We start from the raw sequence: 288,358 nt of genomic DNA, 5'->3' as shown, positions 1-288,358 counted from the left end.
TCTCTCCCAATGTATTTTGTCAGACGTAATTTGAGGAGGCTATCACTGGCTCAAAAAAGTTGTTGACGATGACTTCATAGAGGACTGATACCAGCCACCTAAACTCACTCCAGGAATTAAGGCCCATATGTACGAACCAATTCTGCATTTTTTTACGGTCTGAATCACTATTTCGGGCTGTTAAGAAATGCAAAACCACCTTTCTGTATGTTTGAAAGGTAAATGCGGCATTACAAAATGCGATTTCTACTCAATAGAAATTCATTTTGGGAATTGCAAAATAGGAAATTGAAAATAGGAATTTCCTATTTGTGATTTGGTAACTGCATGTGCATAGCATTTCCTAATTGCGACTAGTCGCAAAATGGGCACTTAGGAAATGCAATTACCATTGATTCTGAACAGGTGGTAACCAGGGGCAAATCATAAAAAGGCACCCAAAGTGCATCACACTCTTTCACACTGAAGGCTGACAAGGAGGATGAGGATTTTGGTGGACAGGCAGAGAAGGAGGAGGAGACCGGAGAGAATATTTAGGATGAGGGCCAGCCTGTTTGAACTGATTGAGGAGATTATTGAGTGGTATAGACTTAATACTCAGGTAATACTTGATTTAATTGCTGAGTTGCAACCTCAGCTACACGCCCCAACACTCCGAAGCAAAGCAATGCCACTGCATGTGCAGGTATTGTGTTGACTGCACCTCTTAGCCTCTGGCTGTTACTAGGGGGTCATAGGAGGGGCAGAGCAGTGCAGAGTGTGAGAAAGTGCCCTGTTCAGGCTCTTTCGCAGGTTCCTGGACATCATGGTGAGCAAAATCAACCATTACATATAATTTCCCAATACCCTGAATCATTGCAACACCCAACATTTATGGTCTACAGAGTAGAGCAGTTTCTCAATGTTATAGGTCGTGCTGATGGCACACATATTGCCATATGTTCCACCTCCGCTAATTCATTAATTTACAGGAATAAGAAAAGCTCACATTCACTAAATGTACAGCTAGTGTGTTAGCCCTCCTCTATCCTGACAAACCTTGAGACCAGATTTCCAGGCAGGCTACACAACTCATTAATGTTTTGCCACAGTGGAATACATACCAGACTGGCACAGGTCAAATTCGGCGATGGCTTCCTACTAGGTAAGAGAATCACAGACACAATGCATACAGTGGCCAGGTTGGTTTGTGCAATGTGACCTAATGGTGTACCTTTCTCATGCCTTTAAGGTGACTGTGCATATTCTTTACATCCCTGGATCCTCACACATACCTGACTCCGTACACAAGAAGTGAAAGACTCTATAACAGGGCACACAGGACTACAAGCTTCATCATTGAGAGGACCTTTGGGATTCTAAAGTCCCGCTTCCGCTGCCTACAAATTATCGGTGGGGCACTACTATACAGATCAGATACATGCTCCAAAATAATCACCACTTGTACTACACTGCAAAATATTGCCATGAAGAAAGCTCTGCACAACATCTCCATTGAGCCTGAGTCCGACTCTGAGGAAGATGTGAGGCTGAGGGACATGCACGACTCACAGAGATAACAAACAACTATTTTGGATGTAAGGGATTACATAATATCATAGGAATGAAACATCACACATGATGGTAGTGCTTGGTGCACAATTGAGTGACCATCTTTTATTCCATTAGCTACAACATAATAGCAATCAAGGATTAACTTCATCATAAATTGTTAGCTTAAGGAAAACAAACTAAATAAGGTGAAAGAGAAACAGAGGCAAGTCATCCCACAGAGTGTCAGGGGAGTCACTTCTTACGTCCCTATGGGTTGGGTGCTTTGTCAGCAGCACTGGGTCGTGGGATTGGGAATGAGTGTGCCAGACGGATTGCAGTGTGAACGCCTGGTAATGGATGGCTTATGGATGAATAATCCACTGAGGCTCGAGCCCTCCTCGCTCTCAGGTGGGGCTGGGATGTTGGGGATACACAGGTTGTAGGTTTGGATGTTCTTCAATACAGTGGTGATCTGCACGAGCCCATGCACGATGTCCTGGCAGCAGTGTGCAATGTCTGTCTGGATATTGACAGTCCGTTTGCCAGGGTCGATGTTGCTGCTGCCAGGCGGTTGATGGACCAGGTGTATGTATCAGACCGGGCCAGATATTGCTTGTGCCTCGGACACTGCACACGGTGCTCCCTTTCCATTGCTGCAAGCCACCATTCCTGCCCTTTCTCAATGTTATGCAGGGGTTTTGACATGCTTTGCAGCTGCCTATTTACTGTTCCAATTTTCTTTGTCTGCGGGCACTGCTTGTTGAGGATCAAACTCTCCATGCCACCATACATGCGATGTGCATCTGACAGGTCTGACACAGTCTCTGGACAGCCTGCTGGGGTCTAATCACTGGGCCTTTGCAGTGTTTTGGGCTTAGATGTTGTGGGGTCCCTGTTTCATGGCTGTCCCCATCTCTGTCCTAAAGCTCTGGCAGTGGGGAGATGGTGGGTCTCATGCCAGTTGGATTTGGGGTGATGGGCTGGGGGGATGATAGTGTTGTGAGCTCAAGGATAACCTCACTTCCAGTAGCCCCTTCAGATGCCATGGGTCCTGACACATCTGGGCTGTGATCCGTGGAAATGCATGTATATAGTCAGTGTAATTAAATGGTTACTTTTTAGAAAAAGAAATGTTGTGACTCTGTTGCATTTGTTTGTGACATGTTTGTGTTTTACACATATATTTGGTTTTGTCAGTAGCCCTTAGCACCACATGCTAATGCCGTATTGCCTGGGTGGGCCAGGCACTTGAATGGAGTAATTCATGCTGTGATTTATGATATGTGGATTGGCCACTGTATTGTTATGTATGGGACATAAATGGCAGATGACGTACCCTGGCTGGTGCCTGCTGAAGTAGAGGTATCAATATGAGCAAAACGCACAATACTCAATAGTTTGAGGGTCCCCTCAATGAGTGTTCCTATGGGAGTTAGAGGGGGGGTGTTGTGAGGGTCCTCTGCCTGTCCCACGCCCCTCTGTGGTACTGCAGGTCGTACCACTTCTTGCGGATTTCTGGTATAGTCTTCTGTGTTACTCCTGGAGAGTTCACCTTCTCCAGTATTCCATGCCACATCTGTGTTTTCTGGGCCACAAACTGAGAAAGAGGCCTTCCCAAATAGTTGGTCCATGTTGGACGCACTTTCCTTAGTCTGGACCTCAAGCTCCCCCTTGGAGAAGTTCACATTTCTCTTCCTGCTGCTCCCAGCATATTTATTCCCCTCTTCAGCAGTCATGGAGTTCACTGGAAACAGTGTGGTGCTGGCAGTAGTAAAGCATGGGCACTCCTTGCCTCCAGTAACTGTTTAGGCCTCTGGCTTGTGGCCACACTTTATAATCATCCTCATTGTGGCCTCTGACATCATCCTCAAGCTGTCAGGAAGATCCATTTCCAAAATTGTGATTTCCTATCAGGAAACAGCAATTTTGCACTTTCCTAATAGCAGTTTCAAATCTGTAGAAATCTCTATTAGGGAATCGCAGGTTATGTACATTCCAATTTGTGATTCCCAAATAGCAATTTCTATGGATTTGTTATTTGGGAATTGCAGGTTGACTATTTTGTATATATGGGCCTAAGTTAATGTCTTATCAGAGATTCTTGAAAGTCAATTGGTCATGTTCGTAGCCAACATTTTAATCAGTGTGCCATTTATTGGTATTTTCACAAGGTGGGTATTAAGTCAAATTTGCTGCATAATGAATAGAAGTATGTGAGTGAGCCTCAGTGAATATTTGTTGGATATGCGATTTCTTTGGAGATTGAGTTGGTACATTGAACTGTGAAGCCTCTGATAATAATGCCTTTATTAACACATGTGATGGTTAAAGTAAACAAAAAAGTGATGGGAGGGATGCTTGAATTATTCCCAACCACTGGATTTACTCAGGGCCACATTCCAGTCCATCATTTTTGGCCCACAATGCCACCTCAGATTAGACCCAGCTGCATGCAAATCAGCTGTGACCCTACTCCAATTGGAACAGTCAAGTTGACTCTGCCAAACCTTGACGTCTCTGAATAGGATCACGAGCTGATGAACCATAATTAGGGCAAAACCAGTCTTAGGTTGTTTGTGTTCCGATTCAGGGAGGACCTGGCTTGACAGTTTGGACTGGACTGTTCCCACTGGAACAGGATCAAGACTGTTTTGCATATGGCTTGGTCCAAATTTAGGTGACATGTGTGCAAACTAACAGCGGACTGGGATGCGCCCTAAGTGATTATCAGTGACTGAGATTAATTCAAGCGTTCCATCTATCACTTTTTTTGTATATGTTAGTGTCTCCCCCTAAGTGGGATGGGTCTGCCGAGGCGTGGGCCCTGTGCACACTGTGTCACTACAACCAAGGTATTCCCGGAAGATGAGCCCTAGCTAGGATGAAACTGGTCCTAGGTTGCTCAGGTTCAAGTTCAGGGAGAACATGGCTCTGCAGTTCAGGCTGGAGTGTTCCCACTAGAGCAGGGTCAAGACTGATTTGCATATGGCTGGATCCATACTGAGGTGCAAAATAATAGTATTCTGGGATGTGGCCAGAATAATTACTGGCAGCTGAGATTAATTCAAGCATTCCATCCTTCACTTTTTTGTATCTTATTGAGGCATGAAGTTAAGGGTGGATTTTAAGCGTTGTATGTATTACTTTCTAGATAAGAAGCACAGCCTTATGCACAAGATTATCTGTGCAGCAGAGCTTTAGGCTTATAAGGGGTGCTAGGCCTTTTGCTTACTGCAGTAAGTTTCTTTTCATGTTAACAGATGGAGGTGGGTTTTTCGCTACGGATGAAGTAGGCAAGTTGTGAGTAAATGATTTGCCTGATAATAAATGTCCACATGAGGCAGATATAGTCCCCATATGCCGCATAGGCTTGCAGTGTGCAAAGTTTTATCGTCAACAGGCTCTCTCCATACAAATAGCGTACTGTCAACACTGATTTTGTCAGCATGAACTTGTCAGTAACTATTGAAAGAGTTACATAGAGGTAAATAATACCTTGGTGTTGCCATCATTTTGACTAACTTGTAGTCCTATCCACAAATTAAATGACATTGGGGGTTATTCCAACTTTGGAGGAAGTGGTAATCCGTCCCAAAAGTGACGGTAAAGTGACGGATATACCACCAGCCGTATTACGAGTCCATTATATCCTATGGAACTCGTAATACGGCTGGTGGTAAATCCGTCACATTTGGGACAGATTACCACCTCCTCCAAAGTTGGAATAACCCCCAATATGTTTACATCTTTTGAAATGGTTTCAGATGTTTCAAAGGCAAACCCACCAGTGCTAGTGCTGACTAGTGCTGACTTTGGGGCACATAAAAGGAAGATGTTGATGCTGACGCACTGACAGATTGGTACAGGCAAGCCATAACGCTCTCAGTACTCCGCTGGTATTTTTTAAAATCTGTTATTGCAGAATTTTAGTGGAAGTTTAGATCTACTGAAAACCCTTTTTGTTTTGTTTTTGAAGTGATTTTACTTTCTTACTGATTGCTTTCCGGTCTGTTGAGATCTTCTTTGGACCGCTTGAAGTGAAGAAAGCATCAGCCGCTGCAGTTCCTGGTTGACACCACTGTTGATGTGGCTCCCACCCACCATTTTGAAAGTCAGCAGTCCAGTGCTGACTTACTGGCACATAAATGGAGAATGTTAACATGGATGCTTAGCTGGCGTGCCAAAAGCAAGCCCGTCTGCACCCGAATGCCACCAGGACCCCTGCCCCTTTTCCCACCGTGGTTAGTGACTCTGCTAGAATTTGTTACCTGTATATATCTCTGTTGTATAAGTGCTGTTTACATTGCTTTCCATTCTGTCTGGAGGCTCCATTGGCTTGCAAAAAATGCATGTTTTCCTGTTCTGGGCATACCATAAATACTAGCACATTGGGTGATAACATTGTTAATGATATCTACCTTTTATATCGAAATCCTCATCTATCACTAGGGTCTCTGCCGCACCTCAAGGTCCCGTTGGACTCAACAGCTTTCTTTGTAATAAAAGATCTTTACCAAAGCATGCTATAGAAGAACTCTGGGGTCTAATGTCTTCTCTATCCCCGGAGGTATGCTTTTTGACAGCAACCTGGATGAGTTCGACCACCCTTCCATCAGTCACCCTGGCTCTCTCAGGAAAAGTATTGCAGGCTTAGACTTGGTAAAGAGGCCAAACTGGGTGGTGGCATTGCTCTCGTTTTCAAGATATAATCAAGGTGTCGTTTATAGTCACCCTAATGGCTGATTGGGCTAAATTAGGCATTTTTAAAGTGCATCAGTTCCCTCAGTAGACTGCTGTAAAGGAGTGCCCAGCTATCGCCCACCGGTCCCCAGGAAGCATTTCAGTCATCATGTAACTGAATGTATTGCCACCCATGTATTGTCTGCAAAATGTATTCTCCTGCTGGGAGACTTCAGTTATCATTGGGAAAGATCCCTCTAACTCTGAAGTTGCAAAATTTATTTTTGATTTGAGTTTACTGGGACTACGCCAACAAATTAAAGGCCCCCACCCTTGCTGAAGGTCATACTTTAAACCTAATTTTTACCAGTGCTCACAACTTACGCTGTGAGACTCTCTTACTGCTCACAGATGAATATAAAGCTTTGGTGACCCCAGACTTTTTTTCTAATGCCTTTGTGCATCCAGTGCCTTCTCCGGACCTAACTAAAAATACCGCTTTAGAGCAATTTAATAAGTTCCTGAATCAGACTTTCAACAGTACTGCACCTCTAAAAAGGAGTGAAATTACTGCCTAAACGCCATATCCCCTGGTACTCCAAGAAGCTGAGACAGGAGAAATCCTCCTGCAAAAAGCTAGAAAGGAGAAGGCGTAAAACTAGCTCTTGAAGCGATAGGCACTTTTAGATTGGCACAGTCCTTTTACTACGGACACATTAAGGTCCTGATTTAGAGTTAAGTGAAGGGAGTTACTCTGTCACAAACATAACGGATATCCCGTCCGCCGTATCACGATCCTGTTATTGCCTATGGAGATCGTAATACAGCGGACGGGATATCCATCATGTTTGTGATGGGGTAACCCCGCTAGTCGACGTCGTCAGTGCTCCCTCTCCAGCCACCAGCCAATCGCCAACTGACTGGAGAGAGAATGCACGCAGCATCTTGGAATGCCGAGCACAACTCGGCATTCCAGTTCTACATTACAACAGTTAACTTCAGAAAACTGCTTAAGACAGTTCTTTTTTAATCTAGAACCCTATTTGCCTGTATTTATCTTCAGTGCTGAAATATGTCTTTGGGGGCGATTCATGCACTATAGTAAGTTACATTAACATAACTACATAACTTAACAGATCGTGACTATCATGCCTTTTAGGTTGTCCTCTACCATTAATTTCAAGCCAATATTAATAAACACTCCAAGGTATTTTAAGCCTTTTGGAACTCATCTCATTGCATATCTACAAAGACTAGCTATAGTAGTATAGCATGAAATGGAAATTACTTTCCACAGTTTATTTTGTAGCCGGAGAATATCCAAAGTCAGTTCATCAGTGTTTAGTACAGGTAAAGAAGAGTCTTGTTTGGTAATTGTAAGCAATATGCCATCCACATAGAAACCGATTTGAATCAGCCTATGTCTGGATAGAGTGCATCCCTGTTGTTTCCTCCTCTGGAGGGTAAACATGTGTGATAAGAAACCTTCAATATTCAGCTGTGCCGTTGCGGGGGTTGTAAAGCCATTTGACTTACTCTTTACAATCCATTCCTAGTCCCAGCTTTTCAAGTATTCGAAAAAGATAACGTCATTTGATGCGTTGGAAGCCTTCTCCAAGTTGAGTAATACTGCAACTACATCCTTTGATAGGTCTCTAGTATGCATAGAAGGTGGGACAGAAGCCATAAATGATTCCTAGAGGACCTACTTGATACAAAGCCTACCTGAGATGGATGGAATAAGGAAGTTAAGGTGTTACAAAGTCTTATGGCCAGTATTTAGCTAAGATCTTCACATCAATGTTAATCAAAGATGAGGAATGATTGCTGCTGCATTCAAGGGGCCGCAGGTTCCCCCTTATTAGTGTAAGTTATATAATAGCTTTATTAGACATTGGGGCTTGTGATCTTGTGATTTTAAGTTTTTTAAATGATAGGTATAGCATGGGAGCCACTTGGTGTGTTTGTGGGTTAATAGAATTTGTTGGAAAATTCATCTTCCCCCAGGGATTTGCACAGCGGAAGTTCACTTATAGCACTTAATATTTAATCTATAGTAATTTTCCCTTCGAACAAGGAGCCCTTATTGGGCCACAGATGGTAATCCTAAGGAATCCATGAAGTACAACTACTCAAAAGTCGTGTCTGTTGTATTTGAGACATAGAGGCTTGGCACTCCGTTTCCAAAAAAAGAGGTCTTGCCGTCTACACATGTAGTCAGTACATTTAAGATATTGCCTGTCCTTTCTTTGCAGTATGGTCAGATCACAGTTCAGTTCTGTGACTTTCCAGTCAAGGTAGATTTACTCCTTTCAGATGGCTGTCATTCAGGTAATAGTAATTACCAGTCCTAAATCCTCTTCTCTCCTTTTACAGCTGTCAATGATCTGCTATAATACAGCCAGTGCTCCGCAGCTTCTAACGTCACCACTCAATGGTGTTTCCTATCTCTCCTCTAACCGATCTTTGTAAAGCCTTTGGTCTCACGCTACTCTCTGCCACCCTGTACAGCCGTGGTTCATTTGATCCAGTGGTGCCACCAATGGAAAATATTTTGGAAAGAGAATGTTTATGCCAGTCCAACTTTGGTAGCAGGTCTGCTTGTTTAGGTCGGCAGAATGATACAGTGTATGAGACTGAGGGCCTGATTTATAGTTTGGTGGGGGTTACTCTGTCACGAATGTGATGAATATCCTGTCCGTTGTATTATGTTCCCATAATAGCCTCTGGCGATTGCAATATGGCAGATGGGATATCCGTCACGTTTCTGATGGAGTAACCCGTTCGTCAAACTCTAAATCAGGCCTTGAGTCTATCCACGCAGTTAGTAACTGCCATCTTAACTCCTGGCTACCTCACAATGCCTCACTGAAACATCTAAACCAACAGGGGTAAAAGGTGATTATGGAAACCTGAACATGACACTCTGACTCCCTCAGGGAAGCTGTGAAAACAGATCGTACCACTATTCTATTATATTACTGATGCATACCAAGGCAAGAAAAAAAGATGCAAGATAAGTTTTCAATACATTTATTGAAACAATCGCAATCTAGCATATTAAGAGTGGGCTGTGATAACTAGGCAGATGAAACAAATCAACATTTCGAACATGGTGAAGAGGATGAATAATCCAGCCATGATGTATGTGGTTCTAGATGTGCTAGAGGTTCCTAGCTAACCCTATGCCTGTTCTGAGAGCATAGTGGTTGTAACCCTCTGCCTGGCCTGATCTAAGGGATTAACCCAGCCCCATACCTGGAAAGAGTGTCACAAATCAGTCTGTGGTGTGGATGACAATCCTCTCAAGAAGCTGGCAGACCAGCACCAGGCAAGTTGCATGTCGCACAGCATGTGTCCCAGGATCATCGTGACCGAAACGCCCTCTACCCTCCTTGTGTCAGTGCACCGTTTATATAATAAACCAAACCACATCGGAAATGTAGTTCCAATGCAATGCTGTGGTAGGTGGTAGAAGTTGTCTCCTGAATTGGAAACACAAGCTAGCATATTGTGTACTGTGTTCCATATCCTTTGACAAAAGTACTGATAAATATGTCATGCAAAGGCTACCTAAATGAGCAACATGTGCCTTACTTTCCTAGAATAAAACAAACTGATAAAATGTGTAGAGGCATCACTGAAAATCGGCTTTACTAAAATGAATAAAATGTGAATAAAACATGAACTTTTAAATTAGGCTAAAACAGCTCCTCGCAACACCTTCTCCTTGCCAGTTATAGTAGACAGATTCTAGAAACCCATCCTAAAATACTAAAACATTCAACATGTCTATACTTCTAAAAGCGATACAATATTCACACCAACAAGCAGAGCAAACTATTAAAATGAGCCAATAAAAAATGTACAGATTGTGTAAAACAAAGGACGAATTCTAAAAATCATCGAAGGCAGCCATGGTGTCATCCAATAAATCAATAGAAATGGAGCCCAAGAAGGATTCTGCGACCGCAAATGACATAACCCAGCAAATATAATCTGAAGCCTCAGCAACCGCCGAGCAAGTAGCAATGCCTGCAGTTGTAGAGCCAGATGGAGACATAGTAGGAGCCATAGCATCCATATCCAAGTCAAATGGCTCAGACCAGGCATCTTTAAGCAACTGTAGTCTCATATGACACTTCCAGAAATGAACCCTCAACAAGAACATCACAAGATCCATGTCCGTTGATATTACCAATTACTGTGCAAGACACACATCCAGTGCTCACCCGAAAGGGTACCAATGACAGCGGAATACAGGCTGCACACAGTAGAACCAAACTGATCGAAATGACAAAGACCAGTTGCTGTAAATATGTTCCAAAGAACTCCAGTTCTCCAGTAAACATGCTCCAAAGAACTGCATCATGCATTCACGACACAGCTGGATGTGTGGTAACTCCACCACTACTTGGCTTTGAAATGGGACATCAATCGCAGAGCAAATATAGAAAAAGCAAAATACTGCCACATCATGCCAATACAAGCGGCATGCCACCCAAAGCACTTGAAAATATTGAATGGATGAATGATGGTATCAGTCCAAAAACAGTCTGGAAGGTGGTGACAAAACCAGACCCGATCTCCTTAAAAAAGTGTGCAACACTTGCAGTGCTGGAAGTATTTAAAATATGGCTCGCAAGTTGGAAGGCCACAAACTCGCTACCCTAATTTCATGCCTGGTGATGGTGGCCGGGGGATAACACAGCAGGTCATTGTGGGGGTTATTCTAACTTTGGAGGAGGTGTTAATCTGTCCCAAAAGTGACGGATTTACCACCAGCCGTATTACGAGTCCATTATATCCTATGGAACTCGTAATACGGCTGGTGGTATATCCGTCACTTTACCGTCACTTTTGGGACGGATTAACACTCCTCCAAAGTTAGAATAACCCCCTATATGAGAAACCAAAATCCCATATGGGACACCTGCTATGCCCCCACAGTGTCTACGCAAAATCTTAGACATTGTAAGTGCAGAGTAGCCATAAGAGTATATGGTCTGTGAGTGTGTCAAACACAAACTCCACAGTTCCATAATGGCTACACTGAAATCAAGGAAGTTTGGTATCAATCTTCTCAGCACAATAAATGCACACTGATGCCAGTGTGGAATATTATTGTAAAATGCACCCAGAGGGCATCCTAGAGATGCCTCCTGAATACCAATCCGACTTGTAGTGTGGGGCTGACCAGTTTCTGCCAGCCTGTCACAACTAGACAAGTTGCTGGCCACATGGGGAGAGTGCCTTTGTCACTCTGTGGCCAGGAACAAAGCCTGTACTGGGTGGAGGTGCTTCTCAGCTCCCCCTGCAGTAACTGTAACACCTGGCGGTGAGCCTCATGGGCTCACCCGTTTTGTTACAGCGCCACAGGGCATCCGAGCTAGTGGAGATGCCCGCCCCTCCGGCCACTGCCCCCACTTTTGGCGGCGAGGCTGCAGGAGATAATTAGAAAAACAAGGAGGAGTCACCCACCAGTCAGGACAGCCCCTAAGGGGAGGTGACCCTTGCCTTTAGAAATCCTCCATCTTAGTTTTGGAGGATTCCCCAATAGGATTAGGGATGTGCCCCCCATCCCTCAGGGAGGAAGCACAAAGAGGGTGTAGCCACTCTCCAGGACAGTAGCCATTGGATACTGCCCCCCAGACCTAAACTCCCCCCTAAATTTAGTATTTATGGGCACCCCAGAACCCAGAGAATCAGATTCTTGCAACCGGAACCAAGAAGAAGGACTGCTGACCTGAAAGCCCTGCAGGGACGACGGAGGCAACAACTGCTTTGGCCCCAGCCCTACCAGACTGTCTCCTGACTAGAAAACCTTCAACAGCGATGCATCCAACAGGGACCAGCGACCTCTGAAACCTCAAAGGACTGTCCTGAACCTAAGGACCAAGAAACTCCTGTGAGCAGCGGCTCTGCTCAACAAACAGCAACAATATTGCAACTTTTCTGCAACTTTCAAAGACCTTACTTTTCATGCTGGAAGCGTGAGACTTCACCCTCTGCACCTTACGCCCCAACTCGAGATCCAGAGAACCAACACCACAGGGAGGACTCCCAGGCAACTGCGACCCCGTGAGTAGCCCGAGACAACCCCCACAGCGCCACATGCAGAGAGAATCCAGAGGCTCCCCCTGACTGCGACTGCCTGTAACAAGGAACCCGACGCCTGGACCAAGCACTGCACCCGCAGCCCCCAGGACCAGAAGGAACCAAACTTCAGTGCAGGAGTGGCCCCCAGGCGACCCTCTGCCTAGCCCAGTCGGTGGCTGGCCCGAGAAGCCCCCCTGTGCCCTGCCTGCACCGCTAGATTGACCCCCGGGTCCCTCCATTGTTTCCTATATAAAACCCGACGCCTGCTTTGCACATTCCACCCGGCCGCCCCTGTGCCGCTGAGGGTGTGTTTTGTGTGCCTACTTGTGTCCCCCCCAGTGCTCTACAAACCCCCCCTCGTCTGCCCCCCGAGGACACGGGTACTTACCTGCTGACAGATTGGAACCGGAGCACCCCTGTTCTCCATAGACGCCTATGTGTTTTGGGCACCTCTTTGACCTCTGCACCTGACCTGCCCGGAGCTGCTGGTGTGGTAACTTTGGGGTTGCCTTGAACCCCAAACAGTGGGCTGCCTATGCCCAGGAACTAAGACTTGTAAGTGTCTTACTTACCTGACAAATTAAACATTACTTACCTCCCCAGGAACTGTTGATTTTTGTACTTTGTCCACTTTTAAAATAGCTTAGAGCAATAACATATACAGTTTTTGTTAAAATGGCAATAATTCAAAGTTCCTAACTTACCTGTGTGGAGTACCTTACATTTTATGTATTTACTTCAAATCTTGAACTTGTGGTTCTAAAAATAAATTAAGAAAATATATTTTTCCATATAAAACCTATTGGCCTGGAGTTAAGTCTTTGAGTGTGTGTTCCTCATTTATTGCCTGTGTGTGTACAACAAATGCTTAACACTACCCTCTGATAAGCCTACTGCTCGACCACACTACCACAAAATAGAGCATTAGAATTATCTAATTTTGCCACTATCTTACCTCTAAGGGGAACCCCTGGACTCTGTGCACACTATCTCTTACTTTGAGATAGTATATACAGAGCCAACTTCCTACATTGGTGGATCAGCAGTGGGGTCTAAGACTTTGCATTTGCTGGACTACTCAGCCAATACCTGATCACATGACTAAATTCCCAAAATTGTCATTAGAAACTGATTTTTTAAATTTGAGCTATTTTTCAAAATTTTTAAAAAGTCCTGCCAGGGCCTTGTGTAAGTCCCTGTAAGCATTTCTTTTAGAGTTTAAAAGTTTGTAAAAGTTTCGATTTAAGTTCTAGAAGTAGTTTTTAGATTCTTAAAAAAGTAATCCCAACTTTTAGAGAAATAATGTCTAGCACAGATGAGATGGTTTTGGAACTCAACCTCACCCCTTACCTGCATCTAGGGATGTCAGAGTTAAGGACTCTCTGTAAGCTAAAAAATATAAACACTGGGTCCAACCCTACCAAAGTAAAGCTCCAGGAGCTTTTGGCAGAGTTTGCAAAGGACAACTCCTCTGAGAATAATCCTACAGAGGGGGAAATTAGTGACCAGGAGGATGACTCCCTCCCTCCTGTCCTAATTAGGGAGAACAGGGTCCCTCAAACCCTGACTCCACAAATCATAGTCAGAGAAACTGGTTTTTCCGCAGGGGAGACCAGTAACTCTGGAAGCATTGAGGGTAGCCTCAATGAAGATGACCAGGATGGCAAAAAGATTGGCTTTGGAGAGACAGCTCCTAGCCATAGAGAGGGAAAGACAAGAGATGGGTTTAGCTCCCATCAATGGTGGCAGCAACATAAATAGGGTCAGAGAGAATACTGACATCCTAAAAATCCCCAAAGGGATTGTAACAAAATATAAAGATGGTGATGATATCACCAAGTGGTTCACAGCTTTTGAGAGGGCTTGTGCAACCAGAAAAGTAAACAAATCTCACTGGGGTGCTCTCCTTTGGGAAATGTTCACTGGAAAGTGTAGGGATAGACTCCTCACACTTTCTGGTAAAGATGCAGAATCCTATGACCTCATGAAGGCTACCCTGATTGAGGGCTTTGAATTCTCAACTGAGGAGTACAGGATTAGGTTCAGGGGGGCTCAAAGATCCTCAAGCCAGACCTGGGTTGATTTTGTTGACTTCTCAGTCAAAACACTAGATGGTTGGATACATGGCAGTGGTGTAAATGATTATGATGGGCTGTATAAATTGTTTATGAAAGAACATCTTTTAAGTAATTGTTTCAATGACAAACTGCATTAGCATCTGGTAGACCTAGTTCCAATTTCTCCCCAAGAATTGGGAAAGAAGGCTGACCATTGGGTCAAGACTAGGGTGACCAAGACTTCCACAGGGGGTGACCAAAAGAAAGGGGTCACAAAGCCTCCCCAGGGGAAGAGTATTGAGACTTCCAAGGGAAAAAGTAAAGAGTCTTCTATGGGGCCCCAAAAACCTGCTCAGGAGGGTGGGTCCAAAGCCTCTTCACAATCCTCATTTGGGTATAAGGGTAAAAACTTTGATCCCAAAAAGGCCTGGTGTCGCATGGGCACCAAACTGGAGACAAGGCCTGTCCCAAGAAAAGTCCCACAATTAATACTCCAGTTAGCACTGGAATAGCCAGTCTCCAGCCAGGTGGGATCAACAGTGTGCCCAGAGCAAATCAGGGTTCACACTTAAGCTACATTAGTCTCTGAGGGTGGGTGGACCTAGCCACAATCGGTGCCTGGCCGACTAACATGCAAAAATATAGGCAGCAGCTCTTAATCAATGGGGCTAGAGTAGAAGCCCTGAGGGATACAGGTGCCAGTGTCACTATGGTGACAGACAAACTGGTTTCCCCAGGACAATACCTGGCTGGACAGACATATCCAGTCACCAGTGCTGACAATCAGACTAAAGCCCATCCCTTGGCAATGGTAACTTTAAAATGCGGAGGGGTCACTGGCCAGAAACAGGTGGTAGTCTCTTCTGCAATCCCAGTAGTTTGTCTGCTTCGAAATGATCTGGAGTCCTCAGCATGGGCTGAGGTAGAACTCAAAACCCATGCAGCCATGCTGGGTATCCCTGAACTGGTGTGTGTCAAGACAAGGGCACCGTGCAGGGCTCAGGGTGAAAAAGAAGTGTTGGAGTCTGGAATAATGGGCCAACCTTCCAAGAGAAAAGGAAAGAAGACTGGGGAACCAGCTTCAACACAGCACAAGAAACAGAACCTCTCTTCCCAGGAAGATGTTCTATCCCCTGGGGGAACAGAGTCCATGGAGCTGGGACCTTACCAGGTTGAGTTCTTGGGCCCTGGGGGACCCTCAAGGGAACAGCTGTGTAAGAGGCAAGAAACCTGTCCCTCTCTTGAAGGCCTAAGACAGCAAGCAGCTGAGCAACAAAAAGGAAATGTCAGTGGAACTCACAGGGTCTATTGGTACGATGGACTCCTTTACACTGAGGCAAGAGATCCCAAACCTGGTGCCACTAGGAGAGTGGTAGTGCCTCAGGAGTTTAGGGAGTTCATTCTGACCTTAGCCCATGACATTCCCCTTGCTGGGCATTTGGGACAAACCAAGACATGGGAGAGGTTAGTCAACCATTTCTATTGGCCCAATATGTCCCAGAAGGTTAAGGAGTTTTGCACCTCCTGTGTCACCTTTCAAGCCAGTGGTAAGACAGGTGGCCACCCAAAGCCCCCCCCTCATTCCACTTCCAGTGGTGGGGGTCCCCTTTGAAAGAGTGGGAGTGGATATAGTGGGTCCACTTGAACCTCCCACAGCCTCAGGGAACCAGTATATCCTAATAGTAGTGGATCATGCTACTAGGTACCCTGAAGCAATTCCCCTTAGGTCCACTACTGCCCCTGCAGTAGCCAAAGCACTCATAGGTATTTTTACCAGAGTGGAATTTCCTAAGTAGGTGGTTTCTGACAGAGGTACCAACTTCATGTCAGCTTTCCTGAAACACATGTGGAATGACTGTGGGGTGACTTACAAATTCACCACACCATACCATCCACAAACCAATGGTCTTGTTGAGAGATTCAACAAGACATTGAAGGGCATGATCATGGGGCTTGCTGAAAAACTCAAAAGGAGATGGGATGTCCTCTTGCCATGCCTGCTTTTCGCCTACAAAGAGGTGCCTCAGAAGGGAGTAGGGTTTTCCCCCTTTGAACTTCTGTTTGGCCATCCTGTTAGGGGACCACTAGCACTTGTAAAAGAAGGCTGGGAGAGACCTCTCCATGAGCCTAAACAAGATGTGGTGGACTATGTACTAGGCCTACGTTCAAGGTTGGCAGAGTACATGGAAAAGGCAAGCAAAAACCTTGAGGCCAGCCAACAGCTCCAGGAGATGTGGTATGACCAAAAGGCTGCTATGGTTGAGTTTCAGCCAGGGCAGAAAGTCTGGGTTCTGGAGCCTGTGCCTCGAAGGGCACCGCAGGACAGATGGAGTGGCCCTTACCCAGTTCTTGAGAAAAAGAGTCAGGTCACCTACCTGAGGGACCTAGGCACTAACAGGACCCCCAAGAGGGTGATCCATGTGAACCGCCTCAAACTCTTTCATGATAGGGCAGATGTAAACATGTTAATGGTTACAGATGAGGACCAGGAAGCAGAGAGTGAACCTCTCCCTGATCTCCTCTCCACTGACCCTAAAGATGGCTTGGTAGATGGAGTGATCTGTTCAGACACCCTCTCTGGCCAACAGCAAGCTGACTGCAGGCAAGTCCTCCAGCAGTTTGCTGAGCTCTTTTCTTTAACCCCTGGTCAGACACACATGTGTACCCATGATGTGGACACAGGATACAGTATGCCTGTCAAAAACAAAATATTTAGACAGTCTGACCAAGTTAATGAAAGCATCAAAGTGGAAGTCCACAAGATGCTGGAGTTGGGAGTGATTGAGCACTCTGACAGTCTCTGGGCTAGCCCAGTAGTCTTGGTCCCCAAACCTCACACAAAAGATGGCAAGAGAGAGATGAGGTTTTGTGTGGACTACAGAGGGCTTAACTCTGTCACCAAGACAGATGCTCACCCAATTCCAAGGGCAGATGAGCTCATAGATAAATTAGGTGCTGCCAAATACTTAAGTACCTTTGACTTAACAGCAGGGTACTTTTCAAATAAAGATGGCACCTGGAGCAAAAGAGAAAATAGCATTCTCTACACCTGATGGGCACTACCAGTTTACTGTAATGCCCTTTAGCTTAAAGAATGCCCCTGTCACCTTCCAAAGGTTGGTGAATCAAGTCCTTGCTGGCTTGGAGTCCTTTAGTGCAGCTTATCTTGATGATATTGCTGTCTTTAGCTCCAACTGGCAGGATCATCTGTTCCACCTAAAGAAGGTTTTGCAGGCCCTGCAAGCAGCAGGTCTCTCTATCAATGCATATAAATGTCAGATAGGGCAGGGTACTGTGGTTTACTTGGGTCACCTTGTAGGTGGAGGCTAAGTTCAGCCACTTCAACCCAAGATCCAGACTATTCTGGACTGGGTAGCTCCAAAAACACAGACTCAAGTCAGGGCATTCCTTGGCTTGACTGGGTACTATAGGAGATTTGTGAAGGGTTGTGGATCAATATTGACACCCCTCACAGAACTGACCTCCAAGAAAATGCCCAAGAAAGTGAACTGGACCGTGGACTGTCAAAAGGCCTTTGACACCCTGAAGCAAGCTATGTGTACAGCACCAGTTTTGAAAGCCCCAGATTACTCTAAGCAGTTCATTGTGCAGACAGATGCCGCTGAGCATGGGATAGGAGCAGTCCTGTCCCAAAAAAATTATGATGGGCTTGACCAGCCTGTTGCTTTTATTAGCAGGAGGTTACTCCCCAGGGAACAGCGTTGGAGTGCCATTGAAAGGGAGGCCTTTGCTGTGGTCTAGTCCCTGAAGAAGTTGGTACTCACTTCATAGTTCAAACTGACCACAGACCTCTCAGATGGCTAATGCAAATGAAAGGAGAAAACCCTAAACTGTTGAGGTGGTTCATATCTCTACAGGGAATGGACTTTGTACAGACCTGGGACTGCCCATGCCAATGCTGATGGCCTTTCCCGGTTCTTCCACTTAGACAATGAAGACTCTCTTGGGAAAGGTTAGTCTCATCCACTTTTGTTTGCGGGTGTGTGTGTAAGGAAATGCCTCCTTGGCATGGTTACCACCTGACTTTTTGCCTTTTGCTGATGCCAAGTTATGATTTAAAGTGTGTTGGGACCCTGCTAACTAGGCCCCAGCACCAGTGTTCTTTCCCTAAACTGTACCTTTGCTTCCACAGTTGGCACAGCCCTGGCACTCAGATAAGTCCCTTGTAAATGGTACCCCTTGCACCAAAGGCTCTGATGCCAGGGAAGGTCTCTAAGGGCTGCAGCATGTCTTAGGCCATCCTGGGGACCCCTCACTCAGCACATGCATACTGCCTCACAGCTTGTGTGTGCTGGTGGGGAGAAAATGACTCAGTGGACATGGCACTCCCCTCAGAGTGCCATGCCAACCTCACACTGCCTGTGGCATAGGTAACTCACCCGTCTAGCAGGCCTTACAGCCCTAAGGCAGGGTGCACTATACCACAGGTGAGGGCATATGGGCATGAGCACTATGCCCCTACAGTGTCTAAGCAAAATCTTAGACATTGTAAGTGCAGAGTAGCCATAAGAGTATATGGTCTGTGAGTTTGTCAAACACGAACGCCACAGTTCCATAATGGCTACACTGAAATCTGGGAAGTTTGGTATCAAACTTCTCAGCACAATAAATGTACACTGATGCCAGTGTGGAATTTATTTTAAAATGCACCCAGAGGGCATACTGGAGATGCCCCCTGAATACCAATCTGACTTCTAGTGTGGGGCTGACCCCTTTTTAAATATAAATTAAGAAAATATATTTTTCTATATAAAACCTATTGGCCTGGACTTAAGTCTTTGAGTGTGTGTTCCTCATTTATTGCCTGTGTGTGTGTACAACAAATGCTTAACACTACCCTCTGATAAGCCTACTGCTCGACCAAACTACCACAAAATAGAGCATTCAAATTATCTAATTTTGCCACTGTCTTACCTCTAAGGGGAACCCTTGGACTCTGTGCACACTATCTCTTACTTTGAGATAGTATATACAGAGCCAACGTCCTACACCCATTATCTGTTGTTTGCATGTTAGGTTAAATGGTGAAAATAACTCTTTCGAGTTCATGTGCTTCCAGGGCAAGCAGTTTGATTTCAGAACCTGTAAATGCCAACTCAGCTGCTTGATGGATATAATCTGACTCTGTCCATGTTGTAAAACATGACATGTAATTTTGTATAATGTCTATTGCAGATGACACAATATTGTTTAGTGAGTAAAGGTGAGTGGACAACGTGTTGATACCATTATCAACAGTTGCCAACACTCTCTAAGTTTGCCTGATCCATTTGCCTTAAAAGTATATCAACTTCCATTTGAGAAAGCTTCCAAATCTCATTTTATATTGCATACAAAATTCTTTTAGAGCCAGGTGTTGTGGGACCTAACAAGAAATCTTGTCAATTCATATCTTCAGAGAGGAGAGAAAGGTGTTCTTCTACAGCTGCCAATGTGGAATGTTGTAATCATTGCGGGACAGCTTGTCCCTTCTGTAACTATTGACAATCCCTGCATGTTGTGTCTTGACATAACAAGGATCTGGTCTGCTTGCTTTAAAAACCTGTGTAGAGTTTATATAACACTCTTGTCAACCATTCATGTCCACTGGCTGTAGGAAAGTACCCTCTTTGTGGCATGGTAACCCCTCAGTTTTTGCCTGCTGTCAGCGTGTTTTTGTCTGTGTTCACTGGGATCCTGCTAACCAGGACCCCGATGACTGTGCTCTCGCCCTCTAAATTTGGCTGCTCAAGACTTAGAACACCCCACAATTGGCATACTGGTGCCTCCATATAAGTCTCTAGAATATGGTACCTAGGTACCCAGGGCATTGCGGCACCAGGGATTCTTCATGGGCTGCAGCATGTATTATGCCACCCGTGAGAGCCCATGCAAAATGTGTCTGCAAGCGACCCTTGACCCTCGGGTAGGTCGCTTCCCCGCCGCTCCGCCTGCCCAGGCCCCTGCCAGGTAGATTCTTGCTTTTCTCCTCCTTTGTCGTTCCTTTCTTGTTTCTTTTTCCATCTCCATTCTCCTCCTGTCCTTAGCGCTTTGCTCGTTTCCTGCCGCTACCACCCCTGCGGCCCCGCCCCACCGCTCCCATTTGCTCTCCTTCCCTCCTGCCTCCCAGCTGACCCCTCCTCCCCCCCTTCCTTCTTATGACGGCCGCTGCGCGGCAGAGACAGCGACCCTTGACCCTCGGGTAGGTCGCTTCCCCGCCGCTGCTGCTCCGCCTGCCCAGGCCCCTGCCAGGTAGGTTCTTGCTTTTCTCCTCCTTTGTCGTTCCTTTCTTGTTTCTTTTTCCATATCCATTCTCCTCCTGTCCTTAGCGCTTTGCTCATTTCCCGCTGCTGCCACCCTTGCGGCTCCGCCCCCGCTCTCATTTGCTCTCCTTCCCTCCCGCCTCCCAGCTGACCCCTCCTCCCCCCTTCCTTCTTATGATGGCCGCTGCACTGCAGAGACAGCGACCCTTGACTCTCGGGTAGGTCGCTTCCCCACCGCTGCAGCTCCGCCTGCCCAGGCCCCTGCCAGGTAGATTCTTGCTTTTCTCCTCCTTTGTCATTCCTTTCTTGTTTCATTTTCCATCTCCATTCTCCTCATGTCCTTAGCGCTTTGCTCTTTTCCCACCGCTGCCACCCTTGCGGCCCCGCCCCCTTGCTCCCATTTGCTCTCCTTCCCTCCCGCCTCCCAGCTGACCCCTCCTTCCCCCCTTCCTTCTTATGACGTCCGCGCAGCGGGCGCGCCAAAGGCAAGCCCGTCTGTGCCCGTCCGCGCCTGGACCGCGCCCAGCGCCAGAACCCCTGGCCCCCACTGCACTCATAACACCCGACTAAGATACGACGCCGCCTCCCTCTACGCCCTCAACACCAGACGAACGGCCACCTGCTACCAAGCCAGCCCTAAACGAACCCATGGACCCTTCACCTGCCAAGCCTGCAAGTACACATTCCATCGAACCTGCAAACCACCCACCGGCCCTCGCAACAACAACCACCTCAAGTGCATCCTCCTCAACACACGCTCCGTCCACAAGCAAGCCATCGAACTATGGGACCTCCTGGACACAACAGCACCAGACGTCACCTTCATCACAGAAACCTGAATGAACGCCTCCTCGGCTCCAGACATCACCATAGCCATCCCCGACGGCTACAAGATCGCCTGGAAGGACCGCATCAACCAAACCGAAGGAGGAATCGCCATCATCTACAGGATCACGACCACCACCGAAGACACACCCCTCGCTGCCGAACACATACACTTCCAGATCCACACCGACCCCAGAACCACCCTCAGAGGAACACTCCTCTACAGACCCCCAGGCCCACTCGCCCAATTCAGCGAAACCATCACAGATTTCATCAGCCTGCACGCCCTAGCCTCACCAGACTGCATCCTCCTCGGGGACCTGAACTTCCACCTGGAGAAAAACAACAACAACAACACTGCCACCCTGCTCGACAACCTCACCAACCTCGGTCTCAAGCAACTGGTGAACACCCCCACCCACACCGCTGGCCACACACTCGACCCCATCTTCTCCGCCAGCAACCACATCTCCGAGCTACACTGGACCGACCACAGATGCGTCCACTTCACCTTCAAACGGGAGACTCACCACCATCGCACACAACAAATTCCCCGCAGACGATGGAGCAAAATCTCCACAGAGCAGCTCCTCTCAACACTGAGCCAAAACCCACCAGCCAACATCACTGATGCCAACAACGCAGCCCACAGCCTCACACAGTGGATCACCAACTGTGCCAACAACCTCGCCCCACTTAAATGCCCCCCAAGCTGGACCAGCATCAGGAAACCCCCATTGTTCACGGATGCCCTCAAAGAATCCAAGAAATCCTGCCGAACCCTCGAAAAAACCTGGCACAGGGAACGAACCACAGAAAACATGACAGCCCTCAAGATCGCCACCCGTGAACACCACCAGCTGATCCGCTCCACCAAAAAGACTTCATTCAAAGAGCGACTAGACAACAACACCCACAACAGCAAGGAACTCTTCAAAATCGGCTAAGAGCTCTCCAACCCCAGCGCCAGCTCAACGACATCACACCCTCCCAAGAACTCTGCAACTCCCTCGCTACGTTCTTCCACCGAAAGATCGCAGATTTACACGACAGCTTCAGACCCCAGACCCTGCCCCCTACCACCAAACCAGCAGCCCCCACCACTACACTCAGCTACTGGACCCCTATCAGCTCAGAAAAGACCAGAAGCATCATGAATACCATCCACTCCGGCTCCCCCTCGGACCCTTGCCCCCATCACATCTTCAACAAAACAGACTCCATCATCGCCCCCCATCTCCAGAACATCATCAACAGCTCGTTCGCATCAGCCACCTTCCCCGAGAGCTGGAAACATGCGGAAGTCAACGCCCTCATGAAAAAAAAACCTGGCTGATCCCAATGACCTGAAGAACTTCCGCCCCATCTCTCTTCTCCTCTTCCCGGCCAAGGTCATCGAGAAAACCGCCAATAAACAGCTGACCGCCTTTCTCGAGGCTAACAACTCGCTCGACCCTTCTTAATCTGGATTTCGAGCCAACCACAGCACAGAAACCGCCCTCATCGCAGTCACCGACGACATCAGGACTCTGATGGACAAAGGAGAAACAACTGCCCTCATCCTCCTGGACATCTCGGCTGCCTTCGACACCATGTGCCATCGCACCCTAATAACCCGCCTCCGCACCACGGGAATCCTGGGACAGGCCCTAGACTGGATCATCTCGTTCCTCTCTGACAGAACCCAGAGAGTCCACCTCCCCCCCTTTCGTTCAGAACCCACCGAGATCATCTGCGGCGTACCCCAAGGATCCTTCCTCAGCCCAACCCTCTTCAATATCTACGTGAGCCCCCTCGCCGCCATTGCACGCAAACACAACATCAACATCATCTCCTACGCCGACGACACCCAGCTGATACTCTCCCTCACCAAAGACCCAACCACCGCCAAAACCAACCTTCAGGAAGGAATGAATGAAGCTCAGCCGCCTAAAGCTGAACTCAGACAAGACGGAGATCCTCATCCTCGGACAATCCCCATCCGCATGGGACGACTCCTGGTGGCCCACGGCGCTGGGCACCGCACCAACCCCCTCGGATCACGCACACAACCTCAGATTCATCCTAGACCCCCTCCTCACAATGACCAAGCAAGTCAACGCTGTCTCGTCATTGTGCTTCAACACCCTACGCATGCTCTGAAAAATCTTCCGATGGATCCCCGCCGAAACCAGAAAGACAGTTACCCATGCCCTCGTCACAAGCCGTCTGGACTACGGAAACACCCTTTACGCAGGTACCACCGCAAAGCTTCATAAACGTCTACAACGCATACAGAACGCCTCCGCACGCCTCATCCTCGACATCCCTCGCCACAGCCACATATGCGCCCACCTGAAACACCTGCACTGGCTCCCCGTCAACAAGAGGATCACCTTCAGGCTCCTCACCCACGCACACAAAGCACTCCACAACATGGGCCCCGAATACCTCAACAGCCGCCTCTCGTTCTACTCGACCACCCGTCAGCTCCGCTCAGCCAGCCTCGCCCTCGCCACCGTCCCACGGATCCACAGAACCACCGCCGGAGGAAGATCATTCACCTACCTGGCAGCCAAAGCGTGGAACTCCCTCCCTGCACACTTAAGATACCCAGGACCATCTCGCCTTCTGGAAACTCCTCAAGACATGGCTAATCGAGCAGCAGTAACCCCCCCCCCCCCCCCTCCAGCGCCTTGAGACCCTCTCGGGTGAGTAGCGCGCTCTATAAATGCATTGATCGATTGATTTATTGCAGGCTTGCCATTGCAGCCTGCGTGAAAAGGTGCATGTACCCTTTCACTACAGGTCACTGCACCAGGTCACTGTAAGTCACCCCTATGGCAGGCCCTCCTAACCCAGAGGGCAGGGTGCAGGTACCTGTGTGCGAGGGCACCCCTGCATGAGCAGAGGTGCCCCCACAAACTCCAGCTCAATTTCCCTGGATTTTGTAAGTGCGGGGAAGCCATTTTACCCATGTATTGAACAGTCCAGCTACATAATGGTAACTCTGAACCTGTGCATGTTTGGTATCTAACATGTCAGAATCATACCCCAATAGTGTTGCCAGTATTGGTTGTATGATTCAATGCACTCTGGGGGCTCCTGAGAGGATCCCCAGCATTGCTCCTACCAGCCTTCGGGGCTTTCCGGGTAGCTCGCTCTGCTGCCACCACATCAGACAGGTTTCTGCCCTCCCGCTGCTTGACCAGCTCAAGCAGAGGAAGGCAGAACAAAGGATATACTTTGGGAGTGGGAGGCAACACCCTCTTCTTTTGGAAATAGGTGTCACATTTAGTTCCCTCTGTGCATTAACTGGTTTGCACCAGTCCAGGGACCCCTGGTCCCTGCTCTGGCACAAAACTGGACAATGGAAAGGGGGCTGACCACTCCCCTGTCCATGACCACCCCAGGGGTGGTGCCCAGAGCTCCTCCAGGTGGCCACTTGATTCTACCATCTTGAATCCAAGGTGGGCAGAGGAGCCTGTGAGTGGCCAGGTCAGGCAGGTGATGTCACAGCCCCCTCTTGATAAGTGGTCACCCTGCTAGGTGACCAATCCCCCTTCCTGGGCTATTTAGGGTCTCCCTCCCAGGTAGGTCCTCAAATGCAACATGCAAGATTCTAGCAGAACTTCTTTGCATTGTTTACTTCTGGCCACCGGGACTGCAACTGGACTCTCCAGGCACCGCCAATCTGCAATTCCAGCAACGACTCCGCTTTGCAACATTGTTTCTCCGGCTCCTTCCAGCAACTGCAACATTTCCTTGGCTGTGCATCCTCTGAGGGCAACGAGTTTTCAGCCTGCACAAGAAGTAAGAAGGAATCTCCCTTGGAGTGAAGGACTCACCCCTCTGCATCTGCTGCATGGATCCTCTCTCCCCCAGAACTACATGGACCCTGCGTCACAGGTGGTGGTCTGGAATGGTCCCTTGGTCCTCTCTACCAGCTATCCAACCGGGAGATGGTAAGCCCTTGCCTCTCCCTGCAGGACAGTACTCCTGTGCACTGCGACTCTTGCACCTACCAAGGCTTGTTTGTTCCTCCTCCAAGGGATATTTAGGCGTCATGTAGCCCTGGCCTCCGCTCTCCAGGTGTGCTGAGTGGGCCTCACTGAAACTCCTGTGCCTGCTGCCTATGGGCCGTTATTGGGGGCTGCCTCCTCTTCTTTTGACTCTCCCAGCTTCCTAGACACTGCCTACACCTCACTAATAGGGGATACCTGTGCCTGGTATAAGGTGATAACACCATAGGTGCTCACCACACACCAGACCAGTCTCCTACACTGGCCACAATAGCCACCCATTGGGACCTGAAAGTGTAGAATTAAATGTACAATTTCAGACCATACCATTGAGCTGAACTTCTGTGTAATTTACTAAACTTTGCAAAATGTCAAACTTTGCAATTGAGGGGATACTTGGCACATTAATTTCCTTAACTTTCGCTAGACCCAGGCAAGTTGCCTGTTGAACAGTGTTGTTAAAAGAAAATCATCTTTGTTGGAATCAAACATGCTTGAAATAAGGCATCCATGCCTCATACGTACCAATCTCTTGTTTCCCAAACTGATTTTAAGTCAATTGTTTTCTTCCAATAATCATAGCCCTTGATAGGTCGTTGGGAAATGAATGAATCTGAATAATTTAATTTAATTGCGGTCAGCATGTTTTTTCTTGCTTTTGTTGCTGGTAATTTGAAATAATATGATACAGGCTCAGTAGTATCATGCCCAGAAATATATGTGAATGTGCCTAAATAGGTTTTGGAACTCCTTACTGGTGGAGTTTGTTAATGTTCCCATTGGGTGTAATTAAAAATTGTACGTGCGGTGGAAGTCAACTTACTAAGAGTGGATCTGCGTAAGTTAGCAGACAAGGTAACCAATGCGGAGACCAACATAGGAATGCTACAAGTGGAAGTGCACCAACTTTAACAACAGACGACACGCATGACCACAATCACCACTGCCCTCGAAGATCGAGCTGAGGATGCAAGGGAAGTTCGAGGAGAAATAATATTTGACTCCTGGGTTTCCCAGAGGGGACACAGGGACAATCAATGGAACAGCTCCTTGTACAATAGGTGAGGGTGGAGTTGAAACCAATGGGATCGTCTCCATATTTTCTGATAGAAAGAGCACATAGAGCACATGTGCCAAGGTCTCCCCTTGGGGCTGCTCTCCGGGCCCTCATAGCGCGACTCTTAAATTATAGACATAGAGATGCCATACTTAGGGTTGCAAGAGAAAACCCTACTCCGCAGTATGAAGGATTGAATATTGTGATTTACCCAGAATACACCCACAGAGTATAAGAGCGCCACAAAACCTTCCACGAAGTGAAAAAAATGTCTCAGAACCATGAACATACACTGAATGCACCTCTACCTAGCCAAACTGAAAATTATACATGCCGGTAAATCACACTTTTTTGAACAACCTGATGAGGTGTGGTCTTGGAGCGACATGACTGATGTCACCCGAGGACGCTCGCGAGTAGAAAGGGAAGCATACAAATGGCAGGTGGGGTGATCCCAGTGACCCCAACTGGTGAGGCGGTCCTGATCTGTTCACTGGGGCTCTGGCCGTGTGGTGATCTGTGAGGATGGTACAATGACCACCACTATTGAGGATAGATGAGTCGCATGAGGAGCCATGGGAGAGGCTTCCACAAAAGAGATTGAAAACTCTGAAAACCAAGGCGTTGTTATTCTGGAGCCTGAGATTGGAAATCTGGGCGAGCCCTGAAACCTGGTCCAGAGGGTCAAGGCATAATCCTTGTTTCAGACACACGTTATGTTATACAAAGAACCACTGTGAACAGCATCCTACACAGGAAAGCTAAGTGATATAGGGGGTCATTACAACCTCGGCGGTCTTGGAAAAAGACCGCAGAGGCTGCGGGAGCCAGATACTGCCATTGCCGGCGGTATTCCTGGCTCCCTATTATGACTTTTCCGCTGGGCCAGCAGACGGTAACAGTGTTACCGTCCGCTGGCCCAGCGGAAAAGTCACATCAATATTGCTGCCGGCTTGTAATAGAGCCGGCGGCAATGCTGATGTGCAGCGGGTGGAGTGAAATGCGCGACGGGGCTATGCGTGGGGGCCCCTGCACTGCCCATGCCAAGTGCAGGGGCCCCCAGGGGCACCCCAAGTCCCCTTACCGCCAGCCTTTCAATGGCGGTGTTTACCGCCACGAACAGGCTGGCAGTCGGGGACTCATAATCCCCAGGGCAGCGGTGGACTGGGGATTATGGGCCGGCGGTATGGCCGTGGCTATTGCGCCACGGTCATAATAGCTGGCGGAACACCGCCAGCCTGTTGGCGGTGTTACCGCCAGCTTACCACCGGCCGCCAGGGTTGTAATGACCCCCATAGTGAGGAATGGTGGGACTGCAAATGCTATGGAGTGGAACTATGTCTGATTGATGGTAGAGGACATGTGAGAACGTATGTGAGGAGTGGACCACCTGTTGGGGAATGTAATGAAACATTGTGTAATCAGAGCACTCACTCTTGAGAGGGGCTATAAGTGTGAAAAGTCAAACACCTAATACACTTAGGGACTGCAGTATTTTGAATGCATAACAAAGGATATCACTTTAGTGGACGTGAGTTTCATAATTTATGATACATACTTACCTTGGCAGGGTATAACCCAAACCCAGTATTAACACTGAGCTGGTTGATAAGTTAACAATTGGAGAGTCAGGAATGTGGGGACTTTTGCCGTAGGCTGTACAGGTCAAAGGGTCTACAGGTACATTGTAGGGAGTGATGATGATGCAAGTCCTGCCATTTTAGGAATTGTGTGCAAGGACACAGTATTGTTTATCTGTTTCTTGTCCAGGGTGGGAAGGGAATTCATGATGGAATGTTCTTTAGGTTGTTGTTTCGGAGACACTGCTGTAGTACTATGGGGAGGTCTCCCCAAGGGGATCAACTGCAACTATTATTTCACAGTTCCATTAAGTAAACTGACCTGGAATTTACGGTGGTTGTGTCCCTATCAAAAAAAGATACAGGTGATCATTCCGACCATTGCGGTCATGGACCGCCAGGGCCGGGGACGGAGGAAGCACCGCCAACAGGCTGGCGGTGCTTCATGGGCAATTCTGACCGCGGCGGTAAAGCCGCGGTCAGAAAAGGGCAACCGGCGGTTTCCCGCCGGTTTACCCCTGCCCAAAAGAATCCTCCATGGCGGCGCTGCTCGCAGCACCGCCATGGGGATTCCGACCCCCTTCCCGCCATCCTGGTCCTGGTGGTAAAAACCGCCAGGAACAGGATGGCGGGAACGGGTGTCGTGGGGCCCCTGTGGGGCCCACAGGCATGGGCAGTGCAGGGGCCCCCTAACAGGGCCCCATAATGATTTTCAGTGTCTGCCTAGCAGACACTGAAAATCGCGACGGGTGCCACTGCACCCGTCGCACACCAGCAACTCCGCCGGCTCCATTCGGAGCCGGCTTCATCGTTGCTGGGGCTTTCCCGCTGGGCGGGCGGGCGGCCTTTTGGCGGTCGCCCGCCCGCCAAGCGGGAAAGTCAGAATGACCGCCGCGGTCATTTGTCCGCAGTGCGGTCTTCTGGCGGTCTGACCCCCACAGAGTGTTATCCCTACTTAAGAGACGAGGAGTGGGTATCGCATGTATCTCAATGATCAATAATCTAACAAACTGGCTAAGAAATGAAGGGACCAGGTGTATTATGTTAAATACCTCTCTTATTCTCTGGGATGAAGGTCTGGTTCGACCCAGGGGTTCCGTTTGCATCAACATATATGGAGGCAGATGTGGAAGGCAGCTATTTGTTCCTACAGGGTAGACGGGATGGGATAGATGTGGCCTTTGTGAACTCATATGGGCCAAATGTCAATGATGGTCAATTCTATGGTGCAGTAACAGATGTAGTCATCCCAGTGCTGGATGCAAAATTATTCTGGGCAGGAGACTCATAGCACTGTTCCCGCCAGTCTGACTGGCGAAAACACTCTATTTCAAGGTTTACACTGGGAAGCCTGGTCAGGCCGGCGGAAGTCTTGTAATAGTGTGGGGGGGGTGCCACCGCCATGGAGGTGGCATCCTCCCCACGTGTTTGCCGGTCCTGTGTTGGGACTGCCAACCTCGTAATGAGCCCCAAACTGTTTGTCATTACACTCAGCAAGCAGTGGTACCTTGAACTGGCACCGGTATACAGTATGATGGGAAGTATTCCTTTTTTATCACAACTTCTCTCGAACTCGATCGACAACTTTTAGAATCAAGCCTGAGATGATGCTGAATCCCTTATTCCCAACGTGGCGGCATCTGTAGTAGAACGTTTCTCTTGAAAATGTAATTCCTGCAAGACAGTGAGATGTCCATTTTTGTCAAAAGGAGTTTCAGCCACCACTGCATCAAGACTATCATGATCTGGGACAAACATTGGAATCCCGAAGAGGACTTCATATATGATACGGCCACACAGAGATCTTCTAGGCAGATTAGTTAAGGCTCTATGGACTTCATATAGATGATGGATCCAACTACGACCTGAACCTAATACTGTAGCTGTTGAGCATTGCTTTAAGTCTTGTTTTTTTTTCCACTATCGAATTTCCCTCTGGATGATAGGGGGAAGAATAATGCCCACTACACCCAGGGTTCCCATGATATCCCTGTAAGCTTTTGAGGCAAAAGCAGGGCCCTGATCTGACTGGAATGCAGCAACTGCATATGTCCTGATGTAGACTTGCAAATCTTTAATAACAGTACAAATGTCAGCCGATCATTGTGGCCACAATCAAAGGAATCTGGAGCAATGGTCTACAGCAAGTAGAATGTATTGGTATGCACCATCTGAGTTTAAGACAACAGTTGTCAAGGTACACACATTTCAAAGGCCTGTTTGAGATTAAAAGGGGTGCCTGCAGTGGGCGCTTAACAGTGTAACCTTTCGTTTGCTATGAAAATAACAAATATGGGCATATTGCTTTATCTGTTTGTACAGACCATGCCACCAATAGTATTTTTGTAATAATGATATAGTAGTCGCCACACCATTATGGGTAGAAGCAAGATGCTCGTGAGCTGCTTATATTAATTCCAGCCAACAATCTTGGTTGGGGATAACTCGATCACCCACACCTGAAATTGTTACATAAGGAATGTTTTGGGCACTTATGGGTTAGGAATATTTCACTGAATGTGATTTGGGTGAAGGGTTGCCGTCAGTTGAACCTTTTGCGGGCAGCCAGTATTACATCATCCACCCTCATATGTGAATGAGTAATCTCAGCTACAGTTGCAGTAACAGCTGTTTCATCTGCCAATAAATGTCCTACATCATTAATGGTCCAATGTGTAAATCACATAAACCTGAGGCAGTTTGTCTTTAAACTCTGCCAGCTTCCCCAGAGCATTTTATGCTTGACTGCATTCCCTTTAGAGTCTCTGAAACCATTAAGGTGTCAGTAATGCAGATTTCATTGAAAGACTGGACACAATATTACAAATCACATATTAGAATTGTTAGGAATTCAGGATCCGTATGCTCCAGTGCTAAGATCCATGCTTTTGGTTCAGCCAGCTGTGCAGTTCAATCCCCTAGGGACTGCGTATACATCTGTTGAGGGTGGAATGCTCCATCCCTCACAACTCATAAAAAGTTGCGCAAACCACAGAGTATTGATGGTTGGTACCTACAACAGGTTGAGCTGAACCATCACTGTAAATAATATATTTATAGTGATCAAGAGGTATAATGTTAGTGGGCATGGGGTACTCCAGTTCATATTGGAGAAAAGCTTTAGTTTGCAGCTTTGGGTTAAAAACACAGTCTACACCAGTGTCAGTCAATGAAGTGGCCCATTGTATCCATCTAGTATGTAAGGCGTTTCCATTTGGAACGCTAGCCTTTGTGACTGCCTCTGAGACAGGTACTGGTATTATGACAATAATAAGCTTCCCCTGAGACAGTGGTTTTTCCTTAATGACAGCCATCCATACTGCAGTCAGTATATTTTTTAGTGGATGCAAAATGCATTTCAGCATTTGAATATAAATGCGATTTATATGCTATTGGCACTGTGTCACCTTCATTAAATGTGACATAGGTAAAGACAATGGCACCAGGAATTATCCTGATGACTAAATTTGTTTTGTAAACACGCGTGTAAGTGTTTCACTTCAAGCATGTCATTCAGTAGTGATCTGAATATTTGTGTGTGTACTGGTGTCCAATGTTTACTGGAAAAATCTGGACGAACGAAATCATAAAGTGTTTATTTAGTTCAAAATATTTTATTGAATTTTATGACAAGGGAAAAAGAGAAGCGAATAAAGTACATCCAAATTTACAACAGTACATTCATTTAACAATTGTACCTATACAATGACAGTTGTAATATAATATTAACTAAAACTGAAAAAGAAAAAGGGGGATCGTTAAAGACTTTCTTTGCAAGTAAATCTTAATAGAGCTACTCACTGTAAATGTAAACTCCTTGCATATTTGAGAACTATATAACATATTAATAATAGATTGTTTAGAAATAAAGGGGCATATTTATACTCTGGTTGCACCGAATTAGCGTATTTTTTTTTAACTCTAATTCAGTGCAAAACTAACTCCATATAGCGCCACATTTATGGAGTTAAGGTCATTTTCTGGACTTGGAAACCTACCTTGCCTTAATGAGATGCAAAGTAGGTGTTCCCGTGCAAAAAATGACTCTATGGCCTTAACGCCATATTTATACTCCTGTGCAAAAATGGTGCACAGGAGGGAGGAGGGGTAAAAAAATGGTGCAAAGCTTGCCCCATTTTTTAACGCCTGGGTAGGGCAGGCGTTATGGGACCTGTGGGCCTATTTCCATGCTGGAAGCATGGTTACGCTTGCGTGGGAAATATCAGCATCCTTAAGGGTGCATTGTTAAGGTTGTTTGCCCAGTCGTCGCAGTTGAGAAAAGGACGTTCTGGCCTTGTGCCACTCAAGCACGAACCATTTACAGTTTGTGTTGTTGTTCTTGGGTGGGTTTTGCATAACACATGCATGGCTCAGTAGATTAGGCATCCCAGCCTCGAGTTCATCTAGAAAGCTGTGGTGTTTTTGACCCCCATCCTCACAACAGGCAACTCTCATGCATTTGTGCCAAGGCCTTTCGTTGACATGGAGTGAGACCTGGAGAACAGCACTGAGGTCGCAAAGGTGTCCCATGTGCATCCTCCTTTTGCTGGCTTTAATACCTATATGTATAATAGATTGCAGAGGGCTGACTGGTGTGGCAGAAATACCAATTCAAGTAGTATGGCAGCTTTTTTACCTGCCACCTCTTGAGGAGCGTGCCTACCGGTATCTCCCGCCTTTTTCACTTTGTCTGCTACTGAGTTCCCTTCAACTAGGTCCTTACTTCTGTGGAAAACATGGATTGCGCATGGGTCACATGCGAGTATGGCCACGCTGCCTTCCATTTTATATTCTACTAAATACAATTGGTAATTAATCTGGAGTGCTATGAAGAGGCAAGAAGACAATGTTAATGGAAATACTCCTCTCAGACATTAAAGAGATATTTGTGATAAGCCAGAATGAATAATTTTAAGGGGAGGAGATAGTGGTTCCTTTTGAAGCTAGAGACCTCCTTCCCCCTCTTCCTGGCCCATCTTCCTGTGAAAGGGAGCCTCCCACCAGTTAACAGGTAGTTAAGTGGGACTGCCTAAATATATTTTATGTCCTCGTTTTTTGGGTTGCTCCTGCCTGGAGTTTCCCATTTACACCCAACCTTCCTACTCACACTTTGAACAAAGACCATGGCTGGACCAGTCTGTTTGGGAATGGCAAAAGTGGAAGACTGCCCACAAAAGATCCCAGAGCTGAACAAATGGCATGCACAATGTCTGTCTGCAGCTTTGGCATAAATATGGAACAGCACTTCCAAATGCTGTGCGAAGAATTCCTGACTAGAAGCTAGGGTCCCACACCTGTGGCGAACACCAATTTTGATGTACCTTCTACCACCCATTTTTAGGTTTTAGTTTTAGTTTTAGGAGCGGTAACCTGGGGAGAACTAATCAGTCTGCCAGGGGGGACTGCCTGATCCCAGCATCTTTAGAGAGTGCTATCCTACTGCTAAGAGTTGTCATTCCATGAAGATGATGGTACTCTGATGGACAGGCTGCGGAGGAACCGAGGTGAGCCAGATAGGCATCACTTCTATGACATGAAGCAAGACCTCCATTCTTGTGCTCCTGGTGAGGTCCGTAGCCTGGGATTCTATCCCCAGAAAAGTGGCTCCTCTGATGCCTGAGGCTATTGCAGAATCCAAAGAGGCAAACGTTCTGTGTAATCTATCACCATGATGCGTCCAAGGCACTTTGTTCATCTGGACAGTGGTCAGATCTTCTAACAGTTGCAAGTATCGGAGGAAGAACAACGACCACTGAGGTGTGTTCTCCTCTGTGACCAAGGGTGGGCACCTAGTCTGTTTGGGTGGGGTGTTTTGAGATTGACCCGAGGGAGAACCCAACAACAGAATCCACCACACTGCTGGCACTGTCACCCCCACTGCAACCTTCTCTTGAGAGTTGTGGTCGCTGCCACGACTTTTCCAAAGGGGTGTGCGCACTGTCACCCCTCTTTGTGAAGCACAATCTTGCGGGTGGGCAGGGACTGCAACATCCCCACTGCGAGCTGTGCAGGACACACACCACGAGTGGCTGTGCTGCCCCTATTGACTGGTGATGCTGGCAAAACCAGCCTCCCTGAAGGACTTCACAAACCCTGCACAGACAGCCAGATAGTGTGGCATTGTACCCCCTACAGGAGAACAGTGAAGCCTCATTTGAGTGGGAAGGGCTGAATTTGAACAGTATCCTGTGGGCAACATTACGTTGCTGGCTGCCTTTCCCCTACAGATTCTCTTAGAATCCCATCACAGGGCAACTTCCAATACACTTTACCGCTAAAGACTGCCCCAAAATTACCAAAGAAAAATGCACTCTGTTGATGGGATGCTGTATTTTCCGTTATGTGCAAAACATTAAGTACTTTTCTTTTTTCATAAACTAAAGTAGTGAGTGAAAAATGATTTGTTTATGGTTTTTTGATGCTTGTTGAGTTCTGATTCTCGAAACCCACTCTATCTCCGTAGTAAGCAATGGAATGCTTGACTTTGCTACCCTGTGAGTCAAGGGCTAAATGGGTGTACTTGGTGCTTAGTAATAAAGCCCCAGAACACTAGTGGTAAAAGGCTCTGATTTTTACAGTTTAAGCCAGGTAACTGGTAGCTGCCCTGGGAACCCTGAAAAAGCTCCAGCAGTAAGCAAACAAGCAGTAAATAACAAACATTGGCTAAACCAATATGTCTCACCCATACAAGAGCTATTGGCTTTGGCTCTCAACAGCGTTAGCATCTCTACCCCAGCAAAGCTCCACCTGTTGCTTCTGCTGCCCTTTGCCTTCTGAGTCTGCCTGGCTTGTTGTGTTCGAGGCCCTCCTCCACCTGCAGTCTCCCAGCTGCCCCTCATCCCTGTTGGCCTATTGGAGGCCTTCTGTCCCTCTCTCTGCTGCCTTCTGCCTTTTTCTGTATCCTTTTAATGCCTTTTTGCTCTTTTGCTTTTTTTCAGTTTTTCCTGTGTTCTCCAATCCCAGCACCTTTCCGGCCGCTGCAGCCTCGCCCCCCTCCCAGCACTGTGTTTCCCGCTCTCCCACCTCCCAGCTGAGCGACCGCTCCCATCTCCCCTCCACTCTTAATGGCAGCACCTGCGTGCAGTGGGAGCGCCGCTGGCATGCTGAAGCACCTGGACTGCACCCAGCGCCACAGACCCTAGTTCCTGCTCCATCCACTGATACGAAGCCCGCACCCTGCACGCCCTAAACACCGGAGGCCCAACTGCCTGCCTCTGCGCCTCACCCAAGGATACCCTAGGCCAGTTCTCATGCTGCAACTGCACCTTCACCTGTCCTCGCACCCTAAACCTCCCTCTGCTGGACCTCCCACACACCTCAGATTATACCCTCAACATTCGCTCCCTCATTAAGCACGCAGTAGAAGTTTGGGACCTCCTTGACTCTATCGCCCTAACGTCACCATCTTCACGGAGATCTGGATCACCACCTTATCTGGGTTGCTTCATCGCTCCCCATGCCCTCACCTCAACAGATTACATACTTCTTGGCGGCCTCAACTTTCTCCTTAACAACCACAGCGACCCAAACACCTCTACCATCATAGAAAACCTTGCCACACTGGGACTTAAGCAACTGGTCAACCTCACCACACACTCAGCAAGACACAGCCCCCACCCTGTCTTCTCTGCCAGAAACCACATCTCCTGTTAACACACCCCTGAACTCCACTGGACCTACCAACACTGAACCCACTTCTCCTTCAACATGACGGTCGAACAGCACAGCGCCCTCCGCCGGAACTGGACCAAGGTCACCGAAGCCCAGTTCACCACCGCACTCCGCCACTTTCCACCACCAGACATCACAGGCACCAATGCCCCAGCCCACAACTCCCACCAGTGGATCACTGGCTTCTCCAACACCCTAGCCCCACCTAAGGAAACCGACCGGCAATCTGTACCACAAAGCTGGTTCTCCCCCGACCTCCAAGAATCCAAGAGCACATGCAGATGACTCGAGGGAGAGTGGAGAAGAAGTAAGAGCTCAAAGGAACACAAAGCCTTCAAAGACACCATGACAGCACACCACCGGCTCATCAGATCAACTAGAAAATCAGCCTTTCGGGAGAGAATCAACACCAATGGGCACAACAGCAAGGAACTTTTCACCATAGTCAAGGAATTCACGAAACCCAACATTGACACCACAGACATCCCACCCTCTCAAGACCTCTACGACAGCCTCGCCACCTTCTTCCACTGGAAAATTCAGGATATCAAGAAAGGATTCGCAAACAGAGAACCAGCCCCCCGCCCACCAGCACCACCACTGACACTTAGCACTAACCGATCGTGAAGCATTGGACCCTCCTCACCCCGGAAGACACCCTCAAGCTCATGAATGCTTCCCACTCTGGGGCACCCTCTGACCCATGGACCCAACACCTCTTTAATCAAGCCAGTGCCATCATCGCTCCCAAACTATGCCGTGCCATCAACTGCTCCATCAAAACTGTCACCTTCCCAGATGCCTGGAAACATGCGGAGATAAACCGCTTCCTGAAGAAACCTTCCACAGACCCAACAGAGCTGAAAAACTACAGACCAATCTCAATGCTCCCTATTCCAGCCAAGGTAATCAAAAAAGCGATCAACGCACAGCTCACCGAATGCATCAAAGCCAGCCACATCCTCGACACCTTCCAATCTGGATTTAGGAGCAACCACAGCACCGAAACCGCACTCCCAGCAGCCACGGATGACATCTGCACTCTACTGGACTGTGGCGAGACAGCTGCCCTCATTCACCTTGACCTCTCCACCACCTTTGACACCGTCTCCCACACCTCCCTGTACACCAGACTACACAACGAAGGTATCAGTGGCAAAGCCCTGGAGTTGATCCGCTACTTCCTCACTGGCCATACCCAGAGAGTCAAGTCCCACCTTTAACCTTGAAGCTGACGGAAACCCCCCTGAGCCTGACCCTCTTCAACATCTACATGACCCCGCCCGTTGAGATCATAAGACACCACGGGCTCAACATCGTCTCACATGCCGACGACACACAGCTCATTCTCTCCCTCACCGATGAACCATCAACAGTCAAAAAGAATTTTCACAATGGAAGGAGGGCAATCGCTGACTGGATGTGGGACAGCTGCCTCAAGCTCAACTCGGACAAGACGGAGATCCTCAACCTGGGCCCCGCTACTTCTGCCTGCGATGACTGCTGGTGGCCCAGTAGCTTTAGAAACGCCCCACCTCCGACTGACCATGCCCGCAACCTCGGCATCATTCTCAACTAATCACTGTCCATGGCCCGCCAAGTCAATGCCATCTCCTCATCATATTTCCACACCCTTCGCCTGCTATGTTGCTATGTAAGATCTTCAAGAGGATCCCCATTGGCGCAAGAAGAACAGTCACCCAGGCACTCGTTAGCAGTAAACTTGACTACGGCAACGCTCTCTATGCCAGAATCCACAAAAAACTCTAATCAAGACTCCAGAGAATACAGAACGCCACAGCCAGACTAATCCTGGACATCCACAGCCACATCTGTGCCCACCTGAGAGACCTACACTGGCTCCCCAGCAAAAAACGCATCACCTTCAAACTCCTGACCCATGCATACAAGGCTCTCCACAACGTCGGACCTGCTTACTTCAACCACTGCTTCTCCCTCTACACCCCCTCCAGGCAACTCAGCTGAGTGCAAAAGGCTCTTTCTACCATCCCAAGGATCTGGGCGAGCAGAGCTGGAGGAAGATCCTTCTTCTACCTCGACGTGCAGACCTGGAACATGATGCCGCTCCACCTCAGGTGGTCCCTAATGCTGCTTCAGTTCAGGAAGGACCTCAAGACCTGGCTCTTCGACTGACCCGCATCCTCTAGCTAGTGCCTTGAGACCCCCTGGGTGATAAGCCGTGCTTTATAAATGTTGACTGATTGATTGATTGAACGTTTTGCATGTTGTACACCAGTGTGGCTGCTGTTTAGCATGGCTAAACGTTAGTGGCTTGGAGATTCAGTGCAGAGTGGGGGAGTAGAGTGCCCTAGAGTGGATTTGTTGCAGTGCTGTAGAGTGGAGTAGGAGGACTAGAGTGTCGTAAAGTTAAGGAAAGGGGAGTAGAGTTCAGTGGCTGAGAGTCATAGAGTGGAGTGGGATGGAATAGGGTGGGGTGAGTTGAAGTGGATTGAGGTAGTGGGATGATTGAAGTACACTGGGATAGATTGGACTGGAGTAGAGTGGGGTGGATTAATTGGAATGAGGTGGATTGGAGTGGACTGAAATGGGGTGAAGTGGATTGGATGGGGTGTATTGTTTTGGATTGGGGTGGGGCAGATTGGAGTAGGGCAGACTGGAGTAGGACAGATTGTTTTTGATTGGAGTGGGCGGACTGTTTTGAATGAAAGTGGGGCAGATTAGAGTGAGGTGGATTGTTTTGAATTGGAGTGGGGCAGATTGTTTTGGATTGCAGTGAGGCAGACTGGGGTGGGGCAAATTGTTTTGTACTCGAGTGAAGCAGATTGCAGTGGGTTAGATTGTTTGGATTGGTCAGATTGGAGTGGGACAGATTGCTTTGGATTGGAGTGGGGCAGATTGGCCTGGGGTAGATGGAAGTGGGACATACTGTTTTGGATTTGAGTGGGGCATATTGTTTTTGGATTGGAGTGGGGCAGATTGTTTTGGAGTGGTGTAGTCTGTTTTGGATTGAAGTGGGGTGGATTGGAGTGCACTGTATTAGGGTGGATGGGGTTAATTAGTGTGGGGGTGAGGTGAGGTGGACTGTAGTGGGGTGGAATGGGGTGCACTGCATGATTATGTGTTAAAGCGGCATTTCAGACATTGCGTATAATAATGAAGTAGTGTTGCTTTGCAATATTTAGAACAAGATGATTGTCATCTTTTGAGAACAGCGCCCATGAGCAAGAACAAAAGAAAACATGAATGCCAAGTGAGAAAAGATGGTTTTGCAAAATAAAAGAAAGTTAGCTAGAACAAAATACAAATATGCAATTTTGTTTGTCCTGCTGGGCACGTTTTTGCCAGCCACATGCCTTCTGTTTGCAGGGAACTGTAAGTTAAAAAGAACAAAATAGTACCTCAGTCATCTCGCGTACCAGCAGACGGGCAAGGATTAAGTTGAATCAATCAGTGCTTGGTCCCTGCTCCACACAAATGAAAGAAAATGATGCCAGGACTGCAGTGACGAATTACAAGGCTGTGAAGAAGAGTGCCATGCAAGTCAACAAATGGTAAGTGACAGGCGGGCTTCAAGCCCTTTACTGTACACAACAGTGCCACAAGCAAGACGCATCCACTAGCTCATGAACTCGCACACTCAACCCTAAAAAATGGGGGGATAACTACATAATGATGTCATTCCTTACAGGCCACGCCCACACAGTACACTTCTCTCCTATGCGGTCACGGTATATGACAGTCATCTTTAAAAGGAAAATGTTATGTCTTTTGGTCTGTGTTTGACAATTATATGGAATAATCATGTTAAATACACAGAAATGTGACACTCGAGCCCACAGTGTGTCCTGCATAGAAGTGAATGTGTCTCGACTGTGATTTATGCAGCAGATGATCTTAGTTCTTTCTTCATATGTAATAAATATTGTAGATCACTTTTATTAATCAGATTTGTGTCCATAAACAGACAGTAGTCTACTGTGTATCTAGTGATTGCTGCTGGTAAGTTCACATTTATCTTGGTCTTAGGACATGACCTAAGAGCCTTCTCGGTGCCCAGTGCTCGTAGGTCATGAAGACATGTTTTGGCTTGTGACAGCTGTGGCGTTGGATACTTAGACCCACAGAGTTATTACATCGCGTCCTGCAAGTAGTTCAAGCATAAATGCCGGGCTCTAAGAATGAGACCCACTTCATGCAGCATTTCCCGGAACATTTAAAACATGGGCATTGGGCACGTGACATGAATTAATGGACATGGGCCAAAGACCATTTCCTTTGGTCAATCCGGTACACAGTGAACTCGTTGTCTAATTACAAAATACAAGAAATATATGGAAGCATTCTTGATAAAAATGAACGTCATGGTTCTCTACTATGAAAACATACTAATGTGCTGTATCGAAAACTCTCCGAAAAGCGTCAGTCCAGTGGATTTTAGATTTATAGACCAACATGTACCACTCACTAAAACTCACTATCCATATAGAGCAGTGTAACAATAACTGTCCCAGACCCTGCCTGCGACGTCACAGTTCATATTATAAAGGACCTAATTAAAAATATAATTGACGGCATCATCAGTTTCATCTACAGTGCAAGCAATGACCTCTGTGCCATAAGACCCTGTACATAGCAAGCATGTGCTATGCCTGGCTTTGACCAGCTCTCGTATGCCTACTGTCCCTTTATGTAGTGGTCTCTGTGCATGGCCTTTCAGATACACGTGCCCTAAAGCTCTTGTGAGTAGTATTCACTGTGCAGAGTGTGCTACCTGCATGGATGACCGAGTCCACCACTTGTTATGCTCTATATGAAGCTCTGTGTGAAACACTGATTAGCTCAACAGTGATGTTAATTGTGATGTCAGCTGCAGTGCCTTGTACATGCTCATTGTTAGTGCTTCGGGGGGAGTAGGGTTTGCTTAAGTAACCATAACTGGTCAATTTTAGATATTTAGATTCTTTGGGTCATATCCATAACATCCTTTCAGCTGGGTTATTTTCAGAAAATCTTGGTTCGATTCAGCTGAATATTGTCTGCAGTTTGACCCTGTAGGATTCAAGGATCTGCAGCTAAATCGACTAATGAAAGGTCTAACGTCATATTCTCCAACTTGAACTATCTTAAGCTAATTTGTTACCTGTTGCTGATGATTGTATAGACACTTTAGGTCAGTTTATGTTGTACAATCATTTCTTGCCAGGCGTCATTTGCAAGGTAATTAACGTCTTGAACGACCAGTATATTTTTTAACTATTGCAAACTGCAAGGGCACCACTTCAAGTAAATCTATCATTTTGCTGCAGTCGATTGCACAGGCACTTTAGGTTAATTTATGTCGTATAAGTATTTTAAACTAGATGTCACTTGTAGGTTAAGCAATGTTTTTACCTCCTAGTATATGTACAGTAATTATTGTAAACTGTATGCGCCTTTTAGATAGGCAGTGCATGGGCACCATTCTGGTAAATTTGTTGTCCAGCGGTTGTTGATTGCACATGCATTTTAGGTCAGTTTACATCGTATAATTATTTTGGCCAGGTGTTACTCGTCTAAACAACGTTCTGACCTATTAGCACATTTCTTATAATTACTGTAAAGAGCAGGCGCGTTTTAGGTAAGCAGTGCTCGTTAATTACAGAATGATGTATTTTACGTTTTACGACCATGATTATTGTTGCTGATTTTTTAAGTGGTCTTGAGCTTCATGGTATTTTTTCGCATGAGGGCTTATAGTAACTAGGGTATGTATTTTTGTGAAACAGATTTATGACATGTACGAAAGTTTCATAATTGCTATGGTTTTAATGAACTAAAACAATAAACAATCAATATCACTGGCAAAAATGACTGTTGCCTGAATATGATTTTTGGATTCGTGTACACATCTGCACTTCCATAGTGTTGGTGTTACGCGAACTCTGACACAGAGTGGAGGTAAAAGGTGAAGGCAAAAACCTACTTTTTGGGTTCAGAATTTTAAAACTGTGGATCTGAGGAAAGGCACATACTGTCCTGCAGTCATATATATAACAGATTATGGCCCTCATTACAACCCTGGCGGTAAATGGCACCTACCGCTGTGCTGACGGCCGCCAACATACCGTGATCGCGGCGGTAATCCGCCACAGGTATTATGCCCCACACAGAGAATACTGCCACAATACAGACACCCACACAAGTCTGCCACACCAAAGGTCATTGATAAACTGGCAATGGCAAAACCCACACCCTCATGACAACAGGAATACGCCCACAGTATCACGACCCACGAATCAACGCAGCGGTCATTCAATGGCGGTACACATCGCCGCGCTCTAAGTACACACACACTAACAAAACCACAATACATTGGACAATTCAAACTACACACACCTGACACACACATACACATACCACACCCACACACCCACATCACTATACACCGCACACCCACACTACCCACAACCCCTTACAACCCCCAAAAAATTGAACAAGCACAGAGAGACCATCGTAGAGCACACAATCACTCAGAGGCACAGAACCTCATCACTCATCCACGCACATCACATCATACATCCCAACACATCACCTCACACATATCACTTACACCATATCATGGCACCTCAAAGACACCCCAGGTTTTCTGAGGAGGAGCTAAGGGTCATGGTGGAGGAAATCATCCGGGTAGAGCCACAGCTATTCGGATCACAGGTGCAGCAGACATCCAGGAGTAGCAGGAGGACTGGACTCTGGTAAGTCAAATCTTTACTACTATATCCCCCACCCAACCTGCATGCTATCACAAACCCCCACCTTCAACCTCACTCCCATCACTCCATCATCTCACATCGACCCCACCATCAAAACCCACACATCCCTATACCAAGCCCTGCATGGTACACCAATGCATGGACCCCCATCATCACAGCATGCCCAGTAGAGAAACCCACCCAGCCCACACAATCAGCAATCACACAAGGCCAAGCCGACAGGGAAAGCACAATTCTATAAGGGAAACACACCCATTGCACAAGATGGCACACACAGATACAATAACAATGCATTTGCATCCCAACAGGACCCCTACCTAACGTCACCGGACAGGAGGTGCCAGCTATATCCAGTTCCCCCCCCCAGAAGAGTCCCACAGTGATGACAGCAGCTGTGCACACCTGGGTCACAATGACCAACCTGGCCCATCAGAGACCTCTGGACAGTCGGTTACCCTGCCACAGTCCCAAACCACCGAAGAGCCTCCCCAGGAAACACAACCACAGCACCCACCCAGCGGGCCCATGCCACTGTCCCCAGGACATGTCAATCAGCAGTGTGTCCAGCACTACAGGGACCCCAGGCAACCCCACAAACCCAGGATGATCAGGGACCTGGGGTTAGTTGCAGTGGGCACACAGTTCAGGGGACAGAGGCACAGGACAAAAGGGAAGCTGGGAGGACTGCCGTGCGACAGGGGGAGGACAGGCCAAGGGAACCCACTCTTCACAAGGCACTCTCCAACATCATGGGAGCATACCACCATTCCCAGGAGACCATGGGCACGGTACTGTCCAAGTTTCAGGAGACCCAGCAGGCGCAGGAGGGACAGTACATGGGGATCAGGGAGGACCTCACACAAATCTACAGCATCCTGGTCACCATAGCAGGGGTGCTGGCTGATATGGGCAAGACCACGAGGGAGGCAGTGGCACAACAAAGGGCTCCTGACACTAGCCAAACCGAGGAACAGCCTTCCACCTCTGCCGGCGCTGGTGGGAAGGAGGCCCCGCCACACGAACATTAGGCCACCAGCACCCCACCCCCTGCAGAAGGAGAACCACCCCGCAAACAGTCCCTGTGAACCAGGCAGAAGACAGAGTACATTGCCAAGACCCCCGCCAGGAAATAGGACTCTCCTGATTGTCACCCTTCTGTCCCACTCTGTTACCCTGTCCACCTTGTACTGACATTGCTCCACTTCCTATGCCCCCTTGGACAATGCACCTGTGAAATCAAGAGACTGGACTCTACCATGGACCTTCCTCCACCGTCACCCCAGCCCCTTGCACATGCCCCTATAATTATTATCAACGAAATAAACACCCTTGAAACAAATAACAATCTGGAGTCAGTCTGATGAATCACAAATGTACTACTAGAACATTAGCAAAGCATTGCAAGGTATATGTCCATTTACTCATGCCAATGTATGACAGTTGTTGGGCAGCAGTACACATAGCAGAAGCCAGATGGTGGTACACAGATCTGAAAAAAGGAAACCCGAAGGGAACAGTCAGTGTCCATAGACAGAGGGTAAGAGGCTGCCATGTACAATGCCCTAAAGTATACTGAAATGTGAGGAGGAGTTACAGTCTCTTACCTGTGTGTCACTGGAAGTACTGCAGGATAATGTTTGTTCTGTTGTCAACATCTTCTTCCTCTGCCTCATCTTTCTCACTGTCCACAGGCTCCACCGCTGCCACAAGACAATCACCAGGCTCATCCTCCAGCAGAAAAGGCACCTGGCATCTCATTGCCGCGTTGTGCAACATACAGCATGCCACAATGACTGGCACACCTACTTGGGTGAGTAGTACAGGGAGCCACCTGTCAGATGGAGGCACCCGAATCTGGCTTTCAGGATGCTGAATGTCCTCTCAATAATCTGCCTAGTTGGCCCATGTGCCTCATTGTAACGTTCCTCTGCCCTTGTCCTGGGATTCCTCACTGGGGTCAGTAGCCATGACAGGTTGGGGTAACCAGTGTCACCTGCAAATATCGAGGGACAAATGTGAGACACACACTAACCCTTAGGGACAACCCCATACCAAGGCACCTACCCATACTGTGTGGTGACCTTGGGCTCACTTGTTAGCCACACCCAGTGCCTCTGGAGTTGGCCCATCACATAAGGGATGCTGCTATTGCGCAAGACATAGGCGTCATGCACAGAGCCAGGATACTTGGCATTCACATGGGATATGTACTGGTCTGCCAAACACACCATTTGCACATTCATCGAATGGTAGCTTTTCCTATTCCTGTACACCTGTTCATTTCTGTGGGGGGGTACAAATGCCACATGTGTACCATCAATGGCACCAATGATGTTGGGGATATGTTCCAGGGCATAGAAGTCAGCTTTCACCGTGGCCAAATCCTCCACCTGGGGGAACACGATGTAGCTGCACATGTGTTTCAGCAGGGCAGACAGCACCCTGCACAACACGTTTGAAAACATTGGTTGAGACATCCCTGATGCCATGGCCACTGTAGTTTGGAAGGAGCCACTTGCCAGGAAATGGAGCACTGACAGGACCTGCACTAGAGAGGGTATACCTGTGGGCTGGTGGACAGCTGACATCAAGTCTGGCTCCAATTGGGCACACAGTTCTTGGATTGTGGCACGATCAAGTCTGTATGTGATTATAATGTGTCTGTCCTCCATTGTCGAAAGGTCCACAAGGGGTCTGTACACCGGAGGATGCTGCCATCTCATCATCTGCCTCAGAGGTTGTAGCCTAAGGAGGAGAACGGTGAGCAGAAGGTCCATTACCACATAGATAGCACAACTGTGTCGGAATTAATGTAACAGAAGCAGTGGGCGAAATTGTGAGTCAGTGTATGTGCCAATATGTGCTGTGACGCAGTTAGGTGCCATGCCATGTGCCCCCCTGAAATGGCGGCTGCCTGACCTGTGAGGAAGGACAAGGGGAAATGAGGTAACTGCGCTGGCATTGTGCAGCGTCGCTGTAGGCGGTTGAAGACCGCCGGACAACTCTGCATTGGTTATCATTGGGCCCTATGGGTTTCAGGAGCCAATGGTGATGTATGCCGGCGGTGACGGTACGCACCGCCACGGACGTCACCGCCATTTTTTACCCATTCACTCACTTGATACCTGACCATCAACATGAGAGGACCTACACTGCAAGTGCTGCTGTGACCTGAGTCTGGAAGCGACAATGGCTAGAGTGTCTGGGTAAAGGACCCCTGCCTTCACTGTGAAGGAGTTGGGGAAACTGGTGGATGGGGTCCTCCCCCAGTACACTCTACTCTACGGTCCTCCTGACAAACAGGTGAGTACACTGTGAGCATGATGCGTGGGCAATGCCCGTTTGGAGTGGTGTGGATGTAAGGCACATGTTGGGGGGTGCTAATGCGTCCTTGCTTGAGTGCTGCCTGGGAGGTGGTCAGTGTATGTGCATCAGGGCATGGGTGGGAACTGGTGGGCAATGAGTATGACGGTCCAGATGGGTGAGTAATTACATTTTCATCTGTCTTTACCCTCTAGGTCAGCGCCCACCAGAAGAAGGGTTTTTGGCGTGCCATCGCCAAGGAGGTGCGGACGCTGGGGGTCTATCACAGGCGGAGCACCCACTGCCGCAAGAGATGGGAGGACCTGCGCCGCTGGACCAAGAAGACGGCAGAGGCCCAGCTGGGGCTGGCCTCCCAACGTGGAAGGGGTGCCCGTCGCACCATGACTCCCCAGATGTTCCGCATCCTGGCAGTGGCCCATCTTGAGTTGGTTGGGCGCTTGAGGGCATCACAGCAGCCACAAGGGGGTGAGTACCGTTTCAGAAAGATGACTTGGCGCGCTTTAGGAACTAGATGGCTGGGGGATGTGGGCTGTGGGTGCCCCTAGGCCAGGGAGATCATGGCAGGGCAGGTCCCTTGTTTGCAGGCTCTGAAGCACCCCTACCCCAAAGGTACAAGTGGACAACTACTACTGGGCAGGGTCCTGTGGGTGTCAGGTGTGCAGGTGCTGGCATTAGACATTGTATTTCATGGCCTGGTGACTACCTTAGTGAGTGGTTGGCCAAGGCCTAGTGCATAGGGCAGCTCAGTGTGTGTTGTGTCCGCCAACGGTGTTGGTGTTGCTGGCATTGACCATGTGTGTCCTCTGTCTTCCCCCCCCTTCTTATTTTGTCACCCTGTCCTTGTGTGCATTAGCATCATCTGGCGGAGGAGCAGAGGCACCGGCGATGGGGGGAACTGCATCCCACATGTCCCAGGAGGGTGAATCCACGGAGGGTGAAGCCACCAGTGGGACGGAGGGCGAGGGGAGCTCCACGACGGGGACAAGAGGGGATACCAGTGACAGCGACTCCTCCTCTGATGGAAGCTCCCTGACGGTGGCAGACACGTCTGTGCCCACCCCAACAACAAGTACAGCCACCACCCCCCCTACCAGCACCGCCTTCCCAGCAGCTCCTGAGTGTGTTTCCCGTGCCCGCTCACCCAGGAGGGTGGGCATCTCCTTCGTCCCAGGCACCTCAGGCCCTGCCCCAGTCAGCCCTGCTGCCCTCAGTGAGGAGGCTATTGACCTCCTGAGATACCTCACTGTAGGGCAGTCAACCATTCTGAATGCCATCCAGGGTGTCGAGAGGCATTTGCAACAAGCAAATGCATACCTGGAGGGCATTCATTCTGGCGTGGCGGCCCAACAGAGAGCATCTCTGGCTCTGGCCTCAGCACTGATGGCAGCCATTGTCCCTGTGTCCTGTCACCCCCCTCCAACTTCCACTACCCCGACCCAATCCCCTCTACCTCAGCCTATCCCAAGCACACCTTCAGACCAGCATGCACACACATCAACACACAAAAGTGGCTCAGGAAAACATAAGCACCACACATCATCACACAGGCACTCACACAAGCACCATCCCCATGCACACATTCCAACATCCACTGCCTCCACTGTGATCTCCCTCCACTTCGTCCTCCACCTCCCTCCCAATATCGTCTCCACTCACACCTGGATGCACTACATCATCAGCCACTGCCTCCATCACCAGCACGCCCATCACAACACACCGCTCACGAGCAATCACCACCCCCCACAACCATTCACACATCCCCTGTGTCCTCTCCCAGTGTGTCTGTGAGCCCTTCTCCTAAAGGACACCAACGCAGGCACACACCCACTCAACAGCCATCCACCTCACAACAGCCTCCAGCCCATGCACCTTCACCCAAACTCAGCAGACGTAAACCTCCTACAACCACTACCTCTTCCTCCACTCCCACACCCCCTCCATCTTCCCGTCCCAGTGTGTCAAAAAACCTTTCCTAGCTAACATCAACGTCTTCCCTACACATCTTCCCTGCAAGTCTGGTACGATCGAAGGGGGCACCCATCAGGGCTGCCAGTGTGCCACCTACAGATGGGAAGGACCACCCAATTCCACCACCTGCCAAGGTGAAGAAGGGGCCGCCATGCAGCAGGAGAAAGTCAGAACATCCACCCAGCAAGGCCTCATCCAGACCCAAAGAGGACAGTGCCAAGGTCCCAGCAGCGACTACCAAGGTGGGGAAGGGACACAAAAGCAAGGGCAAGTCACCTCAGGGCACGAAGTGAGGGGCCTGAGACCGCAATTTACCCAGAAAGGCCAGCAACCTGTACCACGATCAGCACCGCCGCAACCAAAGCCACCTGCACAGCCACATGCACCGGCGCTGCCACAACGTCAGTCACCAGCATCCTCCCCAGTGATCAGCCGTCCGAGGCTGTGGGAGACTGTCTGGGGTCTCCCTCACTACTACAGACACCTGCACCACAGGCAGCACCGGCAGTACCTCTGCCGCAGACACTGCGGCAGTTACCGCGACCTGCACCGCCATCTGCACTGCCACATGCCCAGCCGGTGCCACCACATCGGACATCAGCAGCATCCCCAGTGGGCAGCCGTCCAAGGCTGCAGGTGACGTCCTGGACCCTGCACACACCACATGAGGCACCACCACCAGCGCTGGCACTACCAGCAGTTTGCAGCCTAAGTCGCCGCAGGATGGAGTGTGTCTCTGCCTCCATGGAGGATCATGCTACCTGTCTCCTGCACATCTCGTGGCTCAGACACCCTGGTGAGAGAATGAGAACTGCCACAACCCAGGTGCAGCATCACTGGGCACAATACCCCCTTCAGAACCAGTGGAGAGATGCATCCACTCCCTCAATCGTTGGCAGGATGAAGCAGACTGAGCACAATGCCCCCTCCAGAACCAGTGGAACAAACCACCCACTTGAGAGACCGTGGCTTTGCACTCCCTAGGACCAAGCAGTGGGCAAACCACCCACTTGAGAGAGTTGAGAGACTGTGGCTTTGCATTCCCCAGGACCAAGTAGTGGGCAAACCACCCACTTGAGAGACTTGAGAGACTGTGGCTTTGCACTCCCCAGGACCAAGCAGTGGGCAAACCACCCACTTGAGAGACTGTGGCTTTGTACCCCCCAGGACCAAGCTGTGGGCATGGATCACCCTCGAGGAGCAGTGGCGTAGTACCATCTTCTGGCTGAGGTGTCACCCCTCCCCTTCCCCCTGAGGTGCCTGTGTTTTTTCGACCTGATGCCCCTGCAGTGTTCTCTCCGTTTTGAGGCAGGTGTCATGTGTGGGCTTCGCCCATGATTTTTGGGCCCACTGGTCCACGGACATTTACAAGGGACAGTGTACGGCCTTATGTACATAATGTAAATATTTGTAAATTCTGATTTATTTATATTTGATTGCTATATCTGATTTTTCAAAATATCACTGGTTAAACTCAATTCCTTTTGTCCTTGCGTTCTTCCAGGGGGTAACGGGGTGTATCTGTAATGTTGTTGGATACGTTAGTGTGTATGGTGTTGTGGGTCAGGGTGGGGGCTGGTGGTGTTGCGTGCCGTGTGTGTGTAACTGTATTTTACCTCCCTCCCTCCCCTGTGTGCTAGGTGCAGTACTCACCGTCGTCGTCGCCTTCTTTCTACATCCTGGTGTATTAGTAGATACACCTACATGGGGAGGACCTGCAATTCGGGCTCCATGGTGTCCTGGTTCTTCGTGGAGTGTCGGAAGGTGAGTGGTTTCCCTTCCAAAGACTGTTTCCGCCGTGCTTTTGATGGTGTTGGTACTGCCGCGGTGTTTGTTGCTACAGCCCTGGCAGTCGGAGTGTTATAGTGGCTGTCTTCGACACCGTCTGCTACCGCATCCTACGCGCACGCCTCCACAATGCAGGGATCCGAGACAAAGCCCTAGAGTGGATCACCTCCTTCCTCTCCGGCAGAACACAGAGCGTCCGCCTCCACCCTTTCCGCTCTGAAGCCTCCAAGATCATCTGCGGCGTTCCCCAAGGATCGTCCCTCAGCCCTACAATGTTCAAAGTCTACATGGCCCTCCTCGCCCACGTCGCCCGACTACACAACCTCAACATCATCTCCTACGCTCACAACACCCAACTGATCCTCTCCCTCACCAAGGCCCCCCCCCACGCCAAATCCAACCTCCACAATGGAATGAAGGCTATCGCCGAATGGATGAGGAACAGCAAACTGAAGTTGAACTCAGATAACACAGAGGTCCTCATCCTCTGCACCAACCCCTCAGCCTGGGACAACTCCTGGTGGCCGACAGCTCCTGGAACACCCCCAACACCCACCAACCAAGCACGCAACCTGGGCATCATCCTTGACTTAACACTCTCCATGACCAAGCAAGTCAGCGCTGTCTCCTCATCCTACTTCAACACCCTCCGCATGCTCCGCAAGATCTACAGATGGATCCCCACAGATACAAGAAGAACCGTTACCCAAGCCCTCGTCAGCAGCAGACTTGACTACGGAAATGCCCTCTACGCAGGAGCCCCGGCCAAACTCCTCAAAAAACTGCAACGCTTACAAAACACCTCCGCACATCTGATCCTCGATGCCCACCTCCACAGCCACATCACTCCCCTTCTGAGAAACCTACCCTGGCTCCCCGTCAACAAAAGGATAACCGTCAAGCTCCTCACCCACGCACACAAGGCGCTCCACAACACCGGCCCAGCCTACCTCAACAGACGACTCAACTTCTACACCCCATCCCGCCAATTCCGCTCAGCTGACCTCACCCTCGCCACCGTCCCCTACATCCGAAGAGCGACTACCGGAGGCAGATCCTTCTCCCACCCCGCCGCCAAGACCTGGAACAACCTTCCCCTGCCCCTACTACAGAACAAAGGCCTGCTGACTTTCAGAAAGCAGCTCAAGACCTGGCTATTGAGCAGTAGCAGCCCCCCCGCCCCAGTGTCTTGAGACTCTCGCGGGTGGTAGCGCGCTTTACAAATACACTGATTGATTGATTGATTGATTGTCTATGTTGGCTGGTTCTGCCATGGTCGTAATGCCTTGTTTTTTACCGCCGGCCTGTTGGCGGTTTTACTGCCGCTTTAACACCGACCACCAGGGTTGTAATGAGGGCCTATGTGTCAACTATTCTTTGAACAGGGCTTGCCCTATGCCAGCTCCTCTCAGGACACAACTTCAGTTCATGCCTTGTGTGTGCAGCCGTGCTTAGGAGCAACATACACAAAGCACAGCATTGTGCCTGCCTTGGATGTACTGCAGTGGTAAATGGCTACAGGACATGTATTGTTTGGCATGCTTGCAGGTTACATACTCCAATTTATGTGCAGTGTGAGCAAGGGTGTAAGGTGTAATGCAGGGCATGGCCACCGGCCTGTATTTAATATAGACACAGAGAAAGCAGCATGATCAGGTAATTTGCAGATCCTTGTGTGACATTCTGTGTCTGGTCTTGAATACGGTATTTAGACATGCAAGTAATAATTCACCAGAGAATCCAGTGGTCTGGTGGGAATAGAAGTACAAAGACAATCATAGTTGGTTTATTTAGAAAGTTTTGCATCAATACTTTAAAGTCTATTCAGCTGAAGAGTTGTTTTTTTTAAATATGTTTTTTGCCAACAAAAAAAAACACTTGGTGTGTCCTTTGCATTGGGCAACATATAGACTTCTAATCTTGTGTGACTGTGTAGCACTGTGGGATATCTTCAGGAGATTGTATTTGTATAGACAACCACAGAGTGGTGCAAGGGGTGGCTGTTGTTGCATGGATAGCTATAACTGGCAGATTTTCAGGGTCTAGGTGTCATAATCATATTCATAACATCCCTACAAGTCAAGTGATACCAAGGAATATATATCTCCCTCGCTGGGCTGTCTTTTCTTTCTTCCAATCTCACTCCATCTTAGAGAAGTACCTTAAGTAATATTTTAATCTTTGTCTTTCTCTCCCCACACCTTTCTATCTCTTCGCACTCCATCTTTCTATTCCCTTCTTGACTTCTCTATTCAGTCTCTCTGCCTATCTCCTGAACTCCCTTTCAGCTTCCCTTACCCTCTGCCTCTTTTGTCACTGTTCCTTGTCATCCCTTTCCCCCATTTTCTTCTTCTCCCTTTGATCCACTCACCCTTTCTCCTCTCTTTCACCCCACTCCCTTTCTTCCACTCTTTCTTTCTCCCTTTCTTCCACTTCTTTTCTCTTGTTTCTTCACTCTCACTTTCTCACCACCTTTTCTCTCATTCTCCCCATGCCTGTTATCAACTCTTTCTTCTTTCCCCTTTCTTTCTTTCTTCTTCCATTCTCTGTTTTTCCTCCTCACTCTCTTCATCCTCTGCTCCTCCGTAGAGGTGGGCGCGCCACTGAAAGCTCAAGCGAGTCTTTAGCCTGAAGCCTTGCTCTGGCTCAACTCGAGGTCCTGTTGGAACCTCAGACCCACAACGAGCTGAGCGTCCATTTGGCTTTTCATTCTCGCCTTCCTCCTTGCCTCTACCCAGGCTGTCAAAATTCGCTATATCCCTCTACACAAGCTGTGGTTTTAGGGCCACTGCTGCTGACTTTTAAACTAGGGAACCAGATTCCAGTCTTCGTATCAGCACAACATCCTGTGATTCTGGGCAACTTGCTTATTTTCCTCATGCCTTTCAAGGAATGAATGCGACTTTCCGTAATGTAACTGGTGCCCATATAGAGAACTCAAATTTGGCATTTGGGTTGAGTTTCCACTATATACCGAGCATTTGTAATACAATGGTTCTCGCATTTGCTCGAGTTAGAGCTATTAGCGTTGTAAACTCCTAAGCAGACTTTTCTTGCCACATAAACTGATAATGAAAAGTAAAACAGTTTCACATATGCGAGCGTCGCAGTAAAACGTATCAGCAAAAGTGCAATTATCCATGTAACCGGCAAAAGTAGAATTACCATGTAACAGGGTCGATGTCATGCAAAGCACTCGACTGCTGCCCAGTGAGATCGCGCTGCATAGGAAATAAAAAGAAATAGTGCCAAAGCTTTTCGGAAAACACAAAGCCTCATGTGTATTCAGTAGTTTACCGGTACTCTCGAGGAGGGCTAAACACCGGAAAAGGCATGATGTATGGATGCCTTTCACTAATGTAATCAAGTGAATTTTAAAAGGCAAGCCCATGAACCAACCAAACGGATGGGTGTGGTTAAATGCCTAAAGAAAGATTACAACAGGGGCCAGAACTCTTGCCCGCTCGACCCTAAAAACTGCAAATAAAACACAAATAATTAAAAAGAAATCCTTCACATAAGGAAAGATAGTCATTTCCAGGCTGATTTGTGCAAAGTGGAACCAGAAAACCTGTATAAATCGCGACTTTACCACTTAAATTGTGTGATATTGGACAAATATTTTATTTCACCAAATCTCTTCTCTTCTTCATTATTGTGTATGAAAGCACTTTCAAACATGTGAGTTCACACAAACATTTGTACAAAAACATTTTGGCCCATATTTATACTTTTTTATCGCCGCATTTGCTAATTTATTGACGCAAAAGCGCCGCAAACTTACAAAATACAGGCCCATATTTATACTCTCTTTGCGCCGGATTAGCGTCATTTTTTTTACGCTAATCTGGTACAAACATAACAACATATTTCAAAATTTCAGAGTTTGCGTCATTTTCTGGATGCGTGAAACAATTTCAGAGTTTGCGTCATTTTATGGATGCGTGAAACCGCCTTGTGTCAAGGAGATGCAGGTAGGCGTTCCCGTCCCAAAAATGACTCATACACCCATGCGCCATATTTATCCAACCTGGCAAAAATTACGCATGGCTTAGCAGCGGACCCGAAAAATGACAAAATTTGACGCAAATCGGGCTTTGCAACGCCTTGGTCAGGGCAGGCGTTAAAATGGGGCAAACACACCACTACTTAAGGAAAACTCACATAAGCAACATCATTGCTCAAGAAGGACGATATGGAGGTGCTACTCAAGCAGCATGCCAGATGACACAGAGCACAGGACCAACAGCAGCAGCTACCACCACACCAACGTGGACCCCAAAGGCAACGCAGAAGGCAGGAGAGGCTATTCAGGACCAGGACAACCCTCCTGGGCCTCAGGGAACAGGATATCATCCAGAGGTACAGACTCAATTGGCAAGCCATACAGCAGCTGTTGCGCCAAACTGAGCCACAGTTAACAGCAAGCCTGCAGACACCATACATTATTCCACCGGAGACCAAGCTGCTAGCTCTCCTGCACATGTTGGCAAGTGGCTCATTTCAAACTACCGGTGCCCTGGTTGCTGGGGTCACACAGCCCTCATTCTCCGCCTTCCTTCCCAAGGTTCTTTATGCCATCATATCCCTCACACCCACCACATCAGCTTCCCCAAAACACAGCAGAAGCAGCAGGAGACCAAACAGGGGTTTTACCAAATAAATGCCTTCCCGCATGTGCTTGGTGCCATTGACTGCACACATGTCCGGACTGTACCACCTGCGCACCTATACCGCAACAGAAAGCACACCCACTCCATCAATGTGCAGGCCATTGTTGATCACCAGGTATTGTTCACCAAAATCATGGCAAAGTATTCTGGGAGTGTACATGATTCCTTCATCTTCCGCCACAGCACCATCAATCGGCACTTCCAGGATTGGCGTTATGGCAGTGGCCTTCATGTTGGTAAGTCCAGAAACCTAGTAATATACACACAGTACAGCAACCCTGTAGGACACACAATACATACACCACTACATTGACACGTGGCCAGGAAGACACTGAGGTGTGACACTGGTAGTTATGTTTGATATCCTGACCCAATGGGATTCACACCTATGGACAAATGACGGCTGCCAATAACAATAGATGCCACTCTAGAGCCACAAAGGAACAATTTTAAACCACACAATGATAGTGGCATGGCCTGCAATGGCAGTACAACTTGGAAGATTAACCATTCAATATCACATAAGGCCACACAGTCAATCCCACACCCTTCCAAGCAATATGTACTGTGTAAGGGGTGTGCAATGTGTGTTGCTGCAGGTTAAACACCATGAGACACATAGCATGATGACACTGACTCAAATGAAGGTGAGATGGAATTACTGAGGCAGTACCAACATCTCACATCTCTCCTGGGGTGACATTGCCAGCTAGCAATAAGGAAGTGGACTGTGCTATGAAAACATGTTGATGTGGCACTAATACAAAGTGCACACTGCTACACATACTGAAAGAGACAATTCCCCATCTACATAACAGATGTACAGGGAGATGGACCTTCCTACACAAATACATCCACCTCCACAACCAAGTTACCCAGCTCACCTGGAGCAAGTTCAGTAGTGTAGGTGCATGGTTGCACATGAGCCAACTGGCAGAGGAACAAAAAAGGTTTGCATAGAACTAGTCACACTGTCACAGTGTCCTTTCCTCGGGATCCGCATGTTGCTGAACAGAAGGCCCACCTTCCGGTGTCACCAACTCAGAAAGCTATTATAGCACAGAGTTATGATGAAGCCAGTCGGGGGGGAGGGGAATTAGGGTAGGGAACAGCAGGGAGAGAGGTCTGAAAAGAAAAGGTTAGAACAAATATACATTTACTCATTCATAGAAATATAACTTATCAATAGACTCTTGACTCAAAAGCGTCTCTGATATCTGATGGAGGCCCCTTTTGAAATGAGGGCAAAGCCCCTTCTTTGAATCATGGAACAAGAATAAACTACGATCTCAGAACCAAGAGATGGCAAGAGCTTTAGACTATGATCATCATGGAACAAGAATAAACTACGATCCCAGAACCAAGAGATGGCAAGAGCTTTGGACTATGATTATACTCAGAATATCAATCCTGTAACATCTATGCATTCATAACATAAACCTTTGATCATGACCTAGAAAATCTCAAAGAATTAAATATGCTTATCACATGTTATGCTTTCCAAAAAACAATGAAAACTATGATTTGCTTATCTCCAGAAATACTTTCACATTCACAACTATAAAAGCCGAAAAGTTTTTACTCATTGAACTTGGAGCGCTTTACTTATGTGGCCTGAATCACTTTGATAGTTGTACCAAAAACCTTTTACTCCTGTAGATTGAAGCGCTTTGATTGCCGTGCCAAGAGAGCTTTTCATCTGTGAACTGAAGCACTAGAATTGCCGTGCCAAGAGCGTTTTACACCTATGGACTGAAGTGCCTGAATTGTTGTGCCAAGAGCGCTTTACATTCGTGGACTGAAGCGCCTGAATTGTCGTGTCAAGAGCGCTTTACCCCTGTCGGCTGAAGCACCTGAACTGCTGTGCCAAGAGTGCTTTATATCTGTGGACTGAAATGCTTGAATTGCAATGCCAAGAGCGCTTTACACCTGTGGACTGAAGCGCTTGAAATGCCATGCCAAGAGCACTTTACATCTGTGAACTGAAGCGTCTTAATTCCCGTGCCAAGAGCGCTTTACACCTGTGGACTGAAGCGCCTGAATTGTCGTGCCAAGAGCGCTTTACACCTTGTGGACTGAAGCGTTTGAATTGTCGTGCCAAGAGTGCTTTACACCTGTGGACTGAAGCGCCTGAATTGTCGTGCCAACAGCGCTTTACATTTGTGGACTGAAGCGCCTGAATTGCCGTGCAATTCATCTGTGAACTGAAAAGCCTTTGATCATCGCGCCTAGGCCGCTGTAACCTGGAAACTGGAACACTTTGCTTGTTGTGCTAAGGGGCGCTTTAGTTCTGAAAGTAATGACTTCCTCCAAAATTGAAGTCATCAAGGCCTTACCGCTACGAGTACGACCTACTCGTTTTGAATTCACCATGGAAACAAGGATACTTCAATCAGATGCCACTCTGCCATGCAGGAACTCTGCTCTTCTTCAGAGAATTCCACATGAGGTCTGACTGCATCTAAGTCTTCAAAATAGTGAGCAACGTGCTTGGGCGTGGCTGGGCTTTATAGGGCTTTATAGGCCTGCCACACCCCAAGATGGCTGCTGCCTCTAAAAACATGGGAATTGTAGTCCCTTCATCGAATAGCACTGATAAGTGCATCTTGTCCACCAATGTCCTGAACCTGCAGCTCTATGAGCTTTGCCACAGGGCAGACGACGCTGATGGCCACCTTTGGAGCAAGAGGGGATGACAGGTGGTGCGCAGAAAGCGCCTCAGAGCCACTCAGCAGAGTTTCGGGCTGGACCTGGACCTCGCATGGTTTTATTCCTGACACACACATGGGACCATTGTGCATTGTCAATACTGAACACCTCAGTGCTGCCAACTTATGGAGATGTTTTGTGCATTGTCACCCAGCCTAATCAAAGGGACTCACTGTTGCATTTTATCTGCAATTACATATGTCTAATTGGATGGGATGTCCAGGCCATGTACAGCAACCATGATACCACCACAGTAGAATCTATTGTGTGTGTGGAAGCATCATGTCATGTTGCGCCGCGGCGGCCGTGACCGCAAGCGCGGGCCGCCGCGGTGCGGCATTCGGTAAACACCGCTGCCCGCAAGCAAGCCGCGTGGGAAGCCGCGGCTTGCAGGCAGGCCGCGGGGGAAGCCGCGAGTCCGGTCAGGGGTCACGGCACTCACCGCGCCCCCTTCTTTCGTTTCTGCTGCAAGGGCAGATGCAGCAGGAGATGAGATCCCGAGTTAGGTCTCGAACCTGCAGCGCACTGCGCATTTAGTGCGCTTAACATTCTGGCACATTAGGCTTATTAGGAAACCCTCTTTTTCCACCATTTACCCGCCATACAAGCAAAAGCCGGATGTTTGCACATGATTCTCTTTTATACATGTCCTTCTCTTTCCCAGCATGCTGCTCACTTCCTCTCTTCCCAGCATGCATTGTTTCTCTTTGTTTGGACGCATGTTCTTTATTCATTGTTATAATCTCTTCCCCAATCCAAGATGGTGGTGTTTCTACTTCCTGTCTAGGGGGATATAAGGGGAATTCAGCTTCTTGCTCATTGCGTTGCAACACTCCTTTGGTGGTAGTCACGCTCCGGCTGGTTTCCTCTTGTGGATCCAGTTATTCCTGACCTGTCTTCGTCTCCAGTTTTCCTGTACTCTCAGATCTTCAGTTCTAACGTCCTTGTGTCCTCCTTCTGTTTCAGGGAGTTCCTGTTGGAGGTTTTTTACCCTTTTGGGGTTTTTCCTCTGGGACTCCTTCTGGAGGGCACGGACTGTAGTGGCTTGCTATTGTCAGACAGCACCGTGGCTACAGGAAGGGGTCGCCCCTACCTCGGCCAGAGCAGAACCTTCCGGAATTGGGATCGTTCCCCAACTCTCCTCAACTTCGATGGTAAGCCCAGTGAAAACCGTGACATGTCACCTCCAGTGAATGTACACTAAAACATCTTGCTCACTACATAACGCATGGGAGATACACACTGAACTGCAATTTTGAAAATATACCAGAGATATTAGGTCAATTAGCCAAACACAAGTTTTTAAAGTCAAACAACCCAATGCAGAAAGAACATCACAGAAGCCCAGGATCCCACACAATACCACAAACACATATGAGTCACAGACGACACAAGGTAACAGCTGCCTTGCAAAATGACATTCCTGGTGCAAGCAACAACAAAATAATTACCCCTATTTTCTCTTTCGGCTGATCAAGGTTACGGGATCCAGCCATGGATCATGAACCCGTTTGTCAACCCAGGCACAGCAGCAGATCGTGCCTATAAAGAGGCACATCGTAGGACACGCACCATAGTTGAACTGACTTTTGGCATCCTGAAGTCCAGATTCAGGTGCCTGGACATCACCGGAGGCAGCCTCCTATATTCCCAAGAAATGGTCTGCAAGATCATTTTGACCTGTGCCATCCTGCAAAACATTTGTGTCAGGAGGAACATTCCCCTATATGAACCTGAACAACAACTGCCTGAAGAGGAGGATGAGGGGGATGCTGTCCGGGAAAATGAGGGGGAGCATCCTAACACAGCTGCAGGAATGCGTCGCAGACAACAGATAGTACAAAACTTTTTTCAACAATAGTCACTATCGACACTTTGTTACGATATGGAATTAAACACCTCACTTTATCACTCACTCATGCTCTGGGTAATTAGTATTACCTCAGGGAGCATTGCAGAAAGACAAATTTGACTACTTCTGATGCCACATCACATTTGATGGATATGAATGTACAGCAAACATCAAACACAGTTTGTATGAAAAACATTTTGTCTATTTCTCATTTGAAGGGCAAATTCGTAGGACCACAGCTATGAGATACATCCATGTTGCCAACATGGTCTATTGCAGCATATGACACCCAACTAAGACACCATCAATCATAAGGTAAAAAAGCGCATCATACATGAGGCAGTGGATGTGAAATAGCATTGGTAACAGGAATGTATGACCAGACCCTTGACATCAGTAAGTGTAACATCAGCTATGTCTGCAAGCAGCATTTCTGACAAGAATTGCATCCTGAAAATGGATAGCACAAGTGTCCCAGGTATGACAAGGAATGCTTACAAGACATGCCCTTTGCAGTCCATCCCAGGGAATAAGCCCTGCCACTGCCATGTTTTAAGTCTCTGCCCACTCTTCTCTAGGGGGAGCTGTAAATGGATTCTCTGTGCCCTGGGAATCATCATCTACACTCACCCAGACTCCCATTTTGACTCCTGTGTGCTTCCCTTTTCAGTGTGGCATGCCATAGTTCAATTTCATCCTCCTGCATGGACTTCAGGTCTCATAATACACTGCCTTGTAGTCGGTAAGACCTGTAATCTTCTGTCCAGTGCTTCCCATGGGCAAAGTCCGATTGGCCTCATACTGGATTCTTTACTCCAGGACTGGTGAGAGACTGAAGCTGCACACACCTGCGAGCTCTATCATGCAGCCCAGCCATTTGACTCTGTCCTGCCCTTGATGCTGCCTGGAACTGCATAGAAGCTGCCATTCCCTGAAGCTTCTTGTTGTGCATTGGAGTACAATTCATTTGTGTACCAGAGCTCTTGTTGGATTGTGTTACAGTGCTGAGTACACCTGAAACTGCTCTTTGTTTCCACAGTGTTGTTCCTGCTTGTTCCAGTCAGACTCTGTCCCCTGTTTTTCTGCCTTGCTCTTGTTTGTTCCTGACAGAGCCTGCTTCCTGTTAGCCAGACTGGTTCCAGTCTTTGCGCAAACCAGAGCCATTCCCTGTGACTACATTTGCCTCATAGTTGATTTCCATGCCCTCCATTTCCTCTTGGGGTATTGTGTCTGGTAAGTCTACAATCAGTCCTCAACTGTATAGAATAGTTTAATTTGCTTTTTTTTTATGTACCGGGACATGTTTTCCAGGGGGCGAATTCAGCCCCCATCCTTTGTCTGGTTTTGCATGTATTCATTAGTGCCAAAAAGGGACAGTGTGGATTTGGTACTGTGCCTCCAGCCCAACAAACAAGGGCTGGTAATGTGTATGTAAGGACAATACATGTTTGTGCCCTGGCGGTCCAGACACAGATTCACTACAGCTGCCATCTTTCGATGGGGCTTGCGTGGTGACTAGCTGTGAGATTAATCTGCACAGAGGCACTGATGTTCCCTGTTACTGTGGGAAGTTCAGAGCCCTACCCTGTGTACAAATGTAGTGATGAAACCTGTGAGTTTGTCTATTACTGACCCATAACATATTTGACCACAACAAGGTTGCTCTGTCGTCACTCTTCTGTAATTTCTGCTGTACCATAGCTGCCCTTTCCCCTTGTATGCCTTTAGCTGATCTTTGGCTTTAAGGTTGGCTTCAAAGACTCCTGACTAGACCTGCACATAACGTTTACACCATGGAGGCCAATACTGACACAGGGTACACATGGCCACACACTTGAACTGGACACTTTTGTGCAATGAACCACTGGAAATATGTGAACACATGCAGCCTGGGCTGCTGGTTCGCCACAGGAGGAACATAGGTCATATACATTAGTCAAACTGTGCTGTACATAACAATGTTTTGATTGGATTTGAGTCTCTGTGTCACAAACACTGTACTTACCAAACATGTTCAAATGCCTTACTCATGGGTAGTATGATATGTGAAGGGTAACATATCTGACATAGCCCTCATCAGCCATCCTCGATCTTTCCTGGGTATTGTTTGTCATGGGGAATTTATTGTCCCCAAAGTCAAGCAACTACACACAGCAAAAGAGGCAACAGATATTACAAACACATCTCATGACTGTTGTACCTCATTGATTGGCATCTGACGGTGATACCCATTTGTAACACATTGATACATGAACATTACGCCAAATGTATTGCATGCCGTTCCAACAGAAGCACACAAATAGTTCTAACAGTCAATTCACACACAAAACACACAGGCCATGAGTCATATTTTTGTAGCATAGCCTTGCTGTCCTCTATTGACGCAACAGCTGCGCAAACTTAAAATTTCCATTTTAATTTCCAAAGTTTGCGCTGCTGTTGCGTCAGGTAAGAAAGCTAATCCTGCACAACGATATGAGTATTGTGGGCTGCAGTAGCATGGTCTGCCACATGTGGCCCAACACTAAAACACACACTGCAGGTCATACCATCCTATCTTTGTCTAGTTATAGGCTGCATGCATGTTAAAATATGAAAAATGACACAAACACAGTTTGAGTCAGAAATATTAATGGAAACGCGTAAACAAATGATGCAAACGCACAATATACATCAGTGGGTCCCTAGCGTTAATTCCACCAGCGCACCCCAGGCATGCGGATACCATTGAAAATGTATTGATCAATGAATGCGTGGATTTTTTACGCATATGCGTCAAAAATATTTGACACAAACTACGTCAGCGTGAAAAATGTACACGCAAGACAAAAACTGGCCGCAAATGAGACAGGAAGTGATGTAATAGGATATCCTCTTTACAGAAATGGTACAGTGGGTGTACTTTCACTTTCACTTTGCAGTCTGTGATTTTTCTAAACTGTGTGGCTGTGTTGGATTGTTTCTTTCTGGATTTTGTACTTTTGTCTCCTTTGTGGTCTATATTTTGTCTTTTTGTGTTTAGTAACTGTTTTTGTACCTGTGTAAGTGTTTTTGTGTCTTTCATTGTAGTGATATTTGTATTTGTACTGTTGGGGGTCTGTTTGTGGGTAGGATTAGTTGGGGTAGTTTGGGGCTTTAATTGGGTTATATAAGTTTCCTTTTTTCTACCTCCTTTCCCATTTTTCCCTAGTTACTTTAATAAATAGTATATTGTATGATGTTGGGAAGGGCATGGCTGGGGCACATGGGTGAGGAGGAGCTTGGGGCATTTGTGTGGCTGGTGTGCCACTTCCTCCCCATGATTTTGGAGGCTGAGGCCGTGTGATACAGGAGTATCACACGGAGTCAGGACGGCTGCGTGGGCAAAGGTGCAGTTCCACCTGAGGAGGATTTTTAACACGGCACTCAGCGAGCACCAGCTGAAGCATCGCTGGGCTGACCTGGTGGCCCGAGAGCAGGACGTGCTGGACCACCTGGGTGTGGTGATTGGTGGCCCTGTTAGTGAGTACCAAATTGACAAATGTGTACAGTTCAGTGCTCTGGAGTGACAGTAGCAGATGTCGTGACATGCTGCATGCAATGTTTGTGAGCATGTGAAATGCTAGTTTAATATACTGTAAGTGTACCAGGAATGTGATGTATTTATTACACATGGTAATACATGGTAATAATGCAGTCCACAATTTTGTTGAGCCATGTCCGAACAGTATTCAGGGCCATATGTACCAAGCTCTTCATAACCTTCACTATTATCTTAGGCCCATATTTCTACTTTTTTAGTGCTGCATTTGCGTCATTTCTTGGCGCAAACTTGCAACAAACAAATATTTGTTCCAAATTTGCACAGCTTTTGCGTCAAAAAATGGTGCAAATGTGGCACTAAAAAAGAATATACATCTAGGCCTAAGTTCACTGTATCCGTGTGTTTACATCAGGACAAATAACCATTCACATGGACAAACCCAAATGGGCCATTATGCTACCAGATTGCACTATCACAAAACAGGGTCTTCTAGTGGCATTTAGGATTAGGAGTTGAAATCCTATCATTGAGTAGCAGGCCCCTACGACATTTTTTTCTTGGGCACAATTGCCGGGACTGAGCTATTGCAGTTACCATCTGTGTGACATTGGTGCCAATCCATTTTCAAAAGGGAAGGGGTCAGCATGGGATCCCTCCTCTCTGTGAATGCATGGTCACAAACTATTTCTGAGCAAGAAGTTGTGCAAGGGACCACTGACTGCTTCCATAATACAATTTTAGTGATGAAATAGGTTGTTAAATTACTTTCTGTACACCCCTGCTGAAATATTGCTGCATTTCCACAAATGTAAACATCTCAATATGAAGGCAGTCACAGACATGGTGGTCTGCTGAGCTCAGCAGGCCAGCATTCCTGTGAGTGGTGCCATTCCCAAGGGGTTTTCAAATAGAGACCTACCTCAACATGATTGAAGAGGTAGGTCATTTGCTACCCCGTTTTTCATTTGCAAACAGTGTCATTTCGGGTGTTCTACCTCTGATCATCCAACTTGCTAATTGCTAGTTGCTGAATCTTGCAATATGTGATTCACAATACATGATATATATATACACATGGCCCTGAGTGACACATTTCAGGTGCAATGACTACACCTGTGCCCATGCATTCTGTCAACGATGATCAACTAAGACACTGTCAGCATACATTATTTCGCAGTTTTGGAACAGAAAAGTGGCCAATCCATGTTTAGTGCTACATTATCATTATTTCGCACACAGGATCCCTGCCATCACGTAGTCATAGGGAGCATATGCGGCTTAGGGGACACTGCCAATGGGGAATATGTAACCTACATACAACACTGGCCAACCTATTATGGATCACTGAAAGCACAATATTTCCTGAAAACAAATCAACCCACATGTCCATCACACAGTTACTCATTGTCCCTTGATGCACAAGCCACAATACCTGAGTCACTGGTATTGCAGTGCGCCAGGAATGGGGCATTGCATTTGTCTCCCAATAACAAATGATGAACTGGAGTACCATCTGGAATGTATTAGCCACAAAAGTGTGTAGTCAGATTTGGCGCCACATGATTGTTAGGGCTAGTGCATGTGTGCATATGTGTGTCTATCACTCACTGGAGTGACAGTGTCAGTGCAAGTTTGCAGTGGTATGTCTGTTGGAGTATCTACATGCCTGATGTGCAGCTCTGTCATATTAAATGTCACACACAGTGATTTGTTGTTCCCACGTTTGTACAGTGATCAGACATTGAGCATATATCTCCCTTCCATGTTTTACTTGTGGACCAGCCCCCTACACCATTGGTGAAGTGGCTCGATTTGAGGACCCAGACGTATTGAGTAGGTGTGAAAATGTTTGTCCTGTGTTGTGTTTGCAGCTGTTGTGTGATTGACTCCTGTGTGTTGGACTCATTGCAAGATATGATGAGCTGGCACATGATCTGATATGTGACTTGACTAGAGGTTGACATAGTGTTCCATGGAAGTTAGACATTCACTGGCAGAGAGTCATATATTGGGAGTCTAGTGCTGCACAATAGGCATGGGCAGGTGAACAAGGTGATTTGTAGCCTTATGTATGCCCACAATTGATTTGGAGGTGGCCAGTGTCATAATTTAATCAGCAAGTCATAACCTAATTCACACAAAACAGTGATGCATCAGTTTTACACACAAACTTGCGCATCCCTGTAATGTAATGAACGTGTAGGACTGTATAGGTGACTGTCCCCCAGCATCTAGCCCCACATGTTGTACTCCATTTATGTGGCACTTAAGTGGTACGTTATATGCGTGCATGCAGGTCAAGGCCAGATGTGTGCTTGCATCAATGTGGTTGATTTGGGAAATGTGTCAGTGAGATCTGATGTTGATGGTTGTCCACAAATGGAAACATGAATGTAGATGTGATTGACCAATGGTTGACTCACTCCTAGTTGGCAGGCCTCCTTACCTGTGTTACACTGACTAAATCCATGTACAGCTGGACAAAGCTTCGTGGTTGTCCTTGACATTTGAAAAATGTATTGCATGCCCATCCCCCCTAAGGCACAGGGTTAGGGGGAGAAAATATATGTAGCTAGGTGTGATGGTCACAGTGTAGATGACAGATATGTAATTCAAGCATTCATGTGTGCCAAACTACACTGACCCCTTATGATTAGCAACTGCATACCATCCTGCCAGTTCCATATACAAATCACAGTCTTGTGTGCCTTGAAGTTGATGCAGATGATAGGGATTAGTTGGCCTGGCACGTGTTGAGTACTTGCAGCATTTGTAATGTGACCAATAGCACTACATATATGCACAGATCAGTTAATTTGGTACACACCTTGTTGTGCATTGCTGTGCTGTTAGGTAGTTGATGGGTAGACTGTGTTGGCATGTCATTCCTCAGGGACATTCTATCATCTGTACTGAGATTTGGACTGCATGTGCTATTTGTGAGAATGTGTTAGATTATCAGCTGTACATGTATCACACAATGATGACACTAATGTTTGCCTGTCTCTTTTTTACAGCTGCCCACATGAATGCCCAGAAAATTTGTGAGTTTCAGAGGTGGGCAGTGCGGTACAAGCACATCCTCGATGTGGAGGCTCGGTATCGCAGGATGGGAAGGAGGTATCGTCAAGAAAGAGCCACAGGAGCATGGAGGGCTTTTAGCCAAGGGGGGCCTGCATTGGCCACAACAGGTGCGGCCACCACACCGACTGCAGGCACAGTGGACACTGGAATCTCATCCACTCCAGCTGTGCCCTCAACATCAGCAGCACAGGGCACAACTGCTGCATCATCTGTACCACCACCCCCAAACACGGCACCAGCACCTGCAACATCCAGTGCGACACAAACCACCACAGCAGGTATTATGGACATGGCTGCATTGCGCCACCTACAGCAGGACATGCAAAAGATGATTAGGCGCATGGACAGTCTCCAGCAAGAGGTGACCCGCAACAGCAGGAGACTGAGGTCTATCAAAAAAACTGTATACTGTAAACTATAGACATGAGCATTTGACAGGATTTACACTTGGTTAGGAATTGAAGGGGATTGATCACGTAGTCATTGTAAACCCTTATTTTGGGTGTGTTTGTTCCATGGGCACCCTGCCATTTCCTAATTGACCAGCACACACAGCACAGGCAGTAGTGGCAAATGTTGTCAATGGTAAATGCCGCTTGAGGAAATGGCCTGAGACTGGGCATTCTCCCCTAGTTCACATTCTGACAATACCAGCTGTCCTGTGACAGCAGCCCAGTTTTATGTTCTTCCCTACCCTCCTGGTGTGCTACAGCATTTCCAGCAGCCTTGGCATGGCGGAGTACCCCCATGCAAAGGTTGTTGGTGTTGTGCTGTGCCCCTGGATGCCCCTGCACAGCCCATGCACCCATGCCATGCCCCTTTCCCCTTTCCACTGCCTGGTTTCCATGGCTGACATGCATTGTTTAGTAGATATGTACCTCCCCCGGCTTGCACTTGACATTTTGGCCTCCTATGCAACTTACCCTGCATATGTGTTGTTTCCTGATAGTCTGTGCTGTCCTGTCCTGCGATTCCTGTGACGATCTCAACCGGGATGACGGCTGCAACCATCTCCTCCATCTCGTCCAGGGCCTCCTGCGGTGCTGGACTCCCACCTCTAGTCTGCAGTACTGCCTTCCTGTTCCTTGCCATTTTTTCCTTTGTCCTACGCTTGCAGTCATAACAGCGTTTCTTGCACTCCGTGACAGTTCTCCTGACCTCTGGCACACTGTTTATCTTGTCGACAATTTGTTGCCAAATTACCTCTCTCCTCCTAATTGGCAATTTTGAAGTAATGAAAATTTGATGCTGGTTCTCCATCACCTCTCTGAAAAGTATTTCATGCTTTTCTGCGCTGAAACAACACTTTCTTTTCTTCTTGTCTCTCCCCTGGGTCTTGTCTGTGTCCTCCTGGCTGGTTCCTGGTAGATTGAGGTTTCCCTGGGGTCTCTCCTGGCTTCTGGGATCCATTTTGGGGCTCCTTTGCACTGTTTGCTGTGTTTGCGCCACTTTTTGACACTATTGCAGTGGAAAATGGCGCATATCCGGTTTGCGATGTCGCCAACCGGATTAGAGTCATTTTCCCTGCGTTAACGTTGTTTTGCTTTATGATGTGGCGCAATGGTTAGCGTGAAAAAAAAATGACTCTAACCCGTGCTTAGCGCCACCGTGCATCAAAGTATAAATTAGACGCACGAGTGGTGCTAAGAAAGGCGTTAGACCGCGTTACATTTTTTGACACAAAACTGCATTAGCGCAGTTTTGCGTCAAAAAGTATAAATATGGGCCACAATTTGTATTTTGTAAGTTTGTGCCGCTTTGGCGTCAAAAAGCGGTGCAAATGCGGCGCTAAAAAAAGTATAAATATGGGCCTTTGTGCTTTATTTACGAGACTATAATGTTGCACTGCTATAATCTGAGCCACCTTTAAGTGTTCACATGACAGTTGTATTGCCTCTTAGTGCATTAATCGTTTGTTTAACTATGACATTTAGTAAATTCTTCTCACTTCAGTGTTATGATGTGACGTATTACTATCAAAGCTTCTCATATTATAGAAACACACATTTGTTATTTTTGGAGCAACCTTATCTTACTTTATTTATATGACGTTTGTTGTGTGATTTACATAGTAAACGTTTTCAGGCCTGGATTCGTGCACAGTGTTTAAGCTCCGAGCCAGAACCTTGGTTCGGTGCAGGCTCGACTCTCCCGGCATATGTATTAGATCGCCCGCCTCTAGAGTCCCATTCATTCATTTTCCCTTTTTTAACTCTCCCTTTCTTCCATCATTTTTCTATACTCCCCAACTCCTTTCCAGTTCCTTTCTTCCACTTCCAGGCTCACTTTCTCCTCACTGCAAATTTCCCGTGTCCCTTTAAGCCACTCCCCTTCTTCCCCCTCCCTTTCACTCTCCCTTTCTTCCCTTCCCGTCTCACTCGCTTTCATGACGTCACCATGTCTCCTCCCCCCGTTTTCTGCCACCCACCTCCTTCCTCCGCGGAGCTTCGCCTATCGCCTGTTTCCCTCTCCCTCAGGCTTCCCCTGACTCAGAACTCGGACGCCCGATGAATGGAAACTGAGACACCAGAGTCATTCTTCCTGCAAGTGCTGACCTGTCTGTCCTAAACCACAATGGGCCTGTCCTTTGTTTCATCACTTCCTGACTCCTACCCCCTGCACCGGATTCCTATGGCATCAGTCTTACAGTGGTGCTGATTATACCCCCAAAGCTCTCTGGATTGCTCGCTGACCGGCGCTACGGCTAGAGAGTGTTGGCAAACACCATCCAGTCCGCCAAGTCTGAGTCAGTTGCTGTCACACGTCAGAGCAAAGTCTCGTGCAGTTGTGACATGGGGAGAAGTCAGGCATACGCAGGCACTGCCTTTAAACAGGGTAGAGTTTATCGCTTGTTAGCTGTGGGGGATATTCTGCAGAGATCTGTAGAGCCGAGTCTAGTAAGTGGGTAGGGTTTCTGGCGTCGTGTGCGTGAGGGATATGCTACTGGTGTGTTCCTCAGGACACAGAAATTGAGAGGCAAACTGTAGGAGGCTGGCCTGGCTTGTAGTGGGTACCAGAGGTACTTACACCTTGTGCCAGGTCCAGTTATCCCTTATTAGTGTAGAAGAGGTGTTTCTAGCAGCTTAGGCTGATAGAAGGTAGCTATGGCAAAGCAGCTTAGGCTGAACTAGGAGACATGTAAAGCTCCTACTATACCACTTATATAATATGCACAATATCATAAGAAAACACAATACACAGTTATTAAAAATAAAGGTGCTTTATTTTTATGACAATATGCCAAAAGTATCTCAGTGAGTACCCTCAGTAAGAAGGTAAGTACTATACACAAGTTATATGTACCCAAGCCAAAATTAGGTAAGCAAGAGCAAGAAAAGTAATGCAAACAGTGTAGAATTACAATAGGTTGCAATAGGAGCACATAGGTATAGGGGCAACACTAACCATATACTCCAAAAGTGGAATGCGAACCACGAATGGACCCCAGACCTATGTGAGCTTGTAGAGGGTCGCTGGGACTGTAAGAAAACAGCGAGGGTTAAAAAAATACCCCAGCCCAAGACCCTGAGAAGTAGGAGTAAAGTACACCTACTACCCCCAGAGAGCACAGAAGTCGTGATAGGGGGATTCTGCAGGGAGAACAAACACCAGCAGTGCACTGACAACGGATTTCTGGACCTGAGTACCTGTAAGACAAGGGGACCAAGTCCAATAGTTGCGACAGTGTCCGGGGGAGGGCAGGAGCCCAGGACACCCCAGATAAAGGTGCAAGGAAGCTGCCACCGGTTGGAAGAAGCTTGGAGTTCTGTAAAAAAGAAGAGGACTAGGAACTTCTCCTTTGGAAGACAGATGTCCCACGTCGCGATGAAGCTTGCAGAGGTGTTCCCATCCAGAAAGACCGCAAACAAGCTTTGCTAGCTGCAAGGGTCACAGTAGAGGCTTTTGGGTTCTGCTGAGGACCAGGAAGGACCAGGATGTCGCCTTTTGGAGGAGGAGACAGAGGGGGCGCTCAGCAACTCAGAGTCCCCACAGATTCAGGCAGCACCCGCAGAAGTACCCCAACAGGCACTTGGAAGGAGAGGGAACCGGAGTCCACGCGAAGTTCCAAAAGGGGGTTCCAAGAGGGGGTCCCACAACGTCGGAGAACAACTCAGAAGGTTGTGCCCTGCAGGACGGAGTGCTGGGGACCCAGGCTAGGCTGTGCACGAAGGAAATCCTAGAAGAGTGCACAGGAGCCGGAGCAGCTGCAAATCACACGGTACACAGCTTTGCAGTCTAGCGTGGGGAGGCAAGGACTTACCTCCACCAAACTTGGACTGCAGAGTCACTGGACTGTGGGAGTCACTTGGACAGAGTTGCTGTGTTCCAGGGACCACGCTCGTCAGGATGAGAGGGGACCCAGAGGACCAGTGATGCAGTCTTTTGGTGCCTGTGTTAGCAGTGAGAAGATTCCATCAACCCACTCAAGATTTCTTCTGAGCTTCTGGTGCAGGGTGAAGGGAGGCTACCCCCAGAGCATGCACCACCTGGAAACAGTCGAGAAAGCCGGCAGGATTAGGCGCTACAATGTTGCTGGTAGTCGTCTTGCTTCTTTGTTGTGGTTTTGCAGGCGTCCTGGAGCAGTCAGCGGTCGATCCTTTGGTAGAAGGTGAAGAGGGAGATGCAGAGGAACTCTGGTGAGCTCTTGCATTCGTTATCTGAAGAATCCCCCAAAGCAGTGTGAGAAAGTAGCCTCTTTCTAGCCTTGTAACCCCCACTTTTGGCCTGTTTGTGAGTGTATGTCAGAGTGTTTTTGCTGTCTCACTGGGATCCTGCTAGCCAGGGCCCAGTGCTCATAGTGAAAACCCTATGTTTTCAGTATGTTTGTTATGTGTCACTGGGACCCTGCTAGCCAGGACCCCAGTGCTCATAAGTTTGTGACCTATATGTATGTGTTCCCTGTGTGATGCCTAACTGTCTCACTGAGGCTCTGCTAACCAGAACCTCAGTGGTTATGCTCTCTCTTTACAAATTGTCACTAACAGGCTAGTGACCAGTTTCACCAATTCACATTGGCATATTGGAACACCCTTATAATTCCCTAGTATATGGTACTGAGGTACCCAGGGTATTGGGGTTCCAGGAGATCCCTATGGGCTGCAGCATTTCTTTTGCCACCCATAGGGAGCTAGGACAATTCTTACACAGGCCTGCCACTGCAGCCTGAGTGAAATAATGTCCACGTTATTTCACAGCCATTTACCACTGCACTTAAGTAACTTATAAGTCACCTATATGTCTAACCTTTACCTGGTAAAGGTTGGGTGCTAAGTTACTTAGTGTGTGGGCACCCTGGCACTAGCCAAGGTGCCCCCACATCGTTCAGGGCAAATTCCCCGGACTTTGTGAGTGCGGGGACACCATTACACGCGTGCACTATACATAGGTCACTACCTATGTATAGCGTCACAATGGTAACTCCGAACATGGCCATGTAACATGTCTAGGATCATGGAATTGTCACCCCAATGCCATTCTGGCATTGGGGAGACAATTCCATGATAATGGCATTGGGGTGACAATTCCATGAACCCCCAAATCTCTAGCACAGACCCGGGTACTGCCAAACTACCTTTCCAGGGGTTTCACTGCAGCTGCTGCTGCTGCCAACCCCTCAGACAGGTTTCTGCCCGCCTGGGGTCCAGCCAGGCTTGGCCCAGGAAGGCAGAACAAAGGACTTCCTCAGAGAGAGGGTGTTACACCCTCTCCCTTTGGAAAAAGGTGTCAGGGCTGGGGAGGAGTAGCCTCCCCCAGCCTCTGGAAATGCTTTGATGGTCACAGATGGTGACCATCTCTGCATAAGCCAGTCTACACCGGTTCAGGGATCTCCCAGCCCTGCTCTGGTGCGAAACTGGACAAAGGAAAGGGGAGTGACCACTCCACTGACCTGCACCTCCCCTGGGAGGTGCCCAGAGCTCCTCCAGTGTGCTCCAGACCTCTGCAAGGTGACAATTAGGCAAACCACTCCAAACGTTGTGATCATTGACGTCTTAACATTAGACTGTAACTAAATTCAGATGTGTGACAGGTTCAATGGTGACCTATGAAACATGGCTAGCGATGTCACGACCTCAGTGTGTTCCTGTCGGCATGTTTCTGTTGTGGTGTATGTGCTGTGTGTCCTAGAGGGTTGCTGTGCAGTGTGTATATAAGTAGGTTTCAGTACTTACCAACAAGTAGTCCATTGCCATACCGTCCATCCTGGAAGTGTTGATTGATGGTGCTGTGACAGAAGATGAATTAGTCATGGACACTCCCAGGATATTTTGCCACGATGTTGGTGATCAATCCTTGGTGATCGACAATGGCCTGCACATTGATGGAATGTGTGTGCCTTCTGTTGCGGTAGAGGTGTTCAGTTGCAGCAGGTGGCACAAGACGTACATTTGTGCAGTCGATTGCACCAAGGACGTGTGGGAAGCCACTAATGAGGTAAAACCCCTGTTTTATTTCCTGCTGCTTCTGCAGTGTGTTAGGGAAGCAGAAGTGGCAGGGTGTGAGTCCAATGATGGCATCCAATACTTGGGGCAAAAAGGCAGAGAATGATGGCTGTGATATTCCGGCAACCAGGGCACCAGTTGTTTGAAAAGAGCCACTTGTCAGCATGTGAAGTATGGCAAGCAGCTTGGTTTCTGTTGGGATGGTGCGGGGTGTCAGCAAGGTGGGTGCCAACTGTGGCTCTATGTTGCGCAGCAGATGCTGACTAGCCTGCCAGTTCAACCTGTACCTCTGGATGATGTCATGTTCCCTGAGGCCATGAAGGGTTGTTCTGGTGCGGAATATCCTCTCCTGCCTTCTGCGCTGCCTTTGGGGTCCCTCTTGGTGTTGTGGTAGCTGCTGTTGTTGTTGCTGGGCTCTGCGTCTACATGCACGCTGGATAAGAAGCACCTCCATGTCTCCCTTTTTCTGCTCTGCTGTTGCTTCTGTGTGTTCTGATTAAATACAGGTGTGTTTGCCTCATTTTAACGCCTGCCCTGACCCAGGCGTTACATTTTGACGCAAATCGGGCTGTGCGTCATTTTCCGGCTCCGCTTCCCGGGCGTGCGTCATTTTGCCCGAAAGCATAAATATGACGCACAGCTGTTTAAGTCATGTTTGGGACGGGAACGCCTACCTTACATATGATTAACGCAAGGTGGGTTGCTGCATCCCAAAAATGACGCACACGCCGGGATTTTTTAAGTCCGCGGGCTCGGGCGTCAAAGTTTAAATATGGGGCAAGGTTTGCGCTGAATGTGCGTCAAAAGTTTTGACGCACATTCGCCGCAGACAGAGTATAAATATACCCTTAAATTTCTCCCAATTAAAAAAATACTGTGTTTTTCAGTTAGAACTATGGCACTGTTTTCTGTTGGCCACTGGCAGGAAGAGACCTGCTGATTGTAAATGCAACACTTTGAAAAAAAAAGAGAGAAATTAGAATGAAAAGTTAACTTGATTATAAGGTAACTTTTTATTTTTATTTTCTCCAATGTAAAAACATTGAGAAACATCGTTTTGTTCTTACATCCACTGGACTTTTATTTGAGAGTTACATACCTTATTGTTTCAATTCTTCACCCCTGTGCTCTGGGTCATACATCTGACTTCTGCACTGATCTTTATCAGGTCCTGCTATCTGCAGCCTGATGATAACAATGTAAAATAAACACAGCCTTCCCTTAACTTTAAAAGGAAAGATGTGACCCTGTGCTTATTTAAAAAATGAATTCCAGGCTGTGAGCTACTCTGAAGGGGTCTGGGTGCTACTGGTAGATCGTGATCGACTGGTTGGAGACACCTGATCTAATTATTGTATATAGTTCTGGGGTTATCACCTGATTGTAATTCCCAGTTCTGGTGGCCCGTTATAGTTAGGGGTGGAAGGAACTCATAGAGTTACATGAAATCTCCACAAGATTCCCAGAAGTTCCTTAAATGGGCAAAAATCGGCACATTACACTGCTCGTGCTGATCTTTAGCGTCAGGAGCTTGTTTCGTGCTAAAAAATCAGTGTGAACTTCAACACGCCAGAGGGCGCAGCTGTTTGAGTCGATTTTGTTGCAACTCGAGTAGATTTTCTACTTGAGCGGCAGCTTTCTCACCACGAACGGTTGTGACTGCCTGCGACCATTCACGGTGAGAAAATCTCACCAGGTGCCATCCTATTGCCTGAAAATTGTGGTAGGGGACATCAGGTCTCGCTCGTGTTTGCCAACTTACCATTGGTAAACCACATATGATAAAAAATTCTGCCATGCAGTGGTTGACAGAATTTGGCCGGAACTCTACATTACAACCATAACGCAGAATGGCTAAAATTCCACCAACTCCACTGGCTGAATGGAATTTATCGCCCACTCATAGGTTTAGGGTTATAACCAATTCTGGAAACCTCATTTAAGTTTTGTATGGGTGCTCTGGAGAACTCACTGAGCTATTAATCAATTTTAGGAAGTGTTGTATTGAGTATTGAGTCTACCCCTGTAGGGGACATGAAGAATACTGCTTCAAGTTCTATGGACTTCACCTGGGTTATTGTATCCGATAATGGAGACCTCTGGAGCACCTGCTGTTTACCCTTTGACTACTGTGGAGCTCCACATAATACTGCTGGAAGCCGGTGATCTGGCCTACACAATTTCTCCAATTTGAAGCTCAAAGCACGAAAGAAAAATACAGAATCAAGTATACATCAAACAAATAAATCATGAAAACATTTTTATTTAGTAACAAAAATATACAAGATTCAAAATGTTAATTTGAATGGGAAGGTTTGAGCTTTTCAAAATGTAGGATGAACTGGCAGTTTAAAACTGTACGCACAGACACTGCAGTGGCAGGTCTGAGCCATGTTTGCAGGGCTGCATATGTGGGTGGCACAATCAGTGCTGCAGGCCCACTAGTAGCATTTGATTTACAGGCCCTGGGCACATATAGCACACATATAGGGACTTACTGGTAAATCAAATATGCCAATCATGGGGAAACCAATCACCACTATAATTTAAACAGAGAGCATATGCACTTTAGCACTGGTTAGCAGTTTTAAAGTGCCCAAGGCCCTAAAGCCAACAAAAACAGGTCAGACAAAATAGGAAGGAGGTCAAAGGGTTGGGGATGACCCTGCAAAAAGGGCCAGGTCCAACAATTATGTATATGTTTTCCTGAATATGTACCAACGTGCAGCATGAACCCATTGATGTCAGCCTGTCACCTTGTTACAAAGCGAACACAAATCGATTACGAAACTACGACCTGTCTCCATTTTGTGCATGTATCAAAACTGTCACCATTCTATTCATACCTATCAAAAGTGATGAGTCTCTCTCTGCCCATCTACGTGAGATAAATGTATAATTCTCGTATGGTAGAATGGCATAACTACTTTACAATAAATATTTTGATTATTTTTTTATTATGCATTCATATATTCTTTTTAGTAAGTTTCAAGTTTATTAATCATGATTTAATGAAAACATTTACACGATATACAAAAGAAAACACAGTGTTAGCAGATAAAATGTGCACAGAGAAAACTGCTGGTGCATGATTTCTTCAGTATTTAACCCTGCTTCTACCTAGAAGCTAATGCTTCCAAAATAAAACTGAAATATGATCTAGGCTTTACCAGAATAAGGTCACTATAAATATCCTTACAATTCAAGTATACACACGGTAGAAATGCTGGTGTGTAAACTCTTTGATATTTAACCTTAGTGCCACTTAATAGTTAATACACAGCCGGTAAGACTGACAGAAGAGTCACATTTTGACAGGCTAAAGAAACTTCAGAAAAAGGGTCTATAAAACCCCCTGCGATAACATTAAAACAACTTCAGTCAATGCCCCAAGTCATTCCTATATACACATATTAAAGTGCTAGTGCGCAAACGGTTCGCTACTTAATCTTAAAACTACTTAAACAGCTTATGCACTGCAAGTCAAACTGGAGGAGGGGGCGCACTACAGCGAAATAGGGTCACTTCAGTGGATTCCCTCAGAGCAAAACTATACACATGTACAATGCTAATGCATGGTGTCCTCCAAAATTGTCCTTAATTGTAAGCACAGCTCATATTAAAAATCGACAGTAAATGTCGACGTTAAAGCGGGCCCTCCGATGCCGCGGCCTGCAGCGCCTGCTGTAGGTTTCCCTGCGACCGTCTGAAGAAGGGTGAGGATGAGGTGGGTCACGTCATCTGCAGTTGGGCCCAGACAGGGCGCGATGACACACCGAGGACCCAGGGACACTTGGCGGGCGGCGTTCGCCCACGTCCCAGCCGTTTGTGGCCTTAGGGTGGCGCTTGGCTGTGCCCTGACATTCCGGAGGGGTTGACTGTCACGGCTCCTTGAAGACAGGCCAAGTGACTAAATATAATTGGCGGGAGCAGAAATGAATGCGGTCCCAACCCTGCTACCTGGGAGCCCGACCCGCTGGCCAGTCCCACACGCAGCGCTGACCGCGCGACTCTGGCTGGCACCGGTTTCGGTGGTCGGGTGACCCAGTGCCAGATCACGTCACCGGGATGAGCCACTAGCCCGGCGAAAGAATCTTTTGTCATGGGGCGCGTCGGAGGTTGTGTGCACTCGGTGGAGTCATGGTGACCTGCATGTAGGGGGCAAATTAGCACCCCCACATGCTCCAACCGTGGCTCGGCGGGACTGGGTTCACGGACAGGCCGTGAGCTGGCATCGGTATTAAAATGTCAGTTGACGTTGCAAGCTAAGATTGGATTGCACTGGCAGAGCCGCGAGGGAGCCACAGTACTGGAATGGAAGGAGCCCTCCGGGTTAAAATAGAGGTGTATAGAGAGAGTGGGAGTGTTCCTCTGTGCTAGAAGGTGCCAGACTGCTCCGTGTCAAGGGCGAGGCGAATTATCAGCATACTAGATGTGTCCAGGAAGGGGAACAGCCAGTGCTTTAAAAGGACAGGTACTGTCCGGTACTGAGTACCCGCACTTCTTTAATTTAGAAGTGACAGTACCTGCACTTCTCAGCACTGCTGCAATACATTTAATGGGAGCGTACTGGCAGATTTTAAACGCAAACAGGTACTCAGAATAGTGAATACCTGCACCTTGACATTTCCATTTAAAGCACTGGGAACAGCAGATGGTGCAGCGGGTCAGGCTGGATGCGCACTGGAAGAGTTAGGTGTAAGTTCGCAATAGTAGAATACGAGGGTGGGGGTTAAGGTCTATTGGTAATGCTGTATGTTGTACCCAACACTACTAATAGCGTGGGGTGCACGTCCGGAGGAGGTGCTTTGCAGAGCTGCATGCGGCCCTAGTGCTGGGTTAATACGTAAGACGTTGCTGCCGTCCAGAATGCAAGGGCACTGTAGGCGTTCTGAGTCGTCCTGGCACATGGTGGAGGTCGGTGTGAGGATTCGATGGCGCAGACCTGTGTGGCTGTCAGGTCACTTGGAGTGCTTCACTATAAGTGTGTCAGCGATAGTATGCTGTTAAAAATAGCTCAGAGCGTGAGAGGAGCCCGCTGCACTGAGTACCTGTGAGTAACCACTTACAAAGAACTCGCCTTTCAGGAAATTCTAATGAAAAAAGAAATAAGAGAAGACCGAGAAAGGAGAAGCATAGGAAGTCCCTCGGGCCTTCTTGTTTACCCAAGGTGTTGGTGGCGGAAGTGAAGTTCCCCGGTACTGCTCCGGGGACAGAGGAATCACCTCTTGTGATTAGATGCAAATAACGGCTTGTACAGCGCTGTCCAGCCCAGGGTCACCTGGATTGACTAACAATAAGAGTTTAAAATGCTCACTTTCGTTTTGTGTTACGTGGATCCTCTTCTGTGAATGCAGAGTCTGAATGAAAAGATGGAGAAACACGGGGTACATGGTCATATGTTGTTTAAAATCCTGGAGGTAGAGGGTGTTATACCCTTGCACGTTGCAGTCCCAGGTGTGCTCCCTGATCCAACCATACAAGGCATTTAAGACGAGAGGGAATCCTGCACCATGAGAAGCAAAGATTAGAAGCAAAGAAATTAATTGCTCAAACATCCAATGTTCAAGAAAAGAGCATGCACTGGCCAGGCCCCAAATTTAGAGAACTATTTCCCATAATCATCATAATATTCCACTTTTAGAACCCATTTAAGTGATTATTGAAGATTAACTTTTTATAGAGAAGTAATCTTAGCAACCGATCTCACGTCTCTCTAATGTTACCCGAAAACCTGGTCCCCTGGATTCAAAATGATCCCATGACTGAGTGATCCGCACATTGCACGTTATATTCAAACCTGCTTAGAAAGCATATTTAGAAACATGTCAACCCCCATGATGCCCTTAGATGTGTTGGGGCAAGAGGCAATGTTCTGGGAATGTTAATAAAACTCAGGGTCTTTTTTTCTCGTGTTAATTGTATACAAACGTCCGTGTTACCTTGCAATCTTTGTAATCAAGGGGATCTAAATGATTGTAAAGGTTGAGAAGTGCCCTGACACCCTCTAGGCCTTGATTGCAAAAACACAAAACATTTTCAAATAGAATGAGAAAATAATTCTGAGTTAGAATCCTGAGGTAAGTTCAGAGGTGAGGTGAAGAACAGGAGGGAGAGTTTAGGGGTGAACTCTTTCTGACAGGCTGGAGAGACGGGTGCACAATCCTTAGATGAGGCTAAGATGAATAGCTTAGGGGCGGACTCCCGAGATCAGGACAGTCTGGCATTCATGACCTGGGTAGTGAATGTAACACTCCCCTGTCCCATGAAGCGGGGCATTGCAAGCAAGTGGCAACTTTGACTAAGGGGGTGGGGGCAACGCCAACAAGGTAACCTCCAAAAATGAGCACTTGATAGCAGTTGGACATATGGAGTGTGCCTGGGTATCCCAGAGAGCATTCCGTCAAAAACCCTCCAAGCATATAGGCACTTTGTTCTCTGACGCTGCCCTCGCCCTGGCTTTGTTTATATCATTTGTCCCATTTGTGGTTCAGAGCACTCGCAAGTGGTCGCATGTTAGCGCTATACACTGGTAAGAGAACAACGGATAGAGAGGGTGCAGTCAAACCACTTGGAGCAGAGTGAGCGTCTGTCAGCCACACGAGAGGAGCACCCTACCGACTCTCATCCCCAGAGGCACTTATAAAAGGCGTTCCTTCTAGTCTCTCCCCTGTTGTCACATGCACCAATTGGACTTGTGTCCCCTAGTTATCTACTGTAAAAGGGCTTCAAAGTCCAACCCCCCCGTGTCGTATGTGCTCTCAGACTATGTGTTTCCATTCATCTAATTTTAAACCAGCCGCAGACCCGTCTAGAACTCCAAGGCTTTGTGCCACAGGTGGCCGCTGCCCCCGTACTGCGAGATTAAAGATGGAATGACGTGCTTATTTTTCTACACTGTTATTGCAGTTACATTATTACATAACTTGGAACAACACTGAGTCACTGCGGGCGAGTTTTACTTTGAACCAGTATCAATGGGAGCAGTGCTGGAAATTAGGATTCCCTGGATCACGTTTCCGATAGCTATTTATAAACTAGATCCGGGATCCGGCCCACCCAGTGAAATATGCTGAATTTGTCCTGGGGTAATTTTCCAATCCCAGGGCACAATTAAGAAGCACCGGCACCTTGCAGCAACATGCATGTGGTCAGGGGTTTTCTTATTTTCACTTCCAGCCTGACCTCCAAAAAAGGCCTGATTAAAGGGCCATCAGCCCTTATTTTGTTCAAGTACCACCTTCGCTAGGAGCTGGCTGGAGCCTAGCGGGAAGATGCCAATACAATGGAGGGGTACAAAGGCACACAGCTTGTTGTCACTTCACAAGCACTAAAGAGAAACTATGATTTAGAAGCAGGGCTGTTAAGAGATGTGCAGCACTGTAACAATGCTGAATGTATCTCTTTGAGTAATTACAAAAATGCCTATTTCAATGGCACTAATTGGATTTGTTTAATTCAATTCTCTTATACTGTTACTTATCCTAGTTTAGGGTGTTAGTGCACTTTACATCACACACAGTGAGACAGTAAATCATGCAAGTGTGTAACTCAATGTACAAGAAATATTGCTTAAGACATTGAGGGACATGGGGTGTAAGCATTGCATATTGTCCATACCTGTAGACATTACATGGTAAGAGTGTATGGTCGGGAGAAACACAAAGTAAGAATTTAAAACTTAATGCAGTGATTTGGGTTATCTGTACTAACAAGACGTTACTACTAACTAATGGAACCCTTTTTGGCAAACTTAGAATAACAACCGAACCAGAAAGAAAACTAAGGATCTAAACCCATAACTTGCAGTTTTCATACAGCTACTTCATGAGATTCATAGCTCACTGTGCTATAACCGAAGGATTTCAATTTATGAGCTCAAAGTAACAAAAGGATCTGTGTCAAAAGCATTAACCCACTTACCTGTCCACACAAAATACACATCTGTGATCCGCATGTTACGCAATGTGCCTTATACCTTATGAGCCAAAACTGGCCAAAACGCAGAGCTCTCCCAGAACTTCATCAACCAGCAGCGTTATCTTACTATTATTATAATACCCTAGAAATAGCTGGTCACACAAAGATCTCTGCAGCAGGTGTAGTCATCCTGACAATATTTCAAAATGCACCCTCTTTGTGCCAATTAAACCAGAACAGATTTACTGTAACTTTTGCATTTTTGCCAATGTCTTTGCAGCAGTTTTTTAAACTAAATGCATGAGATGATTGTAAGACTCGACTTGTCATGGCTCTGCCCTCGTGACTCCACCTCTTTTCCTCTGCCATTCTATTGTCCCACAATTTATAGGTTCTGGAGATTTTTTTTCCAACTGTAGCACTAAATGAGAGCTGGTCTCAGATGTTTGGAGCACCATGCTGTGGCAGTCATTTGTTTTTAGATGAATCCCACTTACCTTGAGTTAGCCTCGCTCATGGGAAGGTAGTCACTGTGTAGATAGCACTGACTTCAGTGGATCTACAAACCTTTTTTTTTATATAGAGTGGCACAAGCATTTTCAGCTCTTCAAGCTAAATTTCAAAACCTCCTTTGACCACCATTGGATATTTCATAGATTCAGTTGCTTGAATTATGATCCACCTACCAAATATCAAGTAGGGAATATTGTGAGACCTTAATATCAAGAACTTTAAGGGACAAAATATTGAAAGCCAAGTATGTATAAATTTTCTATACCTAACCCCACATATATGTACCACAATGATATGCAGATGTTCAAAGTGCATATATGTGGAGTGAAGAAGTATAAATATGTACTTCCTCTATATGCACTTACCATTTGATATTTTGTCCATGACATTAAGATACAATGATATTTCTATGCTCAATATTCCACAGTGCAAACTGAATTTTTCTCTGTTGTCAGGCTGGCAATCCCAGGTAGGGAAAAGTAACAAAGATTGTTAAAATTGGCTTATATCCAAGAAGTCTTTACACCTGAACACTTTTCTTGGACTCACAAAATAGAAGTAGCACTACTTGGCCCATTTTTGCATTAAAGACAGTAGAAGGACTTCGGATCAGCATTCATCCAATATGGCGCAGGACTAGAACGCCGTAAATGATACATGGGATTCAGCCCGTTAGATTTGCTAGTCTCTACTTTCAGTAAGTGACCTGTTTTGGGCAAATGATATAATATCCTCTCTACTCTTCCACACCATCACAACAATGTGCCCTTTTGCACATGTAGACTGTAATAGCCATTGCACAACGTTTTTTCTTGTGCCCCCTTTCCTATACATAGAGCTAAAAGCATGGTCTCTCTGTTCTCTAGTTACCGCTCGTCTAGTTCAGGCTCCACGTCTTAACTTTACGGTTTAACTATAATGGATCCCTTACGTTTCTAAAATATGCGTGTGATTCGAAATGGTTGTACTTTTAATCTTTTGCATAAAGTATAGAAGAAAGCTAGTTGGTAAATTCTGTAGAACTATTACGCCTAGATTGACTTTCACGTATAACTCGACCAGTGTTTTCCAAACACCTTGGATACAACAGTCTAGTAGCACCCGTTTCTCTTTAAACTCTGCATTATTATAATCAATTACCAACTTTAACAACCATAGTTTAAATGTTTCACTATGATATTAGTTGTCGAGCTCTGAAGAATGTTTGTTTACAATATGTCATTTTTTCAGATTACCTTTAATGATACTAACCATGGATTCTTGTTGATGATTACCATTAGGTATGAATCCCTTTTTGTTGTTTACACTCCAACCTCATTATTCATATATCATATATATCATATATATATAATCATATATTAACTCAAATTAGTTCACACACACCAATCACATGACACCATAAACCTTCATTTGCCAGCACCAATCCAGTATAAGAGGCAGTCTTCACATACGTGCATGAACCATCAACACCTAGCCCAGTAAAATACTAACCGTTTTTTGATCCTGGTATGATAAAACACGTTTACCAAACCAGTTAACAACTAGGATCACAGATATCTGTCATAGTTCTAACCAATATTTTTCCTAAGACCAAGCGATTCATCCTTTTCCCCACTTCACCACTGCACACTATGCACAGGGTATATTCCGGTTTGGTTTTTACTCACACCACACTAATTGATTCACATTACTAAAAACTATTGTAATGTCCCTTTTCGAACTTTGTTCTTATTATAATACATTATTTACAGCCTTGAAAAAGCCACAGGTGAACTCACCACTGGGGTGTGAAACACGTGTCGGCTGTCCGGTCATTAACTTAAAAGACTCCATTTATGAAAAACATCAACAAGCGCCTTCGATCTTCAAGGCCCAAAAGAGTACCAATAAACATACCGGGATACATCATTTTGACTTGGAGTATTAATCTCACACCATAAACCGGATTACAAATGTGAATCTTTACAACTAAGTGAGTTCTTACCTTTATTATTATATTTACCTTGTTTTGGGGCAAACTGGTCCACAGCCCCCTGCTGACAACCCACAATGAGATAAAAAAATGGGCATTCAAAGGAAGAGAGAAGTGGGCCAACATTAACTTTGCTCCTAGACTTTGTTTAGTAGTGCATTTACCCCCTTGAAACACACCAAAACCTAAACTAATAAGGTAAATGCACCAAACACTGTTTATTTGTCTGCCTAAAGCCACTATTGTTTAGATTTGATACTGTATGTGAGGTTGGGGGGGTGCATGGGACATAACTATGCTCTATCGACTCCAGTTAGCAGAGAACATCAGTTTCCTCCTCCTCCAAACACCATCCCAGACTCCTCTTTAGCCTCTGAAACACAGTGAGTTGTTTCATGTTGTTTTTTTCCTCTAGGTCACAAGACACTTCAGCCATGATGCCAGCCACTACTCAGGAGAGGAAATCTCCTTTCAAAGGATTTAAAAAAAGATGTGCAATTGAGCTGCACCTTAAATGCATTTACTTCTTTTACCCAACACATGATGCATCCAGAATTTACATTTATGAAGCCTTAGTACCAAATATACTGTGATAGGGACTGATACCTAACTTTGCATCTCCAAAACACTAGAGACATATCCCCCGTCGCTCGGCCTGCCCACTCCTTGGGAAGATTCAGTGAAAAGTGCTCATTCAGGAACTTCCACTTAAAAAGACGCAAAAAAGAAGACATGGAGAGATGCCCGGATTGTTTACTACGGAAACTCATGTAAAGTCAACTGCTGGTTTCAACACGCAATGGTAGAGCCAATAGGTCTCACCTATGGAAAATCTATTGGCATTTGCAATGTGTTTTAGCCATGTTGTAAACCAGCATGACTGCTGTTCAGCATGGCTGAAAGTTAGTGGCGCAGAAGGGAGGACTGGTATAGAGTGAAGTGTAGCAGAGTGTCATGGAGTGGGGTAGAGTGAAGTGGAGAGTTGTGGAGTGGTGTAGAGTAGAGAAAATGTAGGAAAGTGGAGTGTCGAGGAGTGTAGTAGAGTGGGGTGTCCTAGAGGGGAGTGTCGTAGAGGAGAGTGACACAGAGTGTAGTGGCATAGAGTGGAGTAGAGCAGGGAGGTGTGGATTGAATGTCGTAGAGTGGAGAAACTGTGAGTGGAATAGAGTGGCGTGGAGGGAGTGGAATCTTGTAGAGATGAGGGCCGCTGAGTGTCATAGAGTGGAGTGTTGTGGAGTGAAGTTGCGAAGCACAGGATGGAGTAAAGAGGCATAGAGTTGTGTGGCGTGGTAGTGGCATAGTGTGGAGTGTCTTAGAGTGGAAGGCGTAGACTGGAGGGGTGGAGAATAGAGGGGAGTTAAGTGTTGTAGAGAGGCATAGAGTGGATTATCATGGAGTGTCGTAGAGTGGAGGATTGTGGAGTGAGAATGATTGGAGTTGAGTACAGTGTCATGGAGTGTTGTAGAGTAGAGGGTCATAGAGTGGAGTAAGTGTTGTATAGTGTAGTAGAGTGTAGTAACACAGAGTGGAGTACAGTTGTGGAGTGATGTTGAGTGACCTAGAGTTAAGTGGCATATAGTGGCGCAGAGTGGAATGGTGTGGAGTGTGTAGAGTGTTGCAGGATGGCATGGCATAGAGTGAAGTGACAAAGAATGTTGTAGAGTGTATTGTCATAGAGTGGAGAGGTGTAGAGTGGAGTGTCATATTGGCCCTCATTACAACCCTGGTGGTAAATGCCGCCTACCGCTTTGCTGACAGATGCCAACATACCATGACCGCAGCGGTATTCCGCTACGAGTATTATGACCCACACTGAGAAATCCGCCACAATACAGACACCCACACAAGTCCACAAGTCCACCAGACCAAAGGTCAGTGATAAACTGGCAGTACCAAAACTCACACCGTTACACCAACAGGAATAGGCCCACAGTATCACGACCCACGAATCACCGCGGCGGTCATTCAACAAAACTATACCACATTGGACAATTCAAACTACACACACCTGACACACATACACACACCACACCCACACACTCACACCACTATAAAACACACACCCACATTACCCACAATCCTTTACGACCCAAACATTTTTGCAACTGAGAGAGATAGAAGCCAGGAGCACCCACACAATCAGAGCCACAAAACAACCTCACCCATACACTATCCACGCACCTCACACCCCAACTCAGCACCCCCCACACCCTTATCACTCACACCACATCCATGGCACCCCAAAGACCCCCCAGGTTTTCATAGAAGGAGCTAAGGGTCATGGTGGAGGATATCATCCGGGTAGAGCCACAGCTATTAGGATCAGAGGCACAGCAGACGTCCATTGCTAGGAAGATGGAGCTATGGCGGAGAATCATGGACAGGTTCAACGCCGTGGGACAGCATCCAAGAACAAGGGATGACATCAGAAAGGGGTGGAATGACCTATAGGGGAAGGTGCGTTCCGTGGTTGCAAGACACCAGGTGGCAGTACAGAGGACTGGCGGTGGACCCCCACATCCTCCCCCACAACTAACAACATTGGAGGAGCAAGTCTTGGCTATAATGCATTCTGAGGGCCTCGCAGGAGTAGCAGGAGGACTGGACACTGGTAAGTCAAATCTTTACTACTATATCCCCCACCCTACCTGCATGCCATCACAAACTCCTACCCCTACCCTCACCCCCATCAGTCCACCACCTCACATATACTCCACTATCACAACCCCCATCCTAATACCAAGCCCTGCATGTAACACCAGTCCATGGACACCCATCACAGACCTGCATGGACACCCATCACCACAGCATGCTCATTAGAGAGAATCACCTAGCCCACAAAATCACCATGAACACAAGGCAAAGCTGACAGGGCTATCACAACCATACAGGGAAATACACCCAGGCACAAGATGGCACACACAGGTACAATAACACTGCATTTTCATCCCCCCAGAACCACTACTCAACGTCACCGGAGAGCAGTTGCCAGCAAAATCCTGTCCCCCCCAGAGGAGGCCCACAGTGATGACAGCAGCTCTGCACGTCTGGACCAGGACGACCAACCTGGCCCATCAGGGACCTCCAGACAGTCGGTTACCCTGCCACAGTCCCTACCAACCACAGAGCCTTCCCCCTCAGGAAACACCAGCACAGCACCCACCCAGCGGGCCCATGCCTCTGTAGTGGTGGACACGCTGGTGATTGACGTATCCTGGGGACAGAGACCCCAGGCATCCCCACAAACCCAGGACGATCAGGGACCTGGGGTCAGTGGCAGTGGGCACACGGTTCAGGGGACAGAGGCACAGGACAACAGAGAAGCTGGGAGGACTGCTGTGCGACAGGGGGAGGACAGGCCCAGGGAACCGACTCTCCAGGAGGCACTCACCAACATCCTGAGAGCATACCACCATTCCCAGGAGACCATGGGCCAGATACTGTACAAGTTGCAGGAGACCCAGCGGCTGCAGGAGGGGCAGTACCTGGGGATCAGGGATGACCTAAGAAACATCTACACCATCCTGGTCACCATTGCAGGGGTGCTGGCTGACATGGGCAAGACCATGAGGGAGGCAGTGGTACACCAACAGGCCCCTGACACTAGCCACGCCGAAAAACAGCCCTCCACCTCCGCCGGCGCTAGTGGACAGGAGGCCCCGCCACTGGAACAACAGGCCACCAGCACCACACCCCCTGCAGAAGGAGAACCACCCCGCAAACGGTGATCCAGGCAGAAGCCAGAGAACATTGCCAAGACCCCCGCCAGGAAATAGGACTCTCCTGATTGTCACCCTTCTGTCCCACTCTGCCACCCTGTCCACCTTGAACTGCCGCCATTACTCCCCTTCCTATGCCCCATTGGACAATGCACCTGTGATACCAAAAGACTGTACTCTAACTGGACATTCCTCAACCATCACCCCAGCCCATTGCACATCCCCCTCTACGTATGAGCACTTAAATAAACACCCTTGGAACAAATACAAATCTGGAGTCTGTCAAATGATTCAAATATGTATTAGTACAGCATTATCAAAGTGTAGCAAATCATATGTACAGTTACATTTTCATTGGAATGACCTTTAGTGGGCAGCAGTAAACACACCCAGAGCCAGAGTGGGCCACAGAGATCTGAAAATAGAGATGCCAAAGGGTACAGAAAGTGGGCATAGACATAGGGAAATCAGGCTGCCATGTACAATGTCCAACAGAAAACTGACTGAAATGTAAAGTGAAGTTACAGTGTCCTACCTGTGTCTCAGTGGAAGTACTGCTGTATTATGTTACTTATGTTGTCCACATCTTCTTCCTCTGCCTCCTGTTCCTCACTGTCCACAGGCTCCACCGCTGCCACAAGACCATCTCCAGGCTCATCCCCCTGTAGAAAAGGCACCTGGCGTCTCAAGGCCAGGTTGTGCAACATGCAACGATAATCTAGCACACCTTCTTTGGTGAGTAGTACAGGGATCCACCTGTCAGATGGAGGCACCTGAACCAGGCCTTCAGGAGGCCGAAGTTTCTTTCTATTATCCGCCTTGTTCACCCATGTGCCTCATTGTAACGTTCCTCTGCCCTTGTCCTGGCATTCCTCACTGGGGTCAGTAGCCATGAGAGGTTGGGGTAACCAGATTCACCTGTAAATATCGAGGGACAACTGTTAGACACACATTGACCCTTAGGGACAACCCCATACCCAGACACCTACTTATACTGGGTGGGGACCTTTCGACTCACCTATTAGCCACACCCGGTGCCTCTGGAGTTGGCCCATCACATATGGGATGCTGCTATTCCTCAAGATAAAGGTGTCATGCACAGAGCCAGGATACTTGGCATTCACAGCGGAGATGTACTGGCCCGCCAAACACACCATCTGCACATTCATGGAGTGATAGGTTTTTCTATTCCTGGAAACTGTTCATTTCTCCGGGGGGTGACAAATGCCACATGTGTACCATCAATGGCACCAGTGATGTTGGGGATATGTCCTAGGGCATTAAAGTCAGCTTTCACTGTGGCCAAGTCCTCCACCTGGGGGAATACGATGTAGCTGCGCATGTATTTCAGCAGGGCTGACAACACTCTGGCCAACACGTTTGAGAACATTGGCTGAGACATCCCTGATGCCATGGCCACTGTAGTTTGGAAGGAACCACTTGCCAGGAAATGGAGCACTGACAGGACCTGCACTAGAGGGGGGATACCTGTGGGCTGGCGGATAGCTGACATCAGGTCTGGCTCCAATTGGGCACACAGTTCTTGGATTGTGGCCCGATCAAGCCTGTATGTTATGATAATGTGTCTGTCCTCTATTGTCGCAAGGTCCACCAGGGGTCTGTACACCGGAGGATGTTGCCATCTCATATTCAGCCTCAGCGGTTGAAGCCTATAGAAGAAAACAGTGATCAGTGGGTCATATTCACACATCCATTGCACTAATTATGTTTTTTTTCCTTTACAGAACCAGTATGTGAACCCGAAAATCAGTTGCTGTGCCAATGTCTGTGATGCAGTTAGGTGCCATGCCTTGTGCCCCCCTTTAGTAGCGGCTGCCTGACTTGTGAGGAGGGACAAGTGGAAAAGAGGTAATTCCACTGGCGTTGTGCGCCGTTGCGGTAGGCTATCAAAGACCGCCACGCAACTTCGCATTGGTTATCATTGGGCCCTATGGGTTCCAGGAGCCAATGGCGATGTACGCCGGCGGTGACGGTACGCTCCACCGCGGACGTGACCACCATTTTCTGTCTGTTCACTCACTTGCTACCTGACCTTCAACAGGAGAGGACCTACACTGCAGGTGCTTCTGTGACATGTGTCTGGATGGAACAATGGCTCATGTGTCTGGGGAAAGGGCCCCTTCCTTCACTGTGGAGGAGTTGGAGAAACTGGTGGATGGGGGTTCTACCCCAGTACACGTTACTCTATGGTCCTCCAGACAAACAGGTGAGTACACTGTGAGCATGATGCGTGGGCCATGAATGTAGGGATTGCTGTGTGTGTAAGCCACATTTAGGCGGGGCAGAGGCGTCCTGGCCAGAGTGCTCCATGAATGGTGGTCAATGTATGTGCGTCAAGGGATGGGAGGGATCTGGTGGGCCATGAGTGTGACGGTCCGGATGGTTGACTAATTCCCTTTTCTGCTGTCTTTTCCATGCAGGTCAGCACCCACCAGAAAAAGGGTATTTGGTGTGCCATTGCCAAGGAGGTGCGGATCCTGGGTGTCTTTGACAGGCGGAGCACCCACTACCACAAACGGTGGGAGGACCTGGGCCGCTGGGCAAAGAAGATGGCGGAGGCCCAGCTGGGGCTGGCTTCCCAACGAGGAAGGGGTGCCCATCGCACCATGACCCCCCTGATGTTCCGCATAGGCTGTGGCCTATCCAGAGTTGAATAAGTGCTTGAAGGCATCACAGCTGCCACAAGGGGGTGAGTAGAGATTCTGAATCCTGACTTTGCACATCTTAAGGGTTACCTGGGTGGGGGATGTTGGCTGTGGGTGCCCCTAGGCCAAGGCGAAGAAGGCAGGGTAGGTTCCTTGTTTGTCAGGCTCTGGAGCACTCATACCCCAATGGTGTTAGTGGGCATCTACTACTGGGCAGGGTCCTGTGGGTTGTTTCAGGTGTGCAGCTGATTGGCAGTAGGCATTGTACCCCATGGGCTGGTGACTGTCTTAGAAACTGGAAGTGCACGACCTAGGGCATAGGGCTGCTCCCTGTGTGTTGTGTACGCCAATGGTGGTGGTGTTCCTGGCACTGACCAAGTGTATCCTCTGTCTCCCCCCCCTTTTTGTTTTGTCATCCTGTGCTTGTGTGCATTAGCATCATCTGGTGGAGGAGCAGAGGCACCGATGGTGGAGGGAGCTGCCTCCCACATGGGCCTGGAGGCCGAATCCACCAATGGTGAGGGCAAAAGTGGGACGGTGGGCGAGGGGAGCACCACGACAGGGACAGGGGGGACACCACAGACAGCGACTCCTCCGATGGATGCTCCCTGGCAGTGGCGGACACCTCTGTGCCCACCCCAACAACAGGTACAGCCGCCACCCCCCCTACCAGCACTGCCCTCCCAGCAGCCCCTCAGCGTGTTTCCCGTGCCCACTCACCCAGGAGGGTGGGCATCTCCTTCGCCCCAGGCACCTCAGGCCCTGCCCCAGTCAGCCCTGCTACCCTCAGTGAGGCGGCTATTGACCTCCTGAGATCCCTCACTGTTGGGCAGTCAACCACACTGAATGCCATCCAGGGTGTCGAGAGGCATTTCCAACAAACAAATGCATACCTGGAGGGCATTCACTCTGGCGTGGCAGCCCAACAGAGAGCATTTCAGGCTCTGGCCTCCTCCCTGATGGCAGCCCTTGTCCCTGTCTCTAGCCTCCCCCCTCCAACTTCCTTTGCTGCACACCCTTTCAGCTAAGGACAGATTCAGGTCTTTTAGTGTCCTGAGGTTCTCTTGTCCTTGGCTGCAAAGTCTCTGCAAAGTCACCTACTAATACAAGCTTGCAGTGTTTGGCCCATGTTATTTTGTGGGCCACTGGCGACTCCTGGAGCCTTGAAGACTTCCCACCCACTATATTTGGAAGAGCAACTTATTATTACGAGTGAAAGATGTGTGATTTTGAAATGATTGTCCATTCAGTCAAAATGATTAGAAGAATGGAACTATGAGGGCTCAGAATACCTCTGCTTTATGGTCTCAAATTTTGAAATACTATGCAGACCTGGTACAGTGCACCTGCTCTCAGTCTTCTGCAACGGATTGTTTCCGCAGAGTACACGTACTATTGCTAAACTGCTGTGTAATTTAAAAGTACAGCACACCTATAATGGCCAGAAGGCAGTGGAAAGTTGTATTGAGAAAAAAGGTACTTCAGGAACTTACGCCTTCTAACTAGGTGGGGTTCACACCTGACGTACGTGGAACATGGACAGGTGGGGTATTGTTCATCAAAGGATTAGAGTGCCCAAGCTAGATAAGCCACTGATTCATCAGGGGCAAGTGTGCACGGGGTAAGGAGGCCTTGCATTCTTGGATATCCAAATTGACTGCCCAGTCTTTTGCTTCTGGGCACTCCTGAGCCAATTGTTCGAGCCAGTGGTTGCCTGAAGATGCATTGACCTCTAGGGGCACGGATGTAGCATCTGAAAATGGTGAAGGACTGTGTGGAAGACCTCAGCTGTCTAGTCCCCGGCCATTGAACAGATGGATGCCGGTACAAAGGTAAAAGGCTGAGTCCATGACATGGGTACCTAATGGCCTCCTCCCAAGGTGGTAGCTGTGCACCTGGAGACGCCAACTGGAGACACCAATGGGACATGGGCAGTGGAGGATAAGTAACAATCCCACAGGAACTCAGGGAGCCAAAGTCACTAATATGGATTTCACCATGCCATAAGTGCTCTCGTTTAAATTCAGTGCACTGTCAAACTGGATTCTGGACAGACAGAGAGAGGTGCTTCTTAGATTGTGAATCCTTGGTAGAACATACCACATACATGTGGTGGGCTCTTCTCGAGAGGTACAGTCCTTAATGATCTTCGCATTTAGATTTGTATTGCAGCTGCAGTGGGAGCTCTACCGCGGGCAGCAGACTGATGGTAAGCGTGAATTGGCTGAAGGGAGAGGCAAAATTCTGATGTGGCTCCACGTGTAGAAAGGTGGAAAGCGCCATATATTTTTATGCAGCTGGACTTAGTTTCTGCCTGTCTAGAAGACTTGAATTTGGGTTCTGCCTGACTGTCCTTTTTAGCACCCGTAGTAATAGGGCTTATCTAGATCTTGGGTATTATGGGCTTGGCTGTAGTGGTCAAGATGCCCTGGGGATCTCCTTCTTATAGGGAAGGGTTGTGGGGAGAGGAGTATATTATCTGAATACATAATTGCTTATTTTTTAATGCTTTGTTTCGCTGCTCTTTCCTCCTACTGGGGCCTCTGGCATTGCAGCGTGCTGTACAGAGTATTCAACAGGGCGATATATAACTAGTTAAAAGGACTGATCTTTCTTCTTCTTTTTATGTGATTAATGAGGGATGGGACTTATGAGATGCCTTTGATGTGTGTCTGATGTTCCTAACTGTGATGTTACTTCCTCCTGTATGAGTATTAGAAAGTTACGTTGGGAGATGGTACTCTTAGTGTGCTTGATGATTTAAGATTGTGAAGTCCAAGTCTGATCCCATACTCCAAGAAAAGATCAGGCATCCAGCATACCGCCGTAGGCTCATCTGAAGAACCACTACATAAGGGCGTATTAGCATCTTACAGCACTCTTCATTCACCAGCATAATCACCCATGGACATCTAAGAAAAGGCAGAAATCGGCCTCAGCGGGATGGGATCCAGTTAGATCCCAATCAGCAGGCTGCACTTCCACATATGACTCCTGTTAAATGGAGGGTCAGAGGTCCCGCTCCCCCACTGTGATACACCCTACATAAACTACCCAAACTCACCACCTCTGCACAGCTTTGGAGAGCATGCTCTTACAATACATTACTTGCTCTCTAAAAGCTACGACAGCAGGCTTAAAGGACGTGCTCACCTAGGAAATGTGAATTCAATGGTGATGATCATGGGTGCAGTAATCAGACGAATTATCTGTATTTAAAAACATCTTAACCTGCAACCCAAATGGTGAAACGGATGTCTCTTGCAGAACGCACACGGCGAGGATGCAGCAAGTACTACAAAAGGGAGAAAAAAACAATGCTTTTTGTTCATAAACCTCAGCTGCTGACCAAAAAGCAATTTAGGCAGTTAAATTGTAAATTTGAAGAACTTCTGAAGGCACTCTCCCTGACTTGTTATCATTGCTGACTCACCAATTACCTGGTTGAAGTGATACCTGCGAAAATTGTCTGTATATTTTGTTTAAGTCTTACTGCTCCCTAATCTAGAAAGGATATTAAAAATTAACAAACACTGTAAAACATCTGAGAACATCAAATACTTTCAAGAAAAAGGATTCCTAAACAAAAGCTCAGAGTTTGTAAGAATGTAATGAAAACCAACTTTGCCCATGCACCATGTATTTCTCAGGCCAGTAAGTGATCCAAGGAACATTTTAAGGTTGTTAATTCCTTATTGTAAAATCCTGATTATAGAACTTTGAGCCACATAGCGACTGAAAAGGCTGAACAGGCAGTTTTTTCTTCATCAAAACTGAAAACAAATATTGTTCACTTTGCCCTGCTTTCGTCTCAGGTCATTCTACAGCCATTACTAGCCCTTGTTATCAGGATCAGACTTTTTTGACTGAATGTACATTTCTTTCCCCAGGTAAGAATAGGCATCTCCTTTGTTGTATTAAGTCTGATTCCCCTCAAGATTCATTCCCCACTCTTCCTTCACCTAGACGTAGAAGACTCTGTCTGGTAAGCAACAGCATTTGCAATATCCACATTAATGAATAGGTTGATCCCATCCTGTTCCAAATAAGAATTCATGTCCTTCTGCTGAAGAAGCCTTCTACTAACTCGAGAGTTCTGAGTATTTTCAAACAAATTTATATACTCTGTTTCCCTATAAAGGAAAATGATTAATTTCCAACTGTTGTCTTTGTTTAACCCTGCCCATGTTATTTACCCAGTTCATTTGGGCTTTTGACCTTTACGAAGCATAGAGTCCTGCCCTGTGTCCATGTCGAAGGATCTGGGTTGTCTGGCTGGCTTTGTTGCTCTGGTACTAGACAGGTCTGTGCTCTTTATTTTGGTCTCTAAAGATCTCTTTTTTGCTCACCTTCTTCAAGTGGGAATCAGTAAGGCCCTTGGTAGGTTGTCTTCAAATTTGGATTACCATACTCAGGCATTTTTTCTTCCACCATATAAATATGATGTCAAAAGGTTATCTCATGGAATACCTCGAGGGTCCTTCTTGAGCCACACCTTCTCAATAATTTGTTTTACCACTGGCACACGTTATCCATCTATTTGGGTCAATTCATATATTTTATGCAGATGACACAAATATTCTTATTTGGCTTGATGGTCAATCTTCTGCACCTCACAAAATTTCTTCTAGCATTGTCTTCTAGCATTAGTTTCTTGGATGAGTCCGAGTTTCTGGAAACAATACTGGAAAAACTAACATTTTGTTTGTCAGTGGTAAGAGCTACTCTCAGTCCAATGAATTGCCGGTATCTGACTTAGGGGTGGTGCCCTCTTGTGTATTGTCTTTTCTTAATTTAGGTTTGTCTTTTAATCACTTTCCTTTTTTCTTTCTCTACCTTAACAAACTTCCAGTCTTTTCACTTTTGTATTTTGTGGAAAATCACTCCTTTCCTTCCTTCAGTCATAAAGTTGTCTAGGCAGTCATTCTTAGCCACATTGGTTACTACAAGTATTTGAATATACAGTTTGCCCTCTTTCTCATTGTTTAGCCTGCAGAGAGATTCAGATGAAGAATGAGTCGAAATCCATTTTGTTAAGATCTGTAAGATGAAAAGCCAGTGTACTGAGTTGAATGCCTTTTCAAAGTCTGAGTATTTAGGCTGGAGCCCTTGACAAAAATGTTTGCTTTGGCAAGTGTGACATGTAATTGGCATATATAATCACTGGAGCAGCGTCCCAGCATGAAACTGTTTAGGTCCATGCGAAAAGTGTTCGCTCCACTTTGACCAAATGTTGTCAAGAATGTTTGCAAAGATTTTAGTTTCAATGTTGAACAGTGTGAGAATTATAGTGCATTATCATTTATTTTTATGCAACCTTATAGTGTGATATACTCACTAAACCATCTTAGGACCAGTCAGGCTCATTTGTAAAACCTTTAGCTTAACTCTGGGGAGCTTTGGCTTTGAGCAGCAAGGCTTAAACAAAGGAACTAGTGTAACAAGTTTAGACCCACCAAACAGCAAAATAAGAAAGCTGTGCAACACAAAAGCAATCTGACACCAATTTACAAAAATAGATGATATTTTTATGAATTTTCAGACACCCGGATAAGCAAAATTCAGCAGAAGGTTCCACAGATATAGATTCTTAACAAAACTCTCAGCTTTCTAGGCCAAAGAGCAAACAAGCATTGGTAACCACAAAGTTTGGATACCTTGGAAAAGTTTGAACGAGTTGTGTTTGGTTATTCTGATGTGAGCTAGGGGACCAATTCTGACAGGGAGAAGGTCGGGGGGCAATAAGGGATAATTGGGCAGTCACCTGGTCACTAAAGCAGTCCCAAGTCCAGTTCCACACCTTGCCTCAAGACCGCCATAGACTTCAATAGACTGGTCCTGATGCTGGGGATGCAGAATGCTGAAAGATTCTCTGGGTGCTATGAACTTAACAGGGGTCTTCCTGGGGTTATTACTCAATCCACGGGTACAGTGGATCAATTTTGGCCACAGGAGTCTGAGACCCTCGAACTCTTCTTTGAGCCAGTATGAGTCCAGCTGCAGCTGGGCGACTGATCTCCAGTCAAAGGGGGTCCAGCAGTTTCCTTTGGTGAAGGCTGATGTCTGTCTTTGGCGACCAATCTAGACTCAGACAGCACTCTCGGGTCCAGAAGACTTGGGTGCAACATTTCGCCATCAAGAATCGTTCTGTTGGGTTTGTGGTCAGTAGTGATTTGAGGAATGTGGCTACTGCCTTGCCAGGATGGGCTCCTTCAGCTTTGATGGCCCTGGTTCTGGTTCCAGGGGGTCTGCTCACTGACTCTAGAATCACTTCTTTGATCGGGGGCTCAGGAGTGACTTTTCCACAAACCAGGAGCCACAGGCACAGTTGCCTGTGTGTTAGCCCAAGGAGCGGCAGGTGCAGTTTTACAGTCTGTGCACCCTCTCTTGCCAGGTCCAGGGGTAGCAGGGCAGTCCTCCTTCAGTCCTTTCTCCAGTCCAGATGTGAGCAGAGGTTCGGGGTGCCATATTGATGCCCAGAAAGTGCCTTGAGGGAATGATGAGGTCATGAGTCAAATTGCTACCAGGACCCCTCGCGTCCTGTGATGATTTACAGCTATGTGTGGCATCTAGCAATTCCAGAGTGCACTATTCTCCCAATCCCAGGATCTCTGAACCCTTCTTTGAATGGTAAGAGCTTAGGTAGTCCACCCTAGAGGTATGGCTACATGTGGGATACATGTCCATAGAAAAAAACGGTTTGGCCACTGGTTTCCCCTCTCTGTCCCACTGCCAGCCCATCTACCTGAACACAAGGGCAGCCCTACTTGAGTGTGATCACTATTTGCCCCCCAAATTATTCTTCCCCTTTGAAGTTTGCCTTTTGGGCCAGCACCTTATTTGGCTTCCTGTAAGGGGGAGGTAACACCTCCATCTGTGGCAGGCCTCTATTGTTCCTGAACCTGGAAGTCGTTGATACTACTCCCCAGGAGGGCAGAAGACTGTCTGGTGGCCAGCAACTGTGAAAAACCACAGGATAACTTGGGCAACAGAGTGGCAACTTTCTAAAAGTGGTATTTCCTTAAAAGTGACTTTAAATTCGACTTGGACATCAAGTTGGGTTTAATGCCACAATAAAGTTGATACCTTGAAGTACCCCTTTAGTAGTCCCATTCAGAAGTTGGCAGGACTTAGATGGCAGTCTATAACTCTGTATTAGCAAATGGGACTTCTAACTTTTCAACAGCAAAAACAGTTTGGGAGTTTTTCTGTTAGGACATATTACAGTAAATGGCCTACTTAATATTATGCAGCTCCCTGCTCTATAGCTCAGTAGTCCTTCCTTAAGGAGACTTCCATGCATTGTTAAGGGAAGTGGGGAGCTTTGCCATTGGTACAGATTGCAAAGTCAAACTAGCAGTTTTAAAAACCACTCTTCAAGGCTGCAGAGTCAAACTTGGAGCTATTTTGTACTTTTCAACAAGCAGGGTGGCACAATCAGTTCTGCAGCCCTGATTGGACACTCTAAGTTACACCCTTGGGTACCTTTGGTACTATATACTAGGGACTTATAAGTAAGTTAACTCATGCCAATTGGGGGTAGCCAATTCAACATACATTTTGTAACGGGTTAGAACACTGGCCCTGAGGACTGGTTAGTAGACCTCAGTCCACTCTCAGAGTTGAAAAACCAACAGATAATAGTTTAAAGGGGGGGAAAAGTGTGGGGAGAAAACCTGCAAAATGCATGTTTCCTCAATAACAGTGAAATTGGCTGGTAGGAAGAACACTCGCTTAGTTGCTTACCAGGCTGTGGGATGATAGCAATTGTGGCACCATGCAAGTTGTGCAGCAGTGCCCCAGTCTGTCCCGCCTCTTCATAAAGAGCTAATAGATGAGGAGACAAAAAAGCGTATTTTTTGTTGCTGGGAGTTTTCCTTGTGTGCTTAGAGTAGATTACCTCTTGGATCTCCTCAACAGAAATTCGAGTGTTGAGTTTGTCTCTATGTACCCTGTCTAGCGCACGTAAGATCAAATCTGTCATTATAGGGAAGGTTTTTTTCTGTCTCCAGGTGGTCTGCAGCGCATGGAGCTGACTGTAATAAGTCTCAAAAGAGTCAGCAACCAAGTTGGTCTCCCAACCCGATACTATATGCCTGAGTTGAATGTGAGGCATTATTCTGGCTCCAAGCAACTTGTAACTGACCGGCCTTTTCCCCTACCCCATAACTCCTGTGCTGGGAGGCAGTCCAAGAACTCTGAGTGTGTTGAAAAGTCACTTACACAGTGCCAGTCTGGCTGCCACCAGCATCCCTAGAGCTTCACTGTCCTGTGTATGGGACGCCCTGTGCTCCATGCCTGAGACTACCACCTCCAGGGCTTTTTCACTGTGATAAGAGTTTGGGCCGGCCACATATGACTGCCTCCAGGCTACAGCTGCTGACTTCACCTAGCTGGTATTTACCTCAAAGTAGGCGGAAAATGTGGCTCTAAGTGTCATCTGTTTGTCATCTGTCAGCCACCAGGTATTAAGAAGCCAGACACCCTGCAGGACCCTCGAGCTGCACAGGAGGTGTAGCTCTACTAGAGAGTAATCTGATAAACCCCACAGAAGCACCCTCACCTTTCAAACCATAGCCATGTGGCAGGCATGAAAAAGTAGTCGATAAGAGAGGTTGAGGATTGAGAGTGGGAGAATGTATACAGCCCCTCTTCTGCCTGCCATTTTCTCCAAATATCACACAGTTCCAATGAACATGCCCACAAAGTGAAGCAGGTTTACCTAGTTGTTGTCTTGCACTTTGCCCATCAAGATTGATTGGGGTCCATTACAGCATTAAAATCGACATCAAGTATTGTTTTACCCACTGGAGCTTGTGCTAGGATATCAGTAAGAGACTCCATGGTGCTATCAATCAGCATGAGAGGGACGTAGCTACAGATGATGGACCATGTCCAGAGAACCAGAGACTATCAGAAAGGGCCCAACTGTGTCTGTAGGTACTGTGGAGGGGATCTTCTGAAGTAGGAATATGTCTGCCGTCAACCTTTTGCCCTAGTGTAGGACTGCCCCTTGCTTTTTCTTATTAAGTCCATTGACGTTCCAGGACACAATTCGGTACTGCCTATTGGGATATGATTGTGACATAGTGCCTGTGTGAACCAAACTATAACTCTTAGAAAATCTGAGGAGGGTATCTGTAACAAACTCATCCCAACATCCCCCTCTCTACACTTAGAAACGAAAGTATCTGTGGACCGTAACTTTTAACCTACTAACAAAAAGTGAGAGGAAATTTCACCCAGTGAGCAAGGGAAAGAACAATGGATAAAGTCCTCCAATAGCCTACACTAACCCCTATTTATTTCACTGTAAGAAGATAAGTGAGGAGCATGACCAGTAAGTTTGCCATACAGTAGTGTTATAGAGTAGCCGGTGCTAACCAGTCCCAACACTGGCCAGATGTAAGAAGATGGAGGACCAAGTGTCACAAGCAAGACAGATCGGCCTCTGGGCTCAGCAAGGCCAGGAAAAGTCACAGTTGACCCAAGAGGGGATCCACAACATCTCGGTGGGGTGATGAGGTGAATTTGGGGCTCGGACCCTGCAGTACTCTGAAACCGATGACTTGCCATCTTGGTCAAGGAATCCTATGGTATCTGTGAATCTGTCTAGGAGGGGGCACTGTCTGGTGTGGATCAAATTTGGAGGCCCGCAGTGCATAGCTCCTGTGAGACATGGGAGACCTTCTCCATCCAGTCCCAAGCATCCTCCACAGTCTCAAAGCACTGTTTTCACTTGGTCAATCACTTTGGGCGAGCTGGGTACAGAAACGTGTATTTGTTCTTCATTGCTGTGAGTTTAGTCTTTTCCGCGAGGAAGGATTTCTACTGTTGTTGCACTGAGGATGTATACTAGGGAAAAATCATTACTTTAAGGGAATCTAGGATGAGCACAGTTTTATTGTGTGCTGCTCTGAGGATTGCGTCTCGGTCCCAGTTGTCAAGCACTCTTAGTTTAATGAGACGGTGGAGCAATGTTTTTTGTTAGAGCCCAGTATGCTCTTTCATTCATAAACATGCAAAGAGTAAATTTTCCTGGATCCAGGATTTAAACCATTTGGAGAGGAATTGCTCAGGTTGTGCATCCTCAGTGTCATCCGAAACTCCATCAAATATAGGTTATTTCCCTTGGATCTGCCTTCACTGTTTTCTGCACATGCTGTTTTTTCCCTGAGCTGGGAGATGTCCTTTTTGAAGGATCACAGGTCGCCTTCTGCTAAGGAGATCCGAGTCTATGCTTTGGTCATACCGTCTGCTACAGTGCGTGGGTTTTATTGGACAGGAGGCACCTCCACATTGACACTTTCTATCTGCTCTTCAGGGGCCTTGTGGGAGTCATGGATAGCCTGGAGGGTGGCATCAGATGATGACTGATCTTCATCCTGATAAGGAGAGTCTACCCCTGGCGTGTTTGTCGACTGCATCTCTGTTCCAGGTGCAGCCTAGTAAATCTCTCCATTTTGCCCTTGGCATGGGCTGCTCCACTGACGCCCTTCAGCAGGGTGACCATTGTATCCTGCAGCTGCCACTCCTAGCCACGCTCCATCAGTTCTCTATTAGGCTGGACTGCCTGGACAGCTCTGCTGCCCCAGATCTGGATGCTCAGTGAGCACAATAGTCCAGTAACGTCAGATGGATAAGCCCTCTGTAAAAAGACGCCACCAATGCTTCTTTTTCCATAGCTTTATTTTGGTCCAGAAGATGCTAACAACCCTGGCAGATACCAAGGACAACTGCCAGGATGGAAACGTTTCAACATTCCCTCCCACTATGTTGCCCAGCAACATTACATACCCAACATTCCAACACATACCCAGCATATCTCCATTACCAACTAACTAAATGTTTCTGGCATAGATACTGCAAAGAAAAACAAATAATAAAAACAAAAATAACCTACGCAATTTACTAAAAATTGCCTACTGAAAAATGACCTACATCTAAACTACAACTTTATCATTTACGTAATCTTTGAGATACTCCGGACTCCTCACAACTTTCTTTTCCCTTCCCCTCAAATTTGCATGACCTTCTTCACTACCACCTTCCCCGATTTCATTTCTCCACCTCGTCAACTCCAATTCATTGCACTTCACAACACTTTCCACATTCCACCTCTTACCATCCTCCAGTTCCACACTGAATCTCCTCACCTTCACAATCCGTTTAGGAATAGACCATTTAGATCCTCCCTTTTTAGATTTGTCCCAAACTTTTGTTAGCACCCAATCGCCAACTGCCAACTCTTGTTCCACAACACTCCCCATACCCTTACCCTCATATTTTCCTTGCCTAACCGTCACGCGATTCATTAGACTTCCCTTGTCTACACTCTCCCTACTTGCCTTGCCCATCCACCCCGGCACTGCTCTGGTACAAGATTTCCTACCCTTCAACAACATGAATGGTGTCTCCATCGTAAGGGAATGTGGGGTGGTGCGATAGCTCCACAACATATCTTTAACCTCTTTTTTCGAATTCAACCCACTTTGGAACGCTAACTGGATGTTTTCTCCCAACGCTCTGTTGAATCTTTCTACCAATCCATTCTCTCTAGGATGCGCTATAGCCGTCTTGATATGTTTAACCCCACTACACTCCAAATAATTTTCAAACTCTCCTGATGTGAATTGTGGCCCATTATCAGTTACCAGTACCTCAGGGTAACCCTCTTGCCTCCAAATTTCTTCACACATCTCAGTCATCACACTAGATCTGACGTCACGGACTAGACTAACCTCAGGCCATCTGGAGTGATAATCCATCATCACGATAGCAAAAGTTTTTCCTTCCCCCTCCAAATTAAATGGACCACACACATCCATTCCTACCCTTTCCCATGGTTTATGTGGAAAAGGTATAGGAACCACAGAAGTACCCTTGCCAATATGCGTCTTGGCACTGCACGCACAACTCAAACAATTCCTGACAAACTTCTCCACATCTCGATCCATGCCCGGCCACCAAAAATTCTCCCTTGCCTTCCTCTTCATTCCTGACATACCACTGTGGCCCTCATGCAGGATTCCCAAAATATCTTCTCTCAACCTGTGCGGCACAACCATCTTGTCGCCCCTTTTTAACACTCCTCCGTGCTCAGACAACTCCGACCACACAAATTTGAAATTAGATACCCTCTCCAAAACGTTCTCATCCAATTCCCCCCAATGTTTGTCCAAGTTAGATAATATCACTTGCATCACTCCATCCTCCAACATTGCTGTCTCCCAAACTTCCTCCTTTATTGCTTTTGTCACTACAGGGTGTATGTCCGCCACAACCCAATCCTCATCCACATCATATTGTACACCCTCCATTGGTAATCGAGACAAACAATTAGCATTCACGTTTGCCACTCCTGGAACATACTCAACAGCAAAATCATATTCCTGAAGTCTATATAACCACTTAGCAATGTGAGGTGATGCACGGCTGGCACCTTTGGTTGTAAAAATATCCACTAATGGTTTGTGGTCAGTCCGTAGGTTACATTTTCTTCCCCATACATAGTTCCTGAAATGTTGCACCCCCCACCAAGCAAGAGCTTCCTTCTCGATAGCTGAGTAGGTCGTTTCCGCCCCCTAAGTGTTCTTGAGGCAAATGCGATTACATTTTCTTTACCCTTTCCTACTTGCACCAAAACTGCCCCCAAACCATACATGCTAGCATCAGTATAAATAATGGTATGATCACATGTCACAAAAGGCTTTAGTTCCACAGCGTTCATGATGTTCTTCTTAAGCTCAATAAACGCCTGTTGACATACTTCCGACCACTCAAATTTCTGGTTTTTCTTCATTAATGCACGTAATGGCTTTATCGTGGTGTTAGACATTGCAGTTAAGACATTGCAGATGAGCTGTGTTTTTCCACACAGATTGTGGTCCTTGCCTCAAACAAACATAGAGTAAAATGAAGTGCAGTGTACTACTCATTAGAGACAGTTGCTGCACTGTACAAAACTGGTTGCCAATGGTTTTGGGTAGGTATTTCCTCTGGTAGAACATCCTGTGGAGGAGAGGAAAGTTCAGACCAGTCTCAGTAGTATTCACCTGCAACTTAAAAAACATCTGGGTGGATTCTTCTTCATGGAAACAAGCCGCTGAGAGATGAGATATAGACCCTCTACCTGGTATAGCAAATGATGTAGTGATGCTAGAGGAGCGCTATCCAGTGCAATTAAACACCAAGATAGAGTAAAGATTCAAGCGTCTAGGCGGGCTTACAAACTTGCTATACAGGAATCAAAGAGGGGCTGGATAGCTAAGGGTCTGTTAGCAGCAGCTAGGGGGGCGACACAGACATTTTGGATCATTGTTTTGACAGGATAGCCACCTCCCGATTGAAAGTAACATATAGATGCCCGATTGGGTGGCCAACTTCTCTTCATTATATTCTATTCCGCAGCCCACTGATCATCCTGTCCTGGTCCCTGGCAGCTGTGTTGGTGGTGATGTTTCTGGGCTGGTGTCTTGAGCCTGGCCTCCTTGCTCCTTTGCTTAATGGCTAACATGATTCCTCATACATTAGCATAGAGGAAGTCACTAAGGCAATCAGTAAAATAGTCCCCCATAAGGCCCCAGGACTGGATATGGTCCCTGGGGATCTTTTTATGGACAGACTTGAGGTCGATATCTTGCTCTATTTTACACTTCTCTTTTGAGGGGAGCTCCCCTTTCCCCTTCTTGGGCAGGGGCTGAAATTATCCCCATTTTCAAGAAGGGAGATTATGATCTCCCAAAAAATGAAAGGCCAATTAGCCTCATAGATTGTTCCATTTGAATAGATTGCAAGCATAGGTGACTGTCTCTCAGATGTTAACCCCCCTCCAGGCTGGTTTTAGGGACCATACCAGCACAATAGATCAGGTTTTCGCCTATGCTCTTACATTGGAAGAATGTTCTCATGGGACAAGGGCATCCTTATGTGGTGTTCATTGACCTTAAGTCAGCGTTCGACCGTATATCTCACCCCAAGTTATGGCAGATTCTGGCTGGCATTGGGGTTACACACTATTTGGTAAAGATGATTATGAGGCTGCATGAAAACAACTTTGCCCGAGTTAGGTGTGGGCAGCTAGCAGAGCTAACAGACTCATTCCCGGTTAACAGGGGGGTCAGACAGGGGAGCGTCCTTGCACCCACATACTTTATGCTTTTCATTTATGATCTGGTGGCTGATGTGGACCATAATGAGTCATATGTTCCGTGTCTTGCAGGTATCGGGGTTCGGCCCTGATGTTTGAGGATGATACGTTGCTTCTGTCGAGGTTTCTGATGGGTCTCCTTGACAAATTCGACTCTTTTTGCTAACTCAGGGGCCTAGAAATAAACATCGCTAAGATTACTTACATGGTTTTTAACCCCTGTAAGACCAATTGTGCCAACACTGCGCTTAGAGGGTCCTTATTGGAGGGTGTCCGCACCCTTGATTATTTGGGGGTTACGCTCACTGAAAATCTTGATTGGCAGAAGCAGATAGTAAGGTGTGGTGTTAAAATAGATCAAATTGGAGATAGAATAGTGAAGATGCAGAAGGGGTCACCCTTTCGTTCCACTGCCCTTGCACTACAAGTATACAACTATCAGGCACCTGGATCTGTCATTATCTCGCCGAGTTGTGGGGTCATATGGATGTGTCTACGCTCGGACTAGCCGAAAATCGCTTTCTGTGCCAACTTACGAGCCTACCCTCCAGCATACCATTGATTGCTTTGAGACTGGATTTAGCACAAAAATGTGTGGTGGACAAAATTAGTTTAAGGCCCATTTTATATTGAAAGAGGCTATGGGCCACCCCAGAGTTCACCTCCTATCAAAGTGGCCTAGCCAAGGTACTGGATCACCAGGAGCCCATAATATCTCATGGTTGAAGCATGTAAAGGGGACTTTGATAAATACTGGGCTCTCACGTCCCTGGGAGGTCCCTATGGAGGCTAGTGTAATAACCAAGGACCAAGTCAAGTCAGCTTTCTGGCAATTCAAGCAGGGTTTATTTAATAGCCGTTCAAACTAGGGTTCCATGATGGTGACATTTTTGCAACTGAAGGCTGAGAGTAAGTTAGAACAGTTCTTGGATGAAATAAAGCCCCATTCGCCAGAAAGCTCTATCTCCAACTGAGATATGGAACCTTGCCTCTTTGTAGTTGTACTGCTAGGTGGGGTCGAAGTATTAGGTCAAGCACAGACTTATGTCCTTTTTGCTCAAACCAGACAAAATACCATGGAGCATGTGCTATTTCTTTGTACAGTGCACTACAGCGCTAGGGGGAAATGGATTCTTCCAATTTGTTGCAAAATTGGGACAAAGACTTGCAGAGAGGCCCTGAGAATATTAAGATCGGACACTAGCCAATCTGTGGTATTTGATGTATCGTAATTTTTGGCGGGCATGTGGAGGATCAAATGCAACTGTGTCTCAATTGATTCTTCTTGCTGCTAGCTGTGACTGCTCCTCATGAATATGTGTGTTTTAAACTATTTAAAACTGATGCTGTGCTATTTTTATTCTATTTATTGCATTTTTATGTTTTAACCCTGGTCTTTCATTTTACATTTTATTGTGGATGACTTTGATGGCATGATTGCCGGATAAAGTTTGTTGTGTTGATGATAATACGAAAAGTGGAATGATAAGCTCATTAATTCTTAACGCTTCTGGCTGAAAAATGGGACTGGCTGAAATTTACTGTGAGATGGGGTTGAGAGACATCTGTTCCTTCCCTTTATTCAGTTCTGGGCTCATCTATTTGTAGGATTGCTCACACGCACCCCTACCTGCAAACCAATCTTCATATTCGGTTCCATGATCATTTGTACGAATACACGACCACATATATGGTGGGGGCTCCTGTCTCATGCCCTTGCCTAGATATTCTTCCTACTTGATATTGTTATGTTGATCATTTGAACAGCGCCTTATACTGATAAACAGATCTTGATATTTCCCTTTTTTCCTGCAATAACAATTATTGTTTTTATATGGTACGTTTGTTGCAAACTATACAATAATAAGTCATAAAACAAAGGTATTGCGTTTTTTTTTATTAAAGAGAGCCGTGGGGAGGAGGGACTGTTGGGGGCATGAGAAATGGAAATGAGAAGCCAGAGGAGAGGAGACGCCACAATGAAAGGAATGAGAAACTTAAAAGTACAGGCTCGTCCCTGCCGGCGACTCACCCCATTCTCCCCACCAGATCATCAATGAGGACGTCGTGGTCCCTAACTAACCAACGTTAGCTACCACGTTATGCTACCACCTGAACTTCATTACTAATACCCGTTGCCGCAGCCCTGTTACCTTTCAGATAAAACATCCTGCCCGAAAATCCCCGGTTCTCCAGCGGAGTGGGTGACAGGCACCGCCCGGTGCACGTGAGGGGGACTTTAAGGCTTTTCTCAAGTTTCTGGGGTTTTTCTCTTCAACGTCACACTGGAAATTAACCTACCAACTCTACCGAACAAAGACAGTATTCTTCGTGCTTCTGTCGCGGTCCCCGGCTCGTCGTAGGCACTTCCTTCTCCAGTTCTGTTTGTATCTCCTGGAAGACAGGTCCATTTCCCTTGAGGGGAAGGCCGGGCAGACAGAATAGGCGGGACAAAAAGATCGCTTTAATCTTGTGACTGAATGAAGACGTAAAGGCGACAGGAGGGTGGTGTAGCCGATAATGACTGCTCTGTTGCTCCGTCGGCCTCGTCCCTGGTTGAGATCGGGGATGTAAGTTTTTTTTTGTAGTACAGTGCACAGCGCGTTGGTAAGGTGCAGCAGTACTAGGGGTTTGAGGTTAAATAGGAAACCATGTGAACGCTGTATTTGAAAAGTAGGTGGAGGCAGAGTGGATGGCCTTGCAGTTCTTTGTTGCCATCGACTGCGTTTTCCTATAACAACTGATCATGTGAGACAAACATATATAGTGACAGGAGAGTGTGCTTGCAAGGGAGAATCCTCCATTCAAGAACCTCGCACTGGTAAGCAAGGGGTTGTACCCAGGACCCCATTGGTTGCCTCTGCATGTTACAGCGGGCCCCCTTAGTTCTTCAGCATGAGGTGCCATATGTCCTCCAGGGTGCGCTGTACTCTGCTGTGCATATTTTCCCTATGTCTTGTGATGCAAACTGGGTCGAGGTTCTGAGAGGACTTATTGCGGTGGAGGACTGGCATACTAGGGGAGAATGGTAGTCATGATGATGAGAGTCCTAAATTGAGGTAGTCATGGGAGTCCTGGCATTCCAGAGGCCGACTGAGGGTCCTGGCTGATGGAGTGGTGAAGCTTTCTAGAATAGGGATGTAGATGTGTGGGGAAGATGACCTTCTTGGGGCACTTGGCTGAGGTATGGAAATACGAGGGATGGCTCCTGAGAAAGATTCTCAAGCATATTGTAATACCTGTACTTTGAAAGGTTCTGAGGATGGTGGTAATTTTGGGAGTAATGTCTCTGGAGGCTCTTGAGTATGATGATCCTGGTCTGAGTGGGGCAATAATGGTTAAGGAAGATGTTGGTCTCTCACACAATAACCACTGGAGTAAGAGTGCTCCAAAACAGTACCCGATGATTGACAGTGAGGCCTGTTGGACAACATCCATCATTACAGGGGGGGTCCCAGACGTTTACATGATTCGTACCTGCACATTTATACTCATCTTCAACCTGCATAAGCCTTAATCAGTGTATTACTCTTACTTTATGCATAAACTAAACTAGAAGGGTGGGGGCTGTGACTGTGTGTAGATGCAGGTTCAGTGGGGATAAATCATAAACATGAACCTACAAACTACATCATGTTCAGTGAAAAATTTAAATTTTATCAGTTGATTCAACACACACTGTCATAAAAACAGACTGCTCAGCTGCTTTTAGTTAGGCCTGGCAACAATAGCTGTACTGCGGGATTTTATGCCATGAAATCTTTAAAAAGATAAGACAAGTAAATATTTAGAGAGAGATCTTTCGTTCTGATGGCTATAACTTCCTGTCAATTCCTCACGTTACAGGCCTTCTGACGCCAGTGCATGTTTTTCCATGCCTCACTGACATTAGTCCATAGAGCTTTCTGGCGTCTCACCAGAAGAAAATGCTCAGGATTTTGACAGTGACTAGGCCAAATGTCTCCTCTGAAAGTTTCAGGATTCAAGCCCTGAGGCAGGTACTGCAAGAAGATGCCATGTCAGATCCACATGACGTCTGCATATGGAACATGGTACTGCAGTATGCGATTCGTGTAGCTTCATGACCCTTAATGCCAACACAGAGTGAGATGCTCAGCTGTTTTTGGCTAAGGCCCACATGGAAACCCCAAAGAAAAATCCCTCGCCCCTCCTCCCCCAAGTCACTGGTCATGGAACCTTCCCATAAAAAAAAAAAAAAAATACCACATTAATGAGAAGTTCTCTTCTTCCTTGAGGAAATGGTCCAGTTCTTCGGACTATTTGGAGTCTGCACTCTTCTTGACCCATCAGTCGATCCTGCTCAGGCCGTGCTCCTTTGACTGGATATATTGGATCTGTTCCGGATAACTCTTTTGCCCTCTGGGCCACCCCTCAAGGGAGATCACATTTGTGCAGGCTTGGGCATCCCTGGTCCTAATGCCTCCCAGCGATACACCTCCACACGCTTCGGCATGGCACAGAGTAGAAGCCAAAGCCTGCCAAGATGCTGTACTCTGTTTGATCAGAGCCTCCTTTGGTACCGCCTACAGACCCAACTATGACGTCGCCCTCTAGGACACAGTTAATGATAAAAAATTGTAGGTGTGGTGATAGAGCTATTTAAGGACATTTTTAATAATGCTTTCTTGGTAGAGAATCTTTCTATGGCTCAGAAATTCACTGAGATGGGGAAGTTTATTGTTTCAGACTCCATTGCCCTCAAAATGTCTGATAAGGATTCCGGCTGTACAGAACATGATAAACGGAAGCTGATAACCTTCTCACACACCTTAATACTGATACTGGCTTACATCTATCCTTAGAAAATGCGAGTAGCCTAGACACTCCAGCCGAAGGTGACATTACTTCCCCATCAGGTTCTGCTTCAGAAGAAATTTCCTTATTTACAAATGTAGTACAAAAAGTGGCTGAAGCCTTGGAATGAACTGTGCCTGCTGCAAAGGAAAAGTATAACTATTTTGACTGAGAGCCTACAGCCCTCCTCCTTAAGGGGTGGAGCCCTTGCTTCCATTCAATAGAGCTCTCCTGGATCCTAGCATTACTGCAGGGGAATATCAATTTTCCTGCTCTGCTTTAATTGTGATATCCAGATGCCATAGGCATGCTTCTGGCAATCACCATGTTTTGTCTTCTCATACATAGCCGAAAGTCTGAAAAAAAAAAAACATATTACCTTCCTCATGGCACCTCCAGATATGGAGTCAAAGAAACATTACTTTATGGGCCAAAAGTTTTTGGTTCTAGAAGCCTCGCACTCTGCACTGCTAATACAACCTGCCTTCTGAGCTGATATGTTCATGTCTTATGAAAGTCGTTAAAAAACTTGCAGTAATCATCTTGGCAGACCACAGGAAAAAACCTTTTAGGATCTGGTTAGTGGCAGTTCGAATCTTGAATTGCAGCCTGGATTCTGCGCACACATTTGCTCAGTCTATTGGCATGGCTGTGAAGCTGCGTTGAAATGTTTGGATGTATTCCACTGGCTTTTCCTTAGCAGTTCAAGCCACACTCATGGACTTCCCCTTTGATGATGAGTGACATTTTGGAGAGAAGGGTGACTTCTCCCTGGAGCTTTTAAAAGAACAGCAGAACTTGCCTAGCGAAACAATGGCAGCAACAATATAAGAAGTTTTGAGCCTATTCCAGTGCAGTCAGATCCCGGGACAGGCAACCTTCCCAGCCAGTGCTGGCAACACAGTGCCCCCCCTTTAGGGCATGAGTGGATCGAGGGAACACCATCACCAACAATAGCAATATAACCAGTCCCATCCACCCTCCCCTAGCTCTGCTACTTTAAAAGCCTCTTGGACTCTGCCTGCTGACTGTTGGACCTGGCCCTCTCTGCAGGGCCACCTTCAAATATTTTGCCTGTTACCCTCTGCTTTTTGGTGATTTATTTTTGGTTGGCAATAAAAGTACTTGTGCCCACTCCGCTAAACATGCTGTGATTGGCATACACCTAAAAAGCATATTTAATTTACTTATGAGTCCCTTGTAGAGCTGTGTACCATATACCCAGGGCCAGTTAATTAAATGCTACCAGTTGGCATGCAGCACTTATTATGCCACCCACTGAAGAAGCCTTCTAAAACATGTCCCAGGCCTGCCATTGCAGCTTGAATGGGGTGTTGCACTGTCATGTCAACTAGGCATTTAAACTCCCTTGCCAAGCCTCAAACTCCTCTTTCATTACATATGTCACTCCAAAGTAGGCCCTATGTATCCTATAGGGTGCTGTGTAATTATAAGGTTGAATATGTACTTTTAACTTTTACATGTCCTGTAGAGTCAAAAACTCCTAAATTCGTTTTTCACAACTGTGAGGCCTACCCCTTCCACAGGATACCATTGGTGATTACTTATTACATTTAATAAGCTGTAATTACTAATTGGGAGAAGGTAGATATGTCATGTTTGGTGCCTATGAAAGTGTAATGCTAAACCCTCTTTAGTGGGAAGGTTGATAATTTGTTACAATTTTGAAAACTGCACTTTTAGAAAGTTGTCATTATCCTGTCTTGGGTCCCATGACTGGGTTTAGCTGGCAGACTTTGTGTATTCCACCCAGACAGTCATATAAATAGCTAGATTAGATTTGCCTCTATGGACCATCTGCTGGCAGAATAGGGGATGAAGCTGAGCACAGCCCCACTTACAACTGAATAGCCTGTGCTCTTCCTTCACACAAAGTTCCTAAAAGCCTTGTAGTGCCACTGCAGCCAGCTTGGAACCTCGGCAGGGGAGTCGGGAAATTCCATGCACTTCAAATAACCTTTCCAGAAGATTCTCCCAACTTCAAGAAGGGCACCAGGGTATAAAAAGAGGGCCTTCAAAACCCCTTCAGCTTACTACTGGAGCTGCGGAAGGACTCTCTAAGGACTACCTGCTGCTGTTACCTGAGGGGCACTCTGCCACACTGCTGATGTACCTAGAAGGACTGCTTTGCAGCCTGGAGCTTGCCTTAAACCCTCAGAGGCCGGTCCCGCTGTTGAGGCCTGCATGTACACGTGCCTCCAGGACTACCAGAATTGACTGCAAGGGCTAAGAGGCTCCCACCATCTTGAACCTGCACTTACATCCAGCCTGAGTAATTCCTGAACCACAAAGAGGTATTCCATCAGTCCTGGACCCTTTATTTTTGTGCTATAGGTGCCCAGATGACCATTTTCCAAAAACTGAGAATTTATAAAAATTTGGCCAAAAAGGGCTCTGAGAACCAGGAGGAGACGCCGGGACCAACCAGCTCGACAATCCAGCCAAGGTTCATCACTGGTTGGATTGACTTCACAGCTTTTCCCATTATGTTCTCCTGCGCAGCAGCAAATCCATTTCAGTGGTCCTTCACTAAAGGGCTATCCAACCTTGTGGAACTGTTTTTGGCTACAGCGTTCTGCTTTATCCCACTGAAACTTTTCAACTTTCATTTCGGCATCAAAGTTCAAACGTAGAAATCTTCACCACGGTTTAGGCCCAAGGCCATTCAATGACGACGCTCCCCCCTCAGACACCTTCTGCAGCTTTGCTCTGCTGAACTTTACCTTCTCAGACATTTTTCTTCAGTAATTTTTCTAAGTCCGAAGGTAAGCACTGCCCTGGCCCAATCCAATTTATGTATCACAGCTGCGCTCCATCGTGTTTGGCTCCAACTTTCGACTTTGACTCAGTCTTGCATGACTTAATGTCAGCAGTTGGCGCTCTGACCTTTTGGTGCTATTTTGAACCTTAAACTTTAAAACTTTATAACTCTGGGTCTACTGATTGGATTTTTATTGATTTGGTATCAAATCATTCATTAACAATTTCTCTAGCTTTCTAACCTGTTTTGGGATTTTTCTTGTGTTGTGGTTTCACTTTATTGCTGTTTGTATGCTGCATAAATACTATACACATTGCCTGTAAGTTAGGCCTGACAGCCTTATGTGCCGAGCTGCCTGGGGTCAAGCATAGGTTATTTAGTGACTTGTTTGTGGTTCACCCTGCACGGACAGTGGCTGTTGGATCACTAGGGCTTACGCCCCAATCAACCAACAACACAATTTCTTACAATGACTAATATTTACAGGTGAGGGGGGAAGGTTACCTATTTTTCCACCATTTGGAAGATGATTATGACAGATCGCTGGGCTATATAAATAATATTTCTGGACAATTCCTTACTTTCTGGTTGGAAAATCTTCCATGTAGCATCTCATAGCACGGGCTCCCACAGTGTAAGGTGAACGGTGTCTGTTGTCTTTCACTTGAGGACCACCAGTGGGAGCTACGTTCCAAAGCAATTAAGGTGATGTTTTCCAGATTTCAGTTTTTTATTCATTCACAGTGTTGTGCTATACACTACCTGCTTAATAGTTCAATGGGAGATTTCTTCAGGTTTAGCTAGTCCTAGGGCCTACTGTATGTGTTTTTACTTATCCTGCCTCTGTAAAACGCCATGCAGAAGATGTGGGAGGATCAAGTGCAGCAGCTCCTAATCTCCCTAGCTTGGACACAGAGGCCCTGGTGCAACTGTCAGCACTCTGTGTTTGCCCAGCTTTTCCTTTCCTGCACAGGGTCCTTCTCTTGCAGCAGGATAGTTATATTCTCAGCTCTAAACATCATATGTCAGGCTAAGAACCCCACTACCAAATACATACACAAAGATCACTGGACCAAGTGTGTTCAATGGTGCATATTTGAAGTCCTCAACCCCTTTAAAGCTTGACTTTCCAATGTTTTGCGATTTGCATTGTTCCTTGCATAGCAGGTTTAGCAATAGCGACAGTTAAGGACTATTTGGTTGCCATGTCTGCCTTCATGTTCCTTTCTGATTACCCTTCTCTCTTTAAATTACTCCAGGTGCCACGTTTTCTGAAAAGTTTACTTTGCTTATTTCTTACTGTTAGAAATGGGGTCTTTGGTTGGCAGTCAGGTTACCCCCTATCCAAGCAAATACCCTCACTTTAGTCAGGGTTAAGGAGAATCACCCTTAGTAAACCCTCGCTCACCCCCTTGGTATCTTGGCACAAGCAGGCAGGCTTAACTTCAGAAGCAATGTGTAAAGTATATGTACCAACACCCACAATAACAGTGAAAACACTACAAAATGATACAACACAGGTTTAGAAAAATAGATAATATTGATCTAAACAAAACAAGACCAAAATGACAAAAATCCAACATACACAAGTCAAGATATGAATTTAAAAAGAAAAAGAGTCTTAAATCCTTAGAAAACAGAGAGAATGCTGTTAGCGCACATAAGTACCTGGGTAGTGTCAAAATAAAGCTGCATAGGCGAGTGTGCATCGGAAAAGGCCAGAGATGCGTTGATTTTTCTCTCGCAAGTGAGGACGTGCATCGTTCCTCCTCCGGCAGGGTTGGCGTGTTTCGTTTTTTTCTCTCCCACAAGTGAGCGATGCATCGATCCGGATGGGCATCTTGTGTCCGGGCAGGCTTTGCGCTGATTTTCCACACCCAGCGATGTTGCGTTGAAATCCGGTCACACAATGTCAAGAAACCTCGCTGTGTGAGGAATTGCGTCATTAACAGCAGCCGCTGCGGGTGTTGTGCATCATTTCTCCAGCCACGTTGCATCGATCTCCCACCGTGAAGCAGGTGGAGCGTCAATTTTAACTGCGAGGCTGGCGGCGTGTCGTTTATCAGCCGCGAGGCGGGTGGTGTGTCGAAAGTTTCCCTGCACGGCGGTCTTTGCGTGGGTTTGTGTCCTTTTTCACCAGCTGCACCTTTCAAGGGCCCAGAGACAGGTTAGGGCACCACTTGGCAGGCAGGACTCTCAGCAGAAAACCCAAGTGCTGGCAAAGAGAAGTCTTTGTTGTCCCTGAGACTTCAACAACAGGTGGCAAGCTCAGTATAAGTCCTTGAAGATTCTTTACCAGTGGGAAGTCACACAAAAGTCAATCTTTGTCCTCTTTCAGGTAGAAGCAGCTACTGCAGGCCAACCCAGCAAAGCACAGTCACAGGCAAAGAGGCAGTACTCCTCCTCCAGCTTCTCCGTCTCTTCTCCTTGGCAGAGGTTCCTCTTGGTTCCAGAAGTAATCTGATTTTCAGGGGTTTTGGGTGCTCTTCTTATACCCCATTCTGCCTTTGAAGAAGGCATACTTCAAAGAGAAGTGTCTATTGTTTTCAAGACCCTGCCCGTGCTCACTGTGCCTCTGGATTCAAGCTAGCCTAGCTGATGAAGGGTGATACCCTGAAACCGGTCCTAGGATGCTTGTTTCCAGTCCAGGGAGGACCTAGCTTGGCAGTTCGGGCTGGACTGTTCCCATGAGGAACAGGTTCAAGACTGTTTGTATATGGCTAGGTCCAAAGTGGGGTGGTTTGTTGAGCAAAAAAAGGATGGATTAAACCCAGATCTTTGTGACTGGGGGTGAATGATTGCATTGTTCAGCATTCCGTCCATCATCTGTTCTTTTTGTATTTGTTGCCCCAAGTGGGAAGGGTATGCCTAGACGTGGGTCCCGTGCTCACTGCACCACTGGATTCAAGCTAGCCTAGCAGATGAAGGGTGATACCCTGAAACCGGTCCTAGGATGCTTGTTTCTGGTCCAGAGAGGAATTGGCTTGGCAGTTTGGGCGGGACAGTTCCCATGAGGAGCAGGGTCAAGACTGAGTTGCATATGGCTGGGTCCAAACTGGGGTGGCGTGGTGAGCAATAAAACAATGCATTAAACCCAGATCTTTGTGGCTGGGGTTGAATGTTTGCATTGTTCAGCATTCCCTCCATCATCTGTTCTTTTTGTATTTGTTACCCCAAATGCAAAGGGTATATCCAGAGGTGGGTCCTGTGCTCACTGCACCACTGGATTCAAGCTAGACTAGCTGATGAAAGGTAATACCCTGTTACTGGTCCTAGGATGCTGGTTTCTGGTCTAGGGAGGGCCTGGCTTGGCAGTTCGGCTGGACTGTTCCCATGAGGAACAGGGTCAAGACTGATCTGTATGTGGCTGGGTCCAAACTGAGGTGACGTGGTGAGCATAAAAATGATGGATTAAACCCAGATCTTTTTGATTGGGGGTGAATTTTTGCATTGTTCAGCATTCCGTCCATCATTTGTTCTTTTTGTATTTGTCGCCCCAATTGAGAAGGGTGCCCAGATGTGGGTACCGTGCTTACTGCACCATTGATTCAAGGTAGCCATGCTGATGAAGGGTGATACCCTGAAATTGGTCTTAGGATTCTTGGTTCTGGTCCAGGTAGGACTTAGGTTGGTAGTTTGGGCTGGACTGTTCCCATGAGGAACAGGGTCAAGACTGATTTCAATATGGGTGGGATCCAAAATGGGGTGGTGTGGTGAGAAAAAAACATGGATTAAACCCAGATCTTTTGACTGGGGGTGAATGTCTGCATTGTTCAGCATTCCATCCATCAGCTGTTCTTTTTGTATTTGTTGCTCCAAGTGTGGAAAAGTATGCCCAGACGTGGGTCCCGTGCTCACTGTGCCACTGGATTCAAACTAGCCTAGCTGAATGCAGTGAAAATAAGTATGTTTGACCACTGAATTTGTGTTTCACCACGCTGCATTTTAGTTGTTCAATGTTCACCAGTAGCACATTACATTTTGTATTTAGTTTAGCTGCCTATTGGCTTTAACGTGGCGTTAGACATTACATTTTGTATTCAGTTTAGCTGCCTATTGGCTTTATTGTGGCGTTAGACATTGCAGTTAAGACATTGCAGATGAGCTGTGTTTTTCCACACAGTAAACTAAGCTTGTGTTTTTCGTATTGTTTCTAACAGAACACGATAGCATGATAAGGAAGCGCATATTTTGTGTTTTTCTTTAGTGGAGGGAAGAACTCGGCCTTGGGAGAGAGCCTTGAAAACATGGCCAACTTTCGACGTTATTTCTTCCAACTCTGACCTACAGTAGCCTGCATTTTTGAATATTCACATCTGAGAGGGAATGGCCTTTCACAAGGCTTTTTCCCATGATTATTTAATCTATAAAAGGTGTCCCTGGGCAGCAGCGAGGGGAACTTTCCGAGACTTCAGTCAGGAGTGGACGTCATCTGCCTGACCTCCCGTGAGGGTGGAAAAACTGTTTCTCACAGTTGAACAGGGGTCATCAACTTGCTGGCATCAGAAAGATAAAGAGCAGTGATAGACCCTACGGTGATGAATTTTGACTTTATTCTTTGCTTGGCAGTTATGCTATAATATAATCACATATATTTGCTGTGTACATTGCAGTTGAGAATCCCTTTGATATATTTTCCTTTCATTGCTGTGACTATTTTTGAACGTGTGCCTCCAACCTAGTAATCTCCTCTCTCAGGAACCTCGTGGTGAAGTAATAATAAATGTCTCTTTAAACTAAAAAATGCATTCCAGAGATTTTTGTCAGCTCGTCATTACTGAAAGCAAAACACTGAAGAAGGGTGATACCCTGAGACCGGTCCTAGGATGCTTGTTTCTGGTCCAGGGAGGACCTGGCTTGGCAGTTCGGGCTGGACTGTTCCCATGAGGAACAGGGTCAAGACTAATTTGCATATGGGTGGGTCCAAACTGGGGTGGTGATAAAAAAAACGATGGATTAAACCCAGATCTTTGTGACTGGGGGTGAATGTTTGCATTCTTCAGCATTCCGCCCATCATCTGTTCGTTTTGTATTTGTTGCCCCAAGTGTGAAGGGTATGCCCAGACGTGGGGCCCGTGCTCACTGTGCGACTGTATTCAAGCTAGCCTAGCTGATGAAGGGTGATACCCTGAAATTGTCCTGGATGCTTATTTCCAGTCCATGGAGGACCTGGCTTGGCAGTTCTGGCTGGACTGTTCCCATGAGGAACACGGTCAAGAGTGATTTTAATATGGCTGGGTTCAAAGTGAGGGAGTGTGGTGAGCAAAAAAAGGATGCATTAAACCCAGACCTTTGTGACGGGGTGTGAATGTTTGCATTGTTCAGCACTGTGTCCATCATCTGTTCTATTTGTATTTGCTCCCCCACATGGGAAGGGTATGCCCAGACGTGGGTCCTGTGCTCACTGCACCACTGGATTCTAGCTAGCCTAGCTGATGAAGGGTGATACCCTGAAACCAGTCCTAGGATGCTTGTTTTCAGTTTCGGGAGAACCTGGATTGGCAGGTCGGGCTGGACTGTTCCCGTGAGGAACAGGGTGAAGACTGATTTGCATATGGCTGGGTCCAAACTGGAGTATTGTTGTGAGCAAAAAATCAATGGATTAAACCCTGATCTTTGTGACTGGGGGGTGAAAGTTTACATTGTTCATCATTTCGTCCATCATCTGTTCTTTTTGTATTTGTTGCCCAAAGTGGGAAGAGTATGCCCAGACGTGGGTCTCGTGCTCACTGTGCCACTGGATTTAAGATAGACTAGCTGATGAAGGGTGATACCTTGTAACTGGTCCTAGGATGCTTGTTTCTGGTCCAGGGAGGACCTGGCTTCGCAGTTTGATCTGGACAGTTCTCCTTTTTGTGACTGGGGGTAAATGTTTGCATTGTTCAGCCTTCCATCCATCATCTGTTTTTTTTAAATTTGTTGCCCCAGTTGGGAAGGGTATGCCCCGACGTGGGTCCTGTGCTCACTGCGCCACTGGATTTAAGCGAGCATAGTTGATGAAGGGTAATACTCTGAAACTGGTTCTATGATGCTTATTTCCAGTCCAGGGAGGATCCGGTTTGGCAGTTTGGGCTGGACTGTTCCCATGAGGAACGGGGTCAAAACTGATTTAATATGGCTGGGTCCAGAATGGGGTGGCGTGGTGAGTAAAAAAAGGATGGATTAAACCCACATTCTTGTCACTGGGGGTGAATGTTTGCATTGTTCAGCATTGCGTCCATCATCTGTTCTTTTTGTATTTGTTGCCCCAAGTGGGAAGTGTATGCCCAGGATGGATCCCGTGCTCATTGAGCGACTGGATTCAAGCTAGCCTAGCTGATGAAGGGTGATACCCTGAAACCTATCCTAGGATGCTTGTTTCTTGTCCAGGGAGGACCTGGCTTGGAAGTTCGGCCTGGACTGTTCCCATGAGGAACAGGATCAAGAATGATTTGTATATGGTTGGGTCCTAACTGGGGTGGTGCCGTGAGCAAAAAAACAATGGATTAAACCCAGATCTTTGTGACTGGGTGTGTATGTTTGCATTGTTCAGCATTCCGTCCATCATCTGTTCTGTTTGTATTTGTTTCCCCAAGTGGGAAGGGTATTCCAGAGGTGGGTCCTTGGCTCACTGCGCCACTGAATTCAAGCTAGGCTTGATGATGAAGGGTGATACCCTGTAACTGGTTCTAGGATGCTTGTTTTTTGACTAGGGAGGACCTGGCTTGGCAGTTCGGCTGGACTATTCTCATGAGGGACAGGGTCAAGACTGATTTGTATATGGCTGGGTCCAAACTGGGGTGGCGTGGTGATAAAAAAACAATAGCTTAAACCCAGATCTCTATGACTGGGTGTGTACGTTTGCATTGTTCAGCATTCCGTCCATCATCTTTTCTTTTTGTATTTGTTGCCCCAAGTGGAAAGGGTATGTCCAGAGGTGGGTCTTGTGCTCACTGCACCACTGAATTCAAGCTAGACTAGCTGATGAAGGGTGATACCCTGTAACTAGTCCTAGGATGCTTGATTCCGGTCAAAGGAGGACCTGGCTTGTGAGTTCAGCTGGACTGTTCCCATGAGGAACAGGGTCAAGACTGATTTGCATATGGGTGGGTCCAAACTGGGGTGGCGTGGTGAGGAAAAAACGGATCGATTAAACCCACATTTTTGTGACTGGGGTTGAATGTTTGAATTGTTCAGCATTCCATCTATCATCTGTTCTTTTTGTATTTGTTGCCCCAAGTGGGAAGTGTATGCCCAGACGTGGGATCTGTGATCACTGTACCACTGTATTCAATCTAGTCTAGCTGATGAAAGGTGATACCCTGAAACTGGTTCTAGGATGCTTGTTTCCAGTCCAGGGAGGACCTGACTTGGCAGTTTGGGCTGGACTGTTCCCGTGAGGAGCAGGGTCAAGACTGATTTGTATGTGGCTGGGTCCAAACTGGTGTGGCGTGGTGAGCAAAAAAACAATGGATTAAACCCAGGTCTTTGTGACTGGGGGTGAATGTTTGCATTTTTCAGTATTCCATCCATCATCTGTCCTTTTTGTGTTTCTTGCTCCAAGTGGTAGGAGTATGCCTAAACATGGTGGGCCCCGTGCTCAATGTGCCACTGTATTCAAGCTAGCCTAGTTGATGAAGGGTGATACTCTGAAACCGGTACTAGGATGCTTGTTTTTTGTCCAGGGAGGACCTGGTTGGCAGTTCGGGCTGGACTGTTCCCATGAGGAACAGAGTCAAGACTGATTTGCATATGGGTGGGCCCAAACTGGGGTGGCGTGGTGAGCAAAAAAACAATGGATTTAACTCACATTTTTGTGACTGGGGCTGAAAGTTTGCATTGTTCAGCATTCCGTCCATCATCTGTTCTTTTTGTATTTTTTCCCCAAGTGGGAAGGGTATGCCCAGACGTGGGTCCCGTGCGCACTGTGCCATTGTGTTCAAGTGAGTCTAGCTGATCAAAGGCGATATCCTGAAACTGGTCGTACAATGCTTGTTTCTGTTCCAGGGAGGACCTGGGTTGGTTATTTGGGCTGGACTGTTCCCATGAGGAACAAGGTTAAAACGGATTTGCATATGGCTGGGTCCAAACGGGTGGTGTGGTGAGTTAAAAAAAAGATGGATTAAACCCAGATCTTTGTGACTGGGGGTGAATGTTTGCATTGTTCAGCATTCTGTCCATCATCTGGTCTTTTTATATTTGTTGCCCCAAGCGGGAAGGGTATGTCCAGAGGTGGGTCCTGTGCTCACTGCGCCACTGGATTCAAGCTAGACTAGCTAAGAAAGGGAGAGACCCTGAAACTGGTTCTAGGATGCTTGTTTCCAGTCCAGGGAGGTCCTAACTTGGCAGTTTGGGCTGGACTGTTCCCGTGAGGAGCAGGGTCAAGACTGATTTGTATGTGGCTGGGTCCAAACTGGTGTGGCGTGGTGAGCAAAAAAACAATGGATTAAACCCAGGTCTTTGTGACTGGGGGTGAATGTTTGCATTTTTAAGTATTCCATCCATCATCTGTCCTTTTTGTGTTTGTTGCCCCAAGTGGTAGGAGTATGTCTAGACATGGTGGGCCCCGTGCTCAATGTGCCACTGTATTCAAGCTAGCCTAGTTGATGAAGGGTGATACTCTGAAACCGGTACTAGGATGCTTGTTTTTTGTCCAGGGAGGACCTGGTTGGCAGTTCGGGCTGGACTGTTCCCATGAGGAACAGAGTCAAGACTGATTTGCATATGGGTGGGCCCAAACTGGGGTGGCGTGGTGAGCAAAAAAAATATGGATTTAACTCACATTTTTGTGACTGGGGCTGAAAGTTCGCATTGTTCAGCATTCCGTCCATCATCTGTTATTTTTGTATTTGTTTCCCCAAGTGAGAAGGGTAAGCCCAGACGTGGGTCTCGTGTTCACTGCACCACTGGATTCAAGCTAGACTAGCTGAGGAAGGGAGATACCATGTAACTGGTCCTAGAATCTTTGTTTCTGTGCCAGGCAGGACCTGGCTTGGCAGTTCGGCTGGACTGTTCCCATGAGGAACAGGATCAAGACTGATTTGTATATGGCTCACACCAAACTGGGGTGGCGTGGCGAGCAAAAAAATGATGGATTAAACCCAGAACTTTGTGATTGGGGGTGAATGTTTGAATTGTTCAGCATTCCGTCCATCATTTGTTTTTTTTGTATTTGTGGTCCCAAGTGCGAAGGGTAAGCCCAGACGTGGGTCCCGTGTTCACTGCACCACTGGATTCAAGCTAGCCTAGCTATTGAAGGGTGGTACCTTGTAACCGGTCCTAGTAGGCTTGTTTCGGTCCAGGGAGGACCTGGCTTGGCAGTTCGGGCTGGGCTGTTCCCATGAGGAACAGGGTCAAGGCTGGTTTCTATATGGCTGGGTTTAAACTGGGGTGGCATGGTGATCAAAAAAACGATGGATTAAACCCAGATCTTTGTGACTGGGGGTAAAAGTTTGCATTGTTCAGCATTCCGTCCATCTCTTTTTGTATTTGTCGCCCCAAGTAGAAAGTGTATGCCCAGGATAGACATTTTTGTTTTTGTTGCCCCAAGTAGAAAGTGTATGCCCAGGATGGATCCCGTGCTCATTGAGCCACTGGATTCAAGCTAGCCCAGCTGATGAAGGGTGATAACCTGAAACTAGTCCTAGGATGCTTGTTTCTTGTCGAGGGAGGACATGGCTGGCAGTTCGGGCTGGACTGTTCCCATGAGGAACATGGTCAAGACTGATTTCAATATGGCTGGGTCCAAACTACGGTGCCGTGGTGAGCAAAAAAAGGATGGATTAAACCCAGATCTTTGTGACTGGGGGTGAATGTTTGCATTGTTCAGCATTCCATCCATCATCTGTTCTATTTGTATTTGTTGCCCCACGTGGGAAGGGTATGCCTAGACATGGGTCCTATGCTCACTGCACCGCTGGATTCAATCTAGTCTAGCTGATGAAGGGTTATACCCTGAAACCAGACCTAGGATGCTTGTTTCCAGTCCAGGGAGTACCCGGCTTGGCAGTTCGGGCTGGACTGTTCCCATGAGGAACAGGGTCAAGAGTGATTTGTATATGACTAGGTCCAAGGTGGGGTGGCTTGGTGAGCAAAAAAAGGATGGATTAAACCCAGATCTTTGTGAATGGGGGTGAATGTTTGCGTTGTTCAGCATTGTGTCCATCATCTGTTCTTTTTGTATTTGTTTCCCCAAGTGGGAAGGAAATGTCCAGACGTGGGTCCCATGCTCACTGCACCACTGGATTCAAGCTAGCCTAGCTGATGAAGGGGATACTCTGAAACTGGTTCTAGGATGCTTGTTTCTGGTCCAGGGAGAACCTGTCTTGGCAGTTCGGGCTGGACTGCTCCCGTGAGGAACAGGGTCAAGACTGATTTGCATATCGCTGGGTCCAAACTGGAGTGGCGAGGAAAAAAATGATGGATTAAACCCAGATCTTTGTGACTGGGGAAGAAAGTCTGCATTGTTCAGCATTCCATCCATCATCTGTTCTTTTTGTGTTTGTTGCCCCAAGTGGGAAGAGTATACCCAGACGTGGGTCTCTTGCTCACTGTGCCACTGGATTTTAGCTAGACTAGCTGATGAAGGGTGATACCCTGTACTGGTCCTAGTATGCTTGTTTCCAGTCCAGGGAGGATCTGGCTTGGCAGTTCGGGCTGGACTTTTCCCATGAAAAACAGGGTCAAGACTGATTTGTATATGGCTGGGTCCATACTGGGGTGGCGTGGTGAGCAAAAAAACAATGGATTAAACCCAGATTTTTGTGACTAGGGTGAATGTTTGCATTGTTCAGCATTCCATCCATCATCTGTTCTTTTTGCATTTGTTGCCCCCAGTGGAAAGCATATGCCCAGACGTGGGTCCCGTGCTCACTGCGTCACTGGATTCAAGCTAGCCTAGCTGATGAAGGGTGATACCCTGAAACCGGTCTTAGGATGCTTATTTCTAGTCCAGGGAGGACCTGGCTTGGCAGTTCGGTCTGGACTGTTCCCATGAGGAACAGGGTCAAGACTGATTTCAGTATGGCTGGGTCCAAACTGGGGTGGCGTGGAGAACACAAAAAGGATGGATTAAACCCAGATCTTTGTGACTAGGGTGAATGTTTGCATGATTCAGCATTCCATCCGTCATCTATTCTTTTTGTATTTGTTGCCCCCAGTGGAAAGCGTATGCCCAGATGTGGGTCCCGTGCTCACTGCACCACTGGATTCAAGCTGGCCTAGCTGATGAAGGGTGATACCCTGAAACCTGTCCTAGGATGCTTATTTCCAGTCCCAGGAGGACCTGGCTTGGCAGCTCGGGCTGGACTGTTCTCATGAGGAACAGGGTTAAGACTGATTTCAGTATGGCTGGGTCCAAACTGGGGTGGCATGGTGAGCAAAAGAATAATGGATTAAACACAGATTTTGAGGACTTGGGGTGAATATTTGCATTGTTCAGCATTCCATCCATCATCTATTCTTTATGTATTTGTCTCCCCAAAGGGGAAGTGTATGCCCAGACCTGGGTACCGTGCTCACTGTGCCACTGGATTCAAGCTAGTCTAGCTGAAGAAGGGTGATACCCTGAATCCAGTCTTAAGGTGCTTGTTTCTTGTCCAGGGAGGACCTGGCTGGCAGTTCGTGCTGGACTTCCCATGAGGAACAGGGTCAGACTGATTTCATTATGGCTGAGTCCAAACTGGGGTGGTGAACAAAAAAGAATGGATTAAACCCAGATCTTTGTGACTAGGGTGAATATTTGCATTGTTCAGCATTCCATCCATCATCTGTTCTTTTTGTACTTGTTGCCCCCAGTGGAAAAGGTAGGCCCAGATGTGGGTCCCATGCTCAATGCGCCACTGGATTCAATCTAGCTTAGCTGATGAAGGGCGATGCCCTGAAACTGGTCCTAGGATGCTTATTTCCAGTCCAGGGAGGATCTGGCTTGGCAGTTCGCGCTGGACTGTTCCCATGAGGAATAGGGTCAAGACTGATTTAAATATGGCTGGGTCCAAAGTGGGGTGGTGTGGTGAGCAAAAAAACGTTGGATTAAACCCAGATCTTTGTGACTGGGGGTGAAAGTTTGCATTGTTCAGCATTCCGTCCACCATCTGTACTTTTCGTATTTGTCGCCCCAAGTGGAAAGAGTATGCCCAGACGTGTGTTCCGTGCTCACTGCACCGCTGGATTCAAGCTAGCCTAGCTGATGAAGGGTGATACCCTGAAACCAGTCCTAGGATGCTTGTTTCTGATTTAGGGAGAGCCTGGCTTGGCAGTTCGGGCTTTACTGTTCCTATGAGAATCAGGTTCAAGATTGATTTCAATATGGCTGGCTCCAAACTGGGGTGGTGTGGTGAGCAAAAAAAGGATGGATTAAACCCAGATCTTTGTGACTGGGGTGAAAGTTTGCATTGTTCAGCATTCCATCCATCATCTGTTCTTTTTGTATTTGTTGCCCCAAGTGGGAAGAGTATGCCCCGACGTGGGTCCCGTGCTCACTGGGCCAGTGCATTACAGCTAGCCTAGCTGATGAAGGGTGATACCCTGAAACCGGTCGTAGGATGCTTGTTTCTGGTCCAGGGAGGACCTGGCTTGGCAGTTTGGGCTGGACTGTTCCTGTGAGAAACAGGGTCAAGACTGATTTGCATATGGGTAAGTCCAAACTATGGTGGCGTGGTGAGCAAAAATACAATGGATTAAATCGAGATCTTTGTGACTGAGGGTGAATATTTGCATTGTTCAGCATTCTGTCCATCATCTGTTCTTTTTGTATTTGTTTCCCCAAGTGTGAAGGGTCTACCCAGACCTGGGTCCCGTAATCACTGTGGCACTGTTTTCAAACTAGCATAGTTGATGAAGGGTGATACTCTGAAATTAGTCCACATATGCTTGTTTTTTATCCAGTGAGGACTTGGCTTGGCAGTTCGGGCTGGTCTGTTCTAATGAGGGACAGGGTCAGGACTGATTTCAATATGGCTGGGTCCAACCTGGGGTGGCATGGTGAGCAAAAAAATGATGGATTAAACACAGATTTTGAGGACTTGGGGTGAATGTTTGCATTGTTCAGCATTCCATCCATCATCTATTCTTTTTGTATTTGTCTCCCCAAATGGGAAGTGTATGCCCAGACGTGGGTACCGTGCTCACTGCGCCACTGGATTCAAGCTAGTCTAGCTGAAGAAGGGTGATGCCCTGAATCCAATCCTAGGGTGCTTGTTTCTTGTCCAGGGAGGACCTGGCTGGCAGTTCGTGCTGGACTGTTCCCATGAGGAACAGGGTCAGACTGATTTCATTATGGCTGGGTCTAAACTGGGGTGGCATGGTGAGCAAAAAAAGAATGGATTAAACCCAGATCTTTGTCACTAGGGTGAATATTTGCATTGTTCAGCATTCCATGCATCATCTGTTCTTTTTGTACTTGTTGCACCCAGTGGAAAGGGTATGCCCAGACGTGGGTCCCGTGCTCACTTCGCCACTGGATTCAATCTAGCCTAACTGATGAAGGGCGATACCCTGAAACCGGTCCTCGGATGCTTATTTCCAGTCCAGGGAGGACCTGGCTTGGCAGTTCGGGCTGGACTGATCCCATGAGGAATAGGGTCAAGACTGATTTAAATATGGCTGGGCTCAAATTTGGGTGGTGTGGTGAGCAAAAAAACGTTGGATTAAACCCAGATCTTTGTGACTGGGGTTGAAAGTTTGCATTGTTCAGCATTCCGTCCACCATCTGTACTTTTTGTATTTGTCGCCCCAAGTGAGAAGAGTATACCCAGATGTGTGTTCCTTGTCACTGCACTGCTGTATTCCAGCTAGCCTAGTTGATGAAGGGTGATACCCTGAAACCAGTCTTAAGAAGCTTGTTTCTGATCTAGGGAGAGCCTGGCTTGGCAGTTCGGGCTGTACTGGTCCAATGAGGAACAGGGTCAAGACTGATTTCAATATGGCTGGGTCCAAACTGGGATGGCGTGGTGAGCAAAAAAACATGGATGAAACCCAGTCCTTTGTGACTGGGGGTGAATGTTTGCATTGTTCAGCATTCTGTCCATCATCTGTTCTTTTTGTATTTGTCGCCCCAAGTGTGAAGGGTATGCCCAGAGATGGGTCCTGTGCTCACTGCGTCACTGGATTCAAGCTAGAGTAGCTGATCAAGGGTGATACCATGTATCTGGTCCTAGGATGCTGTTTCTTGTCTATGGAGGACCTGGCTTGGCAGTTTGGCTGGACTGTTCCCATGAGGAACAGGATCAAGACTGATTTGTCCATGGCTACGTCCAAGCATTCCGGCCATTATTTTTTTTTTTTGTATTTGTTTCCCCAAGTGAGAAGGGTATACCGAGACATGGGTCCCGTGCTCACTGTGCCACTGGATTCAAAATAGCCTAGCTGAAGGAAGGTGATACCCTCAAACCGGTCCGAGGATGCTTGTTTCTGATCCAGGGAGGACCTGGCTTGGTAATTCGGGCTGGACTGTTCCCATGAGGAGCAGGGTCAAGAATGATGTGCATATGGGTGGGTCCAAACTGTGGTGGCGTGTTGAGCAAAAAAACAATGTATTAAACCCAGATCTTTGTGACTGGGGGTGAATGTTTGCATTGTTCAGCATTCCATCCATCATCTGTTCTTTTTGTATTTGTCGGCCCAAGTGTGAAGGATATGCCCAGACATGGGTCCCGTGGTCACTGTGCCACAGTTTTCAAGTTAGACTAGTTGATGGTTGGTGATACCCTGAAACTGGTCCTAGAATTCATGTTTTTGGTCCAGTGAGGACGTGGCCTGGTGGTGGGGGCTGGACTGTTCCCATGAGGATCAGGGTCAAGACAGATTTCAATATGGCTGGATCTAAACTTTGTTGCTGTGGTGAGGAAAAAAACATGATGGATTACACCCAGATTTTTAGGACTGGGGTGAATGTTTGCATTGTTTAGCATACCATCCATCATCTGTTATTTTTATATTTGTTGCCCCAAATGGGAAGTGTATTCCCAGACGTGGGTCCCGTGCTCACTGCGCCACTGGATTCAAGCTAGCCTAGCTGATGAAGGGTGATACCCTGAAACCTGTCCTAGGATGCTTGTTTCTTGTCCAGGGAGGACCTGGCTGGCAGTTCGGGCTGGACTGTTCCCATGAGGAACAGGGTCAAGACTGATTTGTATATGGCTGGGTCCAAACTGGGGTGGTGTGATGAGCAAAAAGCAATGGATTAAACCCAGATCTTTGTGATTAGGGTGAATGTTTGCATTGTTCAGCATTCCATCGATCATCTGATCTTTTTGAATCTTTGCCCCCAGTGGAAAGGGTATGCCCAGACGTGGGTCCCGTGCTCACTGCGCCACTGGATTCAAGCTAGCCTAGGTGATGAAGGGTGATAACGTGAAACGTGTCCTAGGATGCTTGTTTCCTGTCCAGAGAGAACCTGGCTTGGCAGTTCGGGTGGGCTGTTCCCATGAGGAACAGGAGCAAGACTGATTTGCATATGGTTGCGTCCAAAATGGGTTGGCATGGTGAGCAAAAATCAATGGATTAAACCCAGATCTTTGTGACTGCGGTTGAATGTATGCATTGTTCAGCATTCTGCCCATCATCTGTTCTTTTTGTATTTTTCTAACAATGATGATCACCTCACCACGTAGATGAGCTATAGATTAGTTTCTCTATGTCTCTCCAAATTTACATCTGGACTGGATGTTGCGATGGAACATTGCCTGATTGATCTTTGTGCACATGCTGATGCTCCTGACAAGCTGGACCTCTTCTTCCATGTTGAAAGGCTGAGCATCCATGTGTTGTAAAGAGTCTAGGTCCCAATCCCCTCGACTGTCATCCACATACAACTTTTCCAAAGAACAACTCAATGCTTAAATTCATCTGAAATACCAACCTCAGATTGACTCAGGGAACACCTGTCAAGACCATGCTTAACCAAGAATATCCAGAGTCTACTTCTAAGGTAATGTGAGTTGATCCTGGTGTTAGGTAAACCAAATTATTACATACTCCTGGTTTGCTCCTCCTAATCCTAGGTGATCCATAGAGTATGTATTATGACAGAACTGAATAGATAATATTGCATAATCTTTTTCAGAGGAGTTGAAATACCACCTGTAATAGTGTGCAATGTTGCTCCCGAGTGGGCTGTATAGAGCACTCACCCAGTATGCTTGTAATCAAGACTTGATGAAGGCTGTTCCGCATCTTCCTCTGAGTGGATCTAGCATGCAAAGTCTGTCTGTTTTGGCAGCTAGAGCACACCAGCAAACAACTCCTAAAATGTCACCTAGCACTGTAGAATTTTAGAAAGGCAGTCAATGTTGTTGCAGAAACTGAAATCTTTGTGACCTACGTCTATGGTCCATGTTGGTGACCAAAGGTATGTGGCTATCTGTAACCAGTCACTGCAGGTGGAGAACACCCTAGCGGTCATGGGTAGGTGCTAACTATCATCTGCTAAGGTGGAACCTTTTCCGTTTCTACCTACTAGGTGCACTCTAAAATGAATAACTCCCTCATTCCATCAGTAGCTGTCAGCAACCACTGCAGATCTCTTCTGTGATATCCCTTGCTAGCCATTACCAATTCTGCATCACTCATGGCTACTCCTTATAGCTCCAGTGGCGGCCGGCAGCTTTAGGAGGGAGGGAGGCAGGTGGGAACCACACGCGCACTCATTCTTTAACACACACACGCACACACATCCATTAACAGCACTCATAACATTCAAACATGCAAGCACGCACCAAACATTTATTTTAACAGATCACACACACTTCTTTCACACACATATGCACGCACGCACACATGCACGCACATCCCTTAACAACACTCATAACATTCAAACATGCACGCATGCATCAAACATGAATTTTAAATCACACACACAGACACAAACTTACCTTCAGCCTTGGAGGTCCCAGGAGGGTTGGGACTTATGCCTTTCCTCTTTGGCTGATAACAGCCAATGAGGGAAGGCAGCAGTCCCAGCCTTATCACAGAGTGGGGTGGGGTCAGTGAGACTTCTGATCCAACCTCAAAGTGTCATTGATTGACATTCGCCTTGGGCGCTTCAGGGCTTAAACCTGAAGCGCCCAGTTCGAAGTCAGTGGGTGACGCCCTCCTCGTCACCCAAGGGAGGGCCTCGAGGCACCTTTGCTGATCTGAGGAGGTCACGCCCTAGGAGCTGTGACCTCCTCAGCCCAGCAAAGTTCAGCTCAGGCAGCCAGGAGTCTGCGCAAATCGCGCATGTCTGCTCCTGGCTGCCTGACCTGAACATGAAGAGTGTCTGTCAGGCTGACCTTTGTTACATTTACATTTGTTCAGCCTGAAAGACACTCTTCATGAGGGGCAAAAGGTGGGGGGCGTGGCCCCTCTGCCCTTAAGGACGGGCAACCCCTGAATAGCTCATCAATAATATTGACTTTCTGCAATAAACATACTCTCACAAGTCTCTCTTATTTCGCCCCAATACCATAGATAAATCTGTTCTGCCTAAAAGTCACAATCCCCCTTTACCAGGCGATTATAGACACTGTGGCCCTGATTTATACTTTTTGGGGCAAAACTGCACTAATGCAATTTTGAACCAAAAGGTTTAGCACCCGCTTGCTCCATTTCTGTGCACCAGCCGGGCACCATATTTATGGAATGGTGCAAGCCAGTGCAAAGGGTAGGCTAGTGTAAAAAAAAAAAGACAATAGTTGGGTGGGGCTAGCGGTATGGAAGAAGGGGGTTTTGCACCAAAATATGACGTTAGGCGGGTTAGAGTAAAAAAATTACTCTAACCTGCCTAGAGTCATTTTCTGACAAAAAAACATCCATACCACATGACTCCTGTCTTAGAAAAGACAGAAGTCATGCCCACCACCCCAATGGCCAGCACAGGGGACCAGGGTCCCCTGGGCATGGCCATTGCACCCTGTGCCATGTATGGGGGCCCATTTCAGGGCTCCTATGGCACTTTAAAAAATATAGGTCCGTATTTATACTTTTTTGTGCTGCATTTGCGCCATTTTTTGACGCAAAAGTGGAGCAAACATACAACATATAATTGTATTTTATAAATTTGTGCCGCTTTTGTGTCAAAAAATGGCACAAATGCGGCGCAAAAAAAGTATAAATACGGGCCAAAATACTTACCTGGGATGGGGTCCCCCATCCTCCACTGTCTCTCTGGTGTGGGTGGGGGTGTCCCTGGGGCCTGGGGAGGGCACCTGTGGGCTTATTCCATGGTGTTCCACTATGGAACTAGGCCCACAGGTCCCCTAACGCCTGCCCTGACCCAGGTGTTAAAAATGGGGCAAAGCAAGCTTTGCACCATTTTTTTATCCCTCCTCCCTCCGTGCACCATTTTTGCATGGGAGTATAAATATGACCTTAAGGCCATAGAGTCATATTTTGCACAGGAACGCCTACCTTGCATCTCATTAAGGCAAGGTAGGTTTCCACGTCCAAAAAATGACTTTAACTACATAAATGTGGCGCTAGACGGGTCTAGCGCCAAAGTATAAATATGGAGTCAGTTTTGCATTGCATTAAGCCCATATTTATACTTTTTTAGCGCTGCATTTGTGCCACTTTTTGAAACAAAAACGGTGCAAACTTACAAAATACAATTGTATTTGCAAATTTGCGCTGCTTTTGCGTCAAAAAATTATGCAAATGCACCGCTAAAAATTATAAATATGGGCCTTGGGGGCATATTTATACTATGTTTGCACTAAATTAGCATCATTTGTTTTTTACTCTACTTCGGTGCAAAACGAACTCCACATTTATACTTTGACGCTAGACCCGTTCAGCACCAAATTTATGGAGTTAAAGTCATTATTTGGACGTGGAAACCTACCTTGCCTTAATGAGATGCGAGATAGACGTTTCCGTGCAAAAAATGACTCTATGGCCTTAACACCATATTTATACTCCTGTGCAAAAATGGTGCACGGGAGGGAGGAGGAGTCAAAAAATGGTGCAAAGCTTGCTTTGCCCCATTTATTAACGCCTGGTTCAGGGCAGGCGTTAGGGGACCTGTGTGCCTATTTCCATGGTGGAATACCATGGAATAAGCCCACAGGTGCCCTCCCCGGGCCCCAGGGACACCCTCACCCACACCAGAGAGACAGCAGAGGATAGGGGACCCCATCCCAGCTAAGTGCAGATAAGTATTTTGGCCCATATTTGTACTTTTTGATGCAAATCAGCGCTTGGGCAGATTTGCATCAAAAACGCCATTCTAATGCGCCAGCTGGGCGCCTTATCTATGGAATGACGTTAGCCGGCGCTGCGGCCTGGTTAGCGTCAAAATAAATTACGGTAACCGGGCAGCGGAGGCGAAGGGAAGACTGGGGGTTGTGCGCCAAAGAATGGTGCAAGTCAGGTTAGAGTCAAAAATATTGGCTCTAACCTGATTTGCGCCATTTTTTGACGCACAACCCCCATGGAAATGACCCCTGTCTTAGCAAAGACAGGAGTCATGCCCCCCTGCCCAATGGCCATGCCGAGGGGACTTCTGTCGCCTGGGCATGGCCATTGGGCCCAGTGGCATTAAGGGGGCCCAAGTTAGGCCCCCCATGCCACTTAAAAAAAAAGAATTATACTTACCTGCACTCACCATGGATGGGTCCCCCCATCCATGGGTATCCTCCAGGGGTGGGCGAGGGTGGCAGGGGGTGTCCCGGGGTGCAGGGAAGGGCACCTGTGGACTGCATCCGTGGTCTCACACAATGGGAATGAGCCCACAGGTCCCTTTACGCCTACACTGACCCAGGTGTTAAAAAATAGCGCAAATCAGGCTGGGCGCCATTTTTTAAGCCACCTCCTCATGTGCGTCATTTTGATGACAGAAGATAAATAAGGCGCACATGCCTTAGAGTCATTTTTTGCACGGGAATGCCTAATTGCATGTCATTAGCGCAAGGTAGGTTTTGACGTACAAAAAATTACTCAAACTCCATAACTTTGGCGCTAGACGGGTCTAGTGCCAAAGTATAAATATGGAGTTGAGTTTGCCCCGAATTAGCGTAAAAAAACAAATTGACGCAAATCTGGTGCAAACAGAGTATAAACATGGGCATTTATTTTTTAAAGTGCCATAGGGGGGCCTGAAATGGGCCCCATGAATGGCACAGGGTGCAATGGCCATGCCCAGGGGACCCTGGTCCCCTGTGCTGGCCATTGGGGTGGTGGGCATGACTCCTGTCTTTTCTAAGACAGGATCATGTGGTATGGATGTTTTTGTGTCAGACAATTACTCTAGGCAGGTTAGAGTCATTTAGGCCCATATTTATACTTTTTTTGCGCCACATTTGCGCCTCTTTTTGACGCAAAAATGGCGCAAACTTGCAAAATACAATTGTATTTTGTGCCGTTTCTGCGTCAAAAAATGACACAAATGCGGCGCTAAAAAAGTATACATATGGGCCTTAGTTTTACTCTAACCTGCCTAACGTCATTTTTTGGTGCAAAACCCCCTTCTACCATACCGCTATCCCCACCCAACTAACGTCATTTTTTTTTTTACACTGGCCTACCCTTTGCACTGGCTTGCACCATTCCATAAATATGGTGCCTGACTGGTGCACAGAAATGGTGCAAGCCAGTGCTAAACTTTTTGGTGCAAAACTGCGTTAGTGCAGTTTTGCAGCAAAAAGTATAAATCAGGGCCTAAGGCCCATATTTATACTTTTTGACGCAAATCAGCGTTAGGGAAGATTTGCGTCAAAAAGTTTACCACCGGCTAACGACATTCCAATGCGCCAGGTGGGCGCCATATTTATGGAATTACGTTAGCAGGTGCTGCGGCCTGGTTATCGTCAAAATAAATGACGGTAACCGAGCAGCGGTGGCGAAGGGAAGCCTGGGGGTTGTGCACCAAAGAATGGTGCAAGTCAGGTTAGAGCCAAAAATATTTCCTCTAACCTGACTTGCGCCATTTTTTGACGCACAACCCCCATGGAAATGACTCCTGTCTTAGCAAAGACAGAAGTCATGCCCCCCTGCCCAATGGCTATGCACAGGGAACGTCTGTCCTCTGGGCATGGCCATTGGGCACAGTGGCATGTAAGGGGGCCCATGTAAAGCCCCCCTATGCCACTTAAAAAATATATATATACTTACCTACACTCACCATGGATGGGTCCCCCCATCCATGGGTGTCCTCCAGGGGTGGGTAAGGCTGGCAGGGGGTGTTCCTGGGTGCAGGGAAGGGCACCTGTGGACTGCTTCCATGGTCTCCCACCATGGAAATGAGCCCACAGGTCCCTTAGTGCCTGCCCTGACCCAGGCGTTAAAAAACAGCGCAAATCCGGCTGTGCGTCTTGTTTTAAGGCCCGCCTCCTCCTGTGCGCCATTTTGACGCCTGAGAGTCATTTTTTGCACGGGAACGCCTACCCTGCATGTCATTAGCACAAGGTAGGTTTCTCATACAAAAAATGACTCAAACTCCATAACTTTGGCCCAAACAAAGTATAAATATAGGCCCAAATGTTTAGGTCCCAAGAATGCATAGGTTTGGGTATAATGTAATAAGGTTTGAGACTGTATCCAGAAAAGCGTTTGGGGATGTTGAGTTGTTAGGTGGAGGTCTGTAAAGGAGGAGAAAGTTACAGGAGGAAGTTGGAGTAGGGTGGCATCTGGTGAGGGGGGCTTCACAACCTTGTATGGAAATGTTGTCTGTTTTACTGAGATTTATTGCCTATTTGAATATAATAGCTAGTCCACCTCCTCTCTTGCCTATACAGTTTTGTGTGATGGTTTGATAGTCCGGAGGAAAGGCTTCATGCAACACTGTGGCCATGTCATCTCCCAACCATGATTCTGTTATGAATAGTAAGTCAGGTTGTGTGTCTGTGAGCAGGTCATAGATTTGGTGCTTGTTGTTGAGAATGACCGAGCATTTATGAGCTGGCAGTTTAGAAAAAGTGTTATAGTGGCGGTGTTGTTTGTTTAGGAGAAGGATGAGCAGTATATTTTGATCTAGTAGCAAGGTGTGTTGTTAGTTGTGATAACTGTGTGAGGGTCACAATAGTCTTGTTTTTCAATATAGTGTTCCTCTTCCAGCATGTTTAGGAGGCATTTTGTTGAGTCTGTGTGTGTGGGTGGTGGACTTGGTGGCTGAGAGAGACATGAAGAGTGTACTGTTTTTTGTAGGGTAGCCTTATTATGTAAGAGGCAAGGGGATGCAAAGTTGTTAAGAGTGGCATGTTGTTTATTTTGTTTGCGTCTGTTTAGTATGGAAGTAGTATGGGTTGGGGTGATGGAGGAGCATGTGGATCATGATGTAAGTCTCTAAATTGTGCAATGGATGAGAGGCGGGTGAATGAATGTTGCTGTGTTGGGGTGCTTGCGGTAGATGTTTGTGAAGAGTAAGAATGTAGCAGTTAAGATTGGACAGGATTTGTATTCTTTGTGTAGTCATGAGGGTAGGAGTGGGTATGACGATAAGTATAATGAAAGTTTGTGTTGATTTGATGGGCTGATGTGTGTGGTCTGTATTGTTTTTGTGGAAGAGTGAGAGGGGATATTGATGTAGTGGTTTTCGGTGAGGGACTTGTATGTGAGTTAGTGCTGGTGAGTGGAATTAGAGTATTACAGGGGGTGTTGATGTGTTTTGGAGATGAATGTATGAGGTTTGTACGAGGGGATGGATGTGTGTCAGGGGAGTTTGTGTTAGTTGTAATGACTGGAAGAGTTAATATGTGTGGTGGACTGGAGTGTGAGGATTGTATAGATGTGTGTAATTGGTGAAGAGAGGGGAAGGGTGGTTGTAGATGGTGTGTTGGAAGCCTGGGTTTAGGAATTGTCATGATGAAAGGGGGTCTGTGTGGAGCAAATAGAGAATAGTGTTGTTGGTTTGTTTGAACAGGGTGTGTGTATCTAGATGTCTGAAAGTAATTTATAATGTGGTTTTGTGTGGGTGATGGCAGGATTTGTTAGTGGGAGTGTATAGAGTAGAGTTTTCTGTGAGAATGAAGGTGTTTTACTGTTGTAGTTGTGGTGAATATGTGTATAGGTGTTGTATATGGGGTATCGTGATGGTGAGACATTGCAATCTGTATGAGGTCAGTTTGTGATGCAGGAGTTGGATGTTTTTGCAGATAATGTGTTTGCATGTTGATGGATGTATAGGGAGTAAGTTCCCTTCTGATAAATGGAACATTGAGCAGCATTTCTGGCCCTAGGCCCGACCAGGCCCAAACAGGCAGCTGCCCTTGTCCTCTCCGCCCTTAGCTGAGACGCCCTGAGCCCTAGGCTTAAATAGCCCTACTGGCAAATAGAAACCTAGCCCTAACCCTAACCAATCAGCTTTGTAACCCTAAACCTCTCAACCAATGGGAGACCCAACCCTTATTACCAATCATACCCCTAATCCAGAGAACCAATAACAAGCCCAACCCTCGAACCAGGAGCCAATAGGAATCTCAACCCTAGTACCTATCACAAGCCCAACCCAAGAACCAGGAACCTATCAGAATCTCAACCCTACCTCCAATCACAAGCCGAACCCTAAAAACCAGGAACCAATCAGAATCTCAACCCTACTACCAATCACAAGCCCAACCCTAAAAACCAGATACCAATCAGAATCTCAGCACTACTACCAATCCCAAATCCTACTCTAATCCCTAAGCCAATAGAAAGACCAGCCCCCAACCACCTATTACAACACCATATGCAAGAACCAAGAGATTCTTATATAAGGACCAAGTTAACTGAAGCCCAGTCCGTGTGGGAAGGGATAGGGAGCTGCTTCTCTATTCAGAATCTCCTTGGATACAGACAGGCTGAATCTACACTTCCAAGCTAGCAGAGTCTACTTTCCAGGTAAGGGAGAGATGGTAAAAAATCACTTAAATACTGCTTGTCGCGCACTCTGAAATGTGGCTTTTTTTAAGGCAAAACAGGGGATGCAGACAGTTTCTAAACACAATTTAAATCACAGAAACAGATTACGCAGTCTCGTAAACACACTCTGGATAGTCACTAAGATGTATGTAGCCTTTTTACTTAGTAAAGAGGGGGTGGTCTTTATGCAGTCTTGTGCCACAAACTAGGAGGGAAATTTCCCACAGTCACGGCTAAAAAACAGCACTTTAAAAGGCCAAGCTGCCTGAAACACAGAGAGTCTACAGTAAACAGGCACGGGTAGCAGTAGAAAACAATTTTCAAACAAATAATAAGATTTCCTAGAAAAATCTGGGGCTCCTTACCTAGGTCTCTTAGTAATCCTTGATCACTGGGCTGTATTAGGGCACAGGGAAAATGCTGGGCTCACAAAATGGAGGTGGCTGTCTTGGGGTTTCCTCCACAAACGTAAAAATTGTTCCATAAGGAGGCATAGTCCAAATTCTGGATTATATTTGGGAATTTTCTGGCTAATGATTTGAGTACCTAAATCGTGCCTTTAATTATACTGTTTGATTGTGTAAGTGATAGTGCTTTCATGGTTAGTAAAGACGTTAGTGAGTATGAGCTTATTAGGGATTTGTCTATAGGAACTCACAGTGGTGTGCCCTGAGAGTTTTCATTTGGCTTCCAGATGGCATTTTTAATAAGAAAGGCAAGTTGAGATTTGTAGAAGTTTGGTACATTTAAGGCTCCATAATGTTTGTTTAGATTTAGCTTCTTAAGACAAGCCTGCTTCTTTTCTTTTTCCATATGAATTCTATGATCAAGTTGCAATATTAGTGAAGAAATTCACAGAACGCTGTTTAGGAAGCATTGATAGGATAAAATTGATTTGTGGTACAATCATCATTTTGATGCATTTTAGACATCCCCACCATGTCATACATTTTGGTGACCAGTTCGAAAGTAGATCTTTATTTTTTGGAGTACTTAGCATCCTCAAGCATTTTTTCTGAAAGAAATGCCTCGGTATTTGATCTTTGTGGGCTGCCAGTTTAGTTTGGTATTGTGTAGTATAGAGGCAAATGTTAAGTTGTTGAGGGGAAAGACTTCAGTTTTGTCCACATTTAGGGAATAGCCTGAGACCTTGGCATAAGAGGAAATACATTTTAAAATGGTGGGGATGGCACTTTCACGATCAACCTTAAAGATGAGTACATCGTCAGCATAGGCAGCGACTTTGTACGTGGTGTCGTCAAAGGGAATACCTGTTATTATCGTTTTAGTACTGATTGTTGATAGGAGTGGTTTTATAGCCAGTAGGTATAGTGGGGGAAGAGGGGACAGCCTTGCCTGGTGCCTTCTGATAGATTGATTTTATCTGAAAGGAATCTGTTAGTTCTAGTGCGGGCAGATGGGTTAGATTATAATGCAAAGACTTGTCTAATTAAAGTCTCACCCAGGTTAAATTGTTGCATGTTAGTTCGCAGGAAGGTCCATGAAACTTTATCAAAGGCCTTTTCCACATCTAAGGCTATGGCGATTGCTGGGTGGATAGTGATTTAGCTTTATCAATTATATGGCTAAAAAGTCTTATGTAGTCCACTCCGTGTCTACCTTTAATAAATCCAGTTTGTGATTGGTTTGTGAGGGAAGGGAGGACTTTTTCTAGTCTGTTCACAAGGATGTTTGTGTAAACTTTACAATCCAGTTTCAGGTGTGAAATAGGCCCATAGTGTTTGACTCTAAGGGGATCTTTTGTTTCTTTCTGTATCACAGTAAAAAGGGCTTCAGAGGTGGACCCTGAGATCGTGCCAGTCTTGTTGAATTGGTGAAAGAGGGATTCCAGATGAGGGGTGATTTCATTTTGGAACATTTTGTAAAAATTGGCTGCTAGACCTTCCGGTCCCGGAGCTTTGTCTTACTTTAAGGACCTGATTGCTTTTTTCACTTCCGGTTGTGTGATTGGTTGATTGAGTGCAACACAATCTAAATTAGAAATTTCAGGGAGGTGTATTCTTTCTAAGTAGTCACTGCAAACCTTGGGAGTAGGGTTATGTTTAGGGTTTTATCGTGATAAAATACTCTGAAGGTATTAAAGATTTCTAAAGGGTCTGAGGTTATTGATCCTAGTTTGTTTCTGATCGAGGGGATGTGATTGAGGTTGTTTTTATACTTTAAATAATTTGCTAGTGTCCTACCAGCTTTGTTGGAGTCTGTGAAGTTTTTAATGTTGTTTTGTACCCATCTATGTGATCTTTTACATATTATTTAGTTGCAGTCATATTTTAGGGCTTTCAATTGTAGTAAGGTTTCTTGATCTTGCAACCTAAAGAATTTATTTTCTAGTGTTGTGATGGAGTGTTCTTAGTTGTTAAGGGATTTATTGGTATGCTTATTAATATTAGACATAATGCTGATACTTTCACCTCTAATAGAAGCTTTTATGGCATCCCTGAGAGTCTCTTCATGGATATTGGTGGAATTGTTTTCTGTAAAGTAGTTGTTAATAGCTTCCCTGATATTATCAATGTGAATTTGGTCATCTAGGAGAGTCTCATTAAGTCTCCAATGTTTTGGTTTGGGGAGATTGTGAGTAATGTTCAGATGAAGCGATATGCATGCATGGTCTGATATTAGTATTAGTTTGATTATAGGGATAGAGGATTTGGGCGTGAGGGTGTTATTAGCTAGGATACAGTATATTCTAGATACAGATTTATGAGGATGTGAGTAGAATGTGAACTCGTTACCTTTGGATTGTTTAAACGCAGATGTCGCTCAAACATTGCTTGTCACATAGATCTCATAAACAAATGAGGAATGTGTTAGGTCTGTATTTACAGGCCAAATTTCTGTCAAGGACAATGTCCCATGGGAGATTAAAGCCACCTGCTAGAACAATGTCGGAGTCAATTGGAGGTAGGCATAGTTGTTTGTTTAAGAAGATCCAGAGTTCATAATCATCAGATGTTGGGGCATAATCATTGACAATAAAAAGTTTGGTGGTGTTATGTTTGACTCAGGTGATTGACAATCTTCCTTCATTGTCGTATGTGTTATCTGTGACGGCTAAATTTGCATTTGAGATATAAGGTTTAGGACTCCATTCCCTTTCTTTTTAGGCAGGGAGCCTAGTATATCTTGAATTCCTTTCATGATGTAAGTATTTGTGGTCTTGCTCCCCAATCTTGTTTTTTTGTAATAAAATGATGTCTCCTTTCAGTTTAACACAGTAGTCAAGGATTTTTTTCTTTTTAACCGGATGGTTGATACCTTTTGTATTGAGAGATAGTACTCTAGGTGGGTTAATGTTATTCATAGCGGTATTATAGGGATGGTGTAGTCTTCGCATTGGGTTTAACTAGAGTAGCAGGAGGACATAAGTTGTCTGAGTTGTTGATAGCAGACTGACTTAGTATTAGGCTAGGAGTGCTACCACTTATAAATGGCTATGGTAATGTAATACAGCAAGATGCAAGGTGAGTTAGTGTTGAATAAGGTGCTATGTAGGCATTTGCATTGTATTGAGTTATTATTAAAAGTTGTTGCATCTCTAGTGGTAAGAGAGAGAAGAACAGAAAGGGAAAAGAGAAAAAAAGAATGAAGAAGAAAGGACAGACAGTACAGATAGATAAACCCTTAAACTTACCCATAACTCACCCAAGAAACACCTTCTGGAGACATGGTTGAAGGTAGAGCGATCAGAAGGAATGGCCGCTTGAGAAGGGGATGAGGCAACACGTGGAATTCATTGAAAGAGAGACATAGGGCCAGATTTACAAGGCCCTTGCCCCCTTAGTGCCACATTTGCAGCAAATGTTTTGCCACAAGTGTGACGCTAAAGGGCCACTCCCATAGCGCCATATTTACAAGGTGGTGCAAACTAGGTTTCCGCCACCTTGTAAACCCTTTTGCGCCACATCATGCATAATATATGCATGATGTATGCAAAGGGTGCGTTCCCTCGTTAGAGGGTCGCTACAAAGGGCGCAATGGAATCTACAAGGTTCCATTGCACCATTTCTAGCGTCAATTTTAAAGCCTGCCTGAAGCAGGCCTTATAGTGAGGCTCCCATTGATTTCAATGGGCCTCTTTACACTATAATGGATTAGCGTCATTTTTTTAACGCTAATTCAGTATAGCATTATAATAGAGTAAAAAAAATGATGCTATTGCCCCTAACATGCACCATGGTGCGCCGTATTTACAATACGGCGCTACCATGGTGGCGTTAGGGGACACAGGGGGCCGCAAGAAAAGTAGTGCATCACCAGTGATGTGCCACTTTCTTGTAAATATGGCTCATAGTTTGTACACAGGGTATACTAATTATGATGCATGGTGCTGAGTGGCTGAGTTATTACTGGGGCATATGTAAATAATCCAATTAATAAAGTATTCCAAGGAGTAGTTTGAGAGTGCCTCTGTGACTGTGCGGATGATATCTGGTGGAGCTTGGTGGTAAATGTTACATCAACAAGCTCAAGAGAAATTAACTTAGTTTATCCTTTGAGATAGTATAGGAAATCATAAGTACGGAACATGGCGATAATCATATGATTACTAAGGCCATTAAAATAACAGTTAGCAAGTAGGAATATGACTTTAACAGCTGGGAGATCTTTTAGGAAGCCCCAGGGAACATGGCTAGTGTCAATGTTTAATACACAAAGTTGTTACATCATATAAAACAATGAAGTTACAAGTGAATAACAGAAAACAAATGCAGTTGAAGAGTTATGCAAATTTAAGTTGTACCTAAAGGCAGGTAAATTCAGCAATCATATAAACATATGTAATTGAGAGGCTGCCAAAGAGGGAGGGATTAATGTATTAGTGGTACATTCTTCTATAGCAGTGGTTCCCTACCTGTGGTTCGGGGACCCCTGGGGGTCCGCAAAGCCTTCTCTGGGGTTCCGCAACTGCTTAGAAATTTGAATAATATTAACAGGTTAGATCCTCAGCTTTTAGTAATGACTCACTGGGGGGTCCACAGATTCCAATAATGATTCAGTGGAGGTCCCCAGGTTCCAGTAATGATAAAGTGGGGGTCCACAGAAGTCAAAAGGTTAGGAACCACTGTTCTATAGGGAACTCATAAAGAGGAGTAGAGTGTGAGACGTATGGGTTAATTATCCATTAGTATTGATTATTGGACTCGAGGGTAGCTTGGGGTGGCTGCTGCCAATGAGAAAGGCCATAAGACCAACCATTAATAATAGAGTCATAGGTAATGATTTAGGAGCTTGTTTGTTCTGTGTGTCCACCATATGATAGTGTTAAGAGTGTCAATTTTTAGGTAGGGGTTACTAGAGTTAGTATGTTATGTGTTAATGAACCCGATAGTGGGTGATTAGTAAATACATAAGTACATAAAAGGGAGAGATCAAGTCATGTGTCCATGGCTTGCTGAGACTGATCTACAAAGTTCTTTGAATCCTTCGGTTCTTCAAAAAAGAGTGTTCTTCCGTCTTTGGAGATCATTAGTCTTGCAGGGCCTGCAAATGAAAAATTTAACTCCATTGCTTTCAGCTTCTTCCGAAGGACAGGGAAACCCTTCATGCGTAGTACCATGTTCTTCACATAGTCTTGGGAGATACCAATCCTATGACCCTTCCAGGAGATTGATTTCATTGCTCTCATGTGCTGCAGTAAGTCCATTAAGTATTTCCCTCGTGATGTGTCTTACATTTACTCAAGTATTCACCATTTTATCTCTCCACTAAATGACTTCTTTCCTTTAATTGTTTTCCTCTTGGAACCAGTGGTCCTTCTTCTGAGTAATTGTGCCTCCCCCAGTACTCGCTATGATTGAGTCATGTGGCTCTCTGGCTGAAGTTCTTCTATTTCTTTAGTTAAAGTTCTCTTCTCAGACCTTCTCATTAGATTTCATTCCTGATGATGACCCACTCATATTTAGGGATCGAAATGCAATCAACTTTGTCCCATGTGACCCAAATTTAATTTGGTCACTGTCTGTTTTGTAATTTGTAAAACTCTTAGAATTAAACAAGATCCTTTTCTTTGGCCTTGTGTTGTTTGTCTCACCTTTTTAATTCTATGTTTTCTCATCTGAATCACTCAGTGCACCTAGCATGTTTTTACCACACAACCACTAATCAGTGATCCGTTTTCCTTAAAGGGTTTATTGAGAAACAGTGATACGAATATAGCATCTTCATAAAGTAGGGATACATTGATTATGGTGAGCACGTTAAAGAATTTGCTGCTGTGCCGCTAGAGGTCTCGGGCTTATTGGCATGAGTTCTGGGATTTATCAGTGGTGAGGAAGAGGCCACCATCTTGCGGACTTTACAGTCGGGTTGGAGCGTGTGCCTGGGTCCAGTGCCCTCCACCCGATCCAGGACTTTGCTTTTCCCCACAGTTTGCTGTACTACATTGTAAGCTGCACACTAGTCTGTGATGTGGCTTGATGTGGCTTGATCTGCAGTTAAGCTAAACATTTCAGCTGTCTGCCTCTGTTTGAGGAAGTCTGCCACCATCTTGTCGATGAGCCTCACTAAGTTGGGGTGTGTGTCAGGACCCGGTGTCCTCTTCTGAATCTGCCAGTGCCGCCTACCCATGATGTTGTTCTTCTGCATTTTGCCCCTTCTGTGTTTTGATTTCTGTTTGCTGAACCAGCAAAGCTCCCTGCTTTTATGAGGCAATATCATGGCATCCAGATCTGCTCAATGGAGCCTCCGGCTCGAGAACTACACTACGGTTGAGGTTCCTATAAACCAGTTGAAGCCCAGATCTGTGACTGCTCCTTTGAGAGGCCCCTGCAGCCTCACTGACTCACTACTTGCCACAACCGCTCAGCTGCAGTTTTTTACCTTTACGCCACATCCTCTAACAAATCGTGCTGAAATAATTGGAAGACCGGGCTCTAAATGCTACTTTTATAAGAATTTATCTGAAACTATTTGACTCTGCTCCACATCAAGTCACTCATGGCTCGTACTAGATGAGCCTTCTCAACGGTACCACTGATGACTGACTCCTTACTTGCTAGTTGCATCCACCTAATCCTTTTGATCCCTTCCCAAAGCCAATGTTTCACCCTCTTTCAATGATGTCTTGTCTCGACTTGACTTGCTATTACTCTACCCCATTTTCCTTTTGTCAACCACGATAGCTCCTTTGGTGCACCTCTATCTTTGCACATTAAGGCCCATATTTATACTGTTTTTGCGCCGCATTTGCGTCACTTTTTGACACAAAAGGGGTGCAAATTTACAAAATATAACTGTATTTTGCAAGTTTGTGCCGCTTTTGCGTCAAAAAGTGAAGCAAATGCGGCGCAAAAAAAGTGTAAATATGGGCCTAACTGCCACAGAAACTGACATAGGTCTTTCTTCACCTTCATAGACTCAGAAATTAAAAAGGGACTTCCAGGCCTTTCTTTACACTAGCCCTACTTCTGTTTCCAAAAAGTCAGTCATCTTGGAAAAGGACCCCTCCTGCACGCCTTTGCTCTCTCCTGTCTACACCACCCATCATAGATCCATCCGAGGCCAGCAAATTGAACATCCTACAATCCCCTGCAGGAAACAACTCTTTCATAATAAACGACCCTCCTAATTTGTCTAACAATGTCAGATATAGGGTCTTTTTGAGTATCAAGATCTTTCAGTGGAGAGATGCATTTTAATTCTCATTTTAGATTTCTTTATTGGATCATAAGAAAGTGAAATCTGATGGGGGAGTTTATGGGCTAGTTTACTACAGCACATAGAGACTCCGGGGGTCATTCCAACCCTGGCGGTCGGTGTTAAAGCGGCGGCCAACCCGCCAACAGACGGGCGGTAAAAAAAATGGAATTCTGACCCTGGCGGAAACCGCCAACAGAGACCGCCACTTTAACACTCCGACCGCCACGGCGGGACAGACATACAGCGTGGCGGTCACCGCCAACAGACAGGTGGGAGTCAATGTACCGCCCACCCTATCACAACCCACCAATCCGCCACCTTTCCTGGGGCGGTAGCCCCGCCAATGAAAACACGGCGGAAACAGCCATTTCAAACGGAAAACGCTCACCTCTACACACTCCACGAGGAATCTGGACAGCATGGAACCAGAACTACACATACTGCCAGCTATTGTATTTCTGCTCCTCTACCAGGAGCACGAACGCCGGCGCAGAAGACAACGGTGAGTACTGCACCCACGACACAGGGGAGGGGGGAGGAGAAAAGATTACGGGCACACACATACGCGACACACCCACCCTCACCCTCACCAACCACTACACACACATCAATGCATAGCAACAACTCAGAGTGACACTCCCAAATCCCACGGAAGAATGCAAAGACAAAAGGAAAAGATGATGAAATGCGAATTATAATGTACGGCTGAGTTAAAAAAATTCTAAAACATCTATAACTATATATATATATATATATATACATAAAAAGTCCAGTCCGAATTGTGTAACTGCCATTGTTCGTGGGCCACTGGGCCAAAACTCATGGGCAAAGCCCACACAGGATACAGAGTCCAAAGGAGAGAACACTGCAGGGGCATCAGATAGGAAAACTACAGGCACCTCAGGGGGAAGGGAAGGGGGGGGCACCTCAGCCAGATGAGTCCATGACGCCAGATCCACGAGGGGCCTCCATGGCCACTGTTCAATCCTGGGGAGTGCAAAGCCACAGTCTCTCAAGTCTCTACAGTGGATGGCTTGCCCACTGTGCCATCCTGGGGAGTGCAAAGCCACAGTCTCTCAAGTCTATACAGTGGGTGGCTTGCCCACTGTTACATCCTGGGGAGTGCAAAGCCACAGTCTCTCAAGTCTCTACAGTGGGTGGCTTGCCCACTGTGCCATCCTGGGGAGTGCAAAGCCACAGTCTCTCAAGTCTCTACAGTGGGTGGCTTGCCCACTGTTCCATCCTGGGGAGTGCAAAGCCACAGTCTCTCAAGTCTATGCAGTGGGTGGGTTGTCCACTGTTCCATCCTGGGGAGTGCAAAGCCACAGTCTCTCAAGTCTCTACAGTGGGTGGTTTGCCCACTGTACCATCCTGGGGAGTGCAAAGCCACAGTCTCTCAAGTGGAGTACAGACTCCACTGGTTCTGGAGTAGGCATGGTGCCCAGAGTGCTTCGGGCAGCCCTGCCCCACATAGATGCGGGCCTGCCCCTTCTGTCAATGGGCCAGCGGTGCTTGAGACGGCGGTGCCCAGCGGAGCGGTGCTTGAGACGGCGGTGCCCAGCGGAGCGGTGCTTGAGTTGAAGGGCCCAGCGGAGCGGTGCTTGAGATGAAGGGCCCAGCGGAGCGGTGCTTGAGACGGCGGTGCCCAGCGGAGCGGTGCTTGAGATGAAGGGCCCAGCGGAGCGGTGCTTGAGATGAAGGGCCCAGCGGAGCGGTGCTTGAGACGGCGGTGCCCAGCGGAGCGGTGCTTGAGATGAAGGGCCCAGCGGAGCGGTGCTTGAGATGAAGGGCCCAGCGGAGCGGTGCTTGAGACGGCGGTGCCCAGCGGAGCGGTGCTTGAGATGAAGGGCCCAGCGGAGCGGTGCTTGAGACGGCGGTGCCCAGCGGAGCGGTGCTTGAGATGAAGGGCCCAGCGGAGCGGTGCTTGAGACGGCGGTGCCCAGCAGAGCGGTGCTTGAGACGGCGGTGCCCAGCAGAGCGGTGCTTGAGACGGCGGTGCCCAGCGGAGCGGTGCTTGAGATGAAGGGCCCAGCGGAGCGGTGCTTGAGATGAAGGGCCCAGCGGAGTGGTGCTTGAGACGGCGGTGCCCAGCAGAGCGGTGCTTGAGACGGCGGTGCCCAGCGGAGCGGTGCTTGAGATGAAGGGCCCAGCGGAGCGGTGCTTGAGACAGCGGTGCCCAGCAGAGCGGTGCTTTTGAGATGAAGGGGCCAGCGGAGCGGTGCTTGAGATGAAGGGCCCAGCGGAGCGGTGCTTGAGACGGCGGTGCCCAGCGGAGCGGTGCTTGAGATGAAGGGCCCAGCGGAGCGGTGCTTGAGACGGCGGTGCCCAGCGGAGCGGTGCTTGAGATGAAGGGCCCAGCGGAGCGGTGCTTGAGACGGCGGTGCCCAGCGGAGCGGTGCTTGAGACGGCGGTGCCCAGCGGAGCGGTGCTTGAGATGAAGGGCCCAGCGGAGCGGTGCTTGAGACGGCGGTGCCCAGCGGAGCGGTGCTTGAGACGGCGGTGCCCAGCGGAGCAGTGCTTGAGATGAAGGGCCCAGCGGAGCGGTGCTTGAGATGAAGGGCCCAGCGGAGCGGTGCTTGAGACGGCGGTGCCCAGCGGAGCGGTGCTTGAGATGAAGGGCCCAGCGGAGCGGTGCTTGAGATGAAGGGCCCAGCGGAGCGGTGCTTGAGACGGCGGTGCCCAGCAGAGCGGTGCTTGAGACGGCGGTGCCCAGCGGAGCGGTGCTTGAGATGAAGGGCCCAGCGGAGCGGTGCTTGAGACAGCGGTGCCCAGCAGAGCGGTGCTTTTGAGATGAAGGGCCCAGCGGAGCGGTGCTTGAGATGAAGGGCCCAGCGGAGCGGTTCTTGACTTGAAGGGCCCTGTTCAGCGGTGCTTGACTTGAAGGGCCCTGTTCAGCGGTTCTTGACTTGAAGGGCCCTGTTCAGCGGTGCTTGACTTGAAGTGCCCTGTTCAGCGGTTCTTGACTTGAAGGGCCCTGTTCAGCGGTGCTTGACTTGAAGGGCCCTGTTCAGCGGTGCTTGACTTGAAGGGCCCTGTTCAGCGGTGCTTGACTTGAAGGGCCCTGTTCAGCGGTTCGTGACTTGAAGGGCCCTGTTCAGCGGTGCTTGACTTGAAGGGCCCTGTTCAGCGGTGCTTGACTTGAAGGGCCCTGTTCAGCGGTTCTTGACTTGAAGGGCCATGTTCAGCGGTGCTTGACTTGAAGGGCCCTGTTCAGCGGTGCATGACTTGAAGTGCCCTGTTCAGCGGTGCTTGACTTGAAGGGCCCTGTTCAGCGGTTCTTGACTTGAAGGGCCATGTTCAGCGGTGCTTGACTTGAAGGGCCCTGTTCAGCGGTTCTTGACTTGAAGGGCCCTGTTCAGCGGTGCTTGACTTGAAGGACCCTGTTCAGCGGTGCTTGACTTGAAGGGCCATGTTCAGCGGTGCTTGACATGAGTGTCCAGGTCACCAGATCCGGCCATGCCATGGATTTCACTCGCCACCTGACATGTGGCTGCCGGGCCCTTCCTGCCCATCTGTCTCTTCGCTTGCAGGGCCCTCCTGTGCTGCCGTACCGGGCCTGTGGGTGTCCTCCTGCACACCTGGAATGGGGCTGGTGGGGCCCTCCTGGGCAGCTGGCCTGCTGCCGGACTTGTCGGGCCTGCAGCCCTTGCCACCCTTCCCTCCTCGTCTGTGGCCCTTTCCTCCCTTTGGCGGTGTGCCAAGTGGCACCCCACTTCCTGACGGAGCCAGGCTAGGGATTTTGGAGGCTGCTGTCTTTGGCCTCTCGCGCCGGGCACTGGCTTTCTTGGCTTTTTTTTCAGGGGATGGGCTGGCCGTCTCTTTGCTCCTAGCTGAACTAGCTGGCCTTGAAGGTGGGGGACTCTAAAATCCTTGGTCTATGGTCTTTGTTGGTCCTGGTTTTGTGGTGGCTGAGGTGCTGATTGGAGTCTTATGAGATGGACGGGGTGGGTGAGTTGTTGGAAAGAGGTCAAGTTTGGAAAGGAAAAGCAATTTCTTAAGAGAGGGACGGGTAGTTGTAGTGGGTATGGGAGTGGAGGAAGAGGATGTGGTTGTAGGAGAGCAAAGTCTGGTGTCTTTGGGTGCAGGTGCTGGTGCTGGTGCTGGAGGCTGTCGTGAGGTGGATGGCTGTTGGGTGGGTGGCTGCCTGCGTTTGTGTGCTTTGGAAGAGGGGGTGACAGACACACTGGGAGAGGACAAAGGGGACGTGTAAATGGTAGTGGGGGTGGTGACTGCACGTGTGCGGAGTGTTCTGGTGGGTGTGCTGGTGATGGACGTAGTGGCTGAAGATGTAGTGCATGCAAGTGTGAGTGGAGACGTCACAGGGAGGGAGGAGGGAGACGAGGGGGACACAGAGGAGGCACCGGCTGTTGGTATGTCTGCATGTGGATGTTGCTTGGGTGAATGCTTGTGTGATGTGTGGTGCTTATGTCTGGATGAGCTTCCCTTGGGTGTTGAGGTGTGTGCAGGCTGGTCTGTAGATGTGTCTGGGATAGGCAGAGGTACAGGGGAGTGGGACTGGGTGGAGGAAGTTGGAGGAGGGAGGCAGGAGACAGGGACAATGGCTGCCGTCAGTGCTGAGGCCAGAGCGTTGAACGATCGCTGATGGGCAACCTGACCCGAATGAATGCCCTCCAGGTATGCATTACTCCGGTGCACCTCCCTTTCTACACCCTGGATGGCATTCAAAAGGGTAGACTGCCCAACATTGAGCGTCCTCAGGAGGTCAATGACCTCCTCACTGAGGGCAGCAGGGGTAACTGGGGCAGGGCCTGAGGTGCCTGGGGCGAAGCAGATGCCCACCTTCCTGGGTGAGCGGGCATGGGGCGAATGCTGAGGGGCTGCTGGGAGGGCGGGGCTGGTGCGCTGGGTGGCGGCTGTACCTGTTGTTGCGGGGGGCACGGATGTTGCCGCCACCACAAGGGAGCTCCCTTCCGAGGACGAGTCTGTGTCGGTGGTGTCACCACGTGTCCCCGCTGTGGAGCTCCCCTCGCCCTCCGTCTCACTGGTGAATTCTGAGTCAGTTGCATGGCCCTCCATGGCCATGTGAGATGCAGCTCCCTCGTGCTCCGATGCCACTTCTCCTCCACCTGATGATGCTAATGCACACATGAACAGGAAGACCACCAAAAAAAGGGGTGGGGGGGAAAAATAAAGACATGTTGAGTGCATGCATTGGCGACACCGTTGGCAGAGAGGACAGACACAGAAGCCCCCTGCACTACGCCGCGCACTTGGGGTACACTACTCAATCAGTGGGACATGGCCTACAACCCTATGGACGACAACTCCACACATAGGTGACACAGGGCCATGAATAGCTGTACTAGGCAACCTACAGAGGTGGGGTGCGGTGGGCACAGGGCCATGCCTAACGGAGGGGCCTAGCCTACAGAAATCGCCCTGGCCTAGGGAGACCCACAGCCCTCCTCCCCCACCCAGACACCTCCAATGTGCGCAAAATCAGCAGAATGTGCTTGTACTCACCCCCTTGTGTCTGCTGTGATGTCCTCACACGCCCATCCAAATCGGGGTAGGCCACCGCCAGGATCCGGGACATCAGGGGGGTCAATTGACGACTGGCACCCCTCCTACGTTGGGAGGCCATCCCCAGCAGAGCCTCCGCGGTCTTCCTGCTCCCGCGGCGGATGTCCTCCCACCTCTTCCGGCAGTGGGTGCCCCGTCTGTTGTGGACCCCCAGGGTCCGAACGTCCTTGGCGATGGCACGCCAAATGTCGATTTTCTGATGGGCGCTGACCTATGTGACATGTACAGGGGGAGAAAAACATAATCATCACCTTCTGCATGCTCGATGTGAGTGGCCCCCCCATCTCCACCCTTGCCATGTGGCACATGCTCTCATCTGTCGTTTGATGCATGCCTCATTTGCTCCTCTCCCCACCATCTTTCATTCACCCCACTCAACCCAGGCATTGGCCACAAAGCATGGTCCCAGTGTACTTACCTGTTGGTCTGGAGGACCGTAGAGTAGCGCATACTGGGGGAGGACCCCATCCACGAGTCTCTCCAATTCTTCAGAAGTGAAGGCAGGGGCCCTTTCCCCAGTCGCAGCAGCCATTGTCTCTTCCAGACCGAGGTCACAGCAGCACTTGCAGTATAGGTCCTCTCCTGTGGATGATCAGGTATCGAGTGATAAAGCAGATAGAAAATGGCGGTCACGCCCGCGGCGGTGCGTACCGCGGCGGTGCGTACGGCGATCGCCGGCGCACATCGTCATTGGCTCCTAAAACCCATAGGGTTTCATGTTAACCAATGCGGCTTTGCGCCGCGGTCTTCGACCGCCTACCGCCACGGTGTGCCACGCCAGCGCATTGACCTCACATCCCATTGTCACACTTCACAGGTCAGGCAGCCGCCATTTCAAGGTCCCACATGGCTTAAATTCAACTGCGTCACACATACCTAGGCGTTGCATCAACACTCATACAAGCCATTCAATGCATTGAGAATCGTGTTATGTGCGAGCTGTGGGAACGTACCTGTGGGTTGATTGACTCTGTGCTCCATGTTGTCCTTCCTAGGCACCGTCCGCTGGGACATGCGAGGAGATGGAGGAATCTTCCCGTGTACAGACCGCTGGTGGACCTGTCGACAATGGAGGAAAGACATGTCATACTGACATACAGGCTTGACCGAGCCACTATACGGGAACTATGTACCCAGTTGGAGCCCGACCTGATGTCACCCATCCGCCAACCCACAGGGATCCCCCCTCTAGTGCAGGTGCTGTCAGTGCTCCATTTCTTTGCAAGTGGGTCATTTCAAACAACGGTGGCCATATCATCAGGGATGTCCCAGCCTATGTTTTCCAAGGTGTTGTCCAGAGTGTTGTCAGACCTGCTCAAACACATGCGGAGCTACATAGTTTTCCCTAAATTGGGGGATTTGCCTACTGTGAAGGGTGATTTCTATGCCCTTGGACATATCCCCAACATAATTGGTGCCATTGATGGGACACATGTTGCTTTGGTCCCCCCCAGCGGGAGTGAACAGGTGTACAGGAACAGGAAGAGTTATTATTCCATGAATATCCAGGTGGTCTGTTTGGCTGACCAGTACATCTCCCATGTTAATGCCAAGTTCCCTGGCTCAGTGCATGACGCCTACATCCTGCGGAATAGCATCATCCCTTATGTGATGGGTCAACTCCAGAGGCACCGGGTGTGGCTATTAGGGAACTCTGGTTACCCCAACCTTTCCTGGCTACTGACCCCAGTGAGTAATCCCAGGACCAGGGCAGAGGAACGGTACAATGAGGCCCATGGGAGAACTAGGAGGGGGATCGAGCGAACCTTTGGCCTCCTGAAGGCCAGGTTTAGGTGTCTCCATATGACAGGTGGATCCCTAATGTACTCACCAAAGAAGGTGTGCCAGATCATCGTGGCCTCCTGTATGCTTCACAACCTGGCATTGCGACGCCAGGTGCCTTTTCTGCAGGAGGATGGTCCAGATGGTGGTATTGTAGCAGCTGTGGAGCCTGTGGAGAGTGAAAAGGAGGAAGCCGAAGAGGACGACATAGAGAACAGGAACACAGTAATACAGCAGTATTTTCAGTGACCCACAGGTAAGAGTCCAACCCGTCATTTTACATATACTTCAACACTCGTATCTCTCTACTGTCTGACTATTTTCCCCAGTGTATGGTAACTGAGTTGTGACTTTCCCTTCCAATTTCAGAGATGTGGGCCCCACTACGTGACATCTGCTTTGTTTCCCCATGGACTACAGCTGTGTGACAGCGGTTTGTTGGCATCACAATGTGAATTGACATTTTTGCACGGTCATGTCTAATACATTTGTTCAAAATCACAGCCAGACTCCAGATTGTTTTGTGCAACAAGTGTGTTTATTCAAGTGCTCTAAATGGGATGGGTGGTTGCAAAACGGTGAGGGGTGATGGTGGAGGATTGTCCATGGCAGAGTCCAGACTATCAGTATCACAGGTGCATTGTCCAAATGCCTGTGGGAAGTGGAGCAGGGGCAATTTAAGGTTGGACAGGGTGACAATGTGGGACAGTGGGATGACTATCAGGGCGGTATCCTTTGCTGGCGGGGGTCTTGACATCTTACTCTGTCTTCTTCCTGGATCTCAGGGCCCGCTTGCAGGGTGGTTCTCCTTCTGCAGGGGGTGGGGTTCTGGTGGCCTGTTGGTCTTGTGTTGGGGCCTCCTGTCCACTAGCGCCGGCGGAGGTGGTAGGCATTTCTTGGTCCATGCTAGTGTCAGGGGCCCTTTGTGGTGCCACAATGTCCTGCAATGTGGTGATGAACTCATTCAGGGCCACTACGATGGTACCCATTGCGGTACTGATATTTCTTAGTTCCTCCCTGAACCCCATATACTGTTGCTCCTGCAGAAGTTGGATCTCCTGAAACCTGGCCAGGACCGTCGCCATCGTCTCCTGGGAGTGGTGGTATGCTCCCATGATGGAGGAGAGGGCCTCATGGAGAGTGGGTTCCCTGGGCCTGTCCCCCCCCTGTCGCACAGCAGCCCTCCCAGTTCCCCTGTTTCCCTGGGCCTCTGTCCCCTGGACCGTGTGCCCACTACCACTGCCCCCAGGTCCCTGTTGTTGTTGGGGTGTTGGGTTAGCCTGGGCGCCCTGTAGTGGTGGACACACTGCTGATTGACGTGTCCTGGGGACAGAGGTATGGGCCCGCTGGGTGGGTGCTGTGCTGGTGTTGCCAGAGGGGGGAAGGTCTGCTGTGGCCTGTGACTGCCTGAGGGGAACCGACTGTCCCGAGGTCCCCGATGGACCGGGCTGGTCATCTAGATCCAGGTCGACAGAGCTGCTGTCCTCACTGTGGGCCTCTTCTGGGGGTGAAGTGGACATTTGTGGACCCTCCTGCGCGGTGACGTGGCGTTCGGGTCCTGCAGGGGTACAAACGTATGATTATTGCTTCTGTGTGTGCCATAGTGTGCAATGGGTGGGTGGTCGTGTACCCCAGGGCTGGCATTCCTTTGTGGGGGCTGTTGTGATGGTGCTTTGGGGGGTGGGAAGGGTATGTGCAGTGGGCATGCTTTGGTGATGGGTGTCCATGCTTTGTGGTCGGATGCAGGACCAGGTTTTGGGATGGGTGGGTTGTGATGGTGAGACATTTGCTAGGAGTAGGTGTGATGGGGGTGGGGGTGAGGGTGGGGGTATGATTTGGCATGCTGGTGGGGTGGGGGGGATGAAGTAGTGAAGATGAGACTTACCAGAGTCCATTCCTCCAGCTACTCCTGCGAGGCCCTCAGGATGCAGGATGTTCAAGACTTGCTCCGCCCATGCTGTAAATTCTGGGGGAGGAGGTGGGGGTCCGCCGCCAGTCTTCTGCACAGCGATGTTGTGCCTGGATACCATGGAACGCACCTTCCCCCGTAGGTCATTCCACCTCTTCCTGATGTCGTCCCGATTTCTTGGGTGCTGTCCCACAGCGTTGACCCTGTCCACTATTCTGCTCCATAGCTCCATCTTCCTGGCAATGGTGGTGTGCTGCACCTGTGTCCCGAACAGCTGGGGCTCTACTCGTACAATTTCCTCCACCATGACCCTTAGTTCATCATCTGAGAACCTGGGGTGTCTTTGAGGTGCCATGGGGTGGTGTGGGTGATGTATGGGGTTGTGTGTGTGGTGATTAGTGTGGTGATATGTGGTGGTGTGTGGTGTTTTGTGCGTGGAAGTAGTGTGGGTGATGGTGTTGTGTGCCTGTGGCTGCTAGTTTGTTGATGGTGGTGTCTCTCTCTGGCTTTCGTTCGTGATTTGTTGTCGTAAGGGTTTGTGGGTGATGTGGGTGTGTGTTTTATATTGTCTTGGGTGTGTGGGTGTGGTGTGTGTATGTGTATCAGGTGTGTGTATTTGGAATTGTCCAATGTGATAGTGTTTTGTACAGGTATGTGTATTTTGAGCGCGGCGGTGTGTACCGCCAATGGAATACCGCGGTTGAAAGACCGCCGCGTGGATTCGTGGGTCGTAATGGCATGGGCGTATTTCTGTTGGCGTGATGGTGGAGGTTTGGTCATCGCCAGTTTATCGCTGCCCTTTGGTGTGGCGGACTTTTGGGGATGTCGGGATTTTGGCGGTTTGCCTGTTGTGGGTCAGAATGACCGTGGCGGTTAACTGCGACCGCGGCGGTGTTATGGCGGTCTTCTGTCTGGCGGTAAGCGACTTTTACCGCCGAGGTTGGAATGACCCCCTCCATTGTGTCGTATATAAAGGGTAGTGAATACAATATATTGAGACAGTAAATTTGGGGTACTATTAAAAGGGCGTATAGTAAAAGAGGAGCAGATAAGTCTCCTTCTACCTGCAGAAATATAGGGGCGTTTGAGTTGATGTTGAAGAACCACCAGGCGTCTTGTTTACCCAAAAAGGCAGATGGCATTGATGGTAATCTGCAATTTCACTCCACCTTCCTTTTAATCCATTCTCAATTTCTTGAGGGCAATTCTAGATTATTTATTTTCCATAGAAACTCCTTCAAGGTGTTGTCAATGGATTTATAGAAATCATGGAAAAATTTAAAGGGAAGCAGACTTATTAGAAAGTTGATTTTGGGTGTTGTTTCCAGCCTACCCCACCAAGTAATACATTTTCAGGGACTATTGTGTAATCAATTCTTTGATTTTAAAGATTGTTTTAATTTTATTAATTGATAGTTTCTCGAGAGTCCTACCCAAACCATATACCTAAGTATTGTAGCTTCGAGCCTTGCCATTTGAGACCACTATTTTGAATATGTGAGGAAAACCGTGTGTATTCAGGAGGAAGACTTCAGTCTTGAACTTACTGAGAGTAAAACCAATTATTTCTGCAAATTTTGAAATTACTTCTAGGATTCAAGGGATAGCTGTGTTGGTCTCATCTGTGAAGATTAAAACATCATCTGCATAAGCTGCTACTTTTTGTGGGCCAGAAGGGAAAGAAATACCCTTACTGTCACTATCATTCCAAATCATCTCAAGTAAGGGTTTAATGGACAAAATATAAAGAAGTGTACTTTGCTTTAAAAGGAATTTTTTGAGGTACAGCCATTCACGCAAACCGTAGCTTGTTGGTTATAATAAATGGCAAACATCATCTTAATAACATTTTCAATAAGACCGAATTTCTGTAGGGTAGACGTTAGGAAGGCCCTGGAGACTTTACTCAAAGCCTTCACTGCATCTAAGGCAATCACAGCTGTGGGGAAATATAAGGATTTAGCCCTTTCTAAAGAGTGGCATAAGGTCCTGACATTCTCACATGCCAGATGGCCCTTAAGAAATCCTGATTAGGTGGGGTCCATTAAATGACCTGAAACTTTTTCCAGTCTCGTAGTTAACACTTTGGCATTGATCTAGCCGACAGTATTGGTAAGTGAAATAGGACAATAGTTTTTTTATTTCTAGGGAACCTTTACCTTTTTTAGGGATCACAACTATCGTCGCAACGACAGCTGAATCTGGATCTTCTCTGTATCAGCATAGTGATGGAACAAACTTTGAACAGGTGTAAGTAAAGATTGTGAATTTGCTTTATAAAAGTTGCTATTAAAACTGTCCAGTCTTGTAGCCTTAGCCAGTTTTAAGCTAGATACAGCTTTGAAATGTTATCTTGCTCTAAAGTTATAATAAAGTTATTTCTAGATTCCGGGTCCAAAACAGACAATGAAAGTCTGTCAAGAAATTCTGCACAAGGACCAGCCTCAATATTTGTGATGAGGGCATATAAAAAGGCTCATACAAGTCTTGAAAGGAATTAAAAATAGCTGGTAACAAAGTAAAATTTTGACCTGCTGCATTTATATTGGATGAAATTACAGATTCATTCTTTCCAAATTTCAAGTAGTCAGCTAGGAACCAACCAACTTTATTCTTTTTTACCATTTTTCCTCTTTATTTAACACAACCCATTTATCTGCTTTGGAGCTAAATATTTTTTTGTATTCATATTTTAGAGACTTTAGTTCAGTAAGAGCCAGGGAGCCTTTAGAATAGTTTAATGGAAATTCTAGAGCTTTTATTTTACCCTCCAGTTCATTGAATCTCAGATTATCTTTTTTTGTTTTTGGGCAACATGAGGTTAATCATGCATCCTCTAATTGTGGCTTTAAATTAATCCCAAATAAGTTCAGGATAGGTCTCGTTTGTGTTATTTTCATTTAGAAAGTCTGTAATGTATTTTTGGATGGAGCATTTCATTACTTCATCTTCTATGGTCAAATCATCCATTCTCCATTGCTTAGGTGCTGGGGTAGGTGCACCAATTTGTAGCTCTTAGAAAATGCACACAATGTTTGAAATAACAATTGGTTCTATTTGTGGGGAAGCTGATTGCTGCAAAAGTATATCAGCAACTAAAAGATAGTCTTTCCTAGAAAAGGAGTCATGTGGACGTGGGTAAGACACATATTCACTGCCTGTGGGGTTATGAATTCTCCATACATCAGTAAAGAAATATACCTCACATAGGTATAAGCTTTGGGCATGTGACCTATTAGGCTTAAATGTTTCCTGGGATAAGCGGTAAAGAGTACCATTTAGTGGAAGGTTACAATCCCCACCTATAACAATGCCATTACATTGTAGGAGTTCAGTGCTGGTTTTATTAAGAGAGGACCAAAACTCTGGCTCATCTGCATCTGAAGTCTGGATATTGATTATATAAAATTCCGTTGCTCCCTTTTTGATGAAAATGATTACCCATCTGCCCCCTTTGTCTCGCTGATGTAAAGTAGCTGAGATGCTAGATTTATTTTAAGATTAGAATTATAACTCTATTTTTCTTATGGTGTGAATTTATGTTAAATTTGCCCTGATTACTGGCAATAAAGAAATACGTAAGGAAAGAACAACAAGAAGAAATAGAAAAACTAATATACAGAAAGAAACATTAACCCACTCAACTCACCCCAAAGAAGCTCTGATGCTCACTAGACCACTGAACATAACAAGATAAACTAGAAACGGGAGCACTACGAGGTGGCCTCCTGACATGATAGTAATGTTGCTTTTTCAAGGGACAGATGACACTTATGTTAGGAATACCATTTATAAACTAGTGTACCAATAAGAATTAGGCAACTATTGCTGTTGTGCCCTAAAACCTTAACATTAAAGGGTGAAGAACAATACTGCACAACTTGCATTGAAATACAGAAAAGGGTGTCAGGACAAAATCAATCACCTAGTAAGAAACACAGTATCAAAAACATTGCTACCTAAGTAGCAAAGAATAAAGTAATAAACAAGCCAATCTAGTGAGGCTGTATTGAATTTTGATTCATGAATGATCCATACTAGAGTGTTTCTGTCTTGGAGAATTTTTGGAGTTCAACAGGTTCATTAAAGATTATTTTGAAGTGGAAACGGCCCACAAAAAGGTATAAAGAGAGATTTAAGTTGATGTCTGAGGGCAAGAAAGCCCTTCTCATGAAGCATGGTGTCTTTTGCATAATCCTCAGTGATGCCAAATTTGGCTCCTTCCTAGGTAATCTGATGATATTTTTTTCTGTTTTTTTTTAAGACCTCTTCTGTGTGGATATATTAGAGGTTTGAAAATCGTGGTCCTTGGTTGTCTCTTACTCTTAAAGTAGTCCGGTGCTTGGCCAGAAGGAATCCTATGTGCTCTCTCAATTTCAAAGTCTTTTGAAAAGGAAATGTTCAATGTGCGGCGAAACCACATCTTCAGGAATTCCACACATGAGTTGACAGCATCTTCTGCTCCGTACGGAAGGCCAGGTCTATACCTTCCAGTGGGAGAGACGTCAGTTTGGAGCACATTGACTCATTATGTTATTGTGCCCTCTTACCTTCATCCTCTAGACAGCTGATATAAGATTTAGCCTCTGTAATCTTGTTATCTAAGTCTCTAAATTCCTTCCTTAAGCCCTTAATGTCCATTTGCATTAGAGCTATATTTGTTTCTGTGCCTTGTGCCAGGTCTTGCAGGGCAGTAGGCCATTTAAGAATGAGATCTCTGTTTGCGGATTGGTCAGTCTTGGATTTTAGTGGAGATTCGGCAGTGATGGGGTAGATTTAGGTATTTTCTGTCCTGTTTTCAGTTCTTTAGTCTTCCTCATCTCTTTGTCTCTGCCTTTGGTCATGATTGCAAGTGAGAGGGAGCACCCTGGATATTAGTTCTCTGGTAAAGAGAAGATCATAGCAGGAGTGGAGAAGGCAACCACCAAAGCTTATTTTAGATAGAATTTCTGAAGAGAGTAACTAGCTCAGCAAAAGTTATCAATGTGCAGTGAACGTACGAAGGAAGTGTAGTGGTGATCCACTCATGTAAAGAATTATGCTCAATTGCAACACCTAAGAGCAGAGTGGATTGTACTCTCCGTCAAAGGGTAATGATTGTAATGGCCAAAACCTAACCCCTGGAGTATCGACATCACCAAGTAATGTACATAGCATAAAATAAACAAAGTTTAGCTGAAAAATATAAAGAATTAGTTTATGGAGGCCATTTTGTCCCAAATCACAATGCCTGACCTTAAGTACTGAACATTTATATAGTGCTGCATAAAAGGTAAAGTGAATCCTGGCACAAGTAGGTAGAAAGTGTGGAATTGAGTCAGTATGCCCACTTTCCAAATGTTCTGGCAATCACCCAGTACATTTTGCCAATTGTGAAATGCATGGCGGCAGTCATTTTTATGGCTGACTTTCACCTCGATCAAGACCAGAGCTCTGACATTCTTGGAACGATTCAGGTAAGGGAATAGTCTCCGACGTCACTGCAAAGGTTAGCCTGCCTTGGCTTCATTGAAATCAGCCTCTATCTGTGCCATCTCTTCCCACAACACGACACAAACGTACTCGATCTGTAAGAAAGAGGACTTAGGTAGCCATCGTGATCGAGAGCTGGCCACGCCCCCTTCGATTAATAACACAGTTTTAGATGTATGGAGCCTTATGTAATTATGAAAAAATGCTTCTGTTATTAAATGTCTGATAGCTGACCTAAGGTATCTGATAAATCAACAAGCGACAAAAGCATCCAAATTGAAGTAGGTATTTGTTGTAAATGTTAACAAATAAGATATAAACGGGCAGCTCTGACATAATTTCATTTTCACCTCCGTCACGTCTTCTCTTTCCAATTCTGGAATGCTGAAATATCACACAGCAACTAGACAGGTAAAGTACATAACACACCTCTCCCTTTTCAATACACAGCAAAACAATGGCAAACAATATGGATATAATTATAATGTAATAACAAACGCAATTTTTTTTAAAAAACAATATAACATGTACTACGCAATACATATAAAAAATTAAGCAGCATCATATCTCCTCAATCAAATAATACAACTGATGAAAATGATGAACCAACATATCCATCAGTAGTAACAGTTAACATATGCAGTACAAAATATTTACACCAGTATGTACTCATCAAATTTGACATAAACTTCGCACTTGTATAGCGCACTACTCACCCGTTAGGGTCTCAAGGTGCTGTACGCATACCGCTGTGGAACCCCTTCTGGCTTTTCCCTGGGAGGTGCCCACTCCTGGGCAACCCCCAGGGTGAAGCCAGGCATCCAAGCACTGTCAGGGCCGTTGTGGAAATTAAGCAAGCTATTGCCCAGAGTTACAGAGTGGGACCCATTAATTAGATTAGGCATGAGGTAAGAATTATCAGGTCCAAGGTAATTGAGTCCAAGACCCACTGAGGCAGGAATTGAACCCTGGTCTCAGGCCAGATCTCTGCATCAAGGTCTGCCGCTCTAACCATTGGGCCTCACTTCTCCACCAGGACAGCACACCTACTCTTTCTCAACCTTTACTATGATCAAAAACAGGACAGTTTAACACAAAGATTCTCCCTTTTGTGATAACTTTAACAACACATGGAGAATTCCAACATTGACCATTACTATGTTTGACAACACAGTGGTCCTTCGTTTGTTGATATTTTGAAACATTATGTTTCATAAACAAAAATGCATTAATCAAAACAATTAAAACAAGTGAATAAAGCAAATAAAAACAACAATAAACATCATTAAAACATGCAAAAAATTCACCAGACTATAATAATAAAAAAAACATTCAGGCATATCTATCATTATATAGCATTTAGTGCTTTACTTCTAATTGTCCATGCTGAGCGCAGGAATTTGGAGACAGACACAACCACAATTGAGGTGGGATCACTTTTGCATATTCTATATGCCTTTTCTGTCGTCAATAGACAGAGGGATCTTCACATAGGGACATGCCATTTAGACCTTGGTTTTGCATAAAGGGGACAAAGAACAGCAGGTGCTCATCACTTTCATGTGTAGTTGTGCAGTGTAAGCAGTCAGATTCCTGGTTCACCTTCCTCCAATTCACAGTGAAGGCTGCTACGGGTAGACACCCACACCTATATTGTACTTATAAGACTCAAGCCCATGCCGGGTGAATAAAGTCCGGAACATCGTCAGCCTTACAAACAAACTTGTGGAGAAGAAACACATTTGTCAAACTCCCTAATGAGGAAGTATGGTCTCTAAAACTGCTAGCTTTATCTTCCACTAGCTTTGTTACGGCAAAGACATCCCTTCTCCAAATGGTTTGTGGCTCACTCCAAAACTTCCGTAGGCCCAAGTCAAGCCAGCTGTTTTTAAGCACCCTTAACCGTCCAACTCTCCCCGTCCCATTGGACAAGATGATGTCCCTCAAGCCCTCCTTAAGGTGGCACAGTTCGTCAGTGCTCCAAACTCAAATCCAGTACAGCAAAGGTTTTTAACACTGCACTAACGCCATTTTGTGGATTCCTAAATCTAAACAGAGGGGGACCAATGATGTGCCCTTCCCGCTGTGGTTAAGGGGCTAATGTTGCAATGGCCCCATAGTCCCGCCCCATAAATTGCCACCCTACTTGCTTGCGCCTTGTAAATTTCCACTGCCTGGCGAGCAGAGGACCATGCTGCTTTTTTAGCACATTTATGAATGGCACCCACCGCGTGTTTCACAGGTAGGGAGCCTTATTAAAATCTGCGGGTTGCATGATCCTGATTCATCTAGACTAATGCCCAAGTAGTCAAACTTTTGTCCCCTTTCTAGTACCTCAGAGCCCACCTTGATGACCCCTCTCTGTCCTAGCTTTCTTGGAGTAAAACACATATTTGGTCTTAGACGCTCTAACCAACATTCATTTCAACAACCAAATGAAGGAGAGCTAAATTTCAATCTCCCTATCATCACTCTTGACTCTGGTAACTTCACACACACCCAGAAGTTACCAATCACCCTTTTTAAAAACAACATACCTGGGGTCTGTTTTAGATCTGCCATATTACAATTCCATTATATCCTAGGGAATTGTAATGCAGCAGATGGAATAACCGTAATGTTTGGGATAGAGTAACCCGTCCGCCAAGATCTAAATCAGACCCTTGTTTCCTTTCAGAAGATCATAAATACTCTTGGCTTCTCAAAACAATTTTCAATTTTCTTGCAATACTCACTAATTTCCCTTGAGTCATACTCTTAGTAGAAATACTATTGAATTTACTCAACGACGCAGGTCTTTAAAGAATCATATGACATTCCTCCCCTCAAGGCTCTGAATGGTGAAACTCCTGTGACAGAACATGGCGTGTTATGGTATGACTGAATCATTTCTTGTACAGCATCATTCACATCCTTAAGGTCTACCAATGTTCCTCCGAGGCACTCAGACCCTTATTTATACTTTATTGGTGCAAAACTGCACTAAAGCAGTTTTGCACCAAAAGGTTTAGCACCGGCTTGCACCATTTCGATGCACCAGCCATGCACCATATTTATTGAATGGTGGAAGCCGGTGCAATGGGCAGACTAGAGTAAAAACAAAAAGACTTCAGTCGAGTGGGGCTGGTGGTATAGAAGAAGGGGGTTTAGCACCAAAAAATGACTTCAGGCAGGTTAGAGTAAAAAGGTTTTCTCATTAAACGCCATCCCTGAAGGAGTACAATGACTAAATTCTAGCAAAGTACTTCTGATACTCGAAGGCAGAACAAACTTATCACTTTGAAAAAGTAATCCATCTTCCATGCTGTGTTCACTCTGAATCTTACTGTATGACTGAAATTCCATAGTAAGGCTGCCTTCTTTGGGCCACCCTTTAGTGTAAAACTCTGTAACTTTGTTCAAGACCACATCATTTGCAAGTGCTCTCCTCCAATCTTCTTCAGTCACTGTTTCATCATCACACTTATTCCCCAAAAATCTTGCCACAAACCAATCAGCATCTTGTTGTTCATCATCACTCAGGGTGTCTATGTCTGAGTACTGTTGCAGAAGCCGGGAAAGAAATTCAGCTTTCCCGTTTTTCCCCACCCGGAATGTGCTCAGTATCAAAATGATGCTCTAAAGGTTTTCCACTCATTTTGACTAGTCTGCCAGTGGTTAGTTGAATGCACATTAGTGTTATTCAAAATGGGTACTAGTGGCTGTATGTGTGCAACAGAAATTCCGTGCCTCAAACATAGATTTTAACGTTCAACAGCCCAGGTACAAGCAAGCATCTCACACTCTTAAGAGAGATCTTACTCTGTCAATGAGCACATGAGGCAAATGCTATTATACATTCTGATACACTCTTTCCTTGAGACAATACAGCCCCTAACCCCACAGCACTTGCATCAACAGCAACACACAAAGTTTTACCAGGGGAAAATTGACTGATGAGTGGTGCATTAATCAATTTTCTGAGGTAAAGAATGGAGTGGTTCTGCCTTTTTGCAAAGTTTTTGATAAATTTGGCATAGTACTCCCACATGCCCAGATATGCATGAAGTTGCTGATGATCAATTGGAACTGGTACTTTTTCTATAGCTTTCAGTAAACCAGGGCATGGAACAACACTTATCTGAAACATGCCCCAGATATTCCACCTAGTGCACTTGGAATACACATTTGTTTTTCCTTTAGCCCTTTCCGTCTCAGTGGACTCAGATGTTTAGCCAATCTTTGTCCATGTTGATTAAGATCTTTTCCAAAAACAACTATGACATCCAGAAATACTAATACATCAAGAAGGCCCTTCAACACATCACTGATAACTCATTACAATACGGCAGCAGCTGAAGCAAGCCCAAAGGGCACCCTACAGTATTGAAATAAATACCACAATAGGATTGACAAAAGCCTTGAGATGCCTAAACTGTTCACCCAGTACCATTGGACGATATGCAGCGTGCACATCAAGTTTAGGAGAAAGAAAACGCTCCAGCCAAAGTAATAATCATTTCAGCAATCTTGGGTAAAGATGACCACCTACCCCAATTTCTTTGTTAAGTCTCCAAAGGTCAACACACATTCTTAATACATTGTTTTTCTTGTGCCCAACAACAATTGGTGACAACCATAATGAAGATTCTGTGGCCTCAATAACACCTTCGAAACTCCAGTGCTGATTACATTTCTCTAATCCCTCTCTGACAGACTTGGGCACACACCTCAATTTATGTTTCACTGGATACTACCTTATTTATGCTTCATAACATGTTTGAAACCTTCAGGTCCCACAACTTTTTCCTCAGAAACTTCAGAATTCCTTTCTAAAATGCTCTCCAGAACAAATGAATGCTCCCTTACCACATTCACATCATCAACACCCAATATTTGATGACCACACCCAGGTTTAAGAGTTATACCCAAACATCATTGATTATGCCACCTAAGAATATCAGGACCAGAATTTGAAACATAAACTTTTCTTAGAACCTCTCATCCTTTAAATTTAACTGTAGTGTCAAAATATCCAAAACGGTCCATTTTTGTTTCTTCATATCCCTCAGAAGACACATTAGGAGTATATAACACTTTCTGAGAAAAATTCTTCTCAAATGTGTTCTTAGAAATAATATTAATTTTTGATGCAGGATCTGTCAATAAAGATATCTGCAATTGACCAACCAGAAAATTCTTAATCCCATTTTGGAAAATCATCCTCATTTATAAGCACACACAGTAAAAATTGTCTGTGCTACTGGATCAGACCATCTTCACTTCCACCCTCCTCAGATACAGTGCTGATGCTAGATAATTTATTATTCATCCTACAAACACTGGCAAAATGACCAGTGGTCATACACTGTCATACACGTCATACACTGTTTACTTAATGCAGGACAATGCTTAAAAGAAGCAACATGAAACTTAGATCCACATCAAACACAAAATCCAATGGCATTCTTCTTGTTTTGAGTAAAACTTTGTTTGTTGAATGTGTTGCCTTTTACAACACAGACTTAATTCTCAGCTTCTTTATTTAAAACCTTAACAGACTCTCTGGATTCTTGTCTACCACTGGCAGTTTCCATCTCTCCCTCAATAGAAGGATTTCTGCAAGGTAGTAATCTTGCCTATATATGTATTTTTTATTAAAACATCTTATTACAGATTGGTCCCTGATTTACTGGTCAGTAACAGAATGGAACTCACACTTAGATGCCAAACCACTCAGAAAAGCTACATAAGTGTCAATAGTTTCAGTGGCAGATTGTTCCCTAGAAAATAACTAACTGATTGCAAGATATAGTTATTAAAAGAAAGCATGTGTGTTGTCAGCAGATCCACCTTAGAGCAATGTGAATCTGATTGTGAAGCAGAGTGGCTATAGTTTAAGAGTGCCTCTGAACTTGGTCCAATAGCAGCCAAGAAGGATTCCACAAGAACAACATACAACTCCAAATCTCAGATGCGATAGAAGCACAGAACGCTAACTAGTCTAGAAACTAACTTCACAAAAAGTAGAGGGTCAACACTGGAAAAAGTGAAAGAGAAACATAGAGACATAGAAATTGAAAAAGATGACTCTGATAATGTAATTCAACCAATAGTAGACAGCAAGATAACAAACCAGGGAATTCAGGAGCATCTACATCAACACCCAGATCTAGCTAAAATCAAACCTGCATCTTCAAGCCAGTCAAGCAGCCTACGTCCCTGGCAAAGAAACGTGTCTTCCCCTCTTTTTAATAATATTAACACAGGGCTTTATGCAACAGAAAATACACAATCCATACACAAAGGAAGAGAGTGCCAAGAGGATTCAGATCCTTGCAACTACCTGAGCCTGTAAGCCCAAAGACAACAGAGCAAGCCCCTACTGGAGAACAAGCACCTACTGAGGAAAACAACACGGTCACTGATGAGTCTGGAGAACCATCATGTGCATAACCGGATATGATCACCTGCATTATTGTTATACAATAAGGGGATTACACTGGGCATACGAACAAGAAAGAATTAGAACCCAGTCACACCCTAGCTATATCACAGATATCACTGATACCAGAGCTATCAGTGATATCTGTGATTCCATGATTTGGCGATCATGGGAGAATCCCTGTGTGAATTGATGCCCAGCTTATAATCCTGCACTTGATGGAGGATGGGAGGGAGATTCCCCCCACCTGTGATTACCCTACTGATGGGTTTATTTTGCCTCATGCAAGGCCAGAGGTTAATCAAGGCTATCACTGGCCCCACGATCTCAGGGCCAACTGGAAACTCAGACTGACCCCAGGAACAGCTCATAATCCTACTCAGCAATGAATGTTCAATACCTTCCCCCAAACCAAATCTAATGTAGTTAGAAGCCTTAGGTAGCTTAATGAGCCCCCAAAATCCCAAGAAACGTCAAGCAAGGTGAACGTGCTCTCTTTTACCCCAGTGTACCAATCCTGGGAGAACCATGAAATATTAAATGGGGGGGACATTCTTAACTCTGACCCGGGCTTACATCACATAACATCAAATGACCTATGTACTGTATGTTTTGGTTCACCTAGGGATTCAAAGGAAAAAGAGAAAACCATTACTTCCTGGCGCAGCACCAGCCTGCCGGGCCAAATCCTAAATCATGTGAAGATTTTGGCATCCTGGATAATAGTAGTAGAAATGGCCAGCCCAGAAACATCCCCAGTGAAATTTCTTGCGACATCAGTGGGGAGTAGCTCTGAAAATTTCAACCAGTGGCCTAAAAATTAGACAGCTTCGTTTTTTTTAAACAGCATGTGGTGTTGAATCTCACCTCCTAGCTAAAGAAGACCTTGCGACCTACAGGAATGTGTGTTGCACTAGGTTTTCTCATTTCTTCCACAACCCTACATATGAACCAACAGCGGCTGCTAAAAATTGCTGATAATGGAATTAAATCCTCACAAAATCAGGCCTGGAGGAGAAACTGTAGTTAATCTGAAACAAGCCACCCATAGGATAAGATTCTAACCTATTGCTCTCCTCTGGTACAACTGAGGCTAATAAGTTGGAACAAAGCATGCTTGTGGAAAAATGTTGGAAGATAAAGACTGGATAGCATATAAAGAAACATAAAATCTGTTGTTTTTAGGAGACTTGCCTTGTGGATAATGTTGAACTACACATGATTTGCATTCCCTGCCCAGAGACAGCCCGAAAGTAGGCCTAAGGGTGGGCCATTATTCTTGGTTGGAATCAAATTTCTAAATAAAGTATAATCTACCTATAAAAATCTAAACAACAATATCCAGCACCTAAAGCTGAGAAAACAAAACTGGAAACTATATCTCTTTGATGCTTACCTATCAAAATTCAAAGTCATCGAAGTAAAAACAGAGAATATTCAGAACTGAAGGAAAGCATCACAACAAAAGGTATCGTTCAACCTCGCCATAATGATTTGCGGAGAGTTTAATATCAGGCTGCACCCGCTCCTGTTAGAACTGACAGTGCTGGGTGAAGATAACAGATGGGCCCTACCGCCACAGGCGCAATTAACCTATAATTTATGCCAATGACAACGGGGAAGTGGCTTTGCAGCATCCTAGCCGACATATCACTTAGACCCTTCAATGGTCGCATAAAATCGAACATTCCTCTAAAACCCACATTTAGATTTTGGAACCGGGAAAGCATCTTTGCCTATGTGATACTGAATGTGGAAGCCTGGCATCGCATAATCGATATGAAGGTGGTGGAGAGATTGGAAAGCTACTACGACGCAATAGAACTCCAATGTATGTTAGCAAAGAATCCCCAAACTTCTCACTTAACAAACTGTTGTTCACATCGGTGTAAGATAAATTTGGATATAAATAGGAAAAACATTCACAAAAAAAGGGACATTGGAATTCTATCGACTTTTCCTTAAACACTAAATGGAAAACACTTCGCTCAATTTTCATAAACTCTAACAAATGGACTGGACCTATATTGCTACCAACCTTTGTAAGTCTTATTGAAGTTACTAGCTTTATTTTGAAAAAACATAAGGGAGTGTAAATAACAAAGCTCTCATTTCTTATATGGATTGGTCTAATGATGATTGCATCAACCTAAAAAAGACTTGGCTGCTGCGCTCAAAAATCGACATGCAGGAGAGAGCAGTGAAGCCACCCTGTATGAAGCCCGAAAAGCCTATTAACACCTACTTAAAGTCAAAAAATGAACCAATGTCACAAGGCATGACAATCCCTACAAACAGCAATTGGTGGGAAAAAGTGAAAAAATGTTGGGAAATTATAAAATGTGGCAGTGACGGCATGGCCAAAAATGTGGAAGGAAATATAAGTCCAGGAATATGGATCCAGCACTTTTCTGCCCTGCATCAAAAAACGTTGAAATCACTTCTGCAAACCAGGATGATGTGGAGCAGCTGGAGGGTAGAAAGCAGGTAAAATCTGGGAGCACAGCACCCAATGACACTGTGGAAGAATGCCAGGAAAGAGAGGTGGCTTGAGTAATAATAGCTGAAAAAACATCTTAAGCCCCAGGCCCAGATAGCATCCCCATTGAGTTGTTCAAGAATACCCAAGACAAGTGGCTTAAAGTATAAACAGCTAGCTTTAATGCAATCTGATCACAAGAAACAGTCCCTGACCCACAGGAGACCTCCATCAATGTGCCAATCCATAAAAAGGGAGGTAAAATAATCCTGCTAATTATTGCCCCATCTTGTTCCTGGATGGCTTGGATCACATCTCAGGTAAATGGAGAGTTAGATGGATGACAAACATATCATATCCCATCTTCAGGCAGACTTCCACAAAGGGCAAAGTACAACAGATCAGGTGATGTGGCTGTACATGCAATGCCTAAATTAGCTGGTCATGTGAACTTCTGAATTACACATGATCTTTATTGACCTAAAGACTGCTTTTGACTGAATTGATACACCAACTTTGTGGAATATCCTGGAAAAACAAGGTTTACCAACTAAATATCTCACAATATTGATGGATCTGCACAATGAAAAAGCGAGGGTAAAATATGGAACTAAGGGAAAATGCACAGATGAATTGGACATACACACTGGAGTTTAAGACAAGGTTGTATTCTTGCACCACTATTATTTAATGTCTATATAAATCGGATATGCCAATCCCTTATTGACCTCAATCTCGATGTACCAAAGATAGAGGATGATTGCATACCAGTCCTTTTAGCAGATGATGTGGTAGTCCTCACACACATAGAAAACTCAACGCATCATTTATTATTGGGCTTTAAGCACTTTTGCTGTAAAAAGAAACTCATCATCAATACAGAAAAAACAAGTTTATGATCATTAACCCCATAGCAAAGCTCACCTCCTCTCTTAAAATACATGGGAAACCACCCAAACGACTACGTTTTTATGATTACCTGGGCATTCGCCTTGATGACCACTTTAACTGGGTGGAACAACTAGCAAACAGTAAAGTGACCCTGAGTCAGCGAGGAGGTGTAGTTATACGTTTTTGTTAAACAAAACTGGCAACCGTTTAGTCAAGCTGTCATTAACTGCCTATGAATCAAAAGCAGTGGCAGCAAGAATGTATGGTGCAGAAATTTGGGCTATAAGAAGGTGTCGGCCTTACAAAGTACTGAGAATTCTGTCCTTTGATGAATGCTCCGTATAGGCCAGAGAACGCCATTGGCAGCACTGGGATGAGATCAGAATTGGGCATGGCCAAACTTGAAGACCATATAGCCTTTAGTCCTGTTCGCTATTGGATCCTTGTGTGGATCCACCTTGCCCTGGCAGTGTTCAGGAAAACATTTAAGGATCTGCGAGGAAGCAGCACATATCCCTCTTTACCAAGAATTGAGCATATTAAGAACACTCTTACCACAACTGGGTGTGAACATCTATGGCACAAACTTGAGCAGATGAACAAGGATGCTCTACTTACTGCAAAAACAACTTTGGGGCCATGTGAAGTTAGAGGATGTGGCTGGGAAAAATTCCGCTTCATCACCCACATCACAAATCAGTGCCTGATTTTGAGCTTGACATCAATTTAATCTTTCCTGTAGACAAAGGGTCCATATACTTTAAATTTAGGCTTGGTACTCTGCAGGTATTGTCATTAATTTAAAAAAAAGATTGAGGTCTGCAGACAGTATCTCAGATTCCTGTAACTGTGCCCTTGGAGGCTCAGAGACAATAGCCAATTTCATGCTCTTGTGTACCAACACCTTGCAACACAGAAGGTACTTTTTATGTCCCTTGTTTTACAAATATGACACAGGGCACTGCAAGCAAGCCCTCAAACCTTTTGCAGGATGGACGTGAGGGAAATATACCCTGCAGTAGCAGCATATATTTACTCAGCATGGAAAGCAACAAGATCTCATCTGAGATAAGCCAGGATTGCTTGGCTGCTGAAGGGTAAAACTGGTTTTGCTATGGCATGTTTTTGACTCTAGAAAGCTATAAAAAAGTATGAATGCACACAGTTAAATCATAAGTAATTTATTATGTTAGTGTTTTGATTTGCCCTGTGGTTATGACATGAAACTGGCTATTATAACAAAGATTGTTTTATTAGATGTTTTGTATGAATAGTAATTGTACAATTGTTTTGAATGCAACATTTAATGGAGTGCATTTGCATTACAACAACTGCCACAATCATTTTTGTGCTTTATAAATTATAATGGATGCTTTTATTGTATGGCTACTTTGGCTGAAACAATAATGGTACTTTGTACTTGTACCCTGTGGTAGAAAATAACTTGTGTCTTCTGACCACTACATATGGTGGCTTGGACAAATATCTTTCTAACCTTTTGACAGCTTCCTCATATTTGTCAACTTGTTCTTCTGACACAAAAACAGGCAACTGTTCAACACTATCCTGACCTTCCACACCTAAAGAGTGTTCAAGTAACCATCTCTTCGTATCAGGTTTAACTTAAAGCCCCCAGTGGCACCTACAAAGACATTAAAGGCCTTGAACCACTCCTTCCATTGAATGGGTGGTTCTTCTGCTGAGGCAGAAAAGGTGTTGGAGAATTAATAACTTGCATTGTAGAAACACAGAAATATAATTAATTATTCCTATAAAGGAAAGGTCAAACATCTCTCAACATAAGATGGCTGCCAGGTGTGTTTCTGACATGCATGCATGGAAGATCAGCTTGATGGTCCAACTGTAATGGCGGTTAAACAAAACACACAACATCTGCTTTGAAATTTTGCAGTAGCTGCCTGTATATTTCACCTCAGGGCAGTTCACCCCAAATCCGCAGATCTCACTTCACTTCGGCATATGATTTTGCCAATGACAATCCTAGGTTCCACAACTGATATCATCCCAATTTGACCCTCCCAGTCCTTTAATGAGTCCAGAGTTTCTAGCATTTGAGAATATGGTACTCAAACAGGTTAATGAACTAGAGACACGTAGAAGGTATATCCCCTTCAACATTTACATTAATGAGTGACGTGCTCGGGACTCATTAGCAAAACATAGGGCTATTACACTAAAACCGCAGCTAAAGGTAGTACCTTCATCATCCAGATTATATTGGTATGATGAGGAAATCATCATACAACTTGCAGACCCCAGATACTATCAGAGAATAAATTGTGATCCTTTGGAAAAAGTCCAGGGGGAAATACATCAGATTACGCAAAAAGCCCTTGATGAAGGTGTGCTCAATGAAAAGGAATATGCTTATCTCATAGCCCTATTATCTGCACCTTGCCCAGGTTCCACAAAAGATTAGTCAAGGCACCAGGGTACCCTATAGTTTTGGGCTGTAGATCAGTATCAGAGCCTGTCTGTAGATACTCTTATACCCACATCAGGGGGGAAGTCCCAAAACTCAAATCATTTGTTAAAGACAGTTCGCAATTCATCAATGAGATCGAGGGAACCCCCTATGAAAATGGACAGGATATACTTTTGACCTTAGATGTAGAGTCACTCTACACAAATATACCACAGAATGAAGTTATAGAGGTGATACAAGAGTGTTTAGATAAAAGAGGGAAAGATTAGGATACCTGCCACTTAAGCAGAATTATTTCATGTTTAAGAATGAATTTTTTCTCCAGAAGAAGAAATTAGCCACAGGCGCTTGCTTCGATCCGAATGCAGCAAATCTGTTTGTGGGGAAATTTGAAGAGGAGACCACGTATCACTCTAATAATCCCTTTTTAGACAAGATTAGAGCTTGGAATCAAAATATCGATTATATATCTGTGATTAGGCATGGCAATTAAACCAAACTAAGTGAGTGTTTGAATCTTAAATTCACAGCCAACTACAGCAAAGTAGATGTCAATTATCTTGATCTCCTTGTTAGCCATGAAAGTAGGGATCCTTAAACCGAGACTATACAAGAAGCCCACGGATACTAATGCATTACTGAGGTATTACAGCCACCACCTCCGGGCCCTCAGAGACAATCAGCTTTATGGGCAATTTCTGTGCTTGCGTAGGAGTTGTAAGTAAATTGAAGGAAGACTTTTTCTTTTTTTTAAGGAAGCAGAACTCAAGATTAAACTACTTGACAAAGGCTACCCTGAGAAAGGAGTAACCAGGGCCATGAAACAAGCTTGGTTCTGACCTAGGGAGGCTACTCTGACTCCTAGAGTAAGAGACAATAAAAAAGGGTGGTGATGGATAGCACATTTTCATCCTTGAGCCATGAGGTGCAAAAGATTGTTAAAAACAATTGCCCACAAAATTGCCCAGTGGTTAGTGACACAGGTAAAGAAATGTCCTTAAGAAATATATGGGACCATATAGTAAGGGCACATAGGGATCCCCCCAAGAACAGTGACATCAGGATGATGTGGGGGTCTCCTGTTAGGACTCTGGGAGGAGCACCGCTTGAGCTCACGGAATACCTCCCTATGGATGTAGTGTACTGAAGCAGAGGAGCAGATAAAGGCATACACAAGGAGTGAACAGCTATAGAGTAAAGCACAGAAACAGGATAGTGAAAGCAGTGCGACCTTAGCGTGAGCAAACAGGAAATGGACCAATAATGGACAAACACAATGGTTACCACTAAGGTTGTGCACAGGTAAGGCTCAGAACTTCCCACAGCAACAGGGAACGTCAATGCCTCTGTGCAGATTACTCTTACAGAGTCAACCCGCAAGTCCCTTAGAAAGGAGGCAGCAGAAGTGATTCTGTCTCTGGACCCCAAGGGCAGAAACAAGGATTGTACTTACATACATGAGGCAAGCCCTTATGGGGCCAGCTGAGACACAGTGGCAATTCCTGGAAAACAGCAATGACACACTGCCACAGATAAGCACTTAAGACTACATGCAGCACAAGACAAAGGGTGGGCAGGAATTGCCTCCTGGAAACCAGGAGCCAACACCTGTACAAAGGAAAACACTCATACACAGGTGAAGACTATTAGTACACTTACCAGACACAATAGCCCAAGAGGAAAATACAGAGCAAGAGCTAGAAAGCAGCCTAAGAACTGAAGCTAATAGGCAGGGGTAGGTTATGCAAAGAAAACTAAAGAACAGGCAACTATAAACAGGAATTTTAGGAAACTGAAGCAAGCAAGAGACTAACTACAAGATAACTAGAAAATGCTAGAATCACAGAGAAAGGGAACAGAAACTAGGGGACGGGTCTAAGACACAGAAGAGAAATTATAGGCGCTAAGGTAGAAGCAAAAGGAATAAGTAAAGGGAAAGTACAGGAACAGAAGGAACATACTAGGAAGCAAACCAGGAACAGGTCTGGAAAACAGGGCACAGGTTTTGGCTGAAGGAAAGCAGGAACAGGACTGGAAAACAGGGCATAGGCTCTGGCGGACGCACGCTTGAACAGAACTGGAAAACAACCCAGCAAGAGGTCTGGTACACAGAAGAACAAACTTCAATGCACGAACAGGGAGTTTCAGGAAATTGCAGCTTATAGGCAGTTCCTGGCAGCAGCAAGCCCAGGGTGGTGTCACATGGCTGGGCTGCACAAGAGTGGTCAGACGTGTGTGCAATTCTAGTCTCTCACAATTCCTGGAGTAGAGAATCGGTACAAAGGAGCAGCAGGTCTATTTCCATAGAAAGCAAAGGACAGCAAGTTCCACATGTTACTGACTACTAGGCAGTGCATTAATGGACCCTAAGTCCTTGGAAGCAAATGTAGGTTTTCAGTAGCATACAGTTTTGAAATGGGAAGCGAGCAGGAGTCAGAAAGTGATGCTGGATGAGTTGTGATGATGATTCCCAGACTGCAGATGATCCATGTACAGCGTCCCCCAGAGGTGGAATGACATCTCCCTACACTGATTAGACCCCAAAGATGTGGTGGTTGTGCAGTGTGTGCATTTACTGCAATCAGTAAAACCGTAAACACGGCAAACAGGGAGTTTACACTGAGGGCATTCTCTAATTGTAACATGAGAAATGTAATTTATGTGGTGAGATGTCCTTGAATGAAAATATATATTGAACAGACATCACAGCATACTGCCCAATACAGCATACTGCCCAGTACAGGAGCAGAGTCCTATGAAGTTTGGAAGGAGCGCTAATTGTGCAGCACTAATGTTAGCACGTCAGAGCCTTAATAAGTAAACTTACAAGGAGATGCGTTTAGGTTGATGAACCTTTGGACCACGTTCAGGGACTTCCCAGTACGAGATGCCTTTTTGGCATCACAAATCAATAAACCAATAAACCAATCAGTAATTACAATAACTAATCAGCAAACTAACCAATAACATTTAGTAAGAATCAATAAGTTGAACACACCATAACCTTTCAGTCATGAATAACCACACCAATTTAGTTAAGTGTTACGATATTTATTTCCCTATTGGTTACAATCTAATGTCATCTCTGTTAATCTCATTAGCAATTAAATCTCATTAGAAACTCTTCTAATTTGCAATTAGAACACAATTAATCAGGGCATAGAGAATATTCATTCAGTATTAGACACGTCATTAATATGAAGCAACTTAGCAGAGTCTTAGTAATACATGATTCAACAAAGCAAGAACTCAGTCATTTGTCTATTTGCATTAGATATTATGAACACCTTAACTAACCTCAAATTAGCATTAGCATGTTGGGCTTCATGCAAAACATTTTAGCAAACACGAATTTAGAAAACATCAAAACTATGGCCTCTATCAAAATAGCAGTTGGTACCTAGAAAGAAAAGGCAAACAGACAATTGCTGTTTGCTGATCTGTTGGATTGGTAACTATCTGATACAAAATTGTGTCAGTCTTCGTCCTCAGGACATCAGTCGATTCGCCATCAGCAGAGATAGGACGGGGCAAAGTCTCGATATAGCATAGCTATGGAATAGGATCTTCCCTCATATGGAGGAGAAGTATCAGGCAAGAATGGGTGGAGGATGGTTCAGAGTAATCGGACAAAGCAAGAGAGAGAGTGAAAAATCTCTGTGAGTCAGTAAAGTCTGTGTGTTACTTTTTGGGTCCCTTCGTTAAATCAAAACTGTCTAATTAGCCCATAACTCCTCATTGGATAATAATTGGTGCATCGTTATCCCTGTTCAATAATTGTTCAAGCATCTTGCCAGAATTTTCCACAAACCACAGTTCTCATGTCGCGGATTGGTCCATATTATTGACGTCTTCCACGGTTGGAATGTCAGGTAGGAAAAGTTACACTTTGCGCTCCAGTCAATGTCTCCATTGTTTTCTCCTACTACAGTTAACCTTGCACCTGTTACGAATTACACTGTTGCATTCAGCAAGAACGTCTCCTTGAGCAAGTCGGTTCTCATGAGAAAGAATTTACTACGGCTACACACACATATAACTTCTGGAAAAGTACAGCTTCGTGTCCTTCAGAAAAATAGCACATTTAACATTAGAAAATATAGTTTAATTCGAGGCCTGGCAGCTAGGCCCAGACCCTCGCTAAGCTGAGCCCTCTAATTAATAAGCAAACACTTAACACATAGGTCTAATTATGATACACTAATACAAATTCAAAACATTATTGCATAATAATTCAGAATTAACAAGCAATTTTCATTAGTCTTCGTATACATTGGTAGCCACTCCCGTGGGCACATTTCAAACGTGTGCATTATTTTCTATGTTAACACGTTTTCTATGCAGCTTCATCACACAATATATTGCAAGCTTTCCATGTTAATATTGCTTTTAAAAAATGCACTCCAACACTAACAAGAACTACAACATACTGAGAACGAGATGTACTGGCAAGTGGTGGAGGTGGTGACCCTGGACAATCATGGAGGAAACCTAAATGACATTTTGAACCGCAGAGAATGTAAACTGATGGGATTGCTCAAGAGCACGATCATTGGATTAAATGATGTGAACGAACTAAGAAGCCTCTTGATTCGTTCTAGTTAATGCTTTTTAATTGATTCCTGAAATTTGATCTAATTCTGATCTGTATAAAATCTGTATGAGAGTTTGATCTAATTTTTATTTATATACAACTAGGATATTGGTACCCACAATACATGGCTTACATGCACTTGTTCCTACTCCACTTATACTTGATTCGTTCCAATTGATCCTTTCTAATAAATCCTTGAATTTTGATTTTATTCTGATCTGCATGAAATCTGTATATATTTTGATCAAATTCAGATCTGCATACAACTAGGATGTTGATAGCTATAAAAATGGCATCCGTGCACCTTTTCATACTTCACTTATGAAAAAACACCCTACCGGTTATTTTTGAAGGCACCAGAATGATATGTACATAATGCATTTTATGATAAGCAGTTATGTATACTACCTACACCATTGATGATTCAGCTATAGGGAGAGTGTTGACTCGACTTAATACCAGACCTGTTAGGCATACAGGGATTGGTCTATTTAACACTTTAATTTTTTCATTTTGGATTTTTTCACCTCAGTCTACATACGTCATTTAGAATACAGTGACTCTTTGATGTGTTACTCTCGAGTTTTGAGCCAGATGACCTTAAGATATGTTATAGTATGTAATAGTGGCATATCACGGCATGTGACCTTTATTTATTAGGTTCCATGCATTGTTTTTGGTGTGATTTGGCTCAAGACGTGATGTGCTCCAGCAATAATACAAGTGATAGCAGTTTTAAGTGGGGTGCTACTCCCAAGGTGGTGGGTGACGTCAGCTCTCTAGACTCTCCTTGGACAGTCATGGAGATAAAGATGAGCAGCGTCTTCAGAGTCTTCCCTGGCTGCACGAGACCCGTCTTGGCGGGCACCATAGATTGGCATGAGGCTGGATGCGGATCAAATTATAGTAGGTCCGGCATACATGCGGGGATCTTTCAGCCTTTGGTTGGTGTTTGAGGGATAGGTTTGACAGACCTCATATGTTCTTCTTTAATAGGTTGACAACGAGACCAGGCAGCTTGTTGCTTGTTTGAGTGGCCATTAATATACAACGCTTAGTAAATTACATGGGTTGCGTGATTATAGGAGTCTTGATGATGCCTTTATGGGGCACAGTCACTGGACACTGGACGGGAGTCCTATGACTATGCACGATGGAATTGGATATGCTAGTCACCTCACATTACATTGGAGTGCAATTAAGGAACAACTTTTTTTATCAGGGCACACTTATCTATGCATGCTGCTTTTTTCCTATGAATTTTGTTACAGTGGAAGTGCAGGCAGATGGAAATCGCAAATTTGGAAATGCAAAAACATTCATACTTTTGGGCCTTTAGGCCGGCCTGTAGGAACGAATGGTGTAGCATTTCTTAAATAGCAAATTCCTAATAACTGTTTAGGAATCGCTATTAGGAAATCTCTGTTTTTGTGCATTTCATTTTGCATTTCCCAAAACAGCAATTTCTTAGGATTCTCTATTTAGAAATGCAAAATATGAATTTCGTACATTTGACCCATAGTATCTTATTGAGTGTCATAGAGTGAGTGGGATAGAGTTAAGTAAAGTGGCGCTGAGTGGAGTGTCTTAGAGTGGAGTAAAGTGACGTGGAGCAGTGTAGGGTGGAGTGTCGTAGAGTAGCCTAGAGTGGAGTGTTGCAGAGTGGAGTAAAGTGGTGCGGAGTAAAATAGAGTTTCATGATGTGTCGTAGAGTGGAGTGGCATAGAGTGGAATAAAGTGTCATGGAGTGGAGTGGCATGAGTAGAGTGAAGTGGTGTGGAGTGGCATAGAGTATCATGGAGTGGAGAGGCATAGAGGGGCATAAAGTAGACTTAGCTGGAATGGCATAGTGTGTCATAGAGTGGAGTGGTCTAGAAAGGAGTAGTGTGGTTGAGTGTCATCGAGTACAGTAAAGTGGTGTGGAGTGGAGGGTCATTGACTGTCACAGAGTGAAATGACATAGAGTGTCATAGAGTAGAGTATGCATGGTGTGGTAGCGCACTGCTATTTTCAATTGAAATTACTTATTCAGAGACATATAGGCTCACATTTATACTTTTTGACGCAAACCAACACCAGCGCTGGTTTGCGTAAAAAAATGTACCAGCATTCCAAGGCACCAGGCGGGTGTCTTATTTATGGATTGATGTTAGCCGGCACTGCGGCCTGGTTAGAGTAAAAAAAAATGACTCTAACCGGGCAACACAGGTGTAGGGAAGAATGGGGGCTGTGCGTCCAAAAATTGTACAAGTCAGGTTAGAGTAAAAAATCATGGCTCTAACCGGACTTGCACCATTTTTTGATGTACAACCCCCATTGAAATGACTCCTGTCTTAGCAAAGACAGGAGTCAGGCCCCCCTACCCAATGACCATGCCCAAGGGACTTCTGTCCCCTTGGCATGGTCATTGGGCACAGTGGCATGGAGGGTGGCCCAAGTAAGGCCTCCCTATAGCACTTAAAAAAAAAAAAAAATTACTTCTGCTTACCTGTACTTACCTGGGATGGGTCCCTCCATCCATGGGTGTCCTCCAGGGGTGAGCGAGGGTGGCAGGGGGTGTCCCTGGGGGCAGGGAAGGGGACCTGTGGACTGCTTCCATGGTCAGAGACCATGGAAATGAGCCAACAGGTCCCTTAATGCCTGCCCTCACCCAGGCATTAAAGAACGGCACAGATAAGGCTGGGCGTAATTTTTTAAGGCCGGCCCCTCCTGTGCGTCAAAATGACGCTGGAGTATAAATAAGGCGCACATGCCTTAAAGTAATTTTTTGGATGGGAGCGCCTACCTTGCATGTCATTAACTCAAGGCGGTTTCACGCATCCAGAAAATTACGCACACTGCTGAATTTTGACGTTCGCTGGTCGGCATCAAAGTATAAATATGGTGTTAGGTTTGTGCCAAATTTGCGTCATAAATTTTTACCCAAATTTGACGCAAACAGTATGCCCCATAGTTTACCTGGTACAACGATACAGCGCACAGACCATATTGGGTGGAAATCAGCATCCATAGTGTATTGATTTGTTTTTATCATATCAAAATATTTTTTTCCAGCACGCTTCAGTATTGCAAAAAAAGGGCAAACTTTGGGCTTTGCTAGTTCTGATATATTCTGAAATATTTTTACAGTTCATCTACTGACGTTTACATTTTGTTGTGTGATAGAAAAAAAACATCCTACAGCATTTCCTTACACACCAAGCACCTAACAAAATTGTCACATAAATCATCTCACACTAACCGCCTTAGGAAGACAGAGCATAACATTTGATCTCTGTCTTTAAATGCACCGCAGATGTAACAAAATAAAAACAGAATTTAAAGGCCTGTTTTTTGCTCACTCGCTTCTCACATGGTTATTTTGGGGTTGCTCCAACATTCTCCTCCTTCTGCTTCCAGAGCTTAAGGCATTGGTATGAAATTGAGGAAGAGTTAAATTAAGCTATTAGTTAAGCTATTAGCAAAGAGCACTGACTAAAATAACCGAGCAGTCAACAGAAAATTGTTCCTCATAGGCATGCACAATTGATGAACTGACAGTAGCAGAGATAAGTAGAATCAGTCAAGCAGAAAGAAATGCAGCATGTTTACTGCTGTGAACTAGCATACAAAGGAAACAACTGAACAACTGAAAACACAAGTACTGTCGTTGACTGCTTCACTAATAAAGAAACAAAGTGTTCCCAGAAGGCAAGCGCTTGTGGAAGAATAAAAGGAGCCAGTCAGAGAGGTGGTAAAAAGACTACGCTCCACTGAAGGGACAAAGACATGCTAGACAGCCTAAAACAAAATAAAGCCAGCAAACAGAAATGAAGCAAATGTGAGTTACCAGTACAAAGCCAATGGTAAGGAATAGGCAGAATACGCTGTCTGGTAAGTTCCGACATAAAGAAAGAGGAAGATGTCCACTTTTCTAAGGAATTGATAAAAGATGGCACAACAGGCTAAACAAAGTTTTATGTTAAGAAGAGTGAAGACCAAAATGTTGTATTGGAGAATGTCATAGTGATATGTGGCTTCAACAGATGTGCCATTGAGGCTGACCTCAGCAATGATGGTGCCTGTTGGGTTGCTTATCCCTAACAACCTCTTTCCAGGGTAGCCCCCTGCAGGGACTGCTGGAGATATACCAAAAGGCAGGAGGGGTCATGAACTGGTCATTTAATACTGGTGTATGTTACAGATCACCCTCCAGATTTAAGCACAAATGTTGTATATGTGGAGGTAAAAACCTGCTGACACAATGCTGTTCTAAACAGGAAAGAGACTCGCAGCAACAGACATGGAGTGGGGCAACTGAAGAGCTACTGGTGAGAGATCAGTATCCAAGCTAAGCTGAATGAGATGAGGGTGTGGCTAGCTCACTATCCAGACTGGCAGTCATCACTGATCATTGACACAGGGTTTAAATTTGGTTTCAGTACTCTATACATGGTGCCCAGAGTAGCGAAATGGACAGAGAACCTGAGCTTAGCATAGGAACCAAGTAAAAATTTCCACTGACGTGGACAATAGAAACATTTTCAAATTAGTGGGTACAGGTGGCATTGAACTGTAATGGAATGAACTTTAGAGTGCTGAGGAATCGCCAGATTAGTGGAAACTACAGAAACATAGTTTAGAGTTTCTGGAATTCGTACCATGGTGTTCACATTAAGGAGATGGGGACAGAATTAGCCAGCCAGAAATGACATTTATGTTGGACAATGAGACAGTGGTTAGTATCATAAATAACAGGATGGTCAATAACCATCGGGTGTTGAGTTTGCTCTGTTAAATGGTTTTGGTGTGCTTGAAATGAAATGTGTTATTGAGAGCAGGTAGCCACATACCTGCCTTGGTCATCTTTCTGTTAATGCCTCATGTTGTTCACAGTGGTTGAGATTCCATTGATTACATCCAGAGTTGGAGAGGTATCCAACTGAAATCCCAGGAGGCATTTAAATGATTGAAAAATGGCAACTTCTGGTGGAATGTTTGCTAGTACTTTTTATACATGCTACTTACTGGCAAGCCTGGAGATAATGACATAATTAAGTATTTTCCAGCCATGGTTGGGAGTTTTGAGCCAATAAGAAGTTGTAAAGTGAATGACAGAAAAAAGATTACTGTACCTTTTTCGAAAATGTTGCTATGACAAAAGAGGTATGTGCTCCTTTGTCGGAAAGGATGTTGTTCGGCCTTATTTTTCATTGTGTGTTTTGGAGCTTTAAGAGCATTTAAGAGTATTTGAGACTGTGGGTAGAAGCAACAATTAAGTCCTTGGGCCAGAAGATGTGACATTTGGACCAGACTAGGTGCATGTGGTGGTACGGAAGAGTAAGACAGACCAACAGAGGAGACGGGCTGTGGTATTACTGAAGAGCTATGGTGGAGTGAATGATTTGCCCTCTGAGGGCCCTCAAGTGCTAAGTCCAGTTGAAGGGTAAGCATGGTGGATAGTAAATACATAAAAATGGCAAGGGCGTGAATGGTAGTCAGGAACCAGTCATGCTCATATGTTGTTTAATAGTATGCCTGATGGTGGATATGCGTTTGCTTAGAATAGGGGCTGAGGGTTTTGGGTGGGGCATGGTGGAAACTAAATGACTTGGTAATGGAATTCTTAATGTTTTCAAGGAATTTACGAGCCCAGGTAAGGTATCTGAGGTGTCGGTTCCACCAGCTATGGTCTGCTTTTGTCATTTAGGAAGCAGATTATAGAAGTTGATTTGCGTCAAAAAGTTTAACGCCAGCTACCGCCATTCCAAAGCACCAGACTGGTGCCTTATTTATGAAATGACGGTAGCCGGCGCTGCGGCCTGGATAGTGTCAAACTAAATGACTGTAACCGAGCAGCGGAGGCGAAGGGAAGACTGGGGGTTGTGCGCCAAAGAATGGCGCAAGTCAGGTTAGAGTCAAAAATATTGGCTCTAACTTGACTAGCGCCATTTTGTGATGCACAACCCCCATGGAAATGACTCCTGTCTTAGCAAAGACAGGAGTCATGCCTCCCTGCCCAATGGCCATGCCCAGGGGACTTCTGTCCCCTGGGCATGGCCATTGGGCACAGTGGCATTTAGGGGGGCACATGTTAGGCCCCCCATGCCACTTCTACGTTATAAAAAAATACTTACCTCTGCTTACCGTAGATGGGTCACCCCATCCATGGGTGTCCGCCAGGGGTGGGCAAGGGTGGCAGGGGGTGCCCCTGGGGGCAGGGAAGGGCACCTGTGGACTGCTTCCAAGGTCGGAGACCATTGAAATGAGCCCACAGGTCCCTTAACGCCTGCCCTGACCCAGGCATTAAAAAATGGCACTAAACCGGTTTAGAGTCATTTTTTAATGCCCTCCTGTGCGTCATTTTTGCACAGGAGTATAAATAAGGCACAAATGCCTTTGAGTCATTTTTTGCCCAGGAACACCTACCTTGCATGTTATTAACGCAAGGTAGGTTTCCACGGTAAAAAAATGACTCTCACTACATTAATTTGGAGCTAGACAGGTCTAGCGCCAAAGTATAAATATTGAGTTAAGATTGCGCTGAATTTGCGTAAAAAAAATGACGCAAATTCGGCACAAACAGAGTATAAATATGCCCCATAGAATCGGAGCAGCAGGACTAGCTGCAGTTCAAGCTTCTTGTATATGTAGAACACTTACAGCATCAAAAGCTATGGAACAGACTTCCCTCACATGTATTAGGTACACTGTGGGTAGTAGTGTAACTTTCCCTACAACGTGCAACGCCCTTATTCAGTATTGTTCACACAGTCATTCTAGCGTTGGTGTCTTTTAAAAAGATGTATTCAGAGACTTTTCATGGAAGTTTGTGACCTACTTTAAGAAAGACAATTCGTGCCGCCTTTCTGATGCCGTAACCTGCACTGCTGAGTGGCCCATGACTAGCAGAATGATCACAAGAGATTAACTCATGTACTGTTAGATTGTTCCCACTTTATTTATAACGTTCCCATGTTGCATCATAGGCAGCGTAAAAAACACGCAATAAAAGAAACCAAGAAACCCCACCCAAGAAACCCCATTGCGACATACCACCAGCTCATAACCCTTGAATATTATGTTGTGTCGCACGGAGGAACTCAGGGAAATGATTTACCAATACAAACCACGTCAGGAAAACAAATGAATGATGTGGCAAGAGTTCCACATTATCTTGCACTGAACCAGAGTCAAAAACCTCCGGATTCCCGTCAAAACAAGCCCATTGCATAGGAGCAGAATTTATGTTAAACTTCCCTTGGCTTGCAAACTTCCTCAAACTGTTCAGGTTATGCATCTTTAGTGATTGTAGAACAGGGCCCAGCGAATAGCTTGGCGCAGTCCAGTCTATTTGCGGGAGCTCTCGGGCCGGATGTAGACGGCCTGGGACCGGATAGGCGGCTTGCTGGGCGGGGGTGGGACATGAGGGAGGGCATAAAAGGGGTGGGTTGGGAGGGATCGGCCTCTTTGTGCGCCAGCGGAGTCACGCTGCGCATGAGTTGGTCGTGAGGGAAGAAGTTCAGGGTAGGCAAGGTTTTCCGGGGCCCGTGGGTTTTCGCTAGCCCCGACAGGTTGCAGTGAGTTTTGTGCAAACTTTTTCATTACGGTTTTGCGGACTGTCAAAGTCCGTAGAACCGTGTCTGAAGCAGGCGTGCGTATTGAAATACACGCGCGCCTGGACGATCCTGCTGTCTCCCGTGCGCAATGGCCGGGGGACAGGATTTGGCGGCAGTGAAGGCCGCATTGAGGGTGCTCGGGGAGGCAGGCCGCGGAGATCTCCTGTGGCCCGGCGTCCTCGATGAGGCATGGGTGGGGATGATGCGCGTGCCTCGCGTAGCGGCGCGGGGCACGGCAGCGGCTACGTGCCTCTCCCCCCCAAAAAAATTTAAAAGGAAAGGGGCTAAGGGGCGGGGGCGCGGCTCGGCCACCCCCCATCCTCTGTTAAAGCATCAAGGAGAGAAGGGGGAGCCCCAAGCGAACCTAGGCCAGGAGGTGGGGGCCCCAGGGGAGGACAGCCAACAGGAAGCCTTGGCTGGCCCTTCTGGGGAGGCAGAAACATGCACAGGTGCCCCAGGGCTAACAGGCCAGGCAACAGGGAGGCCATTGGGGGCTGAACAGCCCTTTAGCCATAACCAGACAGAGGGCCAGGGAGAGGGGACCATACTTAGTAAGTTAGTGGGGGGGGAAGGAGCAGGGCAGGCACAGATGGGGGACAAGGTTGCAGCGATCGGGGGGCATTGGAGGTGTGGCGAGTAGCCCAGGCAACGCAGGTGAGGATGGGGTGCTGCTAATTTGGGCCCCCCACGACACACAGGGGTGGCAGGCCGCCAGCCATTTGCAGATTGGGCAGCCATAGACATAGAGGCGCGGATCCTCTAGCAAAGACAGTTGGTGGAAGAGACGGAAAGGAGGTGGGCACAGTTGTGCATGGCTAGGAGCGAGGCGGAAGGTAGGTGAAGAAGGCGAAGAGGAAGGCAGGGGAGGCGGGCGGTTGCCCAGATGAGTCACTGGGGACAGGGTAAGGCAGCTGGGTATGGATACCCCAGGAAGAGCAGGGCATAGGACAGGAGGCTGGTGCGGCCGGAGGGGGAGGCAGCATGACAGCAGCATCTGGCGCACACGGCCAGTCGCGACGCAAAGAGTCCATGCCTACATCAGAGGTGGGCAGAAGGGTGGCAAAGCCAACAGGGCGCAACACGGTCCCTGGACGTTGGTCGGAAGCACTAGAGGGGTCCCCGGCAGCCTTCTCTACACCGTGGGAACGCCAGAAGGATGCGACTGGTTTGCACCAGGGGGGTTCCAGAGCGGGTTTCGAGTGCAGCATGGAGGAAGCAAGTGGCGCAAATGAAGGTATGGGAATGGATGGAGAAGTGGAGCTTGAGCTCGATTATGAGGATGAGCTGGATGAGTGGGAGGAAGGCGAGATTCAGGAGAAAGAGGTGAGCGGGGTACAAGCGAAGGGGCTAGGGCACAGGAGCGGCGCAACCCCCTCTGCTGTTTCTGTTTTACAGGCGCATTTGTCGGAGCAAGGACACATGGTGCCCCGCAAGGAAGGTGGCAAGCGCAAAGTACAGTCGGAGGCTGGAATGACTGCTCGTGGGCTCCAAGGTAAAAGAAAATCGTGGGCACCATAGGAGGCCAAGAAAGGGCCAGGGGGCGCAACCCAGTATAAGTCGGTAGGGGTGGGGGAGGACTTGGTGCATTCCCATTCGGAATCCGGAAGTGGTGCGGCAAGTGGGGCAGACAAGGGGAAGGATGCGGGAGCGGCAGACAAAGAAGGGGGCGAGAAAAAAGGGGAAGAGGGCAACAAGGAAGAAGAAGGAAAAGAGGGGGGGGCGGGGCATAAGAAGAGGTTACCCGATATGTGTCTTGCGATGCCTTTGGGGTCCCATGTGGCTGACAAGACGAGGGCAAGAATTTGGAAGCATGAGTATGTCGATGTTTTCAATCTCCTGCATAGGGATATTCAAGCTAAAGAGGGTTCTAAAGAGGAGGAATGGGAGTTGGCGCGGAGGTCAAGGGTTCCGATAACCATGGATAACTGGACTTTCCTCATTTATGCCAGTATATATTGTGAAAAATATCTTGATCGGGCCATTGCCATGTTTAAATACATGGACATAATTAGGAAGGCTCAGCTACACTTCGGGGTTTTGCCTGGCTCAACTACGATGAGGAGTTCCGAGCCAGAGTTAGAATCTACATCCACCCATGGCTTCTCTGGGTTGATACTGAGTTATGGATGCAGTAGATGGCCTCATCACATTCGGCTGCATCAACGCATACAGCTAGCGGCCTTCCAGTGGTGTATAAGCCTTTTCAGCAGCGTCCCGCTCAGGGAGGGGTGGGGGGGTCTCAGAGAGTGCAGGGGGCGACATCAGGAGCCTGCTTGAATTTTAACAAGGGATTCTGCTCTAGGCACCCTTGTAGGTTTAGGCATGAGTGTTCCAAATGTGGGGCCAAACATCCGGTCATGCAATGTTTCGCACTCACTAGCCCGGCAGAGCAGTGGAGATCAGCAAGGGGCAGGGGGAGTCAAGGCGCTGCTGCACCAAAAGGCACCTACTCCAATTAGACTTGAGGCGTTACTGCATTGGTTGCACGTGTACCCAGACACGGAGACAGCACTAAGATTGGAGTGGGGTTTTAGAGAAGGCTTTCGGGTGGGTTATCAGGGTCCACGGCGGAAGAGATGGGCTGAGAACCTGCAGTCTGCAAAATCTATGCCTGAGGTACTGTCAATTAAATTGTAGAAGGAGGTAGCGGAGGGTAGAATTGCGGGCCCCTTTTACGGGTGGCCTTTGGAGGATTTGATGATCTCACCCTTGGGAGTAGTGCCAAAGAAGAGCAAGGGGGACTTTAGGCTGATACACCATCTGTCTTGGCCGGAAGGGGCGTCGGTGAACGATTTTATCGCACCAGAGGATACTAAGGTGGTTTACGCCACGGTGTATGATGCCATACGGATCATCCGGGGATGTGGAAGGCATGCAGAAATGGCAAAATGTGACATCAAGGCAGCTTTTCGGCTGCTACTGATACATCCAGCAGATTTCTCTTTGCTAAGAATGCAGTTGGGAGGTGCGATCTATGTGGATAGAGTCCTTCCCATGGGGTGCGCAATCTCATGTGCCCTGTTCGAGGCTTTCAGTACTTTTTTGCAGTGGGTTTTTGTACAGCGCAGTGGGCACCGGACGGTGTCACACTATTTGGACGATTTCTTGTTTGTCGGGCCAGCGAGGTCAGGTTCATGTGGCAGGGCACTTAGGTTTTTCGAACATATGGCACAGGAGTTCGGTGTACCTCTGGCGCCGGAGAACACTGAGGGACCCAGTACAGTTTTGAAATTTTTGAGGATTGAATTGGACACAAGGGTGTTCATTGCTCGTTTGCCGGAGGAAAAGATGGGGGAGATGCTGGTTTTCTTAAGGGAGGTCAGCGTGAGGCATAAAATCGAGCTTCGAGTGGCACAACAGCTTCTGGGCTACCTAAATTTCGCATAAAGGGTGGTTCGAGGTGGCAGGAATTTTTGTAGGCGCATGGGCCTAGCCATGTAGGGGGCGTCGCTCCCACACCACAGGATAAGGTTGACGCTAGGTTTGAGGGAGGACATCAGGATTTGGGAAAAAATTTTGACACAATTCAACGGGGTCTCTATGGCTTTTCGAGATGAGGACACAGTATGATAAGTACAGATTTTTTCAGATGCGGCTGCAGCAGCAGGTTTTGGTCTCTTCTGGGATGGGCGCTGGTGCAGAACAGTGGCCCGGGCAATGGCTCAGCCAAGGCAGGAGCATTGCATTCCTGGAATTTTTTCCCCTCTTGGTGGCGCTGGCAGTATGGGGCAACGAATTGGCAAACAGGACGGTGATTTTTCATGTGGACAATCGGACTGTGGTGGAGTTGGTCAACAATCAGAAAGCTAGGGATGTGAGAGTATTGAAATTGCTCAGAATGTTTATGTTGCGTTGTTTGACTCTGAACATAATATTCAAGGTGGCACACATTCCTGGGGTGAACAACTCTATCGCAGATTCCTTAGCTCATTTGCAGTGGCAGCGTTTTCGACAATTGGCACCTGGCGCGGACGAATTCAAGACATCAGTTCTGGAGGACATTTGGGAATGGGGGGCGTGATGGTCATGGAACTGGTGGAGAGGTCGCTGGCAGAATCCACCCTTAGAAATTATTGTCTTGCGTGGTTGGAGTTTCAGGATTTTGAAGCTTATAGGGGGCAATTTTGGAGCCAGGAGCGGGTGGTATTGGAGGCGCGAGTGATGCGTTTTGTTCTGTTTTTGATTCACAAGGGACTATCGCCCACTACAATTGGGGGCAAACTGGCAAGGGTGTCCTTTTACGGGAAGTTGTTTTTTGGTTGGGATCCGGCAAAGAATGATATTCTGGGAAAAATGCTGAAGAGTTGGGGGAGGGTTTGTTCTAATTCCGTTTTTGTTTGGGAAGCCATCATGTTCGATTTGTTGCTAGAGATGCTGCATGTTTTGCCGGTGTGTTGTTTTAATGCGAATGAGGTGGCGTTATTCCGGCTCTGCATGATATGGATGTTTTTTGGTGCTTTCAAAGTGTCTGAGTTGTTGGGGGTAGGCACTGCATGGGGGGTAAAGAGATGTGAGGTTCAGCGCATAGGGGATAGGTTGGGGATTTGGTTGAGGCGTTCCAAAACGGACCAGTTGGGCAAGGTTAAGTGGGTGTGGTTGGAAGCATGAGGAATGCTGGATGCCTGTCTGGTGCGAGAATGGGACAATTTTGTTGCAGGCAGTAAGAGCCAGGAGATCTGGATTTTTCAGCATAGGAATGGTACCAAGGTTACAGCTTTCCTGTTGTTGTGCGTTTTGAGGATGGCTTTGAGGCATTTGGGTAGACAGGCGGGTGATTTGGGTACACATCCATTTCAAATAGGGGCAGCAACGGAAGCAGCCAAGTTGGGGTGGGACTGGGATAAGATCAGGCGCATTGGCCGATGGCACTCTAAGTTTTGTGAACGGTATGTCCGAGTTTAGTGGCATTGAGATAACACAGTAAGGTCTTCGGGGGCCAGGGCTGTGAGCTGGAGGGACGGGGGAGCAGGTGGCAACAGGGCTAATTTTGTTTCTTGTTTCAGGTTGCGTAAGGGGCCCGGAACATATGAAGTCAACCACGTGGCTGATGGGACACTCCTTCATGCACTGGGCGGCCAAGTATGCGGAAAAACAGATCTACGGACGATCTTTGGGACTACCGAGTAGCCGGCATGAGGTGCAGTGGTGGGGAAAGAGGGGCATGAGGTGGGGCAATCTGCTTCCTTTACTCACTTCACTTTTGCCGACTTGGGGATTTCCGGATGTGCTGGTAGTGCACCTCGGGGAAAATGATTTGGTACGCCTTTCAGGGCTCACCCTACTGCAACATATGCAGCGTGACCTGGTCCTGATGAGGCGCAACATGCATGGGACTTGCTTAGTGTGGACGGAATTTGTGCCACGGCAAATATGGCGCAGGCATTGAAACATGGGGCAATTGAGAAAGCAAGGAGAAAGCTAAACATGGCCAAACAAGTTTTTGGTGGAGCCCATGACATTAAGGTTTTGAGGCACGAAGGTTTAAAGGAAGAAGAGCAGGTGCTTTTCAGGGGTGACGGTGTGCATCTCTCCGATATGGGGAATGCACATTATTTGATGGAACTTCGGTTTTTGCTCACAGACTTGTGGGGAGAAAGTTTTTGGCGGGGATCATGAATAAGGACGCATGTAGTTGCAGTGGGTTCGCTGGTGGGGCAGCAAAACGCCAAGTGGGTTGTTGCTGTGTGGCAGTGGATGGGGGAGGTTGGAGAGTCAGATGCAGGCTTGTCCACCCTTCCAGGGGGGGGAGAAAGAGCAGAGGAAGGGTGACAGACGGGGGAGGTCAGAATCAGACAAAGGGGAAAAGGAAAAGGGAGATGCGTGGAAATAGAAGTGGAGTTGGTGAGATGCAAAGGATAAGTGGAGGTTTGAAATGCGAGTGGATGAAAGGGGGTTACAAGGTTAAAATAAAGTTTCATATTAAGTAATGTTTGTATTTGTTGACGTATATTTCTGAGCAAGCCTGTTCTAATAAATGGCCTTTTACACCAAAAGAAGGGTGTCAGAGTCTATGTCCCGATAGGGCTCCGCGAATAGCTGCACACAGTCCAGTCTATTTGGAGGAGCTCTCGGGCCGGATGTAGATGGCCTGGGAGCGGACAGGTGGCTTGCTGGGCGGTGGTGGAACATGAGGGAGGGCATAAAAGGGGTAGGTTGGGAGGGATCGGACTCTTTGTGCACCAGCGGAGTCACGCTGCGCATGAGTTGTGCAAAATTTGATAAAAGAATATATGCAAAATATAAAGGGGGAAGTTTTATTGGAAGCAAGGTCAGGTAGTGTGAAGAGGAGATGAGGATGGGGGGGTGGGAATGGGGTCAATTCTCTTGCCAGTTTTAGGGCAGGCTGTTTGTTACGAGCAGTGGATGGGGGATGGTGGAGAGTCAAATGCGGGCTTGTCCACCCTTCCAGGGGGGGAGAAAGGAGCAGAGAAAGGATTACAGACGGGGGGAGGACAGAGTCAGACAAAGGGGAAAAGGAAAAGGGAGATGCGTGGAAATAGAAGTGGACTTGGTAAGATGTGAAGGATAAGTGGAGGTTTGAAATGTGAGTGGATGTAAGGGGGTTACAAGGTTAAAATAAAGTTTCGTATTAAGTTATGTTTGTATTTGTTGACATGTATATTTCTGAGCAAGCCTGTCCTAATAAATGGCCTTTTACACCAAAAGAAGGGTGTCGGAGTCTATGTCCCGAAAGGGCCCGCGAATAGCTGGACGCAGTCCAGTCTATTCGCGGGATCTCTCGGGCGGATGTAGACGGCCTGGGAGCAGATAGGCGGCTTGCTGGGCGGGGGTGGGACATGAGGGAGGGCATAAAAGGGGTGGGTTGGGAGGGATCGGCCTCTTTGTGTGCCAGCGGAGTCATGCTGCGAATGAGTTGGCCACCCACCCGCCCTGCAAAATTTGATAAAAGAATATATGCAAAATATAAAGGGGGAGGTTTTATTGGAAGCAAGGTCAGGTAGTGTGAAGAGGAGATGAGGATGGGGGGTGGTGGGAATGGGGTCAATTCTCTTGCCAGTTTTAGGGCAGGCTGTTTGTTACGAGCAGTGATGGGGGAGGGTGGAGAGTCAGATGCAGGCTTGTCCACCCTTCCGGGGGGGAAGAAAGGAGCAGAGGAAGGATGACAGACGGGGGAGGTCAGAGTCAGGCAAAGGGGAAAAGGAAAAGGGAGATGCGCGGAAATAGAAATGGAGTTGGTGAGATACGAAGGATAAGTGGAGGTTTGAAATGCGTGCGGATGAAAGGGGGTTACAAGGTTAAAATAAAGTTTTGTATTAAGTTATGTTTGTATTTGTTGACATGTATATTTCTGAGCAAGCCTGACCTAATAAATGGCCTTTTACACCAAAAGAAGGGTGTCGGAGTCTATGTCCCGAAACATCCTATCAGCCATCTAGCACTCCAGCCATGGGTCCATGAAGAACATCCAACAAAATGAAACTCACTGGCAATTTAAAGGTAGACAGCAAGAATCTGGCACATTTCAGAACAGTATCACTGTTCCTAAACAAAAAGAGGGAGGGAAGAGCTGCACCTAGACGGAGAGTATGTTGAACAATGGATCAGTGGATCAGTTACACTACTCTAGAAGGAAGACAAGACGAAAAAACTCAGTAACTCAGCTGATGTGAAACCCCCACCTATGGCAAGACCAAGGGGAGGAAGGATCAATGGATGAATTTTGTGAAACCGTAGTGCATTATTTACTCCGAAACTATATATATATATAAATATATATATATATATATATATATATATATATATATATATATATATATATATATATATATATATATATATATAACGTTGGTGCCATTTGATGAATCTTCACAAAATTTTCAAAATTAGTATGACAGTCAGTTCAGTGATATGTTGAAAGTTTCGGGGTGTTTCCTCTAGCGGGGACAAAGAAAAAAACAAACGCTTTTCCCCCCCATGCAATTTTCCATAGGGATTTTGAACACAAATACAGCCCAAACTGCTGGACGGAATTACACCAAGTTTAGCAGAAAGGTAGGTCTTGGTTCAGAAAGCAGCCTTTTAGTTATTTAGTGTAAATCCTTTCAGTAGTTTTCGAGATATCTAAAGAAAAACAAATTTGTATATCTAGAGGCGCGGAGGATCCACGGATCCCAGAAAACTCATGCTGAGATCTGATTGGCTGCCAACACTTCAACTAGGAAGTGTTGGCAGGCATTTTGAGACTCAGCCTTAGCCGAATTCCAAAATAAAACATAAAAATAAGAAAAGGGGGCAGGGTAGGAATACTCTGACTCCTTTCCCTTGGTTGTGGGGTCCCCCTGAGACCCCCTGAAAAGGAAGAACTGCAAATCTGGCAATTTTTTTTTTAAAACAAACGTAGTCTCCTTTGCTTTTTCATAATTTAGCCCCTGGGTTATTAAAAAAAGGAGGGAGGCAAATGAGGTCCCACTTTTAGGGCTCTGTTGAGCCTCGGGATCACCACCTCCTCAGGGGTTTTTTGGGGATATTGGAAGGGGCCAGGTAGCCCCCTTCCATTAAGCTCTTATGAACCCTGGGGAGCACCACCTCCCTGGGGCTTGATTTTTGAAATGGCAGGGTTCAACGTGCACGCCCTCCTGTTCCTGTTGGAAACCATGGGGACAACCTCCCAAGGCTGTAATAAAATGATTGAAGGGGGGCTGCACGGACCACCAACCCCCCCGAGGCCAGTAATTTAATTTAAACTTGGAGGGTGGGCGGTGGCCTCCCCTCCTGGGCCATATGAGGCCCCGGGGACGACACCTCCCTGGGTCGGCCCATGAAATTAAAGGAGAGGGGCCGTGTGATCCTCTTTCTTGAGCCATTAATGGTCCTGGGGACCGCCACCTTCCAGACCCGGCTCCTGCTATCTCTTGAGGTGCCCACCCTTGGAAGATACCAGTTTGCTTTCGCTTGGCAGCTCCCACCAAGTAAGAGCAAACACTAACTGCTCCAGGCAAGCAGGAGCTGTAAAACTGCTCCCGCTCGCTAGGAGCAGAGTTTCCACTGTTTCCCTGTCCACTGTCATGTGGACAGGGAAACAGATAAAATGATTGCTCCTGCACGCAGGGAGCTGCATTTCTTGCTGCTCCCTCCGTGTGAGAGCAATGCTGGCTTCTGCAGGAGTCAGGGAGCAGGCTGGAACCATCAGGGGAAAGCAGTCTTCCCCCACAGTTTCTATCAATGCATTCTGGGTGTCCTGGGTGGGGCCAGGGCACCCAGGTACAAGTGACAAGTGACCGGGACAAAATCGGCTCCCTCCCCTACCAATAATTGGCTGTGCCTCGGGGGATGGGGTCACTGGGCCAAAATTGGCCCGGGGAGGGGGCCGCATGGCTCAGCACCCGCTTTTTAATAATTCGCCTGATCCCAGGGGTTGGGGTCCCTGGGCAAAAATCATCTGTGGGAGCGGCTGCGCAGCTTCCCTCCCCCTTCAATAATTGGCCAGACCCCGGGGGATGATATCCCCGTTGCCAAAATCAACCCGGGGCAGGGGGCTGAGTGGCCCCTCTCTCCCTTACACTAATTGGGCAGGCCCCGGTGGATGGAGCCCCTGAGGACAAACTCGGCCCAGGGGTGGGGGCCACGCGAGTTATAGTTACCTTAGGGGATGAGTTATAGTTAATCGAGATAACCATAACTAAGTGCTGAATTTCTATGGTTTTGTCTGAATAAAATGTGAACCTAACTATAATGTCACTGTAACCCTCTGTTTTTTAAGTGAATAAATATATATATATATATATATATATATATTTATATATATACAGTTATATATATATATTCATATATATATATATATATATATATTCATATATATCTATTATTACACTGTGGTGATTGCCACTTGTATTTATAAATAGGACCTAGTTACCGTAGGTAGAGCGTCTTTTGGCTTACTAATTAAATTGTTGTTTGACGGACTTTCACAAGACTTTCTTAAAAAAAAGGTTTATCCACTTTCGCTCCTTCCTTGATAGTATCAACATGATCCATCAGGCGGGGACTAAGAAAAAAGAGGGTCTCAAAAAATAATTTCCTAATGCAATTTCCGTAGGGATTTTAGAACAGTTCTACGGCCCAAACGACTCAACGGAATTCCACCAAATTTGGCAGATAGCTAGATATTTACCCAGAAAGCTTACAATTTGTGGTTCATGTTAGTCCACTCAGAAGTTTTTGAGTGATTAAGGTTCACAATTTATGTATGGCTGGGTTTGCTGGACTCTTGAGGGAATCCCATGATCATGGAACTTCAAATATTAGAGCATTCTGATTGGCTGAGAGGGCCTCTTTACTCCTCAGTCATCTCGCTCCAGTGAGAGCTAATCTCCTGCAAGTCCCATATCAGCTCCTGCTCTTATTGGCTGGCCACAACATGAGGAGAAATGTTTTGGCTGCCATTTCCTGAATATTTAAAAAAAAAAGGTATAAGGGGGCACGGTAGGTGTATCATGACTCTTGGACGTTGTGGGGGAGAAGGCTCCCATAGGGACAACCTCTGAACAGCCATCAGCACTGACCCATGGCCCCCTCTTCTTTAATTAAAAAAACTGCCCTGTGGGATGGGGTTCCCGGGACCAGGCTCTATGGCCATGTACACCTTGAGGAAGGCTGTATGGGGGCTGTTGGCTGCAGTGCCCCGCAGCCAACTCCCCACCGTGCACGGCCAAAAGCTGTGCACACAGGGGTGGGGTTGCATTTACATATGGTAATAAATTATTACTTTTCATTCAAAAAGCACTAAATATTCACAGAAAAAACAAAGGTTGAAGTAATGTTATAGTTAGGTCTGATAAAAGGATCTTTTTTTAAATAAAATCTTAGAAATTCACTGAAAAAAACAAGGTTAAAGTAACCTTATAGTTAGGTGAATTCAGCATTAGCGTTTTGAACCAAGCAAAAACACAGAAATTCACCAGTGATAGTTAGCAGCGCTAACTATGACCTGTGCCCCGCCATGCAGTGCTTATGACCTCACATATAACATCATTCATGACATGCTCTATGAGATGTTTTATGATATAACTGAAGAAATCTCAAATTACATCCTTGAAAACATTACTGATGACATTATCCAAGCTTTGTTTTCCCGCATTGATATGTAAATTGCAATGGCTCTGTACATAGCATAGTTCACATTAACGATCAACCACAGATGTATAGGAAACCCCCCATTGAGTATGGTGTTAAATCTGTATACAACTCTTCAAAGAAAGCTAGAATAGCAAATGCCAGTTCCACAACAAAATGCCCTACTGCGGGCAGCTTTTATCTATATCAAACCCCTGACACATAAGGAACCTACATTAAGAAATGAAGTTGATATCAGTAGAAAACTAAGTGCAGTAAACAGTATTACCTCTGTGAAGAGAGTTTATTCTATTCGACACTGTTGGCAAACAGTGAAACTCTCATAATAAATACACCACAAAGTATAAAAAAATCTAAGAACAGTGTATGTTCTATGCAACAGTTGTCAAAAAAGACACCACTTGCTAAAATACCCAAGATCTGTAGGTGCTAAAGATCATACTACCTGCATCTTTCCTACTGTGGTGAAGCAAAACAAGCATGCGTACATAGGTTAGTACCTGGAATACACACTCTTCTAAGTTAAGTATAAATTATCATGCTGGCACGATTCTCTTTAATAACTCAAGGTTGCTTACAAAAGTTAGTATCTACTACATAGAATCTTTTTCCTGTTGGAAACTTTTTCCGCAGAACCAAAATGTTCTGTGGAGCATAATGAATACAAGTCAACTGTCACTTGCACACAGAGTTATTCTTGAATGCAAACATTTATAACATGCTCAATACCTCTACACAGCTATGGTGCATTAGGAGTACACAAGTTTTGTAAACACACCCGTTAGCTGCACCCAAGCTGTACAAAATGACATAGGCTCTCATTACAACATTGGCGGGAAATCCTGCTTACCGCCGTGCAGAAGACCGCCAATACACCGCTGCGGCAGCGGAATTCCACTACAGCTATTACGACCCACAGCCTGGAATCTGCCAAAATCCAGACACTCACACAAGTCCGCCACACCAAAGATCAGTGATAAACTGGCGATAACAAAACCTCCACCGTCACACCAACAGGAATACGCCCACACTATCACGACCCACGAATCCACGCCGTGGTCTTTCAACCGGGGTAAACCATTGGCGGTACACACCGCTGCGCTCAGAATACACACACATTTACAAAACACAACCATATTGGACAGTTCGAAATACACACACCTGATACACATACACACACCACTCCAACACACCCAATCCAATATAAAACACACACACACATCACCCACAAACCCTTACGACCAAAATTGAGAAAGAAGCCCAGAAGAGAGACACCACCAGAAACAACACTAGCATCCACAGGCACACAACACCATCACACACACAACATCCATGCACCTCAGACAACACACACAAACACATCCCCTCACACATCACAACCAACACCACCTCACACATCACCCACACTACATCATGGCACCTCAACAACACCCCAGGTTTTCTGAAGAGGAGCTCAGGGTCATGATGGGGGAAATCGTCCGGGTAGAGCCACAGCTATTCGGATCACAGACGCAGCACACCTCCATTGCTAGGAAGATGGAGCTATGGCGCAGAATCGTAGACAGGGTCAACGCTGTGGGACAGCATCCAAGAACACGGGATGACATCAGGAAGAGGTGGAACAACCTACGGGGGAAGGTGTGTTCCGTGGTCTCAAGACACCAGATTGCAGTACAGAGGACTGGCGGCGGACCCCCACCTCCTACCCCACAACTAACAACATGGGAGGAGCAAGTCTTGGCTATACTGCATCCTGAGGACCTCGCAGGAGTAGCAGGAGGAATGGACTCTGGTAAGTCAGATCTTAATTATTACATCCCCCACCCTACCTGCATGCCATCACATACCCCACCCTCACCCTCACTCCCATCACATAAGGGATGCTGCTATTCCTCAGAATGTAAGAGTCATGCACTGATCCAGGAAACTTGGCATTCACATGGGAGATGTACTGGTCGGCCAAACACACCATCTGCACATTCATAGAATGGTAGCTCTTCCGGTTTCTTTACACCTGTTCACTCCTGCGGGGGGTACCAAGGCCACATGTGTCCCATCAATGGCACCTATGATGTTGGGAATATGTCCCAGGGCATAGAAGTCACCTTTCACTGTAGGCAAATCCTCCACCTGAGGGAACACGATGTAGCTGCGCATGTATTTCAGCAGGGCAGACAACACTCAGGACAACACGTTTGAGAAAAGAGACTGGGACATCCCTGATGCAATGGCCAGTGTAGTTTGAAAAGACCCACTTGCCAGGAAATGGAGTACTGACAGGACCTGCACTAGAGGGGGGATCCTTGTGGGATGGCGGTTTGCTGACATCAGGTCTGGCTCCAACTGGGCACACAGTTCATGGATTGTTGCACGATCAAGTCTGTAGGTGACTATTACGTGTCTCTCTTCCATTGTCGACAGGTCCACCAGCGGTCTGTACACCCGAGGATGCCACCTCCTCATCACCTGCCCCAGCGGACGTGCCCTATGGATGAGAACAGTGAGCAGAGAGTCAGCCAACACTGAGGTATTACAAAAAGTCATTAGCACACATTTGTCAATCCGCAATGTGCCTGTTACTGTGTAAGGCCTAGATAGGTGTGACGCAGTTATTATTAATGCCATATGGCCCCCTGAAATGGCGGCTGTCTGACCTGTAAGGTGGGACGAGGGGATATGATGTAACTGTGCTGGCGTTCTACACCGTCGCGGTAGGCGGTCGAAGACCACAGCGCAATCCTGCATTGGTTAACATTGGACCCTATCGGTTTGAGGAGCCAATGACGATGTACGCCGGAGGTGACGGTACGCATCGCCGCGGACGTGACCGCCATTTTCTGTCTGTTCACTCACTTGATACCTGACCTTCGACAGGAGAGGACATACACTGCAAGTGCTGCTGTAACCTCAGTCTGGAAGCGACAATGGGTCATGTGTCTGGGGAAAGGGCCCCTGCCTTCACTTTGGAGGAGTTGGAGAAGTTAGTGGATGGGGTCCTCTCCCAGTACACGCTACTCTACGGTCCTCCAGACAAACAGGTGAGTACACTGTGAGCAGCTGCATGGGCAATTCCTGTTTGGAGTGTTGTGGATGGAAGATACATGGGGGGGGGACTGAGCCCTGCATGAGCGGAGGGTGAGTGTATGTGCGTCAGGGCAAGGGTGGGAACGTGGGCCAATGACTTTGATGGTCCGGACGGTTAAAGTTTTTCTTTTTCCCCTGTATTATTCCTCTAGGTCAGTGCCCACCAGAAGAGGGATATTTGGCGTGCCATCGCCAAGGACATCCGGACCCTGGGGGTCCACCACAGACGGAGCACCCACTGCCAGAAAAGATGGGAGGACATTCGCCGCTGCAGCAAGAAGACAGCGGAGGCCCAGCTGGGGAGGGCCTCCCAACGTGGGAGGGGTGCCCGTCGCACCATGACCCCCCTGATGTTCCGGATCCTGGCGGTGGCCTATCCGGAGTTGGATGGGCGCTTGAGGGCATCGCAGCAGCCACAAGGGGGTGAGTACCGTCATATCCATCTGACTCTGCGTTCATTACGAGGTGTCTGGGTGGGGGAGGTGGGCAGTGGGTTACCCTAGGCCAGGGCGAGCTTTGTAGGCAAGGAACCTTTGTGAAGCAGGCTATGTGGCACCCCAACGCCACCAGTGGTCAGAGCCATCTACACCTAATCAGGCTCTTGTGACTTCCATGTGTGCAGCAATCGGCCATAGGTCTTGTACCCCATGGGCATGTGATTGATCTAGTAACTATGGCATGGCATAGTGCAGAGGGCTGCTGTGTCTGTAGTGTCCGCCAAAAGTAGTGGTATTGCATGCACTGAACATGTCTTTCTTCTGTCTCCGCCCCCTCTTTTTGTGGTTTCCATGTTCTTGTATGCAATAGCATCATCAGGCGGAGGCGCCGTGTCACCGGAGCAGGAGGGAGCTGCATCCCACTTGGCCCTGGAGGGCGAGACAACGGAGTCTGAAGCCACCAGTGGGAAGGAGGGCTTGGGGAGCTCCACGGCGCGGACAGGAGGTGACAGCAGCGACAGCGACTCCTCCTCTGATGGGAGCTCCCTTGCGGTGGCAGGCCCCTCTGTGCCCCCCACATCAACAGGTACAGCCGCCACCCCCCCTACCAGCACTGCCCCCCCAGCAGCCCCGCAGCATGTGTCTCGTGGCCGCATACCCAGGAGGGTGGGCATCTCCTTTGCCCCAGGCACCTCGGGCCCTCCCCAGTCAGCCCTGCTGCCCTTTGTGAAGAGACTATTGACCTCCTGAGATCCCTCACTGTTGGGCAGTCTACCATTGTGAATGCCATCCAGGGTGTCAAGAGGCATTTGCAACAAACAAATGCATACCTGGAGGGCATTCATTCTGGCCAGGCAGCCCAACAGAGAGCATTTCAGGCTCTGGCCTCAGCACTGATGGCAGCCATTGTCCCTGTGTCAAGCCTACCCCCTCCAACTTCCTCCACCCAGACCCAATCCCCTGTACCTCAGCCTATCCCAAGCACACCATCAGACCAGCATGCACGCACCTCAACACACAAGGGTGGCTCTGGCAAACATAAGCACCACACATCCCTTAGGCACTCACACAAGCATCATACCAATGCACATATACCAACATCCACTGCCCCCACTGTGTCCCCCTCCTCCACGTCGTCCTCCTCCCTCCCTGTCTCGTCTCCACTCACACCTGCATGCATTACATCGTCAGCCACTACCTCCATCGCCAGCATGCCCATCACCACACACCGCTCACGTGCACTCACCACCCCCACTACCATTCACACATCCCCTGTGTCCCCTGTGTCCTCTACCAGTGTGTCTGTGAGCCCTCCTCTCAAAGTACACAAACGCAGACACACACCCACCCAATAACCATTCACCTCACAACAGCCTCCAGCCAAGGCACCTTCACCTAAATTCAGCAAATGTACACCTCCTACAACCACTACCTCTTCCTCCACTCCCAAACCCACTCCATCTACCCGTCCCAGTGTGTCTAAAAAACTTTTCCTGGCTAATATTGACCTCTTCCCTACACCTCCCCACCCCGTCCGTCCCCTAGGGCCAGGCTTTCAAGGTCCCAACCACGCACCTCAGCCACCACATCACTGGGCATAGTGGTGCCAGCTACTGCGGGCTATTGGAGTGCGGCAAGCATCAGGGCTGCCAGTGTGCCATGGAGCGAGGGCAAGGACATTCCGCCACCTGCTAAAGTAATAAAGTTGCCCACATCCCGGAGGGAGAAGCCGGAAACACCTGCCACCAAGGGCTCAGGGAAAACGAAAGGGGATAGTGGCAAGACAGCGGCGCCACCATCCAAGGTTGGGAAGGGACAGAAAATAAAGGGCAGGTCAAGAGAAGGCATGGTGGCACCGACAATGGGACCAGTGTCACACCTTCTGTCCACGTCAAGGCCAACCTGTATGACGGAGAAGACCGCCACCTGCACCGCAGTCACTGAGCCCGCCACCAGCACCGCAGTCACTGAGCCCGCCACCAGCACCGCCGCCACAGAGCCCTCTGCCAGCACCGCAGTCACTGAGCCTGCCACCAGCACAGCTGCCACAGAGCCTGCCACCAGCACCGCCGCAACAGAGTCCGCCGCCAGCACCGATGCCACAGAGCCCGGCACCAGCACCCATGCCACAGAGCCCGCCGCCAGCACCGCTGCCACAGAGTCCGCCGCCAGCACCGATGCCACAGAGCCCGCCGCAAGCACCGCAGTCACTGAGCCCGCCACCAGCACTGCCGCCACAGACCCCGCGCCAGCTCCGCCGCCACAGAGTCTTCCGCCAGCACCAATGCCACAGAGACCGCCACAAGCACCGATGCCACAGAGCCAGCGGCCCGCGACAACCTGAGCCAGTGGCACCAGAGCAGACATGGCTGCCATCCCCAGTGGTCAGTCGTCCGAGCCTGGTGGTCAGTTCCAGGAGCCTGGGCAGCTTCCATGATACACAACTTTCAGAGGAGAAAGGCACCCACTACCTCAGTCCTTGGCAGGATGAAGCACCAAGGGCTCAAAGCCCCCTCCAGAACCAGTGGAGTTTCACATCCACTACCTCAGTCCTTGGCAGGATGAAGCACTCTGGGCACAATGCCCCCTCCAGAACCAGTGGAGAAAGGCATCCACTACCTCAGTCCTTGGCAGGATGAAGCACTCTGGGCACAAAGCCCCCTCCAGAACCAGTGGAGTACCACATCCACTAACTCAGTCCTTGGCAGGATGAAGCACTCTAGGCACAATGCCCCCTCCAGAACCAGTGGAGAAAGGCATCCACCTGAGAGACTGTGGCTTTGTATTCACCAGGATAATGCAGTGGGCAAACCACCCACTGGAGAGACTTGAGAGACTGTGGCTTTGCACTCCCCAGGATAATGCAGTGGGCAACCCACCCACTGGAGAGACTTGAGAGACTGTGGCTTTGCACTCCCCAGGATAAAGCAGTGGGCAAACCACCCACTTGAGAGACTGTGGCTTTGCACTCCCCAGGACCAATCAGTGGGCAACCCACCCACTTGAGAGACTTGAGTGACTGTGGCTTTGCACTCCCCAGGATAATGCAGTGGGCAACCCACCCACTGGAGAGACTTGAGAGACTGGCTTTGCACTCCCCAGGATAATGCAGTGGGCAAACCACCCACTGGAGAGACTTGAGAGACTGTGGCTTTGGACTCCCCAGGATACAGCAGTGGGCATGGAGCCCCCTCTTGGAGCAGTGGTGTTGTGCACTCATCTGGCTAAGATGCCCCCCCCCTTCCCTTCCCCCTGAGGTGCCTGTTTCATTTAGATCTGATGCCCCTGCAGTGTTCTCTCCGTTTGAAGTCTGGTATCTAGTGTGGGCCTCGCCCATGCATTTTGGACCCAGTGGTCCACAGACAATAATTGGTGCACTATCCGGACTTGTGTAGTTGGTGTACATATTTGTATATACTGTATTTCGAGTTTTGACTACTGTTTTTTTTATGATTACAATCATTCAACTCATTTCCTTTTGTCCTTGCGTTCTTCCAGGGGTGTAAATGTAATGTTGCAGCATGTATTTGTGTGTATGTTGTTGTGGGTGAGGGTGGGGGTAGGGGTGTTGCACGTGTGTGTCACTCTCTCCCCCGTGTGGTAGGTGCAGTACTCACCGTGGTCGTCGCCGCCGTCTTTGCTGCTCCTGGTAGAAGAGGAGGTAAACCAACATTGGTAGCATCTATAACTCGGGCTCCATGGCGTCCTGGTTCCTCGTTGGGTGTCAAGAGGTGAGTGGTTTCCGTTCCAACGACTGTTTCCACTGTGCTTTTGATGGCGTTGATACCGCCCCGGAAAAGGTGCTGAGAGGCTTGTTGTAATACAGTGGGCGGTACACTGTCTTCCGCCTGTCTGTTGGCGGTTACCGCCGCAGTGTTTGTTTCTACCGCCGTGGCGGTCGGAGTGTTAAAGTGGGTGTCTGTGTTGGCGTTTTCTGCCATGGTCGTGATTCCATTTTTTATTGCCGCCGGCCTGTTGGCGGTATTACCGCTGCTTTAACACCGACCGCCAGGGTTGTAATGAGGGTCTTAGTCTTGCTCACTGACACAGTCTGTCCCATCCCCAAACCATACAGGCAACAGTGTCAATCCGAGTGTGGGACATTTGGGAGGGAAGTAAAAAGCAGCTTGCAGTGGGCAGGGAGCTATGTAGTCATTTTCTGGTGCTGTGTGTGGCTGGAACTGAGGAGGGTGCAGCCAGAAGTGGGTGAATTGCACCTGGGCGCAATAGAAATATAAGCCCATGTCTGGGCCGCAGAGTTCACCCTACTCAAGGGTAAGAGTCAGCATCTCCCATGCCACCTGAGGCTGCCTCCCAGGCCAGACTAATATTACACGGTGAGGTTGGAGGCATTGGCAGAAGTGAGCAGTCAGCAGGAGTCGGAGATTGATGAGGAGGTACAAAAATGTGGGGAGTATTACCATTTGGCTAATAAGGGACAGCGGCAACGTCACCCATGTAGACTCTTGGACCTCCAGCCAGTTAATAATCAGCCATAGTTTTCCCTCCATAGGCCATTCAGGTTTCAACTGACTGAACCCAGCTTCCACAGAAATCCCAGCACCAAAACTGCCCTGATCACAGCCACTGATGACATCCAAATCCTTTTCAACCCAGGAGAAACAGCAGCATTGATTCTCCTTGACCTTTCAGTAGCCTTCAAAACTGTAACCCACCACATGCTGGTCAAAAGATTCCACCACATTGGCATCCAAGGGGACGTGATTAGATAGATCACACTCTTCCTCACTGGAAGAACCCAGAGGATCCACCTCCCACCTCCCACCTTTCACCTCTGAACCCAAGGAGATCACCTGCTGTGTCCCATAGGGCTCATCCCTCAGCCCCACACTCTTCAGTGCATATATGACCCTGCAGGCCAACATCGTCAGATCCCATGATTTCAAAATAATTTCCTATGGAGATGACGCCCAAATCATCCGCTCACTCACCGAAAACCTCTCCACCACCAGAACCAACTTCCACAAATGCATGACTGTAGGAGGCTGGCCTGGCTTGTAGTGGGTACCAGAGGTACTTACACCTTGTGCCAGGTCCAGTTATCCCTTATTAGTGTAGAAGGGGTGTTTCTAGCAGCTTAGGCTGATAGAAGGTAGCTATGGCAAAGCAGCTTAGACTGAACTAGGAGACATGTAAAGCTCCTATATCACTGGTGTCATATGCACAATATCATAAGAAAACACAATACACAGATATACTAAAAATAAAGGTACTTTATTTTTATGACAATATGCCAAAAGTATCTCAGTGAGTACCCTCAGTATAGGATAAGATATATACACAAGACATATGTACACAAACCAAAATCATGCAGATAATAGCAAAAGGAAGTAATGCAAGCAATGTAAAGTTACAGTAGTTTGCAATAGGAGCACATAGGTATAGGGGCAACACAAACCATATACTCCAAAAGTGGAATGCGAACCCCGAATGGACCCCAAACCTATGTGAGCTTGTAGAGGGTCGCTGGGACTGTAAGAAAACAGTGAGGGTTAGAAAAATAGCCCACCCCAAGAACCTGAAAGGTAGGTGTAAAGTGCACCTACTACCCCAGAGAGCACAGAAGTCGTGATAGGGGGATTCTGCAAGAAGAACAAACACCAGCAATGCAACAACAGTGGATTTCCGGACCTGAGTACCTGTAAGACAAGGGGACCAAGTCCAAGAGTCGCGACAGTGTCGAGAGTGGGCAGGAGCCCAAGAAATGCCAGCTGAGGGTGCAAGGAAGCTGCCACCTCTTGGAAGAAGCTTGGTGTTCTGCAAGAACTAGGAACTTCCCCTTTGGAGGGTGGATGTCCCACGTCGTGAAGAAGCTTGCAGAGGTGTTCCCATGCAGAAAGACCGCAAACAAGCCTTGCTAGCTGCAAGGGTTGCAGTTAGGGTTTTTGGATGCTGCTGTGGCCCAGGAGGAACCAGGATGTTGTCACTTAAATGAGGAGACAGAGGGGGCACCCAGCAAGTCAGGGAGCCCTCACAGAAGCAGGCAGCACCCGCAGAAGTACCTGAACAGGCACTTGGAAGAAGAGTGAACCAGAGTCTACCTGAAGTCACAAAAGGGAGTCCCACGATGCCGGAGGACAACTCAGAAGGTTGTGCACTGCAGGATAGAGTGTTGGGGACCCAGGCTTGGCTGTGCACGAAGGAAATCCTGGAAGAGTGCACAGGAGCCAGAGCAGCTGCAAATCACGCGGTACCCAGCAATGCAGTCTAGCGTGGGGAGGCAAGGACTTACCTCCACCAAACTTGGACTGAAGAGTCACTGGACTGTGGGAGTCACTTGGACAGAGTTCCAGGGACCACGCTCGTTGTGCTGAGAGGGGACCCAGAGGACTGGTGATGCAGTCTTTTGTTGCCTGCGGTTGCAGGGGGAAGTTTCCGTTGACCCACGGGAGATTTCTTCAGAGCTCCTGGTGCAGAAAGGAGGCAGGCTACCCCCAGAGCATGCACCACCTGGAAACAGTCGAGAAAGCCGGCAGGATGAAGCGATACAAGGTTGCTAGTAGTTGTCTTGCTACTTTGTTGCGGTTTTGCAGGCGTCCTGAGCAGTCAGCGGTCGATCCTTTGGCAGAAGGTGAAGAGGGAGATGCAGAGGAACTCTGGTGAGCTCTTGCATTCGTTATCTGGTGAGATCCCCAAAGCAGAGACCCTAAATAGCCAGAAAAGGAGGTTTGGCTACCTAGGAAGGAGGATTGGCTACCAAGAGAGGTAAGAGCCTATCAGAAGGAGTCTCTGACGTCACCTGCTGGCGCTGGCCACTCAGAGCAGTCTAGTGTGCCACAGACACCTCTGTTTCCAAGATGGCAGAGGTCTGGGACACACTGGAGGATCTCTGGGCACCTCCCCTGGGAGGTGCAGGTCAGGGGAGTGGTCACTCCCTTTTCCTTTGTCCAGTTTCACGCCAGAGCAGGGCTGGGGAATCCCTAAACCGGTGTAGACTGGCTTATGCAGAGATGGGCACCATCTGTGCCCATCAAAGCATTTCCAGAGGCTGGGGGAGGCTACTCCTCCCCAGCCTTGACACCTATTTCCAAAGGGAGAGGGTGTTACACCCTCTCTCAGAGGAAATCTTTTGTTCTGCCTTCCTGGGCCACGGCTGCCTGGACCCCAGGAGGGCAGAAACCTGTCTGAGGGGTTGGCAGCAGCAGCAGCTGCAGTGGAGACCCCGGAAAGGCAGTTTGGCAGTACCCGGGTTCTGTGCTAGAGACCCGGGGGATCATGGAATTGTTCCCCCAATGCCAGAATGGCATTGGGGTGCCAATTCCATGATCGTAGCCATGTTACATGGCCATGTTCGGAGTTACCATTGTGACGCTGTACATAGGTAGTGACCTATGTACAGTGCACGCGTGTAATGGTGTCCCCGCACTCACAAAGTCCTGGGAATTTGCCCTGAACGATGTGGGGGCACCTTGGCTAGTGCCAGGGTGCCCACACACTAAGTAACTTTGCACCCAACCTTTACCAGGTGAAGGTTAGACATATAGGTGACTTATACATTACTTAAGTGCAGTGGTAAATGGCTGTGAAATAACGTGGACGTTATTTCACTCAGGCTGCACAGGCAGGCCTGTGTAAGAATTGTCAGAGCTCCCTATGGGTGGCAAAAGAAATGCTGCAGCCCATAGGGATCTCCTGGAACCCCAATACCCTGGGTACCTCAGTACCGTATACTAGGGAATTATATGGGTGTACCAGTATGCCAATGTGAATTGGTAAATGTAGTCACTAGCCTGTTAGTGACAAATTTGGAAAGCAGAGAGAGCATAACCACTGAGGTTCTGGTTAGCAGAGCCTCTGTGAGACAGTTAGGCATCACACAGGGAACACATACAGGGCACATACTTATGAGCACTGGGGCCCTGCCTGGCAGGGTCCCAGTGACACATAGACTAAAACAACATATATACAGTGAAATATGGGGGTAACATGCCAGGCAAGTTGGTACTTTCCTACAATGACAAGCGTCTGACTGGATGAAGAACAACTGCCTGCAGCTGAACACAGGCAAGACTGAAGTACTGATCTACGGCCATTGCAGCAATACATGGAACAACTACTCGTGGCCATCAGACCTAGGACTCGTACCCACTCCCTCCGACATGCCAGAAACCTTGGAATCATCATTTACAACAAACTCACCATGAAATCACAACTCAACATTTTGCACACGCTGCATAACATTTTCAAGTGGCTACCCCTACACATGAGGCGCATCATGACACAGGTCCTCATCACCAGCTGACTAGAATAGGGCAACCTCCTACAGAGACTTCAGACCATACAGAACGCCGCAGCCAGACTCATCCTCAGCCTTCCCCGATTAACCCACATCACACCCCACCTCAGGCAACTTCACTGGCTTCCCATAAAGAAGAGATGTCAATTCAGGCTGCTCCCCCGTGAACACAAGGCACTACACCACCAAGGGCCTGTGAACATTAACCACCGCCTGAACTTCCACCATCCGTCAAGGAGACTACGTTCTGCTTCCTTTTCACTTGCCTATACTCCCTGCATCTACCAAAACAGAAGTGGAGGATGCTCCTTGTCTCGTATCGCAGCAAAAACCTGGAACAGCCTCCCCACATACCAAAGGACCATCACTTCACTTCCGGGATTCCGAATGGCCGCCAAGACCTGGCTGTTCGTATAAGCCTCTGGGACCTGCAAGCACATGGATATCCTATTGGGTGATTAGCCACGGTTTATAAAACCTGATAGATTGACTAATTGACATTAAAGGGTTCATTGACATACTGACGATGCCCATCCTCAAGCCACAGTAGCTGCACGGAGTCCATATAGGGGGTCAGGGCAGATATTTCCGGCATTGGGGATGCGGTATATAGAGTAGTGTAAACATTTGCCATAATGCACTGTATAGCATCGACCCACACGTAAACAGTCTGTTGATCATCCACTAACTCTGCAATGTGGTCAGTAGCCCAAGATTTTCACAGCAGGCCAGCCAGCATCTTACCTGCCGTATCGGCCTCCCCATAGCACTGAGCTCAGCCCTCTCTCCTAAGATTATGCTTTACCGTGCCGCTGCTGCATCGTAGTTTAGAAGGTTGCACAGGATGGTTGCAAGAATAGTAGCGTCATTAGTGGCAAAAAAATGGAGCTCCATCCCTGATGTCTGTTTATAAGAGCACAAGCTCTCTTCACTGTGCCTTAAGTACCCCAGCCTGCTTGGCAATGCAACTCCCCTTATCACTACCTTAATTGCCTCCCAAAGCATGGATGGGGACTTTACAGGCAGCTTATTCTGCTTACAGTATTCATTGATGGCTGTCCTGATTCCTGCCCTGAAGACCTGATCTCAAATGGCAGTAAGGGAGCCTTCAAGTGAAGGCCTATGAGAGAAGCTCTGGAGCAGTGAACTCAAACAGAATGAGGGCGTGATCTGAAAGTGTTCCAGGGAGGTGTGTGACACCAGCTATCCAAGCGACCACATCTTTTGTGACCAACCAAAAGTTGATTTGAGACCATGTGTTCTGCATTGGCCTTATGCAAGTGCCCTCAGTGCCAGAGGTGTGACGAGCACACCAGCTATCAGATTATTATAAGATTTGATAGCTAAATCATGGATCCAGAATATAGGGACCTGGATTTGATCTGTCCTTGCATGCATCCGAAACCCCATTGCAATACCATTTCCACAGCATTGACCTGATGCCGGTCACACCGCCAGCCACCAGACCTCAACAAGAAAAGCAGAGTCATCTGCATTGTGGCCTATACTGCCTTAATATCAGGAGATGCCTCTGCAATGTGCTTGACAGGATGACGCTCCTGCCCTTTAAATCACATAGCCTGTGACAGGACTGCCACCCTGTGCACACAGTTGGAGTAGTGGGATATATGAGGCTCATCAATCCAGCCTGCTTGCAAGCGTGCCCGGGTCAATTCAGTTAAGAGTCTTTTCTGTAGTAGGCATATGTCAATATGGTGTCCCTGCAGAAATGCTAGCACATGCATTGTCCTGCAATGATCTTTTAGACCCCGGACATTCCAGGTCAGACATTCAATGGAATGCATCAGGTGTTTGAGGGCCATATGATTGTGCTGGTCGCTTAACGTACAGAGAACAGGTGCAGCAATATGCTGCTGAATATATTAAGATAAGTAGCAGATTGTATTTCTTGGCTGGCAGGTCCTTGCCAGGCAGCAGCCATCTTGCAGCTGGGCTCCCTAGCGCCCCCCAAAGTCATAAAAACCTAAACTCAAGTGGCGATAAAAAGAAAAAGCAAAATAGAGCAATAAACATAACACAATAACTCCAACTCGGTCCACCTACTGTGAAGGGCTCAGGCGTGACACACAGAAGTGGCAGTCCTTAATCGCCGCCACATGAGGCGGTTGTTGAACCCAGCACAGTCAAAGGGGCTCAACACAGTACACAAGCCATTGGGGCAGTTGCAGGAATCAAGTTGTAGCTGATGCACTACCTGTATCAGGACAAATAGAGGTTTGTATTTCTTGGCAAGCAGGGCCACGCTAGGTGGCAGCCATCTTGCGGCTGGGCTCCCTAGCTACCCCAAAGTGATAAAAGCTTAAAATCAAGTGTTGGTAAAAAGAAAAGGCAAAAAATTGCAACAGACATAACACAATACCTCAAAACATGACCCCCTACCCGCTTCGACCTCCCAATCGAGCCAAATGTCCCATCCCCCCCCCCACAGAAAATAGCAGAACCCCATGTTGCAATAAATTAGGGAAACCTCCCCAATGAGGCTGCAAGCGGTCCCAAACACACACCCCGACCATATAATGGCTGAGTGGCCTGGACATGTAGGTGACAGGGGATCCTAGGTTAGAGAGACAGTTGATGTGCAGCTCACCGGACACAACCGTCACAGCTAAGCAGTCAGGCTGAGGTCAGCATGAAGGGCTCCCGGTAGGCGGGCCCCATATCACTCACATGCGGAAGTTTACTCCAACTAACAGTTTCAATAGAAGACAGCAGCACAGGTGGCCCCAGGTGATTAGTCATTGCCACTGAGGTGATCGCTGCTGGATGGGGGGAGCACGCTTGGCGGTAGGGGAGTCCGTGCTTCAGATGAATCTGGAGACAGTTTTAGGATCCATGAAATGGCATGTCTTCCTGCAATACAGGACTCGCAACTTAGCTGGGTAAAGCAGGAAATACGTGGCACCAGCTTTTTACAATGAATGTTTCACATGTCGAAACTCAAGCTGGGCGGCCAGCGTAAAGTCAGGGGAAAACGAGACGATGTTCTTGGTACTGCAGGGGCCAGCATTCCCTGGCAAGGCACAGCACCATGTTGCGGTCCCTCTAATTCAAGAGACGAGCCACAATCGGGCACGCTGGCACTCTAATGGGGGATATGCGCCCAAGGACCTATGTGCTTTCTCTACAATGACCATGGGGGAGAGATCATCTCCAATCAGAGATTGAAGCATGGTACAAAAATGCTCCTCCCAACTATCAGTGCTAGTAGGGCACACAAGTTTTAGGATCTCATAATTAAAGAAAAAAGGCCTGTTCACTACATCCTAGAAACTATTGTGCTCCCCCATGGAACCTGCTGCTTCTAAATGGACCCACGCTTTCTGTCTCATTATGTCTTTCTGGGCCTCTAGAGTTAATTTATAATCATATGAAGCTTGCTTCACATCTGCATTACAGCTTGGAGGGAGTTGCTCTCAATGCCAACTTTAAAGATGGATGTGCTGCTGAGCAGGTCTCATTAAACTATCTACATTGGCGAGTAATACATGTTTACTTAAGAAAAGCTTTCCCAAGATACTCTGACACAACAAGCTAAAACCCTTTAAAATAGTATAAGAATCAATTTGCAAAGATAAACATGCTGTAATAGAAAGTCACTACATTTAACTAGACCACACAAAAATATGTCAGGTTCCATACAGTCCCAATTAACATAATGTCCTTCATTATTTCTAAATTTGATCGACCTCTCATTTACCAGTTCACGTTCATTAGTCATAGCTATGTCCATAGCTTAAAATAAAGTATTGTGATCACTAATACATTTGGTGATTACAAGGAACTTCATAAAAAGAGGGACTAATTCTATTGAGAAAAACTAGCTTATTTCAAGCATTTCCATAAGGAAAAACATTAAAATGTGTAAACTCCTCATGGCTCAGATTGGACGAACCAAATACTGGTTGACCATTAAAGTTACATATTAAAATATTAAAATACCCAATCCAGATGATAAGAGGTTGGAACTTTGAATACTCTATGTACTTGGTAATGAAACTGTCAAGTTGATCAACCACTATCGTAATCCTATGCTCTAAAACAATATAATAAAAAATATTTAAAATAAAATCATGCTAACAAATACAGCAAAAAACTAAATTTGATGCTAGGCAGTACTAATAATAACTTCTTCCTTGGCAGATGTTACACTAAGGGCAAGATGTATCAAAGGGTTTTACCCATTCTGTGTTAATGGGAAATGCTTTGCTACATCCAACCCTAAGTGACATAAGGACTACCAGACTACCTTTTGCGTGCCCCGTTGAAGATGGAATTGATGTGGAGCAAAAAGATGCAAAACCATCAACTTTAAAATCCTTTGATATCCATATCTCCTGACAACAGACTGAGTCGTAATGAGAGATTATGTTCAACCTATCAAAATTAGATAGCTTGGATCAGGCCTGAGCGATATTCCGCAAGAGAAATTCAAAGCCTGGGAAATCATGAGTGTTCCTAATCACTAAGGTTGAGGGAGCATGGCTAACGGGATGAGAAGAAGCTATCAAACTTGGGTCATCCCTAAGAGGAATTGAGTTAGTTACACTACAATCACCAAATTGCAATTTACAAGTCAATCGATATCTGTAATATTATATAAAGGTGCAAAGCAGTTCACAGTTTGTACATTGTATGTATGGCCCTGCTTTGAAGAAAAAGTGAAGGTAATATCAGAGGACAAAAAATGTTAACGATAAAAAAAACCCTGAGGGTAAACTTGAATTCTCTGCATCAACGTAGTCAAGTACTTTAGACAGTGCAACAAAACTCTCACAATTGCTGTTTTCCTGAAATTAATCAACTCACAATCCCCATTTGATCATGTATGACCATAACTACCCAGTCCACCCTTCTCATAGAAATGATTTCCTCAGATCATCTTTCCTTATAATTTAAGTCTCAACATTCTTCTTTCTTTAAGAGGGAAAGCAAAGGAACTAACTCTAAAACAATGACATATGGGGTACATTCAGACGAGAGATGAAGCGTCACTTTATCCTTTGCATCCAAACCAGGTCTTCTGAATGACCCACTTGCATTAGACCAAGATGCTTCCTGATAGTTAGAGCAGTTTGAGGTAGCACAATTATACCACACAGATGGAACAGTATTCGTTTTTTGTCTGGTCAACTAGTGGTACACAGCACAGGTAAGTTGTGATAGGAAACAAAGTAATCCGACCACCCTGTGTACAGGGAGGAGTCTTTTTTATTTTCTAATGCATTTCTTTCTTTCTGCTTCCTTTTACAAGGTGGTATACCATCATTGTGACCTACAAGGTCCATCACACTCTCAGCATTATCAGAAGCCACATTTTGCATTGCACTAAAACTAGCTAAACAATTTACTGGGGGTTAACAAGCTTTAGGACAAATCCTTTTCACTCCTTCTAGGTGCAGGCAGATCAAACTCTATGAAAACCCAATTAGAAATTACACTGCCTGGCCTCACAACACCTGAGTGAACTGTTAGGTTCTGAGACTGGCACTTGCAGCATCAGTTCTTCCCTCCTACAAAGTAATTTCATTACTAATGGCCCCCATAATTGAAAACAAATAGTTTGTGCTGGAGACGGAGCACAGTGGGAGAGATGCCTTCCTTATCTTCAGCAGATTAACTGGCCGGCTGCTGCTGATGTTGAAAGTAAATGAATCAGTCTGCATGCCTGAATGTTTTACTGAAATTGATGAAGGAGGTATTTGAGAACTCATGGAAGATGTGCCCGCAAATTAGCTTTCTAGAGCACTAATCATAATTTCCATGACAAAAAGAACCACTTCATTTTGTTAATTGTTATAGGAAACGGTTTAAGCTTAACAGCTTTGATTCTTTCAAGTTGGCTTCAGGTGTCCCAAAGTTTTCTTATAAATACAGAGTGTTAGTGCACTAGTTGTTTATTAGAACACAGTGCGAAACGTAAGTAGAGCACTGGGGAATCAACTGACAGATTGCTGCTGCTGTTGGAAGTAAATGTTTTTCTTAGAATATCAGACTTTATTCTCACATGACTGAGGATGATAGTGTGAAGTCAACAGAATTTCTAAAATGTGTATAACACCACCAACAAATTATATATATTATGACTAAAATCTGTTATCAACCCTCTATGTACTCCTATTTTTAATGCACTACAGTGCATTTCAATGAAGACCATGTCCTGGAGTACTGTAATGGCTGCTACAACAGCTCAATGTTGTGGCTAACCTATCAACGAGGCTGGGGTCACTTAGGAACTCCCCACATGCTCCTGGGGGTCAGGGTATGTTCTCCCTGCCATTCTACATTTTGTTATTTTATTTCTGGACGGAGGGACGATTGTAATGACTGCCATAACATAGTGTTCCGATTATGGCCAGCCAATCAGGATTATTTAGTCCACTTAAAAATGGACCAGAACATATCTGGACACCAGACAGTCCCTATATTCATAACTTTTTTAACCCTTCATTTCTAACTTGAGCCTCTCTGTTAACACAAATTTTCCAAAAACAGGAGTTACACCAACTAACAAAAAGCACGCTTTCTGAGTAGAGTTCTAACTTTTGCTAAATTTGGTGTACTTCCGTTCTGCAGTATTTGTTGTATTGTTTTTCAACATTTTCTAGAGGAATTAAGATGGGAAATCAATACTTTAGGCTCCCCACCAACATTTTTTCTTGGCCCCCATTCCACTAACCACCTCAAACCTTTACAGGAAGTAGCTTAGGTGGATGAACTTTTTTCTTAAAGTTTTGTACTCATTCATATAACAGCACAAATGCTACTAGCAAAAGAAAAAGAAATATATAGGACATTTCTCATAGGTTTTGAGAATTAAGACTTTGACTCATTAGGAATATATATATATTTTCTGAGTGAGGCAAAGTCTTAATTCTCAAGACCCGTGGGAAATGTCCTGGTTCAGATCAGCCTCTCAAAGGGCACTTACCCTGATGTTCAACAACTCTACACCCTCCTGCACTTTAGCATACGTTGACGAAAGCACACCCCAGCATCCCGAGTTATATATTGAACGACCAAGGAGGATGAGCACGAAAAGTCAGGTCATTGTTTGTTAAGAATCACCCTCATGCTGTAATATTGTTGCAGGATATGCAGAGAATGTTATACAGTTCCTACGAATCAAGTAGGACTGTGTATCCTGTTAACATAAACATCAGAGTATAGGGACTCCAGGACGTGGAGCTCGGGGGCCTGGGTCTACCAGACCTGGGACTGTACTACTTCGTAGGACTACTGCATCACGCTGTGCAGTGGTGCTCAGAGGTCCTAATGGTGAGAAGGCGCTACTGGCCAGGTGGGGTGAAGGGGCAGACCTTCCTGGGTGTCTGATGGGGGGCTTGAGGGGGGTAGCTGATTGCCTGTTTATCATCCATGAGGTCGTGGAGCTATGGGAACAGGCAGTCCCTCTAGTGCTTCGTAGGACCCCATACGCTAGACTGCTGCCCCTACGGTGGCTGCCCTCTTTTCAGCAGATACAATCAGTGATGAACCTAATGCAGTGGTAGGATGGGGTGTGCTCCACGGCTGGAGACTTGTATCTGAATGACATATTCCTCATGTTGAAGGAAGCCTGGGATCACTTTCAGCTAGAACTCGGCCACTTCCTACAATATGCCAAGATATTGTGCACGTCCGGCGAAGTGCTGGTTGGTTTCCCATCAGAACCGGTGGAGTCACAGACATTACAGTTAATGCTAGACCCGGGCTGCACCAGAGGAATGATCTCCCTCATATACAAAGCCCAGAAGGCCGACCATAGGGTGGATGTGACAGGGATTCACGAAAAGTGGTCAGCTTACCTGCTGGTGTCCCTCATAGATGGTGAATGGTGGCAAGCGATCGGGCAAGTCTGCGAGCTTACTTGACACCTCAGCGACTACACAGATTTAATGTAGCATGATCTCCCACCTGCCCCTGCTGTGGAATGGAGCCAGCAACATTCCTCTACATAACCTGGGGTTGTGTTAAACTGCGGGCTTACTAGGACGGGATACTGCATGAACTGCGGGAGGTCAAGCAGGTCAAGATCAAGACCTCAGTCAAACACTGCTTGTTGGGAGTGTTGCACACTCCAAAAAAGGGAGTGAGGATAAAGCATAGGTTTGCCTTGTTGGGACTGGTGCGGGGCAAGCGCCATGTCTGTCCCGGAACACCCACACTGTACAGATGGAGGGCGGACTTGCACAAATGGAGTTTGACAGAGGAGCAAAGGCTAAGGCTGGCCCGCACAGTTAAAAATGAGAGGGATCTGGAGCTGTTGGGCAATATTGTGGAAGGTCTGATTGCCGAGGAGTCACAGCAAGCTACACCCTTTGGGCACACCCTTAGGGCACTCACCAGGTGCGGGTTCCGCTCTATTTTTGGAGACCACACGGATGGGTTCCCCCTCACACATGAATGGCGTGTACGTTTGTTTGTGTGATCGTGTGAGTGTGTGAGCGGGTGCATTAATGATGAAATGAGTGTGTGTGTGCATGTATATGCCCATGGGAGGGGGTGAATGGGGGTGTGAATATACCTACACCTGCTGCTTCTGAGTGTGAGATGGGGCAAGGCAGTTCTCATGGGACTGAGCTCTAAATACCCTTGGACTAGCTAATCTCTGCCTCCTCGTCCCCTCCTCACATGGAGGATGACTTATCCTCCCTGCCCCAGAGACCCCATGATTCACTGCCCCAGCCCCCTTTCTCACGGACGGATGTCACTGGCAGGACAAACGTGCTGATTAGCTGCTGCCACTACTGTTATATGTTGATTTGTAGTTCAGTTTTCCTTAGTTAATGCATTCATTGCCTTTTACTCTGCTCCAGTAACATACTTCTGCACCACAACATACCTTCGTATTTGCTTGCTTTAACTCTGACACACATGTTGGGAATTCCTCCAGGGCTACCCGATGAAGAGGGCTTTGGTCTCAATTGATGGATTACTGTATTGCATGTTCCCATTTTACAGATGGTGGTACTGGACTGTATTGCTATGACTTATGTGATGTCAGCATGAATGCCATCCTGTTATATTGTATACTGTGGAATTGCTGAATAAAAAAGATTAAAAAAAAGAGTATCGGGACTCAGTCCGCATATACTATCGCGAAATGTTGAAATGGTTACCAGCTAGCTCACAGTGCCCCGTCTGAACCCCTAAACACACCAGGGTACCAGATGGTTTACACAACCTCAAACATAACTACTCAGATTCCCAAGGAAATTGTGGAAGCAGATCTACCCTTTCGTTGTCACTCAGAGTACCCAAGAGAAGGCCCAAGGAATATGCGAAAATGTTTAGAGCATTCATTGCAACATTCTTATTCTTGCAATAAAAAATATTAGCTGTGATTATTAGGCAAATGAGAGAGAGTATGGTAACCAACATTACAGAAATTTTGATAAAGATAAGCAGTTCAACCATGGTTTTGTGATTGTGCTGGTACACACCTATCTGTTTCTAGCTATACTGCTAAGAGCATAGGGGGAGTACCCTCTGCTAGATCTTTTGGGACAACCTGACTACCCATACCTGGGTAAGATGTACCGGGAAACTAGGAAGCAGGTCTGATGTAATGCAGGCTGTTAGTCCTGTGAGGGCAGAGGTCGGATTCAGGATCAGAGTCAGCCAAGCTGCATCTTGGGCACTGCATGCCATGTTCCAGGACAATCCCATCAGAAGTGCTCCTCTACAGCATATGGCACAGAGGCTGTTTATATATTACAAGCACCATTCATGTCACACTGTGTCAGAGGTGCAGGCTTGCACAAAGATATGTCTACAAACACAGAGCTGTCTCCATTGGCAAACAGAAAACAGAGGGCACTGTGTCCTGTGTACTCAGCCTTGGATGGAGTGTACAGTCTAGATGGCATAAACACTTACTATGAACAAGCAACACGTACAGTGAATTCTCAGTACATTAGAGCATGAATGAAAAGCTGTGTAAAAGACTACTGACAGAAGCAAAATGTTAAGTGAAAATTAGCATTTTAAAATGGAGCCTCTAAGCAGACCCTAATATGCTTTACCACAAGAAGAGCCAGACTTTTCATTAAGAGAAGCCTTAGAAATAAATACCCCATCTATCACCATGTACCTCTCTTATGAATTCTGAGGGTGCAATTCAACCCCAGAGCCACTGGGCAACAGAACAAATCATTTTATGCCAAAGCACTCCGGGATTGTGAAATTAATTGCTTGTGTTATTGCTTCCTGTAGGAAAACGTTTTTCAACCATTTCAGCTGTTGATGGTTCGGAGATCAGATGTGTGTATGGTATTGAATGTACTTCATGATGGGGTGGTTCAGAGCTTGACAAAATGAGTGGTGCAACTTCAGTCTTAGAAGTTGTTTCATGTTGATTGTGCCCATAGGGGTTACCTCTAATGGCAATTCCAGGATGATTTTGTCCGTGCAATATATGCACCTGAAGGTTTGTATCCATTGTAGAGCACTCATTTTGTGGAAAGATAGAGTCTGGTACTACCTTAGTACTGCCAGTCATTCAAAGCTAAGATAGAATGCTAGGGTTTCTCAGCATTTCTTCTATGATAAATAATAAATGTAATTAATTAAGGCCCATATTTATACTTTTTTAGCGCCACATTTGCATCATTTTTTGACGCAAAAACAGCGCTAACTTGCAAAATACAATTGGATTTTGTACGTTTGCGCCATTTTTACGTCAAAAAGCGGCACAAACGGGGCGCTAAAAAAGTATAAATATGGGCTTAAGTGTTCTCAGTTGGATTGGTTTATTTCTTTACTAGAAGAAAAATAAGAATGCCAGAGCCCGTGATCAAAAGGATTGTCGGAAATTGGCTGAACAAACCTGAAAACGAGGAAGGAAAGATTGAAGGATTAGGTCCAAAAACAGTTTTAAAACCAGTCAACAGGCCATATCCAATGTTTTGAAACAGTGCCCTATGCCAGTAGTATTTGACAAGTTGAAGATAGTGTGTACATAGTCTGCCTAATGAGTAGGGTACTGGGCCTCAATGACCTTTTGAATTAAGATGCAGAACTATCTGTCTACCAGTCAAATGTTTTTGCTGATGAAGCCAAAGGAACCTCTTAATTTACTACTACTGCAACTAATTTATTCAGCATATTAAGTGCATATTATAAATCTAAATTTGAAGCTGAGGAATATTTTTGAGTGTCCCTCGAGGTAGAGGATACGAGGTTATTACATAACATTTCACTATCTCTGATACAATTAACAAATATGTCTGGCCACAGCAACTTTGGCTTATGATTATTAAATAGAAACCATTGTTGAAGAATGTATGATGGGTTGAGATGGATGAAAGGTGTGCAACTGATAATGTGCAGCTTGGAAATGCCTTCAAAAGGCTACAGGCCACATGCAAAGTTATGGAATTGCGTAGGAGTGAATGACCTAGAGGATTTGTGCATTCAGATGTGCTTATGAATGCAAGGTTGTCTTGCACAAGGCTAGAGAACTCAAACGGTAAGCCCCAAATGTGATGGAGGAAGGTGCTATGTATTTTTTCATATGATTCCAATGATTTGTATTTCTGGCGGCATTTGTGAAAGCGAAAAGTTGTAATTGCAAGAATAATTACTCCATATAAGAGCCAAGTATTAGGTTGCCTTTCTGTTAAGGAAAATTGAGCCTATTCCATTTTTTCCATGCTTCATAGAGTGTAAGTGGCTTTTTTCATATCCATAGTTTTTTGTGTGGATGTCAGATTGTAGAATTCAAACACAGTGCCTTCAATTAAGAGCTGCCTCTGTACTTTTCCAGCCCTTGGTGTTTGCAATACCCAATTTAGCTGTTTGCTTGCTCACAACTGAGCCTGTCCATGTTGGTGAAAACTTGCCTTTTTCTTTATTGTGAATAGCCAAAGAAATTCGTATTTAGAAAATACACTCTTTTAGATAGTGTTTGCATACCATTGTCTATAACCACGGCCACTGGAATTAGGTGATTGTGCTGCGTGTGGCAATTTTCACCTAATTATCGATTTGACGCTTTTGCCACTTGATCCATTGTTTGACGCATAATCTGCTGATTAAAAAAAAATTATTCTAGCTCAAATGGTTCAAAAGTTACAAAGAAATGCTGCAACACGTGTTGCTGCACAGTGGATGGCTCTTTGCCAAGGTTGACTGGTCACCGTTCTGTTGCTTATTGCTTTATTAGTGCTTTACACTGGTACTAATGAGGTGTAACCCATACCCATACAGTGTTAATACATCTAAAAATGACAAAATAATGAAGTAATACTATCACAAAATGTGCCACATTACCCCGCGTAATTTGAATTTTCATGCCACATTATTAATTTAACCCAGCCACATATTTTGGCCCTCCCGTGAAGCATTATTCCAGTAACCCTGTCTATAACTTTAAATGTCATCAGTAAAATGAGTCTTGTCATCTTGTCTAATTCTTTCAGCAGCCTTTTTAGCTTAGTATGTTTGCATTCCATTGTATATTGAACAACCTTCTACGACCATATAACTTTTAATTTTAGCTGGTTGTGGACCCAGCATGAGATCAAAAATATCATATTTTTCACTAATTGTGGACAAATTCTCTTTCATAGACATTAAGCTGGAATGTGCCATTCATCTTTGGCCAGCTTACCTACACTGTATGTGGTAAGAGTCACCGGTGTATATCTAGTATACCTGAGGTCCCAGAGATTAGCTAGCGGACTAGGAGACGGGGAAACAAATCTTTGCATGCACATGTCAGTAGCAGTAGGCCATAAGACCATACCTTGAGTGTGGAACTTTGCCAAATGATATGTTCCATCTTTGCGCATATCATTCAACTTATTATTGGTAATATTACCATAGATCCTCCAATATGAAAGTGTTGTTGAATTTACTTTTGGAATAGGGAGTTTGTTTTTAAATCCTTCATGGTTCCTAAAACCAGACAAGTGCTGTATTGAATCATTTGTTGAAAAAGATTATTTCTCTTAGTATTACACATGGTCTAATTAGGGCTTCATTACCTTTAAACTGCGAACATTTGGTTACCCACATACACTTTTCATCGTTTCCTTTCCAATACTTGTAGAATTCTACTGCACGATTTTTCATAAATTCATGGTAAAAGATCACCTCTTCTGTGAGTAATAAAAAGCTTAAGTGTCTGATCTCCCAACACTGTTGAAATAAGGAAATTTCTATAAGAAATGTGGGTGACCATTCAAGGGTTGGATCCGGCAGTGTACCCACTGTGTGTAATTATATATCACTTGAGGATAACTTGTTATGTGCACGTAGTGATGTCCGACATTGTGATACCAATACATTTCTTTGCTTTGTAATTATCAGCATTTAAGTAAGGATACTCATTGTGAAAGGTTGCATATGACTGTAATCCATTATCATACATTTGATAGTTTTAATGCTCCATTCATCTGAAAAATAGATTATTACATCATTTAACTCACTTTTCAAAAAGTAAGTCTTTTGTAAAGTCTCTGTGGATTCCATAACATAAGAAGCCCTTTCCCAAACCATGCAATCCACCACAGAATAGGTGGCTATGTTCACAGTGTTATTATCGCGTCACGCTGTGTGAGAAGAAGAATGCAGTAGTAGTTTTTGAACCACAGGTAGTAGTACAGTTTTAATGGTAAAAAATGTCCATTCAGTAACAGAAAAACAACAGTTAGCATGATGAGCCACATTAGTATGAAAATCACTCCTGTACCAATCCAGAAGTAGGACAACAGTGGTATTAGAAACTGATCACAACATCAGTGATAAGCAAGAAGCAATCAATATTGTAGAGGAAATGCGGAGTGTGTTGGTAAATCATATATTTCAAAGTTGGACTCATTTTCATAAAATGTTATTTCTTGCAAGTGCATCATTTCAATTGATATTGACAGTCAGGGGTTCAAAGTAAACCAGACCATTAATTAGGACTGTTTTAATTGTAGAATTTGAAGTATCTGGTTCTTCCCTGGAGTCTCCCATGGAGTCTAGATTGTGACTAAAGCTATCATCATCGCTGTACTTCTCTTGTGGTAGCTCCTTCAGAGTAGGGAGAGGTTGCAAGCCTCTTCTCTGAAGGTTCCTTCTACTGAACAGAATCAGTACATAATGCTTTTTAAAATAATCAGCAGACACCTTTATGTTTGTCTTGGAGCCAAGTAGTCGAGGCAACATTACAGTTTTTGTGCTTTCTTCCCCAAGACCTGGAACGGGTACCTTAAAAAATGTCCCAAACATTTGTTTGTCACATTGTCACACATAGTTTTTAGCATGTTTAGGTAAATGTGGCCACAAGTTTCTCAGCTGTAGCATTGCTGCTGTGACACTTATGCCAGCATGTGCAGACACTTAGGCCCTGATTTATACTTTTTGAGGCAATCGTGCGTTAGCGCAGGTTTGCCTCAAAAAGTTTACCACCGGCTAGTGCCATTCCTGGATGCCAGCCGGGCGTCATATTTAAGGAATGACGCTAGCCAGCGGTAAGGCCAGGTTAGCGTCAAAATTATTGATGCTAACCGGGTGGGTGAGGCGTACGGGAAACGGGAGGTTGTGCGTCAAAGAATGATGCTAGTAAAGTAAGAGTCACAAAAATGACTCTAACCTGACTAGTGTAATTCTTTTACGCACAACCCCCATCGGCATGACTCCTGTCTTAGTAAAGACAGGAGTCATGCCCCCCAGCCCAATGGCCATACCCAGGGGACTTATGTCCCTTGGGCATGGCCATTGGGCACAGTGCCATGTAGGAGGGCCCCCATGTCACTTTTGAAAACAAATCCAAAAACTTACCTGGACTTACCTGGGATGGGTCCCCCCATCCTTAGGTGTCCTCCAGATGTGGGTGGGGGTGTCCCTGGGTGCAGGGAAGGGCACCTGTGGACTGTTTACATGGTCTCTGACAAAGGAAAATGGCCCGCAAGTCCCCTAATGCCTGCCCTGACCCAGGCGTTAAATAATGGCGCTAAGCTATAGAAGGCCCTTCTCCTCCCGTGCATGATTTTTGCATGGGATGATAAATAAGGCAAAAAAGCCTTAGAGTCATTTTTTGCCCGGGAACACCTACCTTGCACCTCATTGACGCAAGGTAGTTTTCTGCAGGCAAAAAATGATGTTAACTCCAATATTTTGATGCTAGACGGGTCTAGCTTCAAAATGTAAACAAAAATTCTGCAAATCCGGTGCAAACAGAGTATAAATATGCCTCTAATTCTTCATGAGCTGCTTTAATCAAGTCTAATCTAATATGCACACAAGGTATTACTCTATCTCCTACTCTAGGTAAAGATACAAATGAAGTGTTACTTGAACTGAGGGTCTAGGAGTATTTACACATGAAGCGGTCTAGAGGCTTTTCACCCTTGGTGGTTGCTTGTATCGCTGCCAAAATGTCTGTGTTGAAGTTCGTTTGAGATGTGGTTTCCAATGATACGCTAAAAGAATGAACTGCTGCCTTTTCGTGCTAAGTCAGCTTTACAGTACCCTTTAGTGTGAATTCCTTCACTTTTATGGGCCATGGTGTGTTGCACATGGACCAGCAAAAGGTTGTCTTGTAAGACAGTCCCCTTTCCCCAGAGATGTTTATTCATTATCAATTTTCCTTTTCAATCCTTGAATCCATTCAAGCGCCAGTGCACTAAATCGACATACCCTTGTACACAAAAGGATGAATCCAACACTATTAAGGTAGGAACTGCCGGACCACCATTTTGTAAAGCGAGTAGCAAGGCATACATTTCTGCTAACTGTGCAGTGCAATCATCTAAGGTTTTAGTGTGAGTTTGTAGTGGCTTGAATTTGCCATCTTCAAAAATTCTCATCCAGGCATGCTGTTCTCCACCCTTTGTTAACCACCTGGACTGCCATTTTCAACAACCCTAACTGTCTCTAAACCATGGCAACTTTCTATGCCCCTGCAGACCAGAAAATGCCCTCAGAATTTTTCTGCCCCCCCCTCCTAACACTGGGGCTTAATTGATGAACGTTCAACAGTTGTTTTAATCTATCCCTGATCTCAAAAAGATAGAGCTCAATGCCCATGAATGACAGGTGAACTCAGTCTCCTCTAAAAAACTCTTTATCCTTAAATCTCAATTTGGTACGCTCCAACAGTGTAATGCCCTTACTAATGCAGAACAAACACATCTCCTTGTTAACCTTACTACATATCCTTACAATAGCACCTGATCTGTTTGCTCCCCTTCAAAACCTCTGCAGAACAAACGCTGTCCACATTATGTGACAGCCATACCACTGCTTCTCAATTTCTTGTAAGTCCTTCTTCATGGATTTAATGACTTATAAACCCTTCTCTATCTCCAAATAATTCTCCCCTAAGTGGATTATCAAAGTATCTGGACACTGACCCTTTACAAGACATCTATTCAGACATGGGAGCAACTCATTCCAACGCATCCCCCTTTCCTCTCAAAGCGCACATGGTACAATCCTATATTCAGACCCATACCTGCTGTCTTTCGCTTGCTTCTGTGCCCATCTGACAAAGTAGTGGCCCATCAACCAAACAGATAGACTGAAAATTTCCAGACCCGGTACTGAACCTACAAGACACAAATAACAAAATCAGACACTCCCATGTAGCCCCCCCACGCACATGTAATGCTAATGGCAATCTGATTTCCATCTACCTGCAGGCATTATGCTGTACCTGTTCCATCCCCTCCTTCCTGCTTCCGTGACCATGCCTATTCTAAAATAATGTGTACGAAAAGAAGAGGCCTCTAATCCAATATAGTGCAATTATTTGCATAGAATCGATAACAGTTGAAAAGCTGTGACTATCTTCTTGTCCTAATGTTGGAATACCAGGCCCACTGCCTCTGGGTATTGAGCTTGTAACGGTTCTCCCCAGGGTAAAGGGCATACCAATGTCGAGGGGTACTTCTTCAAGCATACTGCTACCCCTTTACCTGTCTGGTCTGTTTTGGACCCGTGTAACCAGATCTGTACACCTCTCTTGTCCAAATGTGTGTCCTGCGGCCTCTACCAACCAAAAGTTTTGATATGTTAAAAGCCCCAAAACAATCCAGGATACCGGGGCACTAAACCAAACAGCCTCATCCCATCCTTTGCATACTGCCAGGAGGGAATTGATCGGCTGCTCTAGCAGATCTAACGTTATTGGTTTCCTCCCTGTCCCTACCATGCCTGTTTCTCTAGTCTAGCCCAACCTTCCAATATCCTACTACCCAACTCACCCGCGGACAGTATGTACCCCCAACACTGTTTCCCCATGAAAACTATGCCTTCTAGCTTCCCGATATCTGACCCTGGACTCTCCCCTGTCTATCAATACCAGAATGTGATGTACTACGTCCTCCACCCTTTCCCACTCAGTCCGTCACCTCCGCACCCCACATCGTAAGAAATTCTGCCAGGCTTGTGCATAATCTTCTAGTGTAGAAACAGCTAATAACTTCAGAACCAGTTGAAGCATCCTCTGCTTCCTAAGTTCCATAACTCCATAGGCATCTGGGTCTTTACGGGTTCTGCATCCGTGGCCAAGCCATGGATCCTCTCCCACCGTGAATGAGACAAAGCATTCACAATGTCATTGTCCACACCCGGAATGTGTCTCGCCCTGAATGCAACATCATGCCGTAGGCAAACTAAGATGAATACCTGCAGCAATTGCAGCACATGAGGATCCCTGGCTGACTGCTGATTGACTACCTGCACTACGGACAAGTTATCTACTCTGAATACCACTTTCTTGTGTGCCAGTTGCTGATCGCAGATTGATACCGCTACCACTAAGCGCATTAACTCCAAGAAGGCAATACTTCTCTCGCCCCACTTCCATTCCTGGGGCCACTCTTCTGCGCATCATCTTCTTTGCCAATAAATGCCAAACCTTTGCCACCTGCTGCATCAGAGAGTTTCTGTGCATCCCATTCCAGTTCTTGCCAGGCACTCAAAGGAATTCCATTAAAGGACTCTAGGAAGAGCAGACACATGTGTAAATTTTTCCTTCACCTTTGCTGCTAGGCATACATGGTGATGCAGTAGTCAGTTCCCTAACAAGGCCAGTCCCAAGTGCCTAAAAAAGGTCATGCCTGCCCATACCACCCAGCATGCGAAATTCAAGTGACCCAACAGCAACTGTATCTCTTTCACCATTACCTTTTGTTTGCGCAACATGTCATTCAACAGCAGCGTCATGTCTACCTTCTTGTCCTTTGGAAGGCAAACTGTCATTGGCTCAGAGTCAGTCTTAATGCCCTGGAATGTCAATATGGTGCTAGGACCCATCATTTTTTCTGGTGCCAACTGCACCCCCGGATCATCCATATTAACCTGAAATTTGTCCAACAAACTCTGGCAGTGCTATGAAGCTGCTTTACCTACCAAAAAGAAACAGGCCATACACAGATTAGGCATCACCTGGACAGTCTGTCTAGTGAAGACCCATTGCAAAAATATGCTTAAACACTCAAAAAGGGCAAACGAAATGGAACATCCCATTGGGAGTGCTTTGTCAACATACCAGTGACCATTAAATTGAATTCCTAGGAGCTAGAAGTTATCAGGGTGTACTGGCCGCACACGGAAGGCCGACGTTGCCACTCTTCACCATTAGTGCCCCTTGTCCGACTTCTTCAACCATAGCCAGTGCCACATCCACTGAGGCTTATGAGACTGACACCTGTTCCTCTGGTATAAAATTAACAGAATTGCCCTCTGGCCACAAGAGGTGCTGAATTAGCCAAAACTGACCTTTCACCTTCTTTTGCACTACCCTAATTGGTGAGACAAAAGGGTCTGCCATGCGACCTTCCCACACCTCTTTGTCCAGTTTGTCCTGTACTATTTGTTTGTGTGCTCCTGCTGATTTCATTTTTTCAGCCCAGAGCCACTTTCTTGGGCCGACGTAGTCCAGTCGAAACCCTCATCTAAAGTCATCCTAAATATATGTCTGCCTCATCATTGCGTTCATACTGAGCCAACCAAAATCGCAACCTGTCCAGTTTAATTGGAGTAGGAGCTTTTCCTCCCAACGCTTTGTGCCCCCCTACCTCCCTGGAAATGTAGCTGCCAGTTGCCTTGCTGTGCCCTCAACTTCCCTGCTGTTGTTGTCCTTGTCCATCTGCACCCCCTGCCCTGCTGCCTGCCCCAAAGCAGTTGACCAATGGATGTGTTCCCGCACACTTGGAGCATTCATGTCTGAACTGACAATACTCCTGTGTGTACATCCCTTTGCTGAAATCCCAACAAGCTCCGACTTGTTTAGGTCACTCCAGAGTTCTTCCGTCCGTCCCTTACCTGTGGACCCCACCCCTACCCGGTTGGGACGGCCCTGAAAGGGACAATAAACTATGGTGAGCCTGCTAGCCGTAAATATAGTTTCCCCAAATTTGGCAGGCTCCATGGTATCCTCCCATAAGTCAGAATCGATTTCACCCAATGCACCTCAGAGTCCGGCGCCATACACGCTTGAAATTCTTCATAGTGTTGGTCCCAAGTGCTCCTTCCATAGTTTATTTGCGCCTTTCTGATGATATTCATATATATGAAAAGTGCCACAGATCTCTCCAGGTATTTCTTGCAATATACAGTGGGGAGTATTAGAATTGCCCCATCCAATTTTCAAATGTAACTGGCAAGTTAGGTCTTTTCACCAGCTCATTTTCTTCTTCCTTTGACCCTTCTTTAGAACTTAGCTCCCTATGTAGGAGCTTTAACATCTCTATGTACTCTCCCTTCCAGAATTTTTCTTTTGTCTACAACATAAGGTGTGACCCCCAATGTCTTGGCCGTTCCCATATAGGGAAGCTTCTTCACTTTCAGCTCCTTACTCTTGAGCTGCCGTGCTTTGGATTCCATCTCCGTATCCTTGTGTACAGTGTCCCCCAGACTACCTTTATTGACCCCTGTCCCTTGTCCAGCCCCTTTGTCACCCTCCACGCTTCCCTCCTGTTGGCTACCTGCACCCAGCATCACATGAAGGCTTTTGTCTTCTACTGTCCCCATCCGTTCACCTAATGATAATGCTGCGTCCGGCCCCACACCAGCACCCAGCACATAAATACCTCTATGGAGGTGAGCCTCCTACTACTTTGCCTCCACTGCAACCGACACCCTCTGATTGCTCTTCCGCATGGTAGATTTACCTGGCACGAAGGTTGGCATCCTTTCTGGAGCCTGCCACCTCTCCAGCTGCTTCCTATGCAGAGCATCCCAGTGTCTGTCAGGCCTCCCTGCAGCACTTGCTACCTGCAATGACTTAGAGACAATTCGATGAGTTGACCCCCCCACCCGCTTCCTTCTGCAGCCTGCCACCACTGACGAGCTGCTCCCCATTCCTCATCTTCATCTCTAATCTCTCCTCCACACTCTCCTCTTCATAGTCCAATATCGTTCGGTGTACTCCTCAAAGCCATACATACCTAAAGTCCCTGGCTGTGCCCTTACTTGAACTGATAAGTCTACACATGACCTCATCTCCTCCACCTGTTGGTGTGGAGGGGCTGTAGTGAGCCCTCTCTGTCGCTCTTCTGTGCCAGGATGTTGCCTCGCCCCTCCTGTGACATTGGTGGTTGCACATCCCCGTCTGTCCCTCGGCACTGAGCAGGCTTCTTTGATGGGCCCCCTCTATGCTCTTAGTCTCGCTCCATTTGTAATCCGGCTAGCTGCCCCTGCCTTCCCTTCTTCTTGGGGCCGCCAAGCAGCACTAGGCTTTCCCAAGTAAGCATCGCCCCTCACTGAACCCTCATGAAAAAAGAAAAGAGAGGTCTGGTTAGTTGGCGCCACCCTCCTTATAGCACGATTATGCCCCCATATCTATTACCAAAGTGTCTTCACATAGATCTGTCTTTCGCCAAACCTCATCTGCTCCCATTGCACTCCATTCTTCGAGCCTAACCGGGCTTAACCAGGCCCCCAAGGACCCATCCCCTTCATCCTCTGCGCCCAACAAATCGCACCTGGCCTGATTGCTATACAATTTCCGAGGTGGCTTCACTGGGAAGAGCAATCCTCTTGGCTCCTCCTGCGGGGACCCCCTTGTTCTCCCAGGTCCTCTTCCCCTTCCTCTCTGTTATTCCAATCCAGGACACTGCATGTAGTGCGGAAGCTGCTTTATGGTAATCCCCTCCCAGATTCCCCTCATATTCAGTACCCCCTGTGTCTTCATGCACTACTAGTGCCCGAATCCAAGTTGTGTAGCCAGCCTGCACCAAGCCCCCTCCCCCCCGTCCTGGGACAAGGAATGTTGTGCACCATATTTGTCTTGCTGCAGCTTGTAGACACGTGGCGCAACGCAACGTTCAATGACTACACAGGGACCTTTCGTGTTGCTGCCACACTCGGAACTGCGTCACCACAGTTCCTTTCTTTATTTATAGACTGGTGCTCCGTGCCCCTCCCGGACACGTTGAGCACGTTGCTGAAACACGGAGAGCCCGCATGGCTCTCCGTTCACACTTTACATCTCCCCCATGTTTTACTCCACATGGACAGGGATTAACAAAATGAACTTAAACAAATGATAAAAACATTTTCATACGAAAAGCTTCAATATAAAATTGAAAGAACTCTCTCTTAGATAACAAATAACTGAAAACACCACAAATTTGTTTCTTAACACCCTGAACCCTAGTGTCGCTCACAGAGTCCCTTTTAGACGGCTGGGGGTCGTTGCACACTGTCCACATCGTTCTTCTCACAGTGTGCTTACACTCCAGACGACACCGACACTTACTTTCCAAACAAACTATTCAACAAACAAAGTCTTTCAGCTGACTGCTCGGCACAGGATTAGGGCGTAAGTCATATCTCGCACTTCTGGTGCTGCCACTTCCATGTTCAAAAACACAACCAGGCCTGGTTTGCTCGATCCTCGTTGGCTCTGTAACATCCTCCCTTTCTTCAGCCTGTAGTGGTGAATCATAGGAAATGTCCTCTGTCTCTCCTTCTTCACTGGTCGACTCTCTCAGACCAGCCCTCTTAAAATGCGATACGTTTCGTGTTACTCTTTGTCTCCCTCTTGCTGCCGTTATCATTGACCCTTTTATGCCAATCACTTCCCATACATCAGACTCAAACGTCGTTCGGAACTTCCCTCCTCCTCGCCGACATCTCACTACCACTCGATCTCGTTCTTGGAATCCTCGATACTTCGCTCGCCGTTGGACACTCGCCCGCTGGTTAGTAGCTTCTCGCCTGCTTTGAGTGGCCTTTACGTCCAATACGGGAGGTTTCCATTTAGGACCGGAGGGAATACAATCACGTGGAGACACTTTGAACATCAAAGAGGAGGGAGCACAACCAGTGGTGCTATGAGGCGTTTGACGATAAGCACTTAAAAATTGGTACAGACATTGTTCACTATTTTCATTTTGCTCCACTCCAATCCTTAGAGCCCTGTTCAAAGTTCGCATGAACCTTTCCACATCCCCATTTGCCTGAGGCCAGTAAGGCATTATCTTACGATGACGAATTGCCAGACCGTCAAGGTATGACCTAAACTCTTGTCCATGGAAAGGAGGACCATTATCAGTTCGGACTTCATCAGGGAAACCAAACAAAGCAAATGTCTTTTGTAGAATTGGCTTTACATTTTCAAACGACGTTGACGCTACAACTTCCACCACAGGGAACTTGGTATAAGAATCAATTGAAACCACAGTCAATCTCCCATCTGGGAAACTCCCAAAGTCCATGCTCACTTTAGCCCAGGGTTTCAGAGTGGCCGGTTCAGTTACCACTGGGCAACTCGGAGGATCTATTGACGTAATGATGCAAGAATGACATCTCCCTACCATTTCATCAACCTGAGTATCCATACCCGGGAACCAGACTTTAGCCCGTAATCTTGCTTTGGTTTTAGCAGCCCCTTGGTGCCCTTGATGAGCCAACTCGATCACTCTTGACCAGAGACATTGTGGAAGCACGATTCGCCTTCCTCTTAGAACCAACCCATCACAATCAGTAGATAGCTCATCACGCACCTTCCAGATACTCTGCATAGCCACTCTTTGATCAGGGCAGGACATGTGGGTCTTTTCTAGAAAATATTTCCACCTTTTGTGACTTAACGCCTCTTTGACGTTACTCAACATCACATCTTCCTGGGTAGCGTTCACAATGTCAGTTACGAGAAGAGCATTAGGGCATGCCGACTGCACAACCATGCTAACAAAAACTTCAGTATTTTCTTCATCCTGTTCTTGATGAGCATCAAACACCTTTGGAGACGGGTGTCGAGACAGATAATCTGCAGGATTATTCGCACCAGGCCGATATACAACCGTGAATCTATAAGGTTGAAGTAGAACAGTCCATGGTTCAATTCTCGGAGGTGCAAGACGCGGACTACCCGTAAACAAGGTGACCAAAGGCTTGTGGTCAGTCACTACTTGAAACTCGTGTCCATACAAATACAGGTGGAAATGGCGGCACGCCCATCGAATGGCTAGAGCCTCACGCTCGATCTGCGCATACCGGGTTTCAACCGCCGACAACGCCCGACTGGCGTATGCAACAGGGATCCACTCTTGAGGCCTCTGTTCCTGTAATAGCACAGCACCAAGCCCAACGGGGCTCGCATCCACCACCACTTCAGTTTTCCTACCTGGGTTAAAATAAGCCATAGTCGCTTTATCCAGCAATGCATTTTTTATATCCATAAATGCCTGTTGCGCATCCGGAGTCCAGTCCCAACGGTGCTGCCCTTTCGTGAGTCGTCGAAGAGGTTCAGACATGGTGGCAAGCTGTGGTATAAATCTTCCGCAATATGTGGCCATTCCTAGAAAACTACGAACTTCCGTTGGATTTTGCGGAACAGGGGCTTGACGGATCGCTTCAGCCTTCCGTGGGTCCACTTGCAGACCATCTTTTGAAAACACATATCCGAAAAACTCTACCGAGTTTTGATAGAAGGCACATTTCTTCTTGTGAAGTGTTAGCCCTGCTTCAGTCAATCTTTTCAACGTCGCCCTTAGATGACGATGATGCTCTTCTCTAGTCTTGGAGTATATCAAAATATCATCACTTAAGTTGATTACCCCCGGTAATCCGGACAACGTTTCTCGAATCGCATTCTGAAATACTTCGGCGGCTGATGACACTCCAAAACTTAGGGCCTGATTCTAATGTTGGCGGGCGGCGGGAGCCGCCCGCCAAGCTACCGCCGCTGAATGACCGCACCGCGGTCAAAAGACCGCGGCGGCCATTTAGACATTTCCTCTGGGCCGGCGGGCGCTCTCCAAAAGAGCGCCCGCCGGCCCAGAGGAAATGCCCCTGCAACGAGGACGCCGGCTCAGAATTGAGCCGGCGGAGTTGCAGGGGTGCGACGGGTGCAGTTTGCACCCGTCGCGTATTTCAGTGTCTGCTTAGCAGACACTGAAATACTTTGCGGGGCCCTCTTACGGGGCCCCTGCCGTGCCCATGCCATTGGCATGGGCACGGCAGGGGCCCCCAGGGGCCCCGCGGCACCCCCTACCGCCATCCTGTTCCTGGCGGGCGAACCGCCAGGAACAGGATGGCGGTAGGGGGTGTCAGAATCCCCCATGGCGGCGCAGCAAGCTGCGCCGCCATGGGGGATTCAAAGGGCAGCGGTAAACCGGCGGGAGACCGCCGGTTTGCCTCTTCTGACCGCGGCCGAAGCGCCGCGGTCAGAATGCCCTGCGGGGCACCGCCGGCCTGTCGGCGGTGCTCCCGCCGACCCTGGCCCCAGCGGGGTCAGAATGACCCCCTTAGTCTCTTGTACCTTCTTAGCCCCACATGTGTTGAGAAGGTAGTAATGTTCCTGCTTTCAGGGTCCAGCTCCAACTGATGATACCCCGCATTAAGATCCAACTTTGAGAACCACTGGGCCCCATTCAGGTCCGCAATGATGTCATCCATAGTAGGGGTTATGTGCCTCTCTCTCCTGATAGCCTTATTCGGCAGGCGCATGTCCACACATAGACGAATCGCTCCCGGTTGTTTAGGTTTCGGTGCGATCACCAACGGTGACACCCATGGCGTAGGCCCATCCACTTTTTCAATGACTCCTTGTTCTTCCAACGATTGCAACTCCTTCTCAACAACCGGCCGTAGATGAAAAGGCACCCGACGATGTCGTAGAGCCACAGGAACCACATTGTGGTCTATGTGCAACTTGATGCGTTTTCCTTTCAAACATCCTAGTCCCTCGAACAGCTGCGGGAATTCATGGAGAAGGCGTTCCACTTGAGTGTCATATATTTGACACGCATAGAATACTAGCTCTAACTCTTCAGCCGTGTGACATCCTAGCAAGGTGCCGCGATCCCCGGCCACGACATAGAACCTTGCCTCTGTTGATCTGTCTCCACTGCTTACAGCCACTTCTACGGTTCCTTTGAGGGGGAGGGGATCTCTTCCCCCGTAATTATATATTTTGGTAGCTGTCAAAGTAAGTGGCGGGGCAGGTACTAACTTTTTGAAAAGGGTTTCATCCATGACATTGACAGACGCTCCTGTGTCAATGAGTACAGAAACCAGCGTGCCATTGACGTGAACGTCACTCATGGGCGGGGGTCTCTTTCTTCCTAGTTTTCCTCCCGTAAAGGATATTACAAAAATGTCCTCTTCTTCATCCTCCTCAAAGACCGGACCACTCGCTGTCGCCTGGTCCCTTACTTCCTCCGCGCTTTTGGATACAGCTCTGACATTCGTGTCTCTTCCTTTCTGTTCTCCTGGCTTATTTCTCCTGTACCTGCACATTTTGGCAAAATGGTTTGGTTTCCCACAGCGGTTACACGACTGCCCTTTTGCCGGACACCCCGCATTCGGTCGATGTTCATAGCCACAGCTTCCGCAGGCTCTATCACTGGGTTTAGCAGGGTTCAGCTTACGAGGTGTTGCCTGACGTGTCTGGACGGCATCCACTTGTTCCTCTTTGACTTGAACTACGCGAGTCGATGACGCAGCAGCCAATGACTGACCTCTCACTGCCGCCATAGCATCTGCTCGTACTGCCGATAGTTCATGTGACCTTGCCAGAATCAGAATATCATCGAGGGACATGCCCTGTTGCCGAAGGATACGTTTTCTCAAAGCATTAGACCGACATCCTTGAATAATCTGTGCTCGGATCTCTTCTTGTTGGTTGAGACCCGTGCACGAACTCACCAGTTTTCTCAATCTGGCGTAAAACCAAACCATTGACTCGACCTCGGTCTGTTGCGCCTGTCTCAGTTTAAAACGTTCGTAATCTGAGTTAAGTTGAGGATCAAAATGCCTATTCAAAGCAGTCACCGCTGCGTCAAAATCAGACTTGTCCCCTGTATCAGGGAGAGAATCAAAAAGCTCCTGTAGCTCATCTCCGCCCATCAGCAGCATCACAGACCTACGCACTGCTCCATCCGTCTCTCGGGTAGCACAAAAATAGTTTTCTAGGCGATTTATCCACAGACGCCACCTTGGCGCAGCTGTGGCCGGGTCAATCAGTTGGCTAAACGGTGGTAAGGATGTAATCGAGGAGTGAATACTATTATTTAGTTGTGCTGGGAGTTGAGGATTCCCTGGTGGTTGAGGAGGATTGGCATTGTTAGCATTGTCTTGTGGTGGGGCACTCATTTTCACACTACCTCACTCTAGCGTGTTGCAGGGGTTAATAATGTCCCTTTTTTTTTCTTCTTTTTTTTCTTTTATTCCACTATTTTCTTCTTTTTTTTTCCTCTTTTTATCCAACCTTTATTTTTCCTTCTTTTTTTTTTTTTATTAATTTTTTTTTTCTGGGGGTCCACCTGCCAGTTCCACCCCCTCCTTCACTCTGGCGTTGTCAATGTCCTTCAGACACGCCTTCCCATTCTTTGCAAACGATCCCCAGCCTCGGGGAAGACGCGCGTCAGTTTCAGCTTTCTCAGCCCAGAGACGCTCATAAACAGAGCGCTCGGCTGAGAGAGCACACGTCGTCAGTTTCAGCTGCTATCCTTGCAGCACGGACACGCCCGAAGGCAGGGCGCTCAACGGAGCGATCCGCTCCACGTGACGGTCCTCTTCTGGGGCGGGGCAGGGCTCACCTTCTTGGGTTTCCCCGACCGGGAAACCAAACGGCACCACCCTCTGCCAACGCAAGGCACACCACGAGGCGATCGGGCTCCAGTAGTGGCCTTCGCCTCCTCACAGCGGCCGGCACCGCACCGCGTGGTCTACTTATATTTTCAACGGCCGACTGGACCACTTTTCGGGTACATCCTTTCCGCGCTCATACCCCTTTATATAATTGCTTAATTATAGCGCGATGTCTCGCATCCCGCTCGTCGCCATTGTAGACACGTGGCGCAACGCAACGTTCAATGACTACACAGGGACCTTTCGTGTTGCTGCTACACTCGGAACTGCGTCACCGCAGTTCCTTTCTTTATTTATAGACTGGTGCTCCGTGCCCCTCCCGGACACATTGAGCACGTTGCTGAAACACGGCAACTCCGTTCACACTTTACACAGCTCTCCTTTGCTTTTCACTTCCTTGAAAAACTCCTCTCTTAATCCTCTGCGTGTAATGGGTAACTCCAGGTCGCAACACCAGCCATTGTCGCCTCCATGTACACCTCTCTGGCCCCAGCCCCTAAATCTGACATTGTGCAATCTACACCTTCCCCCTGCTCCTTTACCAATGTTGCCCGCGTATTCCCTCTGCCCCCTCCCCTGGTCGCGATTGAAGGGCCTGGAATACCTGGCCATGTTGCGGTAGAGAAACCTGCTGCATGTAAGTCTCCTCCCCTCCCTGCATATGGGGCACTTTGGGAGTGCTTGCTTCAGTCTGCGAGGGCTGTGAAAAGGACCACTTTCACCTTGCACGACACCCCCCCCCCCCCCACGGCCAGTCTCCGGGCTTGTGAATGGCCCTGCCCACTCACCTGATGGTGTGAGGACTGATGTGGCGGCAAGAAGGTAAGGACTGCCACGGCCACACCTTCAGAGGCCTATTGCCCAGGCTGCGTGGGAAAAAAACACCCATTCTTGAGAAAGATCAAGGTGGCCCACCTCTCTCAGCAACCTCACTGCCTGCTCGAGCTTTTCAGCCTGGGACTTGGTTATTCTGCCCTCCACTACGGTAAGCTGCTTCACTATTTGCCCGCAATGAATGCTAACTCTGCAATGATGATACACCTGCTATGGACAGGGTAGGTCCCCTGCCGCTGCAGCTCCACCTGCCCAGGCTCCTGCCACCTCCCAGCAAAACCGTAAGTACTCCCTGCGCTCCCCCCGCCCAGCCCCATCGTTACTCACCTCTGTCTTCTGAACTCTCTCTCCTCCAACTTTTCCTCGTACCTCTGCTGTCATCTCTCTGTCCATTTCCCTTCGCTTTCTGCTCTTCCCTCTGGTAGCCATTTTCCTGTTTTCTGCTCCTCTTCTATAGCCCACTTGCTGCGTGTTCTGATCTTCTCCTGTGTCCTTCTCTTCTTCCTCACTGCATTTTCCTCGTGTTCTGCTCTTCCTCTGTGTTCCGCTCCTCTTCCTCACCGCATTTTCTTCGTGTTCTGCTCTTCCTCTGTGTTCTTCTCTTCTTTTCTCTTCTTCCTCACCGCACTTTGTTCGTGCTCTGCTCTTCCTATGTGTTCTTCTCTTCTTTTCTCTTCTTCCTCACTGCATTTTCTTCGTGCTCTGCTCCTCCTCTGTGTCCTTCTCCTCCTCTGCACCCCATCCTTCATGTTCTTTTCTTCTTCTGGGTTCTTTTCTTCTTCTGTGTTCTTCTCCTCCTCTGCACCCCATCCTTCGTGTTCTTTTCTTCTTCTGTGTTCTTCTCTTCTTCTATACTCTTCTCTTCTTCTGTAGTCCATTTCTTCAGTGTTCCTCTCCTCTTCTGTGTTCTTCTCTTCTTCTGTACTTTTCTCTTCTCTTCTTCTGTGTTCTTCTCTTCTCTTCTTCTATTCCTCTCTTCTTTTCTTCTGATTCCTCTCTTCTTCTGTAATCCATCTCTTCCCTTCCCTATCTTCTTTCCCTTCCCCTCTATCTGAGCCCCGCGCCCTCTGCTTTCCTGCCGCCACCACCCGTTCGGCCCCGCCCCCCCCTGCTCCCATTCGTCGCCTCCCCTCCCGCCTCCCGCCCCCAGCTGACCCCTCCTCCCTCTTATGGCGCCCGCTGCGCGGCAGAGACAGCGACCCTTGACCCTAGGGTAGGTCGCTTCCCCCGCCGCTGCAGCTCCACCTGCCCAGGCTCCTGCCACCTCCCAGCAAAACCGTAAGTACTCCCCGCGCTCCCCCCTCCCAGCCCCTCGTTACTCACCTCTGTCTTCTGAACTCTCTCTCCTCCAACTTTTCCTCGTACCTCTGCTGACCTCTCTCTGTCCATTTCCCTGCGCTTTCTGCTCTTCCCTCTGGTAGCCATTTTCCTCCGTTTTCTGCTCCTCTTCTATAGCCCACTTGCTGCGTGTTCTGCTCTTCTCCTGTGTCCTTCTCTTCTTCCTCACCGCATTTTCCTTGTGTTCTGCTCTTCCTCTGTGTTCCGCTCCTCTTCCTCACCGCATTTTCTTCGTGTTCTGCTATTCCTCTGTGTTCTTCTCTTCTTTTCTCTTCTTCCTCACCGCACTTTGTTCGTGCTCTGCTCTTCCTCTGTGTTCTTCTCTTGTTTTCTCTTCTTCCTCACCGCATTTTCTTCGTGCTCTGCTCTTCCTCTATGTTCTTCTCTTCTTTTCTCTTCTTCCTCACCGCATTTTCTTCGTACTCTGCTCCTCCTCTGTGTCCTTCTCCTCCTCTGCACCCCATCCTTCGTGTTCTTTTCTTCTTCTGTGTTCTTCTCCTCCTCTGCACCCCATCCTTCGTGTTCTTTTCTTCTTCTGTGTTCTTCTCTTCTTCTATACTCTTCTCTTCTTCTGTAGTCCATTTCTTCTGTGTTCCTCTCCTCTTCTGTGTTCTTCTCTTCTTCTGTACTCTTCTCTTCTCTTCTTCTGTGTTCTTCTCTTCTCCTATTAATCTCTTCTTTTCTTCTGATTCCTCTCTTCTTCTGTAATCCATCTCTTCTCTTCCCTTCCCTATCTTCTTTCCCTTCCCCTCTATCTGAGCCCCCCGCCCTCTACTTTCCCGCCGCCACCACCCGTTCGGCCCGCCCTCCCTGCTCCCATTCGTCGCCCCGCCTCCCGCCCCCAGCTGACCCCTCCTCCCCCCCTCCTCACTCTTATGGCTCCCGCTGCGCGGCAGAGACAGCGACCCTTGACCCTGGGGTAAGTCGCTTCCCCCGCCGCTGCAGCTCCACCTGCCCAGGCTCCTGCCACCACCCAGCAAAACCGTAAGAACTCCCTGCGCTCCCCCTGCCCAGCCCCTCGTTACTCACCTCTGTCTTCTGAACTCTCTCTCCTCCAACTTTTCCTCATACCTCTGCTATCCTCTCTCTGTCCATTTCCCTTCGCTTTCTGCTCTTTCCTCTGGTAGCCATTTTCCTCCGTTTTCTGCTCCTGTTCTATAGCCCACTTGCTGCGTGTTCTGCTCTTCTCCTGTGTCCTTCTCTTCTTCCTCACCGCATTTTCCTTGTGTTCTGCTCTTCCTCTGTGTTCCGCTCCTCTTCCTCACCCCATTTTCTTCGTGTTCTGCTCTTCCTCTGTGTTCTTCTCTTCTTTTCTCTTCTTCCTCACTGCACTTTCTTCGTGCTCTGCTCTTCCTCTGTGTTCTTCTCTTCTTTTCTCTTCTTCCTCACCGCACTTTGTTCGTGCTCTGCTCTTCCTCTGTGTTCTTCTCTTCTTTTCTCTTCTTCCTCACTGCATCTTCTTCGTGCTCTGCTCTTCCTCTGTGTTCTTCTCTTCTTTTCTCTTCTTCCTCACCGCATTTTCTTCGTGCTCTGCTCCTCCTCTGTGTCCTTCTCCTCCTCTGCACCCCATCCTTCGTGTTCTTTTCTTCTTCTGGATTCTTTTCTTCTTCTGTGTTCTTCTGTGTTCTTCTCCTCTGCACCCCATCCTTTGTTTTCTTTTCTTCTTCTGTGTTCTTCTCTTCTTCTATACTCTTCTCTTGTTTTCTTCTGTGTTCTTCTCTTTTCTTCTACTATTCCTCTCTTCTTTTCTTCTGATTCCTCTCTTCTTCTGTAATCCATCTATTTCCTTCCCTATCTTCTTTCCCTTCCCCTCTATCTGAGCCCCCCGCCCTCTGCTTTCCCGCCGCCACCACCGGTTCGGCCCCACCCCCCCTGCTCCCATTCGTCACCCCCCCTCCCGCCCCCAGCTGACCCCTCCTCCCCCCCCTCCTCCCTCTTATGGTAGCCGCTGCGCGGCAGAGACAGCGACCCTTGACCCTAGGGTAGGTCGCTTCCCCTGCAGCTCCACCTGCCCAGGCTCCTGCCACCTCCCAGCAAAACCGTAAGTACTCCCTGCGCTCCCCCCGCCCAGCCCCTCGTTACTCACCTCTGTCTTCTGAACTCTCTCTTCCAACTTTTCCTCGTACCTCTGCTGTCCTCTCTCTGTCCATTTCCCTTCGCTTTCTGCTCTTCCCTCTGGTAGCCACTTTCCTCCGTTTTCTGCTCCTCTTCTATAGCCCACTTGCTGTGTGTTCTGCTCTTCTCCTGTGTCCTTCTCTTCTTCCTCACCGCATTTTCCTCGTGTTCTGCTCTTCCGCTGTGTTCCGGTCCTCTTCCTCACCGAATTTCTTCGTGTTCTGCTCTTCCTCTGTGTTCTTCTCTTCTTTTCTCTTCTTCCTCACCGCACTTTCTTCGTGCTCTGCTCTTCCTCTGTGTTCTTCTCTTCTTTTCTCTCCTTCCTCACCGCACTTTGTTCGTGCTCTGCACCTCCTCTGTGTTCTTCTCTTCTTTTCTCTTCTTCCTCACCGCATTTTCTTCGTGCTCTGCTCTTCCTCTGTGTTCTTCTCTTCTTTTCTCTTCTTCCTCACCACATTTTCTTCGTGCTCTGCTCCTCCTCTGTGTCCTTCTCCTCCTCTGCACCCCATAACTTCGTGTTCTTTTCTTCTTCTGGGTTCTTTTTTTCTTCTGTGTTCTTCTGTGTTCTTCTCCTCCTCTGCACCCCATCCTTTGTTTTCTTTTCTTCTTCTGTGTTCTTCTCTTCTTCTATACTCTTCTCTTCTTCTGTAGTCCATTTCTTCCGTGTTCCTCTCCTCTTCTGTGTTCTTCTCTTCTTCTGTACTCTTCTCTTCTCTTCTTCTATTCCTCTCTTCTTTTCTTCTGATTCCTCTCTTCTTCTGTAATCCATCTCTTCCCTTCCCTATCTTCTTTCCCTTCCCCTCTATCTGAGCCCCCCGCCCTCTGCTTTCCCGCCGCCACCACCCATTCGGCCCCGCCCCCCAGCTCCCATTCGTCACCCCCCCTCCTGCCCCCAGCTGACCCCTTCTCCCCCCCTCCTCCCTCTTATGGCGGCCACTGCGCGGCCGCAACGCTGGCGTGCCAAAGGCAAGCCCGTCTGCGCCTGGACCACGCCCAGCGCCACGACCCCTGGCCCCCAGCACTCCCAAACCACGCAGCACCGCTATGACCCCACCTCCCTCTACGCACTCAACCCGGGACGCTCTAGAACCTGCTTCCAAGCCAACCCGAAACGCACTCATGGACCCTTCGCATGCCTTACCTGCAAGCACACCTTCCACAGCGACTGCACACCGCCCGCCAGCCCACGCGCCATTAACCATCTCAAATGCATCCTCATCAACGCACGCTCCGTCCACAAGCACGCCATTGAACAATGGGACCTCCTGGACTCCACCACACCGGACATCGCCTTCATCACTGAGACCTGGATGAACGCCTCCTCGGCCCCCGACATCGCCATAGCCATCCCCGACGGCTACAAGATCACCAGGAGAGACCGCACCAACCAAGTCGGAGGAGGAATCGCCATCATATTTAAGGACTCCATCAACGTCACCACTTCCACCGAAGACACCCCCCTCGCCGCCAAACACATGCACTTCCAGATCCACACCGACCCCAGGACCACCCTCAGAGGAACTCTCATCTACAGACCCCCTGCACCACGCGCCCTCTTCAGCGAATCCATCGCTGACTTCATCTCCCCGCACGCCCTAGCCTCGCCGGACTACATCCTCCTCGAAGACCTCAACTTCCACCTGGAGCAGAACAACGACCCCAGCACCACCACCCTGCTCGACAACCTCGCCAACCTCGGTCTCAAGCAACTGGTGAACACCCCCACCCACATCGCCAGACACACGCTCGACCCCATCTTCTCCGCCAGCAACCACGTATCCTTCAGCCACTCCTCCGTAATACACTGGACCGACCACAGATGTGTCCACTTCACCTTCAGACGCAAGACTCTCCAACTCCGCACACAACCCATCCCACGCAGACATTGGAACAAATTCCACACGGAACAGACACTCTCCACTCTCAGCCACAACCAACCCACCATCTCCACCGACCCCAACAACGCAGCCCTCAGCCTCACACATTGGATCACCAACTGCGCGGACAACCTCGCACCCCTCAGACGCCTCCCAAGACAGACCAACACCAGGAAACCTCAATGGTTCACAGACACCCTCAGGGAATCCGAAAAAACATGCTGTACCCTCGAGAAAGCCTGGCGCAAGGAGCACACCGTAGGAAACATGTCTGCCCTCAAAAACGCCACACGCGAACACCATCAGCTTATCCGCGCCACCAAAAGAACTTCCTTCAAAGACAGACTGGACAAGAACACTCACAACAGCAAAGAACTCTTCAACATCGTCAAAGAGCTCTCCAATCCCAACGCCAACTCCAACTCCATCACGCCCTCACAAGATCTCTGCAACTCCCTCGCTACCTTCTTCCATCGAAAGATCACCGACCTACACAACAGCTTCGGTCATCAGACCCAGCCAACCACCACAGAACCCACAACCCCAGCCATCACCCTCAACGCCTGTCCTTGGATACCGGTGGAGCGGAGGCGGGATATTAGGGTTCGGTGGCAGACGGTGTCGAAGACAGCCGAGAGGTCGAGGAGGATGAGATCAGCGCGGAAGAGACCAAAGCTACCATGAACACCATCCACTCCGGTGGCCCCTCGGGCCCCTGCCCCCACTTCATCTTCAACAAAGCCGACGACATCATCGCCCCCATCTCCAGACCATCATCAACAGCTCGTTTGCTTCTGCCACCTTCCACGAGAGCTGGAAACATGCGGAAGTCAACGCTCTCCTGAAGAAACCTACGGCGGACCCCAGCGACCTGAAGAACTTCCGCCCCATCTCGCTCCTCCCCTTCCCTGCCAAAGTCATCGAGAAGACCGTCAACAAGCAACTGACCAAATTCCTTGAAGAAAACAACCTACTCGACCCCTCCCAGTCCGGATTCCGAGCCAACCACAGCACAGAAACCGCCCTCATCGCAGTCACAGATGACATCAGAACTCTGATGGACAACGGAGAAACAGTCGCCCTCATCCTCCTCGACCTCTCGGCTGTCTTCGACACCGTCTGCCACCGAACCCTAATATCCCGCCTCCGCTCCACCGGTATCCAAGGACAGGCCCTGGACTGGATCACCTCTTTCCTCTCTAACCGCTCCCAAAGAGTCTACCTCCCGCCGTTCCGCTTGGACCCCACCGCGATCATCTGCAGCGTCCCACAGGGCTCCTCGCTCAGCCCGACTCTCTTCAATGTCTACATAAGCCCCATCGCCGACATCGTACGCAAACACAACATCAACATCATCTCCTACGCCGACGACACTCAGCTGATACTTTCCCTCACCAAGGATCCCACCAGCGCCAAAAACAACCTGCAGGATGGAATGAAAGACGTTGCAGAATGGATGAAACTCAGCCGTCTGAAACTGAACTCAGACAAAACGGAAGTCCTCATCCTCGGAAACACCCCGTCCACCTGGGACAACTCTTGGTGGCCCATGGCCCTAGGCACTGCACCAACCCCCTCAGACCACGCATGCAACCTCGGATTCATCCTGGACCCGCTTCTCACCATGACCAAACAAGTTAACGCTGTATCGTCTTCCTGCTTCCTCACTCTCCGCATGCTCCGAAAGATCTTCCGCTGGATCCCGCCGACACCAGAAAAACTGTGACCCACGCCCTTGTCACAAGCCGCCTGGACTACGGAAACACCCTATACGCAGGAACCACCACAAAACTCCAAAAACGTCTTCAGCGAATACAAAACGCCTCCGCCCGCCTCATCCTCGACATACCCCGCAACAGCCACATCTCTGCCCACCTGAGACACCTGCACTGGCTACCCGTCAACAAAAGGATCACCTTCAGGCTCCTCACCCACGCACACAAAGCCCTCCACAACAAGTTACCCGAATACCTCAATCGTCGCCTCAGTTTCTACACGCCCACTCGTCTACTTCGCCCCGCCAACCTCACTCTCGCCGCCACCCCTCGCATCCGCCGCACTACGGCAGGTGGGAAATCCTTCTCCTACCTGGCGGCCAAGACATGGAACTCCCTCCCCGCCAACCTCAGGACCACCCAGGACCACCTCGCATTCCGGAGGCAGCTCAAAACCTGGCTCTTTGAGCAGCAGTAACCCCCCTCCCCTAGCGCCTTGAGACCCTCACGGGTGAGTAGCGCACTTTATAAATGTTACTGATTGATTGATTGACAATGACACCAGCCACCGGGTTACCCCTATATAATGGTGGCTAGACACATCAAAATGGAGGAATTATATACTACCAGGCAATTGTGTAGCCCAAATGTAGGCCAGATAGCCCAAAGTAGCCGCAGACTGCTCCACTTCCCTAATCTTCCTGGGGGAAGACCCCACAGTGGTCAGCTGCCCCTAAAACCCAATTGAAACAACTAAACACATGGCTACGCAAGTTACTTCGATGTCAGAGTTAGACAGACGTTTCTCTATATTGAGAGGTGTTGGAGGAGCTCTCTGTGTACAAATAAACACCATCTACTTGTAATGTGCTAGAACCACCGATTGTCTGTAAAACACCATCCTGCAACCAGCACGGGGGTTGTGTGCCGGGGGGCACAAGGTGCCAGTTTGAACTGACCTGCTGAGGGCTGCAGCCTTATGAATGACCGGCGGCTGGTTAAGCAAGCACAAAAGACAAAACTGCCCCTTGCCACCCCCATATCCACTACCCCAGCTATCTATCTCCCGAGTGTGGGGGCTGGGGCTTTCTTGGTTCCTGCCTCTAGAAAACAGCTGGTCAAGGTGCTGTCTCTATCCACGTGTGCCACTGCAGTATCCAGCGGCTGTAATCTTTTACTTTCATGTTGCTGAGCATGTCCGACACACCACGTGGTCCAGCTATAGAGGCCAAAGTCTGGATCGCACGGGGATTGCGTCATGATTAAAACCACAGAGCTGCTAGCACAACAATTTATGAAACGACATGACCCCGAGTGAGACCATCATTTTTTAAATCAGTAAGAAGCACAGACACAGCAAGCCAATCAGCTCGCTGCATGGAAAGCTGCTTGGTTAAATATGCAGCTCAGATTGACAGCGCTGCCGCACCTAATCGTGGGTGGTGTTCGGAGGCGCTATAATTGCGTGACTAACGCATTTTAGTGTGGTGATGTAGACACCAGCATTAAAATACGTTAATCTAACCCCTGGTGTGTGGTACCTATCAGGGCTGCCAGAGTCTGGTGCACCATCGTCACTTCTGCTGCTCTGTCTAGGAGCACCCCCACCTAAGTGTTGTTCTTCAAAAGTATCTGTAGTTTACATTACATGTTTTTAGCTACTCTGGGAACATTCTTCTTTTTAAAGTTTGTTCTGGACTTCCGACCTTTCTTTTCTGGTTTTTTTGCACTAGCCTCAACTTCATGTCCTGATTCTTTTTGCTTGCTGCTTGTTTTCTGAGGGACTCTTTCCGTCCACTTCTATCTGTGTTTTTGCCATCAGACAAGAATGTGAAGAACAGCTATCAGAATGCTGATACAAATACGGGGGCATATTTATACTCCGTTTGCGCCGGAATTGCGTCGGTTTTTTTGACGCAATTTCGACGCAAAACTAACTCCATATTTATACTTTGGCGTTAGACGCGTCTAGTGCCAAAGTCCATGGAGTTTGCGTCATTTTTTAGCGTGGACACCTACTTTGCGTTAATGAGATGCAAGGTAGGCATTCACGTCTAAAAAATCGACTCCGAGGCATGTGCGTCGGATTTATACTCCCGGGCAAAATTCACGCCCGGGAGTGGGCGGGTCAAAAAAAATGACATATGGCCGCTTTTGCGCCGTTTTTTAGCGCCTGCAAAAGGCAGGCGTTAAGGGACCTGTGGGCTCTGAAGGAGCCCAGAGGTGCCCTCCCATGCCCCCAGGGACCCCCCCTGTCACCCTTGCCCACCCCAGGAGGACACCCAAGGCTGGAGGGACCCATCCCAGGGACATTAAGGTAAGTACAGGTAAGTGGTTTTTTTTTTTTGTGGCATAGGGGGGCCTGATTTGTGCCCTCCCTACATGCCACTATGCCCAATGACCATGCCCAGGGGACAGAAGTCCCCTGGGCATGGCCATTGGGCAAGGGGGCATGACTCCTGTCTTTGCTAAGACAGGAGTCATTTCTATGGGGGTTGGGAGTGAAACAAAATGGCGCAAATCGGGTTGAGGCGAAAAATTTGCCTCAACCTGACTTGCCCCATTTCTTGACGCCCAAGCCCCATATCCCCCTACGCCGGCGCTGCCTGGTGTACGTCGTTTTTTTCCACGCACACCAGGCAGCGCCGGCGGCTAACGCCGGCTAACGTCATTGATTAAATACGGCGCCCGCATGGTGCTTCAGAATGGCGTTAGCCGGCGCTAATTTTTTTGACGCAAAACTGCGTTAGCGCAGTTTTGCGTCAAAAAGTATAAATATGGGCCACAGATTTTTTATTTTATCAAGGTACCTCAAATTAGAACCACCCCTTCTTGGTTCCTGATTTGAAGAAGTACCAGTCCGTTTTTTGCCTCTGCTTGCTTTTAGTTTCAGGTGTTGTTTTTTCCTTACCGGCACCTTCAACCTCTGCTTTTGGTTTTGGGCTGCGGCTTATGGCCCATGATAGCAAGGCGTCAAAGCCCACAGATGTACATGTTACAGGAGTTATGTTGGTAACTCCCATTCACTTTGTTGAATGTGAGTCGCTGCCACCATCTAGCGAAATGTAAACTTTGAATCAAGAATTGGTGCAGCTTGGTGCTCATTTTGTACTTGTTTTAATACATCTGAGAGAACCGCTAATGAGGGTATATCATGCCTAGTGGTATTGATACACACACAGATACTTCTTCACATGTTGCACTCCTCTAGGAGTGTCACCATCCCGAGGGGAAGAAACATATTCAGAATTCTGCACTTGTTCCAGGGTGTTTTGTGAGGATGGACCACGTTCAACTGGTTAGACCTGCAAGCAACCAAGAAGGCAATTTTGTCTTGTTTCTCAGTCACCTTGCCCATGATGGCATTTAGTCTGGGAACTGATTCCCTGTACGCCGACCTATGCCTAAGGTGTAACTCCTAATGGAGCTGCCCTGCTTGTTACACTTTGTAGTACACACTATGAGTCGGCTAAATATGTAGTGTGTGTGATTTAATATCCCTACTAGATCAGCAAGTGGTAGTTTTAAAAGAGTTGGTGTAAACCTTGCCAATATATGCCAGGTGGGCAAATCATTACTTAGGGGACCGCCCGTGGGTTCGGCGTGTGTGTGTTTGTGTGTGGTTGTAGCGCACTAAACCCATTTTGTTATTCCTGGGTGGTTAAAGGAACCTTCAGGTTGGGTAATGCTTGATAGTGTGCAGGTATGGCTGCAAGTGTATATATGTGAAAATGCCCTGTTGTGGCATCAGTAGGATCAAACTCCACCTGTGAGTAAAAGCCTTTAAAGAGGTTTGAAGCATGTGAATTAGCCACAAATATTACTGCATCCCTGTCTTTGGGGACTTCTCTATCTTTGAGGCGTTGTTCAACTCCCTTCTGTAATTTGCTCCTATCACAACAGGAGCCACCAATTTTAGTTAGCAGATTCAATCATCATGATATCCAAAATTCATAAACTACAGATGGAAAACCCCTTTCAAGAGTCATGATTGATAGACCTACAGTAAACAGGGGATTCCTATTGAACCTGAGGGAGGTAACCAATATAATAACAAATGTCTCCGCGTATATGCATTAATTGTTTGTTTTGCAGACTTATTATAATGTAGCAAGTACAGTACTACCCAAATGAATGATTGTTCTTTTATGGCCATTTGAGGTAGACAGAAGGCCTGGGAGAAATTTAAATCACACTGGAGTCATTTTGGTAATTTTTTGTTACTCTTTTGATGTGAAATTACTGAAAATTATGCGATTACACCCATGTGTCAACATGGGTAATTTTAGCACAAAAATGATACCGCAGGAAGCTGTTCATGTTCTGTTGCATTTAGCACTATTTTCTTAGTGCAAAGTGCATCCTCATCTCCATTTTGAATGCAAGGGGGAATTTTGTCCTAACAAAATAGCACTAAATACTGGGTTGTTTTCCTCATGTAATCCCACATAATTGTGCATACTTTTGCGTAAATATGTTACAGCAATTTACCTGAGTTATGCACACTCCTAGTAGACAGCTATGTGACCCTTGAATAATGTATTGACAATGCCACCCACATAGACCAAGGTCTAGGCAGAATACAGTAGGGACTTAAGGGCAAATGCTGCTGTAGTAGGAGAAAATATGTTACATCGTTAAGGGATCGATCTCTGTTACTAAGATAGAATCTGCAGCCAATGATGATCACATTTAGATCATTGTATAGCTTCCACCGAGTTTTGCTTGGGCCTGGCTACCTCCACAAATGCATTACTACAGCGCATTTATAGGTCACTGTCCAGGGCTTACAGTATCACTACAGGTAGAAGCTGTCTCTCTTCTCCCCTGAACATATACAACTTATGAAACTTTTCTCCATTTAAGTAAGTTGGAATATTGACCATGTAGATTGATTAAGTCCAATTAGTCGGATGTCAATTGCATTTCTGACCGGGAGTTATAAGGAAGGGCTAAGTCCACATGTGAGGGGTGGTTCAATGAAGCTGGACAAGAAAGGCTGGATTGTAGAAGCTAGCAGTGACATCTCTTGCCTAGCCTAGTAAAGTTAATAAACGCACACATGTTAAAACACTAAATAGGCAGACAATGTAAATACGTATTCACAACCTGGAACTTATGAAGTATGGGGTGAGCAAGTAAATGATAGAAAATTCAGGCCCAATTAAAATTTAAAGGAATCTAGATAGCGTTCCGCCAAGAAACACAACTGACTGCTAAAGAAGCACGCAAGTTGAGGTGTAAATGTAGAGGGCAGTTGTTCTATACTGCATTCTCAGCATGTGCTAGAAGTGGCGCAATCTGGCTGATGTCAGATGTACTGTTGGAGGCTCATATCAGAACCTAGACTGGCATTGCATACTGGGTTAAAGACCACCCAGATGCATGTCCTGTAGTACAAGGAAGTCTATACGCACCTAACATGGAACAGCTGCACTACCTGGCAACGATAGCACTGAAATTTGCTGAACGGAACAATGACCTTTGGGTGTTTCAAGGAAATGGGGATTAATAGTTTCCTCAATATAGAACCTGACCTGTTTGGCGCTCCACTACGAGGTGACCCTGCAGTCTGTTATGCCAAGGCACTGGAAACAGGGATAAAAGAATGCTCCCTGGTAGATGCATGGTGATGCAAATATCAAGCAATGAAAGAATACTCTTTATATTCGGCCTCACATGCGCTAAATGTTTGATTAGATAGAATAGTTTGCTCTGAATCGGTGCAGTCATGTATATACCACAGAACCTATTTTGTTAAATGTCTCCGGACATAACTCAGTAGAAGTGGGCCTAACCTGGATCAGGATCCCTACCGCCTATACCTACTTGGAAACTGCAGCCTTCTTGACTGGAAGATGCCCTATTCAAGTGGATTGTACGAGAAACTGTAATGAATAAGGGAACTGCTTCTTCACCCCGACAAGAATGGGAGGCGCTTAAGGTGGTTGCTAGAGGTGTTAGTATACGTACCATAGGTGGGGCTCAGACAACAATCAAATTAGAACTCAGCTAAGCAGATAATTTACTTCAGAGGCTAGAGGCATCAGCCCCAATATTAGCCCTGATTGTGTGGAACAGGTGCGTACATCCAGGGAGAAACATGTTGATCTCCTAGAAAAGCTACACTGTATTAACTGGGCTTCATACACAGCAAGAATAAACTGAGAGTGACAAGGCGGATAGGCTGTTAGCATAGTTAATAAAACTACAAGGCCAGCATGCCCCATTCTTTCTGTTTGAGATCGAACAAGCAACCTTATGCATATGCAAGGTGAAATAAGTTCGGTTTCAGTTTTGAAAGAATACTATGCAGAGTTATATTCTGCAGCTGTTGTCCATAATGATAAGAACCTAAGCATTTTTTCTGTCATAGAACTACCTTAAATGCTCCCAGAAAACACAGAAGAGATGGAATCATCAATCGCAGAGCAAAAGGTAAGGTCAGCGGTTCTTGCCCTGCTCGGTGGGCAAAAAGACAGGAAATTATGTCTTTACCATCAAATTTTATGCAATCTTTGAAGCCATACTGGTCCCTAGATTGGTTAAATTGTATGTTGCAGTAAGGGAACTGGATCATCTCCCCACTAGAGTGTATGAAGTGTTAGTAATCTTGATACTTAAACCAATAGGTATGTCCTCATACAGACCACTGTCAACCCTAAACACAGATTAAAAATTCCTTAATAAGGTAATCTCTGAAAGACTCCTTTCTACTGGACATGACGCATGAAGACCAAGATGATTTCATCCCAAGACGGAGTATCTCCCTCTGTATTAGAAGGTTCAGTCCCATCCTGCTCATAGCCCAGCATAGCTGGCCTCCATATGCCTGCCTGGCATTAGACTTTGAAAAGGCCTTTGATACACTCAGCTGGAAATACATGATTGAGGTCCCACAAAGGTTTGGTCTCAGGCCCAAAATGCTAAAGTAGGTAGCCCTTCTTTATGCTAGATCAACAGCTCAGGCTAAAACAGGGAAGCATGTATGGACTGATACGGATTAGCGAGAGGCAGTAAACAGGGGTGCCCACTTTCACCTTTGTTATTTACACTAATGATCGAGCCCTGAGCAATAAAGAGACGCACTGAGGGCAATTGCCTGGGGCATCCCATTGTGGCGGGGCTGCATGTGATGCCCTTATATGCAGACCACATGTGTGCCGGGCATCAAATTTGATCTGACACCAATCTCAAATTCCATTAATGCATTCAGGGACATTTTGGGTTTGAAGATAAACTGGGTAAAGTCTTGTGTTTTCCCTCTCTGTAAAATGCTTCCCCAATTGGACCTGAGCCTGTGTGGGGGAACACTGCACTGGAAGGTGCCCACCTTTTGCTACCTAGAGAACAACATATATCACAATGTGATAAACTACTACTGGATGGCAATTTACGGAGTATGCTTTCTCAGGTCGCCTTCTGGACTACAATACTATTGGCAATACTGGGCCACATTACAATAGCCAAAGTGTTGGTGCTCCCCCACCTCCTGTATTATTTTTTAACCTACTGCTTGTGATTGCAAGGAATGCTTTCTGGGAATTTGCCTCCCTTTTGAGAAACTTAACATGGGGATCAGACTGACAACTAGTAGCATTCAGCAAACAGAAGCTTCCCACTGCCTGAGGAGGGCCTTAGCCCCGGACTCTCATGGATACTACTTAATAGCTCAGCTGCAGTGGTTGGCTTGGTGGTTTGCTGGATATCATCTCAGCAAGATGTGATTCACAGAGATGCAGATTAAAGATATGATGTTGCAAAAAAGTTGGAACGGGATTCTGCTCCCTCAGGCCATTCACAGTTGCCTGAGAAATTGTTGGGGGCGGTGCGACACTTCTCAGTCTCACTTCTAAAACTAGCTGATTTCAGAGCCGATCTTGTAGCTGGTTTGGCCAAATTTCTAGGGCCTTTAGTCATGCCGCGTCAGATCACAGAGATCCTCGCAGCCATGTTCCTGCTCTTTGGATCTCTGCATACTCTGTTTGGCATACCTATAAGCCCCAGGGGACTGAGAGGCTTTCCACCAGGTATACCTACAGTGTGCTCTCTCACTCTGTGCCAGCTAGACCCTCCAAAACTATCTCATCTCCGGCTCTGACTCTGCTTCCAGCACCACAGATCATGCGTGGTACAGGCTTCCTGCACGTAAGTGCTGATGCCGACTTTGCCGCCTGAAGAAGCTCCCCGATTATCCTCCCTGAAGCCAGTATGACCTTGATAGACTTTGCACCCAAATCCACCTGAGGCACTGCTTCCTCCATTTGAATTACCCAGACACGACAACATTATCTGCATTCCCTTTTTGGGACTGATTAGGATAATGTATAGGACCTGGATGATGAGTTCACTCAGCCTTACCAAGATGACAAATGGTTCAAGGACTTACAGGAGGCTAGTGGCCTTGGTACCTCCCTGTATACATGCCTTTTTTCTCCACCTGGAGAAGCCATAGACCAACCCGCTTCATGCACCACGGGGATGCCTAGGGCAGCAGAAGTACTTAACTATCATTTCCCCACCTTGAAGATTAAAAACACTGTCCTATCAGAAGTCCTTAAACCACTGAAAACATCTTCTGAGCCACTTATTCCATTTAAAGGGGCCCTTTCAGATACATTATTGGCGGCTTGCGCCAAGCCTTGTTCTAGCCCTCCAATCAGTTGACAGATTGCCAGACACCATCCTCCTGCTCCTGATAATGCAGTTTTTATTTTGCAGCAGCTCTCGCCAGAAAGCCGAGTAGTGCAGGCTTCCACCAGCTGCTTACTCCCCCTGATAGGGAATCTAAGTGAATGAAAACATTCAACAGACATGTCTTTTTCTGCCAGCTTGCCTTTCAATCTTTTTGTGCCAGCTGTTTGTTGGGTCACTACTCATAGGCCCTTTGGATTTCGGATGCACAAGTCCTCCCTGGTGTGCCAAAGATCTTCAGTGGGCCATAGGCATGCCATGCGTGGCTGTGACTGGCCGGGTTCTCCAGTGATGTACATCTGGAGAATATTCAAAAGGAGAGGAATCTGTGGCTACATACAGTCGCCACCAAAGAGAAAGTTACTGGAGGTAAGTAACTTGTTTTACTATCCTGGAGCACCATCCGACTGTTCTAGGTGCCATAGTGTGCTTGCTGGGTTCAGGCATATGATATGGGACTGCACAGTAGTACAATGATGTTAGGCTGATGTCTTGGATGACATAACCCGTACAGCTGGCAGGATAGATATTCAACAGATAGTGCGTATTGGGAATATGCTCCATGCCTAAGGAAGGTAAGGTTATAACAAAGTTTATTGGCTTAGCCCTATAGCCAAAGGGCCATATCTATGTGCTGGAAATCCCCGCACCCAGCTCTTAGCTAACTAGAAGAGGCTAGTAATGCAGTGGGCTGAGGAAGACAGCAATGTACTGTGTAGGGAGGAGAATGGGGCCTGCAGAAGCGCCTGATAACTGAACAGTGGGACAACCTAATCTGGGTCCACAAGGAAACTAAGGGAGGTTGCCTTAAGCGACTTACAAATGACAATGACCACACATGAAGCACCCGATGATAGAATCTGCTATGCCTAAAAATGCTCACCAAATAAAGAGTACTCAACCACAGCTCCGCTGACCCCATTGCAGCTGATCCCCCTTTTTTTGTTTTTATTACTAAAGTGTACCAAGATAATAGGTCTACTAGGTGGTTGTGCGTTCTCGATTACATCCCTAAATGGCCTGGAATGGGGCCGGTGGCGGATTTCTTTCCTTTTGTCCTTTTGTGGAAAACGGGGGGGGGGAGAGGCGGGGGGTTGTTAAAGTTGTTTCCTTGTTCAAAATAAGATTTCCAGTAGGGGAAACCCCAAAATAGTCAAAATATGATTCGTACCTTTGACTAATATAATTTGATATAATAGAGGACATGAGATAAAACTGCGTGAGTTTGTTGGTAGTCTTATGAGTAATGACTATGTCAGCCATGTCTGTAGAGAGTTTTATCTTACTTTTGAACAAGCAATATAAATGGTTTTGGGAAAAAGTTAAACAATTTTCGATGATAAGTGAAATTGTTAGTAAATCTGACGAATCATGGCAGTGTATGTTCTTAAACTTGATAAAGTCTATTGTTATTTGAAAGAGGCACCTGTTGGCATGTGTAAAGAAGAACAGAGATGCTGTTATTAAGCACACCACTGAATAAGAAAAGTAAAAACAACAATTTTTAATACAGTACAATGACTTATTCAGAAATATGACGAATTTGCAACCAGAGCTTTTTTCTTGATGGCAGGAAATTATCTAGCAGAATGCATTTGTTGGAGCATGAAGACATTCTCAAGGTAATCAAAATCAAGACGGAAAATTAACATAACAGTTCTTCCATGAGGATGTAGACATTTAATTTCAAGGGAATAGCATCAAATTTGAAAACGTCAGTAGAAAAATAACTATTTCACCCTTTTTTAAATGTCTCGAAGGAGGAATGTATTTGTATTTAGGGATGGACAACGTTGCATGGCTCTGAAGGACCCCCTCCCCAAAGAATGAAGTGTGAGAATGATAACCTTGCAGAAATATCAAGGTTTCAATCTATACGGAAGTAAGCTGTGGGTCTCATCAGAACAGTGGTGTCTGCCTAGTGTCCTTAATTGGGAGAAGGCTACTTCGCTGCTACTGTATGTCATGCCATACAGCATTCGCAGTGTAGATTTCCAATATACAAAACCAACCTTTGTCACTCAGAATAGGTCGTCTGCCACTGAAAAACACAATGTCCGATCGTTTCACAATGGAATGAGCAGGAAGAGCCAGGATGGTGCTTAACTGATGAGACCCACAGCTTCCAATCAATCAATAAGCTTTATTGGAAGTTTGCATTAAAATCATGACAACATTCAATGCATAAAAATCATACAATTAAAAATAGGCCACAGTAAATATGTATATAAAAAATAGCAACATCTCAGTGCAAAATTACATCTTTAATCCATATGCGTAAAACATCAACATTCGCACAGGCTTATCATTCCCACACAATTCAAAATGTTGATGTATTCATTTTTATGTAGTGGGCTACTTATCATTTAATGGTAGCTACTTTACCCATAAGAGATTAGTTAGTTTGGGGTTGGTAGATCCTTGGATAAATTTGACCCAGGGGACTATTGTGCTTATTCTAGCATGTACAATGAGCTTTGGGTAAACCCATTCCATATCATTGGTTGGCTTCCTTGTCAATCTCATTAGCTTGTTTCTTATTCAGTGCCTTTCTTTCCTCTTCTGTTTGTCTATCTTCTGGAGAAGAACTTATTTACCTTCCTTTTGATTGAATGAAGTAGTATACTTCCCCTTTTTATATTCGGTGAACTACATTGTTCTTTGCGTCAGCTCTGAATGGCAGTAGTGCTTGTGGGTTTTTGCCCTCTCAACATGTCCCATCACATTTTGGGAAGGGCTGCACGATGGTAGCCACCTTATAAGTATAAAACTGTTTCCGATCGTCACTATTGGCCTTGGCAGTACAGGTGCATAATAAAACATCCCCCATTGACAAAGCCAATAAATAGCAGCTGCCACAAAGAATTGGGAAAGCAAAACCTATTGGATTTGCAAATGCTTGTTGAGCAAGGTACCAAGTCCTCACACCGGCAGAGCAGGCAGAGCTACGTGGAAGGAGCTGTGGAGACGGCACGGAGGAGCATTTGTCATGGAGAGCACCGCGTGAGGGCCGCGTTGCGGAGGAAACCGCCACCTTGCGTACCCTGAGACAAAGCAGGAGATTAAAACGAAACAAAGGCCGCTGAAGCCGAATGAAGATACGATTTCGAAATTACATAATAAGAGGTCGAATTTCGAAATAAAAATAATATTTAAACACAAAAAGGGCACAGATTGTACTGGCAAAATTAAATGAGTAAAAGGAACGAATATTAACAAGAAATATCAGAGAAAGAGTAAAAAAAAAAAGAATAATAATACGCAAGCCCCATAAACTACACGGAGTCGATATCAGACATTCAGTAAATAAAAATCAAGTTAATGGAACGAACACCTCATTATTGACGACATATAGCGAGAAATAGCAAAGTGTTTGAGGGTGCTGAGCTGTGTTCTATATTCCTACTTTATCGTGATAAAACAGTTCATTCAGTCTCCTGTTGGAGAAGGAGGGTGATTAAATAGTTACATGGTTGTAATGTGAGCCTTCTCCTTGCCGTGCCTTAAAATCTCACATAATCTCACTGCATACAATGCACCTATTTAAGCATTTATTAGAGAAATTTGCACGGGGTGGGCTAAAATTAGCCGACTTTAATCCGGGTTTACAATTCGTAGGCACGCTTTCCCTCTAGCGGTGATTTAAAGCATCGCCACTGTAATTAGACTATCACGGTCTTTTTTCCAGTGTTCTGCACGGTGTGGATAATAGTATCTTTTCAACTTCCAAAACTGAAAAAATGGTCACCACACCCCCTAACAAAATAAAAAAGAGGCCAGCTATCCGCCCTCCAGGGGTCACACTTTGCAGCAGAGCAGAAACGTTCACGCAAGACTAATGCTGCTCCGTGTGAGCAGGATCGTTTAATCATTACCCAGTGTGTCAGTAGTAAGGACAAAACTTAATCATCTCGAACCATTTTAGTATTTTCATATGTTTGTAGGACGGAAGCACTCGCAAGCAAAGGAATGTATGGCACACAGCCAAGGTAACTACATTTATACATGGAAGCCTGCTTTCTGGGTTTAGGTTGCGGGTGGTTGTGTGGGATGTCTGAAAAACACAATTAAAACCGACATTTCAAAGGATAAAACATGTTGTAGAGTATTAAAAGTTACTCCGGTCTCATACATGAATTCTAGCGAACATGATTGTGATTGACCTGTGTGTTGTTTCTCTACTTTGTACCGCGACACAACTTCAACACAATTTTGGAAGAACCTTATGCTCTTCTAAGACATTCTAATGAAATCGTCTCTTGTTGTCATACACCGACATCTCATTATTAGTACGAAGTTGTGAAAAATGCTTCAATCCGCTCAAACCTTTATTAAGTAATGCACTGTAATAATGTGGGATATTTTTGTGTAAGCAGAATAACTGTACGAAACATTGTAAATGATGCACTAATGGAAATATTACACTGATAAAGGATTTAAAGTCCCCTAGCCTGGCTATAATTCCCATGGCATTAATTAACTCCATTCTCTTAGGGTCGGCATCACAATACGTTTTGTCCACTGTCATTTAGGCACCTAAAAGGTGACGTCTTTGAATATTGGCACTCAGAAAAAGAATGTATTATGATTGAAAATCGACAAGTGTGACCAATTTTAGGTTGCCGTGAATTTAGAGCTAGGCGTGGAAACATGGATGTCTGTTCCCAAGGGAGAAAAATTGAGTAATACACCTGAACTTGGTGTACACCCACAAAGGGGTAACTTTCTTAGCATTTATAGACACTTCAGATTTCACAGTGACATGAGGAGAGAATCACGTTGCTGTGTAGCATCAGGATACCATTCTTGGGGGCCTGTGACCTCTATTTTTGCTTGTACTCTTCACAGCACTATAGGCCGTATACTTTCTGCTTCTCAGACAATGAAACCTTCCACGTTTGGAACGTACGGCCCTTAAACGCTGTTATTTGGAATCTGTGTTTACTACTGCACAGGATTTGGGACAATTTATTTATTTATCATCCTGTTTATAAACTGCTTTCTTGACTAGATTTAGCGGTGAACACATCACACGTGACTGGCTGTAACATTTTTACTGAAGGAAATAAAAAACATCAACTGTAGAACTTCCTCACAGATGGGCAATTTGTCGTGATAATCTATAGGGGTGTGTCCATTTTACATACCAGTAGATTATTGGGTCTGTTGGTGGACTGTTGACTTGTGAGTTCTTGTTCTCCACAATCCCTCCCTGAGTGGGATTTGACTGTGTGCCTTTGCGATCAAGAGAATTAAGTGCAGAAAGGTTTCTGCTTGGTCAGTTTGCAGAGCCATAGTAGGTCAGATCCTAGGAGATGAGCTGCAAATTACCTCAGTCAGCACTGTTGGAGCCAAGTAGTCATGTCTGTCCTCTAGACCCCGCAAAGGGGTTCTGGCACCCACAAGCGTCCTCTAGAAGCCTGGAACGTCAATCCATTTAATGTTTGTGGCAGAAGCTAGTGTTAACGGGCTTAAATTCCATTTTATAGTCCAGAGGTGTGACGGGGTTTTGAAAACCTGCTCAGAGATCTCTTAAGGGGGTATCACATTCCCCAATTCTAGCAGTATACTAAGGCCCAGATTTAAGAGGGCCGAGCACCTCCTTGCGCCACATAAGTGTCATTTCTTTTAGGCTAGTGTGGCCCAATGAGGCCAAAATCACCGCACCCGATTTACAAAGTGGTGCAATGCATGCATTGCCCCACTTTGTAACCCCTGTGTCAGGCATAATGTATGCAAGGGGGCATTCCCGTTAGGGGGGGGGGCTCAAAAAATGGCACAAAGAAATCGAAAATATTTCTTTGCAACATTGTTTGCGGCATTGTTAATGCCTGCACAGAGCAGGCATTAAATGGAGGCACACCATTGTTTATAATGGGTATCAATGTGCTTTGCAGGATTAGGGTCAACATTTTTTAGGCTAATCTTGCAAAGCACCAAACTAATGTCAAAAATGTTGATGCTAGTTCCCTAACTACTGCCATAGTGTGCTGTATCTTAAAAATGGCACACACATGGTGTCGTTAGGGGGGCGCTAAGGGGTGCAAGAAAAGTGGCACTGCATTGAATGCAGCACCACTTTTCTTAAATCGGCCCCTATATATTTGTCTTAACGAATGACAGTTCTAGCCTCCCTGGGCAGCCACAGTATATCCTACAGGGTCTTTTCTGCTATTGCTTGAGCCACATTGGCTGAGGGTTTTGCATGCTTTCTTCTGCATACATTGCCTCTGGATAAACAGCTGTGCAGCTCTGTAAAAAGTGATCTATTAAGCAAGCCCATTACCCTTTATTGCACAGTTTGTAAAGCAATGAAGGAATCAGCCTTGTGGCCTTCCCTGAGGAGCAAACCTTAGCTGATTCCTATGGAGGTCCTCTAACACCCTCTGTCTATTCTGATAGGAAGAACTTGGAATAGATGAGTCAATATTCAGATGTGGACTTTTGAGTGAGGTATCTTGGGATGTTGAGGTGTAACGCTCTATAGGTGAGGGAAGGGATTCTCATAGAGTTTTTAGTTTAAGTTCGTAGCTATGAAGGAACAGCTTGGATGATAAATTCACCTTTTCTTTCGGCTAGAAATCAGCAGCATGTAAGATGGCTCTGATTGGAACCCATCCTTTTTTGGGGAAGCCAGTGAAAAGGGCTGAGTTGTAATGAAGAAAATAATGTGTCTAATTTTAAGTCTTATGCAGAGGGAATATTCTTTTGATGTTTTAGCTTCTGGGATTGAAATCTTGCTTATGTTTTCGTGGCTTGAACATGCTTCACGAGATGACGTTTTTATCCAGGAGCAATCCAAGGGTTTGGACAGTAGTGGCAAGAATTTGAGGAAAGACAGCAGTTTTAATTGCTTCAAGCCATGTTGATGATTGGTAGAGTTAGCTTTGAGGGATGTAAGAGAAATCCAGTCTTCAAACATTGGAATTTTATGAATTTCTGTTCCATCAATTGTACTGCTTGAAGCACCAATCTGATTGCGGAGATGGATTAAGGAGGGTACAGTTTATATACATTTGGTTGTCTTTGGTGTATTAGTCAAATGATATGTACTGATGTTTAAGGAGGTCTGCAAGTGGTTTAAGGTAAAGACTGAAGTGAATGGGTGCAGCAATGGAGCCATGAGGTATTCCATATGTCATCGAAGTGGAGTCAGGGCATGACTGGTAATTTTTTAACAACTATGTAGGATCTGTGATAAGATTCAAACCATTTCAGCATTGTTAATCTGCCATCCATCCTGCTTTTGAGGATGCCTGAAAAGGTTTGGTAGTCGGTGCTGCCAGATGCTGCTGTGAGATCAAGACGGATGAGAAGACAAGGGTGGCGTCCATCAAACCTACATAGGTTGTCATCTAATACCATGAGAGTCGCCAGTCCTCTGCTACTGCCGACCATGAATCCAGTTTGGGACATGCCTAGGAGTTCATTTGCATGTATGTGTTTTTTTTTTACCTGGGATATTATACTTTACTCAGTGATAATAGAAATGGAAGGAAGACCAGAGATGGTGAGTTATTTCTCAGCCATAGAGAAATCCTGACTCTGTTCCTCAACGAGTGGTTTGAAATGTTCAGCCCTAAGACAATGCAGTACATCGCCACTTTGGAGTGAATGAGGAATTCAATATCCCCACCAGTGTATGATCAACATCTGGCTAGCTCTTTGGCAAGAAGTGGTGGGATAGGATCTTTGTCTTACAAAGAGGGTTTAGTGTCAAAGGCAGCTGATGGCCCGTCATTCTGCCAGGAGGACAGAGTAAATGACTCCATCACCATGGCAGAGGGACTGACTGCCAAATATATAAATGATCGCCAAGCAGTCAGTAATTTATAATGCATTGTTAGGAACCACCGTCACAGCGGTTCTGGGAAATGCATTTCACTGTTTTGTTCAGAGCTACATCAGCATGATGCCTACCTGCCACAAGCTGTTTATTACTGCCCCTCAGAGCCAGGGTGGTGACGGACAGTAATAATATGGCTATATATCCTATCATCCTAATTGGGTGGGTAGATATATAACCATTTTTCCAATGGCCCTTATTTCATCAGTGATCAGTATAGGGAAAGGTGCGGAAGACATTGTGACACGCTAAATATAGTGTTACAACAGCTAATTTGGTTATTGATTGTTTGTGTTACGCTAATGACTATACTATGTAGACTATGTGTATGCACAAAACAGCTTTATACTAAGATGCAGGCGCTTAGAATAACGCTGACCAGTATTAGTAGCAACCTAGCTAGCGGAATGTCAAAGTAAATGATATCCGTTTCGCATGCATCACGCTCATCTAAGAGGTGGAGTGATCAGTATAGGGAAAGGTGCTGAAGACATTATGATGCAAAGGGTTAATTAGCTTGAGCAGTGTAGATGAGCGTGATGCCTGCTGAAACCCCCGAACAACGTGGAAAAGTTCATGATATTATTTTCAAGCTTGTTTGTGTAGAAGACTCCGTCTCAACCTTGAGAACAAGAGTACAGGGAGAAGATGGAATGAAAACAAAGGCTGGGGAAGGACAGAGCAGACGAGTGCTGATAACATAGCTAGAAAATGCCAGAAAGAGATAGAATCCAAGCTTCGAGTTATTCAAGCACTGAACTGTGGGTGAGGGACTTGAAGCTCGCAGATGGAGTTGTGAAAGCTGCCATGGCCCAGTGCTGCCTCCCTGTTTTGCTGACCGTGATGCTTGAGGGGGAGAGAGGTCCAAGCAGGCGGTAGAGGGCTTCCCAGCATTTCGTGGACTAAGTTAAGTTCCACACAGGGATGAAAGGCCTTTGTTTCTCTGCTCTAATATTATGATTGATTATTTATGCTTGAACTGTGTTTATAACCTGAAGTATTCAGCTCGTTTATATTTTGCTTTCTAAACCTCATAGTGTGAGCCTGCTGTAGTAACTGAAACATGCATTTTGGTGTGCAGTAAATCAAAGCTTATCTGAAGTATTCAGCTTGTGTATATTTTGCTTCCTGAACATCATAGTGTGAGCCTGCTGCAGTAATTGAAACATGCATTTTGGTGTGCAGTAAATCAAAGCTTATCTGAAGTATTCAACTAATTTATATTTTGCTTCCTGAGCATCGTAGTGTGATGCATTTTGGTATACAGTTAATCAAAACTTATATCTGTCAATGAACTCTTTGCTTATATATATGCATAAATGCTCTTTGTAGTGTACTTATATATAAATAGATGCTTTTCATTGCTATTCTTATTCTACTATTGTTAATGTGCTAAATGGCTACATTTACCTGAAATTCTAATAAAGCTAAATTGTATTTATAATTTGCGTGTGGACCTTCATTGAGCGTCCTTATTGACTTATACCGAACAGGTGTCATCAAGTCACCTGGATAAGACATTTTGGTACCAGAAGTGGGGTATAAGTCAATAATGCCTCTTTGGGGACGTAAAAAAAAGTGAGACAGAGAGCGGAAGGCAGCATGGGGCAGAAGCCAGATCCATTCCCGGGTGGTTAGCAACCAACCCGTTCTCTGGTGTGGCAGGACTCCTGAACCGGTGGGCAGCGCCAGTGTTATGGGAGGCATTAGATGAGAAAGTGACTTCTCTCTTAGTGGAAGATGCGGTTGAGAGTGTAAAGCGAAGAGGGTTGAAGCTGGAGCTGAAAGCAGCAGGGCAAGTGGAATGGCTTTTCCTGTCTGCGCTCCGTACGGTATACAGGAAAACATTAACACAAGATGCAGAGATAAGAAAACTGCGGGATGAGGTTGCAGCATTGCAGGAAAGGCAATTACTTATGAAAGAGACCATGGAAAGTGCAGTGACTCGAGGTGATCAAATGGAGGCAAGGTACACCGCATTAGCAGTACGAGTAGCAAAACAGAAGAGTAGGCAGAAGCCTAAAATGCCCTCAACTGTGCAAGTGAGGGCACTGGTACGCAAACAGAAGAGTAGGCAGAAGCCTAAAATACCCTCAACTGTGCAGGTGAGGGCATTGGTACGCAAAGAAAATTGGGATCCACATACTTGGGAGGATGAGGTGGAAGTACGTATAACAGAACTAGGTGGAGTTGAAAGTGGAGAAGGACGTGTAGGTGAAATTGAAGGTGAAAAGGGAGTGAATGGTGAGCAAATACAGAATTCTCGTTTGGTGAGAGATTATACGCAGAGTGAGTTGTTGGAGAGAACCCGTATGTTTAGGCAGATGCCTGCAGAGCCTTTGTTTAAATGGTTGGTGAGATCGTGGGACACTGGAGCAAAAGATGCATTAGAATCCTTTTACGTTAGGTCCCATCACAGAAGGAGACCCGTTTGAGCTGGAAATGATAGTACAGGATGATGTAGATGATGTAGTGATGTGGAGCCTATGGCACAGGCAGGGAAAAAAGAGGGTGCCACAAGATTGGGCCTTAGTGGAAATAGAACGCATAACTGATGATCGGCCGGTCACCTTAAAAACATGGGTCCCCTTACTAGGTTGGACAAGAGAAAGAGGGGTTGGCAATAAAGTAGGCAGAGCGCAGGAGTTTGCCATCGTGAAGTGGAAAAGGTATCTGCAGCAGAGGGCAAAACCGGGACCAGCAGGAGTGTCGAAGTTACAAGAAGATAAGCTAGGGGCAGTGGACTTGCAGGCAATGGCCCCTGCGCCAGAGCCCTCTGAAATGGAATCCTCACCAGTTAAGACAACCCGCGTTTTGAACGACTCACCGAAGAACAGCAAAATGCATGGTTCACAGATGCTACCGCCCGGTACTATCAAGGAAAAAGACAATGGCAAACAGTTGCATTCCAGCCTACTACAGAAACGATGTTGCTGCGAGAAGGGGATAATGAATCAAGCCAGCTTGCAGAACTGCAGGGGGTAGCAGCAGTGATTGAACAAGCCGCCATCGGAGAGAAAACATTTGTGTACACTGACAGTCGGGCCACTTACCAAGGACTAGTAATCTGGGCCCGACTTGGCGCAAGGATGGATGGAAAATTAAAGGCACCCCCTTTTCAGGAGGCGAGCAGCTATGGGAAGAGATGTGGGAGAAAGGGCAAAAATGTCAAATCTATGTGGGACATGTGGATGCCCGTTGCCCATCGAATACCTCACTTGCATCTCTATTCAACAACACCGCAGATCAAATGGCCAAAATGCGAACAATGGTCATCAAGGAGGAAGCTGGAGCTGCTTTAGCAAACAGGGCCCATACAACATCCGGACATTTAGGAGAGAATAGCGCTTATGCATGAGTACAGCAACGACAAATTACAGTTACTAAAGAACAAGTGCAGCAAGCAGTAAAGGAGGGTCCCATATGCAACCAGATTAGACAAATGCCCCTGCAAAAGAAGCCTAGCGGCCATATCAGAAGAAGAACTGCAGCTGCTACGGTGTGGCAATTGGACTATATCGGGCTGCTACCAAAAGAAGGAGGAAAAAGCTACGTATTGACCATGGTGGACACGTACTCTGGTCTTATGTTGGGTATGCCCTGTAAGTCTGCAGATCAAAAGTCCACTTTGCGAGGGCTAAACTACCTGATAAAACATTATGGGGCACCTGATGAGATCCAAACAGATAGGGGCACACACTTTTCAGGGAAAGCAGGGCTGGGCACAGGAACACAGAATTTGGTGGATTGTGCACCTTAGTTATTATCCAGAAGCTGCAGGCATGATTCGGAGATATAACGGATTGGTGAAAGAACAGCTAAAAAAGTTATCAGCACATGACAGACTTGCACAAGTGATTTGTGAACAAGCGTACACCCCCCACATTGAAGAAAGATCTGCCCCCCGATAACACCCAGAGAGGTGAGGGAGGATTTGGAAGCACAGGAAGAAAAGTATGGGTGAACCATCCAGGGAAAAAGCCAGAGGCAGGAGAGCTATTGAGTCAAGGGGTGGGGAGTACGTCTATTGTACTTTTAAAGAACTCTAATGTACCAGTATTTGTACCTGCAGTGAGACTCACCCCACGGTCATTAACAATGACATCTGTGTTGATGATAGCAGAGAATGTCGTTACGGATCTTCATGTCGCTTGTGCACCTCAAGCCGCTAACGTAACTGATGACCAGGGAAATGTTTCACTTTGCAACGTGGAGGTACCTGGAGGCAAGTGGATGGCTGCCAAAGCTGTGACCTGGAAGGTAACTGGACAGCAAATCCGACATGCCAACGGACTGAACGAGGTGCAGGGGACGCCAGCAACAGTACAGGCTCTGAGTTATATGCTAAACATGATATGTAAATATTGTGATACCAGGACACATGGTGGTCGTTACAATGAACAATGAAAGCAAAGGAGTTTGATACTCCAAACCACCAGCCTTCATGTTTTATGTAACCGAAAGATGCATGGTAAGCAACTTAAGCAACGTTTCTATAGTTCGATATAGAATAGGATGTAAGCAAGCTCTGCATGCAAGCATAATTAATCGTATTGTGTTACAGATAAATATTGCCAAGGGGAATGTCTCAAAGTATGATCCATTATGTTCACCATGGACACCACAGTTATGGCCCTTGCCAAAATTACTCATTAGAAGAGATCTAGGGTCCTTGAAAGCTGGGGCCACCGGAATCGGGGTAGGGGCCCTGAATTCTTTTGATGTTGAAGCCATTAGGAATAAGCTATCTTGTACAGGATATAGTACAGGAGAGGCCATAAAAGTAATTTCTCAATGGGGGCCCACACACTCACAAGAAGTATGGAAAGTCCTGCATGGGTTGTATTGCAATTGGCAATGGCATAATTTCACTTATGAACAATTCAGATGAAAAAAAAAGCTTTTAAAACACACAAGCAGTGTCCAAGGGCATCCAGTGCATACTATGGCAAGGCATTGTTAATCAACAGAATGCAGACTTTAAAGCAGAATGGGGACAGCTTCAGGGTGAATATTGGAGACAACAATTGCATTTGCCTGAAGAAATATGGGTAAAGCCCATACAGTTTCACTGTTAGGAAGAAATGTGTTATGCTCTTTTTGATATAGCAAGAAGTGATCTTCCTCCTGACATATGGTGCCCCTTTATATTGCTCCCCGTAGTGATAAGTAAAAGAATGGTGGATACCTCACACTGACAAAAAGTGGATTGATTAAACAAATCACACTGTAGATCCCACTAGATGTGCAGATTGGTCTAAGGGGTGGGTATGTACCCACACTGGACGGGTGCTAGATCCATGTCTTCACACAATACCGGTAGAATGTCAATGGTTACCTTATCCTATTGAATGTCACAGACTTACATCAGAGAGGGACAGGGAGCGTATGTTATGTCATTAATCATCCCTTACTTATTAACGGATTTATACAAACCACCGGAGAGCAAGTAATGTGTATGCGCAATATTACCCGCATTATTGACATAAGCACTCACATCTTGTACCGACCGACTAAGTTCACCATAACCACATTACAGACGCAAATGCGTGCGCAGTTAGAGTGGAACATCTCACTTGTTGTTAAGCTACCCAGATTAGAGGCAATCAGGCACTATGCACAAGTTACCTTTGCTAAATTTTATATGGCAGCTAAATACACCAAGGATACAGCCATACTAATGACCATAAACGCTAAACAGCTTATACACACTGCTTCATGCATCCAGCAAATAACTGAGCATCATTGGTATGACATCTTCTTAGGCTGGGCACTAGGAGCTATGAAGACGCTAAATATAGTGTTACAACAGCTAATTTGGTTATTGATTGTTTGTGTTACGCTAATGACTATACTATGTAGACTATGTGTATGCACAAAACAGCTTTATACTAAGATGCAGGCGCTTAGAATAACGCTGACCAGTATTAGTAGCAACCTAGCTAGCGGAATGTCAAAGTAAATGATATCCGTTTCGCATGCATCACGCTCATCTAAGGGGTGGAGTGATCAGTATAGGGAAAGGTGCTGAAGACATTATGATGCAAAGGGTTAATTAGCTTGAGCAGTGTAGATGAGCGTGATGCCTGCTGAAACCCCCTGAACAACGTGGAAAAGTTCATGATATTATTTTCAAGCTTGTTTGTGTAGAAGACTCCGTCTCAACCTTGAGAACAATAGTACAGGGAGAAGATGGAATGAAAACAAAGGCTGGGGAAGGACAGAGCAGCCAAGTGCTGATAACATAGCTAGAAAATGCCAGAAAGAGATAGAATCCAAGCTTCGAGTTATTCAAGCACTGAAGTGTGGGTGAGGGACTTGAAGCTCGCAGATGGAGTTGTGAAAGCTGCCATGGCCCAGCGCTGCCTCCCTGTTTTGCTGACTGTGATGCTTGAGGGGGAGAGAGGTCCAAGCAGGCGGTAGAAGGCTTCCCAGCATTTTGTGGACTGAGTTAAGTTCCACACTGGGATGAAAGGCATTTGTGTCTCTGTTCTATTATTATGATTGATTATTTATGCTTGCACTGTGTTTATAACCTGAAGCATTCAGCTCGTTTATATTTTGCTTTCCAAACCTCATAGTGTGAGCCTGCTGCAGTAACTGAAACATGCATTTTGGTGTGCAGTAAATCAAAGCATATCTGAAGTATTCAGCTTGTTTATATTTTGCTTCCGGAACATCATAGTGTGAGCCTGCTGCAGTAATTGAAACATGCATTTTGGTGTGCAGTAAATCAAAGCTTATCTGAAGTATTCAACTCATTTATATTTTGCTTCCTGAACATCGTAGTGTGATGCATTTTGGTATACAGTTAATCAAAACTTATATCTGTCAATGAACTCTTTGCTTATATATATGCATAAATGCTCTTTGTATTGTACTTATATATAAATAGATGCTTTTCATTGCTATTCTTATTCTACTATTGTTAATGTGCTAAATGCCTACATTTACCTGAAATTCTAGTAAAGGTAAATTGTATTTATAATTGGCGTGTGGTCCTTCATTGAGCGTCCTTATTGACTTATACCGAACAGGTGTCAACCAGTCACCTGGATAAGACAATCAGGCTGTCAGAGAGGTTTGGCTATGGTGATGATGGAGTAGTCATTGCTGTAGCCAAATCCATGGTCTGCCGGCACCTAAATCGGGCGGGCGGGCGGACCGTTATGTTGGTGGTTGGAATACCAGTTGGAACAGAGTATCCTTACCACCAACAGATGAATAAGCCCCTAAATCCTTACAGTGGTCACTTTAGAGTGTGTGTGAGATGTCAGAGGCTCTGTAGTTCTGTTAGCTACTTCTTGCATGGTTTTTCTAATTTTGTTTGAGATAGAGAGTTTTCTTACTTTGGTGATTTTGTTCTGTAAAAGGTGGGTACATTAATTGCATCTGTTTTTTTCTGGTCCAACAGGGCAGGAGTTGTTGGTTTGTGGCTTGATGATTTTAAAAATTGTTTTGTGTTCTACTCAAGCTGAGTTCAAGGGAAAGGGGACACCTTGCCTCTCATCCCAGCACAGTTCACCCCATTGCATTCTGGTAAATGCAGTTTGCTTACTTCAAAGTTGCTGTATTTTTTCAGCAACATTGGTACAGGTGTTATTCTAGATACGTGTTTTTGAGTTAAGGCCTTCATCAATAGAGAACAGAAGTAATAGGGAGCACAGAAAAGTCATCTGGGGTTGCTGAAATGCTGTTCAAGTCTTTACAGGTCATAGTACCACTCCACAGGCACACAGGTGAGCTTGTCAGCTAGTTGGATCAAGGGAGCCTTTTAAATACAAGGGGGAGGGAGCAGACTGCCTCTCATCCCAGCACAAATCACCTCATTGCATTCTGGCAAATGCAGTTTGCTTACTTCAAAGTTGCTGTAGTTTTTCACCACAGTTGGTGCAGGTGGTGATGTTATCTCTAGACACATGTTTCTGGGTTTAGCCCTTTATCAGTAGAGAGCAGAAGTAGTAGAAAGCAAAGAAAAGTCACCTGGATTTGCTGAAATGCTTCCCAAGTCTTCACAGGTCACAGTACCACTCAACAGGTACACAGGTGCATCTCAAGTGAGCTTGCCAGCTCGTTGGCTCAAGGGAGCCTTTTAAACACAAAGGGGGAGGGAGCACACTTCCTTTCATCCCAGAACAGTTCACCCCATTACATTCTGATAAATGCAGTATGCTTACTTCAAAATTGCTTTAGTTTTTTTCACCAAAGTTGGTGCAGGTAGTGCTGTTATCTCTAGTCACTTGCTTCTGTGCTTAGCCCTTCATTAATAGAGAGCAAAAGTTGTAGAAAGCAGAGACAAATCATCTAGGGTTGCTGAAATGCTGCCCAATTCTTCACATGTCCCCTGTGTCCCTGTGAGTGGTATTGTAACCTGAGGGTATGCAATCCCAGAAGGATGGGGAGGTGGAGGAAAGCCTCACTTCTGAATTCTGTCCCGCCTGAAGGTACACACCCTGGGCTGCAGGGTCAGTCTCCGGGTACCACCTCCTGGGCTCTGGTGGCATAGACAAAGGGATCCAACTGGATTCAGAGTGGCGTAGAACTGGCAAGTATTGCCGCTATAGTTGCAGGCCATTGGCCACGTTCTGTCTCCCCAAGCAGGGAAGCACTTCAAGGTATTGATTTGTCTACCCTGGCTTCAGGCTGGAGGGGGTTGTGGTAGAAATGACCCTTTCTGCAGAGTGTTCCCCAAACCTTTTGGCTTTCTCCTCCTGTTTTGCTGACCCTCTTTCTGCTGGCTTTAGGTCTCTGGCCACTTTACCACTGCTAATCAATACTAAAGGGCACACACTCTCTCCTAAAATTTGGTATCATTGGTTTACACCTGTTTGGCTTATGTAATTTACCTGTAAGTCCCTTGTAAAGTGGTACACCAAATACTCAGGGCCCTTAAATTAATGCTACTAGTGGGCCTGCAATGCTGATTGCTCCACCCATAGAAGTAGCCTTTCAAACTTGTCTCAGGCCGGCCACTAAAGTGCCTGTGTGCACAGTTTACTGCCACATTAACTTGGCCACTCAAACTGCTTGCCAAATCCTAACTCTGTTTTTACTACACCTAAGTCACCCCTAAGGTAAGCCCTAGATAGCCCTCTAGCAGGGTGCTATGTATACAAAAAGTAGGACATATACTTGTATGTGTGACATGTCCCAGTAGTGACAAACAGCCGATTTTGTTTTTCAGTATGGAGAGTGATGCTCCTCTCATAGGTTTGCATTGGGAGTTCCCTCATATATGTCTAAGTAGTCATTTCTGATCTGTGAGGAGTAGCGGGGACATGTTTGTTATGTTTGGAATGATGGTGATAAATCCTTCTTACTGGTGTAGGGGGATTTTACATCACTATTTCATAAATGCCACTTTTAGAAAGTGGGCATTTATGTGTGCTTATAACTCCAGTGCTTTGCAGTTTACTCTAATCCACATCTGAGGCAGAGTGACAGCTCCACTTGGTGCACACTTTCCAGACAGCCATCACACGGGAGGGGCTGGGTGTGACAGAATAGGCATCTGCATACTGATAGTCTTCCTGGGCTGTGGAGAGGGAGGGCTATTCACACCGTACATGTGAATAGGTTGTGTCCTGCCCTCACACAATGGCCTGATTACCCTCTACTGATGTCAGAAGACAGGGCTGGGTTTAGATGGTGTTGTGTGTCACGTGAAAGAGTGTCTTTGAAGTTACCCCCTTAACGAAAAAGTACATTGGCTCTGACCCCGTGATTTTTAGAGCACTTTTGGAACTGGAAGTGAACCTCTGCTGGAAGAACTGCTCGACTGCATAAATGACTCATCTTGACTTCTCTTCTGTTGTTGCCCTGCTACCTTCTGCAGCTGAGTGGCATAAAGGACTCACTGGATTGCTTTTCTGATTGTTGCCCTTCTGCCAGATGTGCCCTGACGTTGGTCCCTTTAGGTTCTACTAAGACACTGCTGTGTGCCTGTCGACATTGCCATCCCTACCAAACTGCCTTATTGGACTGCCCTGCTGCTTGCTGTTTGCTGGAAGAAAGAGGGGCTACCACCTCCCAATCTAGGGGATGAACTGGCATGCTTCTCTGTGTCTCTACATGTTCTCCTGGGGCTAGGGGCCTTGATCTGTGACCTACCACTAGAACGTGTGGCATGCACTGTGTTCAGCTAAACCCAGAGGGCAGGTGCTGCTGCCTAGACCAAGCAGCTCCACTCCAGCTGGCCCGCAGCCAGAACTATTATCCCTTGCAATAACCAGTGCTTCATTTTCCTATTAGCACCAGTTAATGCTTCATTTGTATTGATCCTTCTGACATGATGCTGTGTCAGTGCTCTGCATGGGTGCCATTGGGCCCAGGTCTCCAGCTAATCTTCAATGTGGGTGGGGCCCTTCGTAACCCTCTCCCACTGCTGCGCTCCCTGGGGGTCACCGCAATTACCAGTGAAACTGCGGATAAGACCTTCGCCAACGTCAGTCATGAACATGGCCCGCCACAGAAGGGGATTGCTCCGGCCTTTCTCCCCCCTGTCCTCTGACGCCACCCAAGAAAATCCCAGTGGATGTTTGTGAGCCTCAAAGTTCTGCACTTGCCGAGCGAGGTCGCTTGCACACCCAGCCCCACCTTCAGCGCTAATTTGGCATGCCTCACCTACACCCATTCCTGGAGGGCTGTGGGCACAGGAACTGAGACAGGCTGTGCTGGGTATTTGGAGGCAGACCCGTCTGCCGGCTCCAGGAGCAGGGGAGAACCCAAAGAGGTCTCCCTGTGAAAACTGATGACATGCGTGTTCCCATGAAGATGCACCCCTAAGGTACTTCCTCTGTCTGGGGCCTTTGCATATCAGAGGGGTAACCCTGTAGCAGGCATAGAGGACGACGGAGGATCGCCTCCATGGATTTTAGGATTACCGTACATTCACTGATATTAGGGTAATTGCCCTGACTAAGGGTCCCGTGGTTACTGTATCCTTATTCAAATAATGGCATGTGATCCTGCAATTGTGCTTGCCTTTTAGTGTACTTATGCTTTTCAGCTGCATGTTTTTCTTATGGATACATGCTGTGTTGAAATTGGTACAGTGATTGTGATATCTAATGGTACAGGGTGATTTATATGTTGTCTACTGTAGCCTAACTCCTGTGCCTTGTGCCCTGATGTTGTATTGTATCACATCTGGATCCTTGTATAACTGAAGTAATCAGTACTAATTCAGTATCTGCGCAGTAGGCACAGTGGTTATGAATATTGTCATTTGGTCTATGTTATCTGTACAATATACTACACATTTTTATACAACAAGGTATAGAGTCTCATGTGTGGTCTATTTATTGTGTCTCTGGTGTGAGTGTGTTGCACAAATGGTTAAACATGACCCTTGGGGATAAGCCTGATTGTTCTGTGCCAAGTTACCAGGGGGTGAGCTCAGGTTATCTTTGGTGTGTAACTGACTTGCCCTGACTAGAGTGGTGAGTTCTGTCTGGCTGAAATGCATACCCTAGCCAATCATAAACTCCATTTCTAACAGGCAGCATTTCCAGTAACCCCAGATAAAATGTTGCTGCTCTCTACTGATGAAGGAGGAAATCTAGAAATACACACATATTTCTAGAGATATGCAGTACTATCTGCACCAACATTGGTGAAAAAGTACAGTCAAATTTGAAGTAAGCGCTAATTGTGTACCACATTTACCAAAATACAAAGGGTGGAACTGTGCTGAGATGTGAAGCAGTGTGCTCCCAACCCCCCTTCTACTTAAGCTTATTTGGTGTGGGACTTTTTGGAGAAGATGGTTATTTTTTTAGTTGTTTGCTTTTACTGCTTTATGGATGGAAGGGTTCTTTTGAGCCTGCAAATGTTTTCACTTTTACACATTTACAGATTTTCCGTCATTTGAGTCTGTGATTCATGAAGAAGCATTTAGAAGTTTTATTTTTTTACAGTCTTTGTATATAAGTGAGCACATTCATCAAGCGAGAAGAGCTCAAGTACTGAAGGATATACTTGGTGTTGGAGGAGACTGAAGTTTGGTGGAGAGGAAGTTGGGACTCAGATCTTTGTTTTCTAGTTTTGTGTGGTTTTTAGCCCTGGGAAAATATTTCTTGTTTTAAATTTAAGGATTAGGGGCCTGAATAGACATTGAGAACTGAACCATGCCATGGCCAGTCCTGTCCAAACTTGCCAGTAATGCTGTAAGTAAAATATCTCTTCCAAGGCATGGGTCTGAAACAATGTTTTGTGAGTTTGATGGCCGTGAGATAGAATACAAGTCTCTAAGTGGAAGGGCCTGACTCCTTGTTCTCCCTTTGTCAGAGTCTTTGAGGAAGACACTGTCAAATGGGACAATGAGGTTAGAGGATGTGAGTTCGATGAGCTCGGTGGTGAACCTAGAACTTATATCTGGGATTGGTAGAAGATGAAAAAGCTCATGTTGGCCTTAGTGGGGAAGGTGAGCTCACTTTGAAGAAGTACAAAAGATGGAAAAGCCAGAGAAGGAATGAAGGAACATAATGCACTCCTTTTCTGGATAATCGTAGCTCCTCTTCTAGAATGTATGTGAGTGAGTAGGATGAGTGGTTTAACCAGGGTGCCATGATGAAGAGGCTGTCTAGATCAGCATCAAATATTGTAGCTGAACTGTTAGCGCAACTGGAAGCTGCAGACTGGAAAATTAGAAAGATACATCTTTTAATGGGATATGTAATCAAGGTGAGGTGGAGGCTACTTACAAAACATACTCCAAGGGATCGAGAGGGTCCAAGGGCACTAGAAAGAATGGTGCACCTTACCAAGACTGGAACTGCACAGTTATCTTTTAGAGATATGATGTTTTCTTGACCCTTTATTCACAGAGACAGAGGTCTGAATTTAAATATTAGGAACTTGATAGGGAGAGGTGCTAAGATTAGCCATGAAGTCCAAAGAGGTGGGTGGTGGATTCTTGTACAAGGCATCCAAATTGAAGTATGTTGGTGACGAGGTGTGTCTATTTGAGTTGTTGAGGTTGAGGAGGGAATAGTGAAGGGAGAATGGTACGAGAAAAGGTGGAAGAGTTGAGATTTTAGGAGAGTCATTTCTTGGGTAACGATGTCTAGTTTCTTGGCAATATGTGCTGCGGTGATATGAGGAAATAGAGTATCAAGAGGAAGGTCTGGAACTGCAGTGTTAGAAGGAATGGAATCGTTCAGCGTTATTTCAAGTGGATGATTAGATAAGGGAAGGAGGAAATGTGTATCTTGATGAGTGGAGTGTGAAATGGGTGTAAGATCAGTAGTTGCCACAGGATGGATGAAAGCGAGTCATTGACCGGATCCAGGGGTGGTTCTTGTGTGTCAGTAGAGGAGTGATGATAGTAGAAGGAAGGATAGTAGATGTTGCATGAAGAATAAAATCATCATTGAGTGAAGGAGATGAAAGTTGGAATTTTGGAACTACAATGCTGGTTAGTGGGGTGATGAAGTTTGAACAAGAGGGACTGTCTCGGTGCAAGAAATTCAATGAGGGAGGAGTACAATTTGGAGGGAGCAATAATGTTTAGAGTGCAAATGAGAAAACTGCACCTTCAAAAAGGGTACGTAATCAGGTCTGAGCAGGAGGGACAGAAGGAATGGTTCACCTTAACAAAACTAGAATGGATCAGATCGGAGGACCAGGTACATTCCAATGACAATCCCCAAATGTTATTGCAGAAGTCAAAAGGAGCAGCAGTTGGATGCCCATTGAGGCATCACCAGGATCCCAGCAAATGAGAAAGCAGATGATGTAATCTATTTTTTAGGGCAAAGACTCCCGGAAGCTCCTTCCCTAACTGCCCTGTTACACAGATGGACTTAACTTAGAGAATGTTGTGTTAGGTCCCTGGCACGTCTGAAAGAAGTAGTCCATAAAGGAGTAGTTAAAGGAACAGCAGTGTCCTCTCAGAGAATGCCCTGTACGTTCATAATCCACAGTCGTCGTACTTAGCTCCTTAGTAACTTAGCGCCCGGGTAACCAATAGTGAACCAGAAGCCGGAGCCATGGCAAGAACACGACAAAGTCATGCTCGTAACCATGGCTCTGCACTTGCTGTCTCGGCAACACTCCTCACATTCTCCTACCACCACTAGGCACAGGGTCGGACTGGGACAACAAGTTTAAAAAACGACTAGCTTAGTGAATCAGATAGCTAAAGAGGCTGCCCACATTTGGAAATTGGAACTGTTCTGAAGTTGTAAAGACATGCTGTCTAGGTGCTTTTCAAAATATGGGGGACTGCATGCATTTCTGTTTGCTACAGGCATCTTGTGATAATATCGGAGAAATCAATAGGAAAAACGACTCACCGGACAATAGAACCGGCAGAAAAAACTGCCACAAAACAGTCCATACACTGACCCATCGGACCAGCCCTCATGGCATTGCCAGTTTGCCCTACATCTCCAACTTGAGTTCATTTGTAACGGCAGGAAGGGCCTAGCAATGATTAAATCCCTCCTTGTGGAGTGCCTCATCAGAATATATGTTGGCAGGGTTTTATTTCTTCGCTTTTAGAAAGCGCCTTTGTCGTGTTGGGTGGCTTGTAAAAAAGTACAGGTGGTTTGGTGATAAACGCCCTTCAGTTTTTCATCTTTGTGGAGCATTGTCTATGGATCTCTCATAGTGTGGTTGAGTGGTGAAAGCAGTGGGTGGGACATTTTAACCAGGGTTAACGGTTCGGCACAGGACTATGCCCGAGACCATATGACAAAATACAGAGAAATACTAGGTGAGCCTAAGCTCCAGTGAGTGATCGGGGGAGTATTCACATCTTTAAGAGCCCTTGTTAACAGTAACCCCGCCTGGTGGCACCTTAGTTTCACTGCACACGTCCACGGTGCTTACAAGGCCAGGTCCCATAGGTCGGCGGGAGGGTTGCGGAAAAAAGGGGTGAAAGGTCAAAAGTTATTTTTAGGCGTTCAGGTCGAAATACGAGTAACACTTTCCCGAAAATGATCATTTTGATTTTTGTGACATTCTGGCGTCCAGCTAACAACCCCCTATGGACGAGTTGAAGTCTTTGAGGCCGACCGCAGGATGAAAAGTCTGTCTGAAATAGGAACTATACCGGGAAATTTATAATCAGCCTCCTCATCTCAGACCAGATCTTTGTCCCTCGTGATTAATGGCCCAGCATAGCAGGACCATGAATCACACCCACCCTGCCTCTGTGAATTAGCGCCCCTGCTTTTTATTGAAAACGGTATGTATTCTTGATAAATACAGAGACTGTTTTATTCCTTGTACTCGTTTGGAAAAAATACATGATGTATATGTATGGCCTCAAACGTCTGCCTGTGCTTGATAATAACTCAGTCAGGTGGCCTTAATACTGAAGTAATGTACATCAAGCCAGGTCAAGATTATTGCTGTATAAGATTCCTATGTGAGCATGTTTGCTGCGGCACAACAACACGTGAGGAGGCAGATTAATGGCACGGCCATTGTTTGATGAGGGCATGGATATGTCACAATGCCTGTCTGACAGATGTGATAAGCACAACACATGTTCAATGGAAATAACACATGGAATAATAAACAACACAAAGCTGCCCGTGCAGGCACGCTTATGTATACAACAAATGCCCAAGGCGGTATGACTAATTGCCGCACAAACTGTCTGCCCTAACAAAATTACTGACAGTAACCCTAATGTGCCACAACTGCAAACAAAAGAGTTATCTGATGTGGCATGATTTTTAGCGCAAAACGCGCATAATGTGACAATTTCAGTTTAATGACAAGGACCTCATTACTAGTCGCTGCCTAATTCCATTGGGGATGCTACTGCAGTTCTCAGCCCCAACACGATTGTGAGATCTATGGGAACACTGTGGCTCTGTTTACTTTCTCTCTGACAATCTTGGCTGCTTGAAGCCAGGTGAAAGTCTCGCCCAGATTACGGAATGAGAACTATTGATTTTCCTGGTAGTTCCTAATTTTTTTAAGGACCCCCAGGTCCAACTCGTAATGGGCCGGAAATCCTCACCCTCAAGTTTATTGGTACATCCTTTATGATTAATGTCGGAGGAACATGACCTGTGGCACACTGTGGTAGATTGTACATGATTCCCATATCAACCAACTCCAAACATGGCCTCATAGTGGAGTGGGGATAATGCCCCTGTCCTTGATATAACCTATAAAGCGGTGATGGCACTGTACCACGTTTTGTGATTTATGGTGAGACCTTACAATCAGTGACTGTGAGAGTACGGCCTACTGACTCCTCTTGTGTAAAGTTCCACTGTTAATGTATCACCCACAACCTTGCATTGATACCACCTATGTATGTCAAGTGCAAGTGCTTGAATAGTGATCCTATGATACATGTGGTGGTGGTTGGTGTGTGTGTCTGAGAACTGAAGACAGTGACGTCCCTCTGGCTTAGCAAGGCCCAAATTGGAGTATGAGGACAACCTCCCCAGACATGTATAGTGTATTGTCTGTGTTCCTGTGCCCAAAGGACGGGGATTCAGTCAATGAATTTAGGAGTATGGGGACAGGGCTACCTTTAGAAATTCCTTTGAGGCAGTAGCTTCACTTCACTGCATTGAGCCGTGCCTGCCATATCTCCATACCTGCTTGTCAAACTGTGGACCTGACAGGCCAAAGAGGCCACCTTTGCTGGTGAGACCATGCTGATCCATCTGGGCCAGCATGTTGCATTTTCCCAGTGATGTTAGAAGTAGAGATCAGCTTCCGTGATGGCAGAATGTATGGGCTGCACTCGTCTCGCCACCCAAACTGAAAGAAGTAGTGCACATGCATTTCAAGGCTTCTCCTGTGACAACAGCACATCTACTGAGATGCGGTGGAAGGAAGCAGAGCACAAGCACTTGAGACTACCTACCTGAAGTAAACCAAGGGCAAGATTGAGGGGTTCATGCTGGCAGTCTTTTCATAGACCGCCAGCCCTCTTGAGACCACGCTGGCCAAATTACAAACATTCTGCTGGACTGGGACATTGCCGATGGCTCCACATGGAGGGTTGTCAATGCTGCTGTGTGGCGGGTGCAGCAGCACCCGTCACCCAGATCACTGCCCGTAAATCGGGCTGTGCCCTGCACGATGAGGCACTGCACGGGGCCCTTGCACTGTCCATGCCAAATGCATGGGCAGTGCAGGGGACCCAGAGCACCCCTTCCGCGGGGCAATTCACCAGGGAAAGGCTGGAGGAAACAGGGTTCATAATCCAGAAGGCGGCACTGCTTGCAGCGCTGCCCTGTCGGATAATGATATCCGCCATCGTCAGGCTGCCTGGCGGTGGGAGAGGGCCGCCTGTCCCTGTGTTCATATTATGGCGGTTCAGACCGCCATGCCAGTGGCGGTATTTACCGCCACCGCTGGTATGGCAGTCTGAACTGCCATGATCATAATGAGGGCCTGAGTGACTGAGTTGGGTTTCTAATGGCCACAGACCAACTGTGATAATCTGCACCTGTGCCTAATTTGTGTCTCTGCCACCGGAGACTGGGGACTGTAGTTCCTAGATTTGCCTGGCTGAGGAGGGGGCATTAGAGAGGGGAGAGTGTAGCTCCACTTGAAAAACTCAATGAGGGTTTCAACACTATTCGCTTAGAATAATTGGATTATGTAGTATTTATTTTTGTTGTGTAATTGAAGTATTTCCCTTTACGAAGGACATGCCTAGGCTACACATTAAAGTTATTGTATCTGTTGGTTGATAGCTGAGTTGGGTTTTTGGCCGCCAAACTGCCATTCTGAGAAGCCCTGGACTGCTCGCTATTGCTACCCTGAGAGACTTGTGCTTTAAAGGTTGTTTTTGGCCCACTTTGCAGACCCATAGTAGGAAAGATTCCTGAAGCCGGAGGCAAATGACTTCAGCCACCATGGTTGGAGCACAGTACCCCGTCTTCCCTGTGCCCCCCTCAGAGAAGTCTGACACGAAATGTAATTCCTGTTAAAAAAAACGTTGGTTCATTATAGTTTTGGTGCAGTAGCCAGTGGTGCCACTAGGGAGAATATGTAATATTATCTTACTCATTTGCGTTTCATTTCTCAGCCCTCGCTCACTGAGTGACCCTATCCTCAAGGCAGGCATTTGTAACTGCTGCCGCACATATACACCACATTAAAAACACAGAAATGTAAACTTTTAGGTTTGCAAAACTATGTCCTTCATTATTTTTTTATTTTATTTTTACTCGACCCAGAGTCCTACTTTCACTGTTAAGGTTCAGTAAAGGTTTGCAGGCTCCCACTCCCACAGCTTGTCTTTTTCTTCAGTCTCTGACAAATGATGTTGGGCCTTTGCAAGTATATAAAGTATATTTAAACAATATCTGTGGCACTTAGCATGAAAAAAAGAAAAATGGTTCACCATGTCTTAGAGCATTAGGTGCTTATGAGTAGTTCTTTTGTTACAAATATTTTCTTGGCTCCGCTGCAGCAAGCTTGTGTTTGGATGTATGTGTAGTTCTTCGTGCCTTGTTGAGCGTCTTTTCGGGTTAAGGCATAATTAGGCATAATTGGGCCTGACTCTGTCGTGAAGGATGTATTCCTGTGAGAGGGGGCGAATCATTGTGTCCTGTTGCCAACTAATGGATGTACTTTGAGTCAGCATCTTGTTAAATGGCACCTGCAAGGCTTCGTTCAGCAATTTGGCCTCGTAAATGTAAGATGAAGTTCCATCATCCCTCTGCGGAACACAAACAACAGCAAGACTGACATTTATCCCTCACTGACAGCCAATTGCAGGTGATTATTGACCACACTTGCAACAGTTGCAACCAGCCTCGGATTGGCAAAGCGGGCAATCTGGCATCGGCCGATGGGCCTGAGGCCAGTTAATGGGCCGGTATTTCGGTCTGTTAAACAGTGTAGCCTGCTTTGGCCCTCTCGGACGCCACCAAGTGCACAACGTGAATGGTTGTTATAATAGCTTTTATATACATATACTGAACCTGTCTCCATGCAAATGAAGTCAGGGCAGCCGGCTAATTGTCAGAGGCAGAATGACAATGGGGCTGCTCCAGCTATCACAGCATGTCCCCTCGACTCTCTCCAGGTGTGTCAGAGCTCCTGATGGGAAGCAGTTACCACTTGCTCTGCAGAGGACTGGGGCAGGGGAGAGGACCTGAGAGTTGGGTAGTGGGGGCTGGTGAGAGGCAGAGAGGGAACTCCGCAGTTGATTTTTGTGCCCTCCCCTCCATGGAACAGGGTGGTATAAAATAGTCTCTGCTGTTCTTCTTTGCCTGCCCCATATCCTTTCTTTCTGTCAACAGGGAGCGTTTGTGGCCTTAACGGACTTTGAAACTGAGAAACCAGTTTAAGTCCCAGCATCAGCTCAGCGTCTTGTGATCCTGGACAAATAACATAATTCTCCTGAGCCTCCAAAGAAATTAATCTGACCTTCTGTAATGTTATCTGGTGCTTTTGTAAAACTCTCCAACACTCCTGTGTCAAGTTTATGCTATATAAAACTGTGAGGAAAGTGACACTATGTATATTTATTTTTACATTTAACACTAGCATAATTCCATTTGTTGGAACTTACGTATGATGCTACCTGCAAGTAAAACAAAAATAACAATGTGCCTTTTGCCAGTCTCTGCACACTACACTACAGGACCTCTTTTAAGTGGTGTAAAAGTACTGTGCATATCTAAAAAGCGATGGGTGAGTGTAAAAGGCCTAAGGAGGAAGAAGGTTCTCAGAGGATCTCAGGGTGAGAAATATTCCAAGAGCACTCAAGAGAATAATGTGGAATAATTTTGTTGTTTCCAGTCTGGACAAAAGTTACAGGCTCTATAAGGTTTAAAATACTTTTAGTACCGCAAATATGTACCAACATTAGGGCCGGGCTCCTCACTAAACAGTTTTTTGCGAAAGGTTGCGATCTGCGAATCTGGGCCACTTTTTTGGACTGCCTGGACCTAATTGTGACCCCAATCCAATCCTGGTTGCAGCCTTCTGCTGAGCAGGAAAATAAGCAAAGCGAATCACTGTCGATGGCCAAAAGTTTTCAAGGGCTACAATTGGAGGAGGTTTTGCAGTATATTGGTCATAATTTGGATTTTCAGGTACATCAATCTAAAATAAGAAGTCATTTTCAAGTAACCTATCCTAATGCTTTACCTCTCCATTGTGCAATTCGAATATTGATGCTTAAATATTGTTCAGAAGTGAAAACCTTTCAAAAATCTTTCAAGGGATTCTGTACAAACAATACCCGATCGAAGGGTTTGCATTGGAATTCCCACTAATCCCTAAGGTTGACTTATTGTTAGTGCACCAGTCTTCAGTGACACCGATCAATAAATCAATCAATCAATCACAACATTTGTAAAGCGCACTATGTACCCGTTAGGGCGCCGTTTCAAGGCGCTGAAAGGGGGGGGGGGGGTGCTGCTACTGGTCAAAGAGCCAGGTCTTAAGAAGTCTCCTGAAGGTGAGAAGGTCCTGGGTCTGTCGCAGGGAGGTCGGGAGGGTGTTCCAGGTCTTGGCGGCAAGGTAGGAGAAGGATCTGCCACCGGAGGTCTTGCGCTGGATGCGGGGAACGATGGCGAGGTTGGCAGAGCGGAGTTGGCGGCGTAGAAGTTGAGTCTGTTGTTCAGGTAGGCTGGTCCGGCGTTATGGAGTGCCTTGTGAGCGTGGGTGAGGAGCTTGAAGGTGATCCTCTTGTCCACGGGGAGCCAGTGGAGGTCTCTCAGGTGGTGGGAGATGTGGCAGCGGCGGGGTACGTTGAGGACCAGTCGGGCGGAGGCATTTTGGATGCGTTGGAGGCGTCGGATGTCTTTTTCTGGGATGCCTGTGTAGAGTGCGTTGCCGTAGTCTAGTCTGCTGCTGACGAGGGCCTGGGTCACCGTTCTTCTGGTTTCCGTCGGGATCCATTTGTAGATTCTATGGAGCATTCGGAGGGTGTTGTAGCAGGAGGAGGAAACTGCGTTGACCTGCTTGGAAATGGTGAGGGCGGAGTCAAAAAAGCACAAATGGAACCAAATGGAGCAAAAAGGCACAATAAAGCAAGGCACAGAATACAGTCACAGGTTGCGTGCATGGTTGGCTGGCGTTGGCGGGGCTCCCAGCGAGGTGGGCCACCAGGAGTCGTCCCAGGCGGAGGGGGTGCGTCCGAGGATGAGGACCTCCGTCTTGTCGCAGTTCAACTTCAGGCGGCTGTATCTCATCCACTCGGCGATGGACTTCATTCCCTCGTGGAGGTTGGCTTTGGCGGTGTGTGGGTCTTGGGTGAGGGAGAGGATGAGCTGGGTGTCGTTGGCGTAAGAGAGAATGTTGAGGTTGTGCTGACGGGCCAGTTGTGCGAGGGGTGCCATGTAGATGTTGAACAGTGTCGGGCTCAGTGAGGAGCCTTGGGGTACGCCGCAGATGATGTTGGTGGCTTCGGAGCGGAAGGGTGGAAGGCGGACTCTCTGGGTTCTGCCGGAGAGGAATGAGGAGATCCAGTTGAGGGCTTTTTCTTGTATTCTGGCTTCGTGGAGGCGTGTTAACAGGGTGCGATGGCAGACCGTGTCGAAGGCTGCGGATAGGTCCAGGAGGATGAGGGCTGATGTTTCGCCGTTGTCCATTTGTTGTCTGATGTCATCGGTGGCGGCGAGGAGTGCTGTCTCAGTGCTGTGGTTGCGTCTGAAACCGGACTGGGAGGAGTCCAGGATGGAGTTGTCCTCGAGGTGGTGGGTAAGCTGAGCGTTGACGATCTTCTCAGTGACCTTCGCCGGGAAAGGGAGCAGGGAGATCGGTCAGAAGTTTTTGAGGTCGTTGGGGTCTGCCTTGGGCTTCTTAAGGAGGGCCTGGATTTCGGCGTGATTCCAGCTTTCCGGGAAAGTTGCGGTTTCGAAGGATAAGTTGATGACCTTTCGAAGTTGGGGGGCGATGGTAGAGTCGGCTTTGTTGTAAACGTGGTGGGGGCATGGGTCAGAAGGGGATCCTGAGTGGATGGAGTTCATGATCTTGTGTGTTTCAGTGTCGTCTACGTAGGTCCAGGCGGTCAAGCGGTTGGTGCAGGTGGAGTTTTCGGGGGTGTGGTCTGACGGAGGCGTGGTGTTGAGGCTGTTGTGGATGTCGGCGATCTTTTGATAGAAAAAGGCAGACAAGGCGTCGCAGAGTTCTTGGGATGGTGGGATGTCGTTGATGTTGGCGCTGGGGTTGGAGAGCTCTTTCACGATGCAGAAGAGTTCTTTGCTGTCGTGTGCGTTGTTGTTCAGGCGTTCTGTGAAGTGGGATCGTTTGGCGAGTCTGATTAGCTGGTGGTGCTTGCGGGTGGCTTCCTTGTGGGCTGAAAGGCTGTCGGGTGTGTGTTCGAGGAGCCATTTCTTCTTTAGTTTCTGGCAGACGCGTTTGGAGGTTAGGAGTTCGTCAGTGAACCAGGCGGCTTTTTTTCTTTCTTGGTTGTCTGTGGACCTCTTGAGTGGTGCGAGGGTGTTGGCGCAGTCATTGATCCATCGTCGTAGGTTGAGTGCGGCGGTGTCTGGGTCGGTGGAGTCGGTGGGTGGGTTCTGGGTGAGGGTGCTGGTCAGCTGGTCATCGGTGACTTTGCTCCAGCGGCAGTGTGGTGGTTGTTGGGTGCGGTGGTGCTCGATGTGCTTCTTGGATGTGAAGTGGATGCAGTGGTGGTCGGTCCAGTGATGTTCGGTGGTGTGGTTAAAGGTGACGTGGTTGCTTGCGGAGAAGATCGGGTCAAGCGTGTGCCCGGCGATGTGGGTGGGTGTGTTGACCAGTTGTCTGAGGCCGAGGTTGGAGAGGTTGTCCATCAGAGATGCGATGTTGGCATCGTTGTTGTTCTCCAAGTGGAAATTGAGGTCTCCAAGGAGGATGTAGTCTGTAGAAGGGAGCACGTGGGTGCTCGTGAGGTCGGCGATGGAGTCGCTGAAGGGTGCTCGTGGTCCTGGGGGTCTGTAGATGAGCGTTCCCCTGAGAGTGGTGTTGGGGTCAGTGTGGATCCGGAAGTGTAGGTGTGCTTCGGTCTTGAGGGTGTCGTCCGTGTGGGTGTGGATTTTGAGGGTGGATTTGTGGGCGATGGCTATTCCTCCTCTGATTCCGTTGGGGCGATCCCTTCTGGTGATTTTGTAGCCGTCCGGGATGGCTATGGCGATGTCAGGTGCTGAGGAGTCGTTCCACCAGGTTTCGGTCAGGAAGGCTACCTCTGGGGAGGTGGTGTCGAGCAGGTCCCAGAGCTCGATGGCGTGCTTGCGTGCGGAGCGTGTGTTGAGGAGTATGCAGTGGAGGTGGTTTGTGCCGGTTGTTGCAGGTTTCCTTGTTCTGTCGCAGGTGAAGTTGCAGGCGCGGCAGGAGAAGGGTCCTTTGGTGTACTTTGGTGAGGCCTGGAAGCATGTTGTGGAGCAGCCAGGGTTGAGGGCGATGAGCTGGTTGGCCGAGTAGCGGCGTCTGGTGGTGCGGAGGTCGTGTGGACAAGGGGGGGTGGCGCTGGGCGCGGTCCAGGCGCGGACGGGTGCAGACGCGCTGCGCCAGCCATTAAGAAGGGAGGGGCGAGGGAGGAGCAGCTGGGAGGCAGGAGGGAGCGGCAAATGGGGGCGCGAGGGGGGCGGGGCCGCAGGGAGGCAGCAGCGGGGAAACGCGGCTAAGGGGAGCGCACAAGGAGCAAAAGGAGTCACAAAAAAGTCCAAAAAGCACAAATGGAATCAAATGGAGCAAAAAGGCACAATAAAGCAAGGCACAGAATACAGTCACAAATACGGTGAAAACTGCACAATGCACACGAGTCTAGCAACGCTTATCAGAAGCCCACTAGACGCCAGGGATGAGGCGCAGGTGGAAGCCTGCGGGTGGAGGAGGGCCTCGAACATGCTAGCAGCAGCGTGGGCCAGGGATACGGACACAGCAAGGTGGTGCTGCGTTCGTGGGGGAGCGAACTCTTGACCGAAATCAGGTCAGAGGTCGCTCACCCTCGACGCGCAGCACCAGCCATTAAGAAGGGAGGGGGGAGGGGGGAGGGAGGAGCAGCTGGGAGGCGGGAGGGAGCGGCAAATGGGGGCGCGAGGGGGCGGGGCCGCAGGGAGGCAGCGGCGGGGAAACGCGGCTAAGGGGAGCGCACAAGGGGCAAAAGGAGTCACAAAAAAGTCAAAAAAGCACAAATGGAATCCAATGGAGCAAAAAGGCACAATAAAGCAAGGCACAGAATACAGTCACAAATACGGTGAAAACGGCACAATGCACACGAGTCTAGCGACGCTTACCAGAAGCCCACTAGACACCAGGGATGAGGCACAGGTGGAAGCCTGCGGGTGGAGGAGGGCCTGGAACACGCTAGCAGCAGCGTGGGCGGGGGTCAGGGATACGGACACAGCAAGGTGGTGCTGCGGACGTGGGGGAGCGAGCTCTTGACCGAAATCAGGTCAGAGGTCGCTCACCCTCGACGCGCAGCGCCAGCCATTAAGAAGGGAGGGGGGAGGGAGGAGCAGCTGGGAGGAGGGAGGGAGCGGCAAATGGGGGCACGAGGGGGGCGGGCCGCAGGGAGGCAGCGGCGGGGAAACGCGGCTAAGGGGAGCTCACAAGGGGCAAAAGGAGTCACAAAAAAGTCAAAAAAGCACAAATGGAACCAAATGGAGCAAAAAGGCACAATAAAGCAAGGCACAGAATACAGTCACAAATACGGTGAAAACGGCACAATGCACACGAGTCTAGCGACGCTTACCAGAAGCCCACTGGACACCAGGGATGAGGTGCAGGTGGAAGCTTGCGGGTGGAGGAGGGTCTCGAACACGCTAGCAGCAGCATGGGTGGGGGTCAGGGATACGGACACAGCAAGGTGATGCTGCGGACGTGGGGGAGCGAGCTCTTGACCGAAATCAGGACAGACCGATGAGGCACAACCCTCAGAGGCTTTGGATAAAAGGGTTGAAAGTGCAGTTAGAACTGATGAACTTTAATGTGCGCACTTCATTTACGCAGCATGTTCCACACAGACCCTCTAAAAAGACTCTCAATCATTATTTGGCATCAACCAACAAGGAGGAGATACTACACAGCTGCTGGGTGACAAGGAACTACAAGTCCAGTTTTAACGGCTTGAAAATGTGTGATCACCAGTCCCTATGCGGGTGCATACACTGCGCTGCGCCATATTTAGCTCTGCCTGCGGAAGATGGATGCAGTTCAGCGGAGCCTTCTGCGTCATCTTCCTTTTCTGATGAAACAACTGTTTGGGAAACATTTGGAGTGCATGGTAAATAAAGAACTGTAGAGGACTACGAGACATTGCTTCCATTCCGTTCTCCAGCGAGAAGAGAAGAGGTAAGGCGTTTGTTTTCCAAAGACAATGTCTACTTGTGCTGTGTCTCAGGGTCAGCAGCCCCTTTTGTGGGAGGTCTTGCGGTTGTTAAGAAAAAACAGTGCCGCTTACTGTCATGTCGGATTCGTGTGCGAGGAAGCAGTACCCGGAGATCGTCTAGGCTGAGGTGAGGGCCTTGCAGCACAGGAAGGGCTCGGAGTCTGTGCAAAGTGAGGGTGCTGACTTGATTCAGGCATCACGCACATTGGAAATGCGCAATGCTGTGCGGTGAACTGTGTTTCCTGGTCAATCGCAGATTGTTGTGCTTTTAGACAGTGCTTTAAATGGAAAAATAGAAGTGCAGGTACTCTGTGATAGAGTACCTGCTTGTGTCCGAGAAGTGCCGGTACTCTCCAATTAAAAGTATTACGTTTATCTTGAGATATACCGGTATTCTCCCTCTCAAAATAAAAAAGTGCCGGTACTCAGTACCGGAGAGTACCGGCCCATTTAAAGCACTGCTTTTAGAGACAACAGCCATGTTTTTTTCTTCAGCTTTAACTTTCCTCTTGGTGCCTGGCGACCTTGCTTGGCAGTTTGTGCTACAACGTTGCTGGAACCAGACTTTGCTACACGAATGTTAATTGTTAAGCATCAATGCATCTAAGATCTCTAAAGCCTGGCTTAAGGAGATTTTGGCTCAGAGACAAGTACCTTCAATTCCTTACGTGTGAATATGAAACAAATTTGGAATTATGAGTGTCCTTTTTTCTCCTATTAAGTCGGAGATTTATGTTTTCTGCTAAAGTTTCTTTGGCGGAACGCTCAAAAGATTTAAGGTATTAGCATTTCCGTTTGTGTATACATTGCTAACTGTAGGGGATCAGTTAAAGATGTTTTCTTTTCCGACTAGACAGGTTCACGTGTCGCGAATACAGGCAGTGGTTACACAGAAATGGGGATAAATCAGGGAAATTGCTTGGAGGCTACTCAGACGGGAAACGGGCAGGACTCTGCTTTGCTGGGGGAGCATCTGAGTGACCTCTATAGTGAGGGGACCTGGCAGATAGGGCGAGAGTGGACAGTTATCTTGGGAATAATGACCTGCCTGTGTTACCACTTTTGTTGCGGGAGAAACTGGAGGCGGAGATTGCGCTGGATAAGGTCAGAGAAGCAATGGGTAAATTGAACAGAGGGAAGATACCAGGGGGTGACCGCCTCCCTGTGGAGTTTTACCAAACGTTTGCAGAGCAGTTGGCAGAGCCATCGCTTGAAGTATTTTGAGAGGCACTGAGGAGTGGAGTGCTACCTCCCACGCTTAGGGATGGAGTGATCTGCATGATCCCAAAACCTTGTAGGGACATGACAAGTCAATCATCCTTTAGGCCCCTCAGTCTGATTAATGTTAGTATGAAAGTACTGTACAAATGGAAAAATATGGTGAAGTAGCAGGCCTGCGTATTGTGTGGGCGGGGAAGTGAAGTAGGGTGGCTGTACTACATGGGACAAGTCAGAGGGTGGCATGGGTCTCCCGGATTTAGAATTATACTATTATGCGTCCAAACTGCAAAATGCTGGCAAGTGGGGACCCGGGGAAGACAACTGGGAAACATGGCAACTGTGTGCCGCATATGGTGAGTACTCCCTGCTAGCTTGACTGGTGCATGGCAAGCATGCATGGCCCAGCACCCCTTTCTTGATTCGTCAGGTGTCAGAGGTGTAGGAACAAGTGGTGTTGGAAATGGCGCACTCTACAGGGTCACCCCAAACACTTTGCCTTCCTCCTCCTACTTTTTGCTGGATTTTTGCTCAGTTGGCCCTAGGACTCTGTGCACTTCACCACTGCTAACCAGTCCTAACATGCTTGTGCTCTCTCCCTAAAACATAGTTTGATTGGCATATGCCCATATGCCATATTTAATTCACATGCAAGTCCTTTGTAGAGTGGTATACTATATACCCAAAGCCTGTAAATTAAATACTACCAGTGGGCCTAAAGCACTTACCATGCTACCTACTTAAGTAGTACCTTAAAACTTGTCACAGGACCGCAATTGCAGTCTGAAGGAAGTGTCACACTTCCATGTTGACTTGGCATTTGAAACCCCTTGCCAAGCCTTTATCTCCCTTTTTAATACATATGTCACCCTTAAGGTAGGCCCTAGGTAGCCCACAGGGCAGGGTGCTGTGTAATTAAAATGTTGGACATGAACGTTTACGTTTCTCATGTCCTAATAGTGAAAAACTCTCACATTCGTTTTTCACTATTGTGAGGCCTACCCTTCCCAGAGGCTAACATCAGGGATTCTTAATTATATTTAATAAGCTGTAATCCTTAAACCACAGGTGGTATATGTCATGTTTGGTATCTATGAACTTGTAATGATAAACCTTATTTAAAGATAAAGTCAGAGTTATTATTCCAAGTTTAAAAATGCCACTTTTAGAGAGTTGGCATTTTCCTGCCCTTATTCCTCTGTGTCTGCAGCCTGCCTTAGGTCACATGACTGGGAGTAACTGAAAGTTAGGACTTTGTGAATTCCTCCCAGATAGTCACATGATATTGAGATTAGCAGAGTCTGAATGGGCCATTAACTGACTTAATGGAGGGGCGGTGCTAAGCACAGCCCCACTTACACTTGAATAGGCTGGGCTCTGCCACTACACAATAGGCTTAACAACCCTGTATTGTAAGTGCAGCCAGCTAGGACCAGGGCAGGGGAGGCAGGAAACTCCTGGAACTTCAAAGAACCCTTCTGGAAACTTCTGCCTATAAAAATAGGGCTCTCTGTAGTGGCGGCTGCCACTCAATGGGGGTGGTGGGGTGGGACAGGATGGAGGGGTGCAAATTAAAGAAAAAAGATAAAAAAGGCTTACCTTTGGGGAGACGTGTTCGTCTCCCCTCCGTCGTCCTCTTCATGTTCCTGGGTGCACACAGGCTCCCAGCCATTTATGACGCTGCTGTCACCAGCATGACAGCAGCATCATGATTGGTCTGAGCATATGCTCCACTCAGCTGTGCAAAACAGTCAGGTAGAGAACATGAAAAGTGTGCATGTCTGTTTGGCCTGCCCAACATGGCAGGCCAAACAGGCATGCGCACTTTGTGCTGCATATACCCCTCATCCAGCCCTCTTCGGGCCCCCTCCCTCCAGCTCAGTCGTGCCCCACCCCTTCTCCTAGTGTTATTATAATTTTATTTTTCCTTTCCCCACAATCCGGTGAGGCGACGCCTTAGCGGAGGAGCTGCCCCTGGCTCTCTGACCCACACCTCAGTTCACTACTGGGCCTGCAGAAAGACTCTCAGAGGACTGCCTGCTGCTATGACCTGCTGGGTACTGCACCAGACCGCTACTGAACCTGTAAGGACTGCTTTGCTGTCTGAAGCCTGCCTTGAACCTTCAGAGGCAAGCCCGGCTGTCGATCCCTGCATCTTCACCTGCACCCAGGACTTCAGAAGTGGCTCCAAGGGCTAGTTTAGCTGTCCTCCTGTTCAATCCACAGGGACATACCAGGCTCCCACCATCTTGAACCCACACCTGGACCCAGCCTGAGTGAGGGGTTGAACCACTCACCGACCTTTGGTTGTGTGCACAGTGGTTAGAGCGGCAGACCCTGATGCAGAGATCTGGCCCGGGACCAGGGACCAATTCCCACCTCAGCTGGTCTTGGGCTCAATTCCCTTGGACCAGATAATTCTCACCTTGGTGCCTAATCTAATTAATGGATCCCACTCTGTAACTCTGGGCAATAGCTTGTTTAATCTCCACAACGGCCCTGACATCGCTTGGATGCCTGGCTTCACCCTGAGGGTTGCCCAGGAGTGGGCACCTCATAGGGGAAAAAGCCAGGAGGGGTTCCACAGCGGTATGCGTACAGCGCCTTGAGACCCTAACAGGTGAGTAGTGCGCTATACAAGTGCTAAGTTAGTTAGTTACTAATTGGATTTTAATGGTTCTGGTATTAGATAATTTATTAGAATTTGCTCTATTTTTCTAAATTGTTTTGCCTCTAAGTTAGCCTGACTGCTATTTATGCCAAGCTTCCCAGGGTTAAGCACAGGTTAATTAAGTGACTTTCTGTGGTTCACCCTGCAAGGGATTGTGGCTGTTGCATGACCAGGGATCACACCCCGGTCAACCAACAACCCAATTTCTCACAAGTGGCCATTAGGGTATTTGCTAGGGACCTAGTGGTATGTGTTATACTCCCATTTTGGAGAAGGGTATATCCATTAAGAGATGGAAGGAAGGAGGATGCGAAACATTGGGTGACATATCTGAGGGAGACGTTTCTCACCTTTGCGGAAGTATGGGGGGCTTTTGCGCTTGGGAGAGGCCAATTTTTGCATTATACTAAATTGGCAAGTACAGCACAGGAAATTTGGACTGACTTCCTGAGAGCACCCCAGCAGACAGAAACCTTACATTTGTTATTGACAGCGGGGTCGGGGAGACACATGGTGATGCATATTTATAGCACACTCAAGAAGGACAGGGCCCTGGGAGACAAGGTGCCACAGAGGGTATGGGAGAAGGATCTTGAGGCACTCCTAACAGACCCAGATTGGAGTGCAACCTGCACACTGGTTAAGACAGTCTTGTGCAAAGCTAGATTTAATTTGACACATTTTAATTTTGTACACCTACCTAACACTGGTTAATCTTAGCAGGATGTGTGTGGGCAGAGGGGCGGATTGTCTCAGAATGTAGACGGGAGGGACCCTCCATAGCAGGTATTGCATAAACAAAATAGGCAAAACGTAATAGCGTACAGTGGAGTGGCGTAAAGTATAATAGCGTATAGTGTAGAAGAATACAGTGGTGTGGCATACAGTGAAGTGGTGTAGACTGGAGTGGTGTATTATGGGGTGGAGTAGAGTGTAATAGCATATGATGGAGTGACGTATAGTGGAGTGATGTAGAGTGGAATACCATGCAATAGAGGGGTAAAGACTGAAGTTGCGTACAGTCTAATAGCAAGCAGTGGAGTGGCTTACAGTAGAATAGTGCAGAGAGGAGTACAGTGGAATGGTGTTGAGTAGAATAACATAGAGTGGAATAGCATAGAGTGGAGTGGCATGCAGTGGAGTGGTGTACAGTGGAGTGGGTTAGAGTGAAATAGCATATAGTGGAGTGGTCTAGAGTGGAGTGGCACCCAGTGGACTAGCAAACAATGAAGTGGCATAGAGTGGAGTGGTGTACACTGGAGTGGCATAAAGTGGAGTAGCGTATAGTAGAGTGGCATGCAATGGAATCGCATAGAGTGGAGTGGTGTACAGTAGAGTTGCATAGACTGGAATAGTGTACAATGGAGTAACGTGTAGTGCAGTGGTGTACACTGAAATGGGGTAGAGTGAAATAGCATACAGTGAACTGGCATACAGTGGAGTAGCATTCAGTGGAATAGCATAGAATGGAGTGGGGTAGAGTGGAGTGGCTTACATTGGAATGGCATAGAGTGGAGTAGCATGCTGTAGAGTGGCATACAGTGGAATAACATAGAATGTGGTGGCATACAGTGGAATGGCATAGAGGGGAATTGCATATACTAGAGTATCACATAGCGGAGTGGCATACAGTGGCACGGCATACACTGCAGAGTTGTAGAGTGGAGTTGCATACAGTGTATTAGCGTAGAGTGGAATGGCATAGAGTGGAGTTGTGTACAGTACAATGGCATAGAGTGGAGTGTGTATAGTAGTGTGTTGTACAATGGAGTGGCGTAGAGGGCAATAGTGTATAATGGAGTAGCATACAGTGTCATGGTGTATAATGGAGTGGTGTAGAGCGGAGTGTGGTATGTAATGGCATACCACTCCACTGTATGAAATAGAATAGAGTGGAGTGGTGTACATTGGAGTGGCATTGAACTGAAAAGCCTAGAGTGAAGTAGAGTTGATTGGAGTGCTGTACACTGGAGTGGGGTAGAGTGGAGTAGCCTACAGTTGGTGGCATACAGTGGAGTGTTGGACCGTGGTGTGGCATACAGTGGAATAGAGTAGAATGGAATGGTGTACAGTTGAATGGGGTAGAGTAGAGTAGCCTCCAGTACAGTAGCATGGTGAAGGTGCGAGTTATAGTTACCTTAGTTTTTTTTTTTAACATTAATTAATATTTTATTACCGTACGTGAAGCCAACCTCCTACCGTGCATGGTTTTCAGCCGTGCAAGGCATGAGGTTGGCCACAGGGTCTGACCCCAAGGTCAATCCCTGGCAGGCAGCCAACCCTAGGGTGCACATGGCCTTTAGTCATGCGCAGCATGCGGTTGGCAACGTTTAGCCAAACCTTCCCCTCCACGCCCAGCACCCACCCACATATAATAGCCAATATGCAAGGCAGGTCTATTGTCTTTCTCCAAAAAATACCAATAATTTTAATCAAATCTGTATGTCAATAATGACTTGAAAAATATTTAATAATGTTTTGTTAAACTACATGTCTGTGACTCTTTTTACATAGTGCTTTTTATTACATTTTGGGGGTGAAAATGTTAAAATAAATAGTCGAAGATATATTATTTTTAATACAAATAAAAGAAATATATCTCTGTTTTACCTTTTCACATTTTACACCCCCAAAAATACAGAGGTAAACATAGCCACAAAAAGGTCTTGTATTTTTTGTGATATGTTTTTAACACATACAATTTAGCAAGCCCATAGGTGGCACTGCATACCCAGCTATAATACAAAAGCTCTAGCTTGGGAAATGCTTTAGATCAGTGGTTCCCAACCTTTTAACTTCTCAATACTGGGGCCCGGGGACCCCGCTAAATCATTATTGGAACCCGGGGACCACCACTGAGTCATTACTGATAGCTGGGACCTAATATTATTTTTTTAAGCAGTCACGGACCCCCTGACGAGACTTCACGCACCCCCAGGGGTCCCCGGCCCACAGGTTGGGAACCACTGCTTTAGATAAACATGGTACTTGCTCCTGGGGTCATGCTTTCAATGACCCAGGAGACTTTTTTTTTTCTAAGGTTGCTGGGGATCTGCAGATCTCCCTACAGCTCTTCCACAACATTAAAAAAATGTTGGTGATGTCTCTGCCCCTTCTAGGGACATCACCAAAAACAAGATATATGTACGTAGTCCTCACACTGCATTATTGGGTGCTCCTTGAAGGAGCAGTGAAAAATGAATGAGTGACTGTGGCCCCCCATTTATTATTCACTTTAGGCTTTTTAAATATTTTTTCTTGGTGTCCCGAGACACCTACTATTTTGTTTATAAGGGTCCACAGGGAAGGCCCAAAGTTCCCGCTGACCTGTTGGCTTTTCTTTTTAATTTATTAAAAAGTGGAGTACCCACCCAAGGCACACTACAACTAGTCCTTTTTATTTCTGCATGTGAGATGCCTCTTTCCCACCTGGGCACTCCATGGTGTGTCCTTCGTTGGGGGCAGCAGGGGAGGCTCAGGGCCCTCACAACCCTGTGAGCTCCCTTGCTTGCACCCATTGTGTGCAGCAGGAGCAGTTTTCATTTGCTCCTGTGGGGGGAGCAATGAAAACATTTCCCTGCAAAAAGCAGGGAAGTGGTTTATTCTCCTACTGGGTGGGAGCAGCTTTGCGGTGGCACAAGTTGTAGTTACCTTAGGGACAAGATATAGTTACAAGTGAATTTCTATTATTTAGTATGCTTAAAATGTGAGCCTAACTATAACATCCCTGTAACCTTCGGGTTTCAAGTGAATTTCTATGTTTTTTTATTCTTTTTCCTAGCTATAACGTCCCTGTCTAAAAATGAATGGGAAATACATGTTTTGGGACACCCCATTTCTCTTGGCCCCTGCTTGACAGATTACCCTGA

Source organism: Pleurodeles waltl, chromosome 7, assembly GCF_031143425.1.
Source record: "Pleurodeles waltl isolate 20211129_DDA chromosome 7, aPleWal1.hap1.20221129, whole genome shotgun sequence".
Lineage (NCBI taxonomy): Eukaryota > Metazoa > Chordata > Amphibia > Caudata > Salamandridae > Pleurodeles > Pleurodeles waltl.
Note: the sequence above shows the minus strand (reverse complement) of the source record.